Here is a 229,350-nt window from a genome sequence, read left to right as displayed (position 1 = left end):
GTTCTTAAATACCCCAAATGGGAACTCTTAGCGAGGGCTCGGTGTGAACACGTGCGGTGGAGCAACCGTTCCCTGCTACGCCAGGCTCGCAGGGGCTCCGCGGTGCTTGTCGAGGGCAGGCAAGCCTACAGAGAGGCGAGATGGGAAAAGCCCTTGGGCTTTTCAGGGTGGATTCGCAAAGGAGGTGGAAGATTTTCGCTGAGCAGCCACAGAGACCTGGGGAAGGTGAAGGCTCACGGGAGCACTTTTACAGGCATTTCCGTACCGGGCCGCTTCCACGCTTGTTTTCTGCCAGACGTTGTGATCCCCTTTGGGAGCTTTTGCTTCCCAGCAGGTGTCGACAAATCTGGCCTTTTCTGCAATAGCGTAGACGTGCTAGCAAAAGAAGTTGTAAGGGTTAAATCACAGTTTGCACCAGTATCCCAGGCAGTTGTTTTTTTCCCATGAAAGCTTACTCTACCTACTGCAGGCTTTGGCAGCTGAGGTTTAGGAAAGCAGAACATTTTCTGGTAAAACTCAAAGTGGTAGCAAACTACTGGTTTGAAGGACAAAGGTTCAAGATCCGATTTTTGTTCTCTTATCTCCTGCTGAGCTGGGAGCTATTAAGAAAGCTTCTGTATTTGTGCTACATGACTGGTGTGACTGCACACACCACAAGGAAATTAAGACTTCAGAAAGTCATTCTTCGTGATGGATGTCCATAGAGAAAGGGTTCTGGATTGTATCCCACGTTTCATTGAAAATCAAAGCTAAGCTTAGATGCAGTTTGAGGAGTTACAGTGCTATTTGGAGAGGAGAATCAGGCTTGTCCCATCAAGTGTCCAGTTGTGCTGGTGTTCTGAAACAGTAAAATTAAGAATTGTCTTGGTATGTATAATTAAGTATATCTAAGTCCTGAGACACTAAATGCCTTGAATCCTGCTGAAAAGTACGGGTTTGAAATAAAGGATGGCTTCAGAGTGGCCAGTACAGAAAGTCATGACCACTGCACCAAGCCTAGTCTGTGTGAACCGTGGCAGGAGAGACAAAGCCAAATCTGAAAAATCTCTTACATAGAGTTAGCTAACTGCCATGACTGTAACATGCTGTCACAGCCCTTCTGCAACATGGAGACACAGTTTAGACCTCATTGAGAAGTACTGCAACACGTAACAATAACCTGAGAGATTACCTTAAATTGAGTGGATTCCTCAGGACAGAGATGAGATTTTTCATGGGGCTTGCTCTTCCCTAATGTCTGAATCTTGCTGCTTTTCTGTAATGTAGGGTCTGTTGGGGCATGTGTTTGTGGGGCACATTGTGTTTAGCTTTACCTAGTCTTTTTGAATGTTCTTCATAATTTATTTTTTTTTAACTTAATGTTGGGAAAGTATTTTATTTAACTTTGCTGCTTTTGTTCACTGAATAAAGCACTAAACAAAAATTAGTTTTTAACTTGTTTAGGTCCTTATGAAAAAGGTACTGAAATCAGCATGGCCCTCTATCCCATCAAGAGGACACAGTCTCAAGATGCACCAGGGGAGTTTTAGGCTGGATGTTAGGAAGTTCTTCACAGAAAGAGTGATTGGCCAGTGGAATGGGCTGTCCAGGGAGGTGGTGGAGTCACCATCACTGGAGATGTTTAAGAGGAGACTGGATGAGGCACTTGATGCCATGGTTTAGTTGATAAGATGGTGTTGGGTGATAGGTTGGACTTGATGATCTCAAAGGTCTTTGCCAACTTGGTTTATTCTATTCAAATGAGCATTATATTAGATTAAATTAATAATAAATTAAGGCCTGGTGTTACAAATATTTAGGAGCACAAAGAACTTAACATGCAAGAGTGTTCCTAAGCTTTAATAAGGTGCTGCTTACATTACTTGACTCACAGGTGTTATCTAGAAGACCAAATTTTCATGCATTCCAATGATGTTTACTTTAAAAACATTACTTGAAAAATTCACTGTTGCTACAGCTTTTAGTTCAATCCATTATTTTGATATCCTACCTGGGTTACAAATTAGCTGCAGGTCTAGTGGAAATTCTTCTTAGTACATTAACATTCAGAAATTTTTCCTGCTGTACCCAGGACCTTTAGACTCTGCTTCCAACTTTGACTGGCTTGTGATTTGATCTAACTGACTAAATTGCTCTGTATTATGAACTCTCACTTTGTAAGGTATACAGGGGCTTCTTAGCAGGGTAGATAAAAAGATTCAGTGATGTGCAAGTGAAATATAAAAATGTATGAAATGCAGATGAATGCTGTTCCCAGTGTGCATGCTACTGGTTTGTGGTTGGTTTGTTTTTCAATTTAAGTTCAGTTACAAAGTGAAACATGAGAAAAGTCAGATAACAGGAGTGGATTCCTAGAGCCATTAAAGTTGTAAGGCTAGTGCTGCTGATTTTAGTGGGATGTTCTCCATCTTGATTTCCAGAGTGCTTCCACAGGTATGTCTGAACTGCCAGAGCTCCTGGCTACCGTGGCCAGGCTATGTGGTGCCTCAGCCTGAGCCAGTTTGATTAGACAGTCCAAGTTATCTTCACTGTACATGGCACACTGCAGTAAGCAGATCCTGCACAGCACACACTTCAGGACGCAGTCAGATTGCCCCAATTCCACTCGTGCCCATATGCCTACAGGCTGGCTGTACATCTGCAGATGCAGATCTGCCTTTAGTGACATATGTGCCATCTGAATCTCACACCATTTCTAAGCAAAAATAGATGCTTTGTAAAGAAAGATGCACCATGAAGCTGCCAAGATGTATAACTAGATAGAGTAAGCTGACTAAGCTTGTTCCATGTTGAGTCTTGTTGAGCTCCATCAAGGACGGCACACCAAGTCAGAGCAGCCATAAACAGTTCTGCTATTTGTAAACGTGAGGCAGGCAGGCAGCAATTAGGGCTAGAAGGAAATGCCCATTGTGCAATCTGCATGCAGCATAATCACTGTGACCACAGTAACATGATGACTTACATAATTTATGTTAAGTATGACACACTTGCCTTGTTTTGTTGTGTGAGCCAGTGCTGTCTTATTATCTCATGTGGCAAACCCTAAGAGAACCAGTCTGAGATTTTTTTTTTTAAACCAAGTGTGTCAAATCTATAGTTCTGAATGTAACATTGCTCTGGTTTACACTGACTTGAGTTCTTTTGTGAGCAGAGAGAGAAGAAAGTCTCACATTAAGTCAGTGCAGAATCCGTTCAGTGTAATCCTCTTGGTGAGAACTTCCACTTAGAGCACTTTCTGAAGAAGAGGCCCAAAGCTTTATGAAGGATAGCAATAACCTGGAACAGCTCAGCCCAGAAATGTCTGTGACCCCTACATTTTTTGTTACCTATTTTATGCTCTTGAAGATGAAACCATCAATTCATCTTACACTGACAGAATAGCCATAAAGTGGCTATGACTACAGTCCTTTGCCTGCAAACACTAACTACATTTAACAGAGAACCAAGTCCTAGGAATTGTCATACACAAGAAGATTTAATTCCACTCTAAAGGCATGAAATTCCTTAGCATCCACAGCAAACCCAGTGGCCTACTCCTATCCCATTGTTCAGCTGAGGTGGCTGGAATGTTTGTATCAGCTCATACCAGGTTTTTTTCCTGCACAGAAAAGAGGAAGTAAGTAGTCTCAGTCTTCCTGTAGGTGCCTAAGCAATTGAACCTGCAAAGTGACATATCACCAACATCTGAAAATGGCTGTTAATAGGTTGCAGGGAAGGGTGTTCACCTTCTATTAAGTTATAAATCCTTCCTGCATTAGACAAGAGATTAACACACTACTACACCCAGTCTATGGCACTGTTAGAAGCTGGGTTCTGCATGACAGTATCTCTGGAAGGGAGCACAACAGGTTTACATGACAAAAGAGAGTCAGGTCAGTGAGTTTAAGAAAGTCTGAACATTTGTCATGTCCTTAACTACACAGTGGCAGGCCTGAATAAACTGAGACTTTCCAGGACAACTAATGGTGTTTTTTGAACTCAGAAGTACTGTGATACATACACTAAAATCATGGCACTTTAAGTAATATGAATGAAGAAATGAGAGAGCAGTAAGAACTGAGATATCTAGTTAATATTTATGAGCTATGGTTTAGTTCAGAACTCCTGTAAACAAGGTATGATCTCTGTGGACAGAATGACTGGAAATTTCCCAAGCTATGAAGCAGACAGTGCAATCATAGCTGTGACTTCATGATTAAAACCTACACCTTTGAACTGTAAGCAGCTTTCCATCTGCATTACAAAGAATGATGGGTGATTTCAAGAACCTAGGCACACAATTATTTCCCTATCCCAGCATTTTTTTTCTGTATGGGCCACTTTTAACTTGTTCACTGTAACAAGAAGCCATTCCAATTCAGAGCACATAATTTTCTATTTGTAAAATAGTAATTTACCATACATGTAGGGGAGGCAGAACCTTTTGCCCTGGGGTAAAGCAGTCTGTAAAAGCAACACAGCAAGAGTAATAAGGTGACTCTCACCTCCCATCATACATGTCACACATCTAGCCTTTTCCACTCCTCACACTGTCATAACAGCAAACTGTGTTTGGGAACACGTTCACACAACCCAGCCAATATTAATTTTCTGATACTGAAGTGGCAAAGTGTAACCTCTGTGGCTACCTATCAGCATCAATACAATGGGGCAGACTTCAAGGAAAACATGCATTAGCCACATCTATTTGTAACAGTTCTGGTTTTAAATTGGGTTATTCTAGTTACTTACCCCTCCTAGTTTTAAGACTCTGCAGAGCTATGTCTTATGTTTATGGGATGCTTACCACAGGACACTGAACATGTGGAGTCTTTGGCTGAAGTTGTCACATCAGAGTTTGTGCGTGCCAATGCACACCGAGTGAGTAAACCAGTACAGCCCAGAATAAGATGTGTTTTTCCTTTTCAGGGAAGCAAAAGAGGGATGCAGCCCTCAGCAGCATTCTTTTAAGCCAGACACTTTGGAGCTTTGTTGGCTCTAGTACCTCAACATCTGCTGGTTTCCCTGCTTTTTAAGGGAGTAGATTAGCTGCCATTCACAGGGACCAATTACCATTTCGAGAGCACCTTCTTTGCACTGGAACTGTATATAAGGAAATCAGATTAAAGCTAAAACCAGCTACCATTATAATTTCAAAACTCAGTAGGGCTTTGGACATGTATTTTACCTTCTTATTACTGCTGTAATAAAAACAAAAAAACTAAAAAGGGGCATTCAACCAGAATACCCATGTTTACTTTGATACAATCAACAGGTTTAAGCTAACAAATGTCTCACATATTGCATTGCTTTTAGATCCCAGACTCTCTTCTCTCAAGAAACACCATCAGTCCTCATAAAAATAAATGCCAAAGCTTCAATTATTAATTTCTGTACTACTGATTTTTAGTATGACATTCAGTAGTGTATTACTTTTCAAATGGAATTCCAACACAGAAGGCTATGCCCCACTATCAAAGACAAAAAGTGGTATTTTACCTGTGAAACATTCTTGTGTGAGAAGCTATCATTTTGAACATAACTGTACAAGCAGTTAGAAATACTGTTAAAAACATACCTTGTGTGAAAGCAGTAACTTCAGACCTCAATCCATTGCTACTGACTGTTCCTTAAACACATTCTACACAGCATTACTGAGCTTTTTACAAACAGAACAGATAGAACAGAGCCGAATAATTCCTCAGCTGACTGAACAGAAGAATCATCATCCACAGAAATGAATATACTGGTGATAAGTGCACTGGTTGACATGCCCTTTAAAATAAGTACAACTTGCTGTAATAACAGCACTGTGCTCATTGACTAAGTTTTAAAGGTCCTGCCAAAACACTGGAGTGTTCATTTTTCAGTCATGAATACAAAAGCTAGGACTTGCTGGTAACTAGGTAGTACAACCATTACAACGAAGGATTCAATACTTGTTGGAAACTTTAGTTCACTAGTAGAGTTACTGTATAAAGAGTAAAAAAGTAACCTTGCAAATAAAAATAGTCTACATCTGAAACTAAAATTTTACCAGCCAGCATGAAAAATAATTATTTATAAACCAGTGTCCACCAATTTGACAGTATTTTGATTACCATCAGCCTCATTAAGTAGGAGGAAACACAGCCAAGTATCTACTAAGTGACTTGCCCGAAGTCACAATGGGTGAGTCAGCAGCTGAATTAAGAATACAGTCCTGCTCTCCTGCTTTCCACTTCCCTTGTCCTAATAGCTGATTCAGCATGAATTCAGGCTCCACACCACAGTTCTTCACTGTCTGTGTAAGGGTGCAAGAGAGACAGAGTTCCCCAGAAGTGGATCATTAATGAAGGGCTGTCACTTTGGTATGGTAACACCCACACTACCAAGCAGAACGTTAGATACTGATATAACAAGCTGACCAGAAAGATCACCAAGAGTGTCTGATCCTGTCTCAGAGAAGCCATAGTCTGGGACACTAACATCCTTTTCTTTCCTGTAGACTATCAACTGTGGCTGAACTACCTATCCTGTGACCCAGTCCCTTCTCTCCTCTGGCAGCAAGAGTAGATCATTACAATTAGAATCAGTTGAGATTCCCTATTTCTGTAGTATCTATGACTCTTGTATCAGAACTACAGCACTATTTGAAAAGGTGTATTGATAATGAGAAACTGGCAGAGATTATCCTTCCAGCTAGAATATAAAATAGTCCATTTTAAGCAATTACAGTATTTTTTTCTTTCTTACCACTACCACCTCCATCAAAAGTTTAATTACAGCTGTGTTGCTATCATAGGGGTCTTATCAATTCCCATTTATAATGCCAGGATTTGTAATAAACAGGACATTGCTGAATATTTTGTAAATGAAAATGCTGGGTTACAGGAACAACCTATCTTCAACAATCCTTTGTGCATCTCTAAGTTCAATTAAATCACACTGCAGCAAAACATTTCAAGCATGAAGATTCTCAGGGACTTCTACAGGAGATTTTATTCTGAAATAAAGACCACCATGGTTATTTGAAAAATCAATCTCAGTAGAAACCTACAGAGAAAAGACCTCACAGCTAATTTTCAGAAGTGAGGGGAAAACTGAAGCTGGTAAAATTATTTGTCTCCCTTCATTCCTAAGGGAGGAAGACATTTTGTCAGCTTCCAAGGAACATGTTTTGCTGGCTGGCTGAAGCAAGCAGCGCAGACTGAGCGGCCAGAGAAACTCACGCTGTGAGTTTTCAGGTTTTCCTGCCGATTCAGTGTAGCAAAGTCGGTCTAGAAACACATCACAGCCATGCAGAAAGGGGAAAAAAACCCAAACAAATGCCAAGCTGCAGTGTCTCTTCAGGACTGAGTTTATGTTTCTGTGTGCAGAATCCATTTTTAGATAAAGCGAGTCACTGAACTTACCTGCAGTGAAACCCATTATGACTGTCTGGATTACTGCCTCCTAAATGGGATCTGCGGATTGCATTCTGTCAGCTATCAGATGATGATACATGAACAGCTGGTTAAAACCCTCTAATGCATAAACATAAGCAACCAAGAAAGGAATGAAATGGAGAAAATTGAAAGCAAACATTCAAAATTACATATAGGTTTTATTTGGCAGTAAATAAAAATCGCCATGGCAACATTCTACAAGAGGATCACTGGAGTGTAATTTTTTTGGTTAGGTGGCCATTGGATAACAAGGAAAACTCAAGATTATTACTGTGTGCTTTCAATGTAGAGACCATTCAGAGCCATTCCTTTTACAGTTTTTGTCTGCATTGCAGGCAAGGCTGCACAGTTACAGAACCAGAGCAGAGAATTCCCCATCACATTGTACAAGATTTCAGCTAAGTGTAAGAATCTGTTTACACAGATGCAGCTGCAAGTTTGGGATCACTGTAGCATCTCTGTACTACAAACCATACTTTTGTCTTAAATAACTAGATCAAAAGTTCATATGACAAGCAGAACTTCACCAAAATGTGAAAAGAATCTGCAAGTTTGGAACAATTAAAATGGTGGTGGTTGGTTGGGTTTTTTTCCTTCTTTTCCTGTCTGAGATGCTTTTTAAAACACATAAAAATACAATTATGGCAAAAGATGAGTATGCTGCATCTGAGAAAAAAAACCTACCAATTTTCCCTTCTGTGCAACACTGCAGATACAAAAAAAAAGAAGAAAAAAAAAACCCAAACCATTATTTGTAGTAATATTTTCTGTTGTTATAAAGACTTTGGTATACTTCATTCCAGCCAATAAATAACACACCAGCAGAAGAACAATGGGGAAAGGTAATGAGGGCTTTGAAGTTCATATTTTATTTTGGCACACTTCTTAAGCATTCAATTAAGCTTGTCATCTTTCAGTGCTACTACTTCATGTTTCAAGATCAAATGGTATTTTTGGAAAGCAGCTACGTTCCAACTTTGATTAGTGTAGCAAATGCTAATATGCATTTGAGAAATGCTTTGTACCCAATATTTCAAGGTATATTAAAATAATTTTTGAAATGCAAATTTTCACTACTCACTGAGGTAAATGGGGGGGGAGGGGGTGGGGTGGTGGAAATGCACCAAAAAAAGGATTTTGCAGTCTTAACCCAGGGGATCCTGGGTTAAGAAAAAACACCGAATTCCTTGTTCAGGCAAAAAAAAATAAGCCATACACAGGAATTCTGCTGGAGAAATGAGCTCAAGAAAACAATTGCCATCCCTCAGATTTCCTTCAAATTCTTGTTTTCACATCTCAGGGGAAGAAAGGCAGCTGTGAGCGCAAAAGTAGACAGGAGAACCCCAGCTGTGGATAACTTAGAGTCCTTCTGAACCTCTCCCATCCAGTCTAATGCCTTTTCACAGGCAAACATAGCCACTGAACGACAATCACATAGGTCCACAAGCTATATATATGATCACAGTACAGTGATATCCAAATTTCAGTAAAGTCAGCACAATTTTCAGTCAGACTAGGCAAGAAGTGCAAAGGAAACCAATCCCCCCATCTATTATACAAAACAATTCGCTGAAAACGTGAAGAAATCTTCTCCTGAGAGAAAAATCAGTAAAGTAGAAAAAATAAATTGTCTCTTCCATGAATTTTACTTTGACTCTGCCTCTTCATCCACAAATTCAACCAGCGGAGCATGTCTATTGGCCTGGGCACCTTCTTGGAAATTCACCTTTTTTATCACTCCTGCCTTTGGAGCCCTTATGGTATGCTGCATAGAAACAGGTTAAGAGTGAACCAGCAGAGCACTTCTTTTATTCTCCTTCCTTCTCTCCAGCAAATGCTAATACTATTCTTTGGTGCAGCTAGAACAGAATACACTTCCTCTAACACATGCATTTCTTTTAAACCTACTCTTAAAATGCTACCCTTTGCCAAGTTTTATTTTCTCAGCAATATTTATTTTGACAGGTATGCTAGGGATGAAAATGCTGTATGATGTTCTGTTTTGAAGCATGAACAGCTGACTGTTGTTTTACTTCACTAATATTTTTTGTTATCCTAAAAAATGCCATGCAGAAATAATAGAGTTTTAGTCCAAAATGTTAATTGTATGGCAGATCTGTTCCCTTGAGAGGAATCTGCAGATTCACTAAAGATATTTCTGGTTGCTAGCCAGGAGGGGTCTTTATTGAGCAGATATTTGGCAAAATATTCCAGGCACAAACACAGGCTGGGAAAATGAGTGGATTGAGAGCAGCCCTGTGGAAAAGGACTTGGGGGTATTAGTGGATGGAAAACTGAATATGAGCCAGCAATGTGCACTCACAGCCCAGAAAACCAATCACATCCTGGCCTGCAGCAAGAGAAGTGTGGTCAGGAGGCGATTCTGCCCCTGTTACACTCTCCTGAGACCCCACCTGGATTACTGTGTTCAGCTCTGGGACTCCCAGCATAAGCAAGATATGGATCTGCTTGAGTGGAAGCAGAGGAAGGCTATGGGGAGCCAGGAGACTGGAGCAGCTCCCCCAAGACAGGCTGAGAGAGTTGGAGCTGTTCAGCCTGGAAAAGAGAAGGCTCCAAGGAGACCTTATAGGGGCCTTCCAGTACTTAAAGGGGGCCTATAGGAAAGATGAGGAGGGGCACTTTATCAGGGAGTGTAGTGACAGGACAAGCGGTAACAAACAAGGATGACAGGAGAAGGGTTTCAAACTGAAAGAAGGGAGATTTAGGTTAGATTTAAGGGAGAAATTTGTTACTGTGAGGCTAGTGAAACTCTGGAACAGGTTGCTCAGAGGAATTGTAGATGTCCCCTCCCTGGAGGTGTTCAAGAACAGGTTGGATGGGGCTTTGAGCAGCCTGGTCTAGTGGAAGGTGTCCATGTCCATTGCAGGTGGGTTGGAACTAGATGATCTTTAAGATGCCTTCCAACCCAAACCATTCATCAATTCTACAAAAATCTAGATGAAATACAAGCACAGCTACTACTGGCAGGAAAGGAACAGCATCTTTTTATAATACCAACCCCCAAACTGGTCTACTTGTATCAGGTTAGTTTTCCATTAAAGTTTTGTTTCTTAGTGGTTTTCTACATAAAGTTACTTTTAGTATCAGATATTAAATCCTCACTTCTCAGCAAGAGTTCATTTAAAGAATAATTTCCTTTTTAAATGTTACATTTTGTATTTCAATAGCACTGCAAAATAAAGAGGACAAATATGATAATGTCAGTGAGGTATCAGTTGGGGAAGCAAAAACATCTAGTATCCAACTGCAAAGAATTTTGGGTTCAACTTTTTAGTGCCCAATTGTATTTAATGTGACATTTATAAAAGGGTGTGATAAAGGAAAAGCAAATTTGCTCCACCACCTTAATTCTGCTAGCACAAACTGAAGTTTAAAATAAACTAATGGCCAAACCAAACCAGTTCAGGCTACAGGAACTGTAGTTCAAGCAGTGTGAGCCATAATATGACAAGATAAAATGGCCACAATGCTGAATGCCGCATGGACAGTTACAGAAAAAAAGAAATCTTTAGTGTAACCCTGGCAAACATTTAAGTAAAAATAAAAAGATTATATAAAAAGACAATAAACCTGGGTATATTTACAAGATTACCATCGGCTATATTTCAGCATGAAGTGCGTGCAGATATTACACATGCTGATGTCACAGGGGGAAAGAGATCTATCTAGATAGATCTAGAGAAGTGAAAGGAGGGGCAAGGGGGAGAGAAGGCTTGACAAAGCCAACCAAGTGAATGCTCAAACATCTGCAGAACACCACAGCTTATATAACCATAATTTGTTAATAACAGCAAATATAATCCTCTAAAATCTAGTCAGACACTTGTTTTACAGCATCTGCAAGCTGCACTCTGCACCATACTTCAATAATGCAAATAAAAATATTCAATTCTGAGCAGATTTTCATTTTCCCAGTAAATAAAACCTTATATATGTCACTTACCTCCATTTTCATTGCTATCATAACCATTAAAGGGTCTCCAGTCTGAACCTTATCTCCTGCTTTCACAAACACCTACAATTCAAGAGACAATTGGGAAAAAAAGTCATTCATGTCTCTACCAATGAAAATCACCAGCTGGGTGTTGAGTAGCACAATCCACTGAGTGACTGTGGTTTTGCAAAACAGCCTCATACTATCTTTACTATTGTTGAATTTGGTATCTGAGTTCTCTAGATAATACTAAAGGGAAGTCAGAGGTTATTGAAAGAGGTTCAGTAACAGCTAAGGGGATGGCCAGGAAACCATCTAGGTATCAGAGAAGAATTGCTAGAAGAGACAATGTGTATTCTACAGTCTCTGAGCCCTAAGAACTTCTATTTTGAAAGAGAAAGTGGCGATCCTCCTCCTGGATACAGTCCCTAAGCAGTGTTTAAAACAAAATCCAGGAAGAAGCTTGCAGGAACCCCCATTTTTTTCTCCAATAACTGATTTAGATTGTTCCTTCAGTATGTAAGAGATCCATGTTCAAAGTACCTCACCCTCTGAAAGGGTTCATGCCTTTTTATTGCTGGCAGAGTCCTTCAACTACTAAACTGTCCTAGAAAGCTTTTCTGTTGAAACTTAGTTACCATACAGAGAAATATACAAGAGTTGCTGAGCTAAAGAAACAAAGAACAGCAAAACACAGAGCTTAAACAAACCCCCAAACACGCCAAAATACCCCAAAAAACCCAAGAGGCATTTCTGAATATCTCTTTTTTTGTCAAGTGCATATAGCATCTTTTTTTTTGGTTAGATGAAATGGATCAGTCTGTGCCACTTCAGAGAACTTTGACTCAGAAAGTAATGGAAAGTTATTTCATAGTAGGATTAGTTAAATATTCAGATCTTCCAGAGAGAGAGGGGGAAAAAAAAAAGAAAACACTATGAGCCTGAAAAACTCTTGGGTGGTTGATGAACTCAGAGTAAACCAATCCTGAGAGAAGTCACACAGCACTGACATTTCTGGCCCAGATTCCTTCCTGGCAGCACAGAAGCAAGCACCATTTCTGTAAGAGTGAACTTGGATGTATGTTGGAGTGTTCATTTCCCACCCCAGTTACCTTTTCAATTGTGCCTGTCATGGGCGCCACAGCACCACTTTGTGTTCCCACTGAACTCAGTGCAGACAAGTACTTGGGTACAGGAAGGCCAATCTGAGCACTACCTTCCTACAGAAATAAAATAGATGACATGAGTTAACAGCACCAAATGAGTCTGCCAGCAGGCATGCTGATGTACAGGTTAAGAACAGACCCAGCTTCAGTCAAACTGGCCAGCTGGTTAGGCTGGTAAACTGCTGGACTCAGGACAGCAAAGGGACTATCAGCATGCTTGACTACTTTGCCAGTGTCTGAGTCCTTAAAAGCCACACCTGCTTGCTGCCAAGGATCAGCAAAGAAGGAACTACCCCTGCGAAAAAGAGGCTCCACACAGACCATTGTCTGTGAGCAAGGGCTGTTTGCACAAGGGGTAGGCAGGTGGCTGCAACAAGTAAGGCAGACATGACAGCGTCACTGCCAAGCATCATCACGGTGAGCATTTCACAATTCACAATAAAATGGATTCAGTCCTAAGCTTAGCAAAATATTCTCACCATTATATATAATCCCCTGATTCAGACCTGCTACCCAGAGCTTCCCAAGGACCCATTCTCCCTCACACCCTAAACTCCTGTGATTTCTTCTAGCTCCCCCACCTCAGACTCCACTCTGATACCAGCTTTGCCATTCCAGCATGAGTTATTTTGTCCTCATCAGTGATGCAGCAAAGTTTTCACTGCAATCTGCTGGAAGTCTTAAGGGGCTCAGAGCTAGAGGTTAATTATTGAAACTAATACATAATAATTTACGTATTTCGATTACATTTTGAGTTATTTTAAGGCCCTTTATCTTTTCAACTGCAAGCAAAAAATTTCCAGCCTAATCATGCAAATTAGGGTACCTCCTCTTTCAAATGCCATTATTCATGCATTGCAGATAATGCCATGGTAACACATAATTCCATTTTTTTTTAACATTACCTGAAGTTACCCTTCCTGAGACCAATATCAGTTTCTTTCTTACCATTTAACATTTAAATACAGTGAAATAGAAATATCAGTTACAAGCCCCTTCAAATAATTATGTGTCTGAAGTAATGGCTACTGTTCCATGACAAACTTAGATATACTTGACCATTTTAGTGTTTTGGGTTCCCCCTCCCAAACCATATTTTCAACTCTGATTCACCTAATTGTATTTTATCTTTCCAAAAGCAATTCATTTTCTCACTCACCAGAAGCCAACTAACTTCTCAGTTGAGGAAAGTTGTTGAGTTACTGGAACGTGTCCAGAGCAGGGCAACAAAGCTGGGGAGGGGTTTGGAGCACAAGCCCTATGAGGAGTGGCTGAGGGAGCTGGGGTTGCTTAGCCTGGAGAAGAGGAGGCTCACGGGAGACCTTATTGCTGTCTACAACTACCTGAAGGGAGGCTGTAGAAAGGTGGGGGTTGGTCTCTTCTCCCAGGCAAGCAGCACCAGAACAAGAGGACACAGTCTCAAGCTGTGCCAGGAGAGGTTTAGGCTGGACATCAGGAAGAAGTTCTTCACAGAAAGAGTGATTGGCCATTGGAGTAGGCTGCCCAGGGAGGTGGTGGAATCACCATCACTGGAGGTGTTTTTAGGAAGAGACTGGATGGGGAGCTTGGTGCCATGGTTTAGTTGATTAGATAGTGCTGGGTGATAGGTTGGACTCGATGATCTCAAAGGTCTTTTCCAACCTGGTTTATTCTATTCTATTCTAATCATAGCTATAAATCTAACAGGTATCAAAACATTACGGGCCAATGTAAGAACTCAAAATCATTATCCTTTTTCACATTCTCCTGCAGTTTCTACTGTTTATTTACATGGATAAAAGTTTGAAATGTTATGCTTTTGGTAACAAAGAAAGGAACTTTACCGGAAAGAAGAGATAAATGGTGTTGTCCAAAATGACCACTTTGGACTTACACACTGTTCCATCTACTGAAGACCTCAAGTAAAAGGAATCGCCCTCCTTGACGATCTCTCCAGAAACCAGGAACATTTTGTCTTGAATCTGAAAGTTAAATGCTGTTAGAAGCACAAAGCCTAACCCTGCATGGATTCTGATAGGACAAAACAAAAGTAAGTATTTGGGGTGAACACTCATAGCCTGTGAGTTTTCATAGATAATTCTGGAATTGACAAAAAAATCATTTCTAATGTTATGTATCCTTTATTTCTCAATTAACAGAAGGTATTTTGTACCCAATGCAATCAGCACAAAAGACTAGTTTATATCACATCCAAGGACAATTTTTATCACAATCTAGGCAACAGCACTCAGCAAAATACAAAGCCATACTACTCAGGAACAGCAAACCCAGAATATTCTGTTTAGTGGTGCCAGTATTTTTAATTTGCCCTAGCATCTTGACTTTCCTCAAACTGAAAAATCCATACTATTCACCTCACACCACAAGTTTCCACAAGGCTTTCCAAAAGCCAAGTAACTTCTTCACTCTCGGAAGCTTGTGATACAAAAAATACAATATATTCAATTCAACCTACAAAGGAGCAGAATAGAGCAGTAATCAAGTCAATTAGATGCCAAAACTGCAAAAGAAAGGTCATTTATTTGTAGGTAGGCCTGTCATCTTTGTCAATGGAAACTGCACCTCTGCCACAACTTCAGAGTGTAAAGACAAGAAAAGCATGCAAACAAAAGCATGCTACATTTCACTATCTTTTTAGCTGTAAGTCTATCAGCAGTGAGCAAAGAATCAGAGACTTGCTCATCTTTCAGGATGTTATGAGCAGAGATAAAATTCAGTCTTCACTTACGCAGCTGTATACTATTTTTCCACAGAATTAATTTCTTACAACATGCATTGAAGAGATACTGCTGATCTGATGTCAATCCCTGACTGAAAAAAAACACAAAATCCTTTGCTTGATCAGTATCCTGAGCATGGGAGCACCTTGGGCAGCACTGTGAGCGCTTGCCATTTCCATGGCCCAGCAACCTGCTCTAGCTCTCTGGCCCCTGGACAGATTTTTTAGCACTACAGGGGCACTGTCCTCCTCATGATCAGCTACCCATTCTGCTTTGCCATCATTTATCTCCAGCTTCTGTCAATTTCCATCTCAACCTCCATTCTTCCTTCTTCCCTGGTAGTCTATATTTTCCCCAGTTGCACTTCCCTTCCTGACTATTTTTTACTGACATTACTTATATAAGCCTGAAGCATAAAAGCTGTCCTACATTACAATGCACTCAGAATAACCTGGGTATTACTTGGGGGATGTGGGTTATCTCAATGTTGCTATCAGTAGAACTAAGGGTTTATGAGTTTGAGACATGGTTACATACATGAAAGCACAACCATTTTCTCACCATTTTTCTGCTACAGTCATCTCTATCGAGTACACTGTTCATAAACACTGATTTATTCTCATAACTCTCCTCTTCTGAGTATTTGGAACAAGAAGCTGGACTACAGAGAGACTGCATTCTTGAGCATGCAGTCATTTCGGGTGCCGAACTTGAGGTTAAACCCATTCAGCTCCAGGTGACTCAAGATGGATATTCAACACTCAGCAAAACACAACCCCCATAAACCATACAATTAAGAGACTATCAACACACACACAAATCCAGCTTTAAAGCATCTTGAGTTGTATCCTTTAGGATCTCTCTAGATTAGACAGCGAATTCAATTCTATCATTGTTCAGTTATTTAACCAGACGATTTACTACACTAATCATTCCTCATCTCATTTAGCAATCACTTCCCAATTTCCATCTTAAAAGAACTCCCAAGTATCATATTACAGATAATGATCTAGAAAGCTTTTCTTTATCCCACAGGAGATCCATCTCATGCACAGAATACAGCAGGAGTCCCATGGAAGAAATGTCTTTTTAAACACCAATTTAAATCTAACTCCCAGTGTTTTAAAAAGACAAAATTGAGCAAGGAAAATACAAAAAGTAAGACAAATACTAAAAAAAAAAAACACAAATGCTTTTCTTAGCCATATTTTTAGAAGCATTTTAGTAGTTCTTCTACACCAAGCCAGCATCCAGCGAAGATAATTTCAGGCCAAAATAAGAGTCTACAGCAATTGCTGCAAGCAAACAAAAAATGGAATCCTGCATTGGTAATTACCAAGCAGCTTTAGTAAGAGTTAAAAGCAAGAGAAGTCTACAGGAAATTGATTCTTCTTTTACTGAATTAAATATATGAAAAATATGGACTTGTACCTGCATGCCGTAGGACCCTTCTTGATTGTAACTTACAGCCACATCCACGACTGTTCAATGAAACAAAAGATGTGTATGTCAGTAGATTTAACTATAGGATCTAGAGACAGGTGACATACAAGCAATATTTAGTCTGTCTTTTTTGATTAAAAAAAGAAACCCACCAACACTATGAAAAGGACAAGTATTTTCAGATCAGCTTGGTACATACTGAAGACTTCATACTGAATTCTAGACAGTTTGTTTTTCAGAGATGAACATCTAAAGTTAGGAACTGAAATCTCTACTAAGCTACCTGGACAGAGAACAAGTTTTTGAGGGGGAAAAAGCAATGGAACACTTTTGCACCAAAGGGAAATTTAAAAAGCCAGCCAATAACACTCAGCTGTGCTAAAAATCTCAACCCTGTTAATTTTAAATTATGAACATCACTAGTGTCATTTGAATTTGGTTTCTATCTCCTCAAAAAAATCAATCAGTATGGATTAATCATGTGAATTCCCTGCTTAAACTGCATAAAACTCATACTGCTTCTATTTGCTGTTTCTTAGCCTCAATTTTCAAGCACCAGTTGAATTTTATTCATCAAGTACTTCCTCTCTTTCCACACACACACACACATATTTTATTAACTTAACTGTTTTCCCCATCCAGCAGAGACAATTTTCTAGTGTAAGACATATTTATTCTTCTACCAGTGCTGGATGCAAATGGTGAGAATTTATCTAAAACACAAAATACACAGAAATGTTACTTTCATTCTACTTTGGCAAAACACAACACTGGGAACTACATCATAAAATCATTGTCCTACTATTACTACTGTCATACATTAGCACTACACATAAAAGGCTGGGAAACTACCATAACAGACAGGGATGATCCCTCACTCAAGCTTCAACACTGAATAAATTGATGCTATGCAGCCTACAGAAAACATGACACTAACAACAGCACTTACTAAGAAGGATATTAACTGTTCTCCATGAACACATCCTTGAACAGGACAAGAAAGCATGGGAATTCAATTGCAACACAGCACATTCAGATTAGCCTTTAGGTAGCAGTTCCAATTGCAAGAGTAGTCAAACATGGCAGCAAATTGCTAGGGAAGACTGAGGGGTTTTCTGTTTGCTGGTTTTAAGAAAAGATCAGTTACACAGATATTGCCTGATTAGTTCATCTCTTGAGGCAAGGGAATAGTGTATGAGATCCTTGCCATGTTTTCAGGATAGTTAAAGTGGAGAAGGAAAGCAAATTAACAAGGTTGTTGGGAGCATATTAGATTTCTATGAAGTTAACAGTAATCCAAGTGACAGACTCATTAACCATGCAAGAACTCAAGACTGTTCAGTTCCCAGAGTCCTGTTTATTCCATTAAACCCTATTGCCTCTCCCAATCCCAGCAGTCAATTTTATCTCTGAAGACCCTGGGACAACTGTAGGAATATTAGTAACAGACATTCACTCTTTATGCATGTACAAAACAGAGTAAACAGTGACACAGATCATGAATCCCAAGGTCTTTCAGACAGTGCCTATGTGACTTGCTGTGGAAGTAGTCTGTACATTACAGTGGTGATCTATTCATTATCTGTCCCTTAACAAAGGTTACAGTCTGCTCTGTGTGTAAATATCTGACATATGCCAGAAAGCAGAACCCTGAGCAGGCACAAAGTAAGGCAAAAACCATGCAAATTAAATAATTGTACATGAGGTCATAGCACTGTCTCATCTAGTCACAAGTAAAACAAAACAAAAGAATGATCCTTACCATCTGACTGATCTCTAAAAGCATCTGTTAGCATTTTCTCTTTCAGTATGAGTCCTAGAGCTGCCTGACACATAACTTCATGTGGGGTTGCCTTTTTCGTTGGAAATAGGTCATTGTGGTGTTGAGGAATGAAATTAGTGTGCACATTTCCAGCCTGAAACTGCGGGTGTCCTGACAGGCTCAGCAAGAAATCGATATTAGTGCTTAGTCCTACGATCTGTAAAGACAAAGAAGCAGATTGCCAAATTGAAATGAAGTTATGAATGGACGTACAGCTTTTGTGTTCAACTCATACACAGATGAATCTTTCTTCAGACAGCACCATCAAAACATGAAGTTTATCAATAGTATGCCATTAATTCAGCTGGTCTGTTTCATAATCAATGAAACCACTGCCTTTAAAAACAAAACACAACCAAACATAGTATCTTTCTGAGAAGCAATCTGGTTTCAAAAAGCTACCTTTGTTCACTGGGGAGCCAAATAAAGTTTCCCAGCAATAGTAATGGGAGGTTAATTTAGGAAAAAAAATCTACTGTTTAAAAAAAGAATAATCATGTTCTGAATACTTAAAAGAACATTTCTAATATGAGAAGTGCCTCATTAAAAATTAGCTGCAACAGTTTGGATATTACATATTTGATCTTTTAATTGTAGCAAATGGGAACACTGACTTTCACAAATTTACTAGAGACCATCCATGCTTTTACTATAAATACCTAAGCAAACAACATGAAAATAGAAATAATCAGAGAATTCAGTGAAACTGTGTAATGTGGTGGGTTGAAGTTTCCCCCCCAACATTAACTTTGCCAGACCAACTGAGTTGGAAGCAAATGGACGCTGTATTGACAAGCAAAACTACAATCTACAATGGAATGCAATGAATATGTACAAAATAGACAGTATTTACAATATTTTACAGATATTTACAATTAACAAACAACATGAAACCCCTCCCTGGTCAAGAAGACCAGGAGAGCTATCCCTCTGCCTCCCACCCCTGTCCAAAAGGAAAGGAGGAGAGAAAAAAGTAGCAATTAGACTTAACCAAAATAATTCAGCCAAGGTCAGCAGAAGCAGGTTAATCACTCCCAAGTGAAGTGAGCAGAGAAGCACTCAGAAGAAGAAAGGTTGTTTTGGTACAGCCAGTCTTATAGCTGACATTTCTCCAATGAAATTGTTTAGAATCATCTTTAGTTTTCCTTTTTATACCCAATAGTGATTTATTTGCATTTTTCTACTTTTCTGCTCAAAATCTGTAACAAAATTTTAAAGGCATAGCCTAAAACTACCACAAACTGGGAACTATATCGTGCTGTCAACATTTACTAACAGACTGCTAAGAAAACTCTGATAAATCCAAAGGGGATTCTTTTATGTCTTTCACTTACAATAATCTTCATTTCAGCTAAACAACAGTGGGCCAAACATTTTCAGTACCTCAATCAGGTTTAGGTTGTTGATTTAAAAGTGTAAATTAATTCTGCATAAAATTCTTTGTTATTCTGTTAAGTCAAACTCAGTGAATTCTGGTTTTGATAATAGATACAATACCTGTAGTTTTTATAAGGGAAAAAAAAGAGACCACTTCATAAAAAGAATCAGTAGCACCTTGAGTACTGTGTCCAGTTCTGGGCCCCTCAGTTTAGGAAAGATGTTGACTTGCTGGAATGTGTCCAGAGAAGGGCAACAAAGTTGGTGAGGGGTTTGGAACACAAGCCCTGTGAGGAGAGGCTGAGGGAGCTGGGCTTACTTAGCCTGGAGGAGGGTCAGGGGAGACCTTATTGCTCTCTACAACTACCTGAAGGGAGGCTGTAGCCAGGTGGGGGTTGGTTTCTTCTCCCAGGCAATGAGCACCAGAACAAGAGGACACAGTCTCAAGCTGTGCCAGGGGAGGTTTAGACTGGATGTTAAGAAGAAGTTCTACACAGAGGGTGATTGCTCATTGGAATGGGCTGCCCGGGGAGGTGGTGGAGTCACCATCATTGGAGGTGTTTAGGAGGAGACTTGACGGAGTGCTTGGTGCCATGGTTTAGTTGATTAGATGGTGTTGGATGATGGGCTGGACACGATGATCTTGAAAGCCTCTTCCAACCTGGTCTATTCTATTCTACTCTTTACCATGTGTATGGTCTAAAAATACAATTGTTTTTTATAAATTAGAAATTACAAGCAAACACCACTGGACACAAAATTCTACCTACAAATTCCTTTAAGTTTGAGAAAGCTTAAACTACAATTAAAAACATTGTTTAGCCTTACTCTTCTACAAAGTCCCAGCTGTAGTCATTAAACTGAAGACATTGCAAACTGAATTTATGTGTAAAACCAGACTTCACACATCTCTCTACTCATTCTACCAATTAAAGTAGTATGCAAATCATGAAAAAAGTACAGCTTCTGCAAACAAATAATGAATCTGAAATGATAGCAGCAATACAGCTCCCCCTTAGAGAGCATTTTTGTATTCCTGTAGTACCTCATCTACATTTTGTCAGCTTAAGATATTCATAAAATTACCTGAAGATCCTAGACCATACTGGGTTCCATCTACTTACATTATATTGATGCAAACTGTATCTCAACTTTCTCAATGCTGCTTGACGGTCCTCAGCCCAAACAACAAGCTTTGCAATCATTGGATCATAATGAACAGACACCTCATCACCTAAAATAGATTAAAAACATGCTGTAAGACTAAACCAAGTATTTCTGAAAGCTGGTTATGCAGAGTGCTGCCAGAGAAGGAAATGCTTACAAAGAAAAGCTTTTGATGTTAAATATTTCTGACTACACCACTGCCTTCAGTTTTACCTTGCCTGACTCCAGTTTCTATCCTGGTGAAACTGTCAGGTGGTGGGGTGGATAAGTGCAGCAATGGCCCAGCTCCTGGCATAAAGTTATTATTAGGGTCTTCAGCGTAGATTCTAGCTTCAAATGCATGGCCCCGGAGCAGAATCTCTTCCTGCATTAGAGGAAGCTTCTCTCCTGCTGCAACCTGAAAGCAATAGGGTTTGGGTTTTTTTTAATGTTAGATCAATATTGTGGAGTGCCATCATATGAAATATTAAATGTCTTTCTGCTATACATGAACAGCCAATAACCACATTTTAAAAAAGCACAAGGAGAAAACAGTGATAGGTCACAGAAGGCTACTTGTGAGGTTACTCCTTCCCTTTCACTGGGAGTGACCAGTCAGAGGATTTTGAATTATTATTGTGTAAACTGACCTCCTAGTATTTCACACAGCTAAACCAATGTGGAAGCAGCCCAACTCTTTTCTACTGGTTATGTCAAAAAATAATTAAATGTTTAAGTTAAAACCCAGCCAACTAAGCCAAGATTTTATCAGAGAAAAATTGCTCCAAATGCAGGTGATAAAAATGGATTACAGGAAGCCTGCACTACTGGCAGATGCTGTTAATTCTATGTACTATGAGATCTGTGTATTTAATGGACTCTTTCCCATAGGAGATTTCTAACAATTTAAGAACCTTTAATGGGGAAGGAAGCATTGTTTTGTTACTCAAAGGAAATCACACTACAAATACAGAAATGCCAACAAACACCAGTAACACACCAGTCTGAGACTAAAAAAACCCACAGCTTTTAAGAGCAAAATAACAAGCAGCTACAGTTATGCAGAGGAGACTCTTCAGCAGGAAGCTAAGTAATTTCCTATGTAATTCCTATGTAATCTATATGAGAAAATGTGAGTTCCTGTTAAAAAATTTGTAGCAACATTTCATCTTCTTTTGAAGTACCAGGGGTTTCCTATGCTCTGCTTTCTGCCACCAAACTATGGATTTTCAGCAGAGCCAGCAGAATATAACTGAGTCTTCAAAGAAAGAGTAGCACCATACAGCTTCACAAAAATAATGTCTCCAAGAACTGATAAGCCACATGCCAAGACCACTAGACCTTTCCACAATTTTCTCCTTCTCCTGGTACTGTTTGATCCCTGCTCCCACTCCACACTCAATGTTCAATTTCTGCTCCCAGATCAGGAAGTCAAGTTTGTCCTTTTTGCGTCAGAATTCGCCTTTCCATTTTCTTTCTGGTCACACTAAACACTCCCCTACCCTACCAACTGAAGCAAAATGCTGTCCACACTTCTGGATTTATCCAACCAGAACTGTTTTTCACTTCCAGTTTCCCTAAGGTCCAAAACTTCCTGTTATCATTCAAATGTATGAGTAATCTCTCTGCAAATTGGGTGTGTGAGGAAATAGCCTGTTTCCAGCCCACACAACTATACATTTATTTTAGAGTGTGACTATACTTGTTTTAACACCAGGCACGTTTTTGTGAAGAGTCTTCCTCCTACAGTCTGATCCAAGAATGACTTTTAGCCCAGAGATACTTTAGAACTAGAATTATAAACATTTTCAGCATAGAAAGGGAAAGATCAGGACCTTACTCCTCCCATTTTCCACATTCTCTGAAACTTCTCCAAATATACTTTAAAAAAAGAGTTTTTATCAACACAACTGGAAGAAGACTTTGTTGGAATTCAGAGCATCTACACAATGCTCTACAATCATGTGGTAGTTTAGGTTGGGTGCCTTCTGCTGCTACCACACAAGATACACCTTTGGTGCCCTGGGTGGCCAGCCCAGTGGGTGGACACAGGAAGTTACATATTTCATTCCCATAATGTCCTGCTTTCTATAAAACCACCTGCAAGGTCCTACACTTCCTCTTTCTTCCCTTGCTGCCCTTGTGGGAGATGCTCCCTGTCTGGTAATGGAGGGGGAGTTATCTCAAGGCCTTTTAGGCCTGGCTAGGCTTAATGCCAAGAGGGGAAAAAAGGAAGGGCAATCTCAGATCTGGCCAGCTGAGATTAGCCTAACAGTGGAGGGGGGGAAGAAAGAGCCCTGGGGGTTTTGGGTGTACCCACAGGTGGGGAGAGGGGAGTGTTGGGATGCTTCTGGGTATGCTTTGGGATGTCCCTTTGCACTGTGCTTGTGGTTCTCTGTAAAATATTCACTGCTTTTCCATTTAAACTTTCCATCACTTCTGCAATCTGTTTATGTGAGTCTCGGTTTTTTTGCCCTGGTGGAAGGCAAGGGAGCATCTGCCTTCTAACCCACCACAATAATATATTTCTTCAGAGCAAAGGAAACTCTACCCTATTAGCTGAACAGAGATGAGGATCTGAATACCCAGCCTGGCCACTCTTAGGTAATATCAAAGAGCACTACCCACCAGACAAGAGGAATTCCACACATGAAATCAATGCACACTTACCCTAAGCTGCCACTCCACCAAGTCTGTTCCAGTGATCATCTCTGTAACTGGGTGCTCTACCTGGAGTCTGGTATTCATCTCCATGAAGTAAAAATTATGTTGGGAGTCCATAATAAATTCCACTGTTCCTGAAGAATTTAATAAAAGGGCACTTCACCAAAACAAGGTTTTTCCAGCATAGACACCTAGAACAATTAACTAATTTATGCCAAGCCAAGATCATTATCTCTAAATCAGATACACTGAATCTCATTACATTATACCCCAAAAGAAAAAAAATTAAAGGGTCAGTGGATTGAGATCTGAAAACAGGTTTGTTTCCTTGCACATTTACACATCCTACACTGTTCAGCAGCCATTCTCCACTACAGCATGAGCTGCACTTCAGCTTACTTCAGACTTACTGAAGTATTGTCAGTAGAATAGAATGGAATCGAATTAACCAGGTTGGAAAAGACCTTCGAGATCATCAAGTCCAACCCAGACATATGGGAGTGCAATTATGTTTTAAAAGAAACCAGCAAGGAAAGAAATTCAGACATCATTTCAGCAGGTTATTTTTCACCTGGGCAACAGTGTGGACTTGACAGAGAATGAGTTGTGTTTTCCTTTTAAAAGCTTTACTGTTTGAATGTATATCTCTTTGCACGCTGAAAAAAACTCCTATTTTCCCCTTGCTCCACTTAAACTGAGTAACACTCACAATGCTCACTTTCCTGTAACAATCCAGTTGATTGAATGATCTCTGCTCTGATGTTTTTTTGTTATTCAGCTGTCATTCATTCTGCCCTCAGACCAGGTATACTAATTTGAATTTGTAATTACATCAGAACTAACTCAAATTGCTAGCTTAAACCTCAAAAAAAAAAACCCCCAACCCTGAAGGATGTGTGTCATACTCTAAAAACAACCAGATGTCATTTGCCTCGTGACTTAAGGAGTCTCATTAAGCTAAAAGCATACTTCTGGAACAGCCCTACTTCCACAGGCCTACCTGCTCCCACATAATTCACTGCTTTAGCTGCTTTGACAGCTGCTTCTCCAAGCCTCTTTCGAACCTCAGGATTAATTCCTGGCTGTAAGTAATAACAACAGAAAAGATTAAAAGTTATTGTGAATTTTGTGATATCAAACTCTGAATTTTTTTGCAGTATTTAGCAACAGCAGTGAAATCCTTATCAATGTTACACTTGAAGTCTAAATAATTTCTCCCTTAGAATCAATTTCCTAAAGCAACTGTTTGTTTTTGGTTTTTTTATAATTAGAACATTTTCTGCAGCAAAAATATATCAGGTACTGAGAATTACAAATAAATTACTACCCACTAAACAAATTCAAGAGAGTTTAGTAATTACTTTTAAAATATGTCAGTTCATTTAAAAAATATATATTTTAAGAACCTTCTGCTCACCCCTGGTGCCTCTTCAATGATCTTCTGATGTCTCCTTTGCACACTGCAGTCTCTTTCAAACAAATACACTGCATTGCCATGCTGGTCACCAAATACTTGGACCTCAACATGCCTGTTCCATAATAAATGTTTTAATATATTTCAATAAAGCCACAATCTTGCAACTGAATTCCCCCCAGACTTTGAACATCTACACAGTCCTGTACACTTCAGTAGGATTTCTTATATATTTACGTGTCTGCCCTCAAATCATCAGATATTTTAAAGTTAGGCTGCTGCTATTATGTAGCATTTCAACTGGTTTACACTTCCTGAATCTCCTAAATGAAAGCGGATTCTAAACACCAGCTACAATCAGATCCTGGGCTGCATCAAGAGAAGTGTAGCCAGCAGGTCAAGGGAGGTGATTCTCCCCCCTCTACTCAGCTCTGGTTGAGACCCCACCTGGTGTACAGCGTCCAGTTCTGGAGCCCCTATTACAAGAGGGATATGGATTTGCTGAAATGTGTTCAGAGAAGGGCCACGAGGATGATCAGAGGGCTGGAGCACCTCTCCTATGAGGACAGGCTGAAAGAGTTAGGGCTGCTCAGTCTGGAGAAAAGAAGGCTCCAAGGTGACCTAATTGTGGCCTTCCAGTATCTGAAGGGGGCCTACAAGAAGGCTGGGGAGGGACTTCTTAGGATATCAGGTAGGATAGGACTAGGGGGAATGGAGTGAAGCTGGAGGTGGGGAGATTCAGACTGGACATGAGGAAGAAGTACCACCATGAGAGTGGTGAAGCCCTGGAATGGGTTGTCCAGGAAGGTGGTTGAGGCCCCATCCCTGGAGCCCAGGCTGGATGAGGCTCTGGCCAGCCTGATCTAGTGTGAGGTGTCCCTACCCATGGCAGGGGAGCTGGAACAAGATGATCATTGTGGTCCCTTCCAACCATGACTGATTCTATGATTCTACTTTAGTGAAACCTTGTGTATGAAGCAGCATAAAGACATCTAAAGGCTGATACCTCCTTTACTATTTGATAACAATGACTTCCCTCACAATTTACCAACTCCCAAGAGGCAGCAGCCCTGGCAAAGAAATAACTGCTTGGACTAAATTAACACCTGCCATTGTGCAAATAAAACACACAAACCCAATTTTCACCCCACTACTTAGAAGAGTCATGTTTAATAAGCATGAACAAACATTAGAGTGTTTATATTAACACATTTCTCTCTCACCTTGGATTATCTACAAATTTCTCAATCAGCATTGCATCATCATTGAAAGACTTCTTTGCTTCTCTCCTAGCTGATTCTAGTTGGTCCAGAAACTCCTTTTCTGAGTGAGCAATTCTCATGCCCTATAATAAAGGGAAAAAGTAAATCTAAATGTCTGGAAACAAGGTACACAATAAAAATCCTTATTGCAGGCAAACAGCAAAAAATTAAGGACAGCAGTCTTCCCTTCTTTCTTAAACTTCGGCAAAACTGTGTATTGGCTTTCAGCAAGATAATCCTCCTAAGTCCCAAGTAAAGTGCCATAAGAAGTCTAAAAAACAGATATTGCCATTCCATTGATATGAGTAAGTACAACGTTCAATTTTCTTCTTAAGTATCATAGAAACTTCCCAAGGTTGGCAGAGAAAACCTGATTTAATTACAAAATAAATGTACCTAATTTAGCTAATTTGAATTCTCTGCTGTGTCATTTTAAGAGACATTTATTTCAGTGTAAACTCAAATTTAGATGGGGAATTCACCATAGATTAAAAAATGTCTAGACACCAAATACTTACATGGTATTTCCAATCACTTCTTATGCAATACTTAGAACTATTAGCAAAATAGTAAATGAAACCTTCAAAGTAATAGTGTCATTTATTTTCACACAAGCAAATTCATAAGACAAATCTCTGCTTATGCCAGTTGCTAGACACAAACAAAACTCTTCCAATTAGTACCAGCTACTTGTCTTGTGTCTGGCTGCACAACAAAAGGAAATGAGATTTCCAAGTGCTAGAATGGACATTAGTAACAATTTTTAACAGAAAGTAGTTTTCCATTTCCTTTGTTCTCAGATTTGTTTTAGAATACTCAGTTACAGACAGTGAGACCTAAGAACCATGCAACCATTTACCTTTCCTCCACCTCCTCGAACAGCTTTAATCATTACTGGATATCCTATTCTCTTGGCATGTTCCTTCAGACACTCATCTGATTGATCTTCTCCATGATAACCTTCAACAACAGGAACGCCAGCAGCAGACATTATAGCTTTGGAAGTGCTTTGACAGAATAGTTTTATGTTTAGAATAATAAAATGTATTTGTTTTTCTTACTTTAAGCTCCCAAACTTGTACAGGTTCCCAATGTTAATTCTCCTCACAAAAGTAGTTCCACTGACCTCAACAGCACAGCTTACAGAAGCGGGTTACATACAATTGGATTGGTGCTACCTAACAGATTATATCCAACACTGTATCCTGCCTAAACAGTACTCTGCTGTGCAGAGGCAAATTTCTTTTCATGACACAGGCTGGATTCACACCACACATAAAAACACTTGAGCATAACAACTGTAACTTCAAACATTCATGCAAAACTAGTTAAATTACAAAGGTAATTTACTCTTGCACTTTTAAGTGATAAAAAAATTCATTCTCTCCAATTCATATTACACAGTTCATGTGTCAGTAATAACTTGATTTCCATAGCCTGGAACCATTCCTTTGATCTAAGTAACTAAGAATAAGATCCTTTGTGAGGAATAAAACTTATCGCACCCTTTTCTATGGGCTATCATAACCCCTGATGATATGGTGTTCCTTTTCTACTGTTCTTTTGACCAAGATATGAGACATTCAGTCTGACAGCTGAATTCTTTTAACTACATGACACTGCAATGTCCCAACTCTGGAAAAGTAGAATCAGTTAGGCATTTAGCAACCACAATCCTAATAACTGAACAATCTTGACTGTTTGTGTGTCTGTAAGAATCCCACCAACTATAAACCTGAAGCTTATTTCTTTGAAGAAAGCCATAAAAGACAACAAAAACTGACAGAATAAAACAACTGCAGAGCAAGTAATCATTTGTTAACAAAAACAGCTTTGCCAAACTGTAAATTGCATAACCAAGAAATAAATTAGAAACAGATACCTCTTAATACCCATATCTCTGATAGCAGATGAAGGTGGACCTATGAAGATGATTCCCTCTTGCTTGCACAGCTCTGCAAACTCTGTGTTTTCTGAGAGGAAACCATAACCTGGATGAATAGCCTAAAACAGAATAATGTTACCAGCCTATTTTTATAGCATTTTAGCTTACAAAACCCTGAAACTTCAGTAGAGTGCTAAGGAAACACAAGATGGAAACACCATGGATAAAAATAAAGAACTAAAGAGTATGCAAACAAAGTAAGATTTAAGATCATGATCTACTTACCTGTGCTGCTGAGACCTTTGCCACCTGTAGTATTTTCTCCATGGCCAAGTAGCTCTGCTGTGAGGGTGCTGGACCAATGCAGTATGCTTCATCTGCCTGTTATAGCAAAAATATATAACACAGACTGTTTATGAGATAATAAATAGGTAATTATATTGTTCGTTGGACTGCTAGCACGCAATAGTTTATCACTGTCTTTCTTCAGTTGAGAGATTCAAGTGGGTGAAACAAGTTCTGACTTTGCTCCCAAAATCAGTCCATTCTCTGACCCCCAGTTGTTACTCTGGAGTCCGAGCACCAAACTTTAAGTTGTCAGGTGCTGAGTCAGAGACAAGGCAAACTTGGAAGTAACTCCAAAGAGGGGAAAATCAACTGTATTAGCATATGCATCAATAATCACTCTAATTACATCAATAATACATCAATTAATAATAAATCCGAATTCAGTTAACAAATACTGGTGTGAAAGAATGTTAATCACAAAGTTAATGAATATACTTCACCATTGCTACATGCATGGAATTCCTGTCTGCTTCACTGTAGACTGCTACAGACTTCACGCCCATTTTCTTTGCCGTTCGCATCACTCTGCACGCAATTTCCCCTCGGTTTGCAATAAGAACCTTCCCTATGCTGTGACCTCCTGTTTAAAAGGATGCAGACCAATAAGCAACTTTAGAAAGAAATATATCCTGGAAAACATGCCTGGAAGTAAAGCAATTCTCAAATTCAGGTCTCTTTTTCATCATTTAGAGTGGTTATGCATTTCTTCCAATAACGAATCAAACCATATTTCATCCAACAGTATTTTCATTTAGTCTTGGAATGTCTTCCTGAGAATCCTTATCCAGAAGTCTTTTAAAGTGACTTAAGGGTCTTTTTTTTTTTTTCAACAGTGTCATACAAGCTTCTATTAAGCCTCATGACAGCTGTTATGACAGAAATATAAGGTCAGCATGGCTAAAGACCTCCCAGGCAGTACTAAATAGCTTAAAAGTAATTAACAAAACAAAAACGTATCTCTGAATTCTGAAATGCATCTTTTTAGACATCATGACAACAGGGCCAGTTTAGATCCTCTTGCTAAGTATTTTTTACTTTCCTTCACATAATGCCAAATACCATTATGCCTAACCAAAAAAAACAAACCTCTCACAGGCTTTGCAGTGTCTGTATCAGAGAAGAGCTTAGAGGAAGACACTGCAACAATAAGTAGTTTTCATTGGGTATACAGACAAGATTATTCAAAATGCCGTTTGAGCATTTAATAATGAATTGTTACATAAACCACAGAGTGCCATGATCAAAACCTATACAAATATTCAGCATGTTTAACAACTAAGCTCTTCAACAACTAACCACAGAATCACAGAATGTTAGGGCTTGGAAGGGACCTTGAAAGATCATCAAGTCCAATCCCCTGCCAGAGCAGGATCACCTAGAGGGTGCAAAGCTACTCAAATTACACAATTAAATGTAATATCTAGAGAAGTTAAATCCCATACCTACTGTTGAGGCCTGTTTCACAAAACTTTGTACTTGGTTCCATTGCCTGTACAATTATAAACACACAGAGAACTGTTACAAAAGTATGTGAGTATGTGGCAACTGAGCTAGTTTTAATTTTGGGGTGAGAGGACAGACCAACACAATTTGAAGTTTATGATGCAACTATTTACACACACCATATTCAATTATAACAAGGAAGGTTGTATAAACTTCACCAGGTCTCTTTTCATGTAGACACAACAGAAATTACCTCCTTGCTTTTTTTTATCAGCATTCAAATGGAAATATCAACTTCTTTTAAAGCAAAGAACCCAACACACACACCCCACCCCTCCCCGTGTAGAGGACAGATCAGCCAGCATCTAGCGCTTATTACAGAGAAGGCAACTCAAAGTATTTGAGAAAGAAGGCATTAATCATCACAAAACAGAAAAGCTTGAAAAGAAAATACAAGTTGTTTGTACAGGAAAAAGAATGTGAAAAAAAAAGAAGAGGTATGAAGAATCTCAGAAATCAAAACTTAAATCTCAAACACCTAATACTAAAGCAATCAGTGAAGGCTAAGTGGCCGGAAGAAACTGTAAACTCTGGGACTGTTTGAATCACACATAAACGAAGTCTGGAGCCTTGGATCAAGTCCAGATGCTATCAGACAAAAAGACATCAGATATCCTTGACTTCACCCAACCAGAGGTTCGGTTCCAAGAACGCGAGGGGAAATGAGCGCATTTGCTAAACTTCTCATGAACAGCTGTCACGGTCACCAGCTCCGATTGCACAGCATCACAGACAGCCGAGAGGTGGCTACAGCGGGTGGCCAGTGATAGTTGTCACCCCGCAAGCACTCGGCACACTTCCACAGAATTTGTACCAAATGCCAGAACTATGCCTGAACCTGGGTGTTGCTTTTTCGCTCTCTCCGTAGAGCAGCCCGGGGTACCTGCATCCCCACACGTCCCACCCTACGTACAGAGCAGCGGCCCAGGCCAGCTCACTCACTCCTCCCGAGGCGCAGAGCCCCTTCTCCTTTCCCCCTTCCTCTCTCGGGCAGCCTGGTTCCAGGCTCGGCTTTGGGAAGCCTCCCTTCGCGCCAGGCCCGACAGCCGCTGCCGGCTCCCCCTCGGGCACGGTCACTGCACCCCCGCCCCTATCAGGCCCCATTAGGACCGCCACAGAGCGCACCGCGACAGCAGGCAGAGGGGAAGAAGACGAGGAGTGCGTCGGCCTCCCCCCCGGGCAAGGCGCAGAGGCAGCGCCCGTCGTGCCCGAAGGGCCGGGGGCCCGGCGCGCCTTGTCCCTCCTCCCCGCTCCCGGCACTCACTGACGCCTCAGCGCCCAGAGGCAACACCGGCCCCGCTCGACCGCCAGCACCAGCGCCATGTTAGCGAGCGCGGGGGCCGGCGGGACGGAGGGTGTGTGCGCCACGCCGGCTGCCAGTGGCTGCCGCGGCAGGGACGTGTGAGGCGAGGAGGAGCCGCCGGGTGCGGAGCGGCTGGGGATAGAGTTCAGGGAGGCGGGAGGTCGTAGAGGAGGATGCCCGTGGGTGGTGGTGTGCTCGCTCCCCAGAGAGCTGGGAGAGGGAGTGAAGTGGCCGGCTGGTAGGAGCAGAGCCGGGAGAAAGCGGCAATAAAACAGCAAATCAAATACAATTCGTGAAAATGTGACGTGCACTTTAGAAGGATGCCTGGCTGCGTCTGTGGAAGCTCTGCCTCTGAGCCCACCATGTTCCTTCGGGAATGACATTCAGGGTTTTAACTGAGCAAAGACACGAAGCATGAGGGTGGCTGGGAAGGGCATAGGGACCCTCAAATACCATAACATACCTGTGTCCCGGCCGGACTTCTCGGGCCAAAACTCCATCGCATAAATGGAGGAGGCTCATCATTGTGGGATCAGCAAGCCCCAGGCTCTCATGAGCAGAAAGCAGGCACCGCTCAGGCATCACGGGTTTGCTGGTCCCCGTATAGGACCTTGCTACCTCCTTGCACAGTTCCTGCTCCGTGCCTGAGCTGCTGAAGTGACAGCTCAGAGGGGCTGGAGCTGGACCTGGCCTCATGTCCTAACTGGCCATTATTTCCATGTAGAGCTGGACCTCATAATGCAGCGAGAAAAGGAATCCTCAAGTTTATCACATTTGCCTCAGTCACACTGATTTACTGAACCCAAGTGAACAGTAATGAGGTTCAGATAAACTGTCACACCTGCAGACTACAATAAAGCATTTCCAAAGTAGTATTTCACATGACTGTGACTTTAATATTTAATTAAAAGTAAAAATAAAGGTTAAAAGTAGATCATTAAGTGAAGCCTGCACTTTTCCATTTTCCATGAGGAGCTTTCCACTTTTGTCATTCACTCAATTCATAGAATCATAGAATCAATAAGGTTGGAAAAGACCTCAAGGATCATCAAGTCCAACCTGTCACCCAAGACCTCATGGCTACTAAGCCATGGCACCACGTCCGATCCCCTCTTGAACAGCTCCAGGGACGGTAACTCCACCACCTGCCTGGGCAGCACATACCAATCTCTGTGAGGAACTTTCTCCTCATCTCGAGCCTAAACCTCCCCTGGTGCATCTTGAGACTGTGTCTTCAGCTGACAGAGTAGCTCCTGCTTTTGTCGTTTGAAATCCAGATTTAAAAGCAAATCAGTGTGTTTGGTTTTTCTCTAAGCACAAGAGGGCAGCATTTTCTATAGTTTACCATTGACCGCTGGGAAGAGCTGCAGATGTTGTACCACATACTAATCAGAAGCAGAGGGGGAGTTCACGCTTTGAATGGTACAACTAATGGAAGTTGCAAACTCATTTATATTGCGGATCTCTTCTTGGTGAAGGCATCCTGCAAGCACGGCTTTTAAGGCTTGCAAAGTCAAGTGAGATCTCCAGAGTGTGCACACAGATGCATGAAATACAGAAAATAATAACTTTCTCTCCTGCACCTGTAGTATGCTTAATGTGCATGTACAGAAGCAAGGCACATCAATGTGCTGCATAGTTTTGAGCTGCTAACATTTTAAATGCCATTGTAGAAGCCTAGCATTTTGAAAGCTGCTTTAGATTAATAATTTGAGTACTTTTCTCATTTTTATTTTCCATGAGCCGATTGTGACCGTTAAGTGATTTGAACATTATGGCAACATGAGTGAGGCTGGATGCAAGAATCATATTCTTCAGAAATTTGTGGTTTATAGGAAAGCCCCAGGAAAGCTGAGGTCCAAAGCCAAGATCTGGGCCTAATATGCACTGATTTTCTGACTCAGATTGAACACTTCCCTTTTTATTAACAGATATTTATATTTGTCTTGCATGTAGGAAATACAACCTACTCCTTTTTAAGTGTTTGAAGGACACAGTCTCAAGCTGCTGGATGTTAGGAAGAAATTCTTCATAGGGAGAGTGATTGCCCATTGGAATGGGCTGCCTGGGGAGGTGCTGGGAGTGTTCAGGAGGAGACTTGATGGGGTGCTTGGTGCCATGGTTTAGTTGATTAGATGGTGTTGGATGATGGGTTGGACACGATGATCTTGAAGGTCTCTTCCAACCTGGTCTATTCTATTCTATTCTATTCTATTCTATTCTATTCTATTCCATTCCATTCCATTCCATTCCATTCCATTCCATTCTGAAATCAAGCCAATTAAATTATAATTTAATAAAGTACTTGGAAGCTACGGACTTCATATGCAATAGGACTTGCAAAAAAAGGGAAATGCAAGTTGTGTGGCATTTTGTGGCTAGCTGGGGAAGCCCAGGAGTGTCAGTGTTGCTGTGGCTGCTAAAACTCAGATATGCATAACCTTTTATGGCTGGCATGCAGTGGCATGGATGTGAGAGAGACGCAATCTCCTAGTGTCCTATCACTGGCAAACTCACCACAAAATCATGATGGCATAGAATCATAGTCTGGCATGGGTTGGAAAGCCTTTGAAAATGATGTAGTCCAATTCCCCATCCTCTGGGTAATTCTTTTGACCAACATAGATGCTGTTGAGTTCTAATGTTCTTGTATGGCATTTCCCAAGCTGTTTATTTCCTCTAGTTCCCATAACCACACACCAAAAGGGTACATTCTCCTCAAAAGATTCTTGTCATAATTCATAAGACTGTTATCTGTGAAAGCAGTTTAAACATGAAGTAACAAGCATCCATCACAAATCCTGTGAGTTTTGATCTGTGTTTCTTGGACCAATAGGAAACACAAAGAGAACTTGTGAAAAAGAGAAGCACTGAATTCAGATATTCTGGAAGCTGTGGGAGATTAACAGAAAACTTTACAATATTTGCAAATTGGTTTTATTTTTAATTCTTTTTATATCATGCTGATGAAACAAAGATAGCAATGGCAGATGATATGCCCAAGCCACAGAAGAAATAGTCATCAAGGTTGTGGTTAGGATATAAGCACATCAGTATCTGTGGCTTGTGTCTGGAGCCAGTAGGGCCCTGCCTATTTATTTCATTTGCACTATAAACAGTTTAGGGTGAATAGCACTTGAGAGATAAAATAAATGCACACCAATGCACACTTTAATGACTAAATACAGCCTTTATTGTAGAAACACCAATAATAGAAAAATAATATCTTATTTGTCATAGCAGATTATTTTTAGCAGCCATATATTATAGCAAGCTAGAAGTGATCAACCAAATCATTTTCATACACTCCACCTGCTAATCTACCTCTCCCTTCTTCAACCAGAATTAACAACTGGGTTTTAACTGGGGGAAAAAAAGGAACTGAAAAAAAATGAAATCTTGATTTACAAACTCCTTGAATATTTGGCTAAGTACGACTTCATCAGGCTCATGGGATGCTCTTGTGTCTATGCTGGGTGTGCAAGAGAACATAGTGAATAGTGTGGGGTGAGAAATGCAGCAGAGCACAGCGTCAGGGAGCTATTAGGAAGTGCTCACCTCATAACTTCTATGAGTGACCCCATTGTATCTGGAGCAGCACATGTTTGCATGCAAGTATAACATCCCTGATGAGCTGAATCATGACATCACAATCAATATCTTCTGGTTCAGAGATGGATTGATCAGAGTCCACAGCGGGGGGGGAAAGTGAGCTGAGGCTGCTGGGACTGACATTCCTGATCACTCTGGGATCCAGCTGCAGCCTTGTCCTTTCCCATAGAAGACTCTGCTCTTAGAATCATACAATTAATCATTTAGGTTGGAAAAGACCTTTAAGGTCTTTAACTTAGTACTGTCAAGTCCACTACTAAATCATATCTTCCCTCAGCTCTCTGAATACATAGAATCATCAGTCAGTAAGAACAGTTTTCTTTCTTTATGTTGATATCAAATTTAAAAGACTAAATATTAACACAAAGAGATTTTTCAGTACAGAATATAACATGAAAATGCTCTGTCCATACCAGTAGAAGTAATAATACACTGTATAGATCATGCAACACACTGATCCAAAGAACATGTGAAAAAGGACTCAGTTTTGAGTGGGACAGCTGCCTATTGATCAGTGGTCAGAATGGTTTAGGGTCAGATCACAGATCATGTGTGGTGTTTGTTGTTAAAATATCCACGTTAGGCTTTGGGACAGTAATATCACTATTACACTAAGCTCATTTTCATGGAAACTCATCTAAATATTTCCCTTTCCTGCATCAATTCTCTTGATTAAATAAATAAAAAGGAAAAAGAAATAAAAACTTAGTAGTAAATGTTTTGAGTATCAAAGATCTGCTTTCTAAAGAGCATTAATAGTATTATCGAACCCTGAGCTCTAAAGGAACCCTATTAAGCCAATGAACAATGCCACTGACCTCAGTAGGCTGCTTGTCCAGTAAGCAGGGAAAGAAGGAAGAAGGGTGAGAATAAACTAGATAATGTTGAAATACTCAGGTTTCAATCTGAGTATTCAGCCAAATGCAGTTCAACTCACTGTCTCTGCACTAGAAGTTTGGAACTTTGGTGTTCTTTTTCCTGTGCCACTTTGCCTTGTAGTTGTATTCAGCTGCCTCCCTTTCCCTCAGCTGGTTCTGACTTCTGACATGTTTCTTCATGTGGAAAAGTGCTTCAAAATTGTCTTTACCTTTCTTATTTATTGTTACATTTAGACTCAAAGGAGACATTTCTGGAGACTGTTAATTACTTCCACAGTTATGTTAATTAGGGAACAGCATGATTGTACTTTGTTCTTGACACAGACCAGCATCTTCTGGTAATTCATGGAATGGAAGGCTCTATTTTTCTTTATTAATTTAACTAAGTAAACTCTCAATGGTTAAATACTAGTAAAATATCAAAATTACTTCAAAACTACTTAAGGACTTAAAGAATACTTAAACTCACGTGATGTTATCATCAGTTTCACCCAGTGAAAAATCCAGTGAGGTTCCATCACCATTGCTTGATTCTCCACAGAGAGAGTGATTGCCCATTGGAATGGGCTGCCTGGGGAGGTGGTGGAGTCACCATCATTGGGGTGTTTAGGAGTAGACTGGATGGGGTGCTTAGTTGCATGGTTTAGTTGATTAGGTGGTGTTGGATGATAGGTTGGATGCAATGATCTTGGAAGGTCTCTTCCAACCTGGTTTATTCTATTCTATTAATGGAAATTAAACTATCTCCCAGCATTTCTATTTTGTTTCAATCCAGATTGAGCTAACAAGGAAATTTTTGCAGATTACTTCAGTCTTTCTTTTGTTTAGTGGATGCCATTTCACAAACCTTTTCCAGGCAAAACTTTTGTGGTAAAATGTCAGCCATTACCATAACTCCTAAGGGGGTTCTCTTTTGCAAGTGTATTTATATATAATTTTCTATCATTTTGATATCGTTTGCAGCAGTAGACAGTGTGTGATGTGTGCATCTGTACATCTCTGCATCTGTTTAGCTTTTCCAGTCTTTTGTGACAAGGAGATTTTCCTTGTTACAACACAGAACATTAGCTGAACTTGATCTCGAAACCAATTACTACTTTCCTGCCTTCATCATTGGTTTAGCAGGAAATAGACTATGGAGTGTATCAGTTAGTGTGCTTTAAAGCCATTCCAAATCATTACCATGTGAAAATCCAGCTGCTCAGCTGTAAACTCACTGCAGAGCATTTACTTTTGGGCAGAGAGCATCCAAGGCCTGTGCAAACTTTTGTTTCTCAACAAGCCTGGAACATACAGGATCGGTGGATTTCCATTTGCTTATGGGCCTTGCACAGGTCTGCCACATTTGTGCCTATTTAATCTCTGGCATTTTCAGTGAGTGTGGTGTCTTCTCAGATGAAGAGATCACAGTGATGCCATCTCAGTGGAGGTGCAGTTACTAAGGTCAGTGGTGGTCACTGTAACAGGTCTGTGTCTGAATAGGAAGTGGGTGATTCATGAGCTCTCACAAGATCACGAAATAGTGAGGTCCTTGAATTTATCAAGCAAATTCATCTATTTTCCCATCTATTATACTGCTGCCCTTAGCATCAGCCCACGTGTGACAGTGCTTTCAGACCTTCATGTCAGGTTTCTCCACACTGTATTGTAAATGTCTGCCAAAGGGATTCTGTGCCATTGACAAGTGTGAGTGGGTGGCTTGTCCTGGTGTGGCACATGGATGGAGTTACCATCCCTAAACATCTGCCCAGATCTGCTGCACAGACATCTGAGCTGTTTGTCAAGCAGCTCTTCAGTTGGGCAGTTCGCAGCACTTACCAATGTCAGATCTCTACAGCGTGCTGTGTTTTATGAGGCTGCAGTTCAAGCATTATTGGCAAGAAGCTCAGACATCTTTAGCAGCAGGGCTGAAACAGGCAATGACAGGCGACCATTTTGGCACACACTGGCCAGGCAGACCCTGTATGACCTCAGTTGGGTAATCTTCTCTTATTTGCATACGCAGTCACTGAAGACAAGAACGTGTTCTACAAATACTGCCTCCAGAGTGAGAGTCACATATTACTCCTGTCTCCTTGTGAAGAGCTTAGTGGGGGGGGAAAAAAGAACAAACCAAAAATGAATCCACCAGGACTGGTGAGAACTTCCTTGTGAATGGCAGTGACCCTTAGACTTGCTCTGAGATTTCAGCATACACAGTGTTCCCACAGGACTTTCACTGAGCTCAGATTTAACAGGGTTGTCAACTAGCTGTGGGCCTCTGGTTTATTTACTTGAAGGTCCTACTACTGAGTTCATCTATTTTCATAAATCTAAATGCTATCTTTAAAAACTTGATGGATGTTCTGGAGGATGCTGATACTGCTTGCTTTAAGCTGTTTTTAGGCATCTGACTTTAGTGGTCTGAATTGCCTCCTTTGTTAATAACACAAAGAATTTAGGCTCCTCACTTTGGTCCTCCAGACTACATCTAAATTAGGTGCTAAGAATAGCCAAAAGTAGATAGTGTGAGGTCTCTTCTTCCCACCTTAAAGAAATCCCTTCTAAAAATATCGATTAGCTTTTAAAGCATGGTGTCATCACACTTAAAAAGGTGGCCTCAGGGCCTTGAGATTACCAAGTAGAAGCTAAAACTCCTGTAACTTCTCTACTTGCCGCGCACAGTTGAAAGTTCAAGGGCACCTCAGATACGTTCGTATCCTCTGTGTGGCTTTCTTCGGGAAATCAGGAAAGTGGCAAACACAATGACAAACAATCCCAGGATGCTCAGGCCCACTGCTATGGGAGCTGCTCTGCTGTTTTTATCAAGAAAACATTCTTCTTCTGAAAGTAAAAGGAGATCAGAGAATGTGTTATAGCAGATCACCATACTCGTAGACTCTACATCTGTATTCCAGGAAAGTTAGCAAATACAAGCCAGAAGTTCTCAAGACATTGGTTTCTTCTTCCCTTTTCCTGTTATTCCATTTTTATCTGTGGTGAATCTCATGTCAAGGAAACAATATTTGCCCCTTTTAAAATAGCTGCACGCTTCACTGGAGAATGTCTCTGCTCTTTCATGTCCACAGTAATTGTTTTACCATCAAGACCAGTACATACACAGCAGGAGGCTTTCTTACTGATAGCAGATGTGGAACATCCCACTACGAAGTGCAAGTCTGAAAACAAAGAGTGATACACGCCCTGCATGAACAAAACCTGCTCCTGTGTGGCATCTAATTGCTTCTGCCCAGTAAAAAGGATGAGGCTAGTGAAGGGAGCCCACAGTGCAGCACATCACTAGTGGAGAAAAGGTCTTATTTAACTTAGTATTTCCTAAGAAGAATAAAATCCTAATTGTTCTCTATGTTTAATTCAGAATATTTGTCGATAATTGTGGCTTACTCAGAACATCAAGAGACTGGACTTAGTCCAGGAAGTTGCTTAGCAGTATCATTGTAGTTTTATTGTACATATGATGATATCAGAAAAGGTTTTGACACAAGTAATACCTTTTAAGCATCATCCAAAAATATATTTGCCCCAAACATACCTCTTAAGTACAGAGGGGGCAAATCCTGACTTCCTCTGTCCTTACCCAAATAAATATTCAAGTCATCCTCTGATTATCTGCAAAGTCATGACTTAGAAATTAACTTCCAGGCTGGGGCAAATTGGCAGCTTTCCTATGGATAATGTGGACTAGCTGGGTCACTGACATAAATGGAATATTTACCTAAATAACAATGGCAGGATCAGTCTCAAATTCACAATACAACAAGTGCAGTCCTAGGAGTGAAGGCAAGGTCTGAGAATGGTCAGTAATATGTTATCCAAGAACTGGATCAGACCTACATCTTCTATTCAGCCTTTAGGAATGGTCCTTCCTTGGGTTCCAGAGAAAGACAGACCTCTAGCACAATGCTTTGAGTGGCACCAAGTAGCAAACTATCTTTTAAGTAGGTTCAGCTTAACCCCAAAATATATCCCAGCTTAGCAAATCCGGTTTATACCTAGGGTAGGAGGGAGATCCAACACCCTCCATCTCTTTCACTTCCTGTGACTTTTCCAAGGGAGATTTTGTCAGCACTCTAGATAAAAGCCTCTGTTATTATCTAATTCTGATGACTGTGCTGGCACAGACTGTAGCTTAGCTTGGGTTTTTCCTCAGTGGGAATCTTTACACCACCCGTGGGCAGTTAGCCCAGGGAGCATGTGGAGTGCATGACATCATGTCACAGTTCCAGAGCCTCCACGCAGCTCTCTCCAAAGTCTAATCCTCTTCTCTGATCCAAATGGTGATTTCATGTGGTGCAGTACCACAAAGCCAAAGCCATCAGCATTCTACTAGACACTGCCTTTTAAAGGCTTTGTCTGGCTAATGCAGCCTGCTTTTAGGGAAGTGAGCTGAAAAGTATTTACATTTGGGTATTGTAGAAACCTGAGACATTTGAGCTGGCCATTTTGCTCTGACAAAACCTTGGACTATGGACTCTAGAAATTGTTTCTGATATACTGAAGTGCAGTTCAGAAGACGCTTTTACAGCTTTCCAGACTTAAACAGGCCAAGCTATTGATGTAACTGCTGCAGTCTATAGGGAACTCCAAAGCAACAATGGTTAATGTTTCCTTTTTCTTCCCTTTTTAAAGATAAGCAAATCGAGAGCAACAGAAGTGAAACCACCAGCCCCGAGACATGCAAGGGGAGGAGGTTGGTGGTGTGTATAGAGCCATTGCTTCACTGGGGATTTTGTCTTTCAAAATCTGCATACAGAGCAGGGATACATAGCAGTTTCATAACTGTTTCATGCCCACTGGGGAATTATTGTAGAGGTGGTGGCTGCTTTCTCAGCCCCTTGATTAAGAGCAAACTTAATTTTGTATATGGTATTGATTATCAGAGATTTGCCTGACCTATATGGGGGTGGGAGGGCAAGGAAATTGGTTTTTTTAACTGTCTCTGCTAGAGGTGAGGCCATACCAAAAAACCATAATTGAACTCACTCATTGCACATATTTGAATTGGAATGTGGGAACCAGATGGGATCCCATGAGCTATTCCAGTTCAGAGCACAGATTGGATTCCCAGTGTGGCTTTTAAGAACTTAAAGAAAAGTATGGGGGGAAAAGAAGTCCATGTGTTAAAAAAGCCTGAAATGTTGTTTCCCATTAAAGTCCTTTTACAATAAGAAAGGCAGCCAAAATGGCAAACTAACAAAGGAAGACTCAAACAGATCTAAACTGAATAAACAATTAGATCTAAAGTGAAAAGAAAAGTGGCAATATTTTGTAAGCACACAGAAAGTCAAATGGCAGAAGAAGGGAATGATTTATTAGTGCATCTGAAGGGCTGAAGAGTTAAGAAGCTTATCTGTCCACCTGAGTTCTTGCATGGAAACTACAGAAATATGAAGTTGTACAATTTGAAAGAGACCACAAGTTCTCATCTAGTCCAGCTCTCTGCTTTTTGTAGGATCTTTCATACATCTCATAAGAAGCAGGACAGTAGACTGTGAGGGTGCCAATACTATGGAACACAGGAGTTTCCTAGTACACCCAGCAGTACCGGGTCCCACAGCCTGGCCAGGTCCAGGCTGCATCACTGGACACTAAACCAAGGATGACAACATCTCATTTCCCTGTGGAAGGAACTCCAGGGGGTGAGTGTAGGGAAGAAGTTATGATGAACCCAAATACATTCTGTCAGTGTGGGCAGTCTAGAGACCAAGGGAATCAGTACTGGCCTGTCTCTGACTTTTACTAAATGATGTGGTTGCCTCTTTGTGGCTGCACTCAAGACAAATTGCAGAGCAGAGCATCATATTTAATTCTGAATCTGGGAGCATGCCAGTTATGCTTCTCCTCAGGAGCACGTTTCATCATGTCTAGACACAGCTGCTCTGACAGTATCATCCTGCATTGACAAATATCCCTTATTAGTTGGCAGTTTTGCTGCTGCAGCTGTGAGACATTGTGAGAGTTGAGAGTCTTTCAAAACAGCTAAAATCTGACTGTATTGAGAACAGTGACCTTGAACTGAGTTGTACATACTGGGGGGAGTTGGGCAATGCGACGGTGGTGAACAGACCTCTGCTTGCTCTGAGAGGAAATGGGTGAAGAGCAAAATTGTGGCTGTAAAGATGAACATTTTTAACGAGAAAGTGAAACAAAGTACTGAATGCAGATGGGAAAGATACTTTTCTACCTTCCATAGGTGTGTTGAAGATGACTTGGGAAAGGGTGAGAATACAGCAGTGGGCAGGTTACTTTAATCTCGGAAATATTACAAAGTTGTGATTGTGCCATAGGTGTAACAGGATCACTGCATGTGTAGAGTTGTCATCTAGCAGATTTTTATCTATCACCCTAGCAGAGATCTCAGAAGGGTGGAAAAGATATGCTTCTACTTACCTTTTCCAAACTGGTTGCTGACCATGTCAAATGCCTGCAGCTGCATATTAACAAAGAGCAGCTGGAAGTTCTTCTCCAAGCTGAAGAATTGCTTGCTGGTACACTTAAAGGAATTCCCCAGCTTTGTTGTAAACAGCTTTTTCTCTATGGCTGCGTAGTAAAGCATACCTGGAGGCCATAAAGAGAGAGAGAAATGAGAATCCACACTAACTTTTGGAACTGACATCTTTCTGAGGATTGCTGCTGTTTTGGCAGAGCAGCAGTCACAGATGTGACTAAAGTATGGGCATTTTCCCCAGAATGCATCAGTTCCACTTTTCCCATGTTTTAATTATCAATGGGCAACTCAGCTGAGCTTGGGTCTGAAAAAGTGGCTAAAATTTCAGATGCTCCTTCAAATCACATTTTAGCAACCTCAGTGTGCAAGAGGGGTTTAGGATTCTCACAAGAGCAGACTACTAGATCTCCATCACAGCTATTTCCATCCAAAACAGAGATGCCATCTCTAGCATAGGAACTGGACATACCTAGTCTATGTTGCTTTATGTATTTAATGTTTTTATTTTTAAACATGTCAGTGCCACAGTACCTTGCAGAAAATATGGCTGAAGTCCAAATCATGAAAACATCTTGAAAGCAGATAGAGCAGTATAAGACAAAATGCTCCACATCACCAAGTCTACATCACTGCATCTCGAACATCTGCAAGCATAACAGTGTGCAGCATGCTCTGGCAACAAGGCTGGTGAGAGGCCTCGAGCATAAGCCCTACAAGGAGAGGCTGAGGGAGCTGGGGTTGTTTAGCCTGGAGAAGACGAGGCTCAGGGGAGACCTTATTGCTCTCTACAACTACCTGAAAGGTGGTTGTAGCCAGGAGGGGGTTGGTCTCTTCTCCCAGGCAACCAGCACCAGAACAAGAAGACACAGTCTCAAGCTGCTCCAGGGGAGGTTTAGGCTTGAGGTGAGGAGAAAGTTCTTCACAGAGAGAGTTGTTGGCTGCTGGAATGTGCTGCCCAGGGAGGTGGTGGAGTCACCATCCCTGGAGGTGTTCAAGAGGGGATTGGACGTGGACTTGGTAGCCATGAGGTCTTGGGTGACAGGTTGGACTTGATGATCTTTGACGTCTCTTCCAACCTTATTGATTCTATGATTCTTTGTCCTCCTCAGTCAAAACCACTGAGCTTCCAAAAAGGTCAGTGCTGTTAGCACACACCTGGTCAAGCTCCTGATTTGTTTTTCTTCTTTCAAGGATAGAATTCAATCTAAATATTTATGAGTAACAAATGGAGAAGTGACATAATGTGGTCACTGACCTGTCAGTGATTTGATACAGTGGGAAGAATTTGCATAAAATTAATGGCTCAGAATTTTTCTCTGTGACTTAAATAATGTTCTCTTAGCATTTCTTGGGAGGTAGCTTCCAGGGCAGCTCCTGAAGGTTCAAATGGCAAGAAGCAGAATACACAAGACAAAGAAAATCTGATCACCTAAGAAGAGCATGGCCAAGGTCTAGGATTCCAGGATGATTTGAAGAACTTCAGCCTGGATCCAGTTATTACTTTTGCCAACCCAAAATGTTAGGCATGTCTTCTATCTGTATTGGTGTATTTGAAATCTAGATCCAACTCTGCATTTCTCTGATCCAGATACTGGATTCATTTAGTTTGCTTAATCAGACCACAAAGGTACATGCAACTGAGTCACAGCATTTCTGTGTGTTTGCAGGTAACACCATTGAGGACTGTTTTGTATCTTAAGTTTGGGATTGAAGTAATCTCTGTTCTGACAGAGGTGGGGCAGGAAATTTGAACAATTCTGATAAAACTGCAGTTCAGTCCCTTCTCCTGAATGCCCTTTTGAAAGCAGGATAAAACACAGACTTTGCAAAATCTAGCCTTTTAAAGATATGAAAGCCCAGAACAGTTTGATAGGAAAACAAGTGTAAAATTCACTGACCTTCAGAAGATAACTGCAATCTTGTCTCAATTTTACTGACATAGTATGATGGAGCTTGCTGAAAAATAAGATCTCTTTTTACTTGTAATACCTCCTCTTATTTGTGAAAAACAACACAGTTCACCACAGCAAAATGGTCACAAAGAATCTCCCAAAGAAACACATTTTAAAGCATCTTCTCCAAGATCCAAGAACCACCTTGCTTGCATGCTTAGTTTTTTCTTTGCCAAGTGATTGCACCTAATGGCCAAGAAGCTGGTGTAACACAGTAGTGGCAGCTACAGCACCAGTTCTGCTCAGGTCCATGAAGTTGGACCATGCAGGTGTCATTTCACATGCTGCTCAAGCTAGACATTTGTGTGACAGCTCCTTTAATCAAAAGTAGGAGGGAGTCAAGCAGACAGTATACACCACACAAATTAATAGGCACATAAGGATGTGTTATTTTTAATTTGCCCATTCTTCTTTCATTCAGTGTCCCTACAGTGCTCTCCTGAGTAATCCTTCACAGAACTAATCCATGCTGACCTCCAGCCTGATTGCTTGCAGGACCTAAGCCTACACCTTTCAAAGTATTCAGGAGTCTCAGTGCACTTTAGCTGTAGCTGCCCTTCAGGTGAGCAAACTGCAGAAAGCAGCAGTGCTGCTGTGTTCATCATTGGTTTGAACTGAGAAAGGACAGCAACAAGCTGAGCTGGGAGCTCCTCACATGCTAGCACCACTCATTTTGTATTTTGCCTGCCAACAGCAGGCTCTGCAAATGAGGAAACGGCAACCTGGCTGTGTAGGTGAGAAATAACTGTTCTTTCCACCCTGCTGACACTGTTGGCTCTTGGTGGCCTTTTCTTCATGTGCTTACAGACTGCTGACATGGAAAGCACCTGGTACAATTACAGAGAGCAAAATTTCCAGCTAAGTGTCCTGCCTGCGTGTGTCTTAAACTCCTGGTGCAACCTGAATGCTGTCCTCCCCTAGACACTCATAAGGTGACAGCTAACCCTAAGAGCTTTTCCCTGGTAGCAGTGTTGGAATATAATGCAAGTCTTTATGTAGCAGCCCCACCACTCATTTTAATTTCAGCTGTGAGCACACAGGGACTGGTGAATGCAACTGGTAGGTAAGTGGCAGGAGACATGAATGTCTTCTGTGGACCCAGTTTTAACATGCAATTTGAAACCTGACAGGATAGATTGGGAAAGTTTAAGGAAGAAATACACCACAGAAGAAGTTCTCAACATTATTTCTACTTAAAGACATAAATAGGTAAAATATTATCCTTTTTGTTTGTTTTGGCAGCAGCATTAAGCTCTGTTGGGCCACAGTTCCTAACTTTGCTTGGGGAAAACACCTGCTCCTGCTTCACATCTTGTGGGCTGGTTACAAAACTTCCTTTTTTCTAGTTCTTTGTAAAAGGCAGCTAGCAGCAGTGAGCTCTGAACCAGCTGCTCACCTCTTGTTAACCCACACCAGCACCACAGCCCTGGGGCCTGATCCAGCTCCTCATTCACCCATGAAAATCAGAAGTGCCACCGCTGGAGCACTCTGGGTTCAAAGCAGTTAGAGAGGCCGTGGGGGCCAAACATGAAAACCAGCAGCAAAAGGATTTTTTATTAACTTGAATTTCAAAGACGTCTAAGCCAAGCCCTGCTACGCTCTTGAGGCTTATCTTTAAGTGGAGGGTGGGTTGTCTAATGCTGTGCCAATAACCACCTTTTTCAGGGCAAGACAGGTCAAGTACCTCCTGCAGATTCATGTCCCTCTCCTTAGCGCTGTTGCAAGCTGGGGCTTTCATGGGTACTTGAATCACCAGACTTTTTCCAAGGATCCTTGTAACACAGAAAATGCTCCCTTTGTTGCAGGAAGCATAGGTTTAAAGCAAACACTCACCATCTGAAGCGATCCTTTGTTTTGCAACAGCTCCTGCATTTTTAACCTCACTTTCCTTCTGTAGGGTTTAAAAAGCTCTGCAGAAGTACAGAATGGTAGGGGGTGAAAGGGACCTTGGAATGTCATCAAGTTCAACTAAAAATCCAGGTGATTTTTAAACTGAAATCCTTTCTCTGCTCAAGCATGAATGAGTCAGGTATGGTATAAGATTCCACCTCAACACGAGGAGAAACTTTTTTACAGGGAGGGTGACAGAGCCCTGGAACAGGCTGCCCAAAGAGGCTGTGGAGTCTCCTTCTCTGGAGACTTTCCAAACCCACCTGGATGCATTCCTGTGCAGACTACTCTGGGTGATCCTGCTTTGGCAGGGGGGTTGGACTCAAAGATCTCTGGAGGTCCCTTCCAACCTCTAATGTACTGTGTACTGTACTGTGATACTGTGATAACTTGCTGTTGCCTCTTGGACTGTCTATGGAAATGACTGATTTACCATTTGTGCTTTTCTTAATGGTCCCTAATTTGAGCTTGGAACCAGGTAGTAAGATTGACATGTTGGCTTGGCTAATCGAAGGACACAGAGTAGCAGCAATGGTCAGATGCAGCCCTGAGCTGCTGTGGAGCTCCAGGACATGCTTTAACGGGTGTTACACTCACCCAGAGTTTGATGGGATCCAAACCATGCTGTATTCCTCCCTGATCATTGATGACTTTATGCACAGTTATTATCTTCTGTCCATCACCAACCAGCTTTTATTAGGTCTCATATAAATAGTACTACATACTGCCTCCCAAAATGTGTCAGCTGTCTGGGAAGCAAGAGGGTGGCTGCACTCAGCACTTTTCTCCTGTGGCTAGAATACTCTTGGTGGTTTGTGGTAAAGCCTCATCCACATACAATGGGGGGCAACATGGTACAACAGACAAAAAGAAAGCTCATTTTCCCACCATGTAAGCAAGGCCCCTCTCTTCCCCAAGTTTCTGTGTGTACTTAGAAGTCTCTCTGATGTGGTACATTTTAAGGGTACTTATCTACAATTTTGTTGTAGTTTGCTTGTTTTCCACTGAGAAATTGGATGAAATTAGGCCCCTTCAGCTGTGAATGTGCTGCAGCTCCTGGGTACTTAAAACTGCACAGGTTGCCCTTGGCTGTAATGATCACAGCTGGCTGCTGGCTGGGCAGTTGTGATGCTTGGTGTTTATAGGAAGTAAATAGCTAACCTCACTGGCACTCAGGTGGTCTCTGAGACTCCATTTTGTAAGAGCAATTTGGTAGTGAGCCAGAGCTCCTGGCACAGTGATGTAGCACTGGAACAGACTGCCCAGAGAGGGTGTGGAGTCGTCTTCTCTGGAGACTTTCAAAATGCACCTGGACACATTCCTGTGTGGCCTGCCCTAGATGATCCTGCTTTATCAGGGAGGTTGGACTCAGTCTCTAGAGGTCCCTTCAAACCCCTAATATTCTAAGATTCTATGATTCTTGGGAAGGAGAAGAGTAATAGTGCCTTATGCACAAATGGAAAACTATGACAGAGGTAGATGAAATACCTTTTCCTACAGCACAAGCTGGATCAAAGGCAGCCTAAGTTCCAGTTCCCCAGTCCTAAACAGCCCTTTCCTCTAAATGCAACAATTACCTTTATGAAGGTGAAGTTTACATGTCCTCCACTGAAGGTTATGTTCAGCTCAGACTGCACCATCCCACAGCTTCCATATATCAGTGTTGCATTGGGGTTGACAACCACGTACTCCATCTGCTCCTGTGGAGAGAAGAGACATTGCAGGGCTGCTGATGAACAAGAGAGGGGAAACTTGTTAAGAAATACACAGAGATTGATAGCTGCTCTGTTGTTTGTACCACATGCCAGTGGTTGCAGCAGCCTAATTACTCTCTGCCAGGGTTGTTCCCCACTCATAAGCCATAAAGCACTTGTCTGACACATCACTGAGCTATTCTGGCTTATTAATTTGGCAGAAAATAATCATTTTATGCTCACTCAGTGAACTGATACAATTCAGATGAGGACCAGTGCTAATTTCATAAGCGGGAGCAGTGTGAACGAGTGCCTGAAGGCAGAGGAAAGATTAAGACCGAGGCAGGCAGGGATTGGATTGGCTTGGCGTCAATATGTATTGCTGTTTGTAACACCACAGCCTCCTCATGGTGTCCTGCATGGTTCATTTCTGGTGTCTACCAGCCCACACCGTAGTCTGAAGAGAGAATTCTGCAGCCCTGAATACAGTTTGGCTCCTTCTGTCTCATGGCAAACACAGTGCTCCCAGCCTGGCTTCCACCAGGATGAGGGAAGACAACTGCTTTTAGGAAAATTAGATACTCCTCCCATGTTTGAAATATTCAGATCTCAAACAGGGATTTGTAATGAAGATGGCTCGAGGCATATGAACTCCAGAGCCTGCAGATGTAACCCCACATACTGTATTAATGGAGGCTATGAAACCATAACCCTGAAGGACAAAACCATCATTTTGGGGTTTATAATGTCTTTTGCCTGATCATTCACAGTGGGTCACTGTGAGGAGAGGGTACCAGCTCCCCAGGTCCCCTGCTCTGATCCAGCCTGGCGGTTCCTGTGATCCTAAAATCTCCTTGAGTCAGAGCATCAAGACAACCCACTGCTGAATCCAAGTCTGTGGACTGACAATTTCTTGCTTTCATTGCATCTCTCAATGTCAATTCCTTCACTGAAGCCAGTTCTGATTTCTACTAGCCACCCATTCTGGGAAACACAAATAACACTGAAGGCTCATCTCCCCCTGCCAGTATGCTACCATACAGACATGACTGAAATGAGAAAGCACCACTATGTCCCACTGACATCATCATACAAGCCAGAGTAGAGCAGCTGAGATGCTGTGGCACAGAAAAGGCCTGAAACTGGTAGCACACCACTTACATTTATCATACAAGCCAGCTTCTGGAAGTCGCTTTGAAAGAAGAAGATTAAATTCCAGCTAACAAAGTCATCACAAAGCTCAGCCTTGTAGTACTTTCACCTCACCTGTGTATTTTGAGCCATCAGTTGCAAACCCATGACCACTTTGACGCAGGTCCTGGTTCCATTGGATACTGTGTATGTGCCAGTGGGGATGGGAGCAGGCTGGGGCTCAGGAGTGGGGCTCAGTGTCATTGCAGTCGATGGGACGGTGGTTTGAGTCGCAGGATGAATGGTGGTTGTGTTGGTCATGGCTGTAGTTGTTGGACTTCCAGGTGCTGTTGTTTGATTTTCTGACCTTGTGGTGGGCTTTAGAGTTTGCGTGGAGATGGCTGTAGTAGTTGTGGCAGCAGCTGTTGTTTGTGTGTCTGGTGTTGTATTGTTTGTGTTTGTGGCTGCTGCTGTCATTTCGGTGCTTAGGTGTGTCCTGCCTTGCTTGTTTGAGGACATGGGGTATATGGTTGTGTTCTTCACTGTAGGTGTAACTGTTTCCATTGCCTGGGTTGTAGCCTCACCATCGGCTGTGTTGTCTGCTGATGTGGATACCACTGTCGAGCTCTGTTCGGTCACTTGTGTGGTGGTTGCTCCTGCCTTGGATGTTGTGTGCTGGCCTGGTGCTGCTGTTACCTGGTGCTGGTCTGTTGTCTGCATGGTTGTTCTGTGGTTTATGGGGGTTGTTTCAAGAGAGCCTGTGCTGTTAAAATGAACTGTGGTGCCTTGATGGGATGAAGAATGATAAAAGGAAAGTGGCTGAGCAGAAGTAGCCCTATGGTGGAAGGGTGTGGTTTCTGGAGACACCTCAACCCCCAGGGCCACCTCAGCAAAGCAGGAGGAAAATGCTGCAGAGAAACAAATAAATCAGTATAAGCCTTTACTCTTAACATTTCTGTTGATAGCCACAATGTAACTGCAGTGAGTTTGTTACCAAATGGGTAATGTGATTTTATTTTTCATTTGGCCTCTGTCATTATGGGAGAGTGGAAGCAGGCATAGAATCACAGAACCATAGAAAGGTTTGGGCTGGAAGGGACCTTGAAGATCATCTGGTTCCAACCCCCTTGCCATGGGTTTGGGACACCTTCCACTAGACCAGGCTGCTCATGGCCTTATCCAGCCTGGCCTTGAACATCTCCAGGGAGGGGGCATCCACAGCCTGTCAGGGCACAGCAATGCACCTAAACCTGTTGGCTTGGGTTGTCTTCTCAAAAGGCATTTGGCTACATGAGCTCCCATGGAAGGGTAAGGATTACTCTCTGGCTTCAGCTAATGGTTTTGGCTCCTCTTGGATGGCTGTTGGAGGTAGTTTGGTAGCTCTGCTGTGCAAAGGGGAAGGTGGCTTGTGAGGTGTCAGGCCTACTCTCCAGCTAAGGCCCACAGGACTTCACCATGATGCCCCTGAGCATTGCCTCTTGGTGAGCCCAGCAAAGGAACTACCTGCACAGCTCCTGCCACCACAGCCCTTTTTGCAGCTCTGCCAGCAAAAGGTATCACAGAACAATGAAGAATTGCACTTCTGCATCCCTCTCCATAGTCTCCTTTGTTTTTCCCTATGCAACTAGCTCAAAACTTTATACAACCAACATTTTGCTGGAAGGATGCATGCTCCCTGGGGAGTACTTTCCTGGAGCAAGCAGCTGCAATCTCCTTGTTTCACTTCACCTTCAAAGTTGTGTGAATGCTGTGAGCCACATTTCTGCCCTGCAAGCCTCCATGCATGCAACACTCCAGAACAAACCTCTCAGAAAAGGGTCAGGGCTGCTCTCAGATAACTGCAGGTGCTGGGCTGGGCCTGGAGCCCCCATTGTCATGCTTCAGTGACAAGTTTCAGTCAATGCCAGGAAAGGAATGTCACTGCTCTGCTGCTGGAAATTACAGTGGGAAGCAGAGCACATAAGTGCCATGAATTGGCTGTGGTGCTTCTCAGTCTGCTGTCACCCCTGTAATGGGGTGAGTGAAAAAAAACTCTTGCTGTGAATCTTTCACCTTCTTGTCTAACCACACATTCATCCTGCTCACTCGCAGAGCAGGTTTGTTCTGCATTATTCTGCCCAGAAGAGATGCTTGTGTTTAGCTGACTGATTTTGTGCGGACACAAACACCTGACCCAGCTCCTACAATTACTGAAAAACCTCCCTATCCAGCTCTGGCATCTTTGGTTTGAGTCCATGAGGAACTGGGAAAGCACCAAGATTTTCTGAGAGGCTTCAGCAGTGTCATAGGTTCCCTCCAACACAGGAGCAGTTTCTTAAACCTCCAACCCATTAGACCTTTAAACCCTAAACTCTAATTACATTTAATTCCATATCTGCACAGAAAGACTTGACTTTGTGGCATGAATAAAACATCATAACATCATTCCTTATTAAAGGACTGATCAAAAACAGATAAGAAGCTGAGGAAATAAATTTTTTTCTGTTCAAAAAGCTCTGTTATTAGTGGGTTATTAGTGTTCCTTCTTTCAGTCTGATCTTGTCCTCCTTTTTGTATCTGGTTTGGGGCAACTCCAGCAGACTCTGGCTATGAAGTGAGTGTGAGAAAGCAGAGCAGCTACAGCAGAACATGGTTGTCAAGTCCCTGGGCTATCTCCCTGCTCATTGCACTGGAAGAGGGAGGGGGGTTGTTACCCCTGTGATTCCCCCTGTGTGCTTATGACAAAACATATTACAGCAATCAGCAGCCAGCTCAAAGCTTAAGCCATTACATTGGTTAAAACACATTCTGTCCTTCACCTGGAAGATTTTGTACTGCTGCAGGTGTTGAGGGATTACTTAACATGCTGGGACATATCCTTGACCAGGCTGGCTCCACAGATTTTTCACACAGCAGCACTGAAAATGGAACAGTGACTTTGTTGCTGAGATAAACCCTGGGCTGCCTTCTCCAAGCTTGCCCACATCACCCTGGCTTTCCTAATCATGCGATGCATCTCGCAATGCGGACAAATGACTCAAGTAATGCTTCCTTAGTTTTTCTTCTGCTTGTCTCACTTGGGACTTTCAGTCGGTTCTGCTGGTCTGAAAGTTATTTTTAATTAAGAAAACACACCCCCAAAAGTCTGCTTCTTGTACTATTTTGAGGAGACTCCATCATGCAGAGCTTGTCGCCACAGAGCGCAAGGGAAAATACACAGGAAAACATCAGGCTAAGTCTGTACCAACTGCAATTAAATGTAGTCATTTGGGAGCAGTGGGACCTCAGTAAAGCCACTCTTAATGTTAGCAACAAAACTGTTGAAAGTCTTCAGTATGTTAGGTCCTGTCCTGACAGAGAAGAAATACAACTAGCATGGTTTACCTCGTTTTTCTCATAGAAATGATGCAGGATGTTACTCACCACAGGTGAAGGTCAGCAAGATGAACTGCTGTGTGCTCCCCTCCATGGCCGGCACAGCTGCAGGTATGAGAGGTGTGTCTCACCGTGGAGCCAGCAGAAAGGAAATCAAAGGTTTCCTGGGGACTGAAAAGTTTGACTTGATGCAGGGTGTGCTCAGTCACATGGCTAGAAAGGAGGTGGAGAGAAGCGGGGAGACCGATGCTTCTTGTCAGTAAACTACTGCAGAAGGAAATAAATGATGATTAGAAAAGAAAGTGAAAACAGAAAGAACTGCTGGGCTAACTGGGGGGAGGACAGGCTCTCTGCAGCTGAGACCTGGGGCTCTAAAGGCTACATAAAGCTGCAGAAATCTCCGGTTTTGGTGAGCTGGTGCAGACTACAGCTGCACCACAGTGGAGGGTTAAAACCTGTAAAATCAGTACTTTGAAAAGTACTTTCTTTAGGCCTAAACTCCTCCTTTTATGTTAAGGAACAGAAGAAGAGATGTGATCTTGAGCTATCTCTGCAGAGCACCTGCTGAAAGTGAGACTGGGCTGAGCAAAGCCCCAGCTGGCTCTGGTCCCAGTTGGAGACTGTCAGCAGCCTTTGCTGTCTGATTCAGTTCTGCTTAAAGGACCAAGCTTGTAGGAGGTGGATCCTCTGGGCTGGCTCACTATTAGTGTTGAATCTAAACACACTCCTCAGCAAGCAGCAATGCCCCACCTATGTCACGTGAAATGCCTCTAGCAGACCACGCCAAGCTGGGACAGGAGCTGCACAGGCAAGTGCTGGCAAGTATAGCTGCACACTACTGCAACAGGAGAGCGTTACTGCTGCTCACATGTGGCTGGGTTTCCAACCCTGGGCCTTTGCCATGGAGCTTGCTTAGGGAACAATGCAAGCACCACGTTGGGATGTGGCGTGGTCCTAATAATCCTTCATTTTCTCATACCAATGTTGCACTGCAGGAACATGACTTGAAAACTCAGGTGAGGTGATAGCCTTTTCTTTGACAAAGCCTGGATACCAGCTGAAATGAGTTCAAATTCATTTTGCTCTCTCTTATTGCATTGTGTTTCTACAGTCTTATTTTTACCAGCTTGTCCTTCTGCACGATCCACAACATCCATTCGGGTCAGTCCCCAATAAACCACTGGAAGCCAAAGTGCAGATCTCTTGGGGCCAGCTATAATAAAGTTCTCCCACAACTCCCTTACCTTGCATATGCAAATCTGGGCTGGCTGTGTGAATCCTCACACTCTGCTAAGAGTCCCAGGGGTTCAGGAATATGACTGAGGGAGGCAGGTAAGGAAAAACCACTGTGCCTTTCGTGGTGTGTGATGATATTGGCCAGATGTGTGGATTTTCCCAGCTGTGCTGATGTGCCTTTATGGATACCCATTCACTGACTTGTCGCTTCGCAGAGAGACAACCACCACAGCATTTTGTGCTAGTTATAATCTTTATAAATTTCAAACAGTGTGGCTCTACACAGGTCAGAATGGCCTAATTACAGGAAGTTCATCTGCACACTTTTTTATTTTCTTGTAATAAATCCATACATTCTGTTTTGACTGGAAAAGCAGCACAGGTAATTCTGTGCTCTCCCCCAGCCTGATTATCTCTCATCAGTCACAATATACAAATACATCATTATCAACACCATGGAAAATATGTAAGAAAAACAAACTGTACCAATTCTCATCTGGGGAGAGGAAATCTTAGCAGCTATTTCAGCTCCAGCTGCAAGAAGAAATAAACAATTTGGCTCTTTTTTTTTTTTCTTATTCTTATATATTTCTAATCATATATATATATTTGAAGTCAGGCTTTGAGTATTTCTGGAAAGGAAGCCCATGGCTTCTCATACCTATTCCTGTTTGAAATCTCAAGAGTCTAAGAAAATTATGGATAATAAAATGGCTTTTCATCACATACACAACCAGAATGTAAGACACACACACAGCTTTGTTGTCACTGGCAAGAAAAGCCAGTGTTCAGACATGGTTTGGCTGCAGCCATTTGTGATCAAGACAATGACCACTGGTCTGATTCTCCACCCAGTGGGGTTAGACATGAGAGAAGGAGAGGACCAGGCCCAGATTACATTTTAGCCTGGCAAGACCTACGTATCCTGGCAGCTGCCTGTCTGTCTGTCATTGGTGCCAGTAAGGAAGGAGTCTGTCGCCCAGCTACACGCAGCTGAGCACAGTTCTGAGGACGTGAAGTTACTGCAGGTTTCACAGAGGGTGGCAGCAGAGCAGAGGGAGGAGACCCAAGTCAAAACGTCCTGCTGGAGGGCTGGTCTCATTAGTCTGGACCCGAGAGAACAGCCAGGGAACTGGCATGGATTTGCTGGTCAAGCAGCAGGGGCACAATGCTCAACCACGAGTGCTGCTACAGGACCTTTCTGTTCTATGACTGAAACTTAATGGCAATCATTACTTTTAAATTACTTTCTGGTCACTGCTTCATCTCCAAACAACACTGAAATTAAACCCCTATTTCAGAACTATGATTTTTAGGTCCATCTACCTGAAAATGATGGTGTCAAACACCCACATACAGAATAAGTTTACCTTAACATACACGCTAGTCTTGCTGAACATTACCAGATCATATCCTAGACTGTATATGGAGAGTCATGCCCTTAATTATCACCTTCTTTGACAGATATACACTAATTAAAAGACTATCCTGTCTACTATTAAAATTTTAAAAAACCCAAAACACCACAAACCAAAATCCAACAGAGTCATTGAACCCAAGTTTGTCTTGTCAGCAAAGACAGAAGGTTACTTCTGGTTGACTTCTCTCAGACTTGTCAGCAGCCTGTTCTGTCACTGAACTTCATTCTTCCAAAAAGCAAAGCCAGCAGTGCAGCACTGTCTCACTGACATCTGCACCACAGACATCAACCAAGCAAAGCACTGGAACAGGCTGCCCAGGGAGGTTGGGGTGTCTCCTCTTGAGACATTCAAAAACCTGCCTGGATGCAATCCTGTGCAACCTGCTATAGATGAACTTGCTTTACCAGGGGGGGTTGGACTAGATGATTTTCAAAGGTCACTTCCTACCCCTGCCATTCTGTGGACCTGTGAAAGGGCCCCAGTTACTCCCCAGCAGCAGCTGCAGTAGTCTGCTGCAGTACAGTCTGAGTTTGGGACATGGAGGCAGAAGCAGCCAGCTGCCTTTGGCTCACCAGCACTGCAGGAAGGTTGAAGACAATGGTTGTGGGCTCCCTGCTTAGGTTGTGTAGTGTCTGAGGATAGCTGTGATACAATCAGCTCCCAAAGACCACTCAGGCCAGAGTGCTGCACCACTGCTGCACACAGTGGTTTACATCCTCAAGATATTCATGGTGCAGGAGTAACTTAAACTTTGGTCCAACAGAATAAAACATGAGATTTTGCACACCAAAATAAACAATAAATTGTTTTCAAAAGTAAAGCAGGGAGGTGAATTGTTATTATCCAGACCATACCTTTGCACTTGTCATGACAAGGCAGTGAAAGGGAAGAGAGGAGACACTTCAGCGATCCTCTTCCCTGTTCCAGCTCTAGACCGTCCTACAGGATGCCATCACTGACACCCATGGAAGGCACAGCGGGACATAAGGGGTTGGATACTTCGCTCTCCCCTGGAGGGTCCCTGACTTGAGAAACTCAACAGCACCCATTTTACAGGATGATATGGCAGCAGCAGGGGATACAGGACTAGCACAGAGCCACCCTGCACACAGCAAAAGCAGGAAATGGGCAGAAATTAAAATACCTGTTTTCCCCATCTTCATTAAAACAGAGACTTCCCACAGCCATTTCACCACTAGAGTGAATGAGATTCCTCCAAAGAAACTTCAAAGTGAAAGTTTGCATCTTTCCATCTGTCAGCAATGTCACAAATCCTTGTTCAGGCAGTCTCATATGCCATGGGTAACTCTTTCCCATCTCTCTCTCAGGCACACACACACAAAGCTTACTAGATTTATTAATGTGCAATCAAAGCTTCCTACCCCTTTCCTCTCCTATGCTTAGGCCAGGAGTAGACAGAAGCACTGTTACCAGGCCGTGCAAAAATTACTGAAGGTGACAAAGAAAGAAAAATTAAATCATCTTAGGGAAAGGAGAAACTAATTGCACTACAGGAAAATGTCACTGCATATTTCCTTAGGGGACTGCAAGGAATCAGTTCTTCCCTCAAGATGCTCACAACTACAGCAGACTAACAGGATTCGTGCTCCTGAAAGCCTGCATGTCATTTTTAAGGTAAATGACCAGCATAAACCAGACAAGCTTTTATCTCTGTAGGACCAAATTATCTTCCAAAAAGGTACAGGCAATCAGGTCCTTTAATCAAGAATGGAAAATATTCAGAGAGAGTTTAGATATCGAGGGTTAGAAGAACCATGACACCACAGTGCAACTCAAAATTAACCAATAAGCCTCCAAAGGCAACCAAAATCTGAATAAGCCTTTACCTCCTCCAAGGCTTTTTCCTGAATCGGACTATCCATCTGCTTCACAGCTATCCTGACTCACACACTAAGTTATTTACAATGCCAGCCTCCACTGAGACATGACAGAAAAACATTCAGGTCCCTGCAAAGACGACAGCAGATATGATACAGACTCTTACTATTTTGCTCAGAGGCTCAATTACTAAAGAGTGGGTTTGGGGTTTGCTTCATCTCCGTTTTCAGTGCCTATGTCCCCTTGGTTATTTACATAGAGCACCACTAGTCTAAGGGTTAAACAGAAGAATCCCTAGCAGTGAAAGCCAAGCACTCACTCTTGAGATTCCAGGGTCATTTTTACTAGGCTGATCTTTGCCTCTCTGCAACCCTTAGTCAATACTTATCTTTACTAAAATATTAGCAGCTTTTGTGGGACCTGAGACCCCATTATTACTATCAAAATGCCTTCATGCCTTACCAGCTGCTCTAAACGAGCTAATGGCTTGTATAGCAATAACAACATCTGTAATCACTTTATCTTATACACTACATCCTTATGTGGCAGAGATTGGGTACAGACCTTTAATCAACAGTCCTGGAAAGAAGTATTTAACAACACTACTTTATCCACTCATGGGAACATCTAATGCTCACTGCCTATCTGCAATGTGTATTCCAAATGGGGGATGAAATGTACCTACTCCATAGCCTAGCACACAAAGAAAGCATGCAGTCTACTCCAACAAATGACATGAAATGGCATTCAATTGAATTCTCGGCACCAAATGCAAAGGATTGTGATCCAGCAGCCACAGACTGCAGGGGGGCAGGGGAATTACTTGTAAAAAGAGTTCAAAATGTTCTTTGTCACAGTAGCTGTCATATGTCTTTGCTTCCCTGCTAAGCCCTGCACCTCCATCTCATAACTAGGAGTTGCCACCTGCATCATTCCATCATAACACTGTATGCAGCAGGTCATTCACTGCACCATGGCAAAAAATAGTCACATCATTGCTGTGTGAAACCTCTCTGATAGTCCACATCAGAAGTTTCCTTTCCACAGCCACCCTAAAAGGAGATTTTTTGGTGTTGACCATCAGCAAAAAAACAAACAAAGAAAAGGACAAATTTGTGATGCATCAGCTGGAATTAAGGAGGATGGGGAAGGCACAGCCAGAGGCAAGCAAATGGAAAAAACCTCCAGGTGACCCCATAGTAGAGCAAGAACTTCTAACCATGCTTGTGTCCCTCTGCAGTAACTCAGTGTTCAAGCAAAGTTGTCAAAAGGTGCGTGCATAGTAACTCCAGCTCTGCTGTTGACCTAATTTAGGCCACATCTTCTGAAACAGTTTGATGATCAATATGAGAAGTATTTTCCTCCTCTAATACTGAAGGTGGATTTTAATGCTTTCTGGATGTTTTGATGCTTCTTTCAAGTTTGTTTTTCCCAGCTTGCCAGGTGGACAGCACAGTCCTCATCTGTTCATGATGACAAAGTTTTAGTGAATTATGAACCTCAGAGTGAGTGAAAAAGGCAACTTCGATCTAGTGTCCGCCCCAAATAAACAGAGATGGATGAGGTCTTGAGGAAGGCTGGTCCTGCTATTCATCTGCCAGCCTTCTGTTCTGCTGGGAAGCTTTTGGCCACCTCACTCTCCTTGGTGTCTGACTCTACTGAGGCTGTACTGCAGGAGTCGTTGTAGGTGTCTGAAAAGGAGGACATGGGCATGGTCACTACAACACATCTAAAGGATTTCCCATCTACAGTCTTCAAAGTTCATTGTCAAAAGCCTGAAATAAAAGAAAAAATAAGCAATCACCATTCTACTGCTCCCCTAATTCCTTCACCAAAGGCAAGGGAAACCCTTTTGGCATGTAACTAACTAATGTCTCTGTGTGGCTTTAGTTTTCATTTGAAGCATTAGGCATGCCAAAGAAACGAGAGCCACAGTTGGGTGCTGAGGGTGAAGACAGAACTGACCTGCTGTGGAGCTGAAGGAACAGCAATTACCAAACTCCCTTTAAGCCACAGAACAGAATCCTGGTTAACTTTCAGAAACGTTTTTCTCCTCTTGAAAAAAGCTGTCCAAAAATAAACTAAAGACAGAAGAAACCAGTATCTTGGGATAAAATGCTGGTAGCTCCCTACTGCTGCCCTCTAGGGAATGGCTGTGTCACATTTTACTTTCTTTTGTTACCAGAAGAAAAGCAGGACACACGTTAGTATATTATATTTAAGGATGAGTAAAAATTCATCTCAAGTTGTATACCTTTGATCTGTAGAGTTGCTGTGATTCATCTTTTCCAGTGCAGCCTGTTTGTGTGTTAGGTCAGAACCAAAGCTGAAGAAAGGATAACTTTTAGTGGTGATTTGGCTTAAATCTTGACAGAGCAGCCCTTTCTCCAGCTTTGGAGCCAGTGGTGAACGTTAAAGCAGCCAGCCTGGATCCTGGTAGCCACAGGAGTTTCATGGGAGGGAGATTCAAGTTCTCCCCTTGAAGGGGAAAACAATTAAACCATCCCAAGGTAAGCTGCTGAGCCTAAGTAGCTCTGACACTCATAGCACCGAATTTCAGGCTAGCTCAGCTGCCTCGACTGACCACAGCACAGACACTTAGGCTAAGTACTTGACTACAGAAAGTGCAGTGTTTGTCACGTCCTTTTTCAGTATAAATAAAACAATAACATTAAATTAAATGCCAGTCACACATTTTCTCTATTACCTGTATTGCTGTTCTTAATTATGTTGTTACTGTCCCCCTCTGCTGGCTGCAATATACTGGAAGGAACCCAGTCACTTTTCTCAGAGACCAGTTTCTTCACTAACCTGAAATTCAGAGAACAGTCAGTGAATTCCCTACGCGCCCCTTCCTTGAGCTGTGTTTCTTAGAAGTGTGCATTGGGCAGCTATTTCCTAAATGAAGGAAGAAGGCAGAGAACCCAGGGCAGTCCTACTTGTAGCTGGTAATAAAATTTCAGCAGTCTCAGATGGTGACCCAATATCCCAGATCAAGCTCACTTGGAAGTAAGAGACAAGGAATCAGTGGCCTCGGCCTGTGTTTGAGTCTCTGGGCCAAACTCAGAGCTGAAGAAAATGAATCTTTCATCCACCCAGCTGTAAATACCATCCAGAGTAAATGGTTTTAGCTCACTTTTCTACCTACTTCACACTATGGGACTTGCTGCTATCTCAGCTGCATGCCAGCTCTGAGTGAATGGTCTGACTGCACAGGCACTTCAAGGAGACCAGATCTTCTTCCTTTAAATTACCCATGGAAGGATAATTCAGATGTACAGGCAAGTCTGTTTCTAACACTCACTTGTCAGCAAGAGAATAAACACACTGAAATATATGTGAGCTCATGGGTGCCAGGTTCATTCCACTTTGACAATCATCCCTTACATCCATGTGAAGTCTCTGGGACTAAAAATGCTCTCTGGTTCTCTGCTGTAGCTTGGTGGGATGCATGGGGATTGTATTGATCCGTTCTGTGGGAAGGTGCTGCCTTTGATGTTGTCCTTCTGGCTAGAAGGTATCAAAAGCCCAAATATTCCCCTTCATTTCCTTTATGAAAACTTCAGTCCTTTTAAGCCTTGTGTCACTAGCATCTGGGATGAAAGTCAACCAGGTGGAATTAACCAAAGCTGCTTGTATGTTCATGCTTCCCACTGCCTCTTTCACTGGGGTCAGTGGAGTGAGGAGATTTGGATTGCTTTCGAAGAGCTTTGACATTCTTGACATCTTGCTCTGCTGCACTTACCATTGACCATTCTCTCCTTCCTGCACAAACTGCACTAAATCTCCATCCTCAAGTGTAAAAGAGTCTGGGAAACAGCTGTCGAAGCTGCCTTCTACCCGAAAAAGATTGGTGCCCTAAAATGAATGGAAAAATGCATCAGAATTAGAGTCACTATGGCTGAAAAGGACACTGTACAAGAGAGAAGGAGTTTAGTTAAACATTGAATTAGGTATTTCAAGACGTCAGAGATTTCTTCTGTGGAGAATTGTGTCACTCAATATTCCTTTTATCATGCCCATGTTTAATAGTATTCAAACTAAGGGCAGAACTGTGCTTTAGCATTAACTGGTCAGCCACTATTCTGAGAGGGGAATTGGGTTTGTGACACCAGGTTAGGTTATCTGGAAAAGTAGGAAATTACTTTTTTTTAAGCTCAGAGTTTTCCCTCACTTTTGTTACTGCTAAAGCTACAGCCTACAGGTAAGGGTGACCATTCATGGGCCTGATCCTGATCAACAAAATAGGCTTGGAATAATCTCCCAACACCCTAGATCAAATTCCCATCTTCTGTATTCCCACACTTCCATGGATGTAAGGCTGCTATGAGCCCAAACTTTGCAGGTGAAACTGTGACCTTTGGAGAAGAAGAGGTTGCACTGGGAAAGGACAATAGAATTACAGGAATTACATTGTTAGGGTTGGTTTCTTCCTCCAAGTCAGAAGAGTTGGAGAGTTCATCTGTGCTGGAGGGGATGGCTTCAAAATCTTCAAATGTGTCTAGAGATGGCATTTGCCTGCTGGGCCAACCTTTTCAAAGAAGATAAACCAAACAGAGTTAGCTAGCAGTCATTAGCCCCCTTCAGACTCTTGTACATCAGAATCGCTTGTACTTTTTTACAGCTCATTCCCCTATTTTGCCATAAGAAATGCATTGTCACAAAAAACCCTGCACCACTTGCTATCATTTGTAGGAGGGCAGCTTGTGTGGCCCCAGTGTACATGCCCACCAATACCTCGAGTGTTTAGCATTGCTAAATCTCTTCAGTTCAGGAGGTACAAGAAGCAAAGACCTGGAGTGTTTCTGCAGAGAGGGCTTTGTGGCAAATGGTAACTTTTGCTGATGTGATTTTCAGAAAGCCATGCTCATTTGGTTTCCGGCTTACCTCCACATCCTTATCTACAAACTGAAGTCCGAAGCCATTGAATTTTGGTTGACTTCTTATCTCCATCTCACCCCAAGGAGATATTACCACCTGAGCAATTTTCAAGACTACACCCTGGAGCAGGCTGGAAGTGCGGGGAAGGCACAGAGTAAACAACAAGGCACAAAGTGGTGGTGCTAGGTAGAGAAGATCTCGTAGAGTCACAGAATTGTTTCAGTTGGAAAAGACCTCAAAGACTATTGAGTCCAACCATCATCCTGAGACCACCATCTCATTGATATTTCTGCTGTTAGCAGTCTTATTGAATGGTTTGCACCCAAAACCACCCCAGCTCAGTGGAAGAGACTTAATGAGAGAATTCCAATCCAAGCACAACAACCAGTCTTTTTACCTACAAAAGCATGACCAGAGGATGTCTCCTAAGGAAATTCAGACTGAGTCCTACTAAGACCTGTCTGCCTGAGCCTCCCACGATGGAAAAATAACTCAGCCTTTTTGGTACAGACAGCAATCACGAGCTACACTTTCCTTCACGCTTGATGCCTGTCCTTTTTCTCACAGGGATGACTACAGTCCAGCTAGAAGGAAACAGATCTTAAATCTGCCAAGGGATTTTGCAGTCCTGACAGACCCAAGCTGAATGGAGTCAATCAAATCACCATATGCCTGCCTGTTCATGCAGTGTGGTTATGCATAACCCAGCATTCACAACCCACAACAGAACCTGGCCTGAGACAATATAAAATCCAAGCCTGGCAGTTCAGGGAATAAACAGGGAAAGGGACCTGATCTGAGAGAAATAGTTTGGGGTTTTTAACTGACTTATTTAATCCCTCCCTATGCAGATCCTCCTTGCTACAGGTTGGTGGTTGTGCAGGTCTGCAGCTTCTTCTCCTTCATTTTAGATGAGGACTGTGACTACTACAAGAGAGACAGCACCCTTTGTCCCACCAGAGCAGCGGCTCCAGCTGTAAGCCCACAGGAACAGTTAGGTCATCCATACTTTTCAAGGTGTAATCTAGCCTCTGAAGCAGCATTCATGTCCTGGGTTGTGAGTGTCCCTGCCAACGTCTACACTGAGTTCTGAGATGGAAGAGACCATATCAGTAACAGACCATGCAGCAGAGAGCTGAACCTTGTATTCTGAATCGCTTGAATCACACCAGGAGAGTTTTAGCAACTGTCTAAATGTAAAAGAAAACACCAATGCTAATTAGCCTCAAACTGCTACAGCAATTTTCATTCAGATTCACAGACTGGGCTACAAACACCAAAGGAGAAAAGATAGAAAAGTTATCACCCTTAGACAGTAAGCTTCAGTAACCTTTTGCTGCTGTTGTTTGTAGAAATCATCCAAGGAAGAAACCTAAACAGCAAAGATTCCTTACCAATACATGCACCAGCCTTCCTCTCCCATGCAAATTGCTCTTCTGATTCCAGAGACTAAAGGCATAGCCTAAGTTCTACATACTTAATTTTGAGCTATAAACTAACACAAATCACATTCTGAGTTCTCTGACATCAATTAAATGAATTATTTTCAGCTCTGCCTGACCTACAGGAAACCAGAATCTGGGGCATTGTTTCTATACCTGCTAGTGCCCCAAGCTTTTTTCTCTCGTTGCTTTCATGGGAAATAATATTCATTAAAAGAAAAACATCTCTTGGAGTTAAAGAGAGTAAATATAATCATAAAGTTATGTTACACTCTCAAACTGAGATGAGAAATGTTTGAATTTTGTTTACCTGTCTGTGAAGCAGATCTAGGTACAGGTCTCGTGGTGGAACTGGTATTACATTTAGTCTGGGCCAATATGGTGTTCTCAAAAGCATCTGTGACAGGAAGTACAATTTGTATCTTCAAGGTGCAATAGTGACCAGACAACCAGTACAAAGTGAATTGCTTATCACCTCTGCAACTGGCAGTCTCTTTAACAAATGGGTGGACTGGAGTCCAACCGTTATAAAACAGGAGACACACAACCAGCATGAATGAGTGAAAAGGCAGCAACACTACATAGTGCAAGACTGAGGACAGAGAACAGCCAAATTAATCCAACAGAAATATTGGTGTTAATTAAGGAAAATGAAAGCTGGGTGAACAGTGCAGTGTTCTATTTCACTACAGCTTCCTTACACATTTTTCATGTATTCTGCTTGCAGCATTTCAAGTCATTCCGGTTTTGATGCCTGTCCATATATCAGTGAGAGGAAACCAGGGAGACTGTTCTTCCCGCCCAGAACTGAATGAGTTCATTCTTGTCAAATGCAACATGCTTTTGTGCTGGAAGTTTTTCTTTAAGTACATCAAATCCTTTGTGTTTTTAACTCTATCACGACCCTGGCAACAGCAGCAAAATCTTCTGGTAGAGAAATAATAGTAAAAGTATCATAATAAAGGGATTTATTATAATATAATGAAGGGATGCTTATTGTTTCCTACTTAAAGAAGCTCAGTCTGGTGAAGGATGTTGTGCAGTAGGATCATGTTTATAACCAGCAAGGATCAGCTCTGCTCTAACCTACAGATACTTGCATTAAGTGCCTCTGCAGCCACATGTCCTGCTGGGATCAGGAATATCTGGGAAAGTGAGGTATAGAGACCAGAGTTTGGGAAACTCTGGTGCTGCATGCCAGGATGATTCTTAAACAAAGTGCCAAGGGTGACATGCAAAAGGAAATACTCTGCAAACAGCAAACCCAATATATTCCCTCTGTTAGCTCTTCATTGTTTCTTCCAACCTCTATTCCAGTCTCATCTTCCGGTGGGAGTGACATAGGAGATGTTTCTGATGTGTCGCTGATTCCATGACAGATATGGACACCTGCCCTTTCTATCGAGGTTTTGTCCTAAAGAGGAATCCTCAGCCACTATCTCTATTCTCTCTCTTTCAGGGGGAGTACCTGATCACTTGTGCCCTACAAGGCAACATGCTCTGGCAAATGCTGACGTAAAGGGAGAAGCTGCCAATGGAAGCTGCTGATCTTCCAGTAGCTGGGGAATAATTTACCGGTTTAACTCTTTGGGTTTGCTATTAAACCATAATTGATACACATGCTGCAACAAATAGGTAGGAATTCTGCTTGGCTGAAATGAAACACTGCACTTTAAATGGATACTAATGCACAGTCCAGCCTCTTCTGTACTCCTCATGCACATGGCTCCTGCTCCTCTTATTAGGCATAGACACTAACAAGGGAAAAAGGATGCAAGTAGCCAGACTGCAGGTGAAAGTGAACAGCAGCCCCTTGGCTCCCTGCTGCTGCACTCTATGGGTGGGGTAGAAGCCAGGCAGAAAATCCAGATCCAGGTCACAGTCTAGAGCATTTCTTCCCAAAACAGGCAGAGAATTTGAATTTTCATTTAGGCCAATCCTTAAGTGAAAGCTGGTAAATATAACATGGAAGGACAGGCAGGGGGGTGACAGGCTGTGTTTATTGCAGTTGAACAGATAAACTGACACCAAACCCTTAATGGACTCCAGCGTTGCCTGCCAGCAGTAATGAGATGTGAATTCAGTGAATATTGCCAAACAGGTTTTTATGCAAGATGAAAAGACTCATACCTTCAAACCCCAGGGGAGTTGGATCACTCTTTATTTCGTGTCTCTTGACTTTAACAGCAGGAACAAGGGGACCTGTGTGAAGTTGGCAGAGTCACAAGGGTGTAAGTACTGTTAAAAGCAAAACTAGCTTTCCAATTGCCTGAAAATACTGCCTGCCTAATACTTGCCCTTTCACCAGAAGAATGACCAAGCCCTACATTTTAAATGGTGAAGATAAACATTTCTGTGATGTGGATAGGAAAGGGACCTCTTTTTGCAATAGACATTAACACGTCGTAAATGTGTCTGCTTCGAATCAGGCTTCCCAGATCTTTACTCCCATTCTTGTCCAGGAGATGGCACTAAGGCAGGCAGACTCACAGTCTCACTGGTAGCCATCAGGCTGGCATGGAGGTGCCCACAAAAACCAACGCCTGTGCCCCACATAAGCAGAGGGTGTCTGTCACAGGTCCACATACAGTGCTTCTCCTGTGTTCTGCCTCCATATGTGGGGGACTGGTGATGTGACAGAGCCGAACTGTTAGCAGTGAGGATCAGCACACAGCAGCGTGCAGTAGCCATGGATGTGATGACCTAAACAACCTGCCAAGACCTGCATTTGGCTGATGCTGAGACACGACTCAGGCCTCAGTTCTTTTGTCATCTGAATTATTACCTTAAAGCAGATGCTGCAAATAAAACAAACTTGAAAGCACTGCTTTTGTTTCCTAGCTTTTAAAATCATTACAAAAATAGTATTTTCAGCATTCCAAGAAATTGCCAAGAGTCTTGTGGTGGACAGGACAATTTTGATATGAAACTGTAAAAATGCTTGAATGTCATTGTAATACACAGGTGCTTTCTTTGATAAGCCCCACTAAAGAACAGCCCTTGGTCAGCCATTCTCTTTCTACATGTGTGCTTCTCTGTTATCCAGCTTCAGAATTAAATATTAGGGGGGAAAAAAATAACTAGTCTTCTTATAACTTAGTAATTGATCATATATTTCTGAAGTTGTTGCCAAGGAAAGCTGTCAGAACTTCTTCTCCTGTGCTGTACCCATCATTTCCATATGGTGATGTTTTAATGTTATGGTCTAAAGAGGCTGGCAAAGAAACTTTTGTAAGTAGTGGTAATATTACACGCTTCCTCTGCCAATAAATCCCACCACACTCTCATTTCATGACAGCCTCATTGCAGTCAAGGATATGGTCCATATCCTTCACAACTATTTAGAGTGCAGTAAATGCAACCTTCTTCCTGACAAATATATAGAAAAGATTTTTGTACAAATGAATCCAGCCATATTTCCTTCTACTTTGGTCTGTGAATTGCCCTGCAAATCTTGAACTTGCTAATCAGTTGCTCCACTTTATTCCAGGAACTGCTAAAAGACAGTAAATTCAGATTTTGCTGTAAGCCCACACAGTCTGTTCTCAAAAGTAACTCTGACATGCAGGCATAGGTGCCTACAGTTCCTCTGATTGTCAACACAGTCAGCTTGCCCAAATGCATGAGCTGCTTTTCAGTTCAACTGTAGGCACTAGTGGAATAACTTACAGAATTTACTTTAAAAGTGCCTTTTCTCAGAATAATTACAGCTCAAAAACAAAACTTTGAGTTCCCACACAAAGTGCACAGAGTTCAGTGCATCCTCGGCACCTTGCTTCCATATACGCACCCAAAAATTTCCTTGCAAACAATTTCTAACCATAACTGTGATTATGTTTAAAACTGGCATCTATTGCTACTCCATTTCTGGCTTCATTTCGGGCTTTCTTGTAATCTGATGTCTGCTATGCAGTGAGAAGATTCTCTCCTTCTTGAAAGCAAAAATACTAAACAGCTTTAAGGAAATGGAGAAATAATTTCTACTGAATTTCCATCAGTTCAAACCAGGGAGAAGCTGGAAACCTAATCCCACTTCAGACAAAATTTAATCCAGTTTCCGTGGAAACCAGCACCAGTCTTTGAAGTCTATTATGGAGAAACTGAGAAAAGTCACTATATATGCTGGCAGCACACCTTGATATCCATTCAGAATGTCTCACCCTGCCTCCCTGAAGGTGGTGTTCTGCTGTAACTTGCTGCATTTACAAAAATTGAACCTGATGTACTCTCTGTGAACAGCATTTGGCAGTAAATGTGTCAGTCAGCAGGAAGGGAGAAGGGTTGCTAAGCAAGCAGCATGACAGTACCTTTGGTCACAGCAGAAGCATTAACTGTGGTGCTGATGGAGGAGGCTAGGGAAAAGCGGCGGGTAACTTCTCTGTCCTTAGATTCTGGATCTGGGAGAACAGATAGATGCAAAGCAGGGCAGGATTAGAGGTTATTAAGCACAGAGGGTAAAAGATGTCTAAAGCAAAGCAGCAGCTGGGAAAGGATAAATAAAAGGTAGGGTCCTCCTCTACCATAGCCAGGAAAAATACCCTCAATAAAGTGAAAAGCACAAAAATAATTTATATGAGCATATTGTCAAAGCAATTCCAATTGCACCAGGTTTTATACTTCACAGAGGTGATTTATGCCAATTAATACTTTAGCAACCAACTGGTGTCTAAGTACAGCTACAAAACACAGAGAGATGAGCATGATGGTCAGAATGGCGTGTATCTACAGATGAGGTTTGGACGGGTTTAGACACTGAACTGCTTGTTCTGTGATAACTGACCTGAAATACACTGAAAAAAATCCACAACACAAACAGGTTGGAGTTCACATTTGTCATTTCTAGAAGGTGTGAATGCCTGAAACCATTCTCTGAGACCTCATCCTTACCAGTGCAAATCAGCTTGGAGAAAATGAAGGCAACAGAGATTTTTTTCCCATCTTACTCTAATTAGGATCCTGCCTTTTCTCAAAGTCCACTCGGAGCAAGACACAGCTTCTCCAAATTTCATCATGAGATGTAAGCAGCCATTTTTACTCAAAGTGTTTAATGAACATGTCAGAGGTATAAATGGGCTAACTGTTGACTAGCTTCAGAGAGCACATAGAACCATAGAATTGTTAGGGTTGGAAGAGACATCAAGAATCATCTACTTCCAACCCTCTGCCATGGGCAGGGACACCTCACACTAGATCAGGTTGCTCAGAGCCACATCCAGCCTGGCCTTCAAAACACACCGAGGTCATTATGCAGCTCTTGAGAGACTGTGTCTACGCATCTGTAAGCTGCTCAGCACACTTTGTGCACCTACCAACTACAACAGCACCACTTGAGAGAAAAAAGTTGCTTGCTTACAAATATTTCAGGATTGGGGTTTTTTTGTCTCTCCTGCTGAAAACACTCTAAGCACTTGTGCTGAATTAAGCAAGTGAGTATTTCCATTGACACACGAGTAAAACCATTCCTATGCTTCATATCTCCATTTCAGTAAGATACTTAAATAGTTGTTTCTATTTTCACTGAAGATTTCCCCAGGATAAGTGAAGAGTTATTTCACATGTTGCACATGCTTGTATACATGGCTGGATCTTAGCTTAGATGCTACTAGAAGGTGCCTGTGATTAGGAGGGATTTTTCTCTTCCAATTGTCTCCTTTCTCTTATCATATCTATCTTCTTCTCTCTGTCTCTCTTAGTGTATTTTTCCCCCTGGTTAACTGGCATATAGTATTGAAGTACAATAAATTCCTGGTCATTTTATATTTCAAGTTTAAATACCCTGTGCAGGATTACACTGCTGAGAAGATTTCCTTGCCAGGGATATTAAAATTCTCTTTCCCCTTCCTCATCTTCACCTTTCCTTATTTTAATGCCCAGTCACACAACATCTATCTTCACTTTGTTTTATTCCATATTTCTGCCTAGTAAATGTCACATTCAGTAGATGTTTCCAGTGGAGCAGAAATTAGCATGACAGGTTGAACTACAATTCCCATAATGTTTAATTATGCCAAAACATCAGGAAATCTTATTATCTCCTTTAAAATCTCAGAGCAATTTTAACTGTAGATTTCCTACTACAAAAACCTCTAAATTCTGTATTTGCCTATCTTTGCCCATTCTTCATCAATTTACTCAGAAAAGCACATATATTCAAGTACCTCTTGAATGGCTAAAGCAAAATGAGAGATTAAACTCTGTTCTCAGTGATGATTACAATCGAACACTCCATGTTTAGGTTGCTGTAACTGCCCTTACTAAAATGTAAAGAAAAACTCAATAACATTAGAGTATTGGGCTGTAGTTACACCATACCATGCAGCTCTTAAAGACCCTGTGCCAAACCCAAAGAATATGAGCTGGGCTCTGTAAACCAGGGCAGCTAACACTGACCCAAGGGTTGGGGGAGATGCAGAGTGCTATGGGTATGGACATTCACATGCTGTGATGCCCATTCTTGTGTGGTTGCCATGGAGAACTCTGCACTGACAGAGTGAAGAATGGATAAGTTTCTCCAGCAGACATCAGCATTTCTTTGACCAGAACACCAAAGTGGCTATATACATTTTCTACCCCACCATATCCATCCTGGGCAGACAGCAATGCTTTGGGCATCCATGCTCCACTGCTAGTTGATATCCATTAGGCAATCTTGTTTTCCCCCCAGTTTGCATTATTTCATTATTTAAACCTTCCCTTTTATGTGTTCTGGACATGAACAGATACAGTGGGTCTGAACCAAAGCATGCTCAGCTCAGCATGCCTTCTCCTGCCACAGTCAATAATGAATCCTTAGACAATGGGGTGAAGAGCAGAACAAGCTTATTGCAGTAACTTCCCTGTTAACTTCCCACAGCTTCCAATCTTTCTTAACAGCCAGTCCACACAGTGCTAACATGGCTGTGAGTTGTCACTGCCTGGAGAAATGACCACACTCTGCCTGTTTGCCAGCTGGTTTCCGCCAGTCCAGGACCAGATTAGTAACTGAACAGCAAGACAAAGTGAAGTGAGACATTGTGTAACAGAGGTGTTTCACAGGAATCTCAAGTCTCCAAGCTGAATGCCTAGAGCTGGTGGTTATGAACTCCTCTGAACTGGTGAGCTTTGCTGTCCAGAACACTGAATACAACCTTAGACATTTCACATGACAAGAAAAATTTGGATAAGAGCAAAAGAGGCCCAAGCCCAAACTGCAGATCTAAACTTGCCTGAATTACAGCATTTCTGAAACCCGTGTTTTCTAACTGATTTCCCCAAGTCACAGGATGTGTCCACCTGGGATCTTACTACCAAGTGCAGCCTTAACCTTGCAGCCAGAACCTTACAGCTGTGTTGGCTCTTAGTGTATTCTCATATATTTTACAACATTGTAATTTGATGCTTTTGTATTTCTGCTTTTATTCTTTCATCTCACTTGTGCCTCCTTTGATGCTCCCGCCTCCCATCTGAGCCCCTTGTCTCAGAGAAGAAGTATCATTTATCAGAACAGGAGAAAAGCCATATAATAACAATAAAAAAAGAGTAATTACATCATCTTTTCAGAAACTGATTGTAAATAATAATCCTATTTAATTTCTCTGCATGTTTCTTTTTCTTTTAGCCTGTTCCTCGTAGAGCTATCACAGGAACACATGCTGCTTTCTACTCATGGATATTAGGTGTCACCTCAACATTTACACACACTCAGAACACACCATTTTGCAGCTTAATATAATTAAGTATAAATGTCAATAAACCCCAGATCTTCTGAATTCCAGTCTCCAGCATAATCACTAAGCCATAGCTGAGCAACAGTTGAAAACCCAAAGAGATTCAATTGATGAACAATTTACCACATGAAAACCTCATGGAGAACAGCACAGAGATGAAACTCTTCCCTTCAAGCCAGAAAATCACTGAAAGAAGTCGGGTTTGTTGTTTAAAATGAATTCACACTTTAGTCCTTGAAAGAACCTGGAAATAAATGTTATTTGCACTGTGCACCAGTAAAATACCTAACACCAGTCAACTCAAAGGTTGCCTTGCCAACCCTGCTGTGGGAGCAATTCTTGGTGTCTCTGAGAAGAGCCAGACTGCGTGTACCAGACAGGAGCATCTTGGTGAGATGCAGCAGCACTTTAGGAAATAGTGATGGATGGCACTATGGGATGGAGAGAACATTGTGGGGGTGCAGAAGACAGATGGCCAGAGACCAAATGCTGCATGGGGTGGTTTTACCTTTGGGTGGAGCTCTGCGGTTGGAAAGACCTTGCAATGTGAATCGCTTTCTAGCAAGCGCTGTGCGCTCAAGGTTAAGGCTGGTGGAAGCATCAACTAGGAGAGAGAGGGAGAGGGAAGAGAAATAAGGAAGGAAGGGTCAGCTGTTCAGCTTATGGGAAAGGCAAGGTTAGCACTGGATGACAACAAAAAATAAATAAAGTTTGATTCAGTTCAAGCCTGAGCAAGAGCTAATCAATCAGAAAGGTGACATGAGGTCAGGGTGATTAAACCAGCTGAGCCAAATACAGCCCCTGGGTTGAGTTTGGCTCGCTGAGTTTAATGGAGAACAATAACAAAAGGAAAACAAAGAAAAACATGTGAAGGGGTGTAGCTCTCAAAGGAAAATACAGTTTAGCAGCAAGCTCATTAAAAAAGATCCAGTGCCTTTTACTACATATCACTGTGGTTGGAACAGCAAGGTTGTAGCGAGAAATAAGAGAAGCAGCCTTGCAGTGCAGGGCATGTACAGAAAGCAAGTGCTGTGAGCAGTACCACTTCTGCTACCCAGTGCTAGCACTGAGAAGCCTGCCACCATCCCTCAGCACTGTAGCTCACACAGCCTTATCTGCTGAAGTTTTTCTAACAGCCTCCAAAGCTGGCATATAGTCATGCATTTGATCTCATGATTTGCTGGGGGTGTAAGGAGCGCCATGCCAGCAGAGCTTACATGCCAGGCTCCTACATGAATAGGCCAGCCATGCTGCCTGACAGTTGCCCTGAGAGAGATTAGTCACAGCCGGATCTAGGTCCTGAGACTGGGTTTGAAAGATACTCAATTACTTGCTTTGCAGGAAACAGGTGAAACCCTCAGATCCTCTGCCAAATTCTGCATCTGTACCCTTCTTTGTGTGGGCCAGTAACACGCAGAGGGTTTATAGCAGAGGAGCAGGAGAAAAGCCGTGTGTTGGCTGCCTGGTTCTGTGCTTTAGGATTTAACCAAAAGCTGTCTTATCCTCTATTTCATACACTGCCAAGTGAACATCATTAGAGGGACAAACAAAGACCAGAAGTACAAAGGGAACATGAAGAGACAGTGAATCCACACCGATGGACAAGCAACAGACAGACAAGCTGTGCTTCCAACGGAAAGCTCATCCCATCACTTCCTGATCTGCAGCCAAGATAATCCGGGATCCAAGGTGCTTGCATGCATAGGTGAGTGCAAGATGAACAGATTTAGACAATACAGAAGTATTTCCTGCTGTGCTTCAGCTCCTTCTATCCGACAGTTTGATGCCAGCTTTGGGCCAGGCAGGTGCGTCTTCTGCTGTCCACCATGCGAGGAACAGATACCAAGCAGTGGTTACAGCTGTGCCCTGGGAAGCAGTTGGCTTTCAGACTGCCTGTGCTAGCCTAAGATCCATTTTGCCAGGGCTGCTCCCATTGCGAGGCATTCTTTGTAATGATACTGTAGCTTATAAAGAATCCAGAAACAGGTACACAAAATGTATTTACTCTGTTTGCACAGAGCTAGGAAATCCACAGTATTTCATTACCAGAGAGTCATGCAGCAAGCACAGCAGTGCATGTCTGTGGTGGGTGGGTTTAAATGCTAGCTCTTCAGATAGGCAATTATAATCACTTCTCAACAGGACACCCCCCACAGCTTCTCAGCACCAGCCAGACATTAGACACTGGTCTCTAAGATGTGTTGTCTCCACCTGAGTTATATCAAATGTTTTCTGTCACTTTGCAGGTACACCAAATAACCCTGGAAACCATTTCCAAACATAATAAGGACAAGGTCCTGATGAAAGCAGGTTGAACATGAGCCTGCAATGCATACTTCTGGCAAAGAAGGCCAGCAGCATCTTGGGCTGCATTAGGCAGAGCGTTGCTAGGAGGTCCAGGGAGGTGATGCTTCCTCTCAGCACAAGTGAGACATCTGGAGTGCTGCGTCCTGGGTTCCCCAGTACAAGAAACATAGACATGATCAAGTGAATCCAGTGAAAGGCCACGAAGATGATTAAAGGATCACAGTACGTGACATGAGAAGAGAGTCAAAGAGCTGGGACTGATCACCCTGGAGATGAAAAGGCTCGGGGTGATCTTATCAAGTAGAGAAGATGGAGACAGAAGCTTCTCGATGGATCCTAGTAAGAGGTTGATAAGGGCAATGGGTGAAAATTGAAATAAGGGAAAATCCATTTAAAAATATGAAAAACCCCTTTTTTACTCTGAAGGTGGTTAAAAGCTGGGTCAGCATCACCAAAGCAGTTGTGGAGTCACCATCCTTGGAGATGAACGCAGCAGAACACAGCCCTGAGTAACTTGCTCCTACTGACCCTGCTCTGAGCAGAACAGTTGGACTGGGGTGGTCTTCAGAGGTTCCTGAGGACTTTGCTCTCATACAGTTTCAAGCCAGTGAAGCTACCAGTCAGGTCCACACAAAACCCTGGTTTGTCTGTAGAGAGCTCGATCAACAGGCACTTATCTGTGAGAACAAGGGAACTGAAATAGCTTACCAATAGTGCTCTCTCCCTCTGTACTACAGCAAGAAAACCGCCTTTTAAATGATCTGGGCTCAGATAAACCACACAGCTCCCAGGAGCACTGCAGTCGGTAGGTGGCACAAAAGACTCAGATTTGGCACAGCACCAGCCCCTTTGCTGCATGTCCTGCAGGCTGGCACTGCTCTGCCCAGAGGAAGGCAGCACCCTTTCCCTGCATCCTAGCAGGACTTAACTACATTTTCCAGGCGAGCTCAGCCCCTACAGAGGCCCAGCTAGAGGTGTCGCAAGAGAACACCAGTTAAAGTTCCGGTGAGACATCTAAAGCCGGACAGCTCTTGCGCTGGCTTCGAGACCGTGATTTGCAGCTCCGCGGGAGCAGTAGCCACAAGCCTGAAGATGAGGAGGCTCTGGGCTGAGCTAGCGGGAGTTACAGAGCGCGGAGGACCCGGGTAAGGGAAAAGCAGAGACAGAAGAATTAAAATCAGCATGTAGTGATCCCACTTCCCACACTTTTGCATAAGCTGCACCAGCCGAGAAGCATCCATCATTTTCCTGGAAATCTTTTTAAAAAGAGGATTTCTGAATGTCAGCTGAGAGATTGCTTTCCAAGTTATTTTTTAAATGATTAGTATTGGTGTTGTTATTAATAATTTATTAATGTTTATAATGTTTCTAACTTGGAAAAAAAAAAACACTACTGAAAGAGGTTTTTGAAACTGACTATTTTAATGAAGAATCCATAAAACTTTCTTCCCAGAAGGAAAATTTGTTGCAGTGAAAAAAAAAAATCTTTTGGTAAGCAGCCTGTTTGCCAAATTAATGAATATTCCTTTTTTATTTTTAAGCCATCTTTATTTACAAAGGAGCATGCCATGACTTCAAGCCTGAATTCTGAATGGGACATTAATCTCCAAAGACCTGACGATTTTCTTTCTTATAGTATTAGAAAAGTCTTTGTTCTAGCAGTTCAAAATACTTACCTGAAAGAGAAAGCAGTGTTGAAAGATTTTTTTTGTGTTCCTGCTACTGCCAGATGAGACCTGGATTTCTTTTTAGTGTTTATTTTAACCTACATTGTACAAAATATATCTATTGTATTTTTGCCCTCAAATAACAGAGGGACTTTGTGACCACACGTGTTTGTTTAACACATAGCAGAGGGAAGCCTATACACAGAGGAGGCAAAGAAATCTCTTTGACAGAAAAGAGGAAATTAGTTACTTCAGTCCATGGACAATCTTAAAATCAAATATGTCTAGAAACCAACTTACCCAGGATGTAGAAGGTTAAAAAATCCAAACAAACCATCCTATTGCCCCCCAAATTCTATGTTTAAAAAACACAGAGAGCACTGTAATGCATGAAAACTCAGACTTAAAACAATCCCAAAGTAGTAACAAATATTCAGGTTCAGGGAAGTTTTGTAGTAGAGTCTCAGAGCTTAGCAGCATTGGTTTGTTGATGTTAGGTTTAAACAACACACATTAAAAGTATCCTCAAACTCCAGGAGTGAGTGTGAAAAAACAAAAATCCTACCCTTTGGAAGCAACCACTCTGTCTCAGAGCTCCTACCTCTCTTTTGTCTGGCGCTGGGACTGGAATTCCTGTTTTTATTGTTAGATGCTTCCACGTTTGATGCCTCAGACTTGTTTTCATATATATTTGATGACTTCCTGCTATACCTTTGGACAAAAGAAAGACAAAAATATTTACATTCCTGGTTCATACCTTATGGAGCACAGAACACTAAGCATTCTTTTTTGCCCTCAGATGTGGTAACCTAAGGAATGAATGTCAGGCTTTAAAATTGTGCGTGCGCGCTATAGAAGTCTGCATCTGTGCAGGCACCTACGGTGGAGAAAAATTGGTGGAGAAAGTCATTCTAGCCCCAGACTCTCTTCCACACTACACAGTAAAAGATGTGTTTAATGACAGTTGAGAAGGGGGAAACGGTGGAATGAGCTGGTTGTCTGCACAAGCTCTTTTTACAGGTCCAACACATTTGAAAGGAGTGGGAAACAGATTAGAAAACAGGAGGCCTGTTCTCCTTTGCAGCATAAGTATATATGACTCCAGGAGAGAAAGAGTTACTAGGTGGTCAAAGGGAGGTCATATCATGTGTAGAGGAATATATGGATTCTCCTGGCTCCAGCATCCTCCAACTTCTGTTTCTCCTGCTCTTTGAAAACATGAATCCATGTGGGATATTTCTGTCTACAGCTGAACCACAGACACGGGGATCCATCTTGCCAGATTGGCACAGGTACTGGCTTTGTATCTGTAATAGGAACAACCTCCTTGCACCAGGTCTGTAGAGCATTCAGATCTGCAAGGCTTTCCCATGGTTCATATCTTCATTGTTTTGCAAATGTCTGGTGGTTTAGTTTGGGTGTTTGACTGTTATCTTTGGCAGACTGCTCCACACATTTCATTGTATCTACCCACTTGAAATACTCTTTCCTAAAAATGCTCTTTATTAACATGTATCAGCAATTACATTGCTGTTTACAGTTGATATATGAACTCTTACACTAAACATTCATAGGGTTTGTCTTGCTCTGAGGGAAGGTCCAACTTAAAAAATTGGAATACTAGAGATCTGTGAATACCTCTTTTATCAACTAGGAAGCCTGGGACTCTCAGCTTTGTATTTGAACCACTGACCTGGTTCTGATGGAACCTTAACAGAGGTCTCTGTTACCTCCTGTACTAAATCAAAATGTGATTTTGCAGCCTGATGTCAAGTACAAAATGGGGCTCAGAATAAATATGGGAACAAATCCAAAGCACACTCACATTTCCTTATTCTTTTTTTTTCTGTTCCTTCTCAGCTAGTCTGAGATAACTGAAACATACAGCTGACAGAGTTAAGATTTACAGCTGTGAGAAAGACATCAAGAAAACATACAAGCTTCTCTGAAAAAGAATCTGCAGTAAAACTCCAAGTTTGTGTATATCTGGGTACTCAAGGTATTTTTATATGCCTGTTTGACTGAAGCAGTCACTCCCAATAAAGCAAATAATTAAACAGTAAAAACAATAGTCTGTTTAAGTCTCATATATTTGAATAGATTAGAAAACAATAAAGGGGATGATTTCCTTGTCACTGAAATGCAGCAGCCATTCCTTGAATAGATACCACAGGGCGTCTCATTTTAGCTTTAAACCCTGAAACTTTGAGGAACACTTTACAGACTCAACAAAACTTAGGGACATTCAATAACCACCTGTATTAAGTGTACTGGCTCTGAGTGTCCCTTTTGCTGATACCTCAGCTCCAACTTGAAGTCAGCCCAGCCCTGCCTTATCTTGTGGAATTGCAGCCCTAAGTGTTACACTGGCATATAAACAAGTGAAGGGGGTAGTCTGTGTCACTGAACAGATATGGAGAGGGCAGCATGTCCTGCAATTTCCCCAATGTCACAGTACAGGTTTGACAATTCTCAATAAGCAGTAGAGTCACTGCACCACAGGGGCAATCCAGGAGAAGGTGTCTATCAGTTAGATAAATTCTCAATAATTAATTAGCCACCAACCACTGGTGGAGCACTGATGATCCTGCTTGCTCCTCAGCTAACACTGTCACTGGTTTATTTCTAGTGCCTTTCACAACTGCTTAGTCACACCAGTAACAACACAGACTATGCCCCAGTGAGTGGCTATCACAATGTCTAGCTTCTTCCTTCCTCTCCTTGCCTCCAACCAGCATGCCAAAGCAGGCTGCAGAAGGTGATCCACAGTCAGAGGAATCCTGGATTCACTCTCTTATCAGCTAGTGCAAAGCTACCTTGTGCTGCAATTCTCTTGTGCTAGCTTCTCTGAGACATATTACAGAGGATAAGGGTGGCCTCTGCTTACAACAGCCAATAGGACACTCTGAACTTTGTTTCATTCACAAAAACACAGAGCCTTGTTCTTTCATAAAGACTCACCCTGTTCTCCCTGTTCCTGCAATAAACCAGCATTTGAAGCAGAAGCATCTAACCTCTCTCTGACAACTAGCACTTCATTATTTTCCTTTGGTTTAATTCAGTCTAGGACAAATAACTAACCTAAGGAGGAGAGACCATGTGTTTAATCAATTTTCTGTTGATGCATTTGGTCTGCAAGTTCTGTTCTGAAAATCCTCACTTTAAAAGCCTTGTAAGAGGAATATACATCTGGACTGATTTGAAACATTTTTGTGATTGCATTTCTTAATTTTCTGGAACAATTCTCTCCTATCCCCAAGGTGTTTTGCTGAAAGAATTTTACCCTTAAACATTTTCAGCTTAAACCTCAAACAAAGCAAATGTAACAAAGCCTAGAGAAAAATGTGGTGCAGAATTCACTGCACTGCAGGTGTCTCAAACTTTTTGCATCAAGTTGTACAACTCTTGAGGGCTGGCTGTGTTACTTTGGGTCTCTTGGTTTGGTTAGCATCACTGAAGTTTTATACTGATATCTCATGCCAACTTAAATTGATCTGGCCCAGCAACTGAGTCATAACAAAAATCTGCTGACAGCTCCATTTAATAGGGAAATGTTCCCATACAATTTGTCTAAACTTGAGTTAATCCAGACCATATGGTTCTTTTGCAAAACCATATTATCATCTTCAAAACAAATCCTGCATTATGATTGTAGTTTCCCCGTGAGCAGAACCTTTATCTGCACTTACATGCCTTTAATATACTTGAAGACAATTGAGTAAGTTCATACTCTGGAAGTTAAACACACTAAATTAAGAATTTATCTGCTGCAAAAGCATAAAGGCAAGACAAAACATGGCCCTGATATGCTGTGATAGCTGTGGTTACCTGCTTGTGTTGGAGGACTCCATGGGTGCATGGTATACACTCTCAGTGATTCTTTGGTGCAGTTGACTGGCTTCTGTTAAACAAAAGAATAACAAGAAATTGTCATGAATCATGTAAGTTGCTTACTTGTTTGCACAGGATGTAGGAGAGAGAGAGAAACAGAAGAAGGTAACAGAGATTTTGAATGCTGGTGCAATCAAAAGGGAATAATTGTACTTGAAGAGAAAGGCACATGGTGATCTTAAAGCCTAAAAACTTATCTCACCCAAACAGCTTGCCTATCTGTATTTTTTCAGTGCAGATGAGATTTCTTCCCTTACCACTTTCTCTTTCCTCTGTACTTCTTCCTAGATCACTGCACAACATGGATCTAGAGACCATATTGGCATTTTTCCCAGAACAAGAGTTTTGTGGCTCACAGCTTTTTCTGCATTGAGCAACATGTACATAGAATCATAGAATGAATAAGGTTGGAAAAGACCTCAGAGATCATCAAGTCCAACCCATAACCCAACATCTCATGACTAACTAAACCATGGCTTCAAGTGCCACGTCCAATCCTTTTTTGGACACCTCTTGGGACAGTGACTCCACCACCTCCCTGCACAGCCTATTCCAATAACTCTTTCTGTGAAGAACTTTCTCCTTGCCTTGAGCCTAAACTTCCCCTGGTGCAGCTTGAGACTGTGTCCTCTTGTTCTGATGCTGGTTGCCTGGGAGAAGAGACCAACCCCCACCTGTCTACAACCTCCTTTCAGGTAGTTGTAGACAGCAATAAGGTCTCCCCTGAGCCTCCTCTTCTCCAGGCTAAACAACCCCAGCTCCCTCAGCCTCTCCTCACAGGGCTTGTGCTTGAGTCAAGCTGCACACACAGCCATCTGGTAGAATATATCTCTTTCCTTCTGAAGAATGCTTTTGCTCAGCATCCAGTACAAACAGCAATAATAAAGTGTTATTCAAATGCCATTTGTTCATTCTTTTTGCATAGCCACAAGGTAGCAACAGACTAATTTGTATTGATGTCCAGTAAATGGAGTGAGATAATGAAGATCTTGACAACCTGATTTTCAGGGCCAGGAGTGTCAGACACTGAGAAGTGAGGAAGCAATGGAAAGCACAGCTTTCATAGTCTCAGTCTGCTGAGATATTAGGACTGTTTCACTCTGGAAGAGGAAGCTCCTGTCAACGAAAAGAGAACAGACCAAGGAACAGGGGCATTGCTGAAAGAATGAAGTCCTTCATGGGTGGGAGTGCTGGGAGAAAGGAGCACTCTGGGTGGAGACTCAGAAGTAGCTCCATTCCTGGCAGCTGATTCAGTCTTACACAAGTCTCTCAATCTGCATCCATAATTCCTTTGCCTGCAAGAGACAATTATGCTCTTTGGGATTGATGGCTCATGGAGTTACCCAAAGCCTTGTTAGCATTCCAGGCTCACTACAGTATACCATAGGGGCTGTACATAGACTTAAGCCTTTAGACACCAATGACACACTATTTATCACATATCTTTGACCATTTTCTTTGCTCTTTACTCACTTGTTCATCTCAGATGGTTCCTTCCAAGATTGCAACCCCCTATGCAACTCCTAACAACAGCCCAAACTAGCAAATGTAACCCTCTTCGTTCTCTCATTACAACACAGAGATGAAGAAATGCCCAGTCTTGGATTAAGCATGAATTAAGATTTCTCCTTTCGTAAGTCACTAGAATTAGATACAACTATTCAAAACCATGGGACAGAGCATTTGCTTCCTGCCATCAGCATTGTAATAAGGGCTTTGATTCATGTAGTCACTTGGGAAAAGGCAATAGGAAGAGCTGCAATAGCATGTAAGATAGTTTCTGCTCTCTGACTGTGTTCTACTGGATTGACAACGAAGGGAAATTTGTCTTTGTTCACAGAGTAGGATGAAAATAGTCCTTGGATGGTCCCAAGACCAGACTGGATAAAGTCTTGAGTAACCTGGTTTGACCAGTAATTGACTTTACTTTGATCAGGACATTCAAGTATAATATCCTGAGGTCTCTTGAAACCTGTTCTAGGATTCAGTGATATGAAAACAAGCCAATAAAGAATACCCAAATATAAATGTTTTCAAAGTCTTGATTCCTGCATAACTATCCCTGGACAACGCACAGTTAACTCCAGCATATGGATCTTGTATGCTTCAAAGAGTTCACAAATGCTCATCTGGGTGACATACAAGCTGAATTTTCTTTACCTAGAAACACACATGGAAAATTAGCTCTCTATCCTATTAAACACACACACACTTTTCTATAAGCTACTCTTCTCTGCAGTCATAGCCTAAGTAAAGCATATTTACCCCAGAGGTATTACAAACCATGTCAAAGAGTCCCTGAATCTGTACTGATAAAAATCTTGAGAGTTTTAGCTCAGCAGTTTCTGCTGAACTGACTGTAGTGAAATTTGGAATAAAAAGAAGAAAGTAAAAGGATAAAAGTAGTAACACAAGACCTGGGTAGTAAACATTCTAAAGAAGTATAATGTTTTGGGTTGGATTAAGTTGCTGAGGCTAATGTGCATAATTGTTTCTCTCAACTAAGGAGGCTGTAAGAAGGCATTGTCTTTGTGAAACAGACTAAATAAATATGGCCTCTAAAGTTAAAGCACAGACACAGGTTTCCATCTTGGAAAAAATATACTTAGGAATCTGAAGGATGGGGGTACAAAGGCTTTGTTGGCATTACTTTAAAGTGAGATCTGTACATGTAAGAAGCAGAAAATGACAGGTTGAGGTGAGAAGCAATGCCAGGGCCCAGGAAAAGTTGGTATTGGACACCACTATGGGGGAAGTTGTCCTAGGAGAGCTTGAAAAATGTCTTTTAGGACTCTCCACATTCTTGTTGAATGTTATCTCAGATAGCTTTTATCACTATGGTCTCTTACTATCTGGAATAACCTACCCGAATTTTGTCTGACTTGGGTTCAACAACTTACATAAAAAGAGTGTTCAAGAGGAGATTGGACGTGGCACTTGGTGCCATGGTCTAGTCAAGAGGTCTGTGGAGATAGGTTGGACTCAATGATCCTTGAGGTCTCTTCCAACCTTGGTGATACTGTGATTTTAGGTACTTATGAGATTGTTGCATAGAAGATCTGTTCACGATGGTTCCAGCAGTGATACTGGACAGTACTGCAACTCACCCCAGTTCCATGTTGCCACACACAGCTAGAGGAGGAAGGCAACATTACCAGATCTTGTTTTATGTGTCCTACCTCTGCATGCTTCCAGTTGTCCTGTCAGGACTTTCCGAATCTCTGAAATCCAGGTGTTTTTCAGCTCAACAGAAGATGCCTGAGAAAACAAAAGGAAAAGGAAAAGGCCTAGTTAAAGCATGCTGTCAATCACTTGGCTGTCCTGACCCAATTTTCCCGAGCAATGGAACAATGTGGCCAGCTTTGAGCAAAACACAGGACACTCCTCAAGATGGAGAAGTTACCATGAGTCTAAGGTCTTGTCTTTGCTTTTCCGTCCAGTGTTCCAAGTAATTTTTCAGTGCTTTTTTTCCTCTTTTACCCAAAATCATGACCATTTTCACAATGATAAATTGGTAATTTAGAGCTAACACACACAAAAAAGAAGTTTCCAATGTCTGCTGTTTCTTGAGTGTACAGGACAGTGGGAGTCATGAAACTGAAAACTTTCTTTAACACAATTCAGTTGAAAGGAAGTTGTTACCTGAATGATATAGACCTCTTCTCTGCCGTTATACCAGATCTCAAACTTCTTGTTATCCCCTTTTACATTTTCTGTAATGCCCACAGTGCTCATCTGTTTCAAAACAGAGAAGAAGCAGCTGGAATCTGGAAAATGTCAATGGTCTTAAAATACTTTATCCTCTTAGAAGCATTTTAAACAGACTGCATTGACTCCTGCACCTTAGGTAGTAATTGAAAGTAAAATTCAGAACATGTTATTCCTCAACAGCTAATTTATCATTCATCTTTTTGATTGTTACAGAAAACAAGAATAATCTTAAAAAATAAGTAATTAAGTAACAGAAGCTAATCTCTTATCATGAGTTTATCCTCTTTGGGCTTTTTTTACTTGAACTGTGGGCCAGTTTTTAATCCTATCCTGGCTCTTGAAGAAGATGGTACTTTCAACTTGTCATCACTGGCCTTATGAGATGGGAGAGGACAGGGGATAGAACATGGCTTTGAGACTTAACAACTCATCTGCAAATCTAGACAACATGAACATTTGATATAGTTTCAGGGAGAACAAAAAAACTGTGCAAGCTGAGTGCCTAACAAGGCAAGACAAACAAGGAACCGAAGAAAATAATTCTAGATTTCTTAAATGATAGATTTTTAACCATCAATTTCAAGTCCAGTTGCTACTGTACTTACCAGCTTCCCATCTTCTTCCTGTATTTATTCCTCCCCCTTGTTCTGATTTGCCTCAGCATTAGACTTGAATGAGAGTTAGATTTTTGACTTAATCATCTTGGATTATGTCATCATTTCTGCTGTCATGTCCACATAAAGAAACTTCAAGTGTTTAAATTAATTGGTTCACTTCCTCCTTGAACCAGGGTCTATAACAATTCCTTTCTGGTTACCCTGTATAAAGTTTGCAGTGTTACACTCAGTGACCCATGTTAATTGTCTGAAGTCACAAATGTCACACCAAGGTGCTTAAAGGGAAAATTTGGCCTACTTGTGAATGCCATTTTATCAGAAAATGTCCTGACTCATATCTGGAAATGTCACTCTTGCAAATAAAAGGGCACTTCTACTGCACTCTGATTCATCTACAGCTATTATTGTTGCACAACATATCTGCTGAGCTGGTGATGTCAACAGCAGCACTTGCAATAGAACTGAACTTGGAGGATGCTTACAGGCAGAATAATGAGCATTCAGTCTTGCTTCCCATTATGAGACTCAAGGCAAGAAGACACAAGGTGTCTGTGTGTATTGAGTTGCAAAACCAAGGTTCACATCTGGAGTTGCAGGACATATGGCTGGGTCTGTTTCTAGATCAAAACTAATCAGAAGCTTTCATGTACTTGAGTGCAAGACAGCCCCAGATGTGTACCTTTTTCAAGTCTCCACATGGAAAGACCCCCTCCCCCTATTTTGTGAGAACATCAGAATGTTTCTCCCTCACCATTACCACATTCATTACCTTTAAGGAGTTTTTAAAGCTGTAAGAAGCTGTCTTCTCATGGCCATCAGTGTTTTCCTCCCGTTTCTTGCAGAAAAGTAGCATCTTCGTATAGAGGAAGAGGTGTCTCTGCATTGGTTTGAATCTAGCCAAGTCCTTCACCTTGTTGTGCCCCTTCTTGTGGTCAGTCCATACATTGAAGGAACCTTGCATCAACAGCTTCCCAAGCTCACTGACATCCCCCTAGCAAGCAAGAAGAGAGCCTATATCACTTTCAAAATAAGGTAATCCCAGGCACAGTTCTTTCCCCAGTGGTGTTTAACCTTCCAGGCAGAAGTCTAGGCATCCTTTGTGTTGGAGAGTGGATGTGTTACAGCTGGAATCCCATCTGCACAGGTCTTCTTGCTAAACCTGTGTGGTTTCTTCACATAACCATTAATCTATTGTTTCCCATGTCCATCATTTCCAGTTTGTCTCCCCATTCAATAGTTAGTATCTGCTGTCTGTCTCAGGACCTCTTCAGATCTGACACCCAAGCTGTTCTCCCTCTTGACCTTAGAGGAAGCATCTTCTGACAAGACCTGCATTTTAAGACTCCTGACTTTAAAGCAGTATGAAAGCCAGTGCAGATTGGATGTGCAAGCAAAGGCCTTGACTCTGAAAGATCCAGGTTCAATTTCTACTCTGCTACTAGCTTCTATCCCTGAGCAAAACCTTGAAAGAAGTTGTGAAGTCTGAAGACATGGATTGGTGCCTAGAGGTATGCTGGTGTGTCATTCCTTCCCATTGCAACACAGTTTTTAAAGGCATTTTCAATACTTTCTCAGTTTACTGTCTGCAGACTGCACAGTGCTGCACAGCCTCGGCAAAGAGGGAGTAAATGTACCAAGAAACTGTAAAGGTATCTGAGGGAGAGTGAAACTAGACAGGAACCAGGCCATTCTAAGCTAAAGCCTTTGTCTGAGGACCACAAGGTAAATACTTTCACTGATACAAATATTTGGCACAAATATTTACAGCAGAGTTCAGGACTAAAGAGTGTAGCAATGTGTGAATAGACGACACGGCAACATCCATATGGTAGTGGGCCTCAACAAATGATGTTAAACAGTGATGCTAGCAGCAGATTTTTTTTCCTAGGAGTGCTTTGTATAACAAGTTGAAGGAACAAGCTCAGTGCATTGTTAAAGTACTTATTTTCAACAGCTGTCTGTTCTGTTGATTATAAGGTGAAGATGTCTCCAGGTGGGCATGTGTGATTTCTGGAACTAGATTACAATCTACTCTCACTACCCATCCTCTACCCTACATCCAACTGCAAAACCAAGATCTGACTTTCCCACTTCAGTGGGCATTAGACTCTCCAAAGCATTAAATCAAACCCTCAGTAATTTCTAGAACAGTCTCTCATCTCTATAGTGATAGATTTTTTGATTTGTGCATACAGGACTGTGTGTCTTGTATATTTATATATGTGTGTATGTGTGATCTTTGATTTGCACTGTGATTCATAGAACCACAAAATGTTTGGGGTTGGAAAGGGCCTTTAAATGTCACCTAGCCCAACCCTCCTGCACTGAGTGGGTATATCTTTAACTAGATCAGGTTATGAATGTTTCCACAGATGAGACTTCTACCACGTCCCTGGGCAACCTGTACCTGGTTATTAATTCCCAGTCACTGGGATGGATTCTGTGCTTTAAGTGGAAGCCAAATTTTCCTGCCTAAGTGCAAAATATTTGGAAACACTCGAGTTGTATGTTGGTCACAAAGTTTCAGCAGATTTCTTTGGTTATGTCTGCTACACTTGCTACCTCTCACCTACAAATGAGTTTTGGGTGTGATTACTCAGAAGGATTGCATTTGTCCCACTTCCTCCCCACACTCATACCCCCACCTCCATGTGACATACGTTGACGTGTATTTTTGATCACCAAAACACGCCACTGAGTAGCATCCTTCAAGAATGTGGCACAGACTGCTGCAAAATATACCATCCATGGGCATAGAATGGCCAGTGACAAGAGGAACGTTGGATGGGTCAAGATCAGAGTAAAAGCACTGCAAATAATACCTCATATCCTGTAATTGCTATCTGGTGCATGGAGTCATTTACTGATTTGATAATATCAAGCACCGTGGCCAGAGCTTCTTCCAGTTCAGCAGTACCCTCTGAATTCTTGCTGCACTTCAGCATTTCCTAAAAAACAATATAAGACAACTGCATGAAAGTTTCTTATACCAGAGGCCACCATAAGACACCTCCCTGGGCTTTTGTGCTGCATAGGCAAAGCAGCAAACTGAGGGGAAAAAACCCCAAACCAACACCAAAAGCTAGCAAGACATTCACCAGGATTGTCATTAAGGACACACATTCTGATCTTTTGGGCATTTTCAAGTTTTAGAGGATCATTTAAGATGAGATAGGAAAATTCTGACATATGTACAATGACCTTCCTGCGTGCCACAGAACTGTCTCATCTTAACTCGTCTTAATTCAGTGATCAAGGTATTGAAGGGTTCACCATTTCCTTTTGCACATTACATAAATTAATGTCTAGTCTGAATTTGGCAGGTTTGACATTCCACTTCTCTATCTGACAAGAAATTGAAACCACAGTGTGCCAAATCATAGAATCATTTATAAGATCTGATAAATTCTATGTTTGGAAAGAAGTCGCTTCCTGTGTAGACTTGTGGTCAAATCACCTCACATCTCTCTTCCTTAAACTAGACTTCTTTTATCTATAAGAGAGGTTTTTAGACCACAACTTTTTTTTTTTTTTGGGGGGGGGGGGGGGGACATGACATTTAAAGAGGCCAGATGATTACTATGAATCTTCCCTACCTCTTAATTCTCCACCTCTTGGCTACAATCTACATTTGCTAATTTGAAAACCTTTTTTGGGATGCAGTAATTTTGAAGAACAATGCTAGCAAAAATTCATGAAACACTATATTGTGCTTAAAATAAGAGAAGGCACTCTACCCTCCAAATCTGGAACAAGGAACAAGAGACGAAGTTCTGGAGAAGTTAAGGAAGGTGTGCCCAACGCAAAGGAACAAACAAAACCTTCTGAGGGCTCAGTTTCTGTAATCACTTCTCATACAGAGATCTTATTTAGGGCCAGCTACTTGAGTAGCCCAATGCAGTTCCTCACAAAGACTACTTTTCTTATTCCTATAGATGTCTTCTACTTGAAAAGTTCTAGTCATAGCTCAGGAGTTAATTATTCTCTTGTAAATAATGGTTATAACCTTGTTTCAGAATAGAATAGAATAAACCAGGTTAGAAGAGACCTTCAAGATCATCGTGTCCAACCCATCAACCAATCCAACCCACCTAAACAACTAAACCATGGCACCAAGCACCCCATCAAGTCTCTTCCTGAACACCTCCAATGACAGTGACTCCTGAATTAGAATAGTGAATTTCCTTTTTAGCTCAGTCTTCTAAGTAACCGTACTTTCATAAGTTAACAGCATTTTTGCAGACAATGCTCTTATAACAACCATTTTATTAATCAATAGTGGCATGGCCCTGCCCTATATATCTACCATGAGCTAGCAGTGTGCCCAGGTAAGAAGGCAAATGGCATCCTGGCCTGTATCAGGAACAGTGTGGCCAACAGGAGCAGGGAGGTCATTCTGCTCCTGTATTCAGCACTGGTTAGGCGACACCTTGAGTACTGTGTCCAGTTCTGGGCCCCTCAGTTTAGGAAAGATGTTGACTTGCTGGAATGTGTCCAGAGGGCGGCATCAAAGCTGGTGAGGGGTTTGGAGCACAAGCCCAATGAGGAGAGGCTGAGGGAGCTGGGGTTGCTTAGCCTGGAGAAGAGGAGGCTCAGGGAAGACCTTATTGCTGTCTACATACTACCTGAAAGGACGTTGTAGCCAGTTGGGGGTTGGTCTCTTCTCCCAGGCAACCAGCACCAGAACAAGGGGACACAGTCTCAAGCTGCACCAGGGGAGGTTTAGGCTGGATGTTAGGAAGAAGTAAGAGTTATTGGCCATTGGAATGTGCTGCCCAGGGAGGTGGTGGAGTCACCATCACTGGAGGTGTTTAGGAAGAGACTTGATGGGGCGCTTGGTGCCGTGGTTTAGTTGATTAGATGGTGTTGGATGATAGGTTGGACACAATGATCTCGAAGGTCTCTTCCAACCTGGTTAATTCTATTCTATTCTACCAGTGGAATGAAAGAATGCTTGGCTGGATGTAATTTTCACTTCAGAAATGCAGAAATGAAGAAAGTAAGAAATAAATTGTTGTAATAACTAAGTGAGTTTAGTTTTGTTTCCTGTGCTGAGCAGAATGTCAGCAGAACGTGTGCTCCAGCAATACACCCAGAAATTAATCCAAACTTTACTAACATTAGCAGTCCTTGTTACAATAAGAATTAGACCACTTCAGCAGGGATGATCATTGACATGGTTTTCATTCAGGGATATCATTTTCAGTCACATTTCAAGTTTGGAAATCATTTAATTAAAAAAAAAAAAAAAGCTGAGACAATTGTGTTCCTGTAAAACAGGGCTGCAAAAGGTAGTTCCTAGCTAACTCCAAACAGCAGCAGTCTCTCCTCAAGTGCTTAGATGACCAGAGTTCAGAAAGTAAAAGCAGGACACATTCCTATAGTAGCTGTTGCATAATTTCTAGGATGAGGATGGATCCCTACTCTCTCTATAGTGGGTGTGGTGCTTTATAATGTTAGCTAAACTACTATGAAACAGGAGGGTCCCAATGATCGTGACCCAGAATTTAAAATAAGTCTGCCAATCACTCAAGGCACAGAAGTTCTTAGTCACTTCTTTGTTACCAAATTTTTCACTGACTCCCATTTTCCTACACTTTTAAATGCTCAAGCTGCCACGAAGAGAGTGCTTCCCACATCTCATAATCCCTGACAAAGTAAATGTCTGTGCCAGTGTGCTGCTGCTAAGTACAAAACTGGTCTGACCAGCTTCAGCTCCAATGGCTGCAACCTGTTTTGCCTGAGAATTTTACTCCTTGATCTAATCTTGGTTTTGTTTACAGTCATATTTCAAATTAAATGTAGAATCTGGTTTACTTTTGCTGTTCTGAAGATCTTGACATTTTCTCCCTTGTCACAGAATAGTTTCAAGAAATAGAATGAAATTTAGTTCTGGATTTTACACTGATGTAAGTCCACTGGAATCAATGAAGTTGCATCCTTGTTTTTGGATCAACATTTGGATTCATCAGTTCTGTTTAAAGTCAATAAACAGGTCACAGAAATACTGCACAAGTGAATGGCCAGCCAGATCCTCACCTGGCTTAAATTAACACAAATAGACCAGGGCCGTGCTAGCTATCAGCAAATAAAATTGCAGCCTAAAATCTTCATTGTGAATTTCATGACAGTACAAAACACTACATCAAGTCCAGAGGCTGGAGAACATCATGTAATTCACCTTCATGATCCTCCATAAGAAAAGTTAGCAAATACTGGTTTTAGGAACTGAGAAGATGAGGACAGAAATGAAGCTACCATCTTCAAAAAATGTAATTGGTTTGAGCATTTCCTGTGGCCCAGTTCAGACCAGAATTCAAGCATGGACCTCTCTCAGTTCCAGATCAAGAGGAAAAGTTCACATATTCATCCCACAGAAAAGTTACAGATAATTTGCTCCTAGCTGGATCTTTAAAATAGGATCACCAAAAGGGAGTGGCTCCTGAAAGATTTGACTCACAACCATGGGAAAATACCATGTTCAGAGAGCTGAAAAGAGTTATATTCAACAGGGACAGGTATCAGAGCTGAGATTTAAAGCATCAGCTCCTGTTTTCAAACTAAGGCCACTCAGGGATCCAATAAAACCAAATTCAATTTCTGTTTAAATCTAAATAAAATAAATACTTACTATACAAAATATTTTACTTTACACATATGTAGGAGTATATATATAATAATATACTGCTGTTGCTTAGTATACAAGTGCTGCTAAATAATGGCAGTACTTTATCTGAAATAGAAGTTCTTTCCTTGACTGCTACCATTTTGCAACTTAGCATTGCAAAGTATTTGTTGAAGAAGTGAGACAGGATTTCTGTACCAGGTAGTCCCTCAAAAAATAGGCTGATCTGCAATTCTGTAAATAAAACAAGCTATGCATTGCAATTCTTTGCATTTTGATGGAGAACCTACCTTCAACAGCAGCTGGTACTTGGTGATTCTCTGGACTGGCTTTAAGAGATATGCATCTAGGGAGAGCTTATGATCCAATTTACGCTGACATTCCTGTAAGGGATAACAGCGAAGAAAAACACAATAGTTTCTTGAAACACAAGCACTACACCAAGATCCTTATCATTTGGTAATCTGAAGGTTATATATATATCTGTGAATTAATTGAGAGAGAAATTTGTTCCATCTGCATAGGAGTTTCCAGGTTACTAAATAAAAGCTAACGTTTAGGTTCAACGTACTGTTGAAAGCTGGCATGCCCTGCTTGTGAGATTGCAGTGAAGCCAGCACTCCTTTGGTTTGGCTCCTGCCCAAGGAACCTACCTACTGCTCTATCTGCCTAGCTTCTTGTAGAGAACACCTCAACAAATACTGTGTACCTGCCATCAGCATAACAAGCATGCATATTGATCTAAGTTTGCTAAAGAGAAGGCACAGAAGGAAAACAATCTTTGATGATCTTGAACTGCTAGTCTGCAATTAAATTCCACCTGAAAAAAGATGCTGTCTCCACACTGTCTCCAGAGAGCTTCTGACCTTGGCTTGTTCTGACAGTATTTTTCATATATTTGGAGGTCCTCTTTCTGCAATAAAGAGAGAATTTAAGTAAGGTAAGGAAAAAAAAAATCATCTCTGCTTTGAGTCACTTTCCATCCTAATGCATGAATTACTACATGGCCATAACTCTATGTAAAAATACAGTGAAAGGACCAAACTTGCTTTTTACTCCTGTAAAGGTAGATACACCTGAAATCGAGGGAATTTCCCACACAGGCTTTTTGCACAAAGCAAGGAGATTGCAGACTGTAACACAGTCTAATTTCAAAACTGTTATCTTCAATAGAGGGCAATAGGTGGTTTGAAAACAAAACAAAAAAGCCATTAGAAATGTAAACGTTGCTAACAATACCGGCAGAGACTGGTATTTGCTAACAATGTTCACCACTTAGCTAAACACTCTGAAAATAGCCATGCTTTTCAATAGTACCGGGATGAATTAAAAAGTGGCAAGTTTGTCATGTTGATATTCCAGGCCAGGCAGGGGGAAGTACTTAAAGTCTCTTGTATCCAAATTAGAAGCTGCTGGATTGACTTGGCCTCTATTTACCTTTGACCACACTCTCACTGAAGTCCATGGCAAACAAATATCACTGATTTCAGTGATAACAAAGGTAGTCTCTAAAGGCACAGAGCATCACAGAATGTGTTAGGGTTTGGAAGGGACCTCGACAGATCACCTAGTCTGAGCCTCCTGCCAGAGCAGGATCACCTAGACTAGGTCACACAGGAACGCATCCAGGTGGATTTTGAATGACCCCAGAGAAGGAGGCTCAACAACCTCTCTGGACAGCCAGTTGCAGTGTTCTCTCACCCTCATGGTGAAAAAGTTGTTCCTTATTGTTTACATGAAACCTCCTATGCTCCAGCTTGCACCCACTGCCCCTTGTCCTGTCACTGGACATCACTCAAGAGCCTGACTCCATACTCCCAACACTAACCTTTTACACATTTATAAACACAAATGAGGTCAACCCTCAGTCTCCTCTCCAAGCTAAAGAGACCCAGCTCTCTCACCCTTTCCTCATAAGGGAAGTGGTCCACTCCTTTAATCGTGTTTGTGGCTCTGTGCTGGACTCTTTCAAGCAGTTCTCTGTCCTTGAAACTGAGGGGCCCAGAACTAGGCACAGTGTTCCAGATGTGGCCCCACCAGGGCAGAGAAGAGGGGGAGGAGAACCTCCCTAGACCTAGTAAGCACACCCAGGATGCCATTGGCCTTCTTGGCTACAAGGACACCGAGAAGTGTTTTTGAAGCTCTCTAGGCTGCATAGGTAGGCATTCCTCTGCTAGGTTCTGGGCTCACTATGCACAGAAGCCTTGCAGCTGTGCACCCACAAAGCACTGCCATACCCAAGCTGGGCTGGTTGTATCTGACTGGCTGGGAGCTTCTCATCTTTGCATCTATTCAGGTGGAGTCAACCTCAGTGAATCAAAGACAGCACCAAAAATGAACCTCAAAACTTCCTGGCTCTTGCCTGTCTGTTCTCAAGCCCACTGGACCATGCCTATACACTCCTGGTACAGTAAAAGCATTTTCTCTTGCACAGAGTTTCTATAACTTGTTATTATTGCTCTCTTCCTCTACAGACCTTCAGTGGTGTCACTCCTGATGGATCAGATGTGAAAGCAGAGCTATGCCATGTAAAACACCTTACTGCCTTAAGAATTATGCAATACACAAAGCTCCATTGCAACTCAAGAGTATTAATGGTGCTGTTTCAAAAGCAGCCCTGTGTTTTCCTCACACAAATAGAATTGTTTGATATGTTGCCTTGGAGGGAAGATAGCAGGGGGTAAAGCCCACAAACTGGAAGTAACAATGAAGCATAATCAAGCACTTACAATTTGTTCCTGGCCCACAGAATCCTAATTGGACTGGGCAAGAACAACAGAGACATTGAGAGTCACAAACAACATTAGGAAGGAGAGAAAAGCACCAATTTAAATTGAAGATACAATAATCCACAATTTACCAAGTAATTTGTCATAGTGGAAGGACTCTATGCCAATGCAATCTGCTGCCTAAATCAGCAACACCTGCTCAGGCAGGTACAGCTTTAAATACAGCTTTATGTTTTGAAATAGTGTAAGAAATAGGAAACTGCTGGTGAAACTACTAGGATCAGACTCTAAAATACCAAGAACTCATTTATTTCCTGATTACTCAAATCCCAGTCTTAAACATTCCACACATTTCTATCTTCATATCCAGAGATTTTGACTTCTTGCTAGTAGGTCTACACCATGCTCACCTCTCCTGTAATGCTTTTGCTTTCCACAGGGATTTGCACCCTGAGCTCTCCACATGCTTTCACACACGACTCTATTGGGTTTGCATGGCAGAGTTTGGGAAGTGGAAGGTTACAGAGGTGGCTTCTGTGAGAAGCTGCTAGAAGCTTCCCCCACATCTGATAGGGCCAAGGCCAGCTGCCTTCAAGTTGGACTCCCCAATGGCCAAGCCCATCAGTAATGGTGGTCCCTCTATGATAACATATTTAAGAAAGAGGGGACAAAATCTGTACAGTGCTGGAACAGGTTTTCTGGCAGGACTTTAACCCCCACAGGAGACCCACCCTGAAGAGTCTGTTCCTGAGTGACTACACCCCACAGAAAGGATTTGTGCTGGAGTAGTAGTTCATAAAGAACAGCAGCCCATGAGAGGGACAGGCTGGAGCAGGGTAACAGTGTGAGGACTCCTCCCACTACTGACAAAGTGTCAGCAGAGACAACATGTGACGACCTGACCACAACTCCCATTCCCCTGTGCCACTCAGGGAAATGAGGCAGAGAACTGAGAAATACCACCCTCATAGTGAAGAACTTCTTCCTAACATCCAATCTGAATCTACCCATTTCTATTTAGTTTCCATTCCCCCTAGTCCTATCATTACCTGACACTCTAAAAATTCCCTCCCCGGCTTTCTTGTAGGCTCCCTTCAGATGCTGGAAAGCCACAACAAGGTCTCCTCAGAGCCTTCTCTTCTCCAGACTGAATAGCCTCAACTCCCTTAGCCTGTCCTCATAGGAGAGGAGTTCCAGTCCTCTGATCATCCTCACAGCCCTTCTCTAGACACACTCCAGCATGTCCAGATCCTTCCTGTAATAGGGGCTCCAGAACTGGACACAGTACTCCAGGTGGGGTCTCACCTCCCTTGACCTGCTGCCCATGCTTCTTTTGATGCAGCCCAGGATGTGATTGGCTTTCTGGGCTGCAAGTGCATACTGGTGGCTCCTGTTGAGCTTCTCATCCACCAGCATCCCCAAATCCTTTTCTTCAGGGCTGCTCTCAAGCTAGTTGCTGCCCAGCTTATATCAGTGCTTGGGATTGCCCCGACCCAGATGTAGGACCTTGCACTTGGTCTTGTTGAACCTCATGAGGTTGTCATGGGCTCACCTCTCCAGCCTGTCAAGGTCTCTCTGGATGGCATCCCTTTCCTCCAGCGTGTCTGCTGCATCACAGAGTTGTGTCATCAGCAAACTTGCTGAAGGTGCACTCAATGCCACTGTCCATGTCACCAACATGAGCCCATATTGCACCAGCTTGGAGACCAGGGACCAGGATGTTCCTGTCCTTATGTCAGTCCACAAACTCTTCATTATATTTTCTCTCCCTTAACCAGCTGAGGAGGGGAGGGATAAGAGTGGCTTTGGTGGGCCCCTGGCAGCCAGCCCAGGTCAACCCAGGACAGGGTTATATGCAGAGTTTCAATTGTCTTTCACTGCTAATTTATGAATAAATTTTGTTTGGAATTAAAATTTAACCCTTTGAATCCAACTCACAGGTTTCTGGTCAGGACCTAGAGTCCTTTCACTGATAGAAGCATATAGAAAAAGAAGCTTTCTCCCTGGAATGACCAAATGCCCAAACTGCTGGCTCCTACTAAATGATTCTCCTTTTCCATCCTTAGGAATAGCAGTAAGTAAACAGTGGTAATCCACTGTGAGTCACTCCTGCCAGATGCCTCACCTGACACATGTTGGTAAGCAATCTGACACACCTATGTTTCTTCCTGAGCATTCTTGCCTTGGCAAGCTTTACTTCTTACCCCCTGCCCCACGCTTAGCAGATGAGCCCAGATTGTCCCTCTTATTGCTTATAAAGTACTGGAAGACCTATCCTGCCAGGCATTCAGGACACACATCCTCTTTGAGCATCTCTGCTGTCCTTGCAACAAAGAGCTTTAAGCAAGGTCAAGCATCTTGGTGAAGGTATAATAGCTCCATATGGGCAAAGTTGAGCTGGCTTCCTTGTAAATTACTTTAGATGAAGATCACCCCCTAACCAGGACAGGAAAACCGCAAGGTTGGACACGAGGGACGTTTCTGGCTGATGTTTCACCTTATTCTGCTACTGTGTTCCAGGAGAGAAACCAGAGAGGAGAAATAGTCTGGGTCTCCACAGATCATTTCTGACATCAGGTATGAAGAAGAGTTCACACCCATAGTGACAACTGACCAGGTAACATCAGTGAGGATTAGGAGAACGTGTGGGGAATGGCAGTGGAATGACTGTCAGGGGCTGGAGGAGCTCGGGCATCAGGATGTCCCACTGCAGCTCCCAGGATGCTTTCTAGCAGCTCTGGAATCAGGGCTGGAAAGTTCCAGTGTGATCAGAGAAGTATGAATCAAAAAACCAGTCAAAGCACAGGCCCACTGCTGCTGTGGCAGGATGATTGCACCCATACACAAGTGGAGAAATGGATCTGCAACAATGTGACTTTCCTCCCAGAACTCACAAGGGCTCCAACAGCAGCAGCTTCATTTTTCCCCCTGCCAAGGCAAGCATGGCTGTAACTCACAGGGTAAGCCAGAAGCCTCTGCTCAGCAGGAAGAGTCAAAAAAGCTGCCAGATCATGGGGAACACAAACACACAACCAGGCGTTTGTTTGTGCCTCCTAAAGGCAGTCCAACAGAAACAACAAACTTCTGGACTTTATGTGGCTTCTTCTAAAAACAGAGCCTGAGGGCAAGTTCTTGAATCAAAGGTGCTACTGTGTGAGCAGAGACACCTCGGGAAAGAGGCTTTTGCTTTCTTAGCGCGAAACTTGAACTAAGGGGAAGGCAAATGCATTATTCACAGTCCAAATACAAAATCATTCAAATTCCAAATTCAAATTATTCAAATTCCATTATGCAATAGATTCAGTGATGTTTCAGTAGCCTACAAAAGGTGACAGAGGGACTGATTCGGTTTCATTTCATACCTGAAGCATAGTTTTAGTGCTGCTGATTTCATACTGGTAGAACTACTGAGGAGAATTGTGCTCAGTAAGTGGTTTTGCTGAGAGAGACATAAGCTAAAAGATTTAAACATGGAATCTGAACTTTCTGAAGAATCACAGAATCAATTCTATACCAAGAATTTCTCTTTAGCTCCAAACCCAGGGACATTTGCAATATATACACTGTTTCATAGTCTTGGATTTCAAAGGTCTGCAGTCTTCAAAGCCTGTTTTTCCTTTTTTTTTGCATAATGATTTCACCACAATATTTTCCTGGTCAGAATCTGAGTCTTAGGATAACAACATATTCCTTAGTAGTGTCATGTACTACTACAAGCTCTAAATGCTGGCTGTTAAACAGAACATCATTCAGGGGCCTTGCAATCGCATTTACACTTGCAGGATGCTCTTCAGCCTGACCTAGTTGTAAATTGGGGGCCTACCCTTTTGAAGCATCACATGTTCATAATTCCCTTTCATATTTCAGAGATGTGGCAGTGCTCCACACTCTTGACAGCTGGGGTACACGCATTTCATCCATACCTGTCTGTGCCTCGTTAAATATTTAACATGTACCCTGGAAAAGCAGTCAATACTAGACATGGTACACAGTAAAAACAGGAGATACCTTTGGTGACAAGGAAGAGAACAGATTTTCCCATTTCTCATGCCTCTTCCATTTTCCATACAAACCACAAAGAGTTATCCGAGCAGTTTTGCCAGACTATGAAAAAAGCAGTAACCCACCAAAACAGTTTTTTCCTTAATAGTAGTGCCTCTAAATGTGTGTTATATAAACAAATACCTTTTGTTATGCTACAGGAAACAGAACTGACAGTCATGTTAGGGAGGTGGGCAAGGAGGTACACAGTTGGGAGGTCTCAGAGGAAAGAGTTGCAGGACTCGGGCACTAAAAAGTCACAGGAAGTGAAGACTCATGCATCTGACCAAAGCCACCACTGCCTATTGGCTTTGGCCCAAGCTTTCTCATAAACTGAGCTCACTCTGCTTCTGGACAAACAGCTAACTCTCACCACTCCATACAAGTGGGGAGAATCTCACTTGGTTGTAGAATTATATGAAGAAGTAAAGGACTCAACCTGGCAGAGTCTTATGGAGCTGTTGAGGTTTCACAACACAAGGAAAGTGCTAGACTAGTTCGAGGGCAGTAAGTTTCCTGAGCAGTGCAGAGAAAAGACAGAAATCATATGGACTGTCTGCACTCAGAGCAATCTGCTGTGGTACCATTTCTTGCCTATTGACAGTACAGTGGTGTCTGGGATACAGCAGACTGCTGATAGAGATTTGTTTAATATGAAAAGCATGTTAAACATTTGAATCACTGATTTTTATTTTCCTTTTAAGGAAGGCTTAAAATACAATGGTAAAATGCTGGTAATAGCTCTCTTCCTGTCAGTAAACCAAGGTTCAGATTTCAGAATACACACTTGTTAACTGTGGCTTTATTTGGCAGTATCTGCTTGCATGAATTCATTCACAAAATCAGAGGGAAAGGATAGGAATAACTCTGTAAGCACTTTAGAGTAAGACCATAGATCCTCATACAAACCTGTGAAAGGATTTACTTACTCTCTTCAAAAAGCAGCGGGCAAGAAGGTCAGGGTTTTCAATGCAATGTTCTATCTCCTTAAGGAAAATCCTGAGAGGGGAAAAAGGAAAGCAAACAGTAATGCAACATGCCACACACGCTATGTGCTAGCTTCTCTATATCCAGCTCAAGGCCCATGTTTTTGTAGTAAGAGGATTCAGTGGGGAAAGGCAATAATTATGAGAAACACACACACAACATTATTTTAGCAAATTGGGACGTGGTTCACAGTGAATTGCCTGGATCACCAATATTAGCATGTTTTCGTGTGCTCACAAGCATCTGATACATTTGGGCCCTCTGGCTGTTGAGATTTGTTTCCAATATGCAGTCCAAACACTTGCTTCCCATTTGGCTATAATGATTTTTCAGAACAGCTATAAAAGACAGAAAAGCTCTGTCAGATGCAGTTGCTTAATCAGCAAGCAATGAAAATATGGGTTGTAAAGGCTTCTGCAGCAGCAGTCAATGCTCTAAGCCTTCAAAGAAAGAAAGGTCATGCTTGCAAAGGTAGGGGATTGTGATTCCCCAAATGGAAAACACCTTCCAAAATAACACAGAAACTGGAACATAACTTTTCTACTACATATCAACTAATTTCTATTTTGTGTCAACTCTCTGCATAGTATTTAAACTTTTAAAGGAGGACTTTTGAAATTTATTTTGTTCAACTCTTTGTTGCATCTTACAGGCAATCATTGTCCAAAACAGTTCCTAAATTTTCGCATTGGCTACAACTAGTTTTACTTAATCGAGGCGAGGAAAAGAAGGAAATTTACAGAAGTAGTCCTAATCTTTGTGGTTTGAAAGAGAATCAAAAGAGGTTAATCCTGCTCAGAACTGGCACTTGTTCACAGCATGGACAAGGCTTCTGGAAAGTTTTATGATAGTGTGAAGGATAAAATTCCTTATGGAAAAGTGCTATCAAATATATCATGTCTTCTGATGTAATAGACATATAGGACAATCAAGGTGAACACGACAAAAACTTCCTCACAGAGGAATTTTGCCAGAGGTTTAGCCCTGTGACAGGTCTTTACCCTGAGAGAGGTGGTATAATGCTTGCCATGAGGGACAATTAAAAATGGATAATGCCAGAGAAAAATCAGTAGTAAATGCACAAAAGATTATACCCACTCATGAAAAGTGAAATATATGATCACAGAGGTGTTCTTCATACATGGGTTTTTAAGACACACACAGAAGCAAGGCGAGGATGACTTTGCCTGCCTGTGTATGTGCGAGTATGACAAAGCACTCCACATAAATGGAGCAGAAGTGACAGAAGCACCTGAGGCTGCAAGACAACTACCACTTCTCACGTGCCTGTTGTGGAATTCGTAGATTTCTGGAAGGTTCCCAAAAAGAATTTCCTTCTTGTTCTGGAGTGCCGATGGAATCAGATGTACTAAACTGGGATTGTCCATTTCTGAAGCATAGCCCTGCAGAGAAGAGTGGAAAATAAAGGCAGTCTGTTTTTACCAGGGGAGGACCGTATCTGAGTCACAGAAAAGCCCCAAAATCTATGTGCTTTTTGTTCAGCTTCTCCTGTGCCTGCTTCATTGTTGCTGAATTTCTGATGTTTCTAATTTTCCCCAGAGCTTTTAACCCTGACAGATGTGGAAATACACTTTAACCACACATGGATGGATTACTGATCAACAATAAAAAAAAAAAGCTGTTTTGGTCATGAAGGGATGGAAACTGCTACATTTGATAGACATCTTTCCACTACACTGCTTCATTGCAAGAGGGTAAGTTTGGATTTATTTGTTGAACTGCGGCATTTGGCTTGACTATTTGGTTGTTTCTTGTAGAAACTGGATTGTGTTTCTTCAATAAAAGCTGAGAGAAGATTCTGAGGGCAGATTTTAAACTCAAAAGTAATATATCAATTACCAGAGCTGACAGCTCCCACAGATCAAATCCAATAAAGAAGCAACCACACGTCTGGAAAAAGAAACTACCCGGTCCTTCAGTTGCCACCCAAGTACAAGCATGATTGAGCCTTATTCAGCCGCCACCCTCCCACACACTGGAGACCTCAGACTCCACACAGGCAGAGTTTGCTGCTATCCTCTGAGTTTCAAAAGCCCAAGGGTTATTTTTGCAGTGTGAGCTGCTCTTTTCTCTGTTCAAACACTACATGGGGCAAGACCAAAAAAAGGAGAAAGCGCTTGTTTTCTTGTAAAATTCTTTCATTTACATTCACAGAAACAGTGTCTGGCCCCATGGAAATCAAGGGTGCTGTTTCTGAAGCCTATGGAGGATATCTGAAAAGGCACATGATTAACTAGTCTTCTGTCCAGGACGTTGAGAACCAGACAGCTGCCTTTTTTCTTTCCACCCCCACCCTTTCTCCTGTGGGCTAGGGTTAGAAAAGGTGCCTCTTCCTTTAAGCCCTGAGGAAATATGTTCAAAACATCCTTCTCATTTTCCATCTCCGAGGCTGAGCTATCTTGCTAGCAGTGGCCGCGTACTCTAAACAGAAGTGGGAGGTGAGCATGGTCAGCCCATGATCGACTTGAAGGTTAAGCACCAGAAGAATTTCTTACCTCTATTATACTTTGAAGTTCTTCCACATAAACCCGTTCTGTTTCTATCAGCTCATTGATTATGTGGCTAAAAGAGAAGAGAGGGGGAAGGTTATAGCATACACCAACAGTTCAACAAAGCATACATGAAAGAAACTGCTTTTCCTTGTGTATTGCTGTTTATGACTGACTACAAAAAACAAACCCTCCTGTGACATCTCCAAAGGTCATTTCTCCATAGTTCAGTACTGTGACATGTTGATAGTCTTAAAAGTCCTAAATGTCCCCTGGACTATTATTCCTAAAGCTGATTTTCAATTTCATGTTAGCTGCTCCTGTCATTTTTTTACCTACAAATCTGAGCCAAGACATTAAAAATGTCCTAGAAGGTAACAAAGAAGTTTCCTTTTCTAATAACAACTAATAATAAAATGGGATTATATTTCCCAAGGCTATGTTGAGTTTCTGTTTGGCTAACTGGTGATGAGGCTTCCTTTCTTTAATACACTAAAACCAGACAGCAGGGTGGTGTTAGAAGTCTTTAAACATGAAAATAGAGTTAAACATTTACACCATATTCTGGATTCTTCATTTCTAACAGTAGCTCAATGCTTCTAAGTAACTTGGAGAGAGATGTCGGAAATATCTGACTTATTTCACAGAAATATGTAAGTAACCAATTCACTTCTGGACCAAAAAAAAAACCTAATTAGATTTTAAATGTATTAAAACCTTCAACATTTTTATGCATCTGTTGTCCCATATTCAAGAAAATATTCTCTTTCATACTCTTAAAGTTTTCAGGGTAACTCATCCAGAGATGTGAGCAGTTTCTCCAAGTAGAAAAGGACCAATGCTTAATATTCCTTTCCTGGTCCAAGCTTTACCAAAGTCCCTAACCACATAGCTAGATTAAGCAAAAGCATCACCAGAAGCTCACTAGGGAGTCGTGCCTAGAGGAAGACATTGTGGTGTGGTCACAGTAAATGGAAGGTTACAGAACTGGGGCAGTTTTGGAAAAAATACAGATTTCTAGTATTTTGTTAAAAGGCTGTCCAAAAGATAGGAGGAGATAGAAATCTGCTCCTCTGCTGCCTAGTGTCAGAAGCTTGAACCATCTCCAGGCTGCTTTCTAGACCAAAATATAAAGACAGGAAAGTGATTTCTATCACTCCTGCTGGAAAGTTTGCCTTGTCTATATCAGGTCACCAAGCTTTTATATACCACACAACAGCCATCACTGATTTCAAGTTCATCTTACTGTTGAAAGATGCATATTTATCTGCAAACAAGACATAAATTTTCTAGATTTATTTAACCTGTTACCCAAGAGATTACATGAGGACTGACTCTGAATCAAACCCAACACATGGAGTACAATTACACCTTGAAAGCAAATTATCAGTCCATAGATTTCCTAGTAATTCAGTAAGTAGAACAGAGGCCTTTAGAGTATTTTACTGTCCAGCTTCCTATGAAAGATGAAGCAAAAATGAATTTGTTTAATCTTTTCTAATCCTGGTTTAACATAGAGCACTGTCTCTTGAATCCCCACTGTAAGAAATCTGGGGGTTTAATTGGTGTAGTAATCTTCATTTTGTTTGGAAAACATCGTCTGTTCAGGGTGTTAAAAAAGGCGGGGGGGGGAAATCACATGAGGAATGTTTTATTAGAGGAAATTCTGTGGGACTCTCAGATCCTGCCATTGTAGTTAGGAGGTTGTCACTAAATCTAACATAAATCTTTAAGAAGGTTTTGTTTTATTGTTTAACTTAGTTCTGCATGTAAGTTTATACTAAGTAGATGCTTCAGCTTTAAGTGTTATAAGTCACTCCTTCTAAAGGTGGTGCTAGTCATTTTATCATGATGAAACAGAAACAAAAAACACCCCCTTGTTAGAGTTCTAGAACTTCTAAACCACAAGCCCATACATAAAAGGTAATCATTCTCCAGTACTTCTCCACAGTGAGATGGCAGGCCTTCCTGCCTAGATAGGACTTTTATTTGGTGGATATATTGTTGGAGCTTTTTGGTTTGAACTGGAGTCTCTTGCCAACCACAAATTGTGTCCACAGGGAGAAAAGAGGAACTTGACCAAACATCCAGCATTCTGTCAGACTCAGCACATGTGCTTTAGAGCTGTTTTCACACCTGCCTCTTAGTACCCATGGCCATGCAATTTCCTTCTTGAAACACAGCAGCTATATGCTTAAGACCCACACTGTTCCCAAAGCAGTACATCTCTACTGCTTCTGCAAAGAGGTGGTGGATGCAAATTCTATTCCCGATGCTGCCACTAGTTCAAAGTGTTTCTTGATTTAATCCATCCATCTATCTGTGCCCATCCCACAGTCTCCAGGTGTCACTTCATATTATTGCAACATTATTCTCCTGAAAGTGTTATTCTTTCTCTAGTAGGGTCGGTGCTACAGCAGTCACTGGCACAAACCTATCAGAAAGGAGCCTTATCGCCAGTGCTCCTGGAGTAATTTACCTGAATTGCTTCCCAAACAATAACCACAGCAGCAAAATCTCAAACATTAAAGATTGTTGCACATGAATCACTCTCCTCAAACTCTTAACAGAAAGCTGTGCACTTGGTTAAGGGACTTCCACAAGCCTTAAAGTTGCCCTGACAAAGGTGCCATTTAAGAACAGTAAATTCAAGAGCTACGTAAGTGTGTCATGCTGCTGGGGGAGGCAATCGTGGAGAGGGCATGAAGGAGATACTTTAACACTCTGTGTGAACATGCTAGGTTGTTACATGATGAAATAGAGAGCTCACTACATGGCACAAGGGATTTAATGGCATATGAGATAGCCTTATGCCTGGAAAACTGATTTACATTAGGCCATGAGGGGTAAAATATGAAATCTTCATGCCTTCCCAGATGCCTTGAGGCAGTGAGGGCAATTCAGCATGGGCCTGCTGCAAGCAGGAAATTTTATGTTTAAGGAATATATGATGCAGCAATTGACAAGACTATTGTTACAGGCAGTTCATTCAACTCTTCTTCCCCTTCTCAACAACCATGATGGTGTTAGATGTAATTTCTGCTACATCATAAGTCCCCTTTACAATGCCCAACATTTTAACCAAGTTAATATAGCAAATGAAAACATACATTGCTCCTAAAGAGAAAGGACAATGGACTGCAGATAAAAAATTAAGACAAATGTGGCTATTCCACTGTCTTTCTATCTGCTGAGAAGAAAATACAGGCACCAGGGTTCATCCTGATGTTTGTCAATAACAGAAACTAAACAAAAGGCAAAACAGTAAAGGAACGAAAAAGCCTGTCAGAAAAATGATGACTACAAGCTATTTAATGGCAGACCAGAAATATGGACCCTTACTGTATTTACAGTTTCAAACTTAACTCACAGTTCCTTCAGTCTGTCTTTCTTTCTGTGTCTATGTGCAAGCTACACAGCAAAGTTTGATGCAGATTTCTACCAGCTTCTGAGGGCTTTTCTCCAGCCTCCAATGCTGACACCCACAGTGCTTACTAGTCTAAACCAGCAGACTATTCCCATGGAAGTTAACAGCAGCACTAGTGTATCTGCTATCCCAGCTGCTCTTGCATTTGCTTTGCCTTTCACAGAGAAATATGAAAACAGGAGATGGAACCAGGAGGGACCCCTCATAATCTAGCCCTTGGTGCTGAGGGACTCCTCATGGTTTGGCCAGTAAGTATGAGAGCTTACATTCTGTAAACAGGCTCATTGTAGTTGGCTGTGTCTAAGAGAATTCAGAGGTTCTTTCAGATTAGAAGCAATTTGCAGCCTTTGGACTCAGTGTTGCAATTACTCTAACTCTTCCTGTGGTGATTGGAAAGAGGAGGGGAAAACAGGTGCAACTGGGATGTGTGAGGTAAAGAGACCAGGGGAGATTTTCTACATTCCACTATTCCTTCTTTTCAGAGACACGTTGCGAGAATGTGAGGTTGGATTGCAGCAGTCCAAAGACAACAGAATTCTGAGGTGAAGTTTATGGATGGCTCTCACAAGGATAGCTCCTCACTAGGATCACTCCCAAGCAGACCACCTCACCAAGGACAGTGAAGGATTAGGCTGAAAGACTTTCCATGGAGTCTGAGAAACTTTCAAGATCCTATCCATAGGCATTCTTGTTGTCACTAAACCTTCATTCCACTGGAGTATACTTGCTCTTTCCCCAACACAACAAACAAATAGACTTACTAAATTAGAAGAGTCCCAAAGGTTCAAATCATACCTGCCCCACTATCTTTTCTGGTGTGAAAAGAGCGGCATGAAACATTGCTCAGGAGAGCAAGGCCAACTTTGCTTCTGTGGAGGGAGTTTACTCTGTGTCCTAGCAGAGCGGGCTCAGCCAGCACTAACCTGCAACCCACTCTGTATGCTGCTACAACTTGCCAGAATCAGGACATAGCTGGAGGAGATCACACACCAGCCCACTGGGGTGATGTTATCAAATGTTCTTCCAACAAAGGAAACTTCTTGTTGTGTGAAACAATTAAAATGCGTGAACTAGCTTACAATTCTTTGAATTATTAATCTGGATTTCTAAGAAGACATCATGGCCTTGTTTATACTAAGACCAAATTTCCCACACGTGTGATTTCACCTCAGTTTGCTTTAGGCAGATTATTCTTGCTTTGGCAATCACGACTGCCCTGCAGCACTCCAAAGTTGAGCCAGTTTCCACCACTCCTAGCTTGAGAGGCGCTGCAGTGGCAGCACAATACAGATAAGAAAGGAGAAAGTATTGCCTTGTTGCAACAAAACTTTTGTTGGTAGTTATTTATATGACCTGGCCTCTTCTGGTAACTGAAAGCACACCACTAGGAAGATCCTCACCAAAATGACCATGAAGAAAAGATGTACCAGCCCATTACATATTCATAATGGTTTTCTTTCCTTTTTCCTTAAAAAAAAAAAAAGAAAAAAATGGAATATAATTGAATGTCTGGCCAAGCTCCCCAGGTGCATGAGGTTATGCAACCAGAGGAAAGGCTATAGGCTTGGGGAAGAGTGGCTGAAAAGCTTCCTGGTAGAAAAGAACCTGGGGGTGTTACTTGACAGCTGGCTGATTATGAGCCCGTGGTGTGATCCAGTGGCCAAGAAGGTATCCTGCCTTGTATAAAGAACAGTGTGGCCAGCAGGACTAGGGCAGTGATTTTCCCTCAGCACTGGTGAGGGCACACCTTGAATACTGTGCTCAGTTTGGGGCCACATGCAAGAGAGACAGAGGACCTTGAGCATATACAAAGAGGAGCAATGAAGCTGGTGAAGAGTCTAGAGCATAAGTCGTCTGAGGAGCAGCTGAAGGAACTGGGGTGGTTTAGCCTGGAGAAAAGGAGGCTGATGGCAGATACTGTAACTAACTACAACTCCCTGAAAGAAGGTTGAAACAAAGTAGGTGTTGGTCTCCTCTCCCAAGTAGCAATAGGACAAGAAAAGTCTGCCTCAAGTTGCACCGGAGGAGCATATTTGGAAAAATTTCTTCATTAAAAGGGTTTGTGAGCACTGAAACAGGCTACCCAGCAGCAGCACTGGAGGTGAAGTACCCTGGAAGTATTTAAAAGCTGCATAGATGTGGCAGTGTCAAGTTATCACTGGACTTGATGATCTTAAAGGTCTTTCATAACATAAGCAAGTCTGTGTGATTCTAATCTCAGGGCTGTATCACAAGACTTCCCCCTCTGCTGTGGCATGTGCTACCTTAACAAACAGTATCAAATACCATGAAACACTAGGTGTACCTAGAGACTATCACAACCTGTTAGTATCTCCTTTAGCCATCTCAATGGCTTTTTGCTTATACAGTTGCAATTTATGCATCCTGTTCAGATGGCATCATAAAACTAATTCAGGACTTTTGTTTCCATCACTGTGCTGCTTTTCTGACAAATTCATTGGCTCACTCCCATTCACAGATCTTCTTTCTATGCCAGGATTTGCTGTCACAGGCGCCTGTCCTGATAAGAAGTCTTAGCCCAAAGAGGAATTGGAGCTATCAAGCAGAATTACACCAGTAAGCTTTTCTGAACAACAAAAAAACCCATCACCAAAAAAAACAACAAACAAAACACCCTCCCCATAGATCATAACTGGTGCTCCAAATCTATTATGCTGCAGAAAACCTGCCTGCATGACTGATGGGGAGCCAGCAAAAGTGGCACTTGTGCATAGGCACTCCCTACCTGTCATGCAAAAATGCATGGTGCCTGCAAGATGAAAAGTCAAGCAGCAGAATACCAGTGTGCAAGAGCAAAATACTCAGTGAAATTTATTAAATTAAAGCAAATAAAATAAGCATCACTTTTATAAACACAAGTAACTTAGATATAGATCTGCTTGCATTGAAAATATTTGCTCTTTCAATAACTGAGGCTTCAAGCGCAAGGAAAAAGTTTAAACAGAACTGTGTGCAGTGCAACAGACAACATATACTTAGAATAAACATCAACATTGGACAGGGTTAGGCATAAGAGAAGCAAGAGTGCATGCCTCCTCCCTGGGGTGTTCAAGGCCAGGTTGGATGAGGCCTTGAGCAGCCGAGTCTAGTAGAGAGGCATGCCTGCCCTAGGAGGTTGGATCTCTAAGGTCCCTTCCAACCTAAGCCATTCTATGACTTTCTTGGCCCAGCACTTTGGCTAGTCTTAAGTATTGTCAAGTATCTATTTCTGAAAGTAAATAAATTATAACAATAAATAGCACATCTAATTTTGAATTAGAAATTGCTACAAGAAATTCTATGACTGGTCTTGCCTTAAAATCTCAACACTCACTATGGAATCAAAAGAAATGGCAGCATGTCAGGTGCTGTGTAGAGGAAACTTCCATTCCTCATACATAATTGCTTCTAAGAGGATTTTTAAATCTTTTCTCACAGTGCTAAAAGTGCCTTTTGCAGTTGAAAAGTATTTTCAGCTGAGATTGTGCAACAGCTCAAGTGAAATTTAATTAATGAGTCAGTTGCTGTACTTTACCTCCTAAAGTGGAATAAAAGATCATTCTGGACGTAAGAACATTTGTTTGAATGGGACTTCATATTTGTTAGTTGATACAGTAAACATTTCTGATTTCTCTGACATATTAATTTACCTCCCCCCCCCCCCCCCCCCCAATGAAAGAGCAATAACTTGAAAAAAACAATTATTGCTCTTAAAGTGCATTTCCTGGCTGCAAATAGACCTCAACTACATAACTTTGAGAAGCATAAAGAATTTAGGTAGCACACTCCAACTCATCTGAAAATTAGTGCCCCTTAGTGAAGATATCACAAATGCCTGCTTAGGTGGTGCTATTCTGCTGTGATGTTAAATAGATCTGCTCAAGTTATTATGGAAGTTCTTCAGAGCAGGAGGATTATATCTTTGTTAGAAATGCACTTCACCACTGCAGTCATCACTTGGAATATTTTGCTGCTTCTGAAATAATCTGTTCACATATAAGGAATTGTCCCACATTCATTGTTCCCAAAACAACTGACCTTGGGGAAATATTTTTATATATCTTAATTAGTTGACCTACATTATAGGAACCAGAACAGAGTTGTTAATGGAGAGGCAAACTAATTAAATCACCTACAGAGAGGAATAATATGAATTAGAGGACTGAAAGGCAAGGAAGAGTTGTCGCTCATCACAGCTGTGCATCTACACTAAAACGATGCAGCTCTGTACACAAATCTGAGCTAGCTTTAGACAACATGGATGCTGCAGACTGCTCCTTCCCACAGGCCAAAATAATTTGCTGAGTAAATATTTGTCAGCTACCCATATTTGTGATCTCCCCATCAGGCCCACTTTGGTCTTTCAACTTTGCAGCTGCACCATTTCAATTTGATGGTACAGATACACTGAGCTCTGTGATAGCTTAGCATTGAGTAATCAATTAGCTACCACAAGATGAACAATTTATAGATCAAATTTGCTACTAATGTAACTGCTAAGTTAGGCCATATTTTAGTAGATTGTATTAGGTTGCTAGTAGTAGATTGTTACCCATGCAAGCTACTACACACACGCTTGTGAAATATCTGCGTGTAACTGAGCTGCTGCAGGTTAGTCAATTGCTCCTTTGCTGTGGAGGACTTTCACACTATTTCTTAGCATTGTTCGCTTGCTTGAGATTATGAGTATTTACAAATATGCCACAGAATTAACTTAATGAGTCCTTAAAGGTGTTAACCAAAAGCAAGCTTTCTGATTTCTTAGGGCCAGGCATTTCTAGTAGAGCTGGATCTTTCCTTTACCGCAAGGAAGTATATTGCATAAAGTGAGGACAGGGGAGAAAAAGAATTCTTCAGAACATTTGCTTAAGAATAGATTTGGCCTGCTAAACTGAAGCCATTATGGGCACTCAAGTTTACAAGCAAAAAAAAAAAACAGGTCTCACTGCATTTTTTAAACAAAAATACAGATATATACCTGTATGTATAAAAATCAAAATAAGATTGTGAATATAGCAATGCTGAGATTCACGCTCTCATTTGTTTCTAGGTAGTATAGACTAAAACATACAATCACAGATTATGTTCAGAAGATAAAACCTCTAAAATTCACAGGGCCTCTGTATCCTGGAAACCATTTCCTTCCTGGATGGTTTTTTCCTCTTCTTAAAAGCTGGAAATGGAGCAGGTAAAATATCTCTAGATACATAATAATTTCTGACTTATGCAATAGCTATTTAATGGCTTTTTTACTATGCTCAGCCTGACTTTTAAGACAGAATTTACTTTCAGGTTACATGCAGTACATTTTTCCATTCCTTTGTAAGGGCAATGCAATGATATCCAAATACTAACTGACCTCACGGGACCTCTGAGACTGACAGTGCTGTGGATTTTCCCACATAGGGTGGTATGGCATGGTATTTGAAAAAGGGCTTTCTTCATAAACCCACAAGTTACAGTGGTAAACCCCCAAAGCTTTCAAACAGACAAGATCAGGAAAAAACCAACATTAAACCCCAAAAGTAGGTTAAAGGAAGCTGTATGAAAACTATTTATATTGAGAATTTATGTTGATTACCAAGTAGACCTAAAACACGGTCACAGCCTTTCACCAAAGTTCTGTGTAATCTCAGGTGGGTATCCTTACTACCTGGTGTGATAGAGAAGGGTTTAAGCATGTATGACTTCTCCCTACTAATTCCTACGCTACTGTAATCTCTTAATCCAGAGCATCCCTGTGAGGTGGTGCAGCTAACATCTCTCATGCCTGTGGTGCTCACTCATCCGGTTCCAGCAAGGGTCCTTTAGTGCCACGCAGAGCAGTTTTGGATTGGGTTACAGAAGCCAAACCCAAAACTATTGTTCACTTTATGCAGCTGGTAACACAAATACTATCCTGAAGAGTCCACTGCTGCAGGAAGAGATAAGCTCCAGTGTCTTTGATTCTCATGGCAGATGTGCTCGACAGCTTTGTTCGGTGAGATTTTGGAATGCCATTTGGGTAGAAGGTCAAATTAGTTTTATTATTAATTCTGAAATAATTGATTTGACAGACAGCCCTGAGTTTACATTGGAGGTGCCAGACCAGAGAAGTGTACATTGCACTAGGAAGGGATGGGATGCTTTTAATGAAGAGTCATAGTTTCTGTGTGGGTTTGTATTTTAGTCTGAGATGCAACCCTAAGGAGACTCCACCCTGCAAAATTTGCTTCTCCCTATAATAGGACACAGCACCGTGCCAGACTTAAAATCTATGGTCTTCTTGATCAAGCATCAATACATTTCTTGGCTATAACCTGCTTTTAAATGTCCTTAAGAATCAGTATGCTGTGAGGTTTGGGGGAAATAAATCAGGTGTCAGTTACAGGATGATAGGAATGGAATAGGTAGATAAAATCCTGAGAAGTTAAAATGGGATTTATGGGAGCAGCTGGAACACATATTCAACTGTAGTTACTGATGTAAATGTGCCAAGAAGAGAGTAAGTTGAGAACTGTCATGGCTGAGGAGCAGACATACTCTTGTGTGTGTGATGCATTCTCCACAGCAGTAATCTAGGGCAGAGAGGAAGGCAAGGATCATACCATCTGCAGCTTCCACACTCCACCCAGCAATGACTGGGAATCACAATTGCTAACAATATCCATGCCCTTTTACTAAGCTATAGTTTGGACAACCCTCTCTACCATACCTCTGGAATGCCACTTACAGAATTTAATGATAAACATAGAAAAAGAAGAAGAGACACCATCTGTTGGAAGATATTCTAAATTTAGAAAGCAGATTTAGAGAATGGTAGGACAGATTCCAACTGGAGAATATGCTCAAAGGGCCACTTCACAGAAAAATCTCACAACTGCAGACCGCTAGAACTGGGGAGGATATTACCCAAATTAACTTTAAGCAGCTGCTAATGGCCAATGCCCATGATAACACACACCACAGGACACTCTATGCAAGAATAGGAAGCTTGCTTTATCATAGCTGTCATAGGAAGTGCCTAGTTTGCCAGTTCAGGGTTTGTCTCCACTTAGCCTATACCCAGGGGTAAACTATAGCAATGTTCTATCACTCAACTATCCCTTCCCAACCAGGAAAGGGCAAACTGAGAAAAGAAGACAAGACCTGAAGGCTGAAATGAAAATTGATTTAACAAAACAGCAAAACTAATTCTAATACTAATGTTAAGTATACAAAGGTACACTCAGCCCCGTGACTACAATACTCACAATAAATGGGAAAGCAGTCATTAGGAGCAGAACAGCAAACAAGCCTCTCCAGAGGTGAGCAGGAACAATCCCCCACACTTAGAAAACTCCCCCCTTTATAATGAGTATGATGGTTAAGTTCTGGGATACACCTGTAGCCAGCTCAGGCCAGCTGCCCTGGCATTTGCCCCTCCCAGTTCAAGCTCCCAGCTGACTCAAAACTGCTAACGACCTGCATATTATGGATGGCTTAGGATTCTATCCCATCAAAACCAGGACAGTACCTGTGGTTAGAACTGGGGCTGTGTGCAGTTGCAATGGTGACTGAAAGAGGTATGAGCATGCCACACCAGGCAGACTTGTTACCCAGGCTGGAGCTCTTGGTATCCTCTGTCCATGCAGTTAAATCTGTCCTGAGAGTACTTGTTGGGGAACCAGCTCAGACAGTCAAAGCCTGTGCAATGATGTTACCAAGAACAGTCACTCATGGCCTTCCAGTATCTGAAGGGGGCCTACAAGAAAGCTGGGGAGGGAATTTTTAGGTGCCAGGTAATGATAGGACCAGGGGGAATGGAAAATAAATAGAAATGGGTAGATTCAGATTGGATGCTAGGAAGAAGTTCTTCACTATGAGAATGGTAAGACACTGGAACGGGTTGCCCAGGGAGGTGGTAGAAGCCCCATCCCTGGAGGTTTTTAAGGCCAGGCTGGATGTGGCTCTGAGCAACCTGATCTTGTGTGAGGTGTCCCTGCCCATGGCAGGGGGGTTGGAATTAGATGATCCTTGAGGTCCCTTCCAACCCTAACAATTCTATGATTCTATGTTATTTAACTCTAATTCAGAAAGGCAAGATTATCCACACTAGCTTGTCCAACATGACTATTAGCTGGGGAAGAGCATATGAAGACAAGTTTGCCATAACTGGAAATGCAAATAAAGCATCAGTGTCTTCAAACTACAGGCTACAGAGAAAGATCAGAAACGGTGTGTTGAATAACCTGGATACACACAGGAACTTTGCAGAGGATCTCTTGGCAGACAAGTGATGCTGTACAGAATACAATTCCTGTTTAGATCCATATGAGGAAAGGACATTGCTGCTGTGTGAAAAAATATGTAAATGAATTTCCAGGAGTAAATACAGCATTCAAAACATGAAAATGTCCCAAATCTTCCAAACCTGGTTATTATATTCCAAATTAATGAGCAGCTTGTTAAATGCAGGACATCAGTGGTGATTTACTGAACAGCTTGATCACTGGTCCATTTCATCACTGTGTACAGAGGACTGAATGATCTCCTATCTGCTATGTCCTGTCTGCTACTGTACTGCAAGCGATGCAGTTATTTAGGTCAGCCTTGTGTGGGTGTAAGTCACTCACATCCTGATCTAAGCAACAGGACATGTACCTTGTGCTGTTGTAAATGACAATGTGAAGTGCTCAGCACTCCTTCATGACCTAACTGACACACAGGAGATGCATGGTTTTCATTTCAGACGAATTTAAAACCAGATTTAATTGAAACTGGTGTGAACATGTATGGGAAAGACAGGTATACTTTGACAGCTACATCTGGGGAATTTTACACCCTGAGAGGCCTCATCGATCTGAGTAGCATTTCAATGGTTTCTTAGCCACTTAGCAGATTGCCGCTGCTGTAGCCTTTAAAAGAGAAAGTGTGACCATCTGAAAAGGTATGGTATAAAATCGTAGCTGAGACTCTCCTGCTCTTTCCCCATCCATCAGCTTGGCAGTGAAAATAGGGCAGAGTAATATCCTCTGCTCCTTAGTTTGTGCCTGTGTTACCTGGAATTTCCTGGGAGTCCTTCAGACACCTATTGAAAGGCCTTGAGTATCAGCTCCCTATGCCAGAGGTGTTTGTTAAGAGGTGATATAGCTATAGTTAGGGGAGAAACAGAAATGTGCATCCAGTCCTAAGCCCACACGAAGCAGCTTTTATTTGCATATGCTCTATAAACCCTGAGATGGATCAGACAATGGGAGAGAACAGAGCTTTAATAAAGTCCTAGACAGGCCTAGCAAGTCACCATCCAGTAGAGGATGCAAATGGCACCTCATTGACTGTGTTCTTCATGAAGTTTCTAAAGCTTTTCAAGTGAAGCACACACATTCCTGTGACACAGAGCAAGGCAGAGAAGATACCTCTGATCTTAATCGTCCCCATGTGCCTAAAACAAATCAGCCATCCAGTATGTGCATGTGGCCAGCTGCATTCCAGCAGCTTGCCCAGAGCCAGCAGGAGCAGAACAACTGCACAGAAAACAAGCTGAGGAATTCCTGGAATTTCTGAAGAGTATTAAAATAACCTTAGTATCCAATAGCAAGCAGGTATGAGAGATAATAGCAAAAGTGGCTGCTTACCCCTCTTTGATACTTGGTTAAGTGCAAATTTTGTAAGAGGGCATGTGAATGCTGAGAGCATTTATTTCAGCTTTTCTCAACCCCCCAGATTCTTTGGTAGCAAGGACACAAGGACTTCGGGAAGCCCCCTCCAGAGCACTCACTACAGCACTGTATTGTAGCATTAAGATTTTTTTCTACTCCTCACAATAATTTTCCCAGTTCTCAGAACTGGATCTATTATAGGAATATGTCTCCGTTTGCTATTCTACACACGTTTCTATCAGTAGCAAGATCTCTCTACATGGCAGCATTCACTTCACTTCAAAGATCTTCCCAACCCTTTAGGCTGTAATTAGAGTTGTAAGTGTTGGAGCCAATCTGCCCAATGGGGAAACTTCTCTGAAAACAAAGATTTTTGTAAAGGTTGAAAGAGATGGTGGCAAACAAGAAATGGCTAGTGGGTTCTTGAAATTTCTCCTGCTGACTGCTCTTTCATTAAGTCTGGTGAAAGAAAACAGTTCTCTGTGCTCATAACAATAAAGTCAAGAACACAGCTTCTCCTTTAAAAGGTAGGCTCCAAGTGCTTCCCCTCTACCAGCTGACAGTTTTCATGAGCTTGGAAATTAGACTGAAAAGACTTGCTGCTGGGCTTCTGCTGAAACACTTATGTCTCAACCACTGACCAAAATCATACTGTCTCAGTTGTAAAATAAGTCTATATTATATTATATTATATTATATTATATTATATTATATTATATTATATTATATTATATTATATTATATTATATTATATTATATATTAATATTATATTTATTATATCATATTTATTGCAATATGGCATTTGTTACCTCTTGCATTTGCACACTACAGGGAAACCTTTGTAATGAATCTCACTTATGCCATATAAAAGGGGAGGTTCATTCTCCTTTTTGGGGTTGTTCAGTCTTTCAAAAGAAAAGGCTCCAGGGAGACCTTATTATGGCCTTTCAAAATATAAAGGGAGCTTATAAGAAAGATACATTTACCATAGCCTGTAGTGGCAGAACAAGTGGCAATGGTTTTAAAATTAAAGAGGGTAGGTTTAGATTGGACATAAGGAAAAAAAGTTTTAGGGTGAAGATTGGGAGACACTTCAACAGATTGTCCAGAGAAGTTGGGGATGCCCTATCATCTGAAGTGTTAAAGGCCAGGTTGGTTGGGGCTTTCAACAATCATAGGGAAAGATGTCCCTGCCCATGGTAGGAGAGGTTGGACTAGCTGATCTTTGGGCCCATTCCATCCCATGACATTCTATGATTCTATGATTTATCTCTGACTCCACTAAAGGCTCTGTATCTTTGGCCAATAGCTAATAAAATCAGTGATCTTCGTGCCTTTCTCTTGCCATATGCAGCTCTGATGATTAAAATAAGCACTTGGACACCAAAGCTTTTAGCAGCACTCCCTGAGCTACTAGTATTTTTTACACCAGGCCACACCTAAATTTAGCAATTCCCAGACCAGTGCAACTTTGCTATTGCTGATTTAGATTAGGGCTCTGGCACAATATTCTCATGCTGAAAATAGCTTCTAATTCTTCACCCAGGGTAGAAGCACTATCCTGCTCTACCTGCACAATCTGATGATTCAGTGATATACTTATTTGTTCTTATGTTCAGAGTGATGCACAGACTGATTTCTGAAGCTCCCCAGTCCTTGTTAGATTGATAACACTGAGTGCAGGCTTGATCCTGATATTAAGATACACTGAATGTAAAGGACTCTTAAATCATATCCACCTCTGCAGTTGAAACCTGTTATTTAAGGCTACAACCACCTTCAGGCATAGACCTGCAAGTTGCATGTTCCAAGATGTGAGTTTGCAAAGTGACAGCTGGCTGCTGGTGTGCAGCAAAGTGATGTCAGGCACTCCACAGACATTTTCAGCATGTAAAGAAAAGATAAACAATGTGTTTGGACTGGGTATATATTTGGTGACTATTTTGCATGTATTCAGCAGCACTCTGCACATGTGATAGCTGGGACCATCCCATGTCCTTAAACTTGGCATAAATGATACCTCAGACTCCAAAACCTAGAGCAGGTCATTCATTATGTTAATTCTATCTGAATATAAGTTCTGGAAGAGCTTGCAGTCTCATGAGAATTTAATTCAGAAAGCAGAAATTATGCAGCCTATGTGACATGCCACATCTGATTACAAACCCACCCATTTTCCAGCTCATTATTCAACAGTAATAGACATAAATGAAAATCAGCCACAAATAACACTGCTGTAACTCCTGCCACTGCCACTGAACACCTATTGCTTCCATATACATTGGTCAGAAAGTCCAGGAACAGTTGTCATACTTTTGTGGTTTCAGTAAGAAGCACAAACATTGACTAACAAGACCTTCCAGCCCCTATTTGGATTAGAGAGGATAGAAAAATTATGAGTGGATCTGATCCAAAGACAATCAGCCAGAAAATATTCCAAATTTACTGGAAATTCAGTGGATGCAGTTTCATGATCAGTTTATCCACTCCATAACTGTGAAGGAATAAACATGTGCCTTTGCATGTTTCTAGTCACTCTACCTCGTCCTGCCCTGCCTTGCCCTTGACAGTGATTGTACACCAGTGTGGACACTCAAAGTGGTGAGCAAGACGAGTTGACCCAAATCAAGATTAACCTCACAAAAAATCATATTAGTAGTGCAGCTGTACAAGGGATACAAATGGACTACATGGAGTGCATGTGAGGAGAGAAAGAGGAAGAACGGGGCGCAGCAGACAGAAAAGAACTTTGATTGTGAAATTGTCATCAGAGTAGACCTATGAATCAGATTTCCTCTCATGAAATGATGCCACAGAACATCTGACCGAATCATCTCCCCATAATAATGTTTGAAAATGTATTGCAAAGTATCACATTAATATAGCATGTAAGATACTAGTGCATATAAGATACTAAGGAGTGCAGCAGTTGGAACTCCATGAACTCTCTGGTCAGTTTGCTACTATTGCATCTGTACAGGCTGCCTACAGCCACTTGTGTAAAAGAACTAGAAAGGGTACCCTCTGTATGGCTTTATCAAAAATGCCCAGCTATTTCAAACCGACAGACTAAGCTCAGAGTCATGTGATTATGAAAGAACATCAGATTTCTCATACAAGACACACCTCATGAATACACAGAAAAATCTGAAATCTCAAACTAAAAGGCCTAGTTAGGCTAAACACAACGAGAGAGCTATGAAGTCCACCTGGAAGTAAAGACAGTGGGAGTCCAAAATTACACGTTTTGAACAGAGGGTGCTGGTTTAGCTTATCAAACAGATAAGCTGGTTTTGTTTATCAAACAGAACTGCACTTAGGCTCGAGGTGAGGAGAAAGTTCTTCACTGAGAGAGTGGATAGCCATTGGAAGGGGCTGCCCAGGGAGGAGGTGGAGTCACCATCCCTGGAGGTGCTCAAGAGGGGATTGGACGTGGCACTTGGTGCCATGGTTTAGTCATGAGGTCTGTGGTGACAGCTTGGACTTGATGATCTTTGAGGTCTCTTCCAACCTTAGTGATTCTGTGATTCTGGATTTATAAATCCTCTTCACAGCAATTAAATACCTCCTCTTATGAATTTTAGCACCAGGCTCTGGATACTCCGTTGTGCTGGACAACACAACAGTTAGGGCACACAGATGCTGTTTGATCATGCTGTTGGAATGGGTCTATTTGATGAGGAAGGCAACATTTGGACCAGAGGCACCTATTATAACCCCTCTGAGAACACTCATCAGGTCTCTACATAGACTCAAAAAGGCTCAGAACCATCAAATGGCAGATGCCATTTTTCAGGAAAAGAAGTGGACCCAACTGTAAGACAAACTCAGCCACAATGGACTAAATCTATTTGTGTCGCTGGTTAGGAGCAGTCACTTTTGGTTTATGTCTGAATCCTCTTTTCCCATACACACATCTTAAATGTTAAAGGTATCTCCTGATTCTGAAAATGCAGCTCCTTGAAATTATATTTTCTAGGAACTGTGTTATCAAGGCACAGCTAACACAGAAATATTTTGGTTTTCATTTTTAAACATCTTTGGAATACTTGACTTTGGAAGACTCCAAGTTGAGACCTTTTTATGGTCGTGTTTGGCAAGCTGGCCTCCTAAATGTTAACAATATTAAATTCAAATTTCATGCTTATAGTCATATTTAACTGAAGCACAAATTAATAGATTCTTTTTTTCTTTTTTTTTCTCTCTCTTTCTGATTTACCAATTTCAGCTGAAAATAAAAACAGGGAAAATGGGAAATTGGGTATCACCAGCCAAGAAATCTGTGCTCCAGACTTTTAAAAATATCATATAACTGAGGATTTCTTGTTCTGAAAGGGTCAGTTTTATCACTGATGAAAGGCTCAAATGGAATAACACCTAAAAGAAAGAATGAAGAACAAACTTACAAAAAAAAGAAACCATTGTGAACTTGGGAAAGAATCAACCATTACCATTTTGGTTAAGAAAAATGAACGATGCTGTGTTTATAAGGTTATTTCAACTGCTATTTGAACACTGCTAAGATAACATGCCAAATCTACACAATGATCTAGAAACTTTTCCTGCTAGGGTGAACCGCCAGCTGTAAAAAAATTATACCTTTTGTCTCCCAGAGAGAAATCTGGGAAGGCTGCTATGAAGTATTTAGTCATATTAAGACATACAACAGGAGAAAGGAGAAATGAAGTGAAAAACTCCTCAGGCCTTGAAGTTTCCTCAAACAAAACTGGTATTAAAAAACAACACATCCTTCCATGGGACACTTAGCTGTTTGGGGTTTACCCTTCCTCTACTTTTGCTGGATGCCCTTGATAACAGTATTCCTATCTCTGATTTTCTCTCTTGTGTATGAAAAGGAAACCACTCCTCAATTCACAAAGATGTCAGAAAAGTTATGGTTGTGAAGTGACAGACACTAATTGTCGTGATGTACAATAGTTAAATTTCTATGAAGTCAGTGATGAGGTCAGGAATGATTCACATCAATCACAGTCATGTTGAAAGAATAGAAGATACACAATGGGATTATGCTTGATACTTATCTTCAGTAAGAAACCAATGATTTACAATAAACTCTGCCAGGCACAGCATTACAGTGGCTATTCAACTTTGTTTGAATGAGTCTAGTTTGGGTTTGGGTTTTTTTTTTTCAGATTGTTTTTCTCTTTATAGAAGTTTTGCAAGCCTTTTTTGCACTTAAGGAAGGCACATTCATAGCACTTGGCTTGTTTTTTGTATACTTCCATCTCAATCTACCAACCATGGAGACTGACTTATTACTGATGTACTTCAGCGAATCTGGCATTCTCCTTGAAACGATGCAAAGAAGTCATCAAGGTTTGTCAAGAAGGTAGAAGAGACAAACCCTTCAAACCCTTCCTCCTCTGAAGATTTCCAACAACAAGGTGAAAGAAGCACGTTTCACTGTGACCTACAAACTACTCACTCATCAGTGAGAAGTTATTTAGCACTTGGGAAACTTTCAGAGCAACAATTAGCTAAACTTCCATTGTGACCCCATATGATATTTTTAGGATATAAGTAATGTTGAACTTCTAAGAAACATTATTTTTAGAGCTTTGACTGTCGTTGCAAGACATTCATGGCATACTGCAGTTTCCCCACATGCCAGCAGTCCCTCGCTCACCTCCACGCCAGAGAGGAAGAGAGTAGGGGAAAAAAAACAACATTGCATCAATCTGGCACACCGGGAGTATGGATAATCCCAAAGGCAGCCACTGCCGCGGGCGGACAGGGTGTTTATCAACATCGGGACACCTGAGAAGAGCAGGAGATCCAGGGCCGGGCCCGGGGCCGGGCCGGGCGGGGCGGGAGGAGGGGCCGGGCGGGGCGGGGCGGGGCGGGGCGGTTGGCTCGGCGGGCCGCGGGAGCCCATATGCTGCGAGCCAGCGGGGCGGCCCTGCGCTAGGCGGGTGGCAGTGCCAGGCCAGTCCTCTTCCCTGAGGAAAGAAGGGAGGGAGGAAGTGGAGCAGAAGAAGGAGGCAGCTCGCCGTCCGCTTGTGCTGGTGAGGTACATGAATTCGTGCTGGGTGTTGTCTCCTCCCGTCTCCTCTCCCGCCTCCTAAGTTTGTTCGCTTGCAGCGAGTAGCGGGGTTATTCGTTCATTATTTATCTACTGAGTGAGTAGTTGGCTAATTAACATTTGCGAAATAAATCTGGCTTCCTAAATGTCCTTTTTTTTTTTTTTCCTTTGCCAGACTTAAGGGATTGTAAGAGCTGCTCTGTTCAGGGGAGGAGGGTGTCTCACTTCTCCGCCTTTCTGGGTCTGCGGTTCCATGCCTTGGACAAACAAGTTTTCCAACCGCTTTGTATAAAGCTGCTGTAGACCGCATCCATTAGTCCCGATCCCGGTTTCCATGTCCCTGTCTTAAGGAAGGGTTTGTTGGGGCTTGGGAGTTCAAATGTCTGTGGCAAACAGGACGCAAACTTCAGTGCTGTTTTACTGTCTGGTTTGACTAATCTTTCAGAAGATTGCCCCTAAATCTCATTGTCTGGAGGTTGAGTGCCTTTTTTTTTTTTTTTTTTTTAAATAAGCAGAAAAACTTTTTTCCCCTGTTTTGTTTGTTTGTTTTTTATCCCGATGGCCCTTTCAGGGTCTTTCTCGTCCCCTGCACCGTGGAGGGAAAACTCGCAGCCACTCGAGCATTGTGATGAAACAACCCATTCAAAGCAGTGCTGGTTTCTCCCGCCCCTTGTTCCTGCTGCCGCTCCCGGGTTCCTATTTCTCGAAACGATTCTTTTCTTACTACAGGAAAACTGTGTTGTCGTCTTCCCACTCCCCCACACCCCGTTTTTCCATCAACGGCACCCACCCAAGAAACTCGCAAATCTGGCATGGAGTTTCTCCGCTCAGCCGTGGGCTGCAACACGGGGACGCACCCCCGAGAGCGTCGGGGCAGCTCTGCCGCCCGGGCCTCGTTCGTTAGCGCCGGGAGGTCCATGCCGGCTGGGAGGCTGCCGCTGGGCGGGAGCCGCCGCTCGCAGAGCGTCTGGGGGTACTCCGTACGGACACTGTCTCGATAAAACGTATTAGACGAAAGGGGGAGATACGGAACGCTTTCATAAAGAACCTTTGCTCTAAGGAGAACTTTAAAAAGCTTTTTTTTGTTTCTGTTGGGGTTTGTTGATTGGTTGGTTGAGTTTTGCCTGTGCTCTTGGCCCGGCTGCGGCCGTTGACACTGCAGGCTGGCGGCGGCCGGAGGCTGTGCGAGGGGCAGGACCGGCCCGGCTACCTCCTTTGTTCCCGCAGGGGCGGCTGCAGCCGCGTGGCTGAACGCTCTTCTCTCCCCGCTCTCTCTCTGCCCATTTCTCCCTTCCTGGGCTGCTCCTGGAGCTCCGCAGACGCCCCGGGGGGAGGGGGTGGTGTGAAAGCTAACGATGGGTTTGCGCTAATTTCGGGTTTCGCGAGGGTGCCGGTCAGCGGCGACAGCAGTCGGCGGAAACACCGTGGAGGCGGCCGTGGGGGGTCTCCAGCCCGCACCAGTGTAAGTTTGCGGGTATTTTTGAGCCTCCTGGGTTTCAAACAATTTTGTGAGAGTTTAGGATGCTCCTAGCGCCGAGGTGAGGGTAGGTACTCTCAGGCACAGCCCCGGGGGCGGCGGCTCCAGGCTGGGCGGGAGAATGGAGCGGCGGGGCCTGGGAAAAGGGTGAGTCGCATCGTCTCACCCTAACAACAGGGAGCACGGGGAACACCTGAGATTTTTTAGGAGCAGCTTTAACTGCTTCTGAGCAAGACCTTGGAATATCTAGAGACGGGAGACTGGCTTTACTCCACCGTAAGCACCTAAGTGATGACAGAGGCCCCTAATTCCATTCTGCCTGTGCAGAGCTTGGTACATGCTGCTTTCTTGTGCTGCAGCATCCTCATCTAGTGACTGCCAAGGCTTACACCTGAGTGTTGAAACTACTAGTGCAACTGTTGAAATCTACTTTGTGTGCTGATGTCTTGTTCTCATTCCTCCTCCCCATTTCTCGACTTTCTCCTAGCACTTGGAAAGGGAAAAGGACAGGGTTAGGAAAAGGATAGATTATTTTGGAAGGGGAAAATAATTGCATTTGAAAAGAGGATAAACGCCAGTGCTTCCCGCCCCTCCTCCCCTTACTGAGGCTGGCAGGAGACATTAAATCACTGTTGATAACAACAGCCATGGAATATTCTAGCAGTATTCCAGAAGGCTGGACTGCCACAGAGCTGTGTGCTGCTCTGATATTTTGGAAGTTACTGGTTGCTCTGCAAAGATCTATTTTAGCCTGTTGCCTGTTACATGCAGAAAATGTAGTGTCTTGGTGAAAACACAGGTTTTGTCACTGCTAAAGTTTTGGGGTAGGTTGTTGTTTGGGCTTAGTTTTTGCTTAGAAATACAATAGTATCTGCTTACTAGTTTTCTTCCACTGAGTGAATCACTTTCTACCTTCTCTAAGATGCTATGTAATGGAGAAGCAAACTGGTTTCTCACATTGCCCAAAGCAGGAGTTGGGACAGTCTCTGACATCTGGCCAGACTGGAGTAGTGAGTATTGAAGCTGGAAATGGTAATTTACTTACAGATTAGGGAGAAGCATGTGGAAAACCCTGCAAGTCATCGCTTATCGTTTGAAATGCCAGTGGCTCGTGTTCTGTGTTACTCTGCACTTGATGTCCTGAGCATTGCCTCACCTCCTATGGTTATCAGCCTATGCCTGAAGAATTATCTGGGTAATCTTTTAACTTGGCAATGTTGCTTGCTGGAAGTACAGAAGTATTGAGGGTGTTTTTGTTAGGTTGAGTTCTGGAGTTGTTTGGGTTGTTTGTTTTGTTGTTTTTTTTTTTTTGTGAGGAAAACTTATGGTTTTACTGTTAATGCAGTAGGTTTGCTGGACCTTGCAACTGGTAGAAAGTGGTGGAGGGAACCAGAAAGTGTTGGATTAACATTGCACTACTAGGTCTTCCTTCCACATGATACTTGCAGAGCTCAGTACCTTTCTCAGTTTCCCAGGATGTGTACATCTCGGGTGAGGCTATCTGAATAGTCTTCTGACAATCAGTAATAACTAATTTCTCAGTTCCAGTGGAAAGCAGCTTATGGACCACCTATGTCAGGCTGGCTGGGAGTGAGCAGGATTTTCCACTTAACACAGGAGATACTGTGTATTTGGAATCTTTGCAACATTTGAGAAATTGTTCCAGGTCCTGAACTGAGGTCTGTGCATTCTTGAGTCTGACAAGACTAAAATCATAGGTATGGACACTTGGAAAGGTGTTTTTCCTCTTTTTTATAAGTTTCACAAATAGGACATTTGGCCCTGACAGTAACGTGGGGGATGCTATAGAAAGGTCTTTGAAAGATGACTCTTTACTTGAATTCTCTGGTCAGTGGGGAAATTGCCACAATATATGGAAATAGGATGATGAAACAGCTCCTTTGCTTTGGAACTGCAGCACTTTAGAACAAACCTGTACCAGTCCTAAAGTTTACCTGTTGCTGGGTGACTTATAGTTTGATCTTTGGCTTAGGTGGAGTTGTGGCTCGGAGATGATGCTGCCATGTGCAGCAACCCAGGAAAATTGACAGATTCTAAGGCTGCTTAATAACCCGTGGACAAATGGCCTTGAAAGGTGGGAATGTTCTAAGTGAAAGCAACTTAGTTTGAAGCATTATGACACAGCAAAAGTTTGCTTGCTGGAAGCCATTTTCACAAGCTCAAGCTTGTGTGTTTGGTAACATCTCCAGAATGCTGGATGTAATCTTGAAGTTTGGTCACTCAAAGCACACAGGAACATTGCTGTGTTCTAAAGGTAGACTATCACCTTTCAGGTGCAGCAACTTGGGAGTATAGAACTCCCTTTATCAGTGTGGACCATATTGTTGGAAGTGCTTGGGGACATAGTGACAGAGGAGGGGACTTTAACTAGTTGTCTCTGCTCAGAGTTGAGGCAAACTGCTGCTAAGTGAATGAACTTTTGGCACAAGAAATCACTTCCTGCTTACATTTCTTCTGCTGCATCCTGCAACTTTTGTTTATTCCAGTTTCACTTATGGAAACCTGAAGTGTTTTGTGCTGATAGACTTAAGTTGGCCTTTTGTCTTGGGACAGGAAACTTTACAACTTTTCTTAACTTTGAACTGCTGCTCATCATACATCACCACAGTGTGCCAAGTCATAGAATCAATAAGATTGGAAAAGACCTCAAAGATCATCAAGTCCAACCTGTCACCCAAGACCTCATGACTACTAAACCCCCAAATTAGTGGCATTCTCCCATGGAGTATGAAACAATCTGAGGATGGATGCATTTTCTTCTTGACTTGGCTTATTAAAGGAAGGTCTTTGACTTCACAGTGTACTCTGGGGTATTGTAATCTGTGTGTTAAGACTAGACAAAGTGGGGTTTGCAACTGTTCCTTATAACATTCCTGTTTTCCAGTAAAATACATATTCACTGGGTTATTAGTAGGCAACCCTTGAGTGGGTTATTGGGGGAGCATGGTGGGCAAAAGGACTGTACTTAGGAATAATTCTCTTCTGAGGTTCTGGTTGCTTTGACTGGGAGACCTGGGTGAAGTCTTGTGGTAACTACAAGTAGTGACTTTCTGTTTCATTGTTCTCAAAGCTCAATTTTCTAGAATGATCAGCCTGAATGGATGTCGTCATTTTTTGGGTTTTTAACTTCTGCCTCAAGTCATCTCTGTCTTGTAAGCTTCTGCTCCTGTCTTTGTAGCTTCCTTCTAGAGCCCACAGATTGTTTTGTGGTCTGTCTACCAGTGAATTTCATTTTTAGTTTCTACTTAGCTGTTGTTTCACTAAACTGCCCCTGTGGCAGTTCTGGTGCTGTGTGTATACTACTGCTGTATGTAGTTTTGTTGTGTTCTTGGCCTTACATTAGTCTGGCAGAGAAGTTTGTGTATATATAGGCATATGTGCAACAGACAAAGTGTTTTTCTATGTATATAAAAATGTTACTTTTACTGACTCTGGATGTTATTAAATAGTGTGACCTACTATCTATTTCTCTTAAGTACAGACAAGTACTTCTGGTTAAATGCAAATGCATAAGTTCGTTTAATTTAGAATGATTGTAGTCTTGGAGAAATCTCACTGCTTATTAAACATGTTGGGAGTGTTTTGCAGCTCTTTTGTTTGACTTTTCTTATCTGATTTGAATCTTGAAGCTGGAGAATTCTGTTTTGTGGCTTGTTATGGCCAGTGACATGTTGGCAGCTCTCAGTGAGGGTACTTAAAACTGTGGTAAGCTAGAAGCTGCAGGATGCTGTTCTTAAGTTGCTACAGCTTTTCCTGCGTTATGTTTCTCATGAGTGTATGTGGGGGGTTGGTTCTTTTTGCCCTTTTTTTTTTATCATGAGCCCATGTTTCATAACAAAAAGCAGATGAATGCTTCCTGTACAATCCCTGACTTTGTTGCAGTGCAGAAAGAGATGTATAAAAGGCCAAAATTCTCCTTGGTTCCCACAGAAGTAGGAGAGGATTAATGGGATTCATCCTACCAAGATTGTGGACAGGCTTAAACAAAGCCTTGCACTGCTAATACTCCAGCCAATCTGTGGCGCTTTTGTATACACTGAGGTGGTTCTTGATCCACTTTATCATAAAATCTGAGGTAGTTGTGTTTTCATGTTTGTTTCAAGCAAGCCAGAGACACCTCCAATATGCACATAGGGCCCCCTGTATTGGATCTGTTTTTAAATTCACAAAGAACCAACAGCTTTTGATGTGAAATATTTGGCTGTCTTGAAAGCCACTTAAAATGTGAAATCTACACTAAGCCTGGAAGCTTACATAGTCGTAAAATAATTGAAATAGACCATAGCTTACTGTTTCACTACTGAACGAAAGGAAGAGGTTAGCTAGCCAGATGAAGCCAGCTCTTGTGGAAATGCTAAAGGAGGGGTGACTTCTGTCAGCAGTTGTTGCAAATGCAGAAAACATTCTTTAGTCCTTTTTGGTGGCCAGCTTTCCCTGTACACTTACTTAAAATAATTTCCTTTGCTGTTTTCCTTAACCCTGTCCCCAAACTGATAGTCACTTACCGAGGAGACATGTCTTTTGATAGAGATGGGTAGAGATTGGAGGGCAGGAACCTCACAGATTTGGATGGTACCGGTTTGTTTGGTAGAACTTTGAGTTAAGAAGTATATATAGTTAGAGTAGTCAGTGATCCTAGCATGTTCGTTCAGTTTCAGCTTTAAAACTATTTGCCAGTGAAGACTCTAAATGCTTTCAGGATTGCAGTCTGGAAGTTAGGCCTTAAGAGAAATGGGCAGTCTGTGTTTGCTTTTTCTAGATGGGGATTTGCCTGAAGTTAAGGTGGCTCTTTACTTGAATTCCAAGTGCTGTTCATGTGACTTTAATTTTAAATCTATTAAAACTGTAAGTTAATTTCTGCTGGAGCACCTTGAGTGACTAGTACTTCATGCTTCTATAGAAGATGTGTGTGTATACAGATATACACACACTTCATTTTCACACTTTCTTTACATGTGTTGAAGCAGTTTTAGCAAATTGATGCTGAACTACCCCAAATGGAAATTAACTTCCTAAGACAAAACCCTGAAATACAGATGTTAAACAAGAAGTGAATACGTGGTCATAGGTTGCTTGCCTGATTTGAATAGATTAATTTTCTAGTCATAAAAGAAGACAACTCACTAGATGAGATTATCCAAGAAGCAGACAGGGTCATTAACTTTCCTTCTCTTCCCTCTGCCTCAAGCAGAATACATTTTTCTCTTCCAGCATAAGAGCTGCTGCCAGCTATGTACAGCAGTGAACAGGAGGGGGTGAGAATGAACAAGGCATGACTCTGTTAAGGACCAAGGGAACAGAGTGTGCAATGTCTGTAAGTGCTTGTAGATCTGTAAGGAAAGATAGTGGCTTAAGCAATATTTGCTCTTGGTGATCTCAAGAGGAGAGCTTTGAAGTGTTGAGGCAACAGCACCTCTGTTACATTTGTGGAAGTGATGAACTATTAGGGGGTTATCTTAAAGGGGTTCTCTTCCTTGTGATTTTTCACTCATCAAACAGCTCATCTTTTAATTATAGGCAGATGATTACTCTAGATATTCATAGAAGTATTGTTTTTCTCCAGAGCTGCTGCTTCTCTAGTCTGATCTTGTAGTTGTTTAAGAGGACCATCTTGGGTTTCTAGGAGAATTTTGTGTGTTGGTGTGTGCTTTTTGCTCGAGGTGCATCTCTGCATGGTGGCTTCAGTGTTAGACTTTTTGCTTCCTGGGTGTATATGTGCAATGGTAGAGGCATGGCCTTGAATCTGAAGACCTGGACACTTCCCCAGCAACAGAGAAAATTAGTTCTATAATGTCTAGTATCCCTGTGCACAGGATTGAGACCTGATTTGCTCCTTAATTTCTGCAATGGGTATAAAGACTTGAAAACCAGCTCTTTTCCTGATTACATGACTTGAGTCATCTAAGTGGAAGAGTTTAGCAAAAAATATTTTGATTCTTACTGCCCAGGTACCATTAGTATAGGAGCCAACATTAGGGTTCTGCAGCCCAGGATCCTCAAACTCATGTGTGCACAGTTTGCTGGTGGACAAACCTGCAGACTTGTCTGGCAGGGCTATACTTGTATGCTTGGGAACACAGACTACTGGAGGAAAAGATCTGCAGAAAGGGGTGATTCCAATATCTTAAGGGGGTCTACAAGAAAGCTGGTGAGGAACTTTTTAGGGTGTCAGGTAATGATAGGACTAGTGGGAATGGAACAAAAATAGAAATGGGTAGATTCATATTGGATGTTAGGAAGATGTTTTTCACCATGAGGGTGGTAAGACACTGGAACAGGTTGCCCAGGGAGGTGGTAGAAGCCCCATCCCTGGAAGTTTTGAAGGCCAGGCTGGATGTGGCTCTGAGCAACCTGATCTTGTGTGAGGTGTCTCTGCCCATGGCATGGGGGTTGGAATTAGATGATCCTTGAGGTCCCTTCCAACCCTAACAATTCTGTGATTCTGGGAGTTCTGTCATGCTCAGCTGCAAATAGAGTATAGAAGGTGTCTGGATGGTTAGTCAGCATGGTACTTGTCTAAGGTTAATGAGCCGTGCTTAAGAGAGAAGGTGAGTTTATGCATTTGAGCTGATTGAGAAATCCAGAGGGGAAGAAACTTTGCTATGGGAACTCAGGAACTTGCATATCTCAAAGCTGTGCGAACTTAAATCTGGAGAGAACTAGTCCAATAGGACACTAAAGAAATCCCACCAGTTCTTGTAGTCTGTAACTAGTATTTGACATTTTTAATTCCATGTTTTATCATCATTGGTCTAACTGAAAATAAAAACCACAACACAATGGCACATCCTTGCCCTTGCCCCGCATTCTAATCTACAAACTGAACTTCTCGTTTGTCTTGCTGCCTCAGTCCCCACATGCTAGTGACAGATGTAATGTTGCAAGTTTTACTGTAAACTCTTGCTGCAATATGGGAGGTCTGTCTAAACTTTGATGCTGAATTGGGGTCATATGCTAGACTGTAGTCTGAGGAGAAGGGATAGGCTGGAGAGCAAATGAGAGAATACTTGGAAGCAAAAAACTTATAACATGGAACTATGATTGTGATGTCTAGTACGGTTTAGAAATGGTCATGGTTACAACAGTGTTAGCCCTCTGTTTAAGTGAGTCCTTCATACACTTCCTAACTCACTGTATTTAATGTCTTTTTTCTTTTTTTGGGGGGGGGCGGGGGGGGGGGAAAGTAGTATTGGTAGGCAAGAAAAGTTTCAAAGTGATGCCCACATAAAGGCAGCTTAAGCTACCAGTCTTCTTGCATTTAGCTGTCAGTCCTAAATTTGTCTTCCTCTTTTAGTTTGGCAGCTAAGATGGAAAAAGTTTGCTTCAGGTAGTTGCTCAGCTTGATCTTCAGGTATGGCTTGTAGACTGCCATAGAAATCACCTTAGGTTTGTGGGCAAAAATAAACCAACAGGAAATAACACCTCTAGATCTAGTTGCAGATAAATATTTGAATGGACTTACTTAAAACAGGCAGCAAAAAGAGTTACTGATCAGCTGGGGCTGTGATGTTGTAGCTCTTTGGCATTAAGGTGGTGGGAAACGGGGATTCAGCATTAAGGTGTAACTGGAAGACTTGAATTCTTCCAGTGTTGAGCTTTGGACTGGATCCTTAGCTGCTTGATACTTCACAGTTGTGCTCTCTAGTATGTGGAAAACATTTCTTCAACCTTCAGTTAATCTTCATCTCAAAGCTTGCTGTGTGTCAATGGGATATCCTTGCAAGGTTGTCTGAAATAGACTAATGGGGGATTGACTGAAATAGAGTAATGGGAGATAGAAAATAGTGGCAAGCTGATCCTTTCTGTAATGGCTTTTGTGGTCCTCACCCACTTGTTCAGGCAAGGTGTATTTATCATATTGAGATGAAGTGATACATAGTCACTAGAAAATTCTTTATGCCACTCATACAGAAGCTTCCAGATAAAGTTCCAAATGCAAACAGAAATTATATACTATGAAATGGCAGGGGGAGGGAGCTGTCTAGAGGCTATAGGAAGTGCTGACTGAAGTCTCACTCTAAAGTAGAAAGACTGGTGCTGTGCAAATCGTTTTGATTCTTAAGCTCTGCCTTCCATGCCTCACAAGGTCATGTTAACAGCCATTAGAGTGTTAATATTTTTGCCCCTTTGTTCATTTTTGGCTTACCAAAACTTTGCCAGACTCTTAAACTTCAGAACATTATCCTTACTGTCAGCACAAATGGCTCTTCACACAATCTTCTGCACACATGGCAAAGATTTTCATGTTGATGCTTGTGTGTTTTGTGCAAAATCCCTTGAATGACTCATGATTTAGAGGCTTTCATTATGGAAAGGAATCCTCCCTTTGGCTTGTATTGGGAAGACCCTGCAGTGGATATAGCAGGTTAAAGCAACTGCAAACTGCAGTCCAAATGTAGGCTGGTTCTTGAAAGGTGTGGTCCTGCTCCTCTGTCTATATAGTAGATGTTTCAGGGAACTGATGCTGCTGAAAGGAACTTAAGACAAGTCTATCCATTCTGGCAGATGTCTCCATTTAGAATTGCATGAAGCAGCTGGGAAGCTCTCTGCTCATTTTAGGGCAAACAAGAAATCACTCATCCTTTCCACTCGATAGTTACAGCAAGTGCAAAATTTCTCTAGAAACTAATCTTGAGTGGCAGTTAGCTGTTTCCTGACAGTGTTAAGCATGTACAACCTGTTCCTGCCTCCAGCCCTGAAGGAGTAGAAATTGTTTGCTCAACTGCCATCTAACATTGCCTTCTTCAAATGTCTCTGCCATTGAACACTCTAGAGATTGCCCCAGCCCTTACAAGTGCTACACATCAATGAGAAGCTGCAAGTGGTCATAGCTTTCAACATCTTATTTTTTAGCATGCTGCTGTAGTTACTTCTGATGTAGAGCTCCCCTGGAGGAAGTGCTGTACATTGCTTTATTAAAAAGCAGGTTGCTCTTGACTGAGCAACTTCTGATCACTTTAAGGAGTTTTGCAAGGTGTTGAATGTTTACCTTCTGAAAAGCAGGTGTCTGTTCAAGTTGAAGTCCTCAACAGCTGCACAAAAAGCATCTAAGAATGCTGATTCTACCATTCCAGGAAACTGTATCCTAACTGTAAGTTGTAGGCAAACTAAGGAACTAGGAACTTGCAGGCTCTAGAGAGGTCCCAAGCTGTAGAAGTTCCATGTGGTGAGGATGACCCGGCCTGCCTTCTCATGGGGAAGAGTGGGTATAAGGTTGTCCCCAGCTGGCAGCAGTAGTAAGCTTTTGATTGAGCTTAATCATCCAGTGGAACTGCACTCTTAAACTAAGTGGCTCTTCGACACAGCCAAAGATAAGACATGGACCTAGAGATGAGCAGTTATTAAATGACTTCTCTTTGATGTTAGCTAAAGCCTGAGGTGTTCTTTCTTGTAGATCTTCTGACCATGCTTTATTCAAGAGTCATTGATGTGAAAGAGACACTTGCTACAAGCTGAGAGGAAAAAATGATTGTATTTAAAATAGTGTTTTCCAGAGTCTAGGATAACTACTTGTGGTCTAAACTTAGCTTCTGCCCTAGGCAGAAGGAGTGAAAAGTAGGCATTAAGATCTCTGTCCTAAGAGAGAAGCTGTGCAGGGATGTGGTATATCAAAACTATTACAGATTAATTGATGCCAAGCCTGTGTATTGTACCATATCACAATCAGCAGCTGGAAAGGAAGGCAGCTACTGTTTATGAGTACATGGTTCTCCTAGTCTGCCTCTCATCTCAGAGTGGATCTAAGAGCTTCCAATCCATAAATAAGAAAATGTACACTGAGAGGCAAAATACATTAATTATGGTCAGAAAAAGGACTGTCAAGCATGCTCCATGGTGTTTCCACTTGCCAGGGAGAACATGGTGGTGTGGTGTTTTGGTGTTTCTTTTCTCAAAATTATGAGAATCAGTTGGCAGTGAATAGCTCCTATAGTGACTCACCTGTTCTCTGCTTAAGGGAAGGAAAGCATGACTAAGCTGAAAGGATGGGTGTGCAAATGGCCTATAAAAAGTTTTGACCGTGAAAGAGACTCTATATGTGCGTGGGCACTTTCAATACAAGTATCCAGGGGTTTTGAGGGAGGTGGGGGGCTAGATAGAGGCCTTTTATCAGTGTTGCTAATCTAATTGCATTTTAAGGTTTTACCTGAGGGGTATGTTTCTGAGGAGGATTCTGAGCAACTTCTGCCTACTAAAGGCTGATCTAATTTCCCTGAACTAGATCAAGGAAATGACAGCTTAGACTGTTCCATCCTTTAATCTTGTGGCTTGCCTTTTCTTCAAGGAAAAGCCTCTCTCTAGCATCTCTGACTTTGAGGAGTGGGGTGATAGGGAGCAAGAAATTTAGTTTATGTGCATCTCCTGTGCCCTGCTACCTGCTCCATGGTGACTTCTGTATGGTTTTTCTCATCTTTGTAGATACTTTTGTTTTTCTGGGGGCTTTTATTCTTCCCAGTGGCAAACAGCTGTCCGGTATGTTAATTTCACTGCTAGTCTTAAGTGATCTCTGTCACTTTGTGGTTTTCACTGTCTCCTTTTAGCAGATGATGTGGGCAGCTGCAAATTGTTGGCAAAACACGTTATCCAAGCATAACCTAAAAACGCTGTATTTGGTGACTAGGATTCCTGTGTTTACCAAGTTAGACTTTACTTCAGGTGGTTAAACAGATGGCCTTGTGCTCCCTTTCAGAAAAGTCAGCTGCTTTTAAATTATGATAGAATAGAATTAACCAGGTTGGAAGAGACCTTTGAGATCATTGTCCAACCTATCCTCCAACACCATCTAATCTACTAAACCATGGCATCAAGCACCCCATCCAGTCTCTTCCTAAACACCTCCGGTGATGGTGACTCCACCACCTCCCTGGGCAGCCCATTCCAATGGCCAATCATTTTTTCTGTGAAGAACTTCTTCCTAACATCCAGCCTAAACTTCACCTGGCACAGCTGGAGATTGTGTCCTCTTGTTCTGGTGCTGGTTGCCTGGGAGAAGAGACCAACCCCTGCCTGGCTACAACCTCCCTTCAGGTAGTTGTAAACAGCAATAAGGTCTCCTCTGAGCATCCTCCTCTCCAGTCTAAGCAAGCCCAGCTCCCTCAGCCTCTCTTCATAAGGCTTGTGCTCCAAACCCCTCACCAGCTTTGTTGCCCTTCTCTGGACACATTCAAGCAAGTCAACATCTTTCCTAAACTGAGGGGCCCAGAACTGGACACAGTACTCAAGGTGTGGCCTAACCAGTGCTGAGTACAAGGGCAGAGTGACTTCCCTGCTCACACTATTCCTGGTCACACTATTCCTGATACAGGCCAGGATGCCATTTGCCTTCTTGGCCACCTGGGCACACTGCTGGCTCATGTTCAGCTTACTATCAACCAGTACCCACCCAGGTCCCTTTCTGCCTGGCTGCTTTCCAGCCACTCTGACCCCAGCCTGTAGCACTGCATGGGGTTGTTGTGGCCAATGTGCAGAACCCAGCACTCAGATGTGTTAAATCTCATGCTGTTGGACTCTGGCCATCTGTCCAGCCTATCAAGGTCCCTCTGCTGAGATTTCCTGCCCTGTAACAGATCAACACCTGCCCCCAGCTAGGTGTCATCTGCCAACTTACTGATGATGGTCATAGGCCAGTTGACTAACTAGGCCAATTCCCTTTGGGTGGTGTGGGATTTTGTTGTTGTTGTTTCCCTGGCTTTGTAAACTTAACTGGGGGGATGTGTTGCTGTGGCATGTGCGCTAACTGGCCAACTTCACGCCGAGTACAGCTTTTTGAAAAACAACACAAGTAAATGTGTCAGAGGAAAACTAGAACACATCCTTGCTCTTGGGAGGTAGTGGGCAGGTTCAGACCCACTCCTCCAAAAGAAGCTATCAAATGTCTGGATTTCTGTGACGCTCCAGCTTGTTTGCATCTGAAACAAGAGTAAGCTTTGCAGTAGCGTCTACTGTAAAGTTGCTGAGTTTATAACTCTGAGATGCATTGTTTAACTTCATGTTTCTAAAATAAAAAGGGTTTAAAATGATACTATAAAAAGTGCTGGCTGGCTTTTATTCACCAGACTGCCCATACAGCTTTTCTGTTATGCACTATGATCTGCAAGCCTCAACTGCACCAATGCAGAGTTTCCATTTTGGGCAGTTGCCTTCCTGTGGCAGATAACTACACCCCAGAATTGCACCAGGTTTTCTTCTCTCTGTGTAGTCTGTTGCATTCTCATCGTGCTGTCTAGTTGCGAGAACTCTAATGTGTAAAAATATGTGGCATGTAACTTCTAATGCAATAGTGATAGCTTGTGTTCTCTTTCTTTAGGAGTTACATCTCCATGCAAGAAGTGCTTACCTAGTGGGGTGCCATTCCTTATGATTCTGGTCCTACAGATCTTGCCTGATAGAGCTCACTCTTGAGTTTTTAGGGGATAAACAAATAACTGCTACTTCAGGCTGCTTGTTGGAGACAGCTTTGGCTACAAGAATTGAATTCTTCAACCCACAGGGTGATGAGGCTGGACCTGGATGGCTTGCTGTGCTTTGAATTCTTTCCTTCACTAAAACCCGAGATGGTATCACTGAATGCAAGCTGTTTGGTCTGCACAGGCATAGCTGTAACACCAGGGTGCCTAACTGAAGAGTGTGGTTCTGTCTGGTGTAGCTTGCTGCATAACCTGTAGTTTGGGTTGCAAGCAGCTAAAAAGTGGAGGTCCTGATACATGAGATGTTTGGTAATGGGTGCTGCTTGAGCGTGATTGTACTAGTGGTACTCTTTGGGTGATCTCAGGTTGTCTGTGGAAGTCCAATGGCCTCTTCCCATTGAGTGCCTGCCTGTGGGGAGAGGCAGGAGAGTAGTGCTGCCCTGCCTGAGGGCGGGAAGGTGCTAGGTGAAGAGGCAGCTGAGGTGCTACTAGGGCTGGGTAAGGAAGGAACAGTGGGCAGGGAGATGACATAGAGGTGGTGCCTCCACTCTGGGTGGGAGGTGGTGGCCCTGTGAGGAGCCAGGGTTGGAGGGGACTGTGCTGAGGCCTAACCTGTCCCCCTGCCACGGCCTGCAGCCAGACTGGGGTGTGAGGGCTGACTTGCTGGATTCCTTGCCAGTCAGGTTCAGGCCTTCCTGGCAGCGAGCCAGGCAGGGCAGTAGTGGGAGGGGTGGCAGTGCAGAGCAGCTGCTGTGGCTGCGAGGGAGGAGAGGCCTGTCAGGGGCTCTGGTGGGTGGCAGGCTGGTGGCACTCCCACATCCGGCAGCAGGGGTAGGCCTCTGCTGGGTCTGGCTCTTCACTGGCTGCCCAAAGACAACTTGTGAACTCAATCATCTGCAGGGTGTAGTGCATCCCTCCTAGCTTAAAGAGTTTAAACAAAACACTGTCATCTGTTGGTTAATGGCAGTGGGCTTTTCCAAGAAAGAGTTTCCAGTGTCAGAACTGAAGCCTCGTGTCAGGGTCCCCATCTCCTTCACTAGCCTCCCTCAGGGTTGCTGTGGGCCAACCTCTAACTTGCTGCCAGGCTTTGGGAGGTGTGTAGGTGGGCAGTGATGGGGAGTGTCTGAGTAGTCAACTGATTTCTATGACCAAACCTAAAACCAGCTCACTAAAACGCTTCTCTCTCCTCTTAAAATTGGTAGGTATTCATCTTCATGAAGGAAAGAGATGCATGAGAAGATCTGATTTACAACTGTAGTTTTCACTTCAAGATGCCACAAAAGGAAAAGACTCTTCTGCAAGTCTCATCTTTCAAAACTGTCTACATTCTTTCCATCAAAGAAAAACATTTTTTGAGAAAGATGACTTGTGAAATCTATGAACAAAGCTGAATGAAAGGATACTGAATGAAAAACAACATGCCTTACAACGGACACTTATCTTGAAGTGGTGACACTGCTCTAAAACTAAAACACAGGCACTGTAAAAACACAGATCCTGAGCAAGCGTAAGGATTATAGAAACTGTATCAGAATGTTTGTTAGTCCCAGAAGAGTCAGAAAACGCCATTTTTTGCAGATATGTGCCACTTGCTTCATACTGTCTCTCATGTTTTTTTGGGAATCATTTGATAATCACATTATGAGCCATATGAAGTCCTATTCATACAGATACCTCATAAATAGCTACCATTTTGTGAATGACAGTCTGTCTATCAACAGAGAGAACTTGGACAGAATATCAAGCTACCAGTACTTGATCAACCATAGAGAGAAATGTCAGCAGCAGGATGTCCTTCTCCTGTTGTTTGTGAAGACTTCTCCTGAGAACCGTCATCGGAGGGATGCTATTAGACAAACTTGGGGTAATGAGAAGTATGTTCGTTTGCAACTCAATGCCAACATTAAAACTCTCTTTGCTTTAGGACGACCAACAGATAATCTTCTGCAAAGAGAACTTCAGCTGGAAGACCAGAAGTACAATGATTTGATTCAGCAAGACTTCTTGGATACTTTTCACAATCTTACTCTGAAATTGCTTTTGCAGTTTAGCTGGGTGAATGCCTACTGTCCTCATGCCAAGTTCATTATGTCTGCAGATGATGATATATTTATCCATATGCCAAACCTTGTTGCTTATCTTCAAAGCTTAGCACAAATGGGTGTTCAAGATCTCTGGATTGGTCGTGTCCATCGTGGATCCCCTCCCATAAGAGACAAGAGTAGCAAATACTATGTTCCGTATGAAATGTACCAGTGGCCCTCTTATCCTGACTACACAGCAGGAGCTGCATATGTAATATCAAGTGATGTAGCAGCTAAAGTTTACGAGGCATCACTGACTCTCAATACAAGTCTTTATATAGATGATGTTTTCATGGGTCTCTGTGCCAATAAAGTGGGGATTGTACCACAATATCACATATTTTTTTCTGGGGAAGGAAAGGCTCCATATCATCCCTGCATTTATAACAAAATGATGACATCTCATGGACACGTAGATGATCTTCACCAGCTCTGGAAGCAGGCTACAGATCCCAAAGTTAAAAAGTTTTCTTCAGGGATTTGGGGTAGAATGTACTGCAGACTAGTCAATATTGTGCTTCTCTGTAAACTGTACTATGAGGACACATACCCTTGTTCTGCTGCATTTTCTTAATACTTGAATATCTGCATTGAAGATCCACTGAGCCAAAACAGAGCAACAACCTTTTAGCTGTTTAATCAAAATGATATATAAACATGGAAAGAGGTGAAACTTAAATGTGAATAGTTGAGAAGGGGGATGGGGGAGGTGAGGAAAGCTGGTCCCAAATACTGGTCAGAAACTCTTACTGGAATAGCTCTCCTATTATATTCTGACTTTTTACATTGTAGCCTGTTCTTTTTGGGTTTTGTGTTTTTTTTTTTTACTATACAAGGGATGCAATTCTGGATGAAATTAACTATAGTGGACCTGACTTCTAGGCTTTGAAATGCTTGGTTAAATATCTGTTACTTTGGACTTGTCAGTAAGACTTTGTTTTGGTTGGTTTGTTTTTCTAAAGCTATGTGAACTAAGGCACATGATAGAAAAACAAAATGCTATATTACAATGGAGTAGACCTTTCAAAACATGAGGGAAATGGAACTTCTGACTTCATGAATGAGACTATTGTAGTAGTTTAAGGCAATGTAAACTGATAACAAATATTCAGTATTTCTCAGTGCTTTGTAGAAAGTAAGTCTGGACCTGCACCATTGACAAACAGCAAGTGCTAGAAGTGAAGACCTGCTACAATCTTCTCACAGCTCCCTAAATCTTTGAAGGAGGGGAATCAGTACTTGAGTGCCTTCTGACTTGGTTGTTCTAAGTAACAAAGGAGCTCCCTTTAAATCTGGAATGAACTTGAAAGGATAAAAGGCAAATACTGCTCATGTGACTGGTTTTGCTAATCTTTCTCTGCCTTTTGAAAACGCAAGTGGTATATTCAAGCACTCCAATCTTTAATAAGCTAAACGAGTTTTCTTCTAACAGTGCTTCTGCTTTCCAATATTCATGGTTCTAAAGATGAAAAGCAAGGAAAGGTTCCCAAGAATGTAACAGCTTTAAATCAGCTATGAGTAAAAGACTTGAAAAACCCCAAATTTCGTGCTTGTAGTAACAAAGAGGGTACTTTCTGCACGAAATTTGACTTCACATTGAAGGGGCAGGGAGATGTTGGTCCACAGAAACTCAGTACACAAATCAAAGTCACTAAAATATTTCTCCTGAAGTCTTATGCACAAGATTTAAAAAAAAAAAAAAAAAAATCATCAGGGTACCTGTTTCTACAAAACCCTGTGCCTTGAATATAGTTAAATGTTAATATCACCTACAGGAGGAAATCACCTGTGTGGTGTAAATCAGAATAGAACTAAGTGATGCTCAAACTCCAGCTGTGATGAGCTGTACTATGGTGCCATGTAAGTATCACAGAGAACCAAAGTTCTGGCTGTCTACAGTCTTTTGTCTATAGTTCACTCATGGTGTTTCCACAGGCTCTCAGGACAGATATTTTAGTTACCAATTACCAAACCTGTGACAGCTCTTCCTGGAGTGGACACAGCTCACACAAGGTATGGTCAGATGCTGCTTGTGAGCTGATGTGATGCTGGAACAAGTTCTAGGTCTTTGATTGTGTGGAGCAGTGAGATGATGCTTGATCTGTCTTCTGCCTTTACTGTAGAACAACTATACAGGACTTGGCAGTTTTAAGCTGCAAGCAGTGAACTTTGTTTAAATAATTGCTACTGCTCTGGGAGCTGTGCTGCAGATTGTAATGGTATGTGTTAGCATAGACAGAATCCAGGAGCGAGCTTGCTGACTGCTCTCTAAGCTGCCATTTCAGGTGGATGGTAGGTAGCTACTGGAATTAAGTGAAACATGTAATGTTTTCTAATTGGTTTTCCAGAAGGAAAAAGATAAGACCTGGACCTAAATCTTTGGTGTATAAAGAGCCCACAACTAACTTATCAGCACCATAAGGAGTAAAGAATGTAAGTGCTATACTTGAAGGACAAATTCAGTTCCACTTCTTGCCTGAACATACTGATTACCATTCTGAGGATGTGTGTGCCTTTTCTGAAAGAAACTAAGCATGGAACAACCCTTGATCTGTATGGCCTGTTGGCTTAGAGAGGAATAAACGCACATACAGAGAAAGCAGTATTCCATACTGAAGGAAAGCTGCTTCATCAGGTCTCTGACCTGTCATGAGCCATTTTAAATCAACAAGCTGCACAGCAAAAAATGCACTGCTCGAACAAGCCACCCTGTTCACTGTAGGGAAAGAGGGTCTTTCTGAGCAGTATGCAACCAAACTGTGCTATTAAGGCTGCAGTTTTCCCAGCAGACCTATGCATTGGGGTATGTCTTCACTCATACAAGCAAAGGTAAAGCAAGTTTTAAGTAGATTAAACTTCTATAGGGTAATGACCTAGCCGACATCTAAAACACTGTTTAAATGTAGTTTGCCATTATCTGGAAGTCACTTCTGACCGTTGAAATGCTTTTACAGGTGGCTTGATTTTTTTCTGTTTGGATTGTTTCTTAATCTTAAAAGGGCCTTCATGTCTGTAGTATGGATTTCTTTTTGCTGCAGTGAAACGAAGTTGCTTGTTGAATAAAAAGGAAAGCATGAAGGCACTCCTTTGGGGAAAAAATGGAGACGCTAGAAAACTTATTTCCTGGTTCTAAACAATGACTTCAGATTCATACACCTTCATATGGAACCTTTTTTTAAGAACAGTCTTGGTGCTCCAATGCAGGGCTGTCAGGTTTTACTTCTGCAAATAAAACTTATCAGCCTGAATGGTCACTCCTCATTAAGAGTTTGACATTGTTGCACAACCTATTTAATGCTAACATTGTTTTTACCTGTTTGGTTTGCATCAGTTTCCCTTTGATATTACTGATTTTTATACGAAGTATTCAGTATTTATTCTTAAACTTTGCTCTGTACCACAAAGATAATTGTTTTGTAAAATTTGTTCTGAATAAACAGACTTATTTCTTTTAAGAAAAACCAACACAAAATAACAGCAAAAGTAAAGCTCTCTTGTTGCCTTTTTATAACTGACAGGCTTTTAAGTGCCACTCTGAGTTCCCTCTTAGGAGAAGACTTCAAACTGCTTCTCTCCCTGCCTCCCCTCATGTCTTCCTTCCTTTCTGTTCTATATTGAACAAAACATTTTCTGGAACAAAAGGAAAAATTGGTGTTTTCAAGAAAGGAGACAGCTCAAACTTGTTTACCAAGCTGCTAGCTCCAAAGTTACGTAAATCTCAGATATTAGAAGCACAACCAATTCTAAATTTGGAGTTAATATTAACATGTTCTCTTTAGGCAATCATTCCTCAAGAGATGTGTATCTATCTGAACAAGTTCTATTTCAGATCACACTTTGCACCTTTTGAAAACTAGCTGATGGTTTGGAGACCAGTCAGAAGTATTTTTTCTGGGGTTTAATTAAGTTCAGATAGTAGTAAGTTGCATTTTTGTATGCCTCCACTTTGACTAGCATAATGCAGTGAGCTAGTGCTTTTGGAAATGGAGTCTGAAGCCAGGAAATTCTCTGTATATTTCAGAGAGGTAGAGGCGTAATATAAGTAATTTTTCTGAATTATACTGAAGAAGAGAACAAACAAACTAAGCTGGTGAGGACTGCAGAGTTTGGCTTGTTGCTGTGGGGTTTGTTGTGGGTTTGGGTTTTAATTGTTCCCTTTGGCCTAGAAGCAGTGCAGTTCAACTACATTATACTGGGTTTGCATGGTACTTTCATTTAATTTAACAGACTATTTGGTGGTTTAGAATACATCATTAATGTCTTTCTCAAGACTTTGCAGAAAGGGAGAAGAGATTGTCTTGCATTTAAAAACTCAGATGCTTCTCAGAGGCATGTAGCCAAATATTCATATCCTGAACACAAAGAGATGATCTTTAATGCTGCTTTTTTTTTGTTAATACATGCTAAGGCTTATTCTAATGACTTAAGTTTCTCATGTTATGTAACTAATACTTCAAGAGCAAAAAAAAAAAAAGAGAGGCAAGCAATCCACCCCCAGGCCCCTATCCAAAACAAACAATAAATCTTGTTATTTCAGATGATGGACTGTGTATAAATGCATGGCTGTCAGTATTTTGGTAACTTGATTTTATATAATTATTTATTAATCTTAGTGAACCTCAAAGAAGTTGTAGAAAATACACCATAAATGCAGTTCTTTGCAAGCTAAGAGCAAAAAGGTAAGTGGATTGTATGTGCAGCCTTACCTCCTCCTTGTTGACAAATTCTCATCACTTTCACTCATCACCAGGACTCTGCTAGATCCTCCTTGACTAGCTTCATGCATCACTTCAATCTGAAAAGGACACATTGAAAGAGGAAATACTTCATGGATGATGCTTTTATTTAAGGGATTTTAACTCTCTCAAAGAATAAAAATTATCCTACCCATTCTAGTAAGTCATTGAACAAGTTATATTTACTGAGTGCTAGATGTGCAGGTGGTAAATCAAAAACACTTCCTCGCTTTCCTGCTGCTTTGCTCAGTATTGGCAGGGGAGGTGTTCTTGACTCCAGGTATGCCTTTAGATTCTTCTCCCATAGAATGTGAATTAGCTCCTGGGGTAGGTAATTACAGGGATAATAGTCCCTTCCTTAGGTGCTAAAATGCTTTAGATTGGTGGGGTTTTTCCTGACCTGAACTCAACCCAGAGCCTTCCCATTGTCCGAGTTCTTTGTACTGCACCAGGCAGAGAAGTCTTGGGACTCTGCCTTGTGCCTCGTGGAGGTGGTGGTATTACATAAGACAGTGACTACCCTCAGCTACTGAGCAGAGCATACGTGTGCAAGGGCTGTCCCCAGACTGAAATGGACTGGGGCTTTTTACGTAATATTTTTATAAACATTAACCTACTTCCTTGCCTAGTCTTGTAGAGTTGGATCACTTCAAGTGTGCTCCAGGCAAGTTTTAAGCAGGCTTTTCCTCCTTTTGCCTGCAGCTTTTGGACTTCCACAAAGGCAGTCTCTTAACATTCATTAAAACAGCTGCTGAATTTGCAGTTAATTCAAGCCAGTATCTGAACTCCAGGAGAGTCTTCATGAGCACTTTGGCTTAATTAAAGGACTGGTTCTGGGGCAGGGGAAGCAGTGGCCTAACAATCCAGATAGCTAAATTGTATAGCCAGTTGGTGGGGGTAAAGCAATTTAGAAACTCCTCACCTGAACTATTATCAGAACAAATAAAATACAAATTCATAGCAACAATGGGAAGAAAGGGTGTGTGTGTGTGTGTGTAATTTGTGCTGTCATCTTGTAGCTTGAAAAATGAGTTGATGTCTTAATAAATCCCAGACCATTTTGCTTATACCTAAATGTGTGGGAGGAACTGGTTACCTGCATTACTGATGAGATTAAGACTAATTTCAGAGTCACTTTCTCTGAGTTTAGACAAAGATGAGACCAGTTTTATGTTCCTGCTGACAATTTTATTCTGTGCCTTTGTACCAGTACTTCTTGCAGAAGCTGTGGGCTGTCTTGACCCTTTCAGGAAAGGGACTGAGTTTGATTTTTGGGTTTCAGCTTTAGAGGGATAAAGGTCAAATACATTACTATGTCAGGAGTATGGATAATAGAAGAGTTGGGTTGAAGTAGCTCATGTTACATCAAAAGTTTTAAAACCAGAATTGTGCCAGGTAGACACCTGATGCATTTTTAGCTTATTGGTGCTGCATTACAACATTCCTATCACCCCTGACCAAAAAAAACCAACCAACCCAAAGACACCAAAACCACAACCCAAAGCACCTACTTCTGATCTGTGATGAATTTCTGCACTAGCAGGATTAAACCATTTAGGCCAAAGCAGCACAGCCATGTGTCACACTTAGTGGTGTAAGAATTTCTAATGCACGAGTTGTTTTCTGTGAATTACCCATTAATGCTTATTTTAAGAATCCCTTCAATAATCATGGTCTAAACTGGAAAATGCCCTGAGAGGTTTTTATCATCAAATCTCTTGTTACTGGTTACAGGGTCTGCTAGAGCTACATTTTAAAAAATCACCTTTAAAATAACTGAAGAACCTATGAAAAGAAAACAACCAAACAGAAAGAAACACACAACCCAAGCCACACTTTCTAGAGCAGGAGCTGATACAGCATCTTTCCCTGGTATGTAGGCTACCTTCGGTTGGGATATTTATTTCCCCTAGGGATGTACTGACAAAGCTTAGTCCCCTTCTGCTCTTCTGCCCCACAACTGCTGAACAGTGTGGAAGAGTGTTACTTGCCCTTTTTATCGCTCATGAGGCAGCCAAATCATGATCAGACCTCAGTCCCACACTGCCCAACTTCTTTTGCTGTTCTTTTTGAGTATTAGTGACTGTGATAGATTCAGGGCCCTCTATTTCTCTTCCTCCAAACATAGGTTAAATTGCATTTTCTACCATTCTAGTGCCACGCTGCCCTGAAGAACTAATAACGTGAATCTTAATGCAGGGATGAGGAAAGAAAATTACAGCAAAGGGGGTTTATTATTCAAAGGGTGCTGAGTACACAGTACTGTGTATGGTTTGTTTTCCATTTTATTTTTGGTGAATTTAACTGAGGCAAAGTTACGTAACAGTTGTGCACAGATCTTTCAGAACACCCCTTCAGTGGAGCTCCTCCCACCTCTCCCAGGCATATTTACACACTCTAAATGCAAACATTTTAAATAAGGCAAAGGAGGCATTACTTGAGGTGGGCAGGAAAAAAATATTGAAGTGGGGTGTCTCAGAGTGGCTGTTTCAACTAGCTTGGCAAGTGAGAAGTTTCAGGATGCAGCTGCAGTTCATCTTAGGAGATGTGCAGATAAAAGAAGTTTCTGGACCCTTCTGTTTCCAGGCTTAAAACACTCAAGGAAGGCCAAAAAGCTGTTTTGGGAGCTTGTTATCCCAGACCATCCCTAGAACTCGAACAAAAGATCCTCTGCAGGACTATTCAATGCCGTCACGTTTGGGATTAGGGAGAAAAGGATAAGGGTGTCCAAAGAGGCCTAAAGAGAATCTTGCTGCAGAAAAAATAATGCAACAAAGCTCATCATAAAAATGCAACAATTAAAATACATTCCCCTGAACCTTATTTGCCCAGGCAGCAACAGCTAACAGTAGGATTTGGCTTAGTTTTGGGGTTTTGGTGTTCTTTTGTTTGTTTTTCTGTGGGTTAGTTTCGTTTTTTCCCCAAGTATTAAATGTACAGTCCTTTTCTCTTTTATGTAGTAACTATCCTAAGAAAATAACTAAATGAGGAAAATTACCTCACTCGGTAAAACTCTGACCATAACACATCCTAACTTCAGAGGAGCTGGAATCACACTCCAATTTTAGAAGCAAAATAGTTCATATACCGTAAGAAAGTACAGGCACTTTGGATGCACTTTAATGTATTGTTGAACATTCCCTCCACATTTCCCCTTTTGTCTTTCAGAAGTGATTTCTACTTCAGCATAACTCAGTTTTCCACATACACAAACATCTTTTTCAACACATATAATTTTCACATTGCAATGTAAGTGTAAAAAAACCAAACACCAACATAAGTTACTTGGTTGGTTTTTTTTCTAAATGCCAAGTGTAAATATGTAAACCTATGCTTCTATTGTTCTCTCACAATATGGGATGTCCCAAAATCACAGGTACTCCTACCTTAATTCCACCTTTAGTCTTCTTAATGTTTTTCTTTTTTGATAACTCTACTTCAGAATTTGTCTTTGGAGGACAGGACATTTCTGTGGATCTCCTGTTGGTAGCTGAAGGAGTCAGAAAGAAAGTAATGTTAGAAAACGTGTCTCATCAGTGGTAACTGAGACCTGGCTTAGAGAACTGAATTGTGGCTGGAGTGGTGAGGGCCCAGTTGGCACAAGGGATGGGCTACATGGCTTGGTGCTCTGCTGTGTCTCGCATTGGCACGCACAGCTCTGTGCTGTAATGACTGCTGTGGTTTGGCTTCCTCCCTGGAAACCTTCTTTAGCATGGCACAGGTAAAGATCAGCCAGCTGTGTCAACAATTATCAAATTGTCACCTGCTCAGGCATTGTTACTTGTGTGGAGAAAGAAAATTCAGGGTCTGCTAGTGGTTTGTTAATGTCAGTTATGAAGGGTTGTTCCCTGTAAAGTTTCCTCACATGAACAAATCTCAAGAGTAAGCATACAAATGTTCAACAAGGCACTGTGGCTGTGCATATAATGACAGTGAACCTGAGAAAATTGTTTCAGAGTATGCTCTGTCATGCCAGGTTTGTTGGGCTTTGCAAGGCTCTTGAAACCACAGCTGATGGTGAGTTGGCTATAGCTACTACAATACGATCCTTAGCAACTTAATCACTTCTCCTGAGACTGTTGTCCAAAGACAAGGTTTAGAATAAGCTGTGAGAAGGGGAGTCATCCATCTGGCTTGAGTAGAAAAATCAGTTTGGATGTCTGTTTTAAATTAATAATTAGTTCACAGTGCATGTTAGTTAAGTATAAGGGAAACAGCACTGTCCTTTTTCTTAGTTGCTGAATTGATGCAAGCAGCCATGCATGTCATGGTAAAAGCCAGTATGAATACTAGTTGAAATGATCAAAGAATACTGATAGCCTCTCATGTCAGGCAACAAATAAAATTATTGCAATTCTGAGACAGATCCTTTTCAGTTTTATTCTGGGAAAACTTTCTAACTGAACACAAACTCTCAACAAATAAAAAGCTTCAAGTGTTTTCAAATGCATGCTGTAATATTCTGCTTAAAATGGTTTCACCAAGTTCAATGTTCTGAGATAGATGGCACAGTCACAAAAGGCCCAAGTGCAGATACTCCTCACTACAGCAAATTATGCAGGTCGGTTTACTGGCTTAGTCTTGTCTTCATCAGTAGGACTTATTTCAGAAGCAATAAGGCAGATAGAAGATAATAAAGCAAATCCAACCCCTTATATTTTGGGGGGTGAATTTGATTCAGATTGACATAGCAAACTGTTCCCTTCCAATCTGACCCAGAATTGAAGCAATCTGTTTTCAGTTATGCTCCAGAATATTACTGAGTTATTGACAGGCCAGTATTCAGAGACTGCTGCATGTCACTACATTTAAGTAGCTTCTGGAGTAATTTAGAAAGAAACAGCCCAAATACCTGTCAATTATTATTGCACTAATTACTATGGAACTGCAAATCTCTTATAAAGGAAACTCCCTTCTAAAATTCAGTACAGGTGGCTGTTTCAAGGTCATTACTGTAGTGTACTGCTGAGGAAGCTGAAAGGTATAATGTTGAACTACCTCCTGACAGAACAAAGGCACAGTAAGAAAGGAAAATTAAAAACAAACTTGGGTCTCTATGGTTTCAAGGTTGTTTTCATCCTATTGTGGATAATGAGTAATGCAGATTTCATTTTGGGTTCATTAATATTTCAAATTGCTACCTTTAATGCAAACATTATTAAAGGGCATTGTATGCAGAACTAAGCTTTTTATTGCAAGGGTATTTGCAGTTAAGCGCAGTTTGGGTCTCTCACTTGCATTCACCACTGTGCTTTTCCTAGGGGGCTTTAGTACTGCTTAGTGGTTGCATGATACCTATGGGATTACCATTTTACTATCTAGCCTACAGCAAATGGTAATGTGGACTGTACTGTGCCTAAAGCTGCTAGGAGAAAACAGATTCATGTTCTCAGTGTTACTTTGCAGTCTCTCCACCACTCCAGGGCTGAAATGAATTCAGTGAGGACAACCTGCTGTGCTGCTTGTGGGAAAGGCTGTGGTTTCACCCATTTCCCCACCCTGCTTCTGCATGGTAGGGTCCAAGCACTCTCTCTGGTGTTCACCTCTCACAAGAGGCACAAACAAGGCACAAACAGACGTGTATACAGCTTCCCAGGTGCTTGGAGAATTGGTCCATCTGGGTAACTGACCTCAAGTGTGCCTCCAGTTGCTTGTGCTAGAGTAAATGTAACTCATTAGCTAGCAGGAGACACAGACTCTAGTCAAGGGTTGTGAGCACTTGTAAAACTCTCAAATTCCCTGTCACTTAAGCACCATTCTTTACATTCAAGTCTTTTGTGAATTTCCTAACCAAATGCTTCACCATATGTTTTTTGCAGGAGAGTTTGTGCATTCTCCCTAATCACCTGCAGCCGAGCCGAAGTCCTTTGGCAAGAGCAGGCATGGAAACAACTAGTCTGCTAAACTATTTACTGGGGCTTCCAGCTCATGCTGTCCCACAGAAACATGAGTTTGAAGATAATTAATGACATATTATTGTTTTTGAATGCTAGTGATGACAAAACACCATACTGAGGCAGTTAAAGAAACACCAGAACATCCAAGGTTTATCATTTAATGGCTTAATACAGAAAGTTTTTCCATTTGTAGACAATAGAATGTATACTTTGCTCTAGCAAAATTGCTGTCAACCCCCTTTGAAATCTCTCTCTGTAAGAAGTGCAGAGCAAGGCCCCTTGATGTAGAATATTATTCCACAAGGAGACACACTACTTGGTTTCCTCACACTTGCCAAAGTGTAAGAGCAGCCCTACAGCCACAAAACTGAAAGCATCTTTTCCTTTTTACTATTTCATTTATAGAAACATCTTGAACTACAGATACTAGTGGTCTTCCCAAGCCATTAATGAAAATCACATGCACCATCTTTTCTGAGTCAGCTAATCTCTGCAGCCTCACTATTCCTGCACACATCCCCAGACTCTTGCAAGACATTCTTCTTTTATCCTCTATCCAGATGTTATTGGTTAGTGAGTGTTATGCACAAGTGACTGAGAGGAATGCTGGAGTGGATCCAATGAGCAGTCATACACATTCAACTAAGATGGAACCAGTTTAAATTTTATTATTTAAAGAACTGAAAAGGCTGTGTTCCCTCATATGAATTTCATGTTCCAAGCTGGCCTTCTAAAATGCTTGTAGGGTGACTCATGGATTTTGTATGTGCGACGCGTTTAATGAGCTCACAGAAATCTTGTCATCTCCCCTCCTGTATTTCACATTTATGTTGCACACAAAGAAATCCCTAGGTGAATATTTCATAGCATTTGGAAGACAAGAGATGCCAGAAGCAAAGCTACACGTGCAACCCTAATTTTGCCCCTCTGCTGCTAAGGCACATTGGTCCACTCCCATCTAAGAATCTTTGCCTTGTTCGGTTCACAGACTCAAACCCACTTAATTAATGAGCAGTTATTTGTTATTTTGGTTTATCTGTATTTCTCAAGGGGGCTCAAAGCCTTCTGTGTAGGCTGTTTCAATCCCTGCTCTGAAAATAATTAGAGTAATATTTACAATTCGTGTGTTCCATAAATATTTACTGAGCTGTTTTCACAACGCTTCTCAGACCATCAGGCTGCTATCAACCACAATGAGATCTCTGAGTTCAACAGATAAAGATCAAAAAAGGAGATACAACTTAGGAAGACCAGCTTGACATTTCTAGAACTGACTTTTTAGGTCACCGAGTATGATGCATCACTTTGCATGTTCAAGACTTCATGCCCTGCCCAGTAATTCTGATTTCAGTCTTTCACTGCTCTTTCAATGTAGATTTCTTCATTTAGTTGCATAAGGTATTAAGAGCAACCCCCCAAAACTGCACTATGTTGAATCACATTGACACCCACATGGGTTTTTAACATGGTTGAACCTTTACGCCTGCAGCACCAGTTTCTCTTTCCCATGTTAGCCAAGAGTAAAAAGAGCAGTAAGTAGTCACAGATTCAAGGTTGACTCCAGAACAGTTGAAATCCATTTGAACTGGGTCTGGTGCTCCCTTTCCTCCCAACTCCTGGCCACATACTTCTGTCTCCTTTTTTGTCAGCACTGCTGTTGAAGGAACTGGAGGAGGAGGAGGAGGCTGAACTAGCCAAAACAAAACAAAAAATCCCACATAGGGACAGATTTCAGTTCCCTCCTCTGTTCCTATTAATTATTAATTATGTGACCATAAGTATTGAGAGAAAACAAAATCACTAACACACTGCTGTGACACACGAAAAAAAAGAGAGGAGAAAGGGAGCCTGTGCCATTAGAAGGGCTTAAGCTGCTGCAAGGTCATAATGTAAGGAAACAAGAAGTGTAGGGGATAAGAAACATTTTGTCTCCTGCTTCCAAAGATTTCTGCTGTCAGCAAAGGAATGAGACTATAGGAGCCAAACTGTGGCAAGTTCATAAATAATGAATATGTATGAAGTGAGATTCCCTTCCTCAAGTGCTTACAATTCTACAAAATGCAGACAGTTTAGGAAGGCACAAATCTGTTTTATACTGCTATGTTGCAGCTCTCACCACAGAGGTAACTAGAGCAAGATAATTTTCCTAGTCTTGTTCACTGAGAGGGCCAAATAATTTTTTACTGAAAATTTCCAAGGCTGTCAGGCTGAGGACAAGAGCCTTTCAGGACTTTAAATTTCAAAGTATTAAGAGTTTGGGAGAATTACAAGCAAATTAAGATAGATAATTGCTAACTAGAGTCATCCCTAATAGTTTATATTGCTTGACAATATTTTAAAGTCATTTATTATACAAGAGTCACCAGAGGGTTTTCTGCCTTTGCTGGGTGGATCTGAGAATAATATTTAAGCACACATCCACAGCTAAAACGTGCAGCAAGTCCATCTCCCATAGATTCTTGAGTATCACAATAATTCCAGTAGTAGCTTCTCAGTGTTGAACAGGCCTGCCCCTACAAAATGTGCAAGTTCATTTGTGAAACCAGAAACTTCAAAGCAAAAATGTGATGAATTAAGTATTTTGTTTCAGAATTTCCAAACCCACAGAAAAGTACTGGGTGAGAGAGCGAGAGCCCTGAGCTGCCTTTTTTATTTTTTTGGATTTTCACCAAGACTTTGCTAAGAGTCACCAGAGATTGTAAGGTCATTTACATAAGAAACAGTTGTTTCCCTGGTAGAAACCTGCCCTTTCTGTCAGCCATGGCATCAGCTCTGACAGCATGCACTTATGTATATAAGCCTCTGTAAAATGAAGAGTCTCACAGTTACAGTTATGAAATATTTCATGCTTGAGCCTTCAACATTTGTCAAGATCTTTCCATTAGCACCCTGAATGGGAACTGAATTTTCCCTACCAGTCCTTGTTAGGAAAATGGAGAGTCAGCAAGGGAAACAAAACAAAATCTGTTCTGGAACGAATGTAACTGTTTTTTCTGCTTTCACAGACAACCATTGCAGTGCTGCCATGGTATTGTTACATCTGCTGCCTGGGGACAAAAGCCTTTCTTTCTGGTCTTCTCTTTAACACGTTTTATTGCCTTTGCTTGCCTTTGTATTTACACAGCCTAGGAACATGATATTCTCCAGTTGCCATATTCTCTTTTGCAGGCATTTAGAAACGTTCTGGTATGTCCTAGCTAACAAATAACAAGTTGCAATAGCTGTTTCAAGAAGGTGCTCTTAGCCTCTCTCATTTTTCCAAGATGATACTCAGAAAATTCCTCCTATAAATAAATGTTGATGCTGCATTGATCCTGCAAATGTGAAGGAAGGGCACAGAGGAAAGTCCAAGTGAGGGTAGCTTCAAGAAGAGCAGAATTTCACAGCCTCATTTTCAAGGCTTAGAATAGGACTCAGTGTCCCTTTTTCTATTTTCAGCCACATTTGAGATTCAGACTGTGAAACCCCTTGGTGAATCATTGAGTCTATCTGTGCTTCTGTTTTCTTTCCGAAAAAAAAGAGGTTAAAATACTTACCAGTACTTGCCAAGTGCTTTGGCGTTCTGAGGGAAAGGACACTCAGGAAATTCGTAAGTACAACTCTTTGTAGTTGATAGTTACCCAAAGGGTGCCATTACACAGTGTATGTAATTATACAGGTCCTCTTCATGGCAGTTAAAGTAACTGGTTTTGAGTCTCAGGATAAACTACAGATAGGGACTTCTGCTTCTTTCTACAGAGGTACTCTAGTTCAGTCATCTCAGGCACAATGAATCTGAATGAGATGCTAAGTCTGCTTATCAATATCTGAACAGGACTGAGTTGCACTTTGCATGTCCTCAGAGAGCAGCTGGACTAACATTTTCAAATAAATTGAATCCACCTATTCATCTGCATCAGGACATCACACACTGGTCCCACACTTCTCCTCTGCTGTGTTGTATAACAATGATGTGCAATGCAAATGTCAGAGCAAGGAGGCAGCTCATGGTCTGCTATGAAGGAGCTGATAGTACTGTATTGGGTATATGAACAAGGATCAGAACTTAAAGCATTGACATTTATCTCATAGTGACTATTCCTTAAGCTTCTATTCTAGTTTAATTTAAAAAAATCTCCAAGTGCTCTAAAATGACAAGGAAGAAGTTCAAGAAACAGACTGCATGCATAAACACAAGTGCAGGTATCACTTTTAGCATGCAGTTTCACTATAGCTGAAAGTGATTCTGAAACTCTGCTACCACGAACAAGGACTAACTTGTTCTGACCTACTGACCCAATAATCCCATTTTTCTGCAACTTCCTTTGCTTCAGTACTAGTGAGCGTGCAGTGAACAGCTTGGTCACCCTTGAAGCTAGTGTTGCTTTGAGCAGATGACTGGGCTATATGATCTTCAGAGCTCCCTACATTTTTCTAACTTGTAACTACTACAATTTTGCATTGAGTTTTCAAGGTCAATCACAACTCATACAGCTAATTAACTGCAAACAAAAGTTCAAGAGCAGAATGCATTGCTTGAGGATGTGTGGGCAGCAGAGTAGGACCTCTTCAAAGGCATTGTGGTCTCAGCTTGCCTTAAGACTATAGTGAAGCTGAAACCTGAGGCACTAGCTCTATGTTAAGAACACAGCTGGTGTTTAGGGGAAAAAGTATGGTTTAAGGGAAGAAGTACAGATACCAAAGCAGCAAGATAACTGGAAGAAGACATTGGTAAGAAAAGTGTTCAAAAGGAGAACAGGGACATTTGTGTGACCTTGTGATATTATGCTTAGCAAAAAATGGTCAGGCTACTGGCTGTTCTAGTGTTTTTACTGAGAAAGCAAAAGTTTTTGTGTGCTCTTCATGCAAACTAGACTTTTCAAGGCTTTTTGCTAAAGGTTCCCCTTTTTGAAAGCTCTACATTTCAATTTTTAAATTTCTTATAACCATCTATGCTGAAAATTGGCTGTCTTGGTTAAAGGCACATGCTAACCTCAAATCAGGATCTTCCAGTAAATTCCAAACAGCAGACTAGGAAGAGAAGCCTGAACTGTTTGGATGCACCCTTGTTTGTGTGTTTGTTTTTAAAAGGTAGGCCTACAAGACTGACACTGAACACCAAATGCAATTCTTCATTCTGGTAACAAAAAATTAAACACAACCACATGCACAAAACATTGGTGTGTAACTGAAAACAGCTGTCCATGGCCTACCTACTCCTGCTGGTCTGGTAATCTTTGGTGATGCTCTCTTTGGAGAAGACTCGGGATGCGGGGCGACAGGTTGTACTGGCCGGGTCTGTTTGGCTGCCAGCTTCTTCAGGCTTACTTGCCTCTTGTCAAACATTTCTTGCACATCTTCTAGTTTTTGTAGGATTCTTTGGGCATTGGCCTAGGCAAAGAAAAGGCAAACAGCAAATGGTCATCACTGCTGGACTGAGCAAGTTAAGAAAGGACTTCTGAAACCCAGACTCCAGACTAGAGCTGAAGATCATGCTCTGCTACAGACCATGCTCTCCGCAAAGATCTCAGTTTCACTGAGTGGGACATGGTGACTCACGCAGTCTTTCTAGCACTACCCTGAAGAAACTCACATATGTGCTTCGTGGCTACTCATCTAAGTAAAATATATTGCCCCAAATACTTGCCTTTTTGCCCTTTTGGTGTAGGTCAATAGGTACATTTGAGCAGAGAGCTGGAGCACCTCTTCTATGAGGACAGACCGAGGGAGTTGGGGCTATTCAGTCTGGAGAAGAGAAGGCTCTGAGGAGACCTTATTGTGGCCTTCCAGTATCTGAAGGGGGCCTACAAGAAAGCTGGTAAGGGAATTTTTAGGGTGTCAGGTAATGATAGGACTAGGGGGAATGGAAGGAAAAATAGATTCAGATTGGATGTTAGGAAGAAGTTCTTCACTATGAGGATGGTGAGACACTGGAACAGGTTGCCCAGGGAGATGGTAGAAGCCCCATCCCTGGAGGTTTTTAAGGCCAGGCTGGATGTGTCTCTGAACAACCTGATCTAGTGTAAGGTGTCTCTACCCATGGCCAGGGGGTTGGAACTAGATGATCCTCAAGGTCCCTTCCAACCCTAATAATTCTATGATTCTATATACCAGTACATTTTCATGTACAAGGCAATTGGTAATTTTGGAATTCTAAGTGAGAGGATGCACATCTGAGTTCTACCTTTATTTCAGGGGTGAGGATCATGTCAAACTGATTGTAGAACTCCTTCAGGTTAGAGAGCTGATATTCCTTAGCTGTTACCAGGAACTTCTCAATTTCAACGAGTGCAGTTTCAGCTCCCTCTTGTGACTGGCACTTGTCCACAGCTTGGGAAGCTAAGAGGTAGATTCCAGCTTCACACCATTGGCTTGCCTTTAAAGAAAAGCAGAACAAGAAGGAACCCATCATCACTGACAGTCCATGTTGTGAAGTGTTGCTTCTACTCCATGAAATATGGATTGTCCCTAGAACATCACTAGAGGGAATGAATACTACTTCCTAGCACCCAACAGCTCCTGGCCACAAGTCACCCCACATACATAGCAATAGCAACAATAGCAAGTTCAGTTCAACTCTCATGAACTGGATAGTCCAGTCACATATAAAAACCTAATACACTGAGCAAAGAGGAGAGGTATTACTGTGGTTGCTGCAAACTGAATCTGTTAGCTGTACTGCCTCATTTCAGTTTTCAATTACACAATTAACCAAAAACTAAAACAAATATTTGAAGGATATCAGAACTCCCAAAAACTTCTTAGGTCTATAAAGCTCAGTTAAAAGTACTCCAAAGCAGTTTTCTCACAGTGAAATTTTGGTAATTCCTGTTTCAGATGTGGCTGGAACAGCAAGCAGACATTCTCAAAGCATTTAGCTTGCTACTCTAGCTGGACCAAGATCAGGGAAAGGGAAACCAACTGGGCAAGCAGTAAACTGTTTCTTTTTAAGCACTGGAATACATTTGGTTCTAATTTCAAAATTAGGCCTAGCTCAATTTTTTCTTTGTTTTATTTCCTACTTTTCATCTTTTTCAGACCACATTTATTGGAAGCTACTGTTCCAGGTTTTGTTTTAACAGTTTCTGTCACTGCAAACATACAAACAAGGGTGAATCAAAAAGTGCAAGCTTCTCTTCCTAGGTTTAACCTACAGAGTGGAACTTTCAGAGCTTTCATCTGAGAAGGTTCACTCACCTTATGTAACTGCTTATGCAGCTCAAGAGACTTGCCCAAAATATCATACTTTTTCTTGGTCTCATTGGTAAAGTCATCACAAATACGCCTGAGTTCAACACACTTTGGTCTAATGGAGTCAACTGCATAATGATTGTTTTGGATGAGCTGTTCTCCATGGAGAGCTAGAGACTGGGCCTTTTCCAAAGGTTCCTGTGAAACAGCAAAAATTAACAGCAAAAATGTTAGATCTTAAAATGACATTCATAATAAAAACAATCTGGCTCTGTGATACCTCCTGTAACCTGGGGGTAAAGGTTTAGGATATTAATCTGGCCAATAAATCTTACTGAAGACCAACCTCATTGTCAGTGAATATATTGAAACACTGTTCCATCTTAACATCAGGAAATGGGTTGCCTAAAGAGGTTGGAGAGTATCCTTCCTTGATGGTATTAAAAAGCCATCTGGATAAGCAGCCCACCTAGGCAACCTGATCTGGGTGGCTCTGTTTCAGCAGAGGTATTGAACAAGATAACCTCCAGATGCCTCTTCCATCCTTAGTCATTCTGTGCGTGTATGCTGCCACCTTCTTCAGATACTGAGGACATTGATTGCACAAGGGTTTTTTCCCTGTAGTTTCCAATAATAATAATAATAATAAAATGTATTATTTGTTTCACTCACTGTTTTTCAGGTTTATTATGTTTTACTTTATTCTTGATTCCAAGATCCTGCTGACTGAGTGCAATTCATAAGCTTAGTCACAATAAGGTGAAAGCAGAGGTGACTAACAGGAATATAGCACACATTGAATATGTGATGTGGACAATGGAAGTAAGATATTATGTTACTATAACTTTTATTCCTTTAGGCTTCTGGTAGAAGAGCTGCAAGGATCACAATATTTCTAAGTCCCAGTCTTATTGTTAATACAGATGAACATCAGTTTTTCCATCTGTTCCTGTGCTTTCTGATTCAACTTACTTATTTGTTCAATGCTTGCTAATACACAGTGATGTATACCACAGCTGATGGAATTCTAAAGTCCAAATGCCTGGAATATTGGAAGGCATGGGTGTTCTTCAACTGCTATGAGTTTGACTAGAATAGTCTTCAAATTTCTGGCTGAGGAAACCTCTTAAGTATTCTGAGATTTTCAGATTCCCGAGATGGACCTAACTAGTCCTGGTTCAAAACACCAATTTTTGAACTGGATTCTATCTTTCTAAGTAACAAACAGGAGCTACTGGGGCTGAACAACCTGGCTTTTTGAAAGTAGGATCTGAGTTTTGCAATTTAAAATAATGGCTCATGAGAAGAGAGTAAGTGTGATGTAAGGACACTGACAGAGAAGTGTCTAGAAGATCATGTCTGTAGCAGCTAGAATACTATATTGAGCGCAGACCTGTCCTTTTTCTTCCAGTTGTTTCTGTTCCCTCAGGAGCTGCTCCACTCGAGTCACGCTGTCTCCAATGTCAGCAAAAGCTGCTTGTGCTTCCATAAGATTATCCAATGCCAGTTTTACCTGATAAACAAACAAACAAATAAAGAACAACACCTCCCCCCCAAAAAATCCAAACCAAACTTCACCATCACAAGATAGTCATAAAATTATAACAAACCTATGTCTTCTAAACATTCAGCTACGTGTTTTAGAAGTGTTTGTAGCTCAAGTTTAGTTTTTCAGCTCACTCCAAAATGAAAAAGCCAAGGAATAAAGAAACAGATATTCTTCAAACACTTGCCCTGTTTCTCATTATTTAGGCCCACAGTTTTGAAGACCTATAACTCCAGAGTCTATACTGTTCCAGAGCCTATGTTACTCCAGCCGCTGGGCTGATAGCTGGGCTTCCTGAACTGCACTCCATTGACTCTGGTGGGATTGGCAATATATTATCACAGAAGAATGATATTTGATAACATCAGACGTAAATGCAAAATGATTTATCAAGAAGTTGTTGTTTCAGGTTTTGGCCTTGCAGGCTGGCACTCGTCTCTCCGTGCCTCATTCAAATGTTGTAAGATGTCTGACAAATGTCAAGAAGTTAATTTTTTTAATATCCATTTCCTAACAAAGGGCTTTTCTCTCAACCTCCTTTTTGAATTTCCAGTATACTCTAAGTATGGCTAAAATTTGATTTTATTTATCAGAGAAGGCTAGACAGAGCGAACAAATGAAATACCTCTCTAAAATCATGTTCAAAGTGTCGAAGCTGCAAGCATTGTTCTAGTTTTAGGTGATGCTTGGTCCAAAATTGATCAAATGCTTTTTCTGTTTCATCCAACTGAGCCAATAACCTGTTAAGAAATTAGAATGAAAGGAACTTACTTATTTCCTACAGTTAATTTCTTTTGAGTTACACCAACTGATGGCAGAAAGCAGAGGGGTGGTGGGGAGCCTATACCTATGTAAGAAGGCTCTGCAGCAACTTATGCAAAATAAGAATTAAATTTGCAGTGGGACAGGCAGGTGAATGACTTATGGCAACCACATGGATCCACTGTGGCAGCTGCAATACTGCCTCCTGACCTGCAACAGGAACACAGCTGTTCCATGTTCTGGCAGGCAAAGGCAGCTCTCTCTCCCTAGTTTCCACCCAGTTCTTCTAAGATAATTCACCAGAGGCTGACGTAGATTGAATGCGACGCAGTTATTATTGTAAAGACAGTTTAAACCAGAACTCTACAACTTGTGCACCCATCAGAAATATGCAAGGACTGAATTGTTTTTCCTAGTCCATTAAAACCAATAAATTAGGAGCTCATAACGCCTCCCATGGACATTGTTTCACTTGGTGTAAATGACTAAACATTTATTCACAAAGAAATTAGTTTCAAAGTGTCATACATCTTGACTAAAGTGTCTGACACAGTAGTGAGTCATCCTCTCAGTCCCTCAGTGATTTGTTAATTGCATTACAAAGTAGAACAGCATAAACGGGACAGGAGAGAGTGAGAGAGAGAGACAGACAGACAGATAGACAGACACCGGGACAGGAGAGAGAGAGAGAGAGAGAGAGAGAGACAGACAGATGGACAGGAGAGAGAGAGAGAGAGACCGGGACAGGAGAGAGAGAGAGAGAGAGAGACAGACAGACAGGAGAGAGAGAGAGAGAGAGAGAGACAGACAGACAGACGGACAGGAGAGAGAGAGAGAGAGAGAGAGAGAGAGAGAGAGAGAGAGAGAGAGACCGGGAAAGAGAAACCAAAACTCAGAAAATCTTTTCTGAATAGCCTATATTTCAGTCTTTGGGCAGGCACAAGTCCAGGCCTGATGTTTTACAAGCAAGTGCCCCATTTATTGGGGCAAACAGCAATATTCCCCTCCTGTTCCTCTCTCTCTCTCAAAAAAAAAAAAAAAAGGAGTTTTGTTTTCAATCTGTTCTTGAAAAATGTGTTTTCAATCAAAGCTAGCTGTTGAATTTAAGATGAATTTGCAAATTCCTTTGGGAATTGTTTAAAGGACTTTAAAGTGTTCAGTGAAAAATATCAGCTCAGCTTTGTTTTTGGCAGCTTTGTTCCCAGTGAATGCAAACATGCTGAAACACTAGCATGGCATTTCTCTTTCCACTGCATCACATGGCAGGGCAGAAACTTCTACATGGTGACTAATAACTAGCATTATAGGAAGGAGCAGGAGATTCTCTCTCTGCATCTGTGAAGGACATGTTTTGGAGCATCGTCATCAGCTGTTCCTCTCCAGGTGTTTCCACAGACACGCACAAGCACGTTCCCTCTTATATCACATGGATTCAGGTGCCACTTTCTAGCTGGGCATAGAAGTTTAAAGGACACATATGTTATGGGGGAAAGTTAAGTCCCACATTAAATCTTCAGCCAGGTAGTTAGTGGTCCCACCAAAAATTACCAAGAAATTCAGGACTTATTTGAACTTGCTGTAAGAGTTTAATCAAGTAACTTCCTCCATTCTCTGAGTTGCCTGCCCAATAAATCCTGAATAGATGAACCAGTAGGAATTATATAACTCGCATATTTAAATAATTTAAATGACACTTGCATTTCCTAGGACTGAATCAGCACCTTGCACAAGGTAATCTGGCTTCACTGACCTCTCTACTGTTGCCACATTTTCCAGTTCATCTGGACTGAGTTTGCTGTTGGCACTTCGAGTGACTGGCTCCCTGATGCATGTCAGGAGGGTGGCTCCCTGCTTCACAGCTAGTTTCAGCTCCTCCTGAGGGGAAAAAACAACACCACAGCAATGCTAAAGGAGGCTTCTTTCATACGTATTGAATACTTGGAATAAAATACAAATGTTTACCAATTTATTTTTTTTTCCCCCCCTAGAAATGCAGAAGCTTAATCCATTCCTCTTATATGGATTCTAGTTCTTAGAAGAGAAAAGAAATAGTGTCTAACATCTTACACTTACAGGTCCTGCCTCACCAACCTGATCTCCTTCCATGATCAGGTGACCGCCTGGTGGATGTGGGGAGGCCTGTGGATGTAGTGTACCTGGACTTCAGAAAGGCCTTTGACACCGTTCCCCATAGCAAACTCCTGACCAAGCTGTCAGCCCATGGCTTGGACAGGAGCACACTGCGTTGGGTTAGGAACTGGCTGGAGGACTGAGCCCAGAGAGTGGTGGTGAATGGTGCCACATCCAGCTGGCGGCCAGTCACTAGTGGTGTGCCCCAAGGATCGGTGCTGGGCTCCATGCTCTTTAACATCGTTATTGATGATCTGGATGAGGGCATTGAGTCCATCATCAGTAAATTTGCTGACAACACCAAGCTGGGCACAGGAGTTGATCTGCTGGAGGGTAGAGAGGCTCTGCAGAGGGACCTCGACAGGCTGGACAGATGGGCAGAATCCAACGGTATGAGATTTAACACATCCAAGTGCCGGGTTCTGCACATTGGCCACAGCAACCCCATGCAGTCTCAAGCTGCACCAGGGGAGGTTTAGGCTGGAGGTTAGGAAGAAGTTCTTCATAGAAAGAGTTATTGGCCATTGGAACGGGCTGCCCAGGGAGGTGGGGGTTCACCAGCACTGGAGGTGTTTAGGAAGATGGGGCGCTTGCTGCTGGTTTAGTTGATTAGGTGGTGTTGGATGATAGGTTGTACACGATGATCTTGAAGGTCTCTTCCAACCTGGTCTGGTCTATTCTATTCTATTCTATTCTATTCTATTCTATTCTATTCTATCTGAGCAGATTGCATTTCTGACCAGGCAACTTGCAGAATAAATTTTTCTACCACAAACTGAACTGTGCCACAGATCTGTCATTGAGCTGAGACCTTGCAATTCTTAGTGGAATTTCCTTAGAACGGTGACACACTGAGCCACAGTATGCCAGCTACTAAGGAGTCATCCACAGAATGACTCCCCAGAATGAAAGATGAGCAGTGAAAACAACAGCAAGGCTTAAATGTTACCATGTCAGCTGAGGAGCCTCCTCATCACTGCACACTCCTTGCTTGTAACATATTCTTGTGCTAATATAGCTAAAGCAGTTTTCTTCTGAGCCTTACTTTGCAAAGCTAAACTTGCCCCAACTGTTTTTAAAAAACCAAAATGACAGTCATCCTCTAGCTAGATCATTCTGCCTATTTCTGGATTATCTTCACAGATATTCTCTGCATCTGCTCCACTGTGAGTTCAACCTTTCTGATGAACTATTCATTGGGAGCCCATACTATTCCAAATTTTATAGAATAGAATTAACCAGGTTGGAAAAGACCTTCAAGATCATTGAGTCCAACTTATCACCCAACACCACCTAATCAGCTAAACCATGGCACCAAGTGCCTCATCCAGTCTCCTCTTAAACATCTCCAGTGACAGTGACTCCACCACCTCTCTGGGCAGCTCATTCCAATGGCCAATAACTCTTTCTGTGCAGAACTTCATCCTAACATCCAGCCTAAACTTCCCCTGATGCAGCTTCAGGCTGTGTCCTCTTGTTCCTTGTCCTCTTGTTGTGCTGGATGCCTGGGAGAAGAGATCAACCCCCACCTGGCTATAGCCTCCCTTCAGGTAGCTGTAGACAGCAATGAGGTCTCTTCTGAGTCACCTCCTCTCCAGGCTAAGCAACCCCAGCTCCCTCAGCCTCTCCTCATAGGGCTTGTGCTCAAGGCCTCTCCCCATCCTTGTTGCCCTTCTCTGGACACATTCAAGTGTGTCAATGTCCTTCTTATACTGAGGGGCCCAGAACTGGACACAGTACTCAAGGTGTGGCCTAACCAGTGCTGAGTACAGGGGCACAATGCCATCCCTGCTCCTGCTGGCCACACTGTGCCTGATACAGGCCAGGATGCCATTTGCCTTCTTGGCCACCTGGGCACACTGCTGGCTCATGTTCAGCCTACTATCAACCAGTACCCCCAGGTCCCTTTCTGCCTGGCCACTCTCCAGCCACTCTGACCCCAGCCTGTAGCTCTGCATGGGGTTGTTGTGGCCAATGTGCAGGACCCGGCACTTGGATGTGTTAAATCTCATGCCGTTAGACTCTGCCCATCTGTCCAGCCTGTCAAGGTTCCTCTGCAGATATCCCCTACTCTGTAACAGATCAACACCTGCCCCCAGCTTGGTGTCACCTACAAGTTTACTGATCCCATCACATGCTTTCACACAGTAGAAGTGACATTTCCCTGTCCTTATTTTCATAGTTGAATCAGATCAACCTCCTGAACCCAGGATTCTCTCCTCTTCAGTAGGTTCCAGAAAATGGACTCCTAAATAATGGCAGAAAATTTTGTTACATCAGAAATCATCTATTATGCTGCTGGAGCTGTCATGAGACAATGCTCACCTTCAGCTTGCTATGGTGGTCAGTGTGTGCAGAGAGGAGATCCTCTGTGCACTGCACATCGTTGGGAAGTTCAGTCTCTGCTAGGTCTGTTCCAAAGGTCTGTAGCATCTGTGCTGCTGTTTTCACTGTCATGGCAAAGTTTTCAATAGCCTAAAAAGCAAGAGCATAAAGTCACAGGCTGGTTACATACCCTTAGCCCTTTAAAAATGCTTCAGATACACTGTGCTGTATTACCTGCCTATAAAGCTGACCATGTTGCCCATTTTTGGGTGGACATGCTAAAAGTAACAAATTAAATGCTGTGTCACAAATGATCTTTTCACAGGCCTACAAGTATTGAAGTAATCTCCATGAACCAGCCAGGTAACTCCCAGAGCTTACAGGCATAATGAAACCACAGAGGACATCAGCTTCAAAGCCAGGACTGTAACTTCAGATCCTCTGCCCGTGCTTGCTGGGAAATTTTGCTGTGTTAATTAAGCCTTGGCTTAAGTTGAGGAGAGTCTGAAATATATAGGGCAAAGCCTTTTTTACATTTATATATATATATACACACAGCCATTGTTCACTCAGCAATCTTGTTTTCCTCTTGACTTCTGAAAATGTCCTGCCTGCCTAGATCCTGTACTAGATATATTCCTGGCATTCCCTCCCATCAGTTCCTATTAGCACACAAATATAAGAACAACCTAGTGCAAATACAGTTAAAATGCATAAATTAATTTGAGCATTGATGTTTCTGTATCATTTGGCTGCACCAACACAAAACTCTTCAGAAATCAGTGGGTTTACTGAAGAAAGAAGTGAGGAAGGCTTAAAAATAATGTGTCCTTTTCAGAGCAGGATATGTTGTTCAGACTTATGAGATGTGATTAAAACCTTCATGCCTAGTAGCAAGTTACTGCATGGGATGTTTTTTTCAGCATTGTGCCCCAATTTCTTTAGGGACTGTATAGCTCTTTCCTTTTTGTGCTTTTTGATCTAACCCACCCAATGGTTTGAGTCACTTAACAGCACTGGGGATGCTCCTACACACAAATACTACAAAGTTGCTGGAAGTTGCATTCCTTTCTCCAACAATGATGGGAATTGCTCATTGCACCCATGACAGCATGCTCAGTGAAAAACAAACTGGAGGTAGATCATCAGTCAAAAGGCAACTGGGGAAATTACATTCCTGAGAGGAAGGGATGCTAACAGAGCTCACAGCCTTCTTCCCTTTCCCCCTGCTTGCTTTCAACATAAGCAGTACAGACCCATGCTCAGTGCTCAGCAGCTGTCACCTCCTATTCTCAGCACTGAAACTACTGTATTAAAGTTGGCTGAAGTGTCACACTTATGAATGCAACACAGACAGCTACCCATTGCCAAAGGCTGTTTACTAAGAGCCAAATCTCTACTCAGTGGGTAAGAAAGCTCATAGGCTGCTAGGCAGTCAGGGTAAGAAGGGAGAAACAAAGAACAATGCAGTGAATTTGCTGTGTCCCTGCCATTTAGCAGCTTTAAAGCTGTTTCAGATGAAAGCACTGGCAGGACAAGATATGGGAGCAGTAGGAGAAACAAAGGAGATGAAGCCTGCAGTTCAGCAAGACTGAAAGTCAGGCTGTTTCAAGGTGCCAGGGAGGCTGACACTTCCCTGATGACAACCTCTTATCCAGCAAGAGATTGCATTGGCTGCCTGCACGAGGCTTATCAGCGTCTCACTTGATAGCATGCTTGCCCCCACCCTCTCCTGTGAGTATGAGTAATAAATTGTTTCATGTACCTAATTTACATCTGTGGGGGTTGATTTAGTTTTTCAAATCTCTGCACTTGGTAAAAAGTTTGTCAAACAAATGTAACCAAAAAGATCTGGGGGTCACATAGCCACAGTCACCTCAAATTTTGGCTTACTTTTTTTATTTGGGTGATTTAACAAACTGTATAGTCATGCTTTACGTAAACTCCTGTCATTACTGAACAGTACAGCCTTTCTTGTGGTTCTTTTGACTCCTCCTCTTCATTTTTTTCAAGCTTTTGTCTGTTGGAAAGCTTATATATGACTCTTTCATGCTCATGCCTCCTACAAGGACAGTTTCATATTTTTGGTACTTTTAACATAAACCCCATCTCAATCTTAACCTTACTGTGGTCAAAATAGCAAACCAGTGCTAGAGGAAAGTCAGAAGACTGAAACATTTGGTTCTTCACAAGAAGAAAATCCGATTTCATAAGGACAGTAAAGCATAGAAAATGATAGCAGGAAAATGACAAAAGTGATTTGACTTAAAGCAACCTCAGAAAAACTCTTTATCCAAGTCTTAGACCTAACCTTCAGGTCAGCAAGAACTGACTTATACCCAAAGCCGCTCAGAACACTGCAAAACATTGGGGCTACCTAGATGTGAGCTCTAACATACCAGTCTTGCAATCAGACCCATAAAGACAGATGCAAACATTGCATACAGTCTCCAGGAATTAATTCATTCTTCAGGACCAGGACCCAGTTTACATAGGATGAGACAGTATTTTAGCTGCTAACCTGCCAGAGTTTGGGGCCTGGTTTTTTTGTGAACTGTCACCTTTTCTAGGCATCATAATAAAATGTTTATGTTGTTGTGATGAAGCCACAGAAATTCATTAATTAAATGAAAAAGGTAACAATCAATCAAGCCAGGAACAAGTTCCCTCAAAGGCAATAGAATAAAAATCTTCTACAGTTATTCAGTGTTCTTCAGTAACTCAAAATAAGACCCAGCTGGAGTGCATATTTACATAGCACAAAAATTAAAACAAAGGAAAATAAAATCTAGTATCTGGAGTTGTGGTTTTTTTCTCTCTTAAAAACATGGACACAATCAATCATTAAAGTAGGAATTTTGACCTTTGCTTCAGTAAAGTGCTAATGCATATGTTCAACTTCCACCATGAGGTAAAGGCCTATGAAGCTAATTCATTATCCAAAAGCTAAGAATGTGCCCAAAATGTCTTGCTGAGTAAGAGCACTATAACACTGTGTCCAGGTCAACAGCAAGATACAGATTACTACTGTGACAAGGTTTTGGGGAACTCATGGATTTCCTTTTCCCACAAGTCCCCAGCAGAATTCCTAGGCTGAAATGCAGCTAAGAGTTGCTCTACATTCATCATCTGGGTGTAGACGTGTGTGAGAACACAAACACTCACAGTTCGGTGATGTATCCACTGACTGTGGCCATACTCCAAGGTTCCTCCCAGCTCCCGGGTCAGCTGACTTTTGTCAATATAGCCATGCAGATCAGAGACAGAATTTAGCATGATGATCTGAAATGAATCCAAACACAATGGACTGAGAGGAATAGTGAGCCCTTTCCATCATTGTGCCTAGGATCTGGGATTGCCTTTAAACGTGTAGGACCCAACTGCAGTTCCATCAAAGGTAGTAAGTTCTCATTATGTATTTCTTCATGCAATGGCTGGAATTTATTTCCAGTAGACCTTGCCTTCTTGATATGTACATGGCCATTCTGAACTGACTGGAATTCAGCACCATCTTGCTCCTTGCTAGGCTGAGGATGCAGTCATTTTAGATGTGCACTGAGAGCAAAAGTGTTTTATTTATAACATTCACACAAAGCTCCATCAAACAACTTCTCTGTTGTCTAGATAACTGTTATTTACAGAGAAATAGAGGAGAAGGCAGCTTCTTCAACACCAACAACTTAATCCAGGGAAGTGATGAAATGAGACCTTTGAGAAGATTTTCCTTGCAGTTGTGTCACTGTCATTATTCAATTTTAAACCATTTAATTATGCCTCCTTGTTCCAACAGCTAGAAAATACACCGTGATTTCAGCAACAGAAAAATAAGCCTAGACACTTTAAGCCTTAGACTTTAGCATGTGTCAAATGTGTTATTTCATTCTGCTGTTAGAGAAAGGATAACTGCCTATGCCTATTAGCAGGCTCAAGGGGAGCATGGTCAGTACACTTACAAGCACTGTGAACAAAGAGATGAGCACAGGTGCATGAAGGCAAGGGAATGTATATTCTAGGCTTATAGTTCTCTGTGAAAAGCACTGAGAACAAACATTAACAATTTTTTAGCTGATTTTTGTAACAGCATCCTTCTAGAATAATTCAGTTTGGCAGGAATCTCAGGTCTCTAGTCCAACTTCTTTCTCAAAGTTAAGTTGGCTATGAGATCAAAACAGGTTGCTCAGGGCTTTATCAACCTGGGTATTAAAAATCTCCAAAGACTGAGACTGTACAACTTCTTTGGGCAAGTCTGGCTCACTGCCTGGTTATCTTTGTAGTGGAAAATGTTTTCCTTGTATCAAGTCAGAACTCACAGAATCACAGAGTGGTAGGGGTTGGAAGGGACTTCTGAGGACCATGAGTGCAACCACCCTGCCAGAGCAGGATCACGTAAAGCAAATCACACAGGAACACATCCAGGTGGCCTTGAAAGTCTCCAGACAGAGAGCCTCCACCACCTCTCTGGGCAGACTGTTCCAGTGAAATTGCCCTTGTTTCACTCTGTCACTTATCTCTTGTCCTATTGTCATACACAACCTGGCTTCATGCTCTCTGTAACCTGCTTGGAGGTACTGTAAAGCTGGTGTTGTGTCATATTAATCCTCCCAAGTCATCCCTTCTCCAGGCTAGACAAGCCCAGTTCCCTCAGCATCTCCTCACAGAGCACATGCTCCAAGCCCTGACCTTGATGGCTCTATGTTGACTTCACACCAGATACTATTTTTCTTGTACTGGGGGAATCAAAACTAGACAGGATATTCTCAATGCTATCTAATGAGCTCCAAATAAAGGGTGATAATCTCTTGTCTCAATCTGCTGGCTAGGCTTCTCTACTGTTGTTGTCAATGCAGAATGCTGCCAGTGTACACTGCTGGCACCTGTCCAGCTTGCTGTCTACCAAATTTCCCAGGTCCTTTTTAGCAGAGTTGCTCTTCAGACAGTCAGGCTACAGCCCATATTGTTGCCAGCCATACAACATTGTTGCATTGTTGTGAGAGAAGAACATGGGTTCTTCCTTTTTGAGGAAGGAAATCCTTCTGGAAGGATGTCCTTCCCAGCTGCAGGGCTTTGCATTTGTCCCTTTTGTATTTCATAATATGCTGGTCAGTCCATTCCTTGAGCTTATGTTCCAGTGGTCCTGTCTTTGAGCATAGCAGCTGCTCCTCCCAGCTTGGTCTCATCTGCAGACTTGATGACAGCACACTTTGTTGCCTCTTCAAGGTCACTGGTAAAGGTGATAATAAACCAGATTCCAGCAGATACCACTGCACCACTTCATACGTTCCCCACCTCCAGGGAGAGTGTGACTCATTAACCACTACCCTCTGAGACAAGTGATGCAACTAGTTTTTAAATCAATCTAGTTGTCCACCCATCCAGACTTTAACATCCTAACTTGGATACAAGAATAGTATGGGAGACACATCTGTTCCCATGGGCTTGTATGGGTTGCACATTCTCAAGTCATCTCTGATTCTTTTTGCTTCCAGCAATTCATATTCTGGAATCCTGCTTCAAAATACAGAAGCCAGAATACTTTTTTTTTGTTTGTTTGTTTGGGGTTTTTTCTGTTAAGAAGCTGAGGCAAAGAAAGCACAGAGTACGTAATCCAAAGCTGAAGGGAAAACTATTCTCTGAATGTGTTATGAAATGCTGGGCATTTTTATGATCAAAGCCAGAAAACTCAAAAAGCTACATTGTCTTGGAGTAGCCTCAGACTGGAACGTGAAGTCTATGCTGTACTTCAGCATTGCAGATCACTTCTGAGAAAGTAAGTTCTAGCTGCTTTGTAGCTCTTCCTCATCAGAGATGTTGCTGACAAACTGGAAAACTTCTGATACTCCAAACTGCACTGAAACTATGGAGGAACACTGTTGTGCACTTATCTATTAATATTGCTAGCTACGGTGCTAGACAAGAGGTAGTTATCCTGCAGGCATCTCTGCAGGAGAAAGCCTAGGAGCAATCCAACACCCATTTAAGAAACCAAAATTAGAGAGCATTAGCATCTCCCATACTTCTTGCCAGACTGAAGACAGTCACATTCAGTGAGCTGGAGAATACAAGAGAGGAGGGCCTGCATGTCAGCAAGAAGCACAGAGCCATGGTGGGGGTTGCTTCATGAGCCGTCGTAAAGAAGTCACAAACTACAAAGGACGAAGAAGGGCCTTCTACAGACTGATTATTGAGCCTTTTCTGTATGCTATGAAGATGCTTTAATTCACCTTTCATCTTGGGAAGTTCCTTAAGTACATCTCTGGGTGTTCCTCTTGAATTCCCACATTTTATCTCAGATGAACCCTGGTATATCTCCTGGCTAATGATATTTAGCCAAATCACTATTACAACAGAGATTTAACTCAGGAAGATTTACTAACTACATTTGTGTGTCAGTGAGTTATATACATCCTGCATTTCCTTATTGTGTCTGGTTTATTATTTCAGCCCTTAGGTCCTGCTCCTGTTTGATTTTCTGGCTACTACTCAACCCAGTGTTGATTTAACCCAGCAAATCTATTTTACTAAACATATTTGCAGTCTGATAGCTCAGATAAACTCTTTAACAAATGTTTCCTTAACAAATCCACATCAGACTCCTGAAGCCCTTTTTGAATGCTCATGTGCTAACCCTGACTCACTTATATTTGTGATAGGAAATAGAACCCATCTGTGGCCCATTAATGCTGTCATAGTGCCAAATGTACAACATGAGCAAACAGGCTTCAAACAATTGAAAAGGTGATGGTAGTGTTGAAGAGAGGTACTGATACCTAATTCTTCAGTAAAGATACCTCCCATGGGACAAGAACTATCTGGCCCTGTTCTTATGCTTGGCACGTAGGATGCTATTCTCAAGGTGCTGGTAACTCCGCAAAGCTAGCACCCTTTTTTGTGCAGAACTGGAATAAAACAAATATTTGGACTCTGTATGTTTGGTTTTTTGTTCACTTGGTAAAGAACCCAGACTGGAACCACAAAAAGGGAGAAATAGATGTCTCTCCCAGTAACTTACCCTTTCTGAAACTGGGGTAGCATGCCCAGACGGTCTTTTAGGATGGGTTGCAAGCACGGGTAAAATGCCTTTCCAGAGAGTATGGTAGACCCCAAGAGCTTAGGACACCTTTAGCACAACCCTAAGCAATTTACAACAGTATCAGGCTTATGTGGACAGCCTGTACATAAATCTGACAAGCTGTCTACAAATACCCAGGCAGGAAGCAGGCAGATCTAGCAGCAAACACATGATCTTAGTGTTTGTAAGACTGCTCTCTAAGAGCTCTGTGGACATACCCAAGATGGCTCAAAATCTGAATGTCCAAGATGACCCCAAACTAAACTCCTATCTTGATTTTCCTGCCTGTAAGAAAGATAAGTTACTATTTAACACTAAATGAAGTGTTTGACCCCAGCCTAGAATTAACTTCCCTTCCAATTTTGACAGTTTCAAGTTGGATTTGAAATGCAACACTGTCACCAAATAAATAGCTAGAAGTACAGAAGATGTGGAATCATTAGAAAATGTCAGTCCTTGATGAAGTTGTCTCTTTCTGGGCTGCAGTCATTGGTACAACAGTTGCTGTGGTAACAGATTTGGGCTTATTAAATACAGGCACATCCATTTTCTTAAGGTGCTAGACAATGTGAAGATATTGTTTTGTAATCAAACATACATTTTAACAAAACATTTGCATTTTAATCAGCAAAAAGCCATTCTTGCCAAACTACAACAAATTTTACCGTTTAATCCACAATAACCAAATGAATATTCAGAGTTCCTTTTCCCTATGCATTGTAATCCATGGGCTACTGTCTCTTGCTTCAGAAAGAGCATAAACTATCTTAAACACCTCAGCTTCAAACTTAGGTATTGACATAGATAAAATTTGTTGGAGGAGAGCCACAGGTCTTCTGCCAAACGGTATCAAACCACAAGCAAAATCCAAACCAATCATATGAAATGGCTCGAGTAAAGCCTGGGCCAGGATGCAAATCCACCTATATATATATATATAAATGCTTCAAAGCCACATGCAAGCATGCAGCTGAGAACAGCTCCCAAAAGAGCTCTCACTGAATATCTAAAACTTAAAGTCTTTCAAGATTGGTAGCCTGCTACAAATTACATTCTCATCAAGCCCACATCATATGCCAAGTACATATAAAAAGAACTGAAAATAAACTTTCCGTCTTGAGGGCATGGGATCATAAAAGGCATTTAGAACAGGCAATGCTATGCAAGTATTTAACAGGAGCACTGTCAGCAGTCCTATGGATAATACATAAAATAGGGTGGAATTCAGCCCTAGTCTTTCTGCTCTGTAGTCCTAAACACTTATATGTATGCTCTGTGTTTGTCATTGGAGCAAGAAGCTCTGCTTCTAACAGGTGAACATCACTGAGTGAAGATGGCAATATTAAAAACCAAGTCACACTGTAGAGCTAGACTGACTTTTCACATGGGAACATGCCCACTGAGCACTGTGAGACATCCACTGGTAATGAGCTCTTGGGCACTACCATTACATGCCTCACATAGACCCAGATAAAAGTTCCCAACTGCCACTTGCAATTGAATTTCAGTTACTGGGTTATAAGAAATTGCTGACTTAGAAAAACTGCAGACATGGAGATAAAGAAAACACATGGGCAAAAAAATCCATGCTTACCGGTACCTTCATTTTAAAGTCATCTCGATAGAGTTTAATGCCAATGTCAGCGATTGTCCTCTGGATAAAGCGGGAAGGTCGCAGGACAAACACCAGCTGCAGGTTTCCAGGAAATGCTCCCTGCAATACACACAGAACTATTAGAAGGCACAATTCTGCTTTGCAGGAAGGCCAGGGAAATTTTCAACCAAGGCAAAGCAGCTAGAATTCACTGAACCTTGCTCAGTCCAGCTGCTAGTAGTATCAACCGGTCCGTTCAGCACACACCTATTGTCACAACCTCTACAGCTAGTGGAAAGACTGGACCATGGATTTTATTGCCCAGCCAGACACTGTTATGGATTTAGCACAGAGCTCTAAGGTTTCTGCACTAGTGCCTTCCTCCCCCATATGTGAATCACAGAAAGCTCCCTTTGTGCTATCACACCATAGGTTTTCCCTTTTTTGGAGGTCTGCAGCAAGGAGAGGGCACGCTGGCTACCCATGTTGGACTCGGTGAAAGAAGCTGGTGGCACAGATTAATTCCCCAGGCTGACCTACCTTGTCACTCTGGAAAGGGTCGTAAATCTTTTAACCACACATATTTTTTACACACAGACAGGTACTCAACACATTTCTCAGACACGGCCCTGTCTGCAACACCCAGCCCACAACTCTCACACTCCTCAAGCATAAAAAAGGAACAATTTCTAGAAGAGAGCAGACAAAAAGAACTTAGAATGAAAATGAAGGCTAAATTCCTTGAAAGAACTTAAAAGTTGCTTTGGTCATCCCTCTGTCCTATTCCTCCATGCATAATGCTTGCTCCACACACTGCAAAGGTTCTTTGTAACAGATGTATAAAACCAGCTGCTTTTATTAGCATTCAAAGTCAGTACTTAGCTCTGACTTTTGCAAATGAGATATAATAAGCTATTAAGAGTTTCTGACAGAGATCACTTACTACCATGCAAACACAAGTCCCTTGGGATCTGTTTCCTTCATAAACAGGCCACTTCACCACTCCTCAGTGCACAGAAGGGTACCTCTGTCACACTCTTCTAGGAACTCGCTTCCAATTACTGGAATTTATGTTGCAGTCAGCCCAGCAAAGTATTTGTCCCAATTCAGCAGCAAGCAAGGTTGTATAATTTGTTACTGCAGCTTCCTCCCTTTCTTATTCAAAACTGAGGAGCTTCAGGGCAGGGGAGAATCTGCATCCACAGCCAGAAGATGGGAGCTCAAAATCAGCACAGGAGACAGTATCTTGTGCTGAAGGCTCAGCAGACAATTTCAGTTTCTAGAAGATAAATAACAAAAGCAAGGACTTACTGCTATCCGTGTCAGGGATGCCTTGACTGCACTCCATTTGTCCCGTCGTCTGTCTATGATGATGATGAACCCGATGCTGGCAGCCTCCAGACTGCAAAACAGATGAAGCAAGTACGCTGGTTACACGGAGATGCTCCCGTTCCAAGGAAGGGTACTGCAGCAAAACTCAGCCTCCATCAGATCACTCTCTAAGCCCATTATGAAAATGCAACATCCAGTGGAAAGAATGAATATCTGGCAGAAACTCACAGGAAAACAAAAGCTGGCAAATTTTCTCTTTCCAGGGGGAGGCTCGCAGCTTACACAAAACACGAACATTTTATCTGCTAAATCTGAGCTGCTATGCTACTCTGCTGCCAATTCCAGGTGATACAAAGAATTCAGGTTCATGAATTACACTGTGCCATGTTGAAGACTAAGCCATCAGATCTTGATTTCTTTGCAAATTTAATTTATTAAAGCACTCCAGTCTTCATTCTCCAAGGATGCTGACATCTGGCAGGGACACTTAGCTCCAGGAAGTCAGTATCACCCTACTGTCACCACCTTGCCTGCGTACACAATACCCCTGGAATTCTGGTAGGCAAAGCAAGAATTGAAGTGTTCTATCTTGCCAACCACAAACTGGTTCTAGGATTGCAGGTCGTTTAACATATTGTCTAGAAGAACAGTTACTGCTCCTTCTCAGGACTTTTCAAGGAGGATCTGAGGCACTGATTTGGTTCTCCATCCCATCTGTTAGACCCCATAATAAATATCCTATCCTCTCTCAAAAAAAATACAATCTTACTTTGGTGTGCAGGGCTTCAGTGAGACTGCTCTACGCTCTGCCTTCCAAGAGTGCTCAGGGCTGGAGAGAAGCCCCTGGAAGCTAATAAGCACACTCAGAAAAATCTCCAGAAACTTTGTTATAGCAGTCTGGCTCCAGTCATCTCTGGACAGATCCAAGGCAGGTAGAAAGAGTATGAATGTCATGACTAAAGGACAAACTGCAATCAAATATCTCATTGCAGTTAAGATCAAAGGAAATTGTATAAAAGGCTCCCTTTGTCCTTTCTCCACTGTTCATACAGGAAGCAACCCAGGAACACCATTTTCATGGCTCATTTTGTGCAAACCCATGTCAATAATCCAACAAAAAGCACCAATGTTAGCAGATCTGCAGCTCTGCAGGATCAAGAACAGAAGCCTGAAAGCCAAAGCGTCATGCAAATCTGGAAAGGCTGGTGAGAGGCCTTGAGCACAGGCCCTATGAGAAGAGGCTGAGGGAGCTGGGATTGTTTAGCCTGGAGAAGAGGAGGCTCAGGGGTGACCTCATTGACCTCTACAACTACCTGAAAGGTGGTTGTGGCCAGGAAGGGGTTGGTCTCTTCTCCCAGGCAACCAGCACCAGAACAAGGGGACACAGTCTCAAGCTGTGCCAGGGGAGGTTTAGACTCGAAGTGAGGAGAAAGTTCTTCACCGAGCCAGTGATTTGTCATTGGAATGGGCTGCCCAGGGAGGTGGCGGAGTCACCATCCCTGGAGGTGTTCAGGAGGAGATTGGATGTGGCACTTGGTGCCATGGTGTAGTCATGAGGTCTGTGGAGACAGGTTGGACTCGATGATCCTCGAGGTCTCTTCCAACCTTAGTTATACTGTGAAATCCAGGATGTCATGCAAACGCCCTTAATAGAGTGAGTTTTCCTATTAGCCGTATGAACTATTTCACACTTTTTAATCTCTCTTTCTCTCTTTTTTTTTTTTTTTTAATACAGCATGCCTCTGAGAATTATAAAATGCAATGACAATAAAGGACTTTTCCTGTTAAGTAGTGAAACATGTAGTTCTGTATGCAGAGAGCAGAAAATGTGTTTGCAGCGGTGCCTCTCAAGCAGAGGGAAGATAAGTCTGCAGTTTCTCTGAAGTTGTTGTGACTATTCTGAGAGAACAATGTTACAATTCAACATCCACGTTGCTTACAGTATGCTATTGAAACTGGTCTGTTGTTTAGAGTAAAGCTGTAAGGGAAATAGTCAGATATGAAGTGGGAATTAAGTCAATGCAATTGTCCTTTCAACAGCATTTAGATGACCTTGGAAAAGGCTCTCTCTTTAATATGCTTTATATATGTTTGACAGCCGTGTTAAAGCAGCAAGAAAACAGGAATGTAAGATCTATTGAAATCAAATAGCTCTCAAAAATACGGCCTCTACTTAAAAAACAAAAACCCAAAGCACACCAAAAAAAAATAGAGAACAATGAGCATCTAATTTTGTTTTCAGCTCAGACTTACACAACCAGTTTGTAGCTGCTGTCTCTCAGACAGCAATTGAGCACACAGAATCAGGTTTAATTCTGATGCCGTTCCACTGCAACAAATGTGAAGTTAGCAAAATGCTGATGTTGGTCTAAAGAAACAAATCATTCAACCAATATTAGGCTAATAAAAATGAGGAAAATCTGTTATTCACAAAATGTATGATGGAGCTAAACCACAAGTAACTGTATCCACAAGCACAATATTCACATAAGCTGACTGCACATAGGAATTGCCTTGTTTTGCCCATCTGCTGGGTTTGAGACTAAAGGCTTTCTAACAGGAGTGCACATGGAAACAGACCCTTATAATCACACCTTGGTGAGCAAACTGCAAAGTAACTGACAAGACAGCATCTGCCAAAAGCAATGAATGCAACTGTGGTTTAAACAAACACAAAATGTGCCCCTGTGCCTCAGAACTAACTCTTAGGTCCCATTTTTAAAAGTTCCCCAAACATGTAGATCAGAAAACACTTTACAAAAGGACTTCTGCTGTGGGTTTTTCCAGTACACATAATGTGTAGCAGTTGAAGTTTTCAGATGTTCTTTCTGCATGGGGATTTGCAACAGCACAAAAGAATTCAGGTATCAGATGCAACAAGAAAAATTAAATACCAGGAACAAGTTCTTATGAAATACAGAGAGAGACAAGAAAATGCAAGAGAGAAGCAGCAAAGGAATTTTCTGGTGAAATTAGGCTTGGCAAGAGCAGCCGTGGGGGCTGGGAGAACTGGGAAGAGAGAACACGTGGGAATAGAAACATAGTTTATCACTTGCCCCTGCAAAGCACAGCGTTGCAGGGCAGTTAAGGAGACAGACTGAGGAAATGAAAGATGAAATAGATACTCATATAATGACTCCAAATTAAGTATGAGAAAAGAGCAAAGGCGAGCAAAATACTACTGAGTGTGCAGTCTAGCTACACCTCTCTCCCAAGACAAAATGTAGTAACTGCAGCCGGCTGGCAAAGACAAAACTTGCCAAACAGCTGTGCCTGACATATGTGGCTGAGGGGGAAGGCACAGGCCAGGACACTATTTCACAAACAGTGCAGGTACAATCCTAGCTGCAGATTATGAAAAACAAGCCAAGGCATGAGATCTGAGAGATATTTTTCAGGGTAAAAAGACAATGAGGCCATTAAGCAAAGAATTCGAGTACCTATTGCAGCACATATGATTTACAACACTAAACTTACTACATTGTCTGAGATCAAATAGATTTTAAAAAAGGCAAATAGACTTAAAAATTACACAGTCTGAAGGAGGAGGAAAACAGTGGGGAGAGAAAATGAGAAAGCCACAGGCTGCTAAAAGGCAAAGCAGCTGAGCAGAGCACAGAAGAAAATGTGGGAGAATATCTACACTCAAAACCTGTCTGGCGGACTGCACAATGACAAGCAGCAAAGAAACTACTCAGAGATGCACCTCTTGTAAATCTTGGCTGCCACAGGTTGATGGACACAACACAACAAGAATCTAGAGAAGAGAGGTACCTTTGGACAACAGAACCCCCAAAATGGGCCTGCAACATAGAATAGAACCAAACAGAACCGAACAAGGTTGGAAGAGACCTTCAAGATCATCCTGTCCAACCTGTCATCCAACACCACCTAATCAACTAAACCATGCAACCAAGCACCCAATCAAGTCTCCTCCTGAACACCTCCAGTGATGGTGACTCTACCACCTCCTCAGGCAGCCCATTCCAAACAAAGCTAGACCATGGCCTTCTGCAATGTTAGTCCTTGATTTTCACCTTAATATTCATGATATTATCAATTGTTCTTCACTAAGCCAATGGTATTTGTATATTTTTCTGTTGTTGTTTATTGGGGTTCTTTTTACTAGATAAAGCTGATTTAAATCTAAATTTAGCCAGGAAAACAGAAAGAGTGTCAGCAAGTGATCCTATTTCAGTCAGCATGCTGAAAGGCCATAGCAAGGTCTAAATGTCCTTTGGCACTGAAGGATACATGTAGGCAAACAGCCCTAGGAAGAATCCCAGCCAAGATGGCAACATCAGCACAAGTGGATGCAGAGCTGGGAAGCTCCATTCAGTGTAACCAGAGGAAGGGAGTTTGCTTTAAAGCAAACACACACAATTTAACAATGCTTACTCACTGTCAGGACTCCAACATCTCTACCTTCATTATAAAAATGCAGTGAGGTTTCTCCAGCTCTCTAAAAAAAGGATTTGAAGACAATCCTGCACAGCAGATAGACATCAAGCATACCTCCAAATTCTGGCATATTTACCTAACGCTACAGATGGCTGGCGGAGACATTCCCTTTCTCTGAATGAAAACTGTGCAGTCAGAAGTGTTCCATCCTCAGCTCTGAATTCAGTCCTTGAACACTGATTTGAGGAGGCTGGGAGATGTCAAATATCCTGATCTCTTTTCAAAGAACAGAAGGGCACATTTATCAAAACAGTTGATCCGTATCAATTGGAAAAGAAAGGAATTCTGGCTATAGAGTAATTTAGCAAGTGAAAAAAGGGCTTCCTGGGTCTATTGTAAGTGTGTATGCACGTGCATACACCACGTCACTTCATGATTGTGGAGACGTATGTAGGCAGATCCCCTTGGTGGAGCACTCTTATAAGCAGCTGTTGAATCAGATGGAAAATTAACCAGATTACAGAAGTCTCACTGGTCTGATCTTCCATCTTTGAGAGCAGTTAACATTTTAAATCCCAGAAGTGCAAGGTTTACTTCCAGTTCACCCCAAAATCCTGTGGTATACCACAGCTGATAAAGCAAATCTGCTCAGCAGCAGCAAAGACAAAGGTATGCATGTGCCTCTGAATAATATTTGCTGTTTCTCTTCATCTTTTCAATGTTTTGTCATATGAGCACATAAGAGCAATCATTCCAGAGGGACCTAGAAAGCTACTAACTTAATGATATCATCTGCAATCACAGATCTTACCTCCACAATTAGCATGAATGTTATCCTATAGGATATGCAGAAACAGATGCTACAAAAGACCAACAGTCTCTCTGCATTTGCCTAAAAAAAAAATGATGCTGTTTACTCTGGTTCACTGAGCTATGAAGAAGGAAGCATTTTCTATGACAAACAAAAGCAACAGATACAGTTCCTTTCCTGCTTGCTGAGATGTACGACAACAACTGCAGAGCCAGCTGCAGATCAGTGAGGCTCTGCTGCACCCAAACAGGTTCACTACTTATGTCACATTAAGACTGCAGTTCATATAATTATGTCATAAATCACACAACAAAAGCTTGCTGCACAGGTTCTTCCTCTTCCAAATGAATACCTTTGTCCCTCACCATCTACAGAAAGTGTGGCAAGTTTCAAACAGTGACTCAAGAAACATGGTCAACCTTGCTAAAAGCACTGTAACAGACGAGCAAAGTGCCTGGAAAACTCAGGTCCCTAAAGTGTGATCTGTCATTGAACCTAAGAGTCAAACCAACCTGCTGGCATGCAGAAAATGTCAATTCAAACCACTTGTCTGTAGTGTAAGATGCTGCTTACACATACCTCATTGTTTGTAAAATGGGCATATTGCAGCTCTCCTGACTTACAAAGTTTTGGAACTTAATTCATCATTCTTTGCACGTTGCTCTGGGATTCCTCAGGGAAAAGAATACACAAAACTGAGTCAAAGCAAAGTTTCACCTAGCCCAGTACCCTGTCTCCAATGTTGGTAGGTAGTGGATTCCGAGTCAAGAGTAGAAGGAAAGTGAAAAGAGGAATCTTTTTTCTTCAAGCCCCAGCATTAAGGAATGTGTGGGTTTCTTCAGCCAGAGTTTGCATCCAAGTCATTGTGTTCAGTTGCCACTGATGAAGATATCCTTCATGAACTGGGCTAATTTCTTTTGTACTCATCTGTACCTTTGGCTTGCACACAAGCTGAAGAAGCACAAAATATTTCTTTCTTCTATGGTGACAATGTACTGTGCTAATTCCCCAATGTGTGAAAATGCTAGAGAACCATCCACCAGCATATCAAATACAGAGAACTGCAAAACTTGTTTTCTTTTGGTTTTTTTTTCCCCTCAGCTACTATTGCTGTATTATTAACCCTGAGGCTGGTCATCCTCCCAGCTCTGAAGGTAGTGAAGAAATACATAAGACAGTTTCTCCTGGCAGAACAAAAGCCCTACAGAGAAGGCAGAAACAATGAAGCAGTTAAGTTCACAGTGTGTGGTTTCTCTCAGCTTGCTTTGGCAATTCAGCATGAGGAATACATGTAGGTGGAGCTGGAAAAAGTCTTACTCAAACTTGAAGGAGGCACGTTTTGCCCTCATCATCCTCTAAGCACCTTTATACACAAGGCCACAGGAAATAATAAATCTCTGCTGTGCTTCTAAGTGGCACAGAGGCAGGATCGGGGGACTGAAAAAATATTAAGCTCTCTTTTTTGGATAAACAAAAAATAATTCAGCAGCCATGTCTTAATGCTTATCCTCAGAGCAGTGCAAGTGACTTTTTGTTTCCCTATCCTTGCCCAGCTACAGACAAATAGCAAGGAAAGGATCCTAGCTGTGGAGCAATCTCCCAATAAAGGAACCACCAGAAAGAACATGGTGGTTGCCAGAACACTGTCAACAGGGCAGGATCTTTCAGAAAAGAGAAAGCTTGCACAGAGAGATGCACTCAGAGAATAAGCAGTAATACAAGCTGTGTCAGTTTGGATCCTTGCAGGTGCAGCCCTTCCCTTGATACATTGAGTACCCCTGAGAGTTTTCACAAATGGCCCCTCTTAGCTCCCTTTTGATCTGCTGTCTTTACTGCTGCTCTTCAGATCTACAACCCCTCACACCCAGTTCAAGCCCTGCACAAAAAAAACTGTCCATGTGAGGCTTTCTTTCCCATGTAAATGATGGAAGTGGTTCCTAGGCCCCCCTGTGCATCAAAAAGTTTGATACTGTCTGGATGGATACAGAGTTGCTCATACATTCTGGCAGCACCACTAAAAGCAGCAAGCTGCTGAGGAAAGAGAGCTCTCTAGGAAATCAACAGACATTTGTGCTTAGCCTCACCTGGGAATGCTGGTTAGATATGTGACCACATTCAGAAAATCTTCGTCAGGTATGTCACTGAATCCTGCAAACTCTGGAAAGGTTATAATGGGTGCCCCATCCTTCCCTCTTCCTCCTGCAAAGAAAGGGTGTAAAGATTAGAGGGTGCCTTTATGCCTTCAGACTGATTTGATCAGACTCAAGTGGCAAATACCTGCACATATCCCAATGGAAAGCATGCAGAACCAGTACACAATTGATCATCAGCTTTGCATTTAACATTATCACTCACTGTAGTTTCATTACTTTGGTTTACTCCAGCTGAGATTCCAGCCTTTGTTGCTTATTCTGTTTTTTTCATGAGCCTTTTAGAGAATTGGGATTAAGCACTTTCTCAGGTTATTTCCCATTTCCAACTAATTTCTTGCCAGCCCTGATTCTGCCTCTACCCAGCATGCCCAGACTCAGATGAAGTCCCTCCTGTGCTGTGCAGCCATGGAGAGGTGGGACACTGAGGAACACAATGTTTGCATAAAGGTAGAGCTCTAAAAAACAGACATTTTGAACAAAGAAACCCTTTTTCTTCTTGACATCTGGTGATGTGGTGGCTTTGTCAGGACACTACCTTGAGTCCCCATGTTCTTTTCTGAAAGTTGATTGTTGTTTTAAATTACATCTGAAAATGAGTCTGTTGTGTTAGATCACCCACTGAACCTACCCTGCTAGGGAGAAAAGAGGCTTACAGAGATTCAAAAGGCTTTCAGCTGAGATACAGAGAAGGAACGTGACCGTTCACACTGCGCAGAACGGGATTTCCAATGCTGAGCAGAGCTGCTGCCTCCACTTTGACCTCCACACTGCCCTCGGGACAAGGCCAAATGCTGATGCATGATCTCAGAGCACTCCAGCTGCACTATCTGCCGTCAGCAGTGACAAAGAATATGCTGTCATGCAAAGTCAGTCAGGATTTCCCCAGACTGTTCGCCGCACTCCAGAGACCAGGAGTTCCAACCAGCAGGCACCCAGCTGGGATGGTTTGTTACAGATTCTTAGCGACATCTGCTGGACACAAGCAGTAACGGCAGGAAAAGGAAACTGCTGTCTCCCCTTGCAGAGCTCAATGCATGCCAAGCAATTTCAAAAATGCCGTCTTCCACACACTCGCATAGCTTATGGGCACCACACTTTCCCAGTCACGTATTTCAGATATGCGAAGACACCCTGCATGGGGGAGATGGTGGTTACCTGGAACACCTGGGTTTAAAGCACCAATGTTTGCCACTGGTGCATAAGATAGTGATACCGCTGGATCTCCACCTCCAACAACTATTTTTGTTTAAACTACAAGTTTCTCACTGCACTTCTACTACTCCTGCTGACCAGGTCTCTGTCTTGTCTTTATCTTCTCTTGCATCCACATTTGCATATGTACTTTTCTTCTCTGGCCTCTTTGCAACCAGCTAGATGAGGCAGGCTGATGACACACTGTATGAAACTGTGTATTTTTGTCACAGAATCTTCTCCTATGAAAAGCTATCCAAGGAATGTATGAAAGGATGCTGAACACTGACTTCTTCCCTTCACCACAGGCAACAAAACTAGAAGACCACTTAGGAGCAACCTCAGACTGTGCATTCAACCAAGAGGCAAGAGCTCCTTGCCTCTGACTAGGGCATGCACCCTTAACAGGTCCTGGGCTCCATCTCATCCTCCAAGCTGAAGGTAGCACTTCCTGCTACAATCAGAACAGAAGAACACTCAAAAGTTTCTTCAATACAGCTGTGTTTCAGACATGGAGATAAACAAGGAAACTCTCAGTTCCTAGCATACCATGGATCAAGGAGGAAGTTTTGTGATCAGAAATTGTAAGTACTATGACAAGAAGAGAGTAGGGATGTTTGAAGTACTGGGTGACATGTCATAACACAAATATGAATGGATTGTTCCTGCCCACATCTGAACTTTGAATGGTAGTTGTGTGTCCTGACATCAGCTGGGATGGACTTCATTTTCTCCCTAGCAGCTGACACATTGCTGTGTTTTGGATGTAGTGTGAGAACGCTGACAACACACTAACATGTCAATTGTTTCTAAGTAATGCTTATCCTAAGTTAAGGATTTTTCAGTTTCCCATGCTCTGCCAGCAAGCAGATGCACAAGAAGCTGGGAGGGAGCATGGCCAGGACAGCTGACCTGAATTAGCCATCCCATATAACAATACCCCAGTACATAAACTGGGTTGAGTTGACTGGGAAGGGCAGACCACTGCTCAGGTCTGATGAGTCAGTGGGTGGTGAGCAATTGTATCGTGCCTCATTTGTCTGCCTTGGGGTTTAATTCTCTTTTTGTTATCTCCCTCTCCTTCTTTATCACCATCATCATTATTAATATTAATAATATCATCTTTTATTCCAATTATTAAACTGTTTTAATCTCAACCCACCAGTTTTATGTTATTTCTCCTGATCCAATGTGGGGTGGCAGAGGGGAAGGAGTCAGTGAGTCAGCGAGCAGCTGCTTGGTGCTTAGATGCTGGCTGGACTTAATCCACGACAGAGTTACAAAGGAAAACAATCCTTATCCATTTATCCACACATCTAGCAAGGTAATAAGAGTAGGTGTTAAGCCATATAAAGGTGTCTGGAAAACTCCTCTGGATGAGAAAGAAGTTCCATACATCTAAACATTAATGCCATTTTTTTCCCAAAGCTAAGCCAAGATTTGCTGCAGTATGCAAATTTCTGCAGAATGTGGACTGACAAGCTGAAGCTCTTTTTTCTTGCTGTGCCATCAACCTTGCTCTCTAGGCACTTGCCAGCAGGGACAGTCTTTGGTCAGTTGCACAGCCACAAGGACTAAGTGCATGGAATTTGGCCCCTAGCACTCTCCATGACCCTTGGCACTTGCTGGGACTGTGCATAATCCCCACAGCTCCTGGGTATCACTTATAGAAAGAGTCTAATTGATGACTAGAGAACAGAATATGGACTGAAGAACTTCCAGCACCTCCAAAAGAAAAGCCCTCAGTAATAATAATCATTAATTTTTAATTATTTTTTTTAAAAAGGACTTTCTAGGTAGAAAGTGAGGGCAGGAAGAAGGATATAGAAAAAAAATGCTGAACAGAGCAATCCACATGAACACAGCACATACCTGAGAGGATTATATTATGGCCACCTGAGGCACATCTGCTCTATTCAGCAGTGTCTGTACAGCAAGATAAAGGGTCCAAGGAGTACCAGGAGCAAAGGAGGTCAATGAAAAGCCAGAGCAACATGAGGCACAAGCTAAGATAAAGAGCCCCATGGGAGCAATAACTTAAGTTTAGTGCAGACAGAAAGGGAAACAAAGATACATGGAAAAAATAGGGATCAGGAGCATGGTCATGCCCTGCAGGTTCATACAATGCACACGCCTTGCAGCTCTTCTAGGCACCATTAGATGCCACTCTGCAGTACTCCTGAAGCAACCCAGCCATCTCCAGCACCTCCTGGCAGCTCCAAACACTGGTGCCATGCCAGGAAATGAGTAGCTAGTGGCAGTGGATGTTGCAAACAGCAGTCACAATAGTTGGTAGTTCAGCAGGCAGGAGAGGAGGTTCAGGGCTATCCCGTGACCAAACCAAGATAAGGCTCACTCCTGACCCTGCCTGAGAGGAAAGACACCATCCACTGTCAGTCTGCTGTGCGTCACTGCTCTTCAGTTAGACCCTAGGCTGCTCTGTCACAGCTAGCCCCAGTTCTTCCTGCAGAGGAAACTCAACCAGATTTTGTCTGCCACCTTCTGCTGCAGATCTGAGCTCCGCTCATAGACAGTACCCACAAACCCAACACATGCTGCCACACTGATGCAGTTCCATCAATTTCCTTTAAGAAGTCCATCTGGTTTCTGCTCTCTTCCTCTGCAGACACCAACTTGCCTTGCATCTAAATCAAATTCATTCAATGAAACACACCCACTACTGCTTAGGGAAGGGCATTCTGATCAAAGATCTTGATGTATGATCAGAGGAAAATTATCAGCAAGCAGTTAAACCATTTACATGCAGGGTCACACAGAGTTGTGTCAAACTCAACTTGGAACACAAATGAGGTAGATATCAAGAAGAGCAGAAGGCTTGACTGCCTGGGAAAAGGCAAGACTTTAGAGGAAAAGATTACAGTCAGTTTGACCTGATGCCTGGTTTGCTACACAAAATATCAGAATCCCTTTCCTACTTCTCCTGGGCACTTTATTTTCTTTGCCAGCTTTTTGTTCATCTTTCCTCTTCTCTTGTAGCTTAAGGGCAAACAGACAGGAATAAACTAGTAACAGGATAGAGTGAATGTAGAAGGGAAAGAAAAGCAGAAAAGGTGGCACACAAACTCCATCAGGGTAGTACAAAGCATGGTATGGGACCATCACTCACTCATATGTGCCACTTTCCCCAGGCCCAGGACAAAAAGCAGCATTCATAGCTGCTCCTATTAGATTTTCCAGCTGCCAATGAAGCCTGGCTAGCTGTTGCAGTGAAGATAGGGACTGAATTCAGTTGTGGAAACAAAATAGCTGAAGTATTTTAGGGGAGGAATATGCATGGGGGAGAATGGGATATGGCAGCAAAGAAAATCTAATTTTGCTTTGCAGTGTAAAGGGTGTGATTGACAAATGAGGTGCAAGTCTGAATTCTGAGGGCACGTTGATATGACTGATGTGAATGCAGTAAGCAACCACAACTGCAAGGCAAGTTCCTGGACACAATGGGGATCCTAGGAAATCTCCCACTCCACAGTTCTGCCCCACCTATGCCTCTTATCCAGGGAACATAAACATCCATGGGGGAACAATCAGGGACTACATTGAAGTCTTGTTCCACTGGCAGCTGCTCTTACAGCACCAGCAAGACTTACTTTACAAATTCTGTTAACTAGACCTTACCAAGGATGATGACTCCAAGAATGAGTGAAAGAAAGGGGGTAAAAAAACCCCTCCTCTCCCTCAAACCCCTCCCAAACCATCAAAAACAAAGCAAGCAAGCAACCAACACCCATCACCAAAATCTCCCAACTCAATAAACAGGCTGTGGACAGGAGAAGTTCCAAAAGCTTGTCTGCACATTTACAGTGTACACCTCCCCAGCCTGCCACAGACACCAACTCATCAGTTAGTACTGGAAAGTTTTCTTCCAGGTTCTGCTGACATGCAGAGTAACTGCTTGAGGCTGCCCACATGCAGAGAGCTCCCTTAGTCACAGCAGACCTGAGTACAATTTGTCTCTTGGGTCAGATTGCCAAAGAGTTGCTGGTAATGTCCCTGAACTTTCGCTGACTTGGCCAGGCTTTGCCTCTTCCATGCCTTGTTGTATTGGTTTTCCATGTTGATTAAGGGTGGTAAATGCTGAATTTCCCATGGAAGTTTAAACATGCTTCCTGGGTCTGGATTTTTACACAAGCTCCAAACTGTCCTTTTGGCAAGGTCAGGCCAGGTTTTCCAAAAGGCTGAGTTTAAACAGGAAGCAGATGGTCAAATACCCTCTAGGCCTGGAAATTAAATAAACGGGCTTTGGAGTCAGTTACCATTTCCAGACCTGTCTCCCATCCACTGAAGTCCATTGACTTAACAAGAGCAGAACACAAAGGAAATGAATCTCTGCTAATACACTTTGTGACAGTTTGTCCAATAAATTAATGATTTTGTAACAGGATCCATTATTGCTGCAAATGGCAGATTGGGCTCTGGCAGAGTAATTACAGATAAGAACAGGTTGCGAAGCTGCAGATAAAAGGGAGGGGGTAGTAGTAGTTCCAAGAGCAGATTGGTAGAGAGGGTTATTAGTTTGTCAGCAGGACAGGAACAATATTTCACCAGTGGTTCTCCATTCTTCAGTAAAAAATGGTGTGTGTTAGAATAGTCAGGTTTTCAGTACTACCCAACTTTGTGATCTAGTTCCCTAACAGCTACAGGAAACACATAAACATAGCTGTGCACTCCTGTGTTGTCACAGCTGTAAGCCTATAATTGGGAGTTCAGTTTTCAGGGAAAGGAAAGAGGCAGTAGTGGTTTCAAAACTAGTGTTTAACCAAAGAACTAGCACTCCCACCACATCTCATAAGCTAAGCAAGGTTAGATCAGCACATGGAAAAAGAGATGACTGAAGTAGAATTATGTGATTTAAGCATATTGTCACTTTATACTGCAGCCTTTTCCATGACCACAGTGGACAAGGGAAGGCTTTGGAGAGTTTCCCTGTTCTCAGAACAGACAGTATGGTCTTGGTTAGTCTGGTAGCTAGAGGGCCAGGACAAAAAAAATGCTGTTACTATCTAAGACATTCATTAGAACTAGACACTGACACAATCAAACACCAAACTCATTAGGTTTGTTTCTTAATTCCTACCATCTGCTGAGCCTGCAATACAGTCAGATCCTCTTCTAAGAGGCTTGTTCACATCAATAGTAGAGGAAAGTGTTTCTAATGAGTCAAGTCCAGAGAAAACAAAGAGGCTTTGACTTGAATCACTTTACTTTCTTCTCTGCTTTACTGCAAGTGAATCTCCCCCAGCCACCAGCTGTTAATAAAAAGTTGATATTAGCCAAGTATTAATTTAGAACAAACTCTGGAACAGTCAACCAGTCACATTCATTATCACCGGACAAATGGATTTGGGATCCACAGAACTGAACAAGAGAGCTCAACAAAGCTAGAGACTATGGAGTAGGACAGACCAGACTCACTGCTAAGCTCCTCTGAGCTTTGCATGTGCATGCATGGAATAGGTGGCTATCTGCCCTCTGGAGACTGCAGCCTACAAAATCAAAGCAATAACCCCAACCAGTACAAATCAGCATTTACCATTTCTATGAAGTTGTTCAGAAAAAACATATTTATATGCCCAAAATGCTCTACAAGCAAATGGGGGGTGTCTTTTACTGCCCACAGTGATGGACCCCAAGAGCAGATGGATATTTTTCAGACAGTGGCTACTGAGCTGGAATGTATCAGCATGAAAAACCAGGAAATAGGCTAAGTATCAGGAGATTTTCAGTCTCCATGTAGGCAAGCACTGAGGCACCAAAATATTTGTGGTTGCTTCTGCCTAATGAAAAGCAGCATGCTCTAAGGCAAAGACTGCAGATCTGTCTGAGGGGAAAAAAATAAAAGAAAAAAGTTCAAACCCAATGAGATCATTCATGTGTGAATTACTTTAATAAGTGAAATGAGACAGGAGAGTGCCCAGATCTGTTTTCATTGGATAAAAAACTCCAAAGCTTTTGGTAGAGGAAAAAAGATGACAGTTACCCTTATTTAGGAAAATGCATTTCTGAAAAGTAGAGTCATCCCTGACTCATACCTAAACCTCAGATTGCAGGAGGCAATAAAGGGACAGTAAGGAAGACTTCTGTTGTTATATTTTACCTCTGACCCACCAGTGGTTAGAATATGATACTGGGCTACAGGGATCTCCGAGAAGGCAATTTTATGTTCACGATTTTTTCACAGGCTGCCATGGCTGCAGAGTGAGGCACCCAGTTTTCCAAATGCAGCTGTAAACTTCAGACTGAAACCACCCCAGAAACCAAATGTGAAGAGCTGCATTTGCTAAAATAGCAGATGAGAATACAGGCATTGCTGAAATGTTGAGTCCATGAAGAAACACTTTGTATTTACCTTCAACATTTCTGTGCCACATTTAAAGTTCTAGCTGCAACTGGAAATGGTTTTTGTTTGTGGTTGGTCTGTTGTTTGTTGGTTTTTGGGGGTGGGGGTGGGGGTTTGGCCTTCCACCACTTTCCACAACTGTCAATTCTTTAAGTGAGAATTGTTTTCAAATTTGACTATAGCCCCCAAATTAACAGACTGAACTTCTACATATCAGTCATTTTTTTTTCCTGTTATAAACAGCTATCATGGCAAGGGAAAGCACTGTCCAGGTTTCTCTGACCACAAATCCTTCCAAGACCTTGCTGTGGCATCTGTGTACTGTCAGGCAATCAGATGTGGAGCCCTTAACAAGCTACTCACCATCTTCTCCAGTTTGGCATGGCACAACTCTAGTAAGCAAAGGGTGTGCAGGTGAACGCCTGGACAGCCAGAGGAGAATACTGCAGCCTTACCCCAAATTTGTCTTAGGCTGGGTACTACACTAGCATTTCCTAGTTCCCCTGCATTGAGCACAGTGGTGGGCTGAGAACTCTAGTACGATGTGACACTGAAATGTTTTACTGCAGATAAGAGGGCAGCTGTTTTCACCTCTGCTGTCAACGCTCTCCACTAAATGCAAAACAGTTACTGAATTTATTAAACTTTCACAAGATGTTACCTGGAAACCTTCAAAATCAAGTTTTAATACTCAGATCTCCATAAAGGATTCTGAGTAATTTAAGACTGGGATTTAATTTAGCAGCTTGGAGTGTGCTTAAAAATGTGAAAATGCAGCAAAGACTGGGCCTACAGAGTTGACCATTTGCAGAGCCTAGTTTGTGTACTCTCTGCTCCTCTCCACCATGCAGAGAGGGACAGGCTATCCCAACAGGGTACTTTTGTACCCTGATTTAACAGTCTCTCAGTATTTTGTGCAAATTCATGCTACTGTGTGAAGGAAAGCAAATTCTTAATTCCCTTATTTTGCAGAACAGGCAGAAACAGAGACAAAAGGAATTGCCAGAGGCCATACAGTCAACAGCAGAGGTCGTTCCAGGATCCAGATAAGGATTTCTCTCCTACAGTATCTACAGAAACCAGTGCATTAAATAATTTGGCAAATATTTCAATATCAGCTATTTTTTGGGGCAGGAACTGCGTCACTTTGTGTGATTGCAAAGTTCAGGCAAACAAAAGAATGTGCAATAATCAAATCTTTAGAAGATTAAAACCTTATACTTCAGAAATGAATCATTTCTAAAACAAAGGCAAATGAGGAAGAGGAGGAAGGTCATGAATAGCTCCCTGATAGACCAAAATCTTTTCCCATAAACAAGATGCTGGGACATTGTGCAAAGATCTGCATGGAAAGATTTAATTTCCTAGCCTCTAAAGCTGTTCCCCCACCATTCCACTGTGGACAGCATGGAAAATTAACTTGTCTTAATTAAAACAAGCACAGCAAGTTGGGATTTATCAGTTCCATACATTGTGAGTGTTTGTTTGTACAAGCACTTTTCATCAGCAATGTAAAAATACTGTTGTGACTGCTGTACAGAGCCAAAGGGAGACAGACAGCATGACAGATTCCAATACTTTCCAAGAGAATCCCAGAGTGTGATTACAGCAATTTCTTACCTGATAAGATAGCAAATTGCCTGTGGAGCTGCTCTATTATATCCACTGCAACCAGTGGTCGTATCTCCTGCTGCATGATTTCATCTGTGCAAGTGAAAATAGAAATCTTCAGTCAGTTAATGAAACCTTAATGACATTTTTTTCCATCCTTTGTGAACCCAGCAAAACAAAGATGACACTTGAAGGAAAAGAGCCTGGCTTGACTATTGGCTCAGATTTACGTGACTGTCACAGAGAAGCTTACGATACTTACAGAGTCTCATCTTCAATCCAGTTACTTTATCTATACACTCATGATTTCAGAGAGAGCTTTTCACAAGCCAGCTCCAGTAGATTTGCCAGGTTTGCTCAAGCTGACAGCCTGCTGCTTACTATTTCATGCTCCATATTAAGCCACTTCGTTTGGCCTCTCACATAAAGCAGTTTTTGAGTCTTTGAAATCATAAAGTCTATTTCAGATACTGTGCCATGTTCCACCCTGAACTCCCTGGTTTCTGCTTGAGGACTTTGTGTAACCAACCAATCCAGAACAGCTTCCTTTGCTGATGCTTTTTCCGCTACAAGCAAATACACAGTAAAAGGAGGAAATAAGAGGCTGTGAGGCTTTCTTCTCATGAAAACAAAGCCTGTTCTTTTCAAGTAAACACTGAAAAGGTGAAAAATAACTTGGCAAGCAGCCAGGGAAAAGTCACCACAATTTTTGTGTGTGATCTATTCAGTGACCAGCAACTGTAACCTTACGTTGAGCTGATTTGATCTCTCTGTAACAGGTGCACCCAGTTGTTCGCTCTTCATTCCAGTCTAGATCGTCAACATTTATAGAGGAATATTTGCCAGATCACTGGCAGGATGAAGGTTCTGTTATAATAGCACCTACTGTAATTAGGCCTTTAGCCACTGTACAGCTACAGAACAGGGATCAGTCCTGGCTTAGCACAGGTCACCTCTAACTACCCAGGCAGCAGGTAGAAAGAAGGAAGGTGGGTTCGGATAGACCTTACTTCTCAGCACAGGCAGATAATTGCCCTATTTAAGCATTAAGATCTTCACTGATGTCAATGCAATAAAATGCCTTGGTGCAGCCAATTATAAAAAAGCTGTCCAGAAATAGAGAGGGAGGTCAGAGAGGTTAGAAATTGGCTTCTTTCCCTTGCATCCTAGTGTGCTGCCCAAAATACCATCTGTGTCTTGCTTTCAGATATCTGCTCTGATCCTTTGCAGAACTAGAGATTCTAGGTTTTAAAAGACACAATGTCACTTGGAAACTTTTCTTTTCATTTTCAAACCCTTCACTAATGACTTGAGAAAAACTAACTAAAGAGCTGTGTACTTTCCCTCTCCTAGGCAGATGGTGACACACAATATGGAAAGGTGTTGCACAGTTTGGCTGATACACAAAACAAGGCAATAATAAAACAAACAAAAAAAAAATCAAGGAGGCTGATTTGGCAAACCCTCCTTTTAGACTAATAAGAGGAAAAGACAAACCATAATGAGTGATATTTTTGACTTGGGAACCTTCATTTCCACTCTGCATATGCAGCCTGTTATCAGCTTCTCTGATTCTTGACATTGCAAATGGCTAAGAGCAACATCACAGCTAGAGATCTTGGTTTCAGTGATGTTCACAGTACTTTGAATCTACTGCTTTGGTCATCTATATATACAGTTCCACATAGTCAGCAGAGATGAGGCTTAGATTTGGACACAGAGTAGTTTATTTTCACTCAGAGCAGACACTGCTCCAAGGAGCCAGGCTGGGTGTTTGCAGAACGCCTGTTGACATGGTTATAGACAGAGAGCACTGCATATCAATATGTGAATTATGCTCGTATCAGCATGTGAACTCTGCTCATGCATTGAATGTGTGATCCCCAGTCAGCAAATGTACATTTCTTATCATCTGAATGGAGCCCAAGAGTTGTCCAAGATCTGAGTCTGACTGGGTTAGGTACAGCACACCCACATAGGTATATAAAAGACCAGTGAGACTCAGGCTCTCCTGAACTCAGCAGGGCTGCAGGTAGGGAAAAGAACAATGTGTTTCAAAAGACTTAATGGGCCAACTTAGACTTCTGGCTTATTCTCTGTATCAAAACCTGAACATTCAATAGAGATCAGAACACAGAAGAAGGTAGATACAGGCTTTGTAGGACACAGACACACGCTTTATCTTCTCCCCACCCACTCCAATATACCAGATTGACAACAATAAAAGCTGCATCCCAGAACAGCTTCACAACAGTATCTTACATACACATTCATGACTTAACATCTAGATATGACCCTGCCAAAACCAAAAAGTCAGTGGAAAAGGTATAGGAAGCTGACAAGCCTCAGGAGCTTAACAACAAATGTCTTGCTTCATTGCACCTTGTTAATATCTGCAGAAGAGACTGGAGAACCCCTGATCACTTCAGAGCAGTCCTGTCCTCTGATATAAAGTTTGAACAGCTATGCAGATAAAGATCTTATCAAAACATATGGAACATGGTTATCTTGGCAACCTTGCCTCAGGCATTTCCTAGCTTCTGTGCCATTATTCTTGTAGTCTTATTTTTTTCCCTTTTATTTTTTTTTCCATTGAAGAGGCCATTACACATACATTCTCAAATTTAAAACATGAAAAAGCTTAATTGCTCAAACAGTCTCATGTGAAACACTGCCAAACCCCTACCTAAGTCACCAAAGTTGAATCTACACGTAGCATGCAGCTCTTCATTACTTGAGCTAACTGAAATTGCTAGGACTGTTAAAATGTAAATAAGGATGTGATATTAGAGGGGAAAAAAATTAAACAAGTCTGTTCATCTAGTCTGGGTTCTCTTCAGTTCCTAGTAGAGACCAGTTACACTGCAAAAGAATTAGGCCTTACAGTTTTGCTTCCCAAGGTTTTCCGCCAAGGGGGAGAAAAATGCAATTACTATAGCCATCTGTCTAACACAGCTTCTCCTCCCTCCCAGATCTCTAGGGAGGCTGGCTGCAACTGTGCTATATCTTTAAGGGAAAAGCCATTCAGTCACACTTCATAATTCCTCTCTCAAACATGAAGCATGTTTGGGTTTCTCACACATGTGCACACACACCCTCTGCTGCCTATTTTATCTCTTACCACAGCTATATTCCTGCAGCAGGCCAGGAGCACAGCTCACAGACTCCTGCCTTCAGACCTATGCTAACAGCAGCTGATGGAAAGCTACAATGAATAGGATCTTGTTCCTTCCTCTCTTCTCTGAGTAGAAGGAAAGTAGTTTACATGCTAATGACAACTAATGGTTTCCAATAGCGTTGGAAAAATGACATGCTGGAGTGAAAGACTGGGCTGCACTGAGCAGATTGACACAGCAGTGCCTGTTGCTCCATGAAAGACAACCAAAGGCAGCCAGCCATAGCAGGACGCTGGGGTGACCAAATGAGCCACAGCCTGGCTTTCTGCTGACTAGAGAAGGGGGGTGTCTCAATCCCCAATCTGAAGTCACTAATCTTTTAGTAATGGGTTACAAATTTCCAGAGCAAAGTTCATCTCTTCTTAATGACAGCCTAATATGTAATTCAAGGGAGAGGAAGAGAGCTGGCAGTGAAATTAAAAAACTTGGTAAAACTGCAAAATACATCAGCCTCCTCCTACTCTGTGCAAGGTCAGTCAAAAGTGACATTCAAAACAGAATTGTAGGTTTGTGGGGAAATCTGACTGCTGATATGGTGGAAAAGAGTCAGATAGGGTTAAGCGTAAGGCAATAGATTTCATACCAAGAGCAAGAATATAATATAATGCTGTATCATAGTATCAGTCAGGGTTGGAAGGGACCACAAGGATCATCTAGTTCCAACCCCCCTGCCATGGGCAGGGACACCCCACACTAGATCAGGCTGGCCAGAGCCTCATCCAGCCTGGGCTTAAACACCTCCAGGGACGGGGCCTCAACCACCTCCCTGGACAACCCATTCTAGGGCTTCACCACTCTCATGGTGAAGAACTTCCTCCTCACGTCTAGCCTGAATCTCCCCACCTCCAGCTTCATTCCATTCCCCCTAGTCCTATCACTACCTGATATCCTGAGAAGTCCTTACTCTTCTCAAAAAGTATCAAAAGGCAACACACAAGTGCTGAGTCTGAAAGTTGCAAAGTACTTACAGTTCAAAAGTTCTCCCAAGTCCTCTGCTTGCTGGGAGCAACAGCAGTTAGCTAGTTTAGCAGAGCTAAATTAGCTTTCAAGAATTAAACACACTAAGGAGACAAATTTGCACATCCTCACTGATAAGGTTTAAGCAGGCTAAAGGATTAGAAAAATATTCTGTCCCACCAGAATTCCCAGTGCAAATCCTTAAGGAAAATATTTCCCTTCCTGAAGGCCAAAAAGATCTTCAAAGTTATTGCATCAACAAAAGTTCTTGGTTTGAGTTTCTTTTTGTTAATTCTTTATTTATCTTTCTCACCATTTGTGCCCTTTGTTTACTTTTTGAAAAGATTTGTTTACTCTTTCAGCCCAGACAGAGAAATGGCAAGATCAAGATACAAGCGCACTGTGCTACAGCTTGTTTGCTGTAAAGAAGAACTAAAACTCCAGCTCCAAGCAGAAAAGAAATCTCATCCTTTCTCTTATTCTTCTGCACATTCCCATCACCTCCTTTTTTTTTTTTAAACCCATGTTGAGTCAACTGAAAGCAAATCTGGGAAAAAAACATTGTCAATAAAGCGAAGCAATCTTTCTTAGTGGATGGCTTCTCAGCTGGGTTAGTTCTCTGCACAGGAGCTTCAAGTGCTAGTATGGTGTGGGGTGGGAAATGGCAAGGCCAGGACTAGCTCTTCCAGCAGGGAAACCCTCTTAGATTGAAACACTCTTAAAGCAAAAGCCAAAATGCAGGTGAGTGGGGTCATCTTTTCTCTCACATCACTTGCCAAGCAAACACAATTGCAAAACCTACAGAGTGTATTTGTGTAAATGCAATTTCTGTTCTCCCTAAACCCAACTTTCATAGCAAAGTTTTCAAACTAATGTCCAAAGACAGAACAGTTCATATTTGGAGATATCCTTTAAAGTTTTGTTTTGGTTATTTTGGGGTTGGTTGGTTGGGTTTTTTTCTGCTGATATGCTCTGATCCTTTGAGAAGGGGACACATCTAGGCCATGGTGCAGATGGAACTGCCAAACAACATCCGTGAAAGAGAATAGGTAGAAAAGCACACCTTTCTCTGGAGAGCTTAAAGACACAGCCAAGAGCACTCGATTAGTAATCCCCATAAAAGCTAAATTGTACAAACTCCTATAAAATTCTTAAAGCACATACTCTCACCATTCAGTTCAGGTCACTTCATACCCCATTCTGTAATGAAGTCATAACATTTCTGTATAATCATAAGAGACAGATATGAAATTAACAACTCTTCACTATACACCATGAACTATCCATGAGCAGCAAAGAGCTAAAGAAGCACACCAAGCCACATCGTTTGCTCAGCAATATCAATTTAATTTGGTTTTCAGAGACAGACATTGCTTGATTTCACAGAGCACACTCTGGGATGTTACAGGAGGAATGTTACATTCTGCTTTCCACAAAACAGAAACTTCCCTAATAAAATTCATTCAAGACCATGGTCTAATCTTAGTGTCAGCTTCAAGAAATTAATCCAGATTTAGAGCAGCCTGACACAGTCCCTTGCCTAGTCCCTCAGTATTAAAAACTCCTTGATATTTTCTAACATTTTGCTAGAGGAAAATTAATTTCCCTTCTTCCTCAAACCTGTGCTTCACAACAATGCTGAATTCCTAGAACGCAAATTCCTGCTCAGGGAACAGAAGGCAGCTAAAGAAGGTTTCACATTTGCACCCTGTCATGTTAAAATCCATCATGAATAACACAAGCCACATGTGGTGAACTGTGAAGCTAAAATACATTCACTGCAACACTTGGACACCAAGGTAATCAAGAGATACGGCAAACTGTATGGCAGGCTTCATTCTCCCCTCCCCAGAGTTTGCCAGCAGACAGTCTCACAGGTTCTAAGACAGCATCTTAGAAAAATTCCAGCCACTGGCTCTGCTCCGAGCTATTGCACCCAGTAAAACCATTCCAGTGCATATTCGTAACATATTTTAGGGACCACTTGGCTCAAGAGCTGAAGAACAGTTTTCTTGCTCACTCCTGAGCAGAGGCCAGTTAGCTCAAAAATATTTCCCTGGTTACTGCCATTGGAGACAAACAGTGAGCCATAGCAGCCATCACTGCTGCCAGCAGCACTCTGAATACATCTCAGTATCGGGACAAACACTGCTCACAGCTGACCTCTCTGCTTGAGAGGATCCTTCCAGCCACCCCTCCAGCAGTCTTCTCCAAGCTGTCACCACTGTCTCAGATCAGATGCCCATTAGAAAAAGCCACAGAAACACACTGCGAAGAGTCATCCCTCCCTTTCAGACCCACACACACTCACAAGCATGTGTCCTCCCTTGTGTCACAGGCTGGCTTCTCTGCAGTCCCGCTGAATTCACATGAGGCAGAGGGGAGGGATGGAGAGAGGTAGCCTCCTGTGGAAGCAGTCCTGGATCTGGCTAATGGTGAACCAAAGAGCTGACACTCTTCTGGAGGCAGCTGCACAAATTGCTTAGTAACTGCTTAAATGCAAACCACAGCAGAGTCCTCTGACATGCACCATACCCAAGCATTAACCCTCCCCAAGGTACAGCCGGCTTATTCCCTGCCAGGGAGCTCTCAGCTCAGACTCTTAGACACTTCAGAGGCATTCAGAGCTTAACAATGAATAAAGGTACATTCCAACAAGAGACTAAACAGATTCACTTGCTCAGACTAAGGCATGGAAAGGGCTGTCATTAAAATAACTTTAAATAGCAGAGTATTCAGGGCCAAGGGAAACCAACAGTGGTGCTGTGAATAGCTGTTTTGGAGTACAATCCCAAAGGCACACCCACACACCAGAGCATGGTACTGTTATTTAAAGACAAAGGAGAAGACTGCATGAAGCCTATGAATTGGTTGGAAAGAGCTCTTGAAGAGGGGAGTAATCAGTTCTACATATCTAGTTCAACAGATAATTCAGGACAGATGTTTGCACAGTGCATGAAGAGAGCACGTGTGCTCACACTGGCATGCAACGGTAGCGTGGCTTCCACAGCTGTCTGAAGCAATACCAGGTCACCATTTTACCACTAGGTTATTGATAAAATTGTCCTTTTACCACCACAAATCTCAGCAACTTCAGATTCTGGTCATTCCTTACCTAAGGCAGAGGAGAGCAGCTGTCCCCTAGGACACAGGATGTAGTAGTAACATTATGTTTTTATTGAGTGTCCTACCATTGGTCAGGCTCAAAAAAAAAAAAAAAGACAAGCATCATTCATTTTATAGATAGGGAAACTGAGGCACAAGGAGAGGAATCCAGGTCACTGGCCAAGCTGAGTTTCCCTTGCCTGAGCAGATCAAAGATGAGTAGCTACACAGGCTACTGGAGTGGACCTTTCCTGGGGATAACATGCCCAGTGTTTCCACTCTTCCCCCATCAGCCAACCAACGCAAATTATCGTGACATTTACAGCACAGCATGAGAAAACTAACAGCATTTTATACATAATGACAGATAAACATCAAATCAAAGTAAATCATCACCATGCTAAGTAGAAGATATGAGAGCTTAAGACACCTGTAGTGTTATGGAGAGATGCTACTAGGTGGATAAGACTAGGAGAGCAGCAAGATGCACAGTACAGTTTTACTTTGCACTTTCTTTTCCCCAAGCCCTCCTGAAGTGCAAGCTAAGCAAACACATTTGCCAGCTGGAGCAAGCATGTGGCGTACTCTGCTGCCTGTACTGCTACAAATGTCCACATGTAACTAATTCACAATTGAAATGTCTCCCATTCCAGACAGGTTTTTGCTCTCGGGAGGAGAGGCTCACAGTGAATTGACAACAACCCAGCTACGCACCGAGGCTCGGCTCAAATCCAGCGGCACCCCCAGCAGGCAGCGGGGTCAGATCCCAGCAGAGGTCCCCAGTAAAGGTCTGGAGTCATGTACTGCCCTCTCCCGGGCAGCATTCGTAACCTTCCTGCAGGGGCTCTCAGAGCAGAGCGTGGGAGAAGCTCAAGAGCGTTAGGAACAAGTGCTACATGCATGTTAGGCAGCTGATAAACGTGCGAGATGATTGCACGCTGAAGATCATTTTCACCCTGTGTGTAGAGATGCTGTGCAAGTAGCAGGTCTAGCTGTACAAGAGTAAATGCTGCTCTGCAAGTGAACATAAATAACTAATCTTAGGCTGGATTCCTAAAATAAGAAGCAGAATTTACCATGGAGGAGTCACCAAGACATTCCTCCTGGTCCATTGCATGCTCAAAGGGAAGCTCATCCAGCAGCACTTTGTTTCATAAGTTGTATTTACAACATCTTTTTTTCCATCTGCATCATTAGTAAAGCTAATGATGCAGTGTGCATCTGTAGAATTTATTTCCCAAGATCAAAAGGTTTAGTTGTTCCTCTCTCAGTAGAGCAATATTTCATGTTATCCAACTATTGTCCCACCAGCGCACAGCATATGGAATAGAGTAATGCTGATGTTTCAGATTTTGTTAGTGGTAACCATCTGCAGTACAAATGGAAGTTTATCTTAAAAAAAATTAAGTAAATAAAAAAATCAAGGATCTGATCCTTAGTTGCTATAATCATACTCCACTTTCATTGAAATAACTGGTACATGACCCCACATGTTCATCTGTGGGTGTGAGTCTTCAAAAGCTTGACAAAGAATGGCTTGTACTCAATCTTTAACTCAGAGATCATCTTCTGATTCCTTCACTGCAAGACCAGGGGAGACCACTAGGTTCATTCTGTTTGACTTGCTGAACACACAAGAAGTTCATGGCAATTGGATTAAACTAGCGTTTTAGAAAGTGCTTTAATCTTATGTTAAAGGCTCCAGGCAAGTGCAAAGTCATGAGGTCTGTGGTGACAGGTTGGACTCGAGGATCTTTGAGGTCTCTTCCAACCTGAGTGGTACTCTGATAATATTTCCCCTTTCCACTCTGAAACTCCACTGCTTCCCCTGGAGCTGGCCTATCACAAAGAAACTGGCTTGTCTTTCAGAGCTCTCACTTTAATTTCCTGCTCATTGATTCTTACTGTGGTTTTGACTTTAATAGTTGCCTGCCCTCTATTTCATCCTTTCTCTGGAGGATCTCACTTCTTGAGTCCAGTGGTGAAAAGTCAGGGGAATATGGAAGACAGTATCCCATTGCTTTACCTTTTCCTATATAATCTCACTTTTTTCCTAATGCCAGCAGAGGATGACCTTACTAATTAACAGCATCCCAATCTCCAATCAGATCTTGAACCATGCAGACTCTTGCTCCACAGCAGCACAGTGTATCAAGGTGGTGATTCAAGAGTTTAGACAAACAGCTTGAACTCAGAAATCCCCAATTTAATGGCTCACAGGAACAGGCTCTGAACACAAATAACGTGTTGCATCTGTTGCAAAGCTGTTGAGGCATCCTGGCTTAGAAAAGGACTAGGAAAATAAATATTTGGTCAATAACTCTTGTCAGTTGTAAAAGCCTGGAAGAGTCTATTTTATTTTATTTTTTTCCCCCTGAGAAATGGAATGGCCTAATAGGATCAGAAATTTGTGCAATGAGACACCTGGCATAGTCCAAATATCCATATGCAGGAAGTTAGGCTACCACAATCAAGCTGCCTTTTTTTTTTTTTTTAAACCACACTTTTATACTTGAGCACCAGTAACTCTGCTAAATAACATCCAGGTGCTGAAGGAGGAAAGTTCATAACTTTGACTCTCACTGGCCAGGCTAATCCACAGCAAGATGCAGATGATAAAGCAGCGGTGTGGTTTGTATGCAGATCAACTTTTGAGCACGGTGGAACTGTGTCTTTCAGTGGGGCTTGAAGCAGTAGAACTGGCTGAAATTGGACAATGAACTCCATGGGCATGACCAGGAGGAGAGATCTGCAGAGATGCTCTCCAACCTCCCAGTACATTCTGCATCATTTTCCCTTGAAATCTTCTTCCCAGACAGTTTATACTACAATTTAAGCAATACAGGAAAAGCAAGCTGAGCCTATTATCTTGTGGTAATAAGTCCCACAAGTTAACAAAACATTACCAATCACAGCAATCTGTCTATGCATGTTTAATGTTTTCCAATTTCACTGAGTTGTTTCTTGTTCTGCTGTCGTGGGAGGAAGGAAAAAACCATAAATACCCAGAAGGCCTCTGCGATAACTTGCCCTCTGAGAATTTGTTCTCTTCATCTCCTCAGAACCACTTATCTCCCCAAACTCTCTTAAAATGGAAATCAATCCATGCCTTCCCTATTTTCCTCACCAATCCCTGGACTTTTTTTGATTAGGTAAACAGGGTTCAGTGCTGCCCAACAGCAGCAGAGCAGGCTGCGTATCAAAGTGGAAGAAGTGGAAAGAGGCAAGCATCTAAGACAAGACACCTCTGTGGAATCCAGAGTGTTTTATTTTAGCTACTTTGTTTGCAGTGAGAGTCAGCTGGAAAAAAAATTAGCACAAGTTCCCTAGGTAGCTTTTTACATTGAAGAGAATTGATGCTGAATGCAAATAAAACAAGAAGAAAAAAAAAAAAATCTGAGCCATGCCAGAGGAGGCACTGTGACTGAGTCTCAAGGTGGTTAGAAATACCTTCAACTTACACTTCAGATTTCAGCTTTCACATGAAAGACTCACTTTCCCCAGTAGCCAGCACCTTTGTGGAAAGGTCAGCCACAAGGAAAGCATTTCTTATTTATTTCACTATTGAAGGTAGAAATGCTCCAAAAAGCCCAGGAAATTTCATCTTGGAATCATTCAGATGGGATTTCCTTCTGGAGACAGCACCAGCAAAGCAGTTTTCCATCTTTATATCCTTCATTTCCAATACTTCAGTCCCTTTTCCTCCCTGAACAGTTAGATCTGAAGAACCACTTTTCATTTTTGTCAGCAAGAGAGACACAGCAGTAAGACAGAGAACAAGCACCCACGATTGCTGGGCAGACAGAACTGTTGCATTCCTCTGTCCTACTGAAAGACAAAATCAGAAATATTCTGTTAACACAAGAGACAGGTCCCCACCCTGGTGACAAAGATGATCTTGCCTGGTTTTGCAGCAGCAAAATCCCAACTAACCTCACTAATGAGCTGTGTACTCCTTAGTGTCTCCAGATTCATTACTCTTTTTATACAGCCACCAGCCTTGAGCATAGATGAAAGCCACACATTTGTTCACTTAAAATACATTATCTGCATGCAGCTTTAAGCTCCATAGCATGCAGAAACAGTCTAACCAGCCAATGTTCATTCATCCATGTTAAGCCCCAGTAAATGTGTGGTCCCATTGGAGGACTTGAGCATCACAGGGTAGGCTAATTAAGAGCACCTGGGGACAGAGAGGGTCGTTTTGGCAGGAGCTGTCCTCAAGCACTGAATAGGTTATGCAGCAGCTGAGTGACATGAATAGTCATGCCAGTGCTGAAAAGGCACATGAGCCACTGTCCAAGAGCGATGTGTTACGTGACAAGAGGCTAGCTTTGCTTTCAGCTTCAGTATCTCTTATGAGGAACTGAGAGCACTACAAGATGGATCAGCTCTGGCCTGGATTTCTGGCCACATTGTTTGCCTGGCTTTCTGGGTGCTCCTTCCCCTTGGTTGTCAGTTATAGCATCTTGCAGCTGCAGCTCCCAGCGAGTCTCAAGGTCACATACTAGTACTCAAAATAGCATCATATGTACATCAGATCCCAGAGGGGACTTCAGCACCCATAGGCCAGCTCATACAACAAGGTCCTTTTTCCACCTGTTGTGGAGCTCTGAGCAGTTATCACATGTCCATGGCCAAACTGCCCTTCAACTGCTCCTCACAGAGCACATTTTCTTTCATAAGCATTCACTATTTTAATCTCTTTACATAAACAGGAGTCTACAATGAGACTTTTAACCACTCATCAAAACAATGACATTGTTTCAAAGCAAGCCTTGAACTTGCAGGATCCAGGAACTGGATTTTCTTGGCACAGTGTTGCTTGCTATGGGGTACTGCTGCTGAAAGCTATGTTACCTGCAGGCCACCTCTGCGCCTTCCATCTTTCCTTGATACAATGTTTAGTACAAGAGATAAAATTGCCACAGAATATTCACAGGGCTCCACAGATGTGGCCTGTACATGAAAAATGCTTCATGCTTTGGAGTGCCTGAAGTACTGAGTAATCACCTGCTAGATCCTCCTCCTAGTTACCAACCTGACTGGATCTTTACGTTGCAGAAAGGGTACCCTTAAGTAAGGGTTGAGTCAGAACATGCCACAGAGATCCAGCATTGCCATTGTGTTCAGACAGAGCCAGCCTGGGAAAAAGACACATGTCCACCCTGAGAGTTTGTCAATGAGTCTCTACTAGTAGCAAAGGACTAGTAAGATGGGGCAGGCAGAGCTAGTATTCTGTAGGACAGATCGTCTTTCTGCCTCTGGGTTTATACAGCACCTACTACAAAGGGGAAATGGCTTTCAAAGGATATTTTGAAAGGTTAGTCATAGCTGCATCATCAGGATCCACTGTTTATGGAGGCACGTAACTGCCACTGCTCCTGCTTTAAAACTAAGGCCAAAACAAGAGATGAGTAGAGGGCCAGACAGTTCAGAGCAGAATGGCTAATGGTTGGACTCAATGATCTTAGAGGTCTTTTCCAAGCATAACAATTGAAATGAAAGAACTCAGGCAATCTGTGGTGGGTTGAAAGGAAAGGCCCAGCTTTCCCTCCCCCACTAAGAAGTCACACAATGTTATTAGGAATTCCTGTGCCACTTTGCCAGCTCCTTAGCTCCCTTCTAACCTTGGTACCACACGCAGAATTATCACTGCTGTATTCTCACAGCTCATGCAGCTTTAATGCATGTAGCCAAAAGCATCTTGTCCCTAGCAATAAGCTAAATTCCGCCCCTCCTGCAGCCTCATCAGCAGAATTTAAAAACAAAAGCAGCAAAGACACTTTCTGCCTCACAAAATGGCAACAGGCTCAGATTGAGTTGACACAGAATTTGCTCTCTAGCAGAAAATGATTTTCCAAGGGATTTCCACCTATAATAATATGCCAGGTCATCTCTCAACATGAGAGGCAGGGAAGGTGTTTCCCTGGGAACAGTAACCATGGCAAAGCTCTTACCAGTGCCTTCCTCTCACTACCTACAGGAAGAAAAAGAACAGCAGATGCCTGAGCTCTGTCTCCAGCAGGCCCACAAGCCCCCAAAGCAGTAAGCAACTTGGTAGCACCTGATCAGAGGCAGAGGGGAACTTCCAGTTCTATTGTGTCTCTCACTCAGATAGCAGACATTTCTGCCATGCTACAGTGGACTCAGAATGCCTCATTACTGAGAGTGCCACTGGACACATGGGTGTTACCGAGAGGTCAGCCAAATACAACAACGCATAGGCAGGCACCGAGCCCACAAATCAGCACAGCTTGATGGCTGTCAGAGGCAGAGATACAATGGACTGGCTTTGCAGTTTTCAAACTCTGGCATTGTGAGTTAGAGCCCTATTAGAGAAAAGCATCTGCAAACCCCAGTTTGTAAGCAGTAGCTGCCAGCAGATGACCTGCTTCTGGTCCATCTCTTTTTCTGCAGAATATTCTCGATTTACCAGCTTGAATGCAACTCTCTTAACTAAAGAGCTAATTAAATCATAACAAACAATTCAACTTGAAAGTACAATCATATTGCATGCTTCCGGAGCTCTTGTTCTCATGGGCTAGTCAACTTGCTACAGGCTTCTGGATTTGAGGTTTGCTAAATATTTATTCAAGTTGACAAAGAAAATGAATCCAAAGGGCTCCTTCGTTAATCTTTCTCCCAAATGACACAGAGTAAAAGTGTTCTATGATTCAGCAATCTTCATATGTGACTAAACAGCCAACAACCTAGATTTCAGCTACTTGAAGCTTGCATGTTAAATCCACTTCAGAGTTAACATGCAATTAGCCTGAATTGCCAGTACACCAGCATTTTATGCTAGCAAGGCACTAAGAATATTGCCCTGTAGCTAGACTGGCTCAGTTACCAAAAAGCTTGATAGTCCAAGTTTCTGCTAGGAGTACAGCAAACCAGAGCCTTTACAGAGAGAAAGATATTGATCTTCTACACGGTAATTTAGGACCACAGGGTGAGAGGGTCACCTGGGCCATGATATCCCCTGTCCCATCTCCTTAGATTAATTTCAAAAAGGTATTTCACATGCACAGCAAATACTTGCTTCAGACCCATAGAGAAACTTCAATGTCTAACACTCAAGTGAAACAAACATTTAATCAGAATGAGCCTAGCATTTTGTTTTAACCTCCTCTAGGTCAAAGCACTGCAAATATCCCCCAAAATATACATCCAAATCAAATGATGTGCTCTTACCCGAGTTAATATCCAAATCCAGGCAGCTGTCTTTATTTGCCACTGGATCCTCAGAGCAAGCATTAGAAAAATAATCTTTTTGCAAATATTCTAGGAATGCAATGCAGCCACCACTAAGGGAAGATGCTATTTCTTTTAAAGCTGCTGCACATACCTTTCTTTGTCAAGCGTTCCAGCCTAATGCATCCTCCTATAAAATCATGATAAGATTGCATTTCTCCTTCTGTTATCCGGACAGCAGTGAAAGGTGGATTCCTGGGCACCTGTTGTCCACATTTCTGACACCGGGAAGCCATTGCCACAGCTCAGGAGACTCTTCTCAGGAATCTGCTCCCTCAGTTTGCTGGAATCCAGCCTGATTCTTCAATCGTCAGTCCAGGCTGGTGACTTTATCCCACTTAGTTCATTCAAGGTCATCCTCGCTAGCAGGATGTTCACCATTGCAATTGGCTAAGACTTTTATAGGCTTACTGACTGTGTTTGTTTCTCCTCCTTGCTTTCAATATCAGTTTACTTTATTCTCTCATTCAGAATGAAAGCTGTGAACCTCTGCACAGCCCATGTCCTGAATGGCGTCCTTATCATTAATTTAAAGCGATCTTATTCACCACAATGAAAACAGAAGATCCCAGAAGCACAATGCAAGATCACAGAATGCCTCTTTAAAAGCGTGCCAGATATGTTCATAAAGAATTTTTCTTCAAGAAAAGGGTTTTCTTCATGATTTTTGATCCCTTTCAGGCTTATGGTTTTATGATTCTTCATCGCTGAGAATGGATTTTGTCACTTCTGCATTTCAGCTTGGACGGTGCAAGGAGACTGCTCTGCAGAGCTGCTCAACCGATTACTCATATGTCTGGCAGTGGTACTGGGAGGCTGCAACTGTACAGAAAAGCCCTCTGCTGCTGTGCACGGTCCTTGCTCATAAGATCTGATCATCTAAATGAACAGAGTAGCGAATGGAGGACAAAAGAGAATATTGCTGGCAGACATGCTCTGCTAGCTGTGCAACCCCTGACCCTTAAAAAAAAAGTTAGATCCATCAGTCTGACACCAAAATGAGAGATCTGAAACGTACATTCAGAAATCTCTTTGAAGGTGCTGAATATTTAAGCTGACTTTTTTGCCTTTTAACAGTTACTGTAATACAAATCACTGATCAGAGTGCCTTCTGAAGAAACTAGTACTTGGGGAACTGCATGCAGAGAGTACTCAATCCTGATGCAGTGAAAGAAAAAAGAAGCCTTCCTTGGGGCTGGGGGAACTGCACAGGAGATGCACAAACAGGCACAAGGCCAGCACCGGTGACAGTGCAAAGAGTACAAAGAGAAGCGAATGAATCAGGGCTGAGCTCAACTGCAGGGATTTGAGCACAGACCAAGCTTCCTGCAAGGATGTTACACACAGGCGAGGAGAGCCTTTGCCTTCCTATGACTCAAGCACTCCCCACTATTAGCACATTACATTGTTGCATCCAGTGCTGTTGAGCTCACGGCCCTCTCAAATCACAGCTTATCCCTAGTCATAAAGTGGGAAAGGAGAAGCCTAATTAGTACAAAGCAGTGAATGAACTAGAGGCAACAAGGTGATCAGAAGAAAAGTGCCTCACATGATGCCATTGCTAAGATGGTGAATAACTTGGTGGGCAGGAATGAAGGTCAGTAAGCTGAAGCATACAAAAATCAACTCAACCCTATTTCTTCCCCATTCCATAAACTTCAACTTCTGCCATGCCAGCTCCACTGCTCCTCAACCACACAATGAGTGCTTCAGCTCACTAATGCAGCACACACCAACTGACCATGCCATAAAAACAGCTACCACACCTGGGAAGTAGTGAGTCTCAAGATGTCTCCTTTTGATGAAAGGAAGCTGTAAAGGGAATCCCCACTCTTAAAGTAGAAGATTTATATGCCCTTCTCCTTCAACTTTGCTGCATGGCATGAAGCTGGTCACCCTCCTCTTCTTTGACTTTGACAAAACCCTGCCTGCAAAGTGATGACAAAGATGTACTGAGCTGTTGGGTGGCCTGATTCATTAGCATTTGTAAAATATTTATTAGTGCTTCCACAGAGAAATCCCCAGGAGACTGCAAAATTTTGCAGATAGGAAGAGCAGTGTTGCAGGAGGCAGAATTAATTTGTTGAAAACTGTCATCATGAGATAAGAAAACTAGAAACATAAGCCAGCAGTTTTATCTTAAAGCCCTTCTTCCATCCTCTTTTCTTCCTTTATAGGGGTGCAAGGTGTCCTTCTATGCACAGGCAAACATGAGGTACCTTGGGAAAGAAGCTTTTCTGACAATATGCTCATGTATATGTCTGACATACCCAGCATAACTGCACTCCAACCTTGCACTTTTTTAGAGAGGGAGAACCCAACATCTGTGACAATGTAGTTCTGTCTGCCATCCTCTATTGCGTATGCTGTTCCCATTGGTATCCACATGGCTTAGCACCAGGATGATCTCTGTTGCTGATCTCTCAGGAAGCACTCTGTTCCAAGGGGAAAGCCTGATGCTGGAAGGGGGATACAAGAAGAAATCTGCCCTAGGTGTGAGCTTCTGAAGCACAGGTAGCCAGACCACATGCCAGGAAAACTATCCAAAAATGATCTAAGCCTCAGTCTTTCCCCAAGAAATACTGATCCACAATAATGCTAAATATATATCTGACATCTGGGGTACCTCAGCTCCAGACAATGTTGCTTCGCATTTAGCAACAGGGCACTTAGTGCCCTGCTGCAAGGACTAGAAGGGATGGACAAAAGGATCTGTTTATTCTCCTGTAAGTTTCATTTCACTCACATTTCACAAGCAGCTGGGCTAGCTTAACCTGTGCCATGGAAGCACTATGAGACCTGCCCTGTTTCCTAACACACAAATTACCTCTTTTCCACTGCAGTGGATGTACCTGCACACACTGGGTGGATCCAAGGTCTGGCTTGCAGGAATGCTTCTATATAACACGTTACTAAAACATGCACTCAGCATGGATAATTGATTCTTCATAATTTTCCTTCATTAACTAAAAATTATCAGTCTGACTTCAAGTTACTGTTCATATGCATGCTGAAGAGTGTGGTGGAGGCAGCAGGTATAGCAAATGGCAAGCATGCTCCCTTGGGTCTTCTCCACAGATAACAGAGTGGAAGGGACATGCTTTGCTGCTGCTCCAGACAACCACAGCAAAATATTTGGGAAAGCTAAGGAAGAAGACATTTTCTGCTCATGAATTGCCAGCATTGCCTAGCAACATCATCTTGGCTGGCCTGTGAATGAATAAGCAAGTAAATAAATGTAAGCAAGTGTTGTCAAAAAAATGGAAAAGGAAAAACTACCAACCAGATATCCTCAGATGCCATTAAGCCATTATGGGGAATGACACTAGTCCCTAGTTTCATTAGAAATATCAGTTCACTTTGGCATTACAGCTTGCTGTCATTACTCTATGGCCAGAGAATTGCCACAAATTTAAGGACAGTTTAAGCCCCATGCCTCCTCTCATGAAAAATCATGCTTCTGCCCCAAAAAGCAGTATTTATTCATGACATCCAGCAGCTTCCCCACCTATGTATAACATTCTACAAGGCTTAGAAATAAGTAATTTAAATCCAATGCTGCTATATGATTGATATATATGGAAACTAAGAAAAAAAAAAAAATTAAAATAATATTTTTGTCCTGAAACATCAGCTTCATATTTTCCTATATTTTATGTGATGTTTTGTCTGAAGTTTGAACTGCTCTTTGATGGCTGTGCTGAAACACACCATTCCTTTTGGATATACATTTGTGACCTCCTTTCTACCTTCCATTCAGATCATGAATCTGATATGCCACAAGGCATTTCAGCTGCTTGACATGAAGGTCTACTTTCAGAGCACACTTAGTGCTGTTACAGGTAACATCCATTCCACTGTTCAGCTGGGGAACTGAAACTGGTCTTTCCCATTAGCTTCCATTTATTTCATTCCAAGTAATAAAAAGCAGATCAGGATTCCACACACACCCCCTCCTTTTTTAATAAAGGGCTGCATCCCAGGCATTGTTTTAAGCCCCAAGGAGTTAAACAAACGAGCAGAGGGGGACATATCTCTATTCTTGAAATGACTTTTAGCATACAGCGCTGTTGCAGTTATGGCATGCACTTAGTGCACTCAAAGGCACTAATTCCAGTGCCATATGGCTTCAGAATCCCATTACACTGATCTGCTTAAACTGATTTCCTAACTGACAAGAAAAACATTTTTGGTCACCTTCAGCAGTGGGAAATAAGAACTCTGGCACTGTTGGTGCGCATTTACTCCCACATGAGCTGCCAAAAGCAGGAGTGAGGATAGCAAAGATCAGAAGGCAACCTAGCCAAAGAAATTCTGTTGCCGTCTCAAGGCTGTGTAGATATCTATGGCTAATCAAAGACTGTTAGCATCACTGTTTAAAAAGATCAAACAAAACCAAAACAACAACCCCACCACAACAACAACAGCGAAAATCCACCAGTGCTGTTATTGCTGGATTAGAGAAGCTGTCCAGAAGATCAGGAGATGAGTGGAATCCTCATAGGTCAAGCAGTGGGCAGGACTTCTGTTGCACCTGCAGGGCTTATTTTATCTCTTTTGACTTCTGCAGATAAGCATACATTAGCAAGATCAGAAGGCATTTTGGTCCTGCTAGGCATCTGCTTGGAGAGATAAACAGAATCTCAAAGTTACCAATCCATAGCTTGCACAGGGACAAAAAGCAGCTAGAACCAAGGTTTAGGCTTGAATGCAAAGTTATTCCAGTCTTGATCATGAAAACATCTAAAGGACCTAAATGAGGCTAAGAGTCTTTCTGTGCAACACATACCTAAAACATAGCTTATAGAGACAGTGGAACAAAATGAAAGACAAGTAAATGCAAAGAGAATAGATTGAGAGATACTGGGTAGCCCAGAGAAGGTTGTGATCCATTAAACAGGGCGTGTCAAGCCACCATTCTCCCACACTCCTAAACACTATGATCACCCTACCACCAATGCAACATAGAATGAGAGGTAGATGCACAGGCACAGTCTTTGTGCCATTGCCCTCCAGAAGCAGCATGAGGGCTGGAAAAGAAAGTTTCTGGGCATTAAGAAGGAAATGTTTTTCTCCTCTCTGTACTCTGTCATTGCCACACTTGAGTCCCTTCCAGGTAACCCTGATTCTTGCTAAGATTCAGAGCCCTGTCCTGTTCTGCTTTCTTTCTGCCTTCACCTTTTTGTCTCTGCAATCAACCTCTGGAGCACTCAATACAGAACAGCTGCTGGATCCACGCAGCCAAGACCACCAGGACAGCTTCTTTTCCTGAGGAGCAGCTGCACACATTCCCTGACGGAAGCAGCTTCTTTTGTTGCTATTGCAATTCATAATTTAAAGCAGATAAAGGAGAACCAGAAAGACACAGAGATAAAAATAGGATCTGTAAGAAGCACAAGGGTTGTTGATACTCAAGGCTTTTGGGCATGTGCCAAATGTTAGCTGAAACAGGAAGAAACAGCCTCTCACATTACAAAGTACAGTAAAAGCATTTCCAATGTTTTATCACCATCTCTCAAACACTCAACGTCCCTTACTATGTAGGGTAGGATATGGGGCTTTAGGGACTATTGATTGATTTTTCCTCTTTGCATGTCTGTGCACCAAAGTTCACTCGGTTACTTACTCTGAGCAGCTCCTACCTAGACTTTCCTAAACACCAAGGCTTTGAGTGATTGGGCCACTCAGGTGGCAGACACACATCAATTGCACTCCTTTCACATTCCTGAGGGCAAGTCTTGCATTCTTTATGGAACTGAGGATAAAAATCAGAATGGAGTTGCTCCCTCTGGTCTGGTAACAGTGAAATACATATTCTTATTTTTTCCCCCCAAGGTAGAGCCACTGTCAGAAACCAGAGGTCTGCCCTGAAGGACTTGCCCACATGGTAGTTTCACAGCGCTGGGCACCTGCAGATGAGGGGCTGCAGCATTCACCTCTGTGTACACCCACAAGTGCAATCTCACAGGGCAGATGGACAGTTGCACTCACTTCTGCTCAGGCAGTAGGAATTTATCTTGCTTGATGCCTGATGCTGCAGAGCTGTTCCTTCATCACAGCCACCCACAGCCTGAATCCCAGAGCTGCTCCCAGTTTACTCTCCCCAGCTTTGTCTCCAAGCCATCAGCTCTAATAGAGTTAAGGGTCTAGAAAGACACAGTCTACAGGGTGATTTCCCAAGTTACACAAAACCTGGTGTGCAGTAGAAAATGAAGGAATGGATAACCTGCTAGCATGGCCATCAGTGTCCACAACGTGTACACTTCATTTACTTCTCACCCAGAACTCTGCATCACACACTAGGGCACAGCAAGATATTGCCTCACCACACACAAGCACACTCCCAGCCCTCTTCCTCTCCTCCCCAGCCAGCACAATTACTGTTTTTTATCGCCCTACTCTGTCCTGATTTGGTAGTGTCTAATAGTAGGGTAAACTAATCATCAGCTCACTCAACCTATTTACACAAGATTTACAGGAAGCAGAGTTTCAATCCTTTGTCACAACCAAGCAAGCTGCTAGAATTACATGGGAAAAGGCCAGCTTGACTACACAGACAAAGCAGGAACCCACTTGCAACAAGCCTCAACTTATGCAGCAACCACATACATTTTAACAGGTAAGTAGGTCCACACAGTAAACAAAGATGTAAGTCAGCTTCAGGTGCAGAAACGGCACAGAGCTGCATCTGATGTTAACTTGTCCTCAAGGGGCAGCACAAGGGTTTCTCTGAAGCACTACACCAACACAAAAAGACCTTCCCTGTCAACTCAAGTATCCTGCTATCAGGATATGCAGCACTCGTATGTTGTGATGTGCTAAGCACAGTCTGCACAAGGCTAGACCTTCATACAACGTAAAATAAGGACAGCACATTGATTTCAACAGCACTGTGGACTTGAATTGCTTAAAGCTGAATGGTGCAGTGTTCTGATGAGATAAGAAATTGCTCTTTAGTCTGCCAGGAAAACCCAATACAAATGCTTTCTGCTGACCAGCACAGATTAACTCAATAGAACATATCTAAATCCTACATCCATTTATGGACCTTAGCCTCAATAGGCACAAGTTCACTTCATAGAATACAGCATTAAATAATGCTTTGTGCTTCTCCAGTGGTTCACAGATGAGGACTTTGGCACCACAGAGAGACTGTTACTCCCATGAAACAGACAATTTCACATTCAATTGTCAATAAAAGGATGCAGTTTAAGAATAATGTTTTTGGTTTGTGTTATTTGAGTATGCATCTGAGAACCATTTGAAGAAGGCTTGGGTGAAGAGCAGGGACAATTTCACACAAAAAAATTTGCACTACATAAGCCAAAATTTGGGGCAGAGTGTGCTAAAAGCAGATATCCATACATCACCCACTAGCACAAGGGCCCTTTGGATTGTTTTATACTGAGAAGAGTCTTTAAATGTAAAGATGTTCTGCTTAAATAAGCAACAGTAAAATAGTTTGAAAGCAGCTAAAAGCAGTAGGTTCGCAGTTAGAGCTACTCTGTTGTCAAGATGAAACCATGTCAGACTTAACATAAGACACCATTTACATGACCTCAAAGCAGACAAGGGCATATTGACCAAGAAAATCATATCTTCCAAACTGCTTCCAAATGCAGGTCTGTCTACAATGGGCTTTTGATTCTCTGAGGTACCAAAGACCCATTCTTGTATTGATACAACCCAGAGTTAGAGGCATTCAGTTCTTATTTCAAAGATCTATAGCAACCCGATGCAGTTCAGTATGATCTCTGCTGGACCTGCACATTAGACGTTATCTGCCACCACCATCTCAGTAGCAGAGCACCCTTTTCAGGCAGCTATACTTAGAGCATGGCCCAAAAGATCCTAAGAGAGGCATGCGGCACACGGACAGCAAAGGAGGTTGAACCATGCGTTACCAACTCACATGCAGCACTGAAGGATGTGTGTTTGAGTAGGTGACATATCTGCATGAGTCTACATTAAGGATTCCAGCTCCCAGTGCATCTGCTGCTGTACCAGTGCCTGTTGCAAGGATTTGCCAAGCCTTCTGACCTCACACCTCAGCAGAGAGCAATGCCAGAGGCAGACTTCAAGCACCACCCTGCTCACCTATTCCATGCTTCTAGATAGCACTGAAAGCCAGAGCCAGCACCCAGGACAATATATATATATTAGCCTCCATCCAGCTTGTCACTCAACTTAATTCTTAAGTGATATCAAGACATTCAGAGTAATTAGCCTCTTTCTTCTCAAATGCTGTTTGCTCTTAAGATGCTGTAACATCTGAAAAGCCTCTACTTTTCCTTCCACCTCCTGTAGCTCTGAAGGCTCAAAAAGCTCTAGGTTAACAACTGACTCCACAAAATTACTATCTACAGTCATCCTGACTGAAAGAAAATCTAATTGTTTAATGCACTGGTAAATATACCATAATTATTGCTTACCTCCTTGTGCTCTTGAATATCCACAGGATCTCTTATAAGTAATTACACTTCTTGCTTTCTCAAGTCTGAGCCACACATATTGGTAACACAGTATTCAAATCAGGCTTCTGACCAGTCCATGCAACACAGGAACTTCCAGTCACCTACCTGGCCTCCAGGTCTCCAGCATCCCACTCATCATTTGTAGATATCCCCATCTTTTCAACATGGTATTTTAAATCAACGTCTTGCTCATTAAAGTTTTGCAGTTGTTGTTTGTGTCAGGCTAATTACTACAACTACATATACTTTCAGAGGGCTGTTGAACAGCAGCTGCTAAGGATGAGCTAACTGGTTGAAATAAAGCCAAAACACTAACAAGGACTTTTAAAATCAGGCTCAGTGACTGATCCCAAATACCATGACTGAAGTGGACATGGCAGGTATTTTAGAGCATGTGGGCTGGACTGAGAAAACATTTTGCATTCAGCAATATGTAGCCAGGGAGGCTGGGAGCACCAATCAGCCTTAATTGCCATAACATTCTCACCTGAGGACCCCAGCAACGCCCTCTCCACCCAATGCCCTAGCTACTCCATCTAAGAGAGCCTTCACCTGTTCCTTCCCTTTTGCTCTGCCTAATGCTGTTTTCAGAAGCTTTCTCACCTGCAGTTTAGATTTACTAGATTAACCTAGACCTGATATGGCATTTGAATCTGTCACAGTCTCTGCTCAGGTGTTGGGGGACTGCTCTCCAGAGAGTGAAGATGATCCTACTAATGCCAGCCTTGTTTTCCTGTAAGGTATATTCCTATTCTTCTAATTTCCTGGCAGATGTTTAAGACTTCTACAGACTTCCATAGTGTTCAATTAAGTTATCAAAATCATAACAGATTCTCACGTTTGTTGAAAGAAAAGCTGCCCTAAGATTAGGCTCTTGAATTTTCCAGAGATTAGAAGGAAATGATGTGCTTACTTCTAAACAGGAAAATTACTTTCATGTAAAACTTGGATTATGGTTACTAAAGTGTTCAAGAATTACACACACATAATAAAGTGTTGTCCTTCTGTAGAATATCCTAGTGTGGATGAAAAGCTTAAATAGAGAACTTGTGTAGCCTAGTCTTCAAAAGTTCAGCACACTTCTCGCAGGCTATTCATGTCTGGAGACCACGCCTATGTACCTGATGCCGTTGTAACGTGAACAGGGAGGTGGCTTTGCTCCTGTAAGGTCTGAGGGAGAAATGGTTACACCCTCTAGTGGTTCCTCAGCAAAAGATGCAGTGGTGGAAGCATCTGAATGTCGCTGGACGGGGCTCTCGACCATGAGAAAGTAATTCGTGGGTAACAGATCCTGCAGTGCCATAAAATCTCCTGGAGAAAGGGCATGAGGAAGTGGGGATTTCTGCCCAGCTCTGTAATACCCTGTCTTTCAGGTGATCTGAGAAAGGAAGATAAAATGCTTTGACTGTACCTCTGAGGGACTATGACAGTAGAAATTGCACTGAAGTGCCCTTGCCCTTGAAGTGGACAAAACTGCTCCAGCACAGCTGCCTTCCTGACACCAACAGACGCAGACCCCCTGCTCTGGTATCCTTCTGGACAAAGGAGGATGCGGGGGACGAGTGCCTGTGTTTCATTTCTCCTCCTTCCCACAGCTGGGCTGGGAAACCTTGCAAGGTGGTGGCACCTCAGCTCTGAAGGGGACATTGGGACAGGCAGAGTATGGCCTGTACAGAGATGCTATGGCAGATACTGGAGTACAATGGACACAGAATATCACTGACAAACACCTTTTTGCTTCTGCTCAAACAATACTGTTCTCAAAGTGCATTTGGCTGCTACCTTGCTTTTCCCATTCAAGGCAGAAGGATGCACAAGGCTCTGCTGTATAGCCAGAGCTCAGTTCAATGTGATTTAAAATGACAGTTGCACATTGCTGAAACTGCATTCTCCTCTAGCTCAAAACAAGCCCAGAAACTAGGACTTTTATGAGCTACAGAAAAAGGACCAGAAAGTTTAGCTTAAATTGAACTACAACTTCAAAGTCTGTTGTGAACCCTCTGTTGGCTTCTCCAGTGTGGGAGGGGGAAGATAGGAGACCAGGATTAATAGTGCAAATATCTGAGGCAGATGAAATATTGAGAGCAGCTTTGAATCTCTCTTTTAAAAAAATAAGGGATTCTGTTTTCATAAAATAAGCTGATCAGCTTATAAGGATTAATCAGAGTCTACCTGCAACAGCTACTGGATTGTATTCGCTGGGAGCTTTCTCATTCGTTGTGCATCTGATTACAGCTCAGGTCATGCTAAGGCCATAGCCATTTCAGTTTGAAATAACCTTTTCTCTGAATATATTGCAAAATCAATACTATGGCTCCTATGCATGTCATCAGCTTTGGCTTTTATGCTGCAAACACCAATACTGATCACTTCAGAAATGAAATCTTGGCTTCAGAGACCTTTGAACCGAAGTGTAATGGCTAACAGTGAACTTCAGACTCAAAAGGGGGAAATATTTATAATCACCCTTTGTTGTGTGAAGTGCTATTGATCCATAATAAGAGGCAGAACTTCCCTGATAGTAATTCCAGCCACAGAAATGCTATTAGAATATTAACTCCTTATCAGAAACCAATGCATTTGAAGTGTTAAGGTTGTAACATATAATTAATAGACAACACATCCAAACCTTGCACATCCAAATCACCGCATTTCTACTCTTCATTGTTACTAGAGCTGTCGTGCTTTCACCTAGTGCCTGTCAGTCCTTGCACATCCTTGGGAAGTCCTAACTAAGCCATAGACGCCACACTAATAGTAATTGGAGGTGCCAGTAGCTTTGGACTAATCCTCTACATATATACAATTAAAATATGGCTGCAACCTTAAAAGTCTCTCAGAATTCAAAGGCAACAATCACGCTCCTGGAATACTGAAAGACACCATCTCTGCTTTCAGATTTTACTCACCATCTTGAGATGGTTCTCTAAGTGTTAACTGGGAATGACTCCTATAAAATCTCTGGAACTCAAGGCATATGTTGAACAAGGGGAGTCAGATCCTGTCAGCAGCTGTTGCCAGACAGACCAAAACACTGTACATTAGCATTGTTTAGCTTGTATTTATGCCTTAGAACTGTAGATAACTGCTCTTATATCCGGAGCCAGCTGTAAAGAATACATTGCCCAAGGGAAACTGGAAATCATACAGCTCACAGTCATGCCGAGAAAGCAATCACTAAATGGTTTGCAGCCCCTCATATCTCGTTGCCCTAGGCAACAGCCTGCACTGCAGAAGTGGCAGATCCAGCCTTTCTCATATGGAGTGTGTAACATATGGTGTTAATATATGGGTTGATACTATGAAAGCCCTACTATAGTACCATTGGGGTGCTCACGTATTAGGTGATACAGGTGGATGCATAAGCAGCCTCAGGATAAGAGCTGCTGGTTTCTATCCAAGATCTTTGAGACACAGATGGAGGTAACGGGAAGCACAGAGATTACAGCCTCGCTCACGGGTGTGGGGCATCTGACTCAAGATCCTCTCAGCCTGGCTTTCCTTGAGCTCTTACAGGACTCTTGGGTCACCAAGATCCTCAAATGAACTCAGGACATTTCTGACAGTAGGTCATAAGTCTCGGCTCCCAAGGCAATGCCTGCACCATACTGCCTCTTAAACCTATTTGCAGCAGGGCCTACAGCTGGGTCATCTGCAGCTGAGTACACTCAGACAAAAATATCTGGTCCTGCAGAGTGCCAGCAGTTCCCCATTTATTCACACAGAAATAAAGAGCTTTTGGCACCTTTCTGGATCAGAGCCACTTTGTTGTAATATTGATGAGAGATCATTTCCCGTCTCCCCTTTGCAATGTTTCAAAGGATTTTGGCTTCTGCAACAACTTAACATTTACTCCCATGCTTGAGTAATCCAGGTCAGGAATCAGTGACTTTTAAAATAAAAAACTGGACTAACATCCCCAAAAGGACCTTTGTATCTCTTTTTAAAGCTTCCAGAGAGTCACCTTTGCATTCACTGTAACAGTCCTGCACTTACTGTGATGGAGTTTTCAGAGAACCTGGTCTCTGTTGCATTTATGTAACTCTGGAGTCAGGAAACCACTGCCAATACAAAGGAGGGCTGGGCTGGGTGCCTTCAGATGCCAAACAAGCCCATGTGCCCTCAAGTCAGGAGTGCTCTAAATAGTAGTACCTTGTAACAGACTCAACCCACGTGTGCAGTTCATCTTTGAGGCAGACAGGCTAACAACATTGAAATGAGGGGCAGTGCCTCTCCATGAGGCACGGAGAATCAGGGGTTTGGCTTTGCTTGCTTAGCTCTTGACTGCCTAAAGGACTCAGGACTCCCTTTTCACGACACCAATGGTTTTGGAATACTGTATTTTCAAGAACACTCCAAATACAATGCACAGGTGGTGCAAAGCTGATTCTGAGCTATTGTGTGCTTGTGGTTCTGGAAACAAAACAGACTATAATTTCATGAGAACATGGATTTTTGATCGTGGTAGCCTATCTTTCCTTTGGCCATATTGTCTGGGATATTGTTCTGTAGTGTCAGGGCCCTCCAATGGCTGGAAAAGATGGAGACAGAACACAGCAGTTTTGTGAACTAAATCCTAGAGTCTGCTGCAGTTTGACATTATCTTTCTCTGTTCAGTGCTTCATTCCCTACTACACTGCAAGGAATATTCTAGTAAAAACACAATAAAGGACTATCTATTAATGCTGGATTATTTGCAGGCTTCTGCTGAGAAGGCTTCAGCTTTCCATAATGCTGCATTGCAAACAAGAATGGGGTACATACAAATGCAACTCATTTCACCCTTGAATAAGTGCTGCTGCTTCAGACTTATACCAGCTGGACATGGCTCTCTTCCAGTACATGAGCTCAGTCATTCCTCAGGGCAGCTATGGCTTTGGACAGATGTTATCTATGTTGTGCTTACATGACATTGGAGCTTGAAGATACTGTGATCTCAACCCAGTTGTCCCCCAAACAGCTGTCCCTGTGCCTAAGTAGAGCCTGCTTTCCTTCCTCCACTAAACTCAGAAGCTTTTCTTTACAGTATTTCTGCTCTCAGAGCAGTGCCTCCCTCTGTGCCATGATTTACAGATCACTTAAGGTATTTACAAGTGATGTTTTTCCATCTGTGTATGTAAGAGTTGGCTCTTTCTTTACCCTGTCTCCCTCCTGTTCACCAGCTTCAATTCTGGCCATGTCTGCTGCACTGGTTAGTGTGAGTCACCAAAGCTGACTGACTAATAATGATCCATGTGCCATTTTAGCCCTTTCTCATCATTCTCCAGCATTTTCTCCTGTGAGCAGGAGCTTTGTAGAGGCTTCAGATTTCTCCCAGTCACTGACCCACTCACCACCTGGGAAAATCCAGATGCCACTCTGGTGAAGTCTCTAAAGTAAGCTACAAGAGGCTCAACTTAGTGAGCTACAGCACATCAGTATTAACACATCATTATTGTGTTCAAGCATTTGGGAGAAGATGCACCACATAACCAGCACTTAAAAACAGGAGAAAATACACAAATGAGGCTACTGTCATGTACCAGGCACTGTGCTGTTAAAATGCTTTTAGCAATCATGCAAGCTTCATCCAGGAAGGTTCTTCCTAGTCTGAATGCTGATTCAGTCCTCAGGGGCCAAGAGAGGCCTCAAACATGGTGCAGAAGAAGGGAAAAAGGAGTAACAGCAATGAAATTCAGCAGTGATTCATTGACATGGTCTGGTGCTGCAAGTATCTTCCCAAGTGTTGAACCTGTTTCCCTCAGGGATGTGTCCTCTCAGGGGATCTCTTGGGTTCAGGCACCATATGGAAGGCAAGGAAATGAATTAAATAAAAGATGAGGCAAGAGGTAGAAAAAGGCCTTCGTATTAAAAAAGCTGCCAGGAATTTTGATGGATGTCAGGTCAGTTTAATTTCCAGCCAGGCCATCTGAGCTTCCCTCTGCCACAGAGATGGGAATAGGCAGGGGCTCCTCTCCATCTCTTTTTGGCCCTATTTGTTTTTTTAATCTTGGGATTTAGCAGTGCAGAACGGTCACAACCACCCACCCTGTCAGCAAGGAATGACTTCTGTCAGCACCAGCAGCTTCCATTGTGCCTGACTCAGACCTCACACAGAAGGAAACTCCTGTGCTCTGGAAAGTTACCCCTTTCCTCCTTCCAGGTAGCCCTAGGCTTGCTGTGGAGTGTTTAAGAGTAAAAAGAGAGGTGCCACAGTGTGACTAACTCATTGAATGATGCTGCAAGAAGTCATTTTTCCCTTGCTTGTGCCTTGTTCCTTTTTTTTTAAGTTTTTATTTCATAATAAGCCTCACACACACACACACAAAAGAAAACAAACCAACCCACCAATAAAGAAAATAAATCAACCAAACAAATCTCCAAAACCCAACAGAAAGCTACCACATCATGTTTGCAAAAGCCTGTCCTGGAAGTCAGTAGTTCATGCTTTCTGCTGTAATTAAAATGCCACAGAGGCCTAACATTGCCTGAAATATATCCCTGAAAGAGAGGTGGGTGCAGGAGAGCTGACCCAAACAGCAGACAAAGACTTACTTGCAACGGAAACATGCACCTTAGAATAATTCATTTGAGTTCCACCAATTTTTCAGGCACCAAGAGCCAAACTAAAAAGCCCAGAAGAGCTTTCTAAGTATGCACAGGACCCAGTGCCTGGCATGCACAGCTGTGGAAGGGATCACAGGCACCACCAGTATGAACACCAAAACCTGGACCCTGCCACCTGACTTTCCTCTAATAATTTCCTTTAATAATTTCCTCACATGTTAAACACTCCTCCACACATTTTCTCCAAGAAACAAACACCTACAAACCATCACTTGGTAGGGTAGAAAATAAAGGACAGAGGGAAACTGCTGTAGCATTAGACTTAACAGCAGCAGTGGGGAGGATTTCAAAACAGACAGTGACCTACTATCTGACAGATTGGATCACACCTCAGTTCCATCCAGCCAAGTACTCCATCTCCAACAGTTGCCACCACAAAATGCATAAGTAGAATGTGTGAAAACCCTGAAGCAAGCAGATGGTGGATGGTAGCTACTCCTATTCCCTTTTCTCCCCAGCATTCTGGTCTCTTACTGGCCTGAGACTGAAAGCTCAACGTTTAACAGCCAGCTTTGGGGCAGGTATCAATAAATGAGAGAACAGCTACAGCTGTAAGCAACCTTTCAGCACTGTGGGGCTCTGTGGGACTCTGCTTATAGCATGCTGCTGGAAGAGAAATGACTAACGGTATCACACCTGAACATTGCAGGATTTTTCTAACTTTCTGTTGAATTTCCTTGGGGATGGTAGAGCCAGAGTCATAGCCCATAAGAAAAAGTTTTCAGCTAAAGTAAAAGATGCAGTGTAAAAGAGAAACAGCTCTGAGCTGTTCCTCCCTACACCAGAAGCAGCCTTACTGCAGGCTACTGTTTCTACTGGTTGTGGAAGCAATTTAGGCACCTCTGTCTCCCTAAGCACAAGGCCAAACTATCACAGAAATGCTTTGCCCTGAGACAAATATAAACTAGCACTCTGGCTCCCCAGCTCATAACAATTTCTTATGATCTTTATTTCTGATCAACAAACCAGGTTAGTATGTGGGCTTTAAAAGAGTACCATGTGCTGCTTCTAATATTCTACGTTTTGCAGAGTGCACTAGGCACATCTGTACATTTCTCAGGGATGTCTGTGAGAGCTTGAATTTCACTTTTTATAGACACAAACTTTGCAGCATTAGCAAAACACTTGTAAATAGCTCCTTAGTAAACAGTTCCCTGTGAAACAGCTGCACTGAATAAGCCATATAGAAAGGGAGAATATTAATAACCACAATCTAGGAACAAAAATGTAAACAAGTAACTTTTTTTAAGCTGCAAAACTAAGAAAGATAAATTGTTATTACATCTCATTTCCCCTGTTCCACTGTCCTGTGTGGATTCTCTGAGGTCTAATAAAGTAAGCTTTCTCACCTCTTCAGTCCCTATTTCATGAAGGTAATATTTAATGACCTTTGTCACATCACCAAGTTTGGTAACAATTGACCAACACTTTGAAAGCTTACTGGGGTACAGATAGAAAACTGAAGATAGCACGAGCATAGAAGGTCGACTTTTGAATAGAAGTAGGTTAATGGGGTAGGGAACTCAAACTATCACTTCTTGTTAGAATATTTCTGCAATTTTTTATTGTCCTGTTTCATCAGAGATGCAGCAATAGCTGCACATCACATACCTGTAGCTTAATTTTGGGTGAGGAAACCTGGTGTGCTCTGGCGGTAGAAAACATAAGCTGCCCTTAGCTGCTCACTAGAAAACTGAAAGTAGGACAGAACCATAGCATCAGTGATTTGAAAAGAGGTCCTGAAATGCTTGAATGCTCTAAAACAAAGGGGAAAAAATTCTATTGCAGGCAGGGGAATTTCCACTGCCTTGATTTAAACCTTTGCACAGAAGTAGGAGAAGGCCTATTTGATATGGTACCTTGAAAGCTAATTTCTTAACAAATCTCTTTTGAGTGTCCTTGCTGTGCATAGGCACAGATCAGAAACACTGCAGTTGTCAATCCAGCTGTGACAGATTATTTGTGGCTTTGCAGCACAGAGCATATTTTGTGGCTTGTGATGCTGAGCTATTGGCCTCGGACAAAAGCCAGCTTGGGTTATTCCATTTTGCTGACCTAAATTCCTCTCAAACAGTCAAGTGGATGCACTACCATCCTTCACTTCCTCTCCCAAATTGTATCACAGCTTCTTTTCACACGGAGAGATATTTTACACCACTGGTGGTTAGGACAAGAGTGGTAGGAAATGCCCTGCTATACTTAACCAATAGGAATTTAAGTCCTGAAATGTCCATCCTAACACAAGTTCTGCCTCTAAATTTCTTTTTGATCTCCATCAGGCTGCTTAAATTTATTTTTCTATCCCTAAAATGTGAGATTGTGTAAATAAGGGTGTGCAAAACCAGATGAAAGCTGACATGAGCATATGGTGGGTTTTTTTCTTGTATTTATTATTTGTGCAATGCACTGCTCTCTGCAATTTCACTTCGGTGCCTCCCCCACCAGGGACGCTGACAGGCAGCTCATCTGGATCCAGTTGTCATTTGAAGATGTGAGGAATTCTTACAATTTAACTGGAAGTTAAGAGGAGCCTCTAAGAAAACCCATCCTCTCACGTGCTGCGGAATTCTTTACTGGTAACAGAGAAAAGCCAGGCTCTGCTGCTTCCTTTTGAGACAGCTGACGTCAGTTCTGGCAGCTCCATCTTATTATAAAATTGGTTTAAGAACCACAATCTGCAGAAAATGGGGCACTGGGTGGACGTGCTTGTGTGTGTAACCGTGCCCAGAGCACTGCCCACACAGAGCAAAGCTGGCATCAGACCGCTGGGAACCAGCTGCCAAGTGTGGGTGGGTAGCAAGTGCACAAACCCATATTCTGGTGGGCTTCACAAGCTGTACCACTCCCCTGTGCAAACAATTCTGCTGTCAGCACCGGGCAAGTCACCCAGAAAAGCTTCTTCCCCTCCCCATCACATAAGAGCTGCCACTTGCCCACCTACACAAAGGACATGTTTTTTGTTGTTTGGTGGCTTTTTTTTTTCAGAAGAGATGAATGCTTCCCCAACACCTCCCAACCACCAAGTTTAACGAAAGTAGGTTAATTTTAAAAAGGACTCTTGACACAGTGTTGGTAACAAAACTGGGTAACATTTTGTGGTAAATCTGGGATAGTAAGCAGAAAGCCTGCATTCACAAACTACTCCTGTCCTAGACACCTGTGGTAGCCCACATACCTCACCCACACCAAGGCAATCAGGAATAATCTCAGAGAGTCTGAAGGCCATTTAAGAGCTCTTATTTGGTCCTCTCTTGTTAGCCGCTGTGTGACGATGTGCTACAGGGCAGGATGGACGGTACTAAAAAAGTGCTAAGCTAAGATAGGTACTGTGAAGTAGGTAAATAACTTCAGTGCTTTAATTTTAACCTAGGTGAAGCAGGTAGCTGTATGTATGAAGTTTGTAGCAGGATAAGAGGCTTTGTTTACAAGCACAGGAACTGTCTAACGCAACACAAGTCAGCTAATGAGGGATCAAGGCTTTTGCCCAGGATGGATAAGTGGAGCTCCAGGCAATTAACAATGCTTGCAACACTCTTATTGACACATTAAAAACAAACTGGTGTTATAATTTACTTTACACAGGCCAAAATTATCCCATAAAGCTTTTATTGCAAACATAAAAGAGTTTCTTTTTAATGCTCCCATAAATTTCTTGGTTGTTTTTTTTTTTTGCAAATGTTGTGAACAAGTTTCTTCTTTCCTGGTATTGGGTGAGCTGAGAGCTGTGCTCCCAATAAAGAGATGGCTCTGTTCTTAAGAAGTCCAAGTGGCAATATAAGGGTGATAGATGCTGTGAAATAGTAAACACTACAAAGTATGTTCATGGTGAGGGATCCCATCAGTTTGCTAATGATGAGAGCCCAGTAACTCCTGGGCAGATGCAGAAGTCTCTTGAAAGTTCAGTGGGAATTTTTACAGCTCAAACAAGTCACCCAGGAGTTACTGTTAAAAAAACTACTGCTGATTTAGCTAAGGCAACTAATAGAATAGAATTAACCAGGTTGGAAAAGACCTTCGAGATCATTGAGTCCAACTTATCACCCAACACCATCTAATCAACTAAACCGTGGCATCAAGTGCCTCATCCAGTCTCCTCTTAAACACCTCCAGTGATGGTGACTCCACCACCTTCCCGGGCAGCCCATTCCAATGGCAAATCACTCTTTCTGTGAAGAACTTCTTCCTAACATCCAGCCTAAACCGCCCCTGGTGCAGCTTGAGACTGTGTCCTCCTGTTCTGTTGGTGGCTGCCTGAGAGAAGAGACCAACCCCCACCTGGCTACAACCTCCCTTCAGGTAGTTGTAGACAGCAAATGATGTTACAAGGTGTGATTCATGCATATGATGTGTGATCAGAGGGGTCAGAAGAAATGTTCTTTCTTAGCCAACAATGATTTTTACTTTTCTAACATTGTTGGCTTCCATTTTTTACAGCTTCTTTTTCTAGTTACATCATTGATGAGAAAATGAGCACCATCTGAAAGAAGGCAGGCAGACTTCACAAGTAGGGGCTGATTTCTAGATCTATTGAATGGCTGGAAAAATGTTGGGATTATCCTTCCCTGCTGGAAGCTGCTGAACTAGGCTCTTGCCTCAGTGTGAAATGAAATAAAAAGGCCATCTGTGAGCTTCACTCCTCTCCTAGAACTGACCTTCACCAATGCCTCTTCCTAGGCTGACCTCCAGGAAACCAATGAGACTCTCTAGCTTCAGCCACATGACCCAGAAACCTCTCTATTTGTCAGAGACCAAGGGAATGGTTCATTAACATCTCCCTAGTGTCTAGAATTATTTCCTGCATTGCTAAATGCTAAAAAAGAATGCTATGTTACCTCTAACAAATCCCTCCTGACATCAAGGAGGGTCCTCAATATGTATGATAAGGCCCTGTACTAAGTGGAGATGCACAAATCTCCCTCCACTGAGATACTCTTCCTCCCCAAAGTTAAAATGTGCCTGATAGTGAATCCCAGGTCTTCATAACATTAATGTGAATTCATGTGACCTTGTGTCAGCCTGAATTTGTACAATTGCAAAACAACTCATGTTGGCATCACTGGGTCAAAGTGGCTGACTCTGCAAGCTCTCCTGACAATCATACTCTCTTTCCCATATTAAGCCCCTGCTAAGGTTAACAGGAACACCAAGACTGACTCCAGAAGAGCTTGGAGAGATGAGACCTGGTCTTCAGTGGCTTGTTCAGTTTCAATCTGGGTTTGTGCTATTTCTTTAGACACACTACAAATTGCATTTGCTTTCTTAAACTTAGTTCAGCTGCTACAGCTAATATCAAACGCAGAAACAATTTTGGTCTAAAATCTTCATTGCATGCTCCTCAAAAGCGTCCTTTTTGTCCAGTCCGTTTCATACACACGTTGAGCAAAGTCAGTGGCAAAGGCATTTCATGAACCTGTAGTACATCTTTGGAATTACTACACACAATCCATCACAGACACTGACAGCTATAAAATTTCTTCCTGTGAAATTCAACTATGTTCTCTTCACATGATGCAACACAGCCACAGTCTGCTTTACCTTAATTGCATGTAGCAAAAAACCCAGTCCCAACAGAGTTTATTAGTTGACATTTTAATCACCAGCATCTCCTATGAATTGCTAGTTTCAGGCTATTTGGTTCCTTGTAGTTTGGTCACCTGTGCCAGCAAGTGGGTAGCCAGTATAGCCTTATGAGGATGCCAGGGTATAGTATAGGGCCTTACCTGTATTCACTAGCATTTGAGGGTTAGTAAACAGTAAAATCAAGCCTAACATGGAGCAGAGCCTTTGGGATCCTGTCCTAGCACCTTCCAAAACCCTTGAAACAGCAATGGCAACTGAAAAAAAAAAATGCCTGAAAATAGGCTGCTCTTCCAGTGTCACAAGAGAATGCAAAGCACATTAGCACTGCTGTTGCTCCAGCATCCTCCCACCATCTCCTCTTCTGTGCCACCTCTCTGCAAGAAGGACCATGCTTGAGTATTTTACACAGATCAGTTCACAGGTAGGACACTCTAGTCTCATTGTTTCTGCTTTTTGAAGAACTGCATGCTTGGAAACCAAACCAAACCATCAATAAGAGGCTAATTGCCCAAAGCCACGGGCTTGCGGTCTGCTGCTGGCTCCTGTTTCACGCACAGGTGTGATATTGCCACACAAAGGCTTCCTGCCTGTGCAGAGCGTCAGCACCTCCTGGGGGAATAGGGCCCCCAAATCTACACAAATGTAGCGAGAAGAAAAATAAAGATGTCTTACCCACATGGGTGATAACTGTAGTCAGTCGCTGGGTGAGCTCCTGATGTGACATCTCTTCTTCTTTTAACCAAAAAAGCATTTCACACAGGGAACTGCACAGCATCCAAAAAAAGATGCACCCGGAGTGGGAGGCTGCACACTCACTGCCTCGCTTGCACACAAAGCGAGGACCACTCCCACGGCACGGCCCTTCCAGCTCTCACATCTTCTGCCGGCTGCTCACCTCTTCCAATTACTGCCGTTCATGCACAGACCTAGAAAAGCTCCTTCCAACAGGGGATTTTATCCCTCTGGACAAAAGGAAGGGAGCAGGAGGGTGGGGAGGAAAAAGGAAAAGGAAGGGGGGGGGGGGGATAAAGGGAAAAATCCCAGGCGTGTTGATTGCTTATGCCTTTTTTTCTCCCTTCTCCCGCGGATAAGGCAAAGGATAAAGAGACAAACCAGCAGGCAGATACCTTCCTCCAGGGAGACTTTTGGATGGTGATGCTGTGAGTCAGGGAAAAATCCTGGAGGTAGGAATGGCATCGAGAGGAGTGGAGCTGGCAGGAGAGCTGTAACAGCAGCAGCTGCTCTACAACGCTCTCCTCACCAGCGTGCCTGGGAGTGAACAACCCTCCGGCAGCCTCCGGTGCTCCCCCTCGGACACTGGGGCCCAGACGCCTTGCAGGTTGTCTCCAAGTGGAACCCTCACAACGTCCCTAGAGATCCTCCTCCCACCCCTTCTACAAGCCCCCTGCCTGCCAAACGGCGGCTGTTGCACGCATGAAGGAGGAGAGGGTCAGTGGGCTTTTTAGGGATGTTGTGGCTTTGTTGCCTGCCTGCACGAATGGGATCTCTGGGATCCTGGTGTGACTCCAGTTTCACGAGTACAAGAAGGGGGAATTTATTAATAAGCCCTGGGTGTGGGGCAGGACTCACTTGCAAACATGGCCACAGAGCTCACCTGTGCCTGTGGGCAGGCAGGTACTGGTGGACATCCGTGGGACAGAACAGGTCTGTGGGGAGCAGCTGTCTCTGGGTGCCAGTGGCACAGCTGAGCCCTGAACTGATGTGTGGCTGCCACAGGGCAACTGGCTGCTGAGCTATGGATGAGCTTCATCAGCCCTCCCAGCTACAGACCTCAGCTGGGATATGAGAAGAGGGAAACTGAGGCAGACAGGAAAGTGAGAAAGGGTAGGGCATGCCAGACACTGACATGTCTCCCTTCCTTCTTTGCACCTCTTTCTTTGAAGCCAATCTGAAGCGTCAAGACACTTCTGGAAACAGGGAAAATTTATTACACATCTGAAAATGAAGAAATAAAACAGAGAAGGGTGCAGCTGCCTGCAAGGTGTGCTCTGTTCCTGCAGAATGGAGTCAGCTCTGTTTCCGTATTTCCCTGTCCATCCATAGGATTTTGCCAGACACGCTAAAGAACATGACAACATGACAACAAGTATACACAAAGCTGGAGCTGTAAAATATCCCTGTGGGCTCATCAGTACTTACAGCACAATTAGTGCATCAGTCCTGGTGCTGCAGAAGGTTTTATCTGCCTCTGTGATAGGAAAATCCTATAATGAGCTGGCTGACCTACAAGCCAGTCTGAGTATCTGTGCTGTCGTACTCATTCCTGGATGATTGACAAACTGTGCTGAGAGGTTTCTTGCATGCTTCCGTTGAGTTAGTTGAACAGTGACTATGCCTAGAAACAAGTGAGGAGGATGACTTCAGAGCCACCCACCTGCCAACATTCTGAGATTCAAGTGAAAACCTTTTATTTTCTGAGATCCCCTTTTTACTGCCTATCTGGGCAATACAGTTCAAGCTGTAAGGACCTTGACTAACGCTGAAATAATTCCCTCAACCAGGGGAGAGATGCCATCATCACAGAAAAAAACATATGGGAAGCAGACTGACACCCAGACATAGTCTGTGGAGGGATCTGAAATATCTGGGATGCATAATTTTGCTCTTGGACAGTCACAGATTGCAGGTAGGAACACAGGACTAGGAAAGTTATCATGTTTCCAGACACTTGACAGATTTTTTTCTTTTTTTCTCTCTCTCTTATTTTTTTTCCCTCTGAAGGCAGAGACACTGTATAATCCCATTCATAAATGAAATAAACTCCACTGAAAAGCAATGTAGATGGTTTGCTCTCACTACTCCTACAGCAAGGCTGTTCAGGAACTTTAAGGATGGCTAAGAGCTTTTGTCTTATTTCTGGCTAAATTAATTCTCAGTTATTTTAAGACCATATGCTCCTACCCCAGCTCTGTGATTCAGCATCAGTAACTGCAGACACGTTGTACGTTTGCTGTCTTAAGATCCTTTTCCCTTATTATTTGTTCTATGTAAGTCTCCTTTCCAGGTTTCCACTATACCTTCAATAACTTTTGAACCTGTTGGTCAACTGCAACCCAGTTCAAGACAGAAAGAAGTTCTTACAGTCCGCTGAAAATTAGCAAGCTGTAGAAAGGTGAATGTATGCAGTAGGGACTGGATAATTATGTTTTGTGCCTGCTCCTCACCTAGCCTGTACTGTGGGGTGGGTTACACAGGATTCAGTCAGAGCCAAGGGTGCTGTCCTATGATGTGAGAAAAGGGGGACATTTGGGCTATTTTGCTGGGAAGGTTTGGACTGCAGAATGCAGCCATAGGATGGCAAACTCTGCTGCTTTTTCCAGTCACAGAATGACTTCTTTACACTGCCAAGATTCAGTGGTGCCTGCTGCCCACAGTGTGCATTGCCAATACAGATTCCCAAATGGAAGAGCCACAGGGACTCATCCAAGTGAGAAATATTGCAAAAGCACTGGTGATCCAGTGGAACTTGGACTAAAGGGATTTCTTAGAGACAGAGAAAAATGAAAGCCCTGAGCCTGTCACTTGAGGAATGGTTTGAAAAAGCTGAAGCAACTCAGTCCATCACTGTGATGGTAACAATTCCAGTGCTGCAAATATTTGTGAAATTGAGACAGCACTTTCACCACAAATACAGATTTCCCCTCTGAAGGATGAAAGCCACTGCTAATACACGTGCTAGAGGTACAGAGGATGATGACTTAAATTTCATGCATGAGCCAGGGTCTCAGCAGAAAGCAGGGCCAGGGGCTGTATGAACACCATGATTCACTATTAAAATGATGACCAACAAGCAAAAGAACTTGATTTCTCTATAGAGTGGCAGCCTGACAAATCATCAGCCATTTATTAGATCCTGAATCAAACAGCTGAGGCCAAAGCATTGTAAGAAAATGTTAATAAACATTAAACTGCACACTGCAAACAAAAAAATGTTGACAAGATCCTGTGGCCTGGATAGATGGAAGCAGAAACTCCCAGAGAATAAAATTCATATAATTAACCTAATCTTTCCTTCTTTTTCATCTTAGGTAGCTATACAGCTATTTTTTTATGTCACTAAAACCATTCAGCCAAATGAGACTGAAGGGCTCTTAAAGATCACAATGAGATGATCCATCCATGAAACTAGCCTGTCTTCTTCACTGTATTGACTATCACCATTTTCCCAGTCCTTCCTCTTAGTTTTTCAGGAAAACCTCCTTCCAGAACAAGATCAGAGCCTTGTGGTGTACAGATTGCATTTGAAGACACTTTCATATCAGAGAAATTTAGAATCTCTTTCCCAACTTCCTTCTTTTGCAAACAAGCTGCTTTGGTATCATACTTCTTCCTCCTTTAGCTTTTGTACATAGATTGTCTGATCCCCATATCAAAGGCTGGGGCTCTATTTCTTGCTAGGAAGATCTGTAACACTGTTGGGACGATCAGGAAAGGTAATTGCACTGGTACCACTTCTGACTGGTTATGGCAGTACTTTAGAGCTGCAACACACTTTCATTAGTAGAAGAAACTGGTAAGTGAATCAGACACTCCTTTGATGCATATCCACAAAGAAGGCACATAGAGTGCTGTTTCCTTTCTGTAACATCAGTCACATAATAAAGGAAAATACCACTCCAGTTTTCAAATCTTCTTAATTTTGGTGGTTGGTTGGTTGGTTTTGGTGTGTGTTTGTTGGTTGGTTGGTTTGTTTTTTGATTCGGGTTGGGGGTTTTTTTGTACACTTCAGTCAATAGTGCTCTTGCTTAGCTTTTAAGAAGGCCACAGGGCTAGTGCTTCTCTGGCTCTTGTTGGTTTTCCACTGTCCTTTCAGTCAGCTCTTGTGACAAATTTGGGCTTCCCTGCCAAAATATGCATGTACACTTTTTCTCCTACACACAGTTTCCCTCGGCAATGCTTAGGTCCCTGCCTTCACATTTACCTTCTTGCCTAAGCTTTGCAAAGCCTGACCTGCTTTGCCTCAGATGATGTTTCAGATACTTTATTTAGAATGAGAACAGCTGCTTCTGATATCCATTCTGAAGGAAAAGAGGTTGCTGAAGACACTAGTTTTAGCAAAGCTCTCTGCTCACTTATTCCTTCCCCATCATAAACCTTTTTGTCACTATCATTTACATGAATCATTCGCTCTCTGTGCTCCAGAACAGCTGTCCTGACACAGACTGGGGCTGTAGCCCATCTGTGAGCAGGACCATTAATATACCCTTAGGAAAGATTGTATGAAAAAGGCCACTTAAAGAGGGAGTCCCTCTCCAGTATTCCCTTTTCAGATTGCAGTGATCTGTAGTTTATGAACTTTCTGAGCTTAAGCTTGCATTTTCCTGATCATATTTAATATTCCATTTCTTAAGGAACCTGGTTAGTTATTTATAACTTTGATGGCCATAAAGTCTGGTGGCAATAAAATTTGCAATTTAAATATGTATTGTGTGAAAAAAATACCTTTTTGGTTTCAAATATAAAGCCTGACAGTCCAGTTTCAGGCCTCTGGTTCCTGCATCTTGAGAAGGAATTAATAGTTCCCTATTCACAATATCCATCTCAGCTATGACTTTCCATACAGTGATCGTATCCCTCAGTCACTCTTTCCTGAGCTGAGCCAAATGCTGTCCCAGTTACTCTCTCTTCATTAAAAAACAAACAAACAAGCAAACAACAAAACACTAAACCCAAGAAAAACGAAACAAAAGTTCATACCTTCCAACATTCTTGTCATCTTGCTTTGACCCTTCTTTTGTTTATGAAGCTCAGGCAGTAGAAACTACCAGTTTCAGTCTGCTCTTACAGAAGTCTTCCAATGCTGAAAATTATTAGATAAATGTTTGCTGTTAGGCTCCTATTTCCATTGTACTAATCTCTTCCAAGACTTTCTACCATCTTCCCTCCTCTAAAACAAAGCCAGAATTTTGGACAAAGCTGTTGGACAGTGATCTTTGTAAATTTTAGGGCCAGCTGACTTCCTAAACTCTATATGGTTTCTTTTAAGGAAGCCACTTGCCCACTTTCAGTACCAAAAAATAAAGAGGAGTCCATCTCCCAGGAAGCATTAGTTTCAACTGGGTGAAGAACTAGATTGATGGAGGCATGGGTAGGTTTCCAGAGCAGCAGGCAGAGTAACTTAAAATGACAGATGTCCTCCCCCTAATCAATTCCTATGCTCTGCTACTGCCCTAACCTCTGACATTGTTTTTCTGCCAGATGAGCTCTTGAAGCCTCATTCTATAGTTGTGCACCTGCAAATGATGGCATAAGAAGATTGGGAAGGAAGCAGCCCAGGCTTCCCATTTAGGTCAGTTCAAGTGGATAAAAAACTGCCCTGACACTGAAAGATGCAGTCTTCACCTCCTTACCCATCCCACCACACAATCCCACTTCTGTCTCCTGTCTGCTGTAGTAGTGCATCATTTCACTAAGCAGATGGATCTGTTTGTGAAACTGGATTGGAGATATGTGGAAGATACTGGGGTTCAAGTGTGGTTTGAGGACCTGGCTATGATGAGAATGAAGAAGGTTGCAATCTGCCACTGGGGTACTACATTTTTTAAATGACAGCATGTCATGGGTTGTTTAGCTTTATAAATTAAAATAAATAATCTAAATGGTCTTTCTTAATAATCTTATACAAGAACAAATCCAGCATACTCCAACTGATTCAAATTTTAAAGTTAAAATGGCCTTTCTATGCATTGGACTAGAAGTTTCTACAGGTCACATTTGAGAAAATGCTGGAGTTAAACAAATGAGAGAACATTGTAACCGAGTTTGATTTCCTGGACCTTAAGATGGTGAGTGAATGTAATTCAACAGAACAGAGCAAGTGTAATTTTCAGTCTTTGTGTATCTGATGAAGAGGGGGAGAAAAACAGGGAGCAAGAGCGAGGAGCTTGGGATTCATTACTTCTTTCTGGAATTTTTAACTTTTGTTAAAGTAATGAAACAAAAAAGTTGTGTTACAAAGTTAATGCGACAGACAGGAAGTTCCATTGGTGAACAGAACCTGAGACTGATACATAGTTGATAAAGGGCTCAAAAGCCAGCTGTGCTTCAAGTGGCCCCATTAAGGAGAGTGGATTGAATAGAGATCACCCAATAGAATAAAGCTTCAAAAACACAACAAAGCTTTATAGAGTTTCAGAAAGAGAGCTAATCAGTTCTAGCTGCTTATACATCCTTACAATTTCCAACTTAACATGGCTAGGAGGTACCAAATTTAATCAAGGGTGGGGTGGGGGGAGCACAGCCAAAAAAACGTTGCATTTCATCTAGAACAAGACAACTTCAGTAATTATATGTGTGGGCATTTCTTGCTGCTAAGGCTACAATCTGGGTTTCATTCTTCCATAGCAGAATGGCAGATGAGAGAAAACAGCTTACTTAAGATTGCCCAGACAAAGATTACAGGCTTGTCTCATTGATAGAATGATGTATTTTCAGTCTAAATTCTTTCCTGCATCCACTTTTCCAAAGGCTGCTCATCTGTTGCCATAGAGACCATTTGCAATCCACTCTTTTTCCTTTCCACAGGTTCTATTCTGGGTGATCTCCACATGGCTACCCAGGCCACTCCGGCAGCTCCTTGTGCCCAGGAGGGGCAGTACTAAAGCAGGGCATCTGCATCTGGGCAATAGTAAAGCAGGACATCTGCAGCCACACAACATACAGCTGCTGGTATCAGAATTACTTTACTGTTTTATTCACAAAGCTGGTAGATAATGAGTAGAAGTTGCAGCTACCCAGCACATAGAAACGTGGGCGTGCATCACGACTGCTAAATCTACTAGGATGCCTTTTTGTCCTCTAAAGGGGAACTGTCACATCAATCACACCACTCACTTTTTTTCCGCCTGGCATTGCTGTAATGGAGATTACCAGAAGTAACAGAAAAGAAAAAAGAATTCACTTTTGTTCCCTTGGCAGCTTTTGCATAGACAACCCCCGTTCACGTACACCTGGGGGAGCTGCTCCCATGGCGCCAGCAAAAGCCGGAGAAGGGCTGAGCGGTGGTGGCCGCATAACCGCAAACCAACA

At 42.2% G+C, this 229,350-nt stretch overlaps 4 protein-coding genes across 4 annotated transcripts; 1 reads left to right on the top strand and 3 right to left on the bottom strand.

Annotated features, from left to right (window-relative positions):
• Window positions 1-8,745: 8,745 nt before the first annotated feature.
• MCCC1 (methylcrotonyl-CoA carboxylase subunit 1) lies at window positions 8,746-31,449 on the bottom strand. Its single transcript, XM_054166230.1, has 19 exons — window positions 31,376-31,449; window positions 30,051-30,097; window positions 29,049-29,188; window positions 28,546-28,641; window positions 28,258-28,379; window positions 27,235-27,382; window positions 26,337-26,458; window positions 25,117-25,228; window positions 24,700-24,781; window positions 23,706-23,833; window positions 21,270-21,453; window positions 21,014-21,123; window positions 18,453-18,669; window positions 17,317-17,403; window positions 16,679-16,728; window positions 14,351-14,488; window positions 12,474-12,581; window positions 11,371-11,442; window positions 8,746-9,171 (listed from the first exon to the last, which is right to left on the bottom strand). Exons 1-19 carry the CDS (start codon window positions 31,432-31,434, stop codon window positions 9,052-9,054), a joined length of 2,142 nt encoding a protein of 713 aa, XP_054022205.1. The 5' UTR covers window positions 31,435-31,449; the 3' UTR covers window positions 8,746-9,051.
• A 7,129-nt stretch (window positions 31,450-38,578) lies between these two features.
• LAMP3 (lysosomal associated membrane protein 3) lies at window positions 38,579-52,690 on the bottom strand. Its single transcript, XM_009903604.2, has 6 exons — window positions 52,422-52,690; window positions 49,155-49,927; window positions 47,772-47,894; window positions 44,251-44,308; window positions 42,295-42,462; window positions 38,579-38,727 (listed from the first exon to the last, which is right to left on the bottom strand). Exons 1-6 carry the CDS (start codon window positions 52,465-52,467, stop codon window positions 38,588-38,590), a joined length of 1,308 nt encoding a protein of 435 aa, XP_009901906.2. The 5' UTR covers window positions 52,468-52,690; the 3' UTR covers window positions 38,579-38,587.
• Window positions 52,691-55,737: 3,047 nt separating this feature from the next.
• MCF2L2 (MCF.2 cell line derived transforming sequence-like 2) lies at window positions 55,738-201,260 on the bottom strand. Its single transcript, XM_009903603.2, has 34 exons — window positions 200,736-201,260; window positions 186,156-186,239; window positions 176,918-177,032; window positions 169,601-169,691; window positions 168,290-168,409; window positions 162,792-162,908; window positions 159,627-159,776; window positions 156,922-157,046; window positions 155,035-155,149; window positions 154,257-154,376; window positions 152,870-153,061; window positions 151,857-152,048; window positions 150,886-151,063; window positions 143,183-143,286; window positions 139,767-139,855; window positions 99,990-100,056; window positions 98,761-98,876; window positions 97,416-97,485; window positions 90,537-90,629; window positions 90,007-90,099; window positions 85,914-86,039; window positions 83,861-84,082; window positions 82,406-82,498; window positions 81,943-82,021; window positions 78,701-78,773; window positions 75,474-75,583; window positions 71,407-71,502; window positions 67,500-67,589; window positions 65,323-65,394; window positions 63,503-63,589; window positions 61,282-61,400; window positions 60,615-60,727; window positions 59,577-59,680; window positions 55,738-58,560 (listed from the first exon to the last, which is right to left on the bottom strand). Exons 1-34 carry the CDS (start codon window positions 200,875-200,877, stop codon window positions 58,460-58,462), a joined length of 3,858 nt encoding a protein of 1,285 aa, XP_009901905.2. The 5' UTR covers window positions 200,878-201,260; the 3' UTR covers window positions 55,738-58,459.
• B3GNT5 (UDP-GlcNAc:betaGal beta-1,3-N-acetylglucosaminyltransferase 5) lies at window positions 134,510-135,758 on the top strand. The gene has a single exon (XM_009903550.2). The coding sequence runs from the start codon at window positions 134,510-134,512 to the stop codon at window positions 135,632-135,634; it is 1,125 nt and encodes a 374-aa protein (XP_009901852.2). The 3' UTR covers window positions 135,635-135,758.
• Window positions 201,261-229,350: the final 28,090 nt, after the last annotated feature.

Source organism: Dryobates pubescens, chromosome 13 (genome assembly GCF_014839835.1).
Source record: "Dryobates pubescens isolate bDryPub1 chromosome 13, bDryPub1.pri, whole genome shotgun sequence".
NCBI lineage: Eukaryota > Metazoa > Chordata > Aves > Piciformes > Picidae > Dryobates > Dryobates pubescens.
Note: the sequence above shows the minus strand (reverse complement) of the source record. Positions and strands in the feature narration are given on the sequence as shown.

What these genes read in the sequence shown, in the direction of transcription:
- MCCC1 (XM_054166230.1), bottom strand. Translation starts at nt 31,434, where the DNA reads ATGGCGCTGGTGCTGGCGGTCGAGCGGGGCCGGTGTTGCCTCTGGGCG. An exon ending in TTCGAGGAGGTGGAGGAAAG is followed by an intron (nt 26,459 to 27,234) that starts GTAAATGGTTGC and finishes CCTTTATTATAG; the next exon opens with GGCATGAGAATTGCTCACTC. An exon ending in ACAGTTTGCATCAATATAAT is followed by an intron (nt 18,670 to 21,013) that starts GTAAGTAGATGG and finishes TTGTCTTTACAG; the next exon opens with ATCGTAGGACTAAGCACTAA.
- LAMP3 (XM_009903604.2), bottom strand. Translation starts at nt 52,467, where the DNA reads ATGGAGGGGAGCACACAGCAGTTCATCTTGCTGACCTTCACCTGTG. An exon ending in CTTGCTGACCTTCACCTGTG is followed by an intron (nt 49,928 to 52,421) that starts GTGAGTAACATC and finishes GTTTCTCTGCAG; the next exon opens with CATTTTCCTCCTGCTTTGCT. An exon ending in CAGCAACCAGTTTGGAAAAG is followed by an intron (nt 38,728 to 42,294) that starts GTAAGTAGAAGC and finishes TTTTACTTTCAG; the next exon opens with AAGAAGAATGTTTTCTTGAT.
- B3GNT5 (XM_009903550.2), top strand. Translation starts at nt 134,510, where the DNA reads ATGTTTGTTAGTCCCAGAAGAGTCAGAAAACGCCATTTTTTGCAGATA.
- MCF2L2 (XM_009903603.2), bottom strand. Translation starts at nt 200,877, where the DNA reads ATGGCTTCCCGGTGTCAGAAATGTGGACAACAGGTGCCCAGGAATCCA. An exon ending in TCCTCACCCCTGAAATAAAG is followed by an intron (nt 151,064 to 151,856) that starts GTAGAACTCAGA and finishes TTCTTTGCCTAG; the next exon opens with GCCAATGCCCAAAGAATCCT. An exon ending in AATTAAGAACAGCAATACAG is followed by an intron (nt 58,561 to 59,576) that starts GTAATAGAGAAA and finishes CCTCCTTTTCAG; the next exon opens with ACACCTACAACGACTCCTGC.